The sequence below is a fragment of the Pyrgilauda ruficollis genome, unplaced genomic scaffold (genome assembly GCF_017590135.1).
Source record: "Pyrgilauda ruficollis isolate IOZ18807 unplaced genomic scaffold, ASM1759013v1 scaffold6, whole genome shotgun sequence".
Lineage (NCBI taxonomy): Eukaryota > Metazoa > Chordata > Aves > Passeriformes > Passeridae > Pyrgilauda > Pyrgilauda ruficollis.
In genome coordinates, this window is record NW_024527710.1 from 8,437,882 (window position 1) to 8,718,123 (window position 280,242).

Below are 280,242 nucleotides of genomic sequence, written 5' to 3' on the forward strand. Positions count from 1 at the left end.
TCTGTCAAAAACAGTGAAGCTTCATTTTTTATTAGCAAGTTTATCATCTTGCTTTTTTCCAATCCATTTACCAAACTGTAAATTAGGTCCTCCAAACTCTCAGATTTTATTTGCAGAAGTATTTAGTCACCTGAGAGCCACAGCACTATTTTAATATACCTCTATAATACCTTCCTGGTTTTGCTTACAGCTTGGGACAAAAGACAAGGAAAAAAAATAACTAAGGAGGAAAAAAAATGACACACACACACACACACACACCAAGAAGGAAAAAAAAAAATTAAGGTGGGATAAAAGAAAAAAAGTAAAGAAAATAAGTGAAAAAGGCAAAACAAATGTCAACACACAGCACTCCTGGACTGTCTCCAAAGCCACAGTAACATTCCTCCAAGATTTCAGAGACTGACAGACAGCACATTCTATGAGCAGCACCCACCACACCAAGATTTTTAAAGCCCAGTAGTGTCACTGTCACCAGCTGCCTAAAGAACAATTCCCCTGGCCTTGGGTGTCCCACAGCACAAGGCACAGAGCTGCCTCGTCTCTCCTAGGTCTGCTGCCTCAGCAAATCCAGTTTACACTTCTATTTGTTTCTTTTCAAAGCAAAATCCAAGCTGGGTCGCTTCCCCAAGAATGAAAATTGGAGTTTAAAAAGCATCTGAATTTGTTTCTCATGACTACAATCTAAACAAAAAGCTAAGGAATAATTTTCTTATTATACAAGGGAGAGTATTTAAGGCTTTAGTAGACAGCAGCTTAGATCATCCCAGCAAGCAATCCCAACCACCAAAATCTAGGTCAAAGAAACGGAATGGAAGTCAGAGAGCTTCAAAGAATGAAACATTCATTTGTTAAGAATTATGGAAAAAGCTTAAGTCCTGGTTAGGACAAAGGTCATATTAAAGCTGCCAAGTGGAAATACAAGAATTATCTGGAAAATAACCTCCTTCCAAATCCGACATGCAACAAATGCCTTTGAGAATTTGTCAAGAAACAACAAAAAGGAGAGTTTGCAGGGTAAATAAATGAATACGCCCTGCCATCTTGGAGCTGTAAGTAAATATTTATTGCAGCCATCACCAGCTTCACCAAGACCATGTCTGAGATTATTTCACGATTAATAGAATTAGATGCAGTATTTTACTTAGTCAGGAACTTTCTCTTAGGACATATTATAGCTGCTGTTACAGACAGGTCTCCCTTGGCCTTACAAATATCTGAAAGCAACGTGAGACTTAGAAGCGAAGACACAATACAGTAAATTAAGGTAATATGCATTATTTCATTTTCCTTCCAGCTGCAGCAGGAATGTAAAACCTCCCAAGTCTGTTCCACATCAAGACTACTCTGTGCAAGTGCCCCAAGCAGGCTCTGCTCAATTTCTCTGAACACAAAGCTCCAGCTGACCTAGAAATCCACATGGTATTACATATCCCACACTGATCACACTTTCAGAAATCAGAGCTGCTGTGTTCTGAAATACAGGACTGTTGACAGAACACCAGCTACTAGAATCCTGTTAGCGCTCTGAGTACCTGTCCTGGAATGAGAACAGGACAGGTGAGTTAATTGAAAATCCCACTTATTGAGAAGTGCCCTAACTGGTCCCTACAGCCCTTTAACAATTCTTAAGCACAATATGGAAAAATTACCATGCCCACTATTCCCTGAAGCCCCAATTAAACCTACAAGTTACAGTTAATTGCTTATGTGTGCTTGGGGGTGGAAGGAACGGCACCCACCTACAGATATTTAAGTTTTTCTGCTGGAAAAACAATATCTGGAAACCCACTCCCTGCAAAAGGAACAAAGAAAAGCTCAAAGCTCCAAGAAAAACACCTACAAAGGCTCCTGAGTTGTGAGTGTTAGGAAAATCCACAAACACCAGAGGTTCACATCCAAAAAGGAGATAGAGGAGTCCTGCACCTTTATTTGAACAGAGAGAGCCCACCTGGGCACACCCGTGGGTTTCCTCTCTCCAGGTTTCGGAGGGAGTCCTCCTGAACTCCCGGCCCACGGTGCCCTCTTCCTTTCCCCACTGCTGAGGTACTGGGAAGGTACAGCCTTCCCAAATCACCTACCCCATATTCCCCCTTGAACCTGTCATTTATCCCGAAGTTCAGACCCCTTTTCAGGAGCCGACCTGCCTGGGCTCTGCAGCAAAGCCAGCAGAGACATTCAGACCCATTCCAAAGACCTCAACACCCACACCTTCACCCATCCAATGGTTTGTAAAGACATGAGCTTTCCTCTCATCAGCATGGAGTTTCTTCTGCTTACCATCTGAAAGCAAAAACAGTAGAACCTGTTGTGCTTCTTGTGTTTCTTTACAGTACAAAACAGAATCCTCCTGGCCATTCCTCATGAGAAAGCCTGTGACACCTCCAGAATTCCTCCAAAAGGGATCTGCATTGCAAGGACAGGTTACAGGGCAGCTGTTCCGAAACCCTCATTTTATGTGGCACAGAGAAAAGCTTTGCTGTAGGCAAGAAGTGAGGAATCTAGGTCACACCTTGCAATGAAAAATGTAGACATTTAAGGGATAGAAGACTTTGATGTGTTCCATACTATTTTAAACCATGCCATTCTGTATGGACTCCTGTGAAAAAGATCTTCAACTTGCTCACAAGCAGGATGCAAAAAAAGCAATTACTTTACATTGATCTTCCACTATTCTCTCAAAACTTCTCGGACTCTTGTTTGGGGGTTGGGTTTTGGGGGGTTTACGTTGGTGGCAGTGATTTGGCAGAGTTTTTTTCAGGTTTTGTGCGTGGCTTTTTCAGCTCAGCTGAAAACTGTCCTGACAGTTATTGAGGACAGAAAATAAAATTTTTAAGAACGAGAAAGGTCAAGCAACTTTACCCCATCCACAGAAACTGGAATGGAGGATGCCTCTCCTTGGTCCAGAGTTTCATTTTTATAAATGTAGACTTGCCACGGCATTAAAATAAATACAAAGCTATATAATGTTATTGAACTGGAACAGAAAATATTTTTAGTGGACAAGGGAGCTTCAAAATATACAGATATAGATGGATCTGTTAACTACAACCCTTCTTCATTATTTCAAAGACACGCCTGTCATTCTCATTTCTGGACTCTACTTTTCATCAACAAAACTCTTCTACCAGGGATGTGATCTAGTACCAATGGGTATAGTAATAAAAAGTGGCTTCACAGTAAATTTTAATTTTCCTTATATGCCCAATAATGTCTAAGTTGCTGTCTGGAAAGCTTAAGCTTTTGGAATACCTAGAAAAAGATCAGAAAATCCAATTTTAAGGGTTAATATATTTTCTAGACAGTGGGAGGCTATAAACCACTGCTCACAAGCAACAGATATTGATGTTTATCTCTTTATTTAATATGCCCAGCATTGAAGCATTTATATCCATTAATGCCACAATTTCATCTTACTAACCAAAATGTGACTTGAAAAACAGCTTGAAGGTTACAGACACGTTTGCATGTTTTCAACAGAATAATAACTTTAAAAAAAAATTCTCTAATGCTTAAATGCAATATACGGCCTTTGCAGTGCTCTACTATTTACTACAGTGCTCTACTATTTACTATTTCTTAATGCAGACATGCATAAAGACAGTTTAACATCAGTATTATGAAAAATATTAACATTTTTAAAAACCCAAAGAATGAGCAGTATCAAAATTACTTAAGGAATGCCCTTCTTTGTTTACAAAATACTGGCTGGCTGATTCTCGTGATCAAAGAACATACTATTTTCTAAACAATTTGCTAGTGGGGGGTTAAATGAGAAAAATGAATGCAAGCAGATCATGCCACATTTATGAAAACAACCTGAATAAGGACTAAAATGCAGGACTTCCCATCTTCCAGCCTAATGGTCAGGTGATGCTAACATGGGTTACTTACACAACAACAAACTTCCTGTCTCCAAGGCCCACATTTGGGGCTTTAATGTACATCAACCTCTTGGAATACAACAGAAGCTGCATAATATCTACAGATGTTATCCAGGTGAGTGTCAGATTTAATCACATGGAATGCTACAGTACTATTTTCCACACTCAAAGTTTGCAAACAACTGTCTTTTACTGAAAGAGAAGCTTCTCTTCAGGTAATGGTAGACTTCCCTGGACTGCACAGAGAAACTATGCTGAGCATCTTCCCTCCCCAGGTAGCTGGGGAAAAAGTATTCGCAGTGGTATCAAGAGGCTTATGGATGGCGAGTTTTTCAGTGTCCATCTCAAGAACAGAAAGAGGATGCACCAAGTGAATTTAGAGGTGTTTCCTGTGCATGTGGCAGTCCTTGGCACAGGACACAATAAAACTCCATGGGCTCATGAGCAGGCTGTGCAAGTTCACAAAGTTCCTTAAGGGTTATGGAATAAACAGAAACAACTGCAGACTCAGGAGGTCTGCCCTCCAGGATTGCTGAGAGCTGGGAGCAAGCAGGGAAAAAACTGTCTGATGCTTGCTTTGGTCTTTTATTTCTGCCAAGTAGGCTTTTGGTCTCGCCTTTCACAGCCAGGCTTATATGTGCATTAGTGTAATCTCCCTCATTATTATTACAATGATATTCTGAAGCCCTCAGGATGATTGGAGCATCAAATTCCATAAGCACAGGGCTAGAGCTACTTATGAGATGAAAGGCGCTGATGCCTTGCTGGTAGCCCTAAAGCACCTGCACAGAAATGGGAGCAGGAGGGCTCAGATCTCCACATCTTGCTGCTCAGAGCACCCCTCACAACAGCACTAAAAAGCTCAGTCATAGCTACAAGTACCTGTTTAAACCATCACCTTCAAAAATAAACACCACTTCAGGTAAGATGCTTGAAAAGCAACTCGGAGGCCTTGGGAGCCTTAAAAATAACACATAGGCTCCTATGATCTTAAATTCTGATATCAGAGAAATAGAAATCAGGCACCAAGGATATTTCTTATTGTCTGCCTAAATACTTAAACTGCTTTTCAAAAAAGAGACTGAGCCCCAGCAATTCTGCAAATTTTTTTTAAACCCCAAGCGTGATAGGCTTTTGTATTGTTACCCTTTGGGCCAACATGATCCCATCTTCCATACTCTATGCCTAGCCTTATCAGTCCTGGCAGGGCCCTGGCTTCACAGCTTGAAAATCTGTGCAGAGAAAAACATCTGGCAGCAGTCTGAATGTGGCTCCTCTTCAGCTGCCTGATTCACAGTGCACACTGGGCTTGGATACCCACTATCTCTGACACCTCCTTACACCTCTCACCAGGCCCCCTGGGGAAGGACAGTAACAAGCCACAAAAAAATCCCTCAAATTCATACAGCAGTCTCTGCAACTGATTAGTATTTTCAGTTAATATTCCTAATTTCTAAGATTCAGGACCTGGATTTCAGTTCTTCTAACAGCAGTAGATGTATGACTGGCAAAAGGAGGTTCACAAAGAAGAAAAAAAAAAAAAACCCCTAAACCTGCTCCTCCCTGCTCTCCCCACAACTCCTTCCATCCACAATCTGGCACCAAGACTGACAAAAATGCCCAACAGATTACTTGGAGAGGAAAAAAAGCCAAACAACAAAACCCAGAGACTGCAGCTACTATGAAATATGTCCTACATAATACAAAACTATTGACACCACACCCAGCCATCCTTCTGGGACATTCTGTGGCAGATGGGAAGCTCCTGTGGCACAGGCACACATCTACCAGAGACCGGAGAGACCGGGACAACACAGATTTTACCACTGTGCTGCGTGCACTTTTCACACATATCACCACCCTTCTGTGTGGTCTCTGCCATCAGGAACCAAAGAGCCTTTTCCTCACTTCATCCCCTTACTTCCCATATTGTATAAAAACAGGATTCTCTTTGTGGTAGAAACATGGAGAGCAATAGACAAACCAGATCCAAGGAAAAGAGCAGGGTGGATGAAAAATCAAATAGAGTGAGAACAGCTGCCAGACAGATAAATCTGCAGCAAATAAGAGTCTTCTCATTGTAACATCTGTCAGTACCACACCATCTTAAAAAGGGGAGAAAGCAAGGCAGGAGCATAAAACAAGGATCCGAGGCTTTTGAGATGGGTTAATAGAATATTCATAGAAGAAATGAATAAAAGGCACAAGGTGAAATCTAACCCAAATAATGTCAATGTCTTGAGGAGAACTGCACACAGTTGTGTTGACACTGCTGAGAAGATGACAGATCTCCTAAAGTATCAGGCACAAATATTTTCTCATGCAATCAGACATGCAAGACTTCTTATTCCACTGAGCTTCTTTTTCTGCTAGCAAGAGGATTAAGGTCCAATCTAGTCAATGAGCTTCTTTCCATTGACTTTTATGAGCTCTGGGCTTACGTGTCACAGCCAACACATGTTGTGCAGCATTTGTCTTGTCACCATCCAAAGAGAAAATTATTTCAGGCTTTTGCATATCCATTTGCTGAATCAGAAAAGCAATTTTGCTAACAGCATTAGAAAATAGCTAGGAGGAGAGGAGACAAAATTAATTCTGGATCTTAAAAAGCCAAATTACTGAGCTATTCAGTCAGTAATTGACACACTAAAATATAATAAGGAGTCCTAAAGACTGAATTCCCCGAAATCACCTGAACAGCCTTCCCATTCCAACAGGAGGGGAAGGGGGAAGGGAGTCAGAACAGAACAAGCCAAACTTGCACATGTACAACCAGACCCAGTACCAAACTGTCTGTCAGGCCGGACATTTTGTTTTGGTGTACAAAGAACTGAACACAACGTCCTGGATTAATTCAAATTATGACCAATACAAATGACAACAGGTCCAATAATTTCCTGTGTGCTCACAGTGCCCATAAGATAACATCCCAGTACAGTCAAACAGGAATTCAAAGCTCTTAACAGGAAAGAGTATTTCTCCTCCATATTTGAGCTGCCTGATCTTTTCTCTGTGGTGGCCAGTGAGACCAGCCAAGGGAATGGCCTGAGTTGTGCTAGGGGAGGTTTAGGTCAGATATTAGAAAAAGGTTCTTCACCCAAATGGTGGCTGGACCCTGGAACAGGCTTCCCAGGGCAGTGGTCACAGCACCAACCTGACAGAGATCAAGAAGCGTTTGGACAATGCTCCCGGGCACATGGTGTGAATTTGGGGGATGGTCCTGTGCAGGGCCAGGAGTCAATGATCCTTGTGGGACTCTTCCAACTCAGTTTATTTTGTCATTCTGTGAACTCATTAACTGAAAGGAATCCAGTCATTTACAATGTTCCTTTACTTAAAGCGTTTTTCTATAGGTAGATTTCAGGACAATACACTTGAGTCACTACTGTAACAAAGAGTGCAGAAAATTTGTACTAGCAACACTGAACAGCAACTACCTGTGAGAAATGCAAAAATGAAGAAAACTGAAGGAAAAGAAAAGCTCCAGAAAGATGTTCTACAAATACACAGTTGTTCGGTTGGTTTTTGACCTTCTTAAGAAACCACAAGAGAGAGGCAAAAACCTCTAATACCTCATCAAGCATGGGCTGTAGACCACTTTTTGAACATGGAATGGTGCACAGAAATGGAAATAATTCTGCTCACCCATGATTTGCATTCATACATATCCTGCCAATACATCTTCGTTTTTAAAAGACATCTTCATTTTTATCTCAAGGAGTGAACAACTGCCTGCATTTCCATTTTCTTTCTCAGTAATGGTAACAGTGCACTACCTTATGCTTCCAACACTCTCACGATCTGCTGCCTCTGCTTCCAGGGCATAGTTATAGAGAAAAGTATTTTTCATGTTTACTCTTATTTCTTCTGTCATGCATGTGGTATTACATTCACAATTTTGTATGCTCTCTGCAGATACAGTCCTTGAAAAAATATTTTGACATTTGTTTCTGCTTTCAAACTAAAACTCCAAATTAATTTTCATCATATATTGCTAAAAAAAAACCCAAACAACAAAACCCAACAAAAAAACCCCACACGCACACCAAAAAACAAACAAACAAAACAAGACAAAAAAAAAAAAAAAAAAAAAAAACCAAAAAAAAAACCAGGGCCATAATCTACATGCAGCTGCACAATCTGAAGGTACTTTCAGCTAAGTTTTTATATTATGAATTATTCATGTGTGATATACACCATTTCACAGAAGAGCAATCAAAATGAAGCGTGAGGTTTTTTCTACTTAGTAGGCTGCTTATAAATATCCATACTCAGCTCTGTAGTCCCATATTCTTGCCTCAGACAAGGCCTTTAGTGGGTTTTATGATGTCAAGAAAAATATTTTTTGCATCCACAGTATGCTTAAAAGCTGTCTCAGATGCCACCCTCACATACAAATCCCATTCATGGAGCTCTAATCAGACTCCTTTAGCTTCCACAAGGGCACACTGGCAGGGGAATGAGACCAACTGGCTGAGGCTCAAAATAGTTTGAGGGTCAGCCAAGAAATGTAATAATTAAACCTGTTAATTCGTGGCACTGCTGGAAAAAGAACCAAAAAGACGTGACTGCTAGAATGGTATGAAGACCTTGCCCCAAAGCAGAGACCGTGCAGCCCCCAGCCCCACCTTGTCCTTGGGTTCTGACCGTGTTTCTGCTACAGGTTCTTGTTTCCTTCACCAACCTTACTCTGCCAGACAAACCAGCTCTTCTGGATATTCACAGCCCAGCTATCAGTAACATTAGCCACAACCAAGAAGATCAGCTTGACTATGAGAATATGCCCTATTTATTCTTTCTCTAACTGAAAACTGCTCTGGCCTCTACAGCAGAAGAACTGTTTTCATTGCTGACAGGTATGCTATACAAAAAAAAAAAAAAAAAAAAAAAAAAAAAAAAAAAGGAAAGGAAATGATTCTTAGAGAAAGGTACAAATCCAGCTCCAAGTATCAGTCTTCAAATATATCAAGCACCCATCTTTGCCTGGAATATAAGGCAGGATAACTTCCAAAATGTCAGAGTGCCACATGCATTGTTTTCCTAGATGATGGTTCCTATGGAGTAGGTTTCAGTGTCATCTTTTCCACATACAGTGTTGAATTCATTGCTGCTGCCTAAGAAAACAGTACTAATGTATACAGGTGAGCCCCCACAACTGCTTTTACGACTAAGTGTGAACTACAGAAAGCACCACACTACGGACTGACTAAATGTCTTGAACACCACCTACAATGACTTCTAAGAAACTAGGGAAAAAAAAAAGAAAAAGAAAAAAAAACCACAAACAAACCTGTGTTTTTTGATGGTGTTAGAGTAACTTACAAACACTCTTCAAACAATTACAAAGTGTTAGCAACACCAAGCCCTGCCAGCAATGCATTCAAGAGGCAGAACATAGCTTACTAAACTGTTTTACGTATGTTCAATAAATCATTTATAATGAAGTGTGAAACCCTTAGGAAAAAATAAATACAATAAATTAGGTTCATTTGGTAAATGCAGCTATTGACTAAGTATTTAATAAAGCACTCATAACAGAGCATATGAAGCATTTGCTTATAGCATCACACGCTTACTAAACTATTCACTACTGAAACAGGCAACCTTTAATAAAAACTCACTAAATTTAATTCTGAATATTATTGACCTGCTCTAGTTGTTAAATACATCATTCATAACACATTTAATGAAACATTTATTCCAAGTTATGCAGCCCTCAAAACAAACACATTCTCACAGCAGTTGAAATAGCACCAGTCTTCTCTGCAGTAACTACTTCACAGCTCATGATGAATGTATTAACAATTTATAGGCTATCCTGACTTCAGACAGAAGACAGCAGAGAAGACATTCCTCTGGGTACCCAGCAGAACTGAACAGCAGGGTAGAGAAACACCACATGAGCACCATGCCCTTCCAGAGTAAAATCCCTGCTTTCTCTGGTCCTGGAAGGATCCTTGAAAACAGCAGGCTGGTTTTTATTTGTCTTTGAACTCCTGCAACTATCTTAAGACTTGCTAGTTTCACTTGCAGATTTTCAAAGCTTACCTTCTGTTTCTACACTGTTATTTCTGCTTTAGAAGTGGGCAGTGCTTTGGACTCAGTTTGAGGAAGCAAGCTGGTGCAGTACCTTTGATACGCCACAGTTAAAGGGTCAAGATCCCAGTACTTTCAAGCAGCTTAAAAAGTTAACCAGGAAAAGAAAATTCTCCAGCAAGTAAGGTGGTATTGAACACCTTCTTTTTTTATTTGTTAAATTATGATTTGCATGTAATAATTTGATTCTTCATTATTCAAACATCAGTCATGCCCCCAAACAAAAGATGCAGGTGCAATCACTGCTACATTTCCTGGCAATCGACCACCACCCACCTTGACCTTGGGACACAGCTTTTTCACTGCATCTGATTTCAATTAAGCTGTGTTTTTTCTCTTGCAAATGCTGTGCAGAGCATCAGCTGTTACCTTGAAGCTTCAATAAGAGCAGAAGCCCTGCAGAATTCAATTCTGTTCATTCTTATTCCCTTAACAGCAGCAAACCCTTGCTGTTGTTAATGAAGATGTGCCTATTTATCCAGAAATCTGGTTGTTGGTTGCAAAACAATAATATTCATTTTTAAGGAGCTCTGTGCTCCATCTTTTACACCATGGAAATGTGTTCTGACTTAGAGAAGCATGCAACCCTGTTGTTAACACCTCTGTAGAGTGACTCAGTACTACTCAAAATACTTGCTGTATTTATTTCTCTGTCCCAACACTATTCCCTCCCTATGCTTTTCCCATTTCAAAATTTTTTCCAGCCTGTCTTCTGGAGAACACAGTTTGCTTCAAAAGCAACAAAACAACATAAAATGCCTTCAAATTCCTAAATGGCTAAAAAATGCTTAAACACTTAAGACAAACCCAATTCCCTACATCAGGACAACCAGTAGTCTCATGAATGAAACTGAAGAATTCTGCATGTATCTGCCCTGGAAAGACAATCCCAATGAAGCAAGAATTGTGAACAAATCATCAGAGCACAAATTTTTAATTTTTTTTTTTAACTTACTATACTGCTCTGTTACGATACGGCTTTAAAAAGCAGAGCTTAAGAAAGAAGTGAGATCCTTTCTTCTGGGCAGTCAAACCTACAGGTCAAGCCCCACAGAAAGCAGGCTAATTAATCCCATCTGAGTACAGTCAGAGCTGACCTTGCACAAGTTTCCTAGAAATATGCAAAAGCCTAGACAAGAAGAATTCAAACTAAGAGATTAATACTTCAAATTCTCGTAGCTGATCAGAAATTTCTGTTGTTGTTAAACCATTTGCAGTGAAAAAATACCTCACCACATTAGAAACTAAAAATGGAAATAAAGTATCTGCAGTCTCCTATTTTCCTAGAGCCTAAATTTAAGTAGATGGCTCAGAAAAGAGCAGATTATTTTAAAAGACCCTTTTGAGATACTGTCCTCGACTGCCAAGTTAGACTTGCACATAATACAACCACTTGGCAAATTGAATCAAACCCTTGTTTGCTTAGATGAAAATCAAACTAGAGACAATAAACTGGATTTAAGACAGAAAATTATTCTGACTTATAAGTCTCTGTTTATTATTTTGTCAGATTTTTTTTACTAAGTATTCCTTAAAATACAAGAGAGAGCTGCACGAGACAACAGTACTGTTCAATCTAGGTGTTGGTAAAGCCAACAGTTTCACCTGTCCTTTAGTTTACGTCCTTTACCGAAAGAAGAATTTCAAAGATTTTGGAGTGAGGAAAAATACTAGAAAAATCTGATTATTGCTCCAGAGGAGCAAACCTAACAGGGAGTTTTGTCTTAAGCCACAGAGGAAAAAAATTCTGATCCATTAAGCACAAAATAGCGACTAAACCAACAAACTCACAGAAAGTAGTGTTATTTACAGCTTCTCTAAGGTGGAACACCAGCCTTTCAGTTGGAAAATCCAGAGCATTTTGTTGCTCTTGAATATGAAGGCCTGAACTGCTAAAAATGAAAATTTTTTCTAGTCAAGTGTAGTAATCCACTTATGGCCCCCAGTCTAATTGAGAAAATATTAAGAATAGTGCATCTGTATTAGAGAATCTCTGAGAAAAAAAGATTAAGAAACGAAAAAAGCATTGAGAAGCCAGAAACTACATCCAGAAAGACAGGGGATATGAGAGACAGAGTCTGCTGTGATATTGGCCCTTCTTATCTGTCCACTAGAACATGGACATGCATGCAAACACACATTACAGGCCAGTCTTGCAAACAAATCTATTTTAAATTGTGCAAATTTGCCACTGATAATGAGTCTGCAAAGATACTGTAATAAAACTGATTTTGTGACTGTGGGATTCTTGAATTCTAGAACTTGTGTGTTTGGTTTCTGTCTTTGTGCCAAAGCAAAAATAAACCATTTACTTCCAGAATCAGAGGATGCAAAGCATACAATACCCACAATTTACACAGTTTGTCTGAGAACCTGGACTAAGTTTAGTTTTCAATCCAAAAAGATGAGACATGGCAGCATATTAGCCAGAGGATGGTCATTTGAACTTTTCCAGATGACAAATGAGAGCTGCTTACAGGAGAGCCAAAACCGCACTGAGGCAAAGAATTGTGACCATCATGTTAGAATGAATTAACTTCTCAGACACCAGGCAATTGACCTTTCATTCCAACAAACATTCTACAACTTTATCAGTAAGCACTTTAGCAGACAGTAGATTTTAAGCTATGGTGAACAAATGGCAAATAAAAAAAAATTGAAAAAAAAGAGAATTGTTGACAATATATTTGCATCATAATCCTCAAGAAAAACGTAAGATGAGAACAAAGCAAAGCATTTCTCTAACTCCTCTGAAACCCACCAGACGTTCTTTGGGCAATCATAATCCATGAACAACATTGTACATTCTACCATTCCAGTAAATATAAATATAATTGTGAAATTCAAATAACAGTCTTGTCATACACAGCTCGGCTTAAGCAGAACTCAAAGTTTCCTGTGCCTGCACTACAACCCTTGAGGAACAAGGAAAGGCGTGGATTTCAGCAGAAACAGACAGCTGGAATAAATCACTCCTGTTTATCATACTCATATCTATTAAAGGCATATGTATCTCGGATTCCCTCACTTATCCCTAATATTAAAAAACCTCTACGGAGTTTTCATACCAGTAATAAGCTATAAACCTCACTGCAGGTAACCTCTCCTGTATTATATCAAGCCTAACCTTCTTGGTGAAAAAGTTCTTAACCCCAACTATAGGTTTTAAATAGGGTCCTTTGGGAAAAATGGAGCAGGATGAGACAGTGAACTGCAGAAAGAAAAGCTAAAAAGGACTGAATTTGCACTCACTCTTTCACAAACCATCAAATTACTAGAGGCTCATCAGTTTAGCTAGATTTTCCTGTCTCGCTGAATATAGGCAGAAAAAGAAGAGTTATACTCCACCACTTCAGAAAATTCTCAACTGAGTGCATTATGCATGAACAAATTAAATTTAGGCTCTAGGACAAAAAACCCTGTCACATTAAAATTTTCTGCCAAATACAACCCTTCGAGCATTCTCAAGAATAATGCAAATTGTAATTCCTTTCAGGAGAAACTTGCACTTAATTGTAGAGACCTTGAAAAAAGATGAAGGATGCCACACTCATGATAGCCAGAGAGCAATTTATTCGTGTCCTAAGCCATTGGTAAATGGTTTCTCTACTAATGATTGAGGGGCCACTGCTTCCATTTCTTCTACCTGCCCCTCTACATGTAAATTAAACTTCCAGTGTTTTTACCTTCTGGATCTCAGCAAGATTAATGAAAGAACCAAAAAGTCTTGGCCTGCCCACAGGTGAGGGTGATTCTGTTAACACAGCTATTAGACATGCTTCAATAAACCCACCACATATGGTACACTACAATTAACGTTATGAATGGCAGCAGCAGCATTGAAGAAATCATAAAATTGAGGAATAATTAAGACTGGGAGACCTCTGGAGATCATCCTGCCAAACCTCCTGCCTAAAGCAGGCCTAATTTCAAAGTCATATCAGATTGCTCAGGGCCTTGTCATGTTGAGTTTAGAGTATTTCTAAGGCTGTTTTTGCCAGGTCCCTGTGTCAGTAACATTCCAGTCTTATTCTCCTTATATTCAGTTGGAATTTTCCTTGTTGCAGCTCATGACGCTTCCCATTATGCTCCTATGAGAAAATCTTGCTTCCATCTCTTCCACTCTGCCAAAAGCTACTCCCCAGGTCTTTGCTTTTCCAGGCTAGGCAAACCCAGTTGCCTCAGACTCACAGGATTTTTCTTTTCTAACAACTAGGACATTAGTGGGTGGTTATTTGCCTCCCACCATCCTTTGCAAAGCACAAATCTCAGACTTCAGGGATTTTTCACTTTTAATTTTAGTTCCTATTAAAAGAGAGCACACACATCCCAAACTCCCAAACACACAGACATGCTGCTAGTTGTTCTAGGGAATGGGGGCAGCAGACAGACTTCCATAGCAGCTGATCACACAATCACAGAATGAACTAGGTTGGAAAAGACCTTTGAGAGCATCCGGTCCAACCTATGACCTGACACCTCATCAACTAAACCATGGCACTGAGTGCCAGCCACATCCAGTCTTTTTTTAAACACGTCCAGGGACAGTGACTCCACCACCTCCCTGGCCAGATGATTCCAGTGCCCAATCACTCTTTGAGTGACAAATTTTTTCCTGACATCCAATCTAAACTTCCCCAATTTAAGACTGCACACAGACATGCTGCTAGTTGTTCTAGGGAATGGGGGCAGCAGACAGACTTCCATAGCAGCTGATCACACAATCACAGAATGAACTAGGTTGGAAAAGACCTTTGAGAGCATCCGGTCCAACCTATGACCTGACACCTCATCAACTAAACCATGGCACTGAGTGCCAGCCACATCCAGTCTTTTTTTAAACACGTCCAGGGACAGTGACTCCACCACCTCCCTGGCCAGATGATTCCAGTGCCCAATCACTCTTTGAGTGACGAATTTTTTCCTGACATCCAATCTAAACTTCCCCAATTTAAGACTGTGTCCTCTTGTTCTGTCAGTGGTTGCCTGGGAAAAGAGACCAAACCCCACCTGATTACACCCACCTTTCAGGTGCCTGTAGAGAGTGACAAGGTCTCCCCTGAGCATCTCTTTCTCCAGGCTAAACATCCCCAGCTCCCTCAGCTGTTCCTCACAAGGCTCGTGATCCAAGCCCCTCACCAGCTGTGCTGCCCTGCTCTGGACGCGCTCCAGCATCTCAACATCCTTGCTAAACTGAGGGGCCCAGAACTGGACACAAACTGGATCCAACAACTGCTGCATTTGTTTTGCCACACTCCAGAATTACTCTTGGCCTACGGTAGGAAAAGAACAGGGTAAGCCCTGATCTCCACCGGGGAGATCACTTACCAGGGAAGAGGCAAGCTCTACTGATCCATAGTTAAAGGCCTCTCTTTTGAAGAGAGGCCTTAATTAAGCCAGGTGACAGGTTGTCATTACAAGAAAATGCCTTCGGGCAACCTCATTTATTGAGCCTTCCCGGGTGCCACCCACTGCTGGCTTTGGAGAGCCCCACCACGCTGGCACAGGCGCAGCCTGGGGCACTCACAGCGCCTGGCGCTCACCAAACACGGCTTGTCTCCGCAGAGCAAGAGGCAAAACAAAACATTTCGATCTGCATTTTGTCAACCAACACACATCAAACAAACAGTGTTGTAACACAGAAAGGAGAAGCCAACTTTTCTTTCCTCTCACAACAAAAAGAGTTCTGGAACCCTGGTGATGCTGTCTCTGGCATTATGCATACAGTCTCATGCAATCCCACCTGTGTCACGATTTACCAACAGTCTAAGCTACAAATTAACACCAAGAAAACATTCAAAGCGCAGTCCCTCTCACAGTTCTACAGTAAATCCTACTGCAGTTGCCTACACTTGTTTAGTGCCTCAATAGCAACAATAACATCAAAACAGGGAAAAAAAAAAAAAAAAAAAAAAAAAAAGCAGCCCAGACTGCAATTCTGTTCTTTCTTCCTAATAGTTGACATTGTCCAGTCTGTCTATGGCTTATCTCATTTTCCCACTTCAGTGCTGGAAAACCCTATCCATATGCAGCCAGGGACTGTCCCTGCTTTTGCCTCAGTTCCAACCACCACACTCAGCCCATCAGCCAAATTCAGAGAAGGATGATTGTCTTTCACAACTCCTCACTCCTCTATTTTTCCCACATTGTGGGTCTGAGGAGAAAAGGATCTACCCACACCTAGCTACTGAAGAGTTTAACAGATCAGTTAGTCAGCTGAGATATCTGACATCCTATTTTATTTAGAATCACTGTGCAGAAAAGAAATCACCAATTCTAAAGCTTCAAAGAGTAAGAAACCAAAACTTCAGTTTTATGTTTAAGGTTCACTTAAAGATAAAGTAAAGTAAAAATTTACTATAAAAGACAAAGTAAAAATTTACTTTATCTTAAATCTTTTTGATATAAATTTTAATATTCAGTTCCCTAAGCAGTATTAGCCCATGCATTTTCCTGTTTATCGTACAAATAAGCCTAATTTAAGCTTCTAATGTACAACTGACTGCGAAATCCATTAGAAAATTACAGTACAAAGATAGAAGAAAATTTATAACTTCTCAGGTAACATTTCTAAATACAACATAATTTTACTTCCAAATCATTAAAGTAGTTTTTCCTGTAATTTCCAAGCAAGGGCTTGTCACAGCTGATAATTAAGTTGCCATTCAGAGAATACCTTCAGGGATAGCCCAGGCTAATTCCCAGTTCTATTGCAGTTGTTTGATAAGATGCACACAGCATTTCTAAGATTTCATTTCTGACTGGCAGACTGTAATAAATTAGGAAACAGAAGTGACATTCCTTATCAAAACCTAACCCGTCTATTTTTAGACCTGATTCCCAGACTCAGTTTTCAGAAGATACTTTTATATAACTTCATTTAAATAACAGTAATACTTATCTATTTGCAGGCTGGCAATTCAAAGCATGCACTGGCCTTAATCTGCTTTGAATTAATCCTTTGCATCTTCTATTATAGTTCAAAGAAATGTCTTCAATTAGGTTTAATTACTTCCTTCCACTGCTTTGGATACAGCCCTTATTATATTTCATTACCTTTCCTCATGGACTGCATGGAAAATAGATGCCTAATAGAAGTACAAAACCAACAAATTTATTAAGCAAGTATATTACATATACATAACAATATTGTACATGCATCACACTAATTAAGTTATTAGCATAGTCTGCAATCATATAAATGGAATATTAGGAAGGAACTTTTCACAGAAGATCAGCAAAACCTGATTTTTTCTCTGAAGTTTTTAATACCTTTCTTACTGAATTTATAAGTAGTTTTAAATTCCTGAAAGGAAACATGCCTATTAAAGCACAAAAACAATTTATGTTTTTTACTCCAGGGCATATTAAAGAACATCATCTAGACAGTGAGTTGGTTACCAATTACATTCCTCTGTACTCTGCCTGTCTAGTATGCAAAACAGCTTTAGTCTTTCCAGTTGCCTGGAATACCATACCCATGATTCAACACGAATCCCATAATCTCACTTTTTTCCCAACTACAGATGGTAGGGAACATGAAGTAAAGCAATTTTTCCAACTTTGTTTGGATGAAAGACTACAAGTGTTGACTTGAAAAACAAAGCATAACTCCTTTACATAAAATGATTAATCACTATTTTGAACCAAAACCATCCTACGTCAACTAAACGGAAACATTAGATCAATGTTACCATAACATTTCTGGTCCAAGCAATGAGATAACCTTTAAAGGTCCCTTCCAACCCAAACCGTTCTATGATCCTATGAAAACAGCAAATTGCTTTTGTAATTAGTAATAAAATACTGATAAACAATAAAACTAACAATTAATAAACTGCACAGTTGTTTACAGAACACTTTACTAATTGAAGAAATATATGACTAGTAATCACACATCTCAGGCTGCTGGAGTCACAGACATTGGAGACTGAACAACTTCAAAGCTCATTTTTATTTAGCACAAGAAAATAAATGTTCCCTCCAAGTAAGTATTTTTTCAATCAACTGAACGTTCGGGTTTTTGTTTTATTTTAGTTCCACCTAGACACCCCTCAAGTAGACTTCCCACAGTTTTATCTAACATACTGATGAGTTTTCCATTTTCCCTCTTTCAAGAATGTTTATTTCCATAAATGGATGACATTTTCCATAGCTTGCTTTTGTGCACTTTGATGCAATGCTTCACAAGACACTCTGCAAACACAGGGGATGCTTAATGGCGCCAAGAGCAAAATCCTGACAAGCCCTGGTACCTGGCCTTGAAGCCCAGAAGGAAACTCAACTCTCTGACCTTATTCATGAGGGACTTAGGACTTCCTGTTGAGAGAAAGATGAGGCAGAAAGAAAAAAAATTACAAGAAGCAACACTGTCAAATCCCATTTTCTTTTCAGCATCACTGATAATGTTTTCCTGCAGATTTTAAAGGTAAAAACAAGTTATCATCCATTTCCACAGTATCTGTGACCTGAATGATATCTGCCCATTGGGGGATGTGCTTTTCACTGTACAATTGTTCCTCACTGCAATGGCCTCAGGCAGATTTGAAACTGAGGATCTGAAGTAAAAGGCAAAAGAGAGGAGTTCGAACAGCTCTCACAGTTTCCATTCAGAACAAGTACGCCAAAGTCAGCTTCTCCCCCTGGAATCAATGAATGGGGAGTGATAATAAGGTCTCATGCAAGATTTCAGTGGGGAAAAAAGCACAGTCAATCTTCTTGTTAATTCGTAAGTGCCACCAAGCGGAACGTTAGTTGTAGCTAATACCGAAAGCTGAATTTTCAGAGACACTCATTTTACAAGCCTCACCAAGAGCAAAGGATACTATGCAAGTAAAGCTTTAACAAAATGCCAGCTGAGCTTCATCTCATGTATCTCATAAGCACAAGCACCCCTGGGAGACAGCAGAGGAACTAACACAAGGCCTTTCCAATGAGTGGTCAAACTTGGAATATCGATGGCATTTAGTAAAACAACAAGGGAAACAAAATGTCTTCAGAATCCAGCACAATATGAGATCACAAGCAATTTTGGTATTTTTTGTCAGACAAGCATCACTCTGTCAATAAAGACCACCTACAGTGCAGTCACTGCTGTCTCTTGCTCTTGTAGGATCCAACAAGGGAAAATTTTGTCTGGTCTTGTTTGGCCACAACACAAAGCATACTGAAGTAGAGCGGACTTTGAACAGCTCCTCCAAGCTCTCTGACTGACACAATAATGGGTAATCATTCTCTTAATTAAAAAAATGTGGCTGGGGGACACAGTGATAGAAATAACACCTATGATCTGCAGAAATAAGAAGCATATAAGAACACCAAACATTTTAAGAATACATATACATATATATATATACACTCATTTGCTGAGTAAGAGACCATATCTGAAGAAATAAAGGGCCTAAAAGCATAGATTCAACAGACACAGTCACAAACTGTCTATAAAGCTGCTTGAGTATAATTACTGTCTAAAACTGCAGCATCAGTGCTATCAGAACACACTACAGCTTCCTAAATAAATCAGGCTTAACATTCAGTCAAGTGTGGAAGTTAAGAATGCAAATACTTTGTGGTACATGCAGTTTGTGCAGGGATGCAGGTGAGGAGGTGGTGGCACCTGTGGACATGGGAGATGGCCCAGGGGCATTGTCCAAAGGTAGCAAAGCTGGACAGCGTGGAACCAGCTCACCTGGGAAAGGTACTACAGGTACTACAAGCCCAGGACAAACAATGACCTCCATCAGGATCACATGAAATAGGAAACACTCCCCCCTTTTTCCATTCTAGGCACACTAAAACCATATTCCAGCACTCAGCAGGCACCAATTTATCAAAATGCGCCTTGCCTCCTGCGTAACTCAGGGCAGCAGGGCCTCCACAGAATAAAGCTTAATTTCTGCTACAGAACTTCCCATTTAAAGAGTGGCTAGATCCAGTCTGGGCTTATTTACTATACATTGGGGCAAGCAATCTCTACTAACAGTATGAGCTCCTACTCTTACAGGAGTATTTTGGTAGTAGGAACCTCATGAAGATTTCCTGACCCTTTCTAGGCTGCTGTCTCATACTTGCACCACCTTCTCAGCTGGGCCAAATGCAACCCTGCAACACTCAGGAAACTAATTCATCTTAAAAATAACACTCAGGAAAGCAAAAGGAGTCCTTGTAACCCGGTTGCACCTTTGGTTGGCGCAGCAGCTGTGCCGCGGCGCAGAGGGGAGGCGAGCAGCTGCAGGTGGCTTTGCCAGTGCAGGGAGCAGAGCCGTGCTGAGATGTGCCGCTCCCTGGACACGGCCACACGCTGCCTGCCTGGCCCTGGGCTGCACGCTCGGCTCTGCCACCCCAGCCTGTTCTGTGGTTGAGGCAGTCACAGACAAGGCCACTGAGCCTCCACATTGACGGTTGCCAAGAGGAAGCGTGGTTAGAGTGGGGGAGCTTCGATGGCATTTCCAGGTCCTCAGTTCTCTGTTTTCACCTTAAGTGACCTGGTAAAACCACTAAGATACTTTAATTTGTTTAATGAAATACAAGCGGGCAAATGGCAGCAAACACACAGTAAAAACGCAGTATAAACTCCATTTCATAGTAAGAGTTGGGAACTGCAGAGATAGACTTCCAGGACCCTGTAACAAGTACAGAGAACTTAACACTGGCTGAGAGAGCATGCACAATAAAGCAAGGATGCTGTTCAAGAAGTGTCCCCAAAAAGTGCCATTTCTTCTCTCTGGTTTGGAGTATTCTTTTCTCTTCCAACTGCTGCTCTCAAGAAAAACATTTAGTAGGGTAAAACTAATTTTTCTGTAAAACTATTTTTATATCCCATGGAAAAAAATGGAAAAAAAAAAGACAGAAAAGGAAGAGACACACACAGAGACAGCTGTCTGAAATTCTCTCTGTAATCATATGGAAAAAAGTAACAAAAGCTTTTCTTTTGGCAAAACTTCCATTCCCCGGTTACTAAAGATGTGTCTTCCACTAGTTTTTTCCCCATGTTACACATTCCACACTCCCAAGGATCCCACAGAATGAGTCAGCCTCATTCTCCATTCCATTTTTTAAATGTTGGGGTTTTTTTGTTTCCACATAAGAAGCAGTAACAGAAAGCTCTCTTCTCTTAATAGCCGATTTTAACCTGACTAGCTTGTCAGAGCTGAATGCAAACACAGGAAAACTACAACAGACCAGCTGACATGAAGTAACTTGTAAATAACTTATCCACATGGCTCAGGGGACCAAGGTAGAAAAGTTTGGTAAAACTATAAGGAATTTAAATAATCACATAAGCCCCATTGTGGACACACATAACCTGGAACTGAAATATTTAGTCCCCTCACAAATGAAACTAAACAGAATTTTATAGGAACTTCATTCTGGTGTAACTGCACCCCACAGCAGAACACAACACATCAAAACACAAAAGCTTTCCAATTTTTTTTAATTAATCTAAAAGATAAAGTGATTTCCACATATGGAGAAGGGCCAGATCATAGTAACTTTGAGTACATACACAAACCACATGCAAATAATTTTATAATCTAATGTAAAATAATGTACTGATAATTATTGAAAGTACACCAAGAAGCACTCTAACGACCTCAACAGGTTTGTAATAATACCACTGTGTATATTAAAGGGTTAATAATAGATACACATTGTTATTTATTCAATGTAATGGCAGCCCATCAGTCCAAGAAAATAATTATGTTCAAATCTGGCTAAACAATAGATATGGAGGAAACTAAAAGTTGATGGCTAACAAAAGGTTGCAAAACTTAAAAGAAAAAAAATAATTGGTATTTGGCTTCTGGCTTTTCCTATTTAGAATTAAATCACCAAACCTCACAGAACAAAGTCTCATGTTGTTACATGCTCAGGGGGACACTGTCTTTGCCAAAGCCTTACCAAACTTCTCCTAGTATTGAGATTATATATAATTTTAAGGAAAAGAATTTAAGAAAGAGACATTAAGCTATCCAATCCTCCACCAAACAAACACTGCAAAGAACACATCATTAGAAGAGGCAGGAACTATAAATAATTCATTTACATATCTTCTGTACAAATTGCTGTTCCCATGAAATAAACATGTTTTTTCTGATTACTTCAAACCACTCCACACCTGCCATCCTACCTGCCTAGGCCAGCATTCCTCTGCCTATGGTTAATGCAAATTGCTGAAAACATATCTTTGGTAAGAAGTTACTGCTTCATTTAATTAGTAGCAAGTGTAGTGCTCCCATGTTAATTTTAAATGTCACACATGGTATGCAGGCAAACAAGAAGTGCTTAACAGGACTGCCTTGACATGACATGAACCATTGCTCCTGAACAACATCACTTACAGGATCTCATCTCCTAAACCCTTCCAGCCCAGTTCCTGCCTCACCTTTGCTCTTCTCAATAGTAAATATGAAAAAGAATATCCAGAATGGTATTTTCCCCACTTCCAAATATATAAACCAAAAATTGTCATGTTTTTTCAGGTGCTTCTTCTAAAATAATCAGAACCAAAACAACTGTCATTATTTTAAATACAAATCCCATTTATACAAATTTTGTACTCATAATATAACTTTAGCTAGTTGACTGACTCAGAAAAAAAAAAACTAGTACACCTGTACAGCTCCCAGAAAGCATATGAATACACCAGCATAAGGACATCTCATCACTCAGTATAACTTGGGACACTGCTATCAAAAGCAGGTATGTAACCATGTCAAGGAAATATTTCCATAAACACAGGATGTTCCTGAAGGGGCAGGGGATAGTACAGAGAACAGCTCAATATTTAACATTTCCTGAGATCACTCAAAGCAATTCTCACCTCATCCAGCCAGAATTTATTCAGCCCATTGACTGAGGGACACAACACACATTACAGTCACACACTGTCCCTCCAATGAAGCTACTGGGAAAGCAGAGGCCATTCTTTCTCAGCAGTCCACAGCTTATTTACACGAACCACCACAAAAAAATGCAGCAGATGCAGCTTTTCCTCCAAAGCAACAGCAAATTCATTCCATCTGAGTATTTGATGCTGACAACAGCAAAGCAAGTGCTCCCTCAGCTTCTAGAGATAACAGGCCCAAGGCAGAGTTTTGCCTTATTTATTGAGAATATGTCCAATAAATGGAGCCGCCTTTCCCCGCCTTGTTTACAGATTTCCACAAAAGATCAGTTTCTCCTAGCTCCTGGTCAGAGGTCTCAGAGATGTCTCAATCACTAGCAAGATAAAACACACCTCCACCTCTCATTGTTATGTATGTGCACAGTTCCAACCCTCTGTGCTATGAATCCAGATATGGATGGAGAGCAGCTGACAGGCAGAAGAAAGTATTGGGAAATTGTCATTAATGATAACCACAAAATAAATTATCTGTTTATTAGCTGAAAGTAAAATTTAAAATTCAAAATAAATTTAGAATCACTAATTTTTCTTGCACAAAACAGCTCTTTATATTATGGTAAAAGCTGCTCTGGGGAGCAGATTGGTCCAAAAATTATATTTATCCAGTAGCCATCAGGAAGATAAAGAAATTCACTTTCCATTTCATGTGTAAGCATTTTACCTTTCCTTGAAAACACACAGAAAACTTTTTTCCTCTTTAAGCCATAGACACAGAAAAAAATCCTCTTATCAAAAAGTCAGTCTGCCGCGTAGATACTGCTTTCCTGGGAAAAGATGAGACAACAAACCCTGGAAAGATCACCATGTCCAGTATTACACTTCTGGAAGGCACATAAGATACTGCTGGAATGAAACATGGCAAAGGAACAGACAAAATGCTAAAAGCTCTGCCTTTTTAAATTAACCACACAGATGTTGTGATACTTGTGATTAAAACCTAAAATATGGGGCCTTTTAGCTGCATTTCACACTCCCTTAAATTAATCATGAATGTTTGGCAAGAAAACAAGATGTCTTTTCTTCTGGGTGCCGTGTCTCTAGAAATAGGCAATAGTACATCTGTCCTGTATCTCAAGGAATTTCAATATATTATGTCAAAGTATAGCAATTTGCTGCTTTCTATGATGGTTTATGTCATACTCTGGCTTGCCAAGTTATCTGGCATTCAGGACTTCAAAATGGAAATTGAAAAAAAAATGAACAAGATATAAACGACCAAAGCTCACACACAAGTTTACAAATGGCTGAATTTTGAGACAATTCCCTTTAATATGTGATCCCATACCCCTGATAATCACAGAACTGACTGGGCAATTTGGCCAAATCAATTTGGCCAGGGACACCTTTCCTTAAACCAGGCTGCTCAAACAGCACACAAAGACAGTGTGCCCCTGCTTAGGGGGAAGCCTAAAACATCTGGGTGACACAAGCTTCATTGTCTGAAGATGAACTGCAAGACAAAAACCTTTCCCCATTATTGCTTTATCAAATAACTACTTGACTGTATAAGACACACCATAACTTCATTCTAGTTTTGTGGTTTTAGTTTTCACGCCTTCAAGCCAGACAGAAATCTCCAGTTTTAAACCAAATGAAGTGCGCTGAAAACTGGAGGTTTTCTTGGTTCAGCTACATGGGCATCAAAATCAAATTCATTCAACCAATGCAAGTCCTCCTGGATGACTAGACTGACTAGATGCTGTCTCTTTCTGGGAGGGGGATAATATATTGTCCTTAAACTATGATTAGTTTAAGGTCATTGCAAGCGAGAGTGAAAAGTGGTTTTATACTTCTCAGAATTTAGTTTTCCTTAAATTTTCAAGAAGTGAACATAACAAAAAGCACATTACAAAATTCCATATACTGCACTCCCTAAAATCTCACATGGTAATTAAGCACCACTGGACCATGATGCAGCAAATCCTAGCCCTGCACACTGGCATTCATTAATGCAGCTTCATTTACTTTGGAGCAATTTAGAGGTAAACAATGTAGAACCACCACAAAAAAATAATTTTATCTAGAAACAGAGTAATTGTAAGAAATTTATTTAAAATAGAAATATCCAATGAAGAAGGAGCATTAGAACGAATTAAAATGAAGTTTTGCCAGTTTTGTTAGGGGGGGTGAAAAAGGATGGGAACATTAACCCATAACAAATAAGGATGGAGTGATCCACAAGAAAACTAGTTATTACCTCAGAAATCCAGATTCTTCTCTGTAACTCCTTGTTGCATCCACCTACTACTTTCCAGCTCATTTATGCACACCTCGTAAGGGCCACCTTTGCATATTTACACCTTCCCTCCCTGGAGACAGAACCATACCATTCTAGGAATGATTCCAGTTATGAGAGAAGTGCTGCAGCCCACAGAACTGTTGATCAGGTTAAGGCAGGCTGAGGAGAGAGCTCCCATTACAGCAAACCTGCTGCAAAGCTGGGAATTGGCCCATCCGTGCAGCGTCCTTCCATGTGGAGGGGAGGTCACCCTTGCTCCTTTTCCAAGGATCTCTCCATCTCTTGTCAGGGCAGAAGGAAGAGCACAGCATGAGAATCCAAGAGGATCCAAGTACAACTCTCAGCACAGGAGAACGGATGGATACCAAGCATAAACATTGCTGCAGTCAATTTAATAGACAAGGCAGAATGTGAATTATTTTGGACCTGATTCAAGCATGATATAGAGGTCAAATCTATGGAAATGTTTGCATCCTGCAAATCTCTAGTAGAGAATGGAATTATGGTGAGACTCATAGCCTACCCGGCATAACAGAGCAGACTGAAACAGAGAACACACTTTTGGTGATATAGAAACTTGGGAGGAAATATCTACACTCATTTTCATGTACACAGAGGTTAAAAAAAATCAAATTAATAACTAAATATCCATTATTACAAGTATCCGAACACTGGGATCAGAGCCTTTCAGACCTTCTGCTTCTCCCCTCTGAACAGCTACTTGCCAGGGTGAAAAATTCAATGTAATGAGATCAGCTTTGCTATTTTAGTCTCAAAAGTGCAGATGGAGCATATGCCTGTAGATAGTAATATTATCTGTATTACTGCAGTGTCTGAAGACCCCAATCAGACATAGGCCATTGAACACTCAGAAAAAAACTCTCAAAGAAAATTCCTGCCAAAAACAGTTCACTATGTGAACTAAGGGAAAAATGCAACCTGCGAATTTAATTAAACCAGTAGAGATAACCATGGAGAGGAAGCATGTAAAAGAATTGTAGATGAACACACAGCTACTGTCAACTTTGACAACATCATGCAGAAGAGCCACAAGCCTGTGCTTTGCAAAACCATTCTTTCAATCTTTAAATTAGATTTTAAAAATATCAAAGAGTCTATAAATTTTAGTTGGCCACCTGCTTACTTTGAGAGGACTCTCAATCAGATGTGGTAATAAGAACATCGCCTCACATTATGCAAATAATATTTAGACCACAGAGTTCTGCTGAAGGTTTGTGATCCCTGTCGATGGAAGGTCACATCCAGCCCCCAGGCACATGAAACCTCTGTTGTTCACTGCACAGCAAGTACACAGCACACAAACCAGAAGGAAGTGTCTTCCTGGATTTCATGCTTAGTCCTCACTGTACAGACCCATCACACAAGGATTTTGTTTATTAAGCTCTACCACATGAAGTCTACACAGCGAAAATTGTACTCAGATGACAACATAATCCATTTCCATCATCTTCTTCAAAACTTCCATTCAAAAAGAAGAGTTTGGGAACAGGGTCAGACAATGTCCTGCAAACTGCAGCATGTGCAAACTAAGTTACCAGGCTTATTTGCTTTAAAATATTACGGTCCAGTCTTCACTGCAGGATGGCATGGTTTTACAGAGTGGTATAATTCATGTTGTGTTTATCATAAAATGGCACATACTTTGAAGTATTAATTTTCAATTATGCAGGAAGTGGAGTAGGAAGTAATTTATTGTGTGAAATCTGTCCTTATCTTCAAGAGTCACTGGCAGATACAGTGAAACTTAGGGACTTCAATGTCATTAGGGACAAGAGTGACTACATAACTAGTAATCACTGCTAATCTAGTAGCTGGCAAGGTGACATGCAGCTACCATAGTAACAAGCATAAGATCAACTGTTTGTTTCCAAAAAAGTGCCTACACTTCACTCAGCTATTTGGCATGTTTTTTAAAGCCATGACAGAGAAAATAAAAACACATCATGCACTTTAGAACTTGCATCTTTCCCTGCTTTTCTTTAACAGAGGAGAGAATGCCTCAAAATAATAATTTCACTGGCTTTACTGAGAATGCCCCACTACTGACTAGAAGATAAAGTATCTGGAGCCACATAACATCAGTAACATCCCCATCACTCTTACCTAGGAAGAGTGCACAACAAACAGCAGAGACAGCAGGCACCCTTAGGGAGAATCCCCTTCAAGGCATTTTTGCACAGGCTGCACACAGATTATTTCATGCAGCAGTCAGAGTACAAGGAGATGTTCACATCTAAAAGTGATATACCTCTTCTAACACACTCATACCCACTCCAAGTAACTACAGCTAATTATTAACCACCACCCCTGCTCTTTGCACTTTGCAGACACCTCTATCCAATCGCATTCATATTAAACTCTCACTCAAACGCAACTCCAACATTCAACAAGTCTCAACATCTTCGTCAGGGGGTTAAAAATCTAGGAAGAGAGGAGGGCAAGCCACAAGGCAGAGTCAGAGAGACACTCAGGGCTGAAGTGGAAAGGACACACAGCTCTTCTGGCTTCCCATCCACTGTGCAACCACTTATTTCAAATCTATACCTACAGATTTCTCGGGGCTTTTTTCCTGTTTCCACACAAGCTCAGGGCAAACCCCAAGGAAAGGAAAGGGAAGGGTGTAGCTAAAAGGTTTATATTTTCAGGAAGGAATGAGCCTAGTGTCATGTCAAAATATATATTTTTTTTAATTTCCTTGTTAGGGAAAAAGCTTCAGACATTACATTAAAAACTTATATACAAGTAAGTATCTTGAGCTAGACATTTAAATTACTTCTGTGGGATGTTTGTCAGAGAAAATCCAGCTTGCCTTATGGCAGTGCTAATCTCATATCTGTTTCACTTTTTATCCTTGCACCTGCCTGCATTAACAAGATTAAGAATTAAGCTGGAAGAGGGTTGTCTGTCAAGGAATAACAATTAATCTATTGATTTAACCATCAGAATAAGAACCAAATGGAGTTCCTGGCCCAGGCAAACAGAAGGTTTTTATTGCATTATAATTCAAAATCCAAGTTGTGCTTGTGGCAGGCTATGTCACCAGACTGCAGAGGAAACAATTAGGAGGGCAAAAGAGACACTGGAGTTTTCTTGTGAAAGGATCCTTACTTAACTCTTATGGCCAAAAGGAAGATTTTGCATGTGATCTTGCCACAGAATTTTAAAAAAATAAGAATTTCTGTTTTCCAGATCACTGGCAGATCCAACCAAAGTAATTTAGGGAGTGTTTAAACAGGAGTGCACAAGGTTATCTTTGTGAAACCAGGCTCCATTCACAGAGCTCACATCTTCTCATCTCAAATCACAACTCTGAGCTGCATTACTGCCATCTAAGTTACCATCTAGCTCCAAGCAGAACCTGCTAGTTCAGGGAAGTTTCTGCACTTGCAGCAGACTTGGCCATATTTATTAACATAAACTACCACAGCCTACAAGACAGATAGCTCAAAAAACATCCACGTACCACAAACCCACTAGCTGAGAATGAATGAATGGGGAACAGAGTGTAGCAAAATAACAAACAAGTTTTCTTCAAAGTTGAATGCCCCAAAGTAGTGCTAAGGATCAGATTCTTGGAGACACTTAAATGTTCATTCTCCCAAAGCTTTTTCAAAGTTTTGCAATTTATCCACTTTGTTAATACGGTGAAAGCAACTGCTATGACAGGCCATCCCAAAGTTTGAGTTAACCAACTCCATGCTAAAGATCAGATTGCAAATAAAGAACTCACAGATCAGTTTTACTCACTGAAAGAAACGGGAGTGCAAACACACACTAAGTATGCACAGAAAGCAGCAAGGAAGTGACAAACGGAGCTGAAACGGACCAGGTGACAAACGGAGCTGAAATAGGGCAGGTGACAAACGGAGCTGAAACGGACCAGGTGACAAACGGAGCTGAAACAGACCAGGTGACAAACGGAGCTGAAACAGGGCAGGTGACAAACGGAGCTGAGCCCTCGGAAGGCAGGCACAGGACGGTGACTCCATGCAAGTGACGGCACCGGGAACAAACGCCGCTTGTTCCCGGCTGACCGCACTTCCGCCTCCTCCCCTCCCATTCAATCCCAGCGCTGCTGGTGCTCCCTCCATCCCCAAGCCATGCAGGCTCCAAATACTTTTACCTCGGTGAGGAAAGCAGGCTGGAGAAAGCATGTGATCACACGGTAAGTTTATGCTTCTGTTTGCTGGCACGAAGGGGGAAAACCCGCTATCAAATAGGCTGCTTAATTAGAAAATGCGGTTAAATGCTACGTGTAATTGTGTGGAGCGTGTGGATCTGGAGCAGATTGAGCAGGGGAGTGTGTGCTTAAGGAGCAACTGGGACAGCTGTGGACATCTGCAGCCGTTGCTTTAAGAGCAGTAAATGCTGTATGGTTAGAAAAAGAAAATAAGTTGCCCGTTTTGTCCTTTGTGCTGGAAGTCTGTTGCCCAAATGCTATTGCTCCTGAAGGAATCCAGCGCAGACAAAGCTGAGACAAGCCAGAGCCCCTCTCCCCCCTCCCATTATTCGGTACGCACTTCTCTTCCCGCTAGCTCACAGTTCTGACAATGCAGGGGAAAAGAGAAAGAATGGCAGAGGGAAGCAGAGCACAGCTGTGCGTTGCAGAATCTCTCCATATTCATTTGCCAAACAAAGCCAGGACTCAAAAAGACAACGAAGATGCATTAGGACTACACCAAATCCACGCCTCTGAGCAGCGAGGGGCTCTCAAACAATGCATTCAAGCAACAGATAGAGATTTACCTTCAAAATGCAGGCCATGTTCTTTCTCTATCCTTCCTACCAAAGAGCTGCAGGATTCTACTTTGTGAGCAGCAGTTCCAGTGTCAGGCAAGAGGCTGGCAGAGCTGCAGAACTGCTAGAGCCCACATTCCTGTAGATCCAAACGAAGGTAGCACGCATCCAGGATCCGTTAGTCATATTAGTCTTTTCACGCCCCGTTCGTTCCACCCATCAGCTCCTGCCACTGGCTGGGAGCCAGCCCAGCACCTCCCCTCCGTCACATGACCGAGTTTGATTCATGGCTCCAGAGTGTGTTTTCCTGAGCTGCGGGACGTACGAGCAGCAGTGTGTGGCTTGCGGGGGCTCTGCGATGCCCGCAGGCCGAGCTGCGTGTTTGTAATGGATCCCTGTGCAGCTCTGCCGGTGTGCTCAGGGGATGGCTGCTGACAGTCGGGCACCAAGGTCCAAACTCCCTCTGGTTTTTGGGGCTGTAGAAATCCTTACGCTGCTTGTTAGAGTGCAGTGTTGTGTTATGTTCAGCCCTTTTCACTGTACAGCAGGCTTCCCTTTGTCTAAATTGCTGCCCTGTGGGAAATAATCATTATCAGCAAGCAGCCCAAATGTCCCACCAGACGTGATTGCGTTGTGCTGTGCACGGCTTTTTAGTGAAGAGCTGGCATCCGTCACAGGGAATGAAAGCTTGGGTTCATTTGTGAGGGTTTTTGCTTGTGCAACTTTCTTTGGACTTGCTTAAGATAAGAAAGTAAAGTGCAGATGAATAAATTCAGAAGTTGAAGAAATCTTTCACTTTACATAATCTCATCAAATTCAAATTCTTCTCTTACATAACATACTCTGTATATCATAAAGCCTTTACTTGATATTTGTCACTTCTCCTGCAGTCTCTTTCTCTCCTTTTGACACCTTCTCAGCACTTCTCATTACTTCATCTTGGAACCCTTTGCATTTTCTGTACTTGGCACCTTCCCTGTATTCCTTTTGTGCCACATTGCTTCACTCCTGCTGCTTTGGTACCAAAAGCTCTCTGGCTGCCTTAATAAATTCCTTGTAGTGGGTGTCTTTATCCTGTCTGCAGCAGCTCAGGTACCTGTTTCCATGCAGGCAGTATCCTGCAGCTCATGTTAAGGAGCCATTTACCTCAATGGCTGGGAGCCAGAAGGGCTTGGTGCTGGGCTGCACATTTAACACCCAATACTGTTCCCAGCCTGGAAGCCTCTCCTCTCCAGGTGCAATCCCTCAAGTAAGGAGGTTGAAACTAAAGGATCTAGATGTCCTCATTTGTATGCAGGGGCAAATCCTCCCCGAGAACAGAGCAGAAAGGGCCTGGGGGGATTTCTCCTGCTCACACTCCTTGGCTGCTGTGCATTTCCAGAAAAAATGCCAGTGTGTGTTTGGCCTTTGCAAAGTGCTGTGCTCTTACACAGGTCCTGCAAACTCCTCAGCACCTCTCACCCCTGGAAATCCATTTCCTTGTTCAATTACAGACACAGGCCGAAGCTCTTAAGCTGAAAACTGTAGTATTGCTGGGAAGACTGATGAAAAATAACTTAGTGAAGTTTCTATCTATATTAACTAACATGAGGAAACATCTAAATGACAAGTCAGTGGAAGAACGTGGTAAAAAAGGGATTTACAACATTTTCTATTAGAGGCTACCACCAACCAGTGTTAGATCATTCTGGATAGCAGTTTATGTGTATTTAAGTACTTATTATTCATAAGGAGTTCTGTAACAAAGCTCTGTTTCTTACTGAATAAGATAAACAAATAATTAATTCTTTCCTGAATAAAAAATAACTGCCTATTTTTCCCTCCAGCAGTCAAGAATCTTGTTTGCCTTGGAGTGAAACTATTCTTTTTACCTGTGAGATGACATGAAAGAAGTTTTCATCTGAAGCAAATGAAAAATATTCCACCCCCTTCCCACCACCATCCACCATACCAGCTCTGTAAAGAATACAAGGAATGAGGCTGGAGAGAAGCCGTCCTGAAAAGGTCAGCCATTTCAACATGTCCAAAGCATTGAGGGATTTCCAGTGAATTATATTCCTCAGAGAAAGGCAGAGGCATGGGTAGTTGTCTTGTTTTAAGCATGCTTTGATTCTAAACATCACATCATACAAAATATGGTGAACTTTAACTTTTAGACTTTTTGTAAATAGATATTTATCTTAAAATTACTTCATCATTAATATGAACAGCAACAGCCATCCTTCTCTCTTTCGTTCAGGAGAGATATGAGATTTCACTTTATTTTCTCCTTGGGACAAAACTGAAGGGGTGACTTGAGCTGAGATCACCACGAAGAGCAACAGAAAGTCCAGCCTTAGGCTGAGCTAATTTGACCTCAGAGAAACTACACGAGGAAAGGCATCCACCAAATGATAGAAGCAAACAGCCACTGTAAGCACATCATTCCTTGGGTCTCATGAAGTGCTTTACCTGAACTTATGATACTCTTGAAATCAGCTTTAGGCCAAACATAGCTCACACGAATTTCAGTCATGCTTGTAACTTCCCATCCAAAATTAACACAGCTGTTGCCTGGTGGGGATGTCAAAGGCAGTGTGAATCTGCCTTTCAAGTCTGAGTCATTGTGACAGGCCACACAAAGTCCCTACTTCTAGTGCTGAGGACAAAGACCTTTAGTTCTGGGGACAAAGACCTTGCATGTTTTCCATCTAGTCCAAACCCTTCTGATACATTCCTATGGTGATGTAACCTTGGGGGAAATATGATTGTGTGGGCAGCAGCCCTTTGCAATTCTAACTCTTAAAACCTAATTCTGGCATAAGGAATCAACTCTTAATGAAGCTGATTTTCCAGGTAAGAAAAAAGACTTAATCAAGACTGACTACTTCATTTTAGAGGTGAAACTCTGCTAGATTCTGGAGTGCAGAAGCTGAGGAGAGCAGGTGGGGCTTGTTACAGCCTAAATGCTAGTGTTATTTTTCAGAATATCCTTACAGCTTAAAGCAAGCTTGCCATGTGCACATTATTTCAATAACCAGTATATATTGCCCTGCCCAGCTTCCTTCTCAGCACAATTCCTCTGAACCTTACTCAGCTACAGGACAACCCAGATCCATTAAAAAAAAGTTTTAGTCACAGAATACTTCTGCATGTCTCAGTGGCAGGAGACAAGGATTACTTGGCACCATTCCTGCCATTGGAAATTCATCTCATCACCTCACGGTTATTCAGTGTCATGGTAACAATTTGGCTCAGTCACACAGCGCTTGCAGACCTTGCGTGTTCTGGTGCTCCCCCCAGCCCCATTCCAAGGCACACACACAAACTCTCAAACCAAGGCTTCCCAACTTCTTTCAGCTAACCATTCTTAAAAAAAAAAAATAAAATAAAGTCAAGTGTTGGTCTCACCTATCAATGCATGAATATACAGAGATTAAAACACAAAGGTCTGTAGAAGTTCTTGGAAGCAGAAAAAAGCAAGCCCTACAAATCTGTAATCTTTTCAGACTGTTGACATTTTATTTTCAATGCTTGCTCATCTGAGAGCTTCAGGTTTCTGTTTTCAAAGATAGTTATTAACTAGTGACCATTTTACACTGAACCACAGATTATTGGGACTTTTTTATATAAATGAAAAATTATATATCATCTGTTATTTGTAATTTACTTTTTTTAATTAAATGTGCTTTAACAGAAACAATGGCGCTTTTTTTTAATGCAGGGGGAAAAATGCAGAACAAAAAAAAACCCCACATGTTTAGAAAAGAACAGTGCCTCTCCCAGACAGCTTTCCTCTATTCAAAACAGGATGAACAACTCTGAAGAGTGCTGTGCCTGCTTATGCCACTAGATGTTTTGTCTGTATAAAAATAGAAGATAATCAAATGTATGAATTGCTGCAGTCTCCAGGAGAAGAAAACCCACCAGTAAATATTCTGAAGGGCGTTCAAAAGCTAAATTATGTTTTTGAAAATGCTCTGTCATTTGCAGGCAACTGCTGAATAGAGGATATGGTTGGTCCATAGGTATTTCTTGTATGTTCTTCAGTAAAGGATGGATTTGGTTTCTCCTCTATAAAGTTTTTACATTCTTTGCTGTGTTATCAATGCTTTACACTCTCACTATTTTTATGAGCTATAACTAACATCACAAAAATACTGATAGTGTTTCACACTGAGATATGGCCATGTCAGTTTATCCTCTAATGAGATTTTATCCTGGAGAATACAACTGGCACATAAAAGGAGTTAAGAAAAGGAACCAGCCAAACTTCAATCATGGCATGGAAGGCCTTAAATTGGAACACAATTTAAAAGCAGCATTTCAGCTTCGGAGAATGCCTCCCCTTGAACTAAAGGAGCAGAGACACTCTCTCCCTTCCCAAGGCTTTATCTAATGTTTCATTGCACTTGAAAGGAAAAGCTTCAAAGTGCAGCAGAAAAGACAAATATATTTAATTCAGGAGTGAATTAATTTTGGTGCAGGGCAGGGGAAGGAAGGGTGGAATTTTACACCACTCTGAAGCAACATGGAGAGGGTCTCAACCCCAGCAGTGTCAGATCTGAGCCACCTTGTTCAGCAACATCCCACTCACACCATCAGAAAACTAGATATAAACTAGCCCTGAGTGCAACTGGTGGTCTTGTTTCAGGAAATTATATAAATTAGCGTTATTTTATCATACTATAAATCAGTCTTTAACATGGTTACAATAATTTTAGGAATAAAAAAAGTTTTCACAGATTTTTTTTTTTCCTGTCTCAGATATATTTTGTTCAGTTATGGCCACAATGTTTAGACATGCAGAAAAGAATTGGATTTGTGCAACCACAAAAGTAAGCAATATTTCTCAGTAGCAGAGGTGTCATATGGGGAGTTTTACAGAAGATGGTCAGAAGGTCACAAAAAACACCTATTCCTGTTTTTAAACCTCATTCTGTACTTGATTCCTGAGTTATGAAACCAATTAAACTATACTGAAATCCAATTCTACTCCTTCCATTAAAATTCTCTCAGTGAAATTCTCCTCTTGGCAAATTTAATGTCTTACCTAGCCACAGCATGAGCAACAGCAAAAGCTGCTTATAGATCTGGAATCATGAGCTTTACTCCTCTGAATCCCAATAAACTGCTACCCTACTGCCCTGTTAAATCCACACTCTCCTTGGAGCCTTCAGAGCCTCTAACCAGCCATCATGCTGTGCCCTAGTGCCAACAGACTTTGCTCCACTGGATAGAAAGTGAAGAAAATATATTGTTATTGAAGTTGTTTTCAGCCATAAAGGTTGCCATAGCAAAGCGTTGCCATACTTTGAAGAGTCCACCTCAAACTATTAACATACATACTCAAGGAAAACACCTTTACATCTTTTCAAACATCTGACAAGTCTCATACAAATTTTTAACAAAATTATCCCATGCAATTGTTTTAATTAACAATTTTACCAGTTTACAGCTGACAACAGTCTTGCCTTCAATAGTTGTCTACACTGCTGTGTGATAGTGAACAGGAAGATAAAAAGATGCATTTATAAGGGGATCTTAAGGTGTTTAATAAATTAAAGAACTTGTGAATATTGCCTTGTTGGACCAAACAGCAACCTTGAAATCCAAGTTGCAGCACTGAACACAAGACTAAAGAAATACAGGAACTGAGCCTGAGTATACAGATCTGAGAGTTGTTTAATTTCCTGATCACACCATTCTTTCCCCAAAGGAAGTTTTGGGGTTGCAGGTGGTTGTTTGGTTTTAAGTTTGTTTGGGTTTTTTTTAGTCAGAGTAAGGAGTGAGGTTTGGGAGTTTGGGGTTTTTTTTTCCATTTGTCCACCCTTTTCTAGTTCAAAAGATGAAACTTGCAAAAGATGAGTTTGAATCAGCATTACATGAATATGCTGTTTCCTACAGGATCACTGCTTCATTTACTAGGAAAAAAATATATGGTGCATGAGAAATGCTTTTACAGAAAAGTTGCAGAAGTCTGATGATTTAAATCATAGCAAGCAGCTGTGAAGAAGTGGATTTTGAATTGTCTCTAACAGAAGTCCACTGCAATGGTCTCTGATTTAATAGCAAGGCACTGGTATTTTCCCTCATTTTCTGGACTCAGAATTTGAAACCACAAAGGCTTATTTAGCAATGCACTGGGTACTTGCAGCTGCAGTTGAAGGTAATAGGAGTTACAATCTGATCCTGTTAATTGATACATAATGCTGAGTGCTCTGAAGAGGAAAAAAAAAAATCTTGGGCACCGATATTGGACAGCAGCATAAAAAGACACATTAATTCTTTTCCCTGTAACTTTCTTTCCTATAAAGCAGTAATAATTTTTAATGTCAAGGTGTCATGTTACAGTGAATGCCATAAGAGTGTCCATTAGGAAATTAGGCAACCTGTCTTCAGGAATTGCTTTCACTGTCATGAAGTAACACGTGGCACAGAGCCACACTGGGGCATGGTGGAGCAAACAGAATATTGAATAGCTGCTCTCCACCTGCATCTGGCCAGAACCACCAGAACAACAACATGTTATTAATCATATAATTTTAAATTATGTGTAGAAGATAATTAGACCAATAATTAAGATATTCGATAATAAATAATTTTAAATAATTAGGGCTGCAGAGGTAATCCCATCAGCATTTTAAATTTTGAATGCTTAGGTTTCTTATTTGATATTTTTATATCCCAAAAGTCAGAGGCACAAATTCCAGATCCTGCCATTACTGGCAACCCTGTCATGTACCACTGTAAAGTTTACTAACTTCCAGAACCATCCAGGATTCCCACTCCAAAGAAACCAACTCACACAAAGCAGCCACTTCTAGACCCACAGTACAGGGCACATCCTTTCCCTGACAGAGGCAGCAGCAAAGGGAAGATCCTGTCCTGTGGCACACTCCAGTCTGGTTAATGCCAAGGGCTGAATCCACCAGGCACTGAACAGAGCACAGCATAAGCTGTCCCTGTCCCTTGGGACTGTTCTTTCTCACTTAGAATCTCAAGAAAGAATGCCTGCCACTGCTAAGCTAACTTTGAGAAGAGAAAAACCCCAACAACCTCCACATTATTTTAAGAGTCCCAATAATGCAAGAAATAGAAAGACTCAGAGTAAATCCATTTGACAGTCCAAATAAAGTGCATACAGTGGTTCTTGGAAAATTACAAAAGTGATGTTTGGTAATTTTGAGATTTTATGACTTCTGGTGACCCTGATATTTTGCTCAAAATTGTTTTTGAGTTTTCAAAAAGTCATTAAGGTCTCTCTTAACAGCTTCCCTGAACTGAAAGTCAAGGATTCACACATCCACTATAGTGACAAAACACTAAGATTTGGTAGTCTGACTGTTTTTAAAAAACCCTTTTTATGAGCAATGAAATCCTGCCATAGATCACTCTAAGCCAAGCAAGAGACTTTATGAACACAGTGGCCTTTGGTGTAAAATACCAGGTTTTGCAAAGTTTTCACTGGAAGCAAGTTCCATATGTCCATAAGAAGCTGATTAATATTGCTCTGTAATTACAGCCTACATCTCAGGAGCAAAGGAATCAGAACTTGGATCCAACCAATTTGAGAACATCTAAATGAAATGTGTTCATAATGCAGATTTTTAAAATTTATGTGAATGACAAGTTAAGACCTTTCCTCCCCCTATATTTTCAAGGTGATTATCAGCATCTCATTTTTCTGGGTCTGTTTTATACCATCAGGGTTAGCAGGTCACATAACAATCTATTTCTTTTGCACCAAAAGTACAAGTAATGTTGAATGTCAACATCCAGGACAGGAAAAAAAAAGAATAGAGAGACATACTTTAAATATAAAACATTTTGGAAAGAAAATCATTTTAATCATCCTCAGGTGGGTAACACTCCTCATTTCATTTTCCCTCAGAGACATATTACTAGAATTAGTGTTAATCTCAATAAAACTTCAGTATTTCTGTTAATCCACCAGAAAGCATCAAATTTTAAAATAGCTTGTAATTTATTATGCACAGCATAATACAGTTTTATAACTTTTTATTGTTTTTGAGACCTTATAGGATTTTTCATATCAAAATGTGGCATAATTCTTCCCATAGCTCAGTTGTCTCTTTATAATGCTGCAGTACATGATAAAGAAAATACTTTATAGCTGGAGATAAACTTACTGTGTCTGGCTTTCCATTTTCATAAAATTTACGACAGCATTTGGAGAAACTGCAGTACCCGATTTCATTGACTAGAAAAACACACATTGGTAGCTAAGATATACTTTACACCTGTTTCGGCATTTTGTATAACAGTCATGGAAGCAAGCTGTCAGGACAAGGTCCATGAAGGATTTTAAGTGTTGGTTTAATTTAGATTCAGGGGTTCAGATGCAAATGGGATGCTGCTAGCAATAGAAAGTGTCAGAGCATATGGATTTCCTAGATTTTTTCTTTGCATGACACTAAATGCAACAGCTACCTACAAACACAGAGTTCCTCCATTTTATTAATCTGAAATTAAGTTATCTTTTGCAGTTAAAGGCCCCTGAAGTAGATTTGCAGATCTTTGGAGCTGGGATAGAGGGAGATTTTATTATGTTGGACTAATCCTCTCCTTTAATTCCCTTAGTGAACTATCACTCCAGAAGCAGATGCCACAGGAGAAATGGCCAGATCCACTGAACTTTGTCCAGGATGATATTTACATCCTTCCTGGTATAAATCAAAATCTTTTGAGATTTTTCATGAGAAGGAAGAAATAAACCTGACTGGGGTGAAGTCATGACCAACTGAGAGGCAGCTGGGTCAGAAATTCAGTAGGAGGAACAGCTCTTTCAGCTCATAGCTCAGACATAGCCCTTGCATTCTTGGACAATTCACTTTGCAATTTAACATTTCTGTATCTTTTCCTGATAAGAATAAAGAAAACTGCACATTGCTGTGGTCCTGTAAAAATCTTAGTCTAATATAAGAGCAGCCAGTAAAGAGTTCCCTTTTTGGAAACACCAAGGCCGTCACATTCTTCTGTGAACCATGCAGTTTGCTGCTGCTGCTACAGTGCTAAGGGCTGTAACATTAGTAAGGTTCCAGTTGGGACTAAATGTCTTGGAATAATTAATAGATGGTGAGAATAATTAATAGATAAAGAAAAATGACAATCAGAAATTACCCTGTTGCAATTTCAAGAGCATTTCCTTCCCTCCTTCCTTCCCCTGGTTACTATTTTTAAATCCCACAAAGTGAAGCATCAGGAATTCCTCCAAGGTGACAGCAGCTCTGTACTAGAAGGGTAAAGGCACCAGGCCACTGACTGGCACAGCCCAACAGAGCAGCACCAGGGCTGGGTAAAGAGCTGACAGATTGGTGTTTAATTCTGTTTTCACAAACAGAAATGGAGACAGTTTTGCTAAAGTGAAAATCTCTTCCTTTAACATTGCTTCCCCAACAGAAGGCCTGGCTAAGTGAGAGCAAATCTGTGAATTTTCAAAGCAGTTTCTTAAACCCACTTGGGATTTTACTGACATTTACATTTCTAGAGCGTGCCCAGTTTATTTCCACCCAGCATTCAGAAGGCCATTATTTGCATCGCTGGAAGCTTTTCTTTTGCACAGTCAAAACACACACTGCTACACAAAGTGAGTTCACTGGAGGGGCAGGAGAATTCAGCTTTGAAAATATTTCAAACAGGAGCTCTGCTGTTCTTTGAACAAAGCTTTTGGAGTTTTATCATGGTATCCTGTCTCTCCTTGAGATCAGCTGCAGAAATGAGTGGGGTTCTCCCCAACCTTCCAGCTGCCCCCTCCTGCTCTCCTTGATCCTTTCTTCCCTGTCTCCAAGGCAGCTCACAGCAGCAGCAGGGATGCTGACCACAGCCAAACTAGAAAAGTATTAGAGATCACCCACACAGCACCGTGTTTGTATACCCAGGTAAATGCTGGGGAAAAATACTTCTGATACAGCAAGGGGAGTTGGGTTCTTAGAGGAAATAATATCAGCTGGGGAGCAGGCAACAATCTACAAAAAGCCAACATTTCTGTTTAACTGTTTGCTTGCTGCAGTTGACAAAAATAATGACTAAACTTTCAAGAGGCAAAACGAAACTAGATCAGGATTCTGCAAGTCTGCATGGAAAAACCTGAGAGAGAGAAAACCACGAGACAAGGCTGTAAACACACAGATCTCACCATGACACAGATGGAAATTGAAAGTTTTAAATATTTTATTTTCTATATTAATTAAATTACTATTCCAAGGAGGCACTTTCTCAAGTGTTCAACGCACATTTGCAGTTCCTTTCTAAAACTGCAAAAGAATTTTCAATGATGTGTGGAAATCACTGGAAAATATTCTCTAACAAAACATGAATCTATTTACAGGAACAGTCTAAATTCACCTATTCCAAGATTAGTCAAAAAGTGTCCTTATTGTGGGTGAAATGCAAATAAACAGTATTATTCTTTATCCCACTGAGAAAGAAAACTCCAATACATGCTCAAGAAGTTCCTAAATGTGCCATGAGGTAATTCACAGAAGTCAGGATCTGCTCTTAATAGTTTAGGAACTTAAGACATTAACTATAGTGGCTGATTATACTGCATGTGATGAAATCACAAAAAAAAAACCCAAAAAACCAAAAACAAACAAAAAACCCCCGCCAAAACAAAAGAACCCACATCTCTTTGAGCCCAGATTTATATTGGCTCTTTCAGTTCTCACTTCAGGCCACAGTGTCAGTACTGGAACATCTTATTCCAAAACCAAATTATTTACACATTGAGAAAACAAGCCCCACTAGGTGGTCATGTCACCCACCCCTTTCACAGTAAGTACACGCATTTTTAGTGAGGTAAATGCAAATAAATCTAACAGCTTGCTCTGCTGGAACAGAATTCTTTCCTAGGAAAAAGTTATTTAAACATCTTCTGTGCCAAATGTGTGCTGTTGCCTGTTACTTGTGCCTGAGTGTTGAAGACTGGCTGAAAGGCAGCGCTGACTGAGCTGCAGCCTGGTTACCTGCACAGCACCAGGATCAGCTCCAGGAATGATGGCAGCCGCTCACTCAGACATCAAAGTACCTTCTGTGTAAGGGCCAGTAGCTTCACTAAGTGTATAGCTGGCAGGGTTGGTTATTAAAAAAAGCTATTAATTATATTATCATCAGGAGAGCCACTTGTCTTGAGCAGCAAATACCCCATTAGGAGATTATTCTGCTTTAGCCTCGATGTACTCCAGTTCTCATGCAGTGTTATACTTTGGGGTTTTCCATGATACAGACAGGCAACAGGATCCTTGCTTCCTTTTTATTACACACAGTACTACCAAGAATCAGTTATAAATAGAACTGTTAATTTTAAAGAAAAACATGGGTATTTTCCACTTCAACCAGTATCATTCTGCAGGTGGTAAGAGAACTATGGGAGAAAAGAAGCTTTAAACCCTTTTTTCTTTTTAATTAAAAATATCTTGGTATTTGAAATACTGATAAGAATCACATAACAGAAATATTCCTAGGTGCATGTCTGACAAACTAGAAGGGTTTCTCTCTTCATCTTGGATTAGCAAATGTCACATCAGATATTGCTATGTGGACAGTGCAACCCAGAAGAAGAGAAGGATCCAAGAGCACTTGAGTTTATTAAATGATGTACACCATAATTAGCCACAGAGTGGGTACATATATATGTCTGGATTCACACATGTATGTCTGTGGGTGTATGTATATAAAGTCCTCCTATAATTACCTTCTTTTCTGTGGCAGTAAACACACTTCAATTTCTTCACACTAGCCCTCAAAATTGTTTCAGGGTACTTGTCTCACAGCCTTTAATGGCTCAGTTGCCTAATGAAGTAAGAATTTAAATAGTGAACACTAAGATTTGTTTTGGAAAGTAAGAGAGAAGAAACCCTCCCAGAAGGATAATAAACAGAATTTGTAGTCAAACAGCACTCTAGCAATAAGAGAATACAAGAACAATGGTAGAGCCTGGCACTGGCAACCTCCAAGACAGATTATTTGTGATGGGGTTATGCTGTGCTATTAGACATAGTGCTCAAATTTCTGTAGCCATGTCCTTCCTCCTGGGGGTTCAAAGGCAAACCACTGCCATGGGAGAAAAGTTAGTACATTTTGGCCAAGACTTTAGCAGAGGGCAATGAAACATAAAATAACATAGGAGAACAAACATGTTAGCATTGAGCTTTCCAATCCTCACTGAATGCTTTTGCTTGGGAGCACGCACACAGCAGCATTCAGAGAATGCACCCTTTAAAGTGACAAATTCAAAAGGCACCCAAGCACATACACTGACCTCCATTCCCCTTCATGGTGTTTGGTTGGGCACAACAGCTCACTGCAGTTCTTAAATGCCATCCACAACTACAACAGTGCAATTCATGGCTTGTACTTAACAGTGACTCTCCAGGTGAGAAGATTGAATTACTTTTCCAAGTCAGAGTTTTCTAACTTGCCCTCTCTAACCTTGCTGCTCTCCTCTCCTTTTCAGTGGTCTCAAGTGCAGCTTTCTGATAGCACAGAATATCTGAACTCAGCCTGATTTAGCCAGAAATTATGTATTTTTACATTTTCAAATGGCTCCACCAGTCCAAATAACAAATTGAATCAAATATTACATTCTTATTCCTATGTTACTTGTGGCCCAACCAGATTAGTTTATTAAAAAAAAAAAACCAAACATAAAAACAATTTTATAAAAAATATTGGCATTAATGGTATGGATCACATCATCAGTTAGATTATGAAGCAAAAACTGTCAGGGACACACTGAGGTGATCAGGATCACCTGGGCCTCTCTTGTCTTACTTTGAAATCAGTCTCAAGAGGAAGAAAAATAAAGGAGTAATAGAGATTGGGCACCCTAGGGCAAATACCAGTAGCATGTTGAATACGGGCCAAGAGCCAATCTACCATTTCTTGTTGGAATTAAATAATAGAATGGGCTTGTCTATCTGAATTTCCCCCTTCAATTAACTGTTGGAAACAACTGATGGTTTCCACTAAAGTATTCACAGTTATTAGGAGATAAACCATAAAAAAATGCATGCAATTAAAATAAATAAGCTTTCATTCGTCAGAGTCATGATTCAAATTGGATCCTTCAGTTTCTGAAGAATGACTGCCTTTCCTGCAGAACTGGGGGATACAAATCACAGCAATACTCCTGTCTGTGACTAGCCAAACATGATGCAAGATCACAGGAAGAAGGTACCACCCCTGTGTAATTATCTGGTCTGGATCCTCCCACTAAGAAGACATTCATATTGCCTCCATATGTTTTCCATTTCATTTTTACAAAATTCGCCTCAGTTAATCTATTGTGTCATTTGGACCTGATATCACTCAGTCTGCTGTGGCAGCAGTTCATAACATACATATGAGAAAAGTGAATTATCTCACTGGAATTGCTGTCCTTTGGAATTAATTATCTTTTTGTGGATACAAAAACCCTGGAAGGTTTTTTGAGAAAAATACTGTCTCTTTGTTTGCCCCATAGCTGATCCTCACACACCCTGATGAGGGAAATTTCAGTTGAAAATTCCTGTCCTTTTAAGGAACAGATGAGAAATAGACTGTCACTGATGAGCATTTTCAGATTTGTGATTTGTATCTTCCCCATTTTTGCCAGAGACCCTTCATGTGATTGTTCTCTGAAGCTCTGAGTTCACAAGTGACCCTTACAAGCTGATAAAAGCAAAACAAACCAAAAAGCCCTTGAGCCATTCTGGATTGACTCCATTTATAGCATACTCCCTGTAGGAAAAGAATAATCACATATGCTTATATAACTAATTGAGTTAATTCCAGATTTTCTTTCCCCAAGCTTAACACTCAGAACCTAATAGGGAAGCTTTTGACAGATTTATTTCTTTAGCAAGATTACAGCCTTCACCTCTTATAGCTCTTATTCTTCTCAGCAATCAAGTGACTGTTACCTGAAAGCAAAGCCTCAGACACAACCCTAACACTCCTACTGCTGAATTTCATGATCTTTTATATAAATTCTTGTTTTTCTGTTATTTAGGGGGATTAAGCAGCCTTGAATTGACTGATATTAGTCTCCAGAGTGAAGGTGGATGGGGACAGTGATTATTGCACAAATTAACATGCTTCCATTGTACTTACTCACTGACTTCCCCCACCCTTAACTAAAATGATGCCTTTAGCTTGCCACAAAACTCCATAAGCCATACTCCATAAGTCTTTGAAGATCTCATACAGGCACTTTCTGTGCTCACACACTGCCAAGGGTAGATACTTACAACTCTTTCAGTAAAAATCTGTTTCATTAAAAACAAGGGGAGTTATTGCTGCCTCCTTCCTGTGTAATAGCCAGCTGCAGAACATCTGCCAGGGAAAAAGAGACCTCTGCAAACCTTCAAAGAGAGCATAACAACAACCCTAGGGTTTTCTTCCATAGGGGCATCTCCATCTCACAGGCTCAGCTTGGCCACAGCAGGGTCCCAGTGGACACCAGGGAAGAGAAGGGATGCATCTGCAGGTGAGGGGTTTTAAATCATCAAGCAGGTATCAAGCTTGCCTGCTTTACCCTAGAAAGCTAAACTAGGATGGGTGTAGGAGGCACCCACACACGCCAGTGAAGCTTGAGCAGTGTCCACCTCCTCCTCCAGGAGCTTTAATTGTTGGCTGCTGCTGGCAAAGCACTGGATGCTGCATACAGGTCACTTAATGTCTGGGAAGCACCCAAATACTGAGGTCATAAATGCCAGGCAAGACCCTGGGGGAAAAAACCTCAGCACAGTTTCAGTGCTGCCCATCTGCCATGATGGTACTCTCTGGTCACTGCTGCAGCATCTGAAGAGCTTTTTGGCAGCACATAAAAGGGGCTTCCAACACTGACCACCTCTTCCTAAAGTTTTCCTTTGCCAAAGTCTCAAAGGGTGCACCTTCCCACCAGATGCCAAGCACACCAAGTCAGAGCATCAATATTAACTCAACTTCAAACTGAAACCTGGCAGTGAACTAAAGGGGAATCTGAGCTGCCTGTCTGTAGGAAAAAAACCCAACACAGCATAAAGATCCAAGGCTAGTTTACCACGTACACAATATATACATGCTCTGTAAAGTTCTCCTGATTTTGTTACCTGGCTTTCCTGGCCAATACAAGGCTCTCTACCCACTGCTGCCATCCCTGGATCTTTTCATGCTGCAGCCCTTTTACCTCAGTTACAAGTTCTCCAAATCCAGCCCACTCTCACATAATGCATCAGTTGCTTTAGCTAATCAGCAAAAATAGTGCTTAAATCCAGCCTAGGCCTGCAGGGAATAGAGAATTTAGATTTTCACTCCATTTTATGATTTAGGGAGCCTCTTAAAATAGAAAATACATCTTATTTTCGATAGTTTCTGGACATGACATCACATTTTTGGCATGGTACAAGCATTCTATGTTTTACAGTGCTGACAGCTGTATTCTGTCAAAATATATTTACAAAATCTCTGGAGAAAGGTGAAGGAAAAGGCTTCAACTATTCATTGGCCTTTCATTCTCTTCAGAAGAGCTGGTCCCTTTGAGAACATAATTTTCCCTTTCTTTTAGAACATCCTTCCAGTATCCTACTCAGAATGTGTTACAAGGATTATTCTATGTCAGATGAAGCATGGTAAAACACTGTTATGTGAAACAAATAGAAAATAGATTTGCTTCTATCTTTATGCTGATTTTGTAAATCAGCATCCAGAATCAAACTGATATAAGCTACCACTTAGGATGCTTGGAAATGTTCCAGCACATCCAAGAAGTATTGTGTTCCTGAGAACACACAGCAGCAGATGATACACAGTAAGACTAAGGCTATGCAAATAACTGATATTGCAGGTTGCTTGGGAAACACAAAAACTCATTTCCGATTAGTCAAAAATATTCTCAGTTCTTGGGGGAGAAAAAAAAACCAACCCTGCTCAAAACAGAAGGCAGCATTTCATACCTAAAGGTTTTAATCTTCTGAAATGTGGCTGCAGAAGGCACTGACAGAGGAAACACTTTAAATGTTTATTGTATATTCTGCAAAAGAGTCATTAACACTGTTTTTCAGAGAGACTTTAAAATGCTCTCTGTTTAAAGAGAAAAACTAGAAACCAATCAATCCGTATGCACATATATTATTAAGTTTCCATTCAAATTGTTTATTAATGAAAGAAGATTTGCCACATGGGTTTTATAGCTGCTGCATAGAATACAGCACCACAATCCATATACTTGTATCCCCTGAAGAAAACTGAAATTAAACTGTGATTTTTTTTTTTTCTCCTGGAGCCTTAACAGCATATTTAGCAGAACACTTTAACCCATTAATATCTGTGCCATAGTGTTCTTCAAAATGGTATTTGGTTTAGAAGAAGAATCATAACCCTTCCATCTAAGGCCTGTTCATCTGTATTTCCTTGTCCTCTGGGGGTGTAGTGCACATAGTAAAGCTCTGGTGTCTTTGCTTTTGCATATATGGATCAAAATTTAAAACAAAAAAAACCCATAAATTATAAATAAATAAAATAAATTATAAAGCATAATTTATATCTGTCATCCATAACAACATAAGATAATCTCAGGCCAAAAAGATGGGCTTTGACTGCCATTCCCATCACCATCCCTTAGGCATTGTAATCCATATCAAGCCCCAAAAGTTTTTAAGCATCCATAAAAGAGAGACATTATTTTCTACAAAGTCATTAAGAAGTTTTCTCTAGTATTCATACTTTGCAGTTCTCCATGGCTTTCGTTTTACCTTTAAATAACAAACTCAGCATTATCTAACACACTGCCTCTAAAAATTCAATCAGCAGCACTTTCTTTACAGCCCATATTTAATCTTAGCACTTGAATAGTATTCTACATCTTCAAAGCAAGCACATGAAAAATATTTAAGCTAATCCTCATGACACTTCAAGACCTACGTTAGTTAAATGATTTAAAATAAAGTAAAAGGATTTCTAATTCAAAGAAAAAATGATTCCAAAAAGGGGAAATAAATACAACATACATTCATTATCCTGAACATGCCTATGAAACTCCAGGCCTGCTTGAGGGACAGCATAGCCCACACAAATGAAGATATTCTGAGATGTGTTAGTAGTAGAAAGCCAGCACTGCACATGTAATGTCTCAAGAAAAAACACTCCTGAGAACACCTCACCAACCCGGCTTCATTTGCAAACCAACTTTTGTCAGCACATCCCACTCCTTCCACACTTACCAACAATGCTCAGCTCGGTCTCCTGAGGGCAAGGCCTGGGTGAAAAGCTGTCGGGGCAGAAGGCAGCTCCCTCCCCTGGATTACAGCACATAGCCACGGAGCTCAGCCTGCTGGGCAGCAAATAACCCACGCCAGCCTTTCCTGGGCAGCAAATAACCCACGCCAGCCTTTCCTGGGCAGCAAATAACCCACGCCAGCCTTTCCTGGGAAATCCTCGGGCAGCTGGGACTGTCACCATCAGAGCTTCTGCTCTGGAGCTGCTGGACAAAGCCAGTCTAGTCTTGTCCTACCTGCTCATTTCTTTAGTAGCTGTGGGAGGGTTACAAATTCTGTAACAGCTGTACACATTTAAGCATTTTGAAGACCAGATTTTCAAAGGTATTTATGTATTTAACTCATTTGCTATGACCAAAATCAGACAACTAACCCTCTGCAGCTGTAGGCCTTAATTATGTGCAGACTCTTGTCTCCCAGCTCCAATTAGAGCTAATCTGATTATTTGGCACAAACAACTCATTTGTGTCACTTTCTCCAGTCAGGTTCTTTTTGCTTCTTTCCCTGGCTCTCTCAGTATGTATTGGCTCCTTCTTTCCTTCATGTTAGATTACACAGTTCAAATTGATCCCCACTTGTAGCTTACTGCTGGGACTCCACTTGGTATCTCATTTCACATTTAATTTCTTTTTAAAGTAGATGCTATAAAACCAATGTGGGCAACTGGGATCTAATTTAGGTAATCAAACTATGCTGATACTGCCATCAGCTGACCACTTACTTACAGTGACCACGAGAAACTCTTCCAGTTCATAAACTGTCCAAGTTTAGTAAAAACAATTCTGCAGCACCTGGCGAGGCCACCACCTCCCTCCCTCACATGTCTCTCTGGAAAAATACTTCAACCACATAGGAGGAAAATGTGCTCTGTAAACTTGTTTGGACTGATTAAGCAAAGCTCCTCAGTTCCTGTACAAAGAGAAAGGGTCAGGCACTACTCAGGGCTGGCACGGCTGGAGCTGCATTTGCAGTGGTGAATGCTGTTCTTAACCGCAAAGCCACCCATGGTAAATCACTGTGGAGTCACTCATACAACCAAGTAGTCCCAAACTTCCCTTATCTTGATCAATTGACTAGCCAAAATGTCAATGGGAAAATCAACAATATCTTTTTTTGCCCTTCTTGCCAGTTTTATCTGCTATGTCAGAGAATCTCTCCCAAATTCTTTCATACAAACTGTTTCCTAGATCTGCAGAGTTGGAAACTTGACTGCAAAATGGAAAGATGTGGGAGGCAAAAGGCACAGATGTTTTTCCCAAGGAAGCTTAATTAATTGTGTTTATAACATATAAATGATGTTAAAATTCTTTGGAAGTGCCAAGTTTTTTTCTCATTTACTACCACAAACAGTTATGGAGAACAGGAAATAGCATGACCACTGTACTTGGTGGTGATTTTAGGTTGTGACTTAAGTGTTCTGTAGCTTTTTCTTTCACCAGATAATCACAGACCACATAATACAATAGTGGAAAGCTCTTCTAGTGCAAATAAAGGATTGGCGGGGCGGGGGGTGGGGAGGAACTAAGAAAAAAAAAGCTCAATTTCTACCCCCTCTAATATGTTTCTATGGTATTGGAACCTCAACCCACCTTTTAGCTATTCATGTCCATGCTGGTTTTATTCTGTTCTGAAAATATCTTTGTTCCATTAGAAGGCACTGCTTCCAGGTGAAATTGATAAATACAAAGGATGAGTTGGCAATTAAACATCGCTTTTCTTCCTCCAGCTTCCTACAGAGGAAGAAGCAGTCCTTACTGGCAGTCCCAGCTGGAGGACTACAGTGCCATCTCTCTCTCTGAGCAGTGTTTGCATCATTTAACCTGCCTTGGCCATGGGACAAAGTTGTCAGGATGAATTATGTTGGTGTATGCTAAGCAGGCAATCATTGCAGCTATTGTGCATCCCAGCATCTCTTTATATAGCTACAAACACTTGCCCCATCCAGTCTCAGCAACACCTTAGTGAAAGAATGTGAAATCCCATTAGTTAACATCCTCTGTGCTATGTGATTGAAATACTGCAGTCATGTAGCACGCCAAAACAAGTGACTCCTGCAGAAACAATGGAGCTGGATCACAGTGGAATATAGGTGAGGCAAACAGGCTTAGCTGGCATAGTTCAGGAGCAGCCTTTGCTGGTGAGAGCGTTAGGCAGGCTGATAACACTGTGCTGTGTTCTGGGAACAAGCACAAATACCTGCAGCCAGCACTCCTGACTGCCACCCGTTATCAACCTGAGCAGAGGCAAAAGTTCAGTGTCTTAAATAGCAAAGAAGAGATTTCTCAAAGCAAGATGGGAGCTTTCCTGGGAATCTTGCAAATCTGGCTTAGGAAGTTCAGCTCTAGAGATGGTGAGGTTAAATAAATTGAAAACTGTGTGACCACAGAACTGCAGGAGCAGTCTTGATGTGTTAGGTCTGTGCACTGCAGAAAGTCATTGATTTTTGTTCACATAAGCAGTTATGCATTTAAGCCAATATGATTTAGAAATTGTCTTTGTCAGCCCTAGGTTGCAGGTCATATGTTGGCCTAACAGGATGTGTTAGGAAAACATAGGATGAAGAAGGTTACAATTCCAGCTAGTCCTGTGAATTAAAATTCAGTGAACCTGTACAGATCTAGTGAGCAGGGCATGACATCATGCAAACAGTTTAAAACACAAACCCAGTACATCCTTTCCCTTTGTCTCTCACAAGATACAGATTTTCCCATACAATCATTAACTCCAATAGGAAATGAATTGTGCTTCAGTGACTTAAGATTAAGTTCAAAGCTACTAAAGCAGCAGCTCAGCTGAAGTGAGCCAGTGCTTGCAAAGAACACATGCTACCAGTTCCACACTTGGAGACTAATTTACAGTAGTGCTGAGTGCTCACAGTGCCAGCTGCAGCCAAGTGGAATGGGAGGAGATCAGCACATCAGAAGATCAGGCTCTTTGATTTATAGAGACACAGAAAGGCTACCTGTGGGATGCAAGTATGGAAGATAGTGACTATCAGTAAGAGTCAAGCATTTTGGAAGAACAAGTTGAAGCCAACAGAATAATCTGATCTGTGCCCCGCTCCTCAGAAAGGCATAAAACTCAGCACTCTAATAATCTGGGGGTAAGAAACATCTGTGGAGAGGAAAAAAGTGGTGTTGCAGTAGCTGAGTTTTTTAGGTTACTGCTGGACAGATGCTTGATGGGTGTATCTAGAGGAAGGCTATTATGTTCTCCAGCTGGTAGAACCCATCTCTGCAAATGGTTTGTGTAGGAATTCTTGTATTCCTGCAGAAGATAAAGCACAAGCAGATACCCACATACACAGCCCTGTGACTTGTCTGCACAGCTGTTCAGCAGTTTCCAAATCTGTGTAAATAGAATAAATTATATTTTACTACAAAATATATTCTCTCTAGTACCCATAAATATGGCAGTTTATTGCAGAATCTTGATTCAAGAGTATTTCTATGCCCTCATTTAGTAATGGCCTCACCCACTGACAGCTACAGCTCTAGCAAGATGATCCTAGTGATATTCATTATATAATTAAATATTAAAACTATGGCACACTCTACTCCTTCCCCTTTCCAGCCGAAAAGGAAATGTGACTAAAGCTTTGTGGTTTTGGTAATGGAAGAGGAGGAATTGAGTACACCAGAAACATGTTACAAGTGCTTTGAGTTTGTAGATTAGTCCATTCCCACTTGTGTCAAACTGCAGGCTCAGGGTTGGATCAATAACATCCACAAACGAAGCAAAGTATTTCAGACTGTTTTGTCAAGCTGGAAGGATTCAATGCTGACCTTCTTTTTAACTTTTCCTCTGCCCTTCCTCATCCTTAAGACCATGTAACAGTAGATAATGCCTTCACCTGTGCCCTGCTGCAGTTTCTCGATTGTGATATTTTTTTCTTCCTCTGGAAATGCAGAAAGAGCCCGAGTAAACTGGACCACAGCAGTGTGTAGCAGTGAAAAAAGCCTCATTCAGTTGGATGCAAAACATAAAATTGGGAGAGAAAACTACTTTGTAGCTCGTCCAATATTTTTAAGATAAAAGTGTCTCCCCTTGTCCTATCACTTTAATAACAAAAGTAGAAATATACACATCTGGCAAGTAGGATGCTCCCAGAACCTGTGAGAATCACTGGACATCCACATGAAGCTTTTCTCTTCTCTCTCTTTCTTTTTTTTTTCTTTCAGTGCGATCCACACCATAAATCTTCCAGACAATAAACTCCCAAAGCCACCCTGATTGCCTGCATTCAGAAGGCAACTGCAATGTACTGCAGAGGGAGAAAAAGCACAAGTGAATACAGCCTCAAACACCTTTAGATAATAGAGGCTTTCATCTGTCTAGAGAAATAGATGGAGGCAATGCATTTAACCTGGGAGAACAACTCCAAGATAAGCTTCCCCTTGGAAACTGGACACAGAGAAAAACAAGGTGATTCCAAAAGGTAAATAGGATATTCAAGAGGCCTAGAGGACAGCAAGTAGAAAGGAGGTGCCATTTTCTAGTTCTTCAGGAAAGATAATCTGTCATGGCTCCGTAGTCACTGAATGCCAAATTCTATGATAAGTACACTGCTAGTATGCTAAAACCCCAATTAAATAGTTTATCTCGTCACACCAATGTCAAGGCAAGTCTCACACATTGCAGTAACACATTTTGAAAGAACAACAATTATGGCTCTTTGTAGAGAGGAGATGGATATAAATGTCTATCATTTCTTTGCCGTGTTATGCATTAATGCTAATTATCAGTTGTTACCAGAGCTGAGCAATTTGTGAATATGTTATTTTAAGCCACCCCTGCTGCAGCCTGTAGATGCCTTGAGTTTTGCCTATATTTATGCAATTAAGCAGCATTTAGGTTTCCACTGCCAGGAGTGATTTCTGTGGTAATGTGTTGTGAGCTTCTCTCCAGGACAGGCTTTCAATAATACAGATCCAACTGAAGCTTTAATGTAAACACACTGTTGAACCTTCAGGATGAAATGCACAAGATTTGAGCACTGAAAATAAAGGCAGGTTGGGTATCTGTCTTCTTGTTTTTTCTTGGCTGGCTGAGCAAGCTTTGCTGAACAGGAAATGATCTTGCTATGAATTTAATCAGCGTTGCATTTAGTGTGCCCTAAATTTCACATCTTTCCATATTTTCTCTGACTATAACTGTTTTCCAACTTCTGTTAATGAAAACTGCCTGGAAAAAACTATATTCTGATAGTCTCTTAAATATATATCCACAAATCTGTATGCAGCTTCTCATATGCTTTGACACAAATTTGGATAAAATGGACTATAGGTCCTACATGTCCTCAATGTTCCTTGTAAGAAATTGAAGGAAGAGGAATAATTGGAAAATAAACAGAAGTGAAGATGCTTGGAATTAACAGGTTTCTCTAGGATAAAGAAGAACATAATAGTGCCATTAAAGTTTGCATGTGGCTCATGTTTGTGGTGGATCATAAAGCTGAGTGCAAACCCTTGTGCAAAGCTCCCACTGAGGCCCACGGGGGATGTTTAATGTCATTTACCCATAACAGTCACACTTTGCATAAAACCTAATCAGCAAATTGATAAAATACAATGAGACTACACTTGCTTAGTTTGAAATAGCCAAAGTAAATGTCTAAATAGTGGCTATGTCTGACCAGAATGGAGCTAACACAGTTTACTCTGTTCAGGCTCCCAGCTGCAGCCTCAATGAGCCTGATCCACCCTGCCCAGTAGCTTGGACTGCAGCTGAAAGTGAAGACCAGCCAAACTCAAGAAAATGTATGTCTTTCCAAACACCAGTCACATAAAGCAACTTAAGGAAAGGGTTCTAACTGATGCACTTGAAAAAGAAATGTGAGGAATTTATGCTTTTCCTCAGCTGGTGTAGAGGGAAAATACCGGATAAGATGGATCAGGTAAAAAGTTCTACCAACTGCAGTTAAAAGAAACTGGACACAAAATATTTGCAGAATTTATTTGTTTGTTTGTTTGTTTTAAAGCGCAGTAATTAGACCTGTTGTAGCCATGTCAGCGTGTACATGCTTTGAGGATACTGTACTCTCATCTTTCAGGGAAGAAGCTCAGGGCTTGCAAAAGAAAAAAAATCAACAAGGAGTCTGCCCCTCATCCCTGAACAAGTATAGCTGCTTTCTGAGTGACTTAGATTGGCATATTTGTAGAAGGGTGGTCCTTCATTCTCTGAATAACCAGATTATAAAACAGTAGGCATTGCTGAGGGCAAGAAATCAAACTTGATGTTCTGATGGAATATGGCAATTCCTAGAGCACTACCAGTGGCTCATTTCCATACAAAGTCCTCCAAACAGCCAGATAAGAGTTTCACCCTCCCTTGGATATCTCTGTCAGCAGAACTTGCATTGCATGCAATATTTATGGCATCCTTCAGGCATTCCACAGGACGTGTCTCACACTGGCATCTGCACTTGTCCATGTGCATGTCGTATTCCCAAGGAATGGAGGAACCCCTTGGCACAAGAACTCCAAGGACTAAGTATCAAAATGTTTAGTTGGGATTACACTGAGACTGTAAAATATTATGAATTAGCCCTGTGAAAATACCTGTTCAAGGCAAAAATTAAGACACAGCAGGCATTGCACATTAAGAAACCGTCTGGCACACCAATAGCTAATTGGTTGTTATCGTTTAGTATATTTGCAAAATGGAGCATAAGGAAACAATTAAGCCTGCATACCACTTAAAAGCTGTAAAGTGATTTTTGAAAATCTTGTTTGATAGAAAATAAGAGCAGCTTCCAGCCTGCTAAGTAGGCAATGCAGTTTTCTTCTGATGTTATATCACTTACATAGCATTTAAGAACAGAATGCACACTCTTCCCCTGCTTTTATTGTCAATTATCTTCTCTTTAATGAAACTGCATGTTTTAGAGGCAGAAAACAATCCCACACTTCTAAAAAAGTGAACTGAACAGGAGCTGTTTACTTTAGAGTGTTTAGTAACATCAGACCAACTTCCCTTCAAACAAAGAGCTGGCTTTTAGTCTATTTCCTGAGCAGCATTTTCTATTTAAATATGTGTTAGGTAGTATTTTTCCCCTCAGTATTGGAAAGCATGCAGAACAAATACTAGAAAAAATGTAGTTTTCATTTCACTATAGAAATCATACACATTTAGGGGGTTAGCACAAGTAAATTCCCTTTGAGATAAGGAACCCCCAGCCAAAGTCTAGATGAAGGAGGGGAAAAAAGGAGATATAAAGCAGTTTTCTCCCCTGTCAGCATGCTAAGCAGAGAATTCACCTGTGATTTCTAGCAAATATTTTCACTGACAGCAAGATGAGGTCTTTATGAACTGAGAGGTAAAGACAAAAAATGCTTCATTGAGCTCTGGAAATAAAATATCTTCCCTTTTGGTAAGATTTACAGGGGGTTTTGTGTCTTTTTCCACTTGTTTGGGATGAAACCTATTTGTATATAATCAGCCTGTGGACATATCATCATCCTATGTACTTTATATACTTACACGTAGCACATATTTTTTGTCATCTCTAAAATGTCCTAGAAATGCCTTCTCCACCCACCTCCCCCTCTTCAAGGAGTCCATCATAGCAAAACATAATTCATGTGAGTCAAAAAAGATTTACTGAAACACGCTGCTAGGTTTTCTACTGTTCCAAACACTTATCTTCATGTGCAGTGTATGTGCCCCTAGCCACAACTTCTCAGAGTGCCTCACCATCTCCTCGTTGGACTGGGATGCACCTGACAAGGGTTGTGGTCATTTGTCTGCCCCCAGACCAGCTTCACCATAATGCTGCCTCATGGCTTCTGAGCAGGTTGTCCATCTGCTGCCCCAAGGTGAGCTGACAAACTCTTCTGCAGCAGAGAACAGCCAGCAGCTCCTTTTGAATTTGAGCTGATGTCCCTCCTGTGCACAGCACTGCAAGCGCTGCTCAATGGCCTTTGGGTGCTGCTCCTCTCCCTCCTTCCCTACATCATCACCTCACTTTTATACTTGTGGCCATTCCACTGTGACACCAAAGGTGCTAAAGGATGATCTTGTGCCTCCCCCTGCTCTTTCAGACACTGATGGGCCATACTGGATCTTCTAACTATCCCAAAGACCCACAGGCATTATTGAATCTGGAAAAATACCTGGTAACTATTCTAAATTTACTTCATCTGCACACCTTGATCTGAACATATTCCTAATGATTCCATTCCTCTGGCTCTAAACAGAATTCTTAAATGCTGTGTGCCCTCTTCATCCTCTGTTTTTGACATAGCTTTCACGTCAGCTTGATATCCCACTCCCAGCGCCCTGCTTGGACCTGTCAGAGCTTGGCACAATGCTGAATCTGGTTTTTTGCAGGGGTTGGGATTTTTCTGTTTAGTTGGGGGGTTTTCCCCCTTTCTTTTTTCAAGAACGTAGCATGAAATTCATAGCAAAGGTTGTTAAGGGGCTGACACCTCTTTCTCATGTTAGTGTCCTGATCCCAAAAGTGCAAGATGATCTATACTTTACAGAGTTATTGAATGAATATTACACTTATGACTTTTTGCCTGAAGCTTCTGAGGAATTATATTTTATGGAGGCTTTGACACTTTCACGACAAGTGTCAAAACCTGATTATAATTTGTTTTGACAATATTTCTGTTAAAAATATATAGGGCATCACAAACAATATTTTTGACCTTGTACTTTTTTTGAGATCTGAGAGTGCACAAGACTTCACAGCAATCTGTCAAAAATATTATTGTATCTTGAACATGAACTTAAAATAGTTTCTACAGAACCATTTTTATTCTTTATTTTTAAAACAAAAGGAAGACATGTAGTATTTGTCCCAAAGTTTAACTGACAGCAATAATTATGGCTAATGAAGACAAAGGGACAACATTTTATGAAAGTTGTTGTTTTGACCTGACTGAATCATTTGATGTGTTCTATTTTCAGTGGGGATTTTATGTTAAAACAGCCATAGCTTGCTACCATCACAAAAAAAAGGGTTAAGGTTATTGCAAGGTCTCTCTCATCTGGAGAGGAAGCAAGTAAAACCCAAACAATTTCAAAGCTTCCTTCTTTATTATTAAATTAGATCTGGTAACATCCCTCTGCATTATGCATTTACATTCTGGCAATAAATTACTAGTTCATTGCTCAAGACTCAAGATCTGTTTTTAAAATTTACTTTGTATTTTCAAGTGTCAGTTGAAAGGACCTGCTGTTATGGTCAAAATATTTTATTATAAGGTGTCCTATTAATCCAACACAAACACAAAGGTAATTTACCTGGAATTTTCTTACGGAACAACTTAAAAACTGGCTGGTCACTACATACTCTCTTCCTAGATAAATCACAACCTTTAGAAGTAATTTTTTAATCCAAGTTATTCTCTTTAATTCACTTCAATGTTTTTCATATTTGATTTGTTACATTCAGTAAGTTTGTCCAGCCTTCACTTGGAAATACTCAAAGATATGTGATGCCTTTTTTTAGTGAATTATTAGCTACTGGAATAATCTTAAGAAGTTTTACTTATGTTTTTTAATTTAATGTCTAGCATTGTCTTCAAATATGCTGTAACCTTTCTAACATGATATTTAATTAGAGGGAGCCACAGATCTTTCAATAAACAAAAGATAATTAAAAAAATCTAAAGACCTGGGCCACCTCCTAACCTCCAACTGGAAGTCTGTGCAAATCCCCCTGTAATTCTCAGGGTGTTTATAGTAATTCGAAAAACAAAAATTATGCGTCCTACAGAAAACTGATATATAGTCCAGTGCCTTAAGAAGCAGTAGATGGAAGGCATGGTTCCTGTACACATTCACCTGTCTGTTGACAAAAAACATAAATTTTGAGAAAGAAGAGGGGGAAAAACCCGCAATGATGTCCATATAATAACTTTTTAAAATCTTAATTAAAAATCTTAAATTTCTGTCAGAGACATCTTTTTCATAGCTGTCATGGCAGAAATATTGTAATAAACAATTTAGTAAAACAACTGGGTTGTTACCGTGGAACCCAGGTGCCCACATGTGGTACCAGTTAGGAAGCTGTTGGTGCCTGCAGAGCTGCCTCCCCAGGAGGGCTCTCATACATTCTTTGTCACATCTGACAGCCCCCTGTATCAACACCATAACAAATTTAAAAGAAAAAAAATCAAATAGTGCAGTATTCAATAATTGTAACTGAAAAACTACTCCTAGACTTCTTATCAATTTATTTTGCCTCTATAACCAGATTTCATAAATTATATACTAGTCAGTAGCTCAGCTAAAATATTCCATACAACGTCTTATGATTTGTAATAGAAACAAGCATAAAATAGTTATATAGGAAAGAGCAAAATAGGAATTTTACACATCTAAATGCAATCTCCAGCAATTCAGGTCTTTTCTCATGCTAATAATAGAACTGCTTAGATTTAACAGCAGAAGACAATTACATGTCACGGAGCAGCCTAATATAAAATGAGAAACTTGTAATATCTGCAAGAAAAATGACATTATTAGCATTCATAGCACAACCAATAATGTACTGTATTTCCATTACTTAAGAGTAGCATTTTTTTATCTATTCAGAGCAATTCTGGATATGAAGGTCTAACTGCTGGACACAATCTTATTACAGTATCCAAGATCAACAGGACTATTGCTGCCTTTCCTGTGCTCACAGGACTTGTGGGCACAGACTGTGAGAACACATTCATGTTTAATTATAATGAAAATGTCACATAAAGAATAGGAAGGGTGTTAAATCACCACACAAAGATTTAAACTGGAAGCTGGTAAGGTTTTAATAACCCTCTGTTTGTGAATTATGCTTCCAATAACACATAAATGTATTATGGAGCTTTAGCTGGTATAAAGCAGTTTCTTATGGTTTAATGTATTTGAAATGAGAATGGCTGTACTTTGTAGTAACAGAAATACCAATTATGAATCAAACTCTTAGTCTAATTCACTTAATAATAGCTGCAGTTAAGGCAGATGTTGAAATGCTTAAATGCTCTCTCTTCAGTTTGTGAAGAGACAACATTCATTCCCCATATTTATGGGAGCACAGTCACGGAAGCCTCTTTTTCCACGAGGATAGGACCCGGCCATCTCTGCACAGCCGAGCGCTCTCATGGGGCCTGTCCTGTCCCCTGGGCTCTGCGGGGCCAGCTCCTGCCTGTCCCTGTCCTGTTCCCTCCTGCCTGTCCCTGTCCTGTCCCCTGGGCTCTGCGGGGCCAGCTCCTGCCTGTCCCTGTCCTTGTCCACCAAACTTCTTTGAAGAAACAACGTGCTGATACATTAAGAACTGCTCTGAATAATAGTCACACTTCTGTCTTACACTATTGCTTCCTCCAAGACTCTACCTTCTCAAGCCCAGAAAAAACAAAATCAAACAAAACAAAGAAACCCAAAACAAAACAAAAAATACACTTAAAAATACATTTTGAAGTCCTATTGAAGTCTGTTTTGTTTTATGGTAACCACTGGATAGTCAACATCCTTTCCCAGCCTTAAGGAGAGCAGCTGCCAAGAAATGGCCTTCAACTTGCTTACACTGCAAAGGATTTTTTAAAGAATTCCCTTGCAAGAGACAAGTTCCAGCTGAATGTTATTTCATGTTATTCCCGTATGTAAAACATTTTAAAATATGCAAGTTACTTTAGCTTTAAGCAAAGTGCTAAAATACAAAGACCAAAGCTTCTCCTTTATTAAGAAGGCAGTGCATTAGTTCTGCTCATCTCTGCTTTTGCTGAAACAAGTGAAGTTACAGCTCACTTCACATGTCTTTAGCCATTACTCTATTGCACACTCAAGTTCCATCTTATTAGTCAGACATTTTTTCCAGGAGAAACTCCCATCTGAATGGGAGCCTCATGTGTTTAAACAGGAGGGGTCCCACCAGCACCCATCTCCTCTGACCCCCTTCTTGCTCATGGGGTAATGAATCTTCACAGTTCTTATAGTTCCATAATTGGGGGTATAAGATGTAGGACTTCCTCCTATTTTTAAATAGTGTCAGCTCATCTCAAAAGGTTAAAAAAAAAATCACCTCATTGTATGCAACAGACTAATAAAAATGCTATGTATCAGCATAACAGGAAATGTGCAACTCTGACACTCCTGCTTGTGGAAGAAGTTATGCAGGCTCCTGGAGTCAGGCAGCAAGAACAGTCCTTCTCTTGCAGGCGAATCAAGTATTCCAGATATTTAGCACTGCTTTCCCTTGTGTCAGCAGCTCCTGTGAGCAATCCAAGCAAAGAGGACACATTTTCCATCTCTCAACAGTGGCTGAGAAAGGCACACAGGTCTCAGCCTATATGTTCAGATAATAAAATACAATTAGCAGGCAGGAGAGAATGGTAGGAAGGTCCCTCAGACAGGATAAAACTGTAGAAATGTCCCTCAGGCACATCCTTGTTCAGTCATTTTGTTTGCTAGAGTTGCATTTGTGACATAGGAATACTCAAGGCTGGGGGCTCAGAAGGGGTCTGCAGAAGCCTTCCAAATTCCAGAGATGTGACATGGGGGTAGTTCTACATATACAGAGTCAGCTGAATGAAGCAAACATCCAAAAATTTTCCTTTGACTTTGTCTATGTTGTCAAATATACACAGCAAGATTGCTGCATCTCAGCAGGCTGAGCTGACACCTCACAGAAACCAGAAGAGCATTCTCACTTGCATTTCCAGTTCTCCTTCTCATCAGCATCTGAATAGGTGTGTAGTGAATCCTTTGCGAGAAAAAAAAAAGAAAAAAATAGCAGAAATTTATTTTGTGCCCACTTCTTCCTCAATCCTTACTGCAATGGAGGATCAAAGAATCCTAACCCATCCTTTCATCCAGAGGACCAGGCAGTGTTACACAACCCCAACACTACAGTGGTGTTTTGCCACCAAGAGCTGCCCTGCTACATGCCCTCTCTGCAGTTTCATCTCTCCTGCCACTACAGGTGTTGATCTTGCTTAGGAAGAAAAAGAAACATCTTGATGCCCACATCTCTCATCTTTGAGAGATGAACAAGGCAGGCTTTGCTAGTGTGAGATTTTTCTTTACCTGGGCTAGAAGCTGGTGACGCCTCAGCTGTCTGTAGAACTGCAGCACAGCAGGATCAGCTCTCACTGCCTTTGGGTCAAAATCCAGAACACGGAGACCTGCAAGGCTTCGGGCTCGGGAGAGAGCTACATAGGCCTGCCCACTTTCAAAGACACGAGACAGGGAGATCTCCACACAGTCCAAAGACATGCCCTATCAAAGGCACAGAGAGCTTGGTTACAGAGCAAAAATACATTGCGATGTATCAACACTAACATGTCCTGTGAGTCTGTCCAAGGTACCATCTTTGGTAAAAGATTTTTGATTTTTTAAAAAGGGAATCAGTAGAAAGCAAAGGCATTTTTCCACTGTCAGGAAATTTCTAGTAGATAGTAGGATCCACTAACTAACTCCAGTGAGGCTTTTGTTGTGTGAAACTCCATAAATCCCATCTAATCAACACAGCAGGGAAAGAAATCCTGCTGGTTTCACTCTTAGTAGTTAACTGGAGCAGGCACCATTCTCAAGCAGTCCTCAGGGAGATCTGAGAGAGAGTTTGGGTAAGGCCTGGCCAGCCCTGTCTCATGGGTCATCCCAGGTGCAGCAGAATTTACAGCATGGCCTAGTTTAAACTGTGGCATGGGAATAAACTCATAGGTCACAGGTCTCCAAGACCAGTATTTATCAAGTATGAAGTCTTCTGGAAAGGAAGGAACTTTTGAAATATTACACTGTTACATTGAAAGTTATATTGAAAAAATCCCCACTCTGCACCACCAAAGGGTGAGTCCAGCCCAAAGAGCACAGCTGTGGCTCCAGCAGCTTCCTCGGTTACACTGCAGAGCTCAGGTCCTTAATGCTCTCAGGGGAGCACTAGGGACCTGACTCACCCTCATCAGCCCACAGATAAGTAATGCTGCTTTATACTCCAACTCTGCAGATGGCAGTGCCCCTAAGGAAACCCCAGCAGTACTGACAGCCCCACTCTCTACAGCTAGACACATATTCTGGCCTTCCCCCCCAGCAAGGGCCTTTCAGCTTTCCCTCCTGTTTCACCAGCAATGCAAGCTCACCCAGGAAATAGGGTTTATAATGATGTAAAAGTCTATAGACAGCAGCACAAGAACACCCACCTGACTCTTGTGAATGGAAATGGCCCATGCCAATTTTAAAGGTAATTGCTGGCGACTCAGATGAACTCCTGATGGTCCTTTGATGACCCATTTCTCCATTTTTATGAGCTGTGTGACCCCACAGAGAAACCTCACCTTAGGCAACCCTGTAGGAAGGAGAGTAGGAAAAAAAACAGGGATGTATTCCTAACACTCAACAGCCAGGATGTCAGCAGCTAAAGAACACCTTTTTTCTGCCTAAACCAAACTTAATCCACAAACAGTTAATAGCATGTCCTGAAATGATGTTTGACATCTACTTAAGCAGAAGAATTGAAGGCAGTTCAATTTTACCAGTTGAGAAGCAGAGAAAAAATTTGCAGGTAGCAGAACATTATTCTTTGAGAAGAACAAACAAAAATTAATCAAAACTTGCTTCAACAGAACAAACAGGAAATTCAAATGAGCATACACATTTACATACAGAATACAGAACACAAGAGGTCTACAGATAGCTGTAGCTGATGCAGTGCATGACATCACAGCTCATGAGAGCCCCAAGCTTGCAGAGATCTCTCTGCTTTCCCTCAAATTATTACCAAGCTGTAAACAAAATTAAGAAGTCATCAGCCACCAATGACACACTGTTTTGTTATTTTCCCACTTCCTTCAACAAAAGAGCAAAAGGCTTACTTACCCTTCTGTTCACTTTCAAACCCTACAACAACACCTCGTGCCCCATTCACCAGCCCTTGAGACACATCCAGATTCTTTGCTAACATCACCTACAGAGAAAAAGAAATATTTTAATGCACTTCTTCCACAGTCTGTTCAGCTACCTGCAGCTAAACTTCTTGCCAGGAAGCATAAGCACATCAGGCTGATTTGGCCAAATCATCCTATCCTGCCTATTGCAGCACCATCTCCCATTTGATTGGAATTATTTCACAGCCATTCCTTCCTAGGATTCCTCACTACATCATTTTACAGCACTGAACACTTTCCTTGAGCTATTTCTGTCCACAGCTGTGAGCTCAGGTCCAGGAAGCAGTTTCCCCTTCACCAGGCATCACCAGCCTATGCATCTATAGATTCTGGGAACAGCTGAGGAACAAGTTTCCAAAGCAAACAGTGCTACTACTAAGTACAGTCCTAATCTTTTCCATTCTGACAGCCCCAGCTCAGAGCTAGGTGCCCAGTCCAGCAAATATGGCAAGCTGTGCCATACCTTTATAGATGGGGAGGGCTGCTGTACCTGGAGCTGAGACTGCAGGCAAGGATTGCTTATGCTCTCTGCTGCTGGAAGGCTTCTAAATTTGACTGGACATCTCTGTCAAAGTCACAGCAATCACCACTGTCCTCAAGACATGGACCTGAACTCATCTTCTGTCTGGATAAGACTCTAAGCAGGAAAAATACAGAGACTAGGACAGAGTCTTCTGTTGGCTGGGCATAGCCATTCTAGACTGAATTTGCATTATATAAATTCATCTACTCTATACATTTCTCTGATATTCCTCCATTTTTCTTATGCCATTTGTTCTGGTCTGTCACACAGATATGTACACACAGTTACCTGAGCTCCAAGCTTTAGCTCAACTCTACCACCCACAGGACACTGAGCATCAATTAACTTCACTAGCATTGGGTCACTGTCCAAAGCCTCAAACACATGCACTTCTCCTGTTAAGGAAAGAAAGGCAGAACTTACAACTGTTGAACATTGAACATGAACTCTACACAGCATTTCAGGAGGTTCAGCATTTATTTCTAACAGTAATTCCTCTTTTAATATCCATTCTGCTCTGCTGCTAGGACATCCTCACACAAACCTGGTCACATTTAACAGCAGAGAGCTCACTGTTGCCTCTCTTCCCTATATAACTTCCAGAGCATGAAAAGGCACAGGAATGAAAGGTCAGCAGTAAATAAGAACTGAGCAGACAGCATTTTGAGCAGTTTCACTCACTACCAACACCAGATCTCCAAAGCAGACTAAGGAAGAATCCAAGGGCCAGCAAGCCAAAAAAGGCAAAAAATTAAATAGCCTTTAATTCAAGCCATGGCTGGATAGAGCATAGCATTTCTAAGATGCTATAGAAAAAAAAAGCAGGGGTGTGGAGGCAATAAATTACCTTGCTGTCTCTTATAAACCAAACAGTGACATTGTGGCTTTTTACACAAAAAACAGTGATTTTTTTTCCCTAGGCACCTCAACTCCAACACACTGAGCTCGGACTGGTGCTGCTGTGCATGACAGAACACCAGTTCCACCTGACACCCCAGTACCCCCACTGCATCCATGCAGAGCTCAGCCCCAGAGCCAGCAGTTTCCTCCACCGAGCTCACCTGGAAGGTGTTGCAAGCGTCTCTCATTGGTTATTTCTACATCATCTTTATGGGTGCACAGCCTCGTAGCCAGGATCCCATCACGCTCAGACTTGTGAGCAGCTGTCTGCATCAGCTGTCTGGTGACCTCCTCTGTGCACCTGGTAGCCAGGAAAAGGGAATTCTTCTTTAAAATGATCAAGAATAGGTTTGAGGAGCAGTAACCTCCACACAGCTAGATCAGTCTGTGCAAGCTACAGGCCTCCAGAGAGGACAGAGAAGGACACCTGCATAAAGTGAGACAGCAGAGCCAGTGTGTGCCTCAGCCCTGCCAGCTCAGGAGCCTTTGAATTAATTCACAGAAATTGCAGAGGGACCCTAGGAAGTGTCCTTCCTTACCAGAGCAGCATATATGAAACCTGTCTACGTTAACTAAAGCATTTACAGCTTTTACCCACAGCCACATATTCCTGACAGAGTACAGAAAAGTGACAAACTGCTCTTTCACCTGCTCCATCAGTGGGGAGCAGGGATTACAAAGAGAGATGAGTTTCTCCTCACCTGCCTAAACGGATTTCACTCAGGAGTGAGACAAAGGTCTTGTCAGTCTGTCTCCGCACTTCAGTCAGCTCCATGTTTATGTGGATGCATTTCCTCCAGCTTTTTGCCTGGAAAAATCATTCTCTTTTTATGAAAGAGGCAGACTTGAAGTATGAGAATGAGTTTAGGAACAGTTTTGTACCTGGAAGCAGAATTTGGTTTCTTCATTAGCCTTGCAGACTGGGGGTAGCTGTAAGAAATCCCCACAGATAATTAGCTGAATTCCTCCAAAAGGCTCATCCCGTTTTCTGACAGCCCTGAAAGGGATAGAAGAGAAGTCCTGAATATCCTCCAGAATCTGGACATAGTCAGGTCCCAGAAGTTACTGCTTACTCTGTCAGCATATTCAAACCTAGACAACCTACAGTGAAAGATGTTTATCAGAAGAGCTCAAATAATAAAGCAGTGCTAGTACAAGACATTAAATTTGCTTTGCATGCCTAGCCCAGAAGTCATTACCAGTCTTGGTTCTGTAGTGGCTGTTATACTACAGCTACTTCTCTCTTCCAAGAGAGACCTTTTGGGCAGAGCTGTATATTCTGGATTCAGCTCTACGGACAGCACACAGCTCAGGAGATGGAGAAAACAACCCAAACAGCCACAGCTGTGAGTGAGGCGTGGACATGACCAAAATCTATCTCATGGTAAAGATCAACCCAGATGCTATGATTTCATGCTTCCTTACAGTCCTCTACCAGCAGCTGCCTTGTATCCATTCACAAAACGAAAGAAAGGATGCAGACTTGAAGCTCAGAGAAATTAATTTCTGCTAGCTTGACGTGACAATGCTCACCTTGCCACTGCTTCCAGCTTGTCGAAGAACTTGCCATCCACCATTGAGATCTCATCAATAATTAAGTGCCGGCAGGCGAGCCAATGCTGGCGCACCCCTGGCCTCTCTGCCAGCTGAATGCACTGTTCCAGGGGTGCCTTCCCAGAGCCGATGCCTGTCACAGGACAAAAAACCAATGCTTTAGGTTGCTCCTGATTCTTTAGGAAGGGAGTAAGAGCTCCCAGGCCCTCGCTGTCGGGCAGGCCATCACCTGCAAAGGCGTGGAGAGTAGTGCCACCGATGTGACAAGCCGCCACTCCCGTGCTGGCTGTGGCGTAGGTGATGTTCGGAGGGAGGGAGCCCACGATCCTCTTCAGCAGGAACGACTTCCCAGTCCCTTGGAGAGAGAACAACAGGTCAATGGCCAGGACTTTCCCCGGGGAGCCGATAGGAGTCGCCGGGACCCCTCACCTGCAGAGCCGGTGAAGAAGATGCTCTTCCCGCTCCGCACGGCGCCCAGCACCGCCTCCTGCTCCGCCGAGAGCCTCGCCGGGGGCCGCCTCTCCGCACGGGGCACCTGCGGGACGGGAGGGGGTGCGCCGTGAGGGCAGGGCCGCTAGCCGGGGCCACCCCCTCGGCCCGGGACTCACCTCCGCCGGGCGCTCCCCCCGCTCTTCGCCGGGGCGGCGGCGGCCGGGGCCGCACAGCAGGTCCCGCTCCTGCACCGGGCTGATGACGGAGAAGGCCGGCGGCGGCCGCTCCAGCAGGCGGGGGCGGCGCGGCGCGTCCCGCGACCCGACGGCCACCTTGAGGCGCAGGAGGCGGAGGAAGCGGCGCAGCGCGTCCGGGGGGCAGTCGGACAGCAGCACCTGGGCGCCGTCCGGCCCCACCCGCACCGCCGCCCGCCCCTCGCCCGCGAACCGCGTGAAGAGCCGCACGGCGTCACCGGCCAGCACGAAGCTCAGCACCGCCGCCGTCGCGCCGCTGCCGCCGGCCACCCGCAGCACGGGCTGCCGCAGCTCGTTGCGGCCCAGCAGCACGGTCGCGTTCCGCAATACGCGGCGGCGCGGGGCGAGTCCCCCCGGCAGCGGCTGCTCCACGGCCGCCGTGCAGCGCAGCTCCGCCGCCTCCATCGCCCCGCCGGCCGTTCAAACGCGCCGCGTGCGCCGCCGCCAATCAACGCCCGGGGCTTTAACTCGGCGGCCAATAGGAGGTGGGAAGGGAGGGGCGTGAGGCGGAGCGCCGGTCGGGCCAATCAGCGGGCTCGCCGGCAGCACGCGGGCGTTGCCAGGGCCGCGGGCGTTGCCAGGGCGGCCATGGCCGCTCCCCGCGGCGAGAGGGATCCGCCGGACGCGCTGCAGAACCGCTTCCACGCCGAGCGGGCCCGCAGGGAGCGCCGCTGGCAGCTGCTCTTCACGCAGTACACCGTGAACCCCCTCCGTCCCGGTGAGGCCTCGCGGCCACAGGGAGCCGGCGTAAAGCCCCGGGGGCAGACAAGCCGTGAGGGGAGTGGGGGCAGGCCCGCAGCGCTCAGCTGCACGTCGGGGGCAAACAGCGGCACCGAGCGAGGCAGAGCGGCCAGGGAGGGGTAAAGCTGGAAAGGGCAACTGGTGCTCTTCCCTTCTGCCTGAGGAACCCGTCTGCACACTCAGAGACAGAGCCGAAACATGACCCACTTGCCCAGATGGTGCCTTTAGTAACCACGCAGAAGTGAGGCGACTATTTAGGGTGTGGAACTTACAAATTCAGTGTAAATACAGAGCCAAGATAGGGTAGAGGCCCCCAACACGACACCACGTTTCTTCAGGTCCTGATTGCTTCCTACCTGCCAATTCACAGTCTGTGCTAGCACACACAGGTGATATAAGTAGATTCTTTCAGGTCTAAGTTTTTCAATAAAACAAAGAAAAATAATTTCCTGAGACTTGGCACTCTGCAGGCCATCCCTTGGCTGGGTGGGACTCTGATATGGTAAGCACAGGCAGCATCCCATGGAAGGGCCTTTAGCACAGTTAATGCCCTTCCCTTCCTAGAAGTTGCCATTAATCAGTATTTCTAACTCATTTTCTTCTATGCACATGCAGACCAATAATACATATTCCATACCTGGCTGTGATGCCAAATTCACATTAAAGTCATTCACCTGTCTCATTTCTCTCCAGTTCACATGGTTACTAGGAAGCCAATGTCTTGGCATGAGAACATACAGGAGCCGATAGATGGTAAGAAGTCTCTGGAAAACTTGTGGGAACTACATAAGAAAATTATTGACACATTAAGATTTAATAATTGTAACCAGACTAAAATATCATGTATGTGTGAACACCTGTGTGACCATATAAGCTAAACTAATTTATGATTTTTGTTTGTAAAGCAGGTTTTTTTCTACTTTAAGGCCCTTTCGCATTGCTTTCCATTTTCAGCACAAGTTTGCATCCACGCAATTATGTCCTTATTTCTAATTAAAATATATATAAACTACAAAATATATAAAATTCCTTATATTCATACTGTAAAATTTTTGTTGAGAATCTAAACCTTTCAGGAAAACAAAAATACCTAGAAGCATGTTCTGTATTACATGTTGCCTGCCATTGCAGATTCTACCCAACCACCAGGCAGGTTAAACTGCAGAAATGACTGCCCAGTCTTACTTTAGAACACTGATAACAAGAGCCCTTAGAGCAGCTGCTCCCTTATTTCTAACATGCTGATTTATCTAAAAACCTTAATGGGTCAGGTGAGGTTGGTCTGCTCTATTCAAGGACTGGGGAGGGTGGCAAACCAAACCAGGGAAAGGCTGCAGGTCTCAGGCAACTTGAGAAAGTTGAAAGCGGTTATGGAACACAGGTTTGTACTAGATGTGGTGTAGGAAAAGATGCTGCAGTACAGTAGGCAGGGATACCAGAATTAACAGGACAGTACTGTCAGGCAAGTCTTGAAACTTCCTCAGGAAATATTTGAGTAGAAATGTCACTGTGCATTCAGACAGTGTCATTCACAGAAGCACAGAGGCTGCTCCTACCCTTGCTCTTCGTGTTGCTTGGACAGTGTTAAGATGTCCCATTCCAACACATGTCCACAGATGACTGATTTTTAAACATACATTGTGTCTCGTTTTTTAAAACAACAGATGAATTCCTGAATCTTCTTCACCGTGCAGCAGTGGTGCCAAGAGAGAAATATTCAGAGCCACAAACGGAAAGCCAAGAAATTGGCTGGCATACAACACCTTTGGTGAGTAGGATGCTTAAAGACTCAGCCCTTTACAGGATTCAGAGATGTTAAGCCTGCCACACTGAAAAATGCTCATGCAGGAAAGCAATTTGTGACAAACAAGGAAAACAAGAATTACACAGAATGAGCAGAGCTGTTCACAGAAAACAAGTTTTAAAATTTACACCTAAGAGGACTCTTCTCACTGGCAGAGACTTGTGAACAGAGAAGCAGTACACTTCCCCTGAGAAACCTGACTGCAAACATCTACAGACAGTGACAGCACACTGCCAAATGCCACAGGTGTACTCAGGGCTGTTCATTAAAGCGTTCAGCCATGAGAAATGGTGTAGTGAGCAATGTGAAGTGATGCACAGAAGTACTGTGAAAAGAAATGTGCTGCTGCACAGCACCTTTCAAACAAACTGCAAGTAGAACCATAAAATTAATAATCATGTAAGTATACCCAAAGCAGATACACCAGTGAGGATTCATCTTGGGAAGTGTGAATAAACAGAAGGAAAAGAAATATGATTAACAAGCTGAGACATCAATCATATCTGGCAAACAGCTGTGATGATGACTGACTTTGCAGATTAGCGTTTTGGGAAAGGCAAATTTTGGCCTGTTATAAAGGAAACTAAGATAAATAAGAAAATAAGACAGTCTTCATTGACTTTTCGTATTATATATCAAGTAAACTAGTTAGTAATGACAAGAGTGGAGACAGGCATCCCAGCTGGGCTCTGTAGTATTAAGGAACTGCTGGAAAGATTAATCTGGCAGGGTAGAGGCAACTAAACTTGTGTGTAGGGAAGCAATTTTTAGTCAGAACTGATGATGTTGTTTAATTTGTTAAGCTTTCCTTATTTGGCAGGTTTGACCATAACAAAGCAGAGAACAAGACAGTGGTACCCTGCTCTTCTGCCATTTGGACATTTCTCAGCAGCAGAACACCACGAATCGTTCCTCCCAGGAGGGACTCTGCTACTGATTTTAGTAAAAGCACATGACTGTTTGTTATTTTTGTTTCCAAGGTTCCTTTCGACCACAGTGATACCAGATTCTACTTCCCACGCCAGAAAACTGAGATCACCATCCATGGCTACCCTGCACCACGGGAACAGAAGTCTAAAGACCAGGGGGAAAGCCACAGATAGAATGTTAATGACATCTAATGTGTTAGGTCCTGCTTGTTATCCAGCAAGTCTGGCAGATTGCTAGTGAGAGACAATAGAAAAGAACTTTAATCTGTCCAGATTTACAACCTGACAACAGTGACACAAATAAACCTATCTGTAAGACTCTGTATTCATCTCATTGTTGTTCCTATACCCATCTACACAAAGAGTCTAAAAAAACACTCTAACATCTCAAAAAGCTTCACACTTCTTATTTTGACATTGGCAACAAGACCCAGCACTCAAGGTGACCAACTTCATCTTAACAGTAGTGGTGGGAACAAAGGGCAGGCTTCAGCCACCATTCATTGAACAGCTAAACATGAGTTACACATAGTTCTGTGCGAACCACTTAATGCGTTCACACAAAAAAGGTTTAAGTAGAAAACAATCCTTCAACGAAACAGACAGTAAGAAAAAATTAGTGATAAGGCACTGGTTTCCACTGGCTTTTTTTCCTTGCCACTGCAAAGTATCCAGTTTGCTCCACAGTTAACTGCTTGATGACAACAGAAACACATCTTGCAACACGAAGAAACACAGAAGAAACACTGGGGAGCACAGTTCTCTTAGCGGGCTCGGTTCTTCATTTTCTGCCTTGCTCTCTTTCCAGGTCTCTTCTGCAAAAAAAAAAGGACAGATTCGGATTTTTGTTTTTACGTTCTCCATCTTTGTTCTAGCTCTATAGCTTAGGGAGGATACCAAAGAGAGGGTATTGTCAGAATGTCTGGAGAGGAAGATTTTGGCACACAGGTAGCAAACAGCACTTTTTAATTCCCTTTCTGATTTTCCTGCTGATACCAAACCACTGTCCCCAACTCTGTTAGTAACTGAATTATGCTTAGCTCCCAATGATAGGCATCACTTCCAGATGCTGGAGGCACCTATCATGCACTCGCCCCTCCCTGCCAGACACGGCCTGGCTTCCTAGCCAACCAGGATCATTTTCATGCAACATTTTACTTACATTAAGGGCTTTTTTCCCTCCTTTTCCTCCTCTTCCTCCTTTTCCTGGGCCTTTGTTGTGAGCCACTTTTGACTGGAAGCTGGATACATCATTAAAACTCTCCTTTGTGTTCCACTTTGAGCCCTTCTTCTTCCCACCAAAACCAAACTTCTGATTTTTGTATCGTCTTTTGGCATTTGGTCTGAAAAACAACCAACCAGCATCACTGCCTACATTCCTTGTTTCAGAAAGCTCTCAAGACACACACACACATACATATATATATACTCATGGTCTCCCATCAACCACCATAAACCTTTCCCCTCTGAACAAAGATACAGAAATTACCACATTTCAGTCTCTATTCCAATTTGGTCATAGTTTTCTTTTCTTTAGGAATAGAAAGCCACCTTGGACTTACTTTAACACTAAACAGAACAGTTTTTTTTTTCCCCAAAATTATCCCCTAAAAAGACTGAAAAATCAGACATTCTGTGTTTAACTATCTTTTGTTTCTGGTCTCACCCCTTCTTTGTCCGCTGATTTGCACTGCCTTTTTTATTCCCTTGAGATGATGTCTGCTCTTCATCTAGGAAGTCCAGCTTGTCAGAGAGACCTGCAAGAGTGAAGACATCACAGCTACACCTCAGAAAAGACAAATTTTCAGTCTAAGCAAGTAATAGCAACAGGTCACCCTCAGCTGCTTGGGAGGTTTTTCACTGCCACTGGCACACAATTCTGCACAGTAGCAGCTTTCCAACCTCGAGGCCCAGAACTACAGACACAGTGACCACATCACACTGCCCTACACTGCTCACACACCACTACTGCCCTTACACATTTGTTCTCTTAGACAAGTTGACTTTACCTTTCTGGTATTTCTTGACTGCATTCAACATATTTTTCTTCTCCTTTTGTCTCCTCTGCAGAACCTCAACTTGCACCTGAGATTAGAAGCAGAATGTTAGTGTTGCTCCTTGCAGTGTCCCATACTTTTTTTTTAAGGTATCCTATCTTTTGTTCTGTTTTCCTTCAGAGCAGCTAGACAGAAGAATAGACAGATTCTGTGTGTTTTAGCAGACTCCTGTGGCTGCACTTTTCCACCTCCCCACTCAGGCTCTAAATTCTTGTCACAGATCCTTTGGCACATGTCCCTTTTGTAGCTCCTCACCTTCTTGCCGTATTTTCTCATTGCACGGAGTTGTTTTGCTTTCTCAGACCTTTCCATTGCTTCCTGTTTACTCTTAAGTTTCTGTCGAATCTAATTAGGGAATAGAAAAAAACTCAAAATTTATCAGTATTTATCTTATTTAAAAGAGAATTTTATAATTTCTGTACTGGCTAAAAAAGACAAAACTCACACAAGAGAGAAGAAAAAGCCTTATAATGGGCTCTAATGGAACTTAGAATATCATGTCAGTCTGTTTGGGTGTATGAAAAAGACTTACTAGTTTCTTTCTTGTCATTATTAAAAGTAAAGCACTGAAGAAAAGACAACAATCCTGTAGAAAACATTTTTTCTGTTCCCTCCTTGTTCACAAACATCTTTATAAGGATGCTGCCTTATGAAGAATTACAGAGATTTCAACACAGATCATTTGATTCAGTCTAGTGATTCCAGGAGATAAAAACTGTTCTTCAAATTCAAGTCAGTGAACAAGAGAAGAGTAATGTGCAGGACTGACTTAAGCCTTAGTACCAGCAAATTATCCTTCTTCAGCTTATCTAGAAAGGTTCCATCAAAAAGCAGAACAGTGACCCAATGATACATGAACCTTCAAATTAGACTCCAGCTCATGTTTCTTTAATTTATACAATGTAGTCTTTTTTCCAAATCTAAACCAAAAAATAATGTTCAATTTTGAACAAAGACTACAGTCAAGAAGGAAATGTGTGAAAGTCTTATTTCCTGTATCAATCTAATTTCCTATCCAAAACAGATTCATTCAATAACATACAATTTAAAATCACAGAAAACCAGAACACACTGACAATAAATGAAAAGTGATACTTAAATAGGAAAAAAAGGATTGCATTCAAGCCACAGTCAACTGCAAGTTATATGACAAAGAGCAAAAACACAGGCAACTTTACATCCACTGTTACAGATACTAAGAAAAATGTACACCTTTTTAATATTAAACACATTCAGGACAAAGTATAAATCATGTTTTTCTACTTCATCATTCAACCTGTTATAAGAATCCCCACGTTGCACCAAAAACCTAAACAGAAAGAAATCTCCTGTCACAAAGTCCCAAACCCAATCATTGTCACAGGAATCAGAAAAGCGATGAAGGTCAGTACTCACACGTCACACCTTAAATTTAATCCCTACCCCAGGCTAAAACACACACATTACACTGGAAAGAAAACCATTCACTGCACGTACCTTCTGCATCTGTTGGTCTGATTTGGCCATCTCTGCAAAGTAATCATCCGGCCTCCTCGTGGGAACTTGGAGCTTACGCAGCCTAGGGAGCGCTTCCAGGACAGCCGCCTGCGCCTGCCGGTAGCTGGGGGAGAGCACAGCACCGGCTGTCACTGCCTGGCTGTCACTGCACCGGCTGTCACTGCCTGGCTGTCACTGCCTGGCTGTCACTGCACCGGCTGTCACTGCACCGGCTGTCACTGCACCGGCTGTCACTGCACCGGCTGTCACTGCAGCAGCCCTGTCACCACACCAGCCCTGTCACTGCACTGGCCCTGTCACTGCACTGGCCCTGCCACCACACCAGCTGTCACTGCATGTTGGGTACCTCACAGTCCTGATACAAACTGCTCACACATGCAGGCTGATGATGGGATCTAGCAAGCATTGGTCTGGTCTAGCAAACATTCAGTGCTACTGAAGGCAGCTTAGGTGCCAGTACAACATTAACATTTATATCTGGCACATATACATTTATCTTGATTTTTTTTTATATTGGAATATAAAAGGCAAAGCAAAACAAGAGAACTGTAAGAGCCCCAAAACAAACCCACAAAGAAAAATCCGTATCTTGTGTTAAAGCATTAGTCCTGCTATCAAGGAGCTTTTAAAATAAACTCAGCAAAGGATGAAGTCTGCTATGAAGACAGAAATTATTTCTTTTCAGTCACGCAGCAGTTAAATATACTACACTAATTTGTAGTTATTTTGGAAAACATTCAGAGCCATCCAATGTAAAATAACATGGCCGAGAGTACCACAGTGACAGCCAGTGTAGCAGTCTGCAGCTGTCTGTAGCACACTGCTGAAACACAACTCCAAACACGCAGCAACACAGTGAGACAACACATGAAATCTCTTTTTAACACTTACAAACTCATTTCTCTCTGGAAATCATTCTCAGGGTCAACGGCATCAGATGCAGAGGCGCTCTGAGAAACGGGGTCCGCGACCGGGCCCAGAGTCACGTCCAGCCTTTCCACCCAGGCCAGCTGCTGCCTGAATTCGGCCAGGCACTGCTTCAGGCCGTCCTGTGGAAGGAGCACAGCTCAGCACAGCAGCGCACCGACCGACCCGCACGGCTGGCCCGGCCGAGCGTCCCAGTGACACCGCGGGCTGCTCCTCGGGGCCGCCGGGGCACGCCCGCAGCGCGCCCCGCAGCGCACAGCACCGGAGCCCGCCCGGCCCCGGCCCCGCCGAGCTCCTGCGCCCGCTCCCGGCGCTGGGCTTTTCCCGGCCCCGGGCTTTTCCCGGCCCCCGCGTTCCCCGCTCACCGTGTCATTGCGCCGCTTCGGCCGCTCCTCCAGCACCACGTTGAGCCCCGGCTTCAGCGCGCCCCTCGCGAAGGCCTCCTGGAGCTGTGAGAGAGTTCGGTCAGTCCGCGCCGCCGGCACCGGGCGGCCCTTCCCCACCGGGCTCGCCACGGCGGCCGCGGGCTCACCTCCGAGTCCGAGAGCGAGGAATCCTCCGAGTCCGAGCCGGAGTCCGAGAAGGACCCACGCCGCGCCACCGCCGCCGCCATCGCTGCCGCCCCCACCGCCGCCATCGCTGCCGCCCCCACCGCTTCCGGCCGCGTGCGCCGCCGCTTCCGGGGCCGCCGGGGCCGCGGTCGCCACGGCGACGGCGGCAGCGGCAGCATGGCGGCGGCGGCCGTGCTGCCCGTGGCCGTGTTCGGCTGCCGGCCGCGGGTGGCCGGCGGTGTCTGCTTCCTGGAGGAGCAGGTGGTGCTGCACGCCGCGGGGTCGGGCTGCCTGCGGCTGCACCTCGAGCACAAGTGGCACAACTTCATCCCAGGTGGCACCGACCCCGCTCCCGACCCTAACCCCGGTCCCGTTCCCGACTCCGGCCCGCCTGACCGCTCTGCTCCCCGCAGGCACGGAGAAGAGCCGGGGCGTGCAGGCGCTGGCCGTCAGCCCCGACCGGCGGTTCCTGGCGGTGTCGGAGGCGGCGGGGGAGCAGCCGGTGCTGGCGGTCTATGAGCTGACGGCGGAGCGGGCGCGGCGCCGCAAGGTGCTGGCCGCCGACGGGCTGCCGGCGCGGCAGACGGTGTCCCTGGCCTTCTCCCCCGACAGCCGGTTCCTGGCGGCCGCCACGGCGCCCCCCGAGGGGCACCTCACCTGCTGGCTCTGGGAGAAGCAGCAGCTGGCGGCGGCCGTCCGCGTCCAGGCCGCGGGCGACGGCCCCTGCCAGGTAAGGGCTCCAGCTCCGCCTGCTTCCAGAGCTCCCAAAGCCGAGCTGTGCCAGCGTCCCTGCCGCTCATTGTTAGCGCTCCCGTTCGCAGATGACTGGTTCTTCGGGAGCATACTTCACTTTTCAGAAAGCTGGATAAAACGATCAAACTTTAGTTCAGCAAGTCGCAGGTGCGAGGTGGGCCATACGTTCATCCTTCAGGACATGTGCACAGTGCGTTTTCCCGTGGCCACATGGCTTTTTATCCACGGCAAGAGAGGAGAGGGCTCCACACTGTAGATTTCATAGTTTCTCTGACCTTTCTTGACATCTGCTGTTGGCCTCCCTCAGCAATAGGACCCTAGGCTAAATAAAGTTTTGCACTGACCCATAATAGGCATTCTCATGTCTGTATCTGTTGTATCACATGAGATTACCTTACATCACATGAGATCTGTGTTACAGGGCCAGTACAACAGGCCAGTGGGTGTGCAATGTGTCCCTTGTGTCCCTGCAAAAGCACTCACTAAATAGATGGGCTGTGCTCAGTAGTTGTAACACACTTGGAAGCTCTCAGTGCACCTTCTCCTTCCTGCAGTCTTCTGTGTTCAGAGCAGAGGAGAAGAGTGGCTAGGAGCAGGCTGATGGCACACAAATGACTTCTGCATCCAGCTTTGGGTGCTCCTTTTTAGATTCTTTCACGTAAGGAGATCTGATCCTTTCAGTCCATGTGTTGGTTGAACTCCAGCTGCCATTTTTTCTGGGGTACAGCTACAAGCAGAGGTTGGCTGAACTACTGAATTAATGAGCTCAATTCCTAAAGAGAGAGGAGTGTAAAGACTCTGGCTGTGTAAAGTCCCATAAAGCACAAAAAATTACTTCAAACTACCCTTCCTATCCTTCATGTTGAGTATTGAGATGGCTATTCCATCATTTTCACAAATAAACAACCTAATTATGTGAATTCACGTACATACTGTTACCTTGAAACGCAGGAATGCAGAACTTACTCCTGGCCTTTTGATGACAAATGGTCCTCATTTTTCAGGAAGCTTGCTACTTGAAAAATTTGTTAGTCAGTAGTAAAGAGGTATTTTGGCCTTACTTTTGTAATTCAATTTTAATAGACACACTTTTGAAAGGGGGAAAACTGCAGTATGTAGTTATGGTGGCTAATTCTTACTCTCTTTGGTATTCCTGTATGGTTCTATGAACCATCTTCCCTTGTTTGTTTTCCTATACCTGGTATAGAAAGTCTTCAGAACAGGAATAATATTTGTGAACATATTTGAAAAAAATACTTCCTCTCTTTTTTGTTCCATAGGTGAGCTTTAATCCTCAAGACAATACCCAGGTTTGTATCACTGGAAATGGCTTTTTTAAACTTTTCAAGTACAGTGAAGGATATTTAAAGCAGATGAATTTACAAAGGGGAGAGCCAGAAAACTACTTGTGCCATGCCTGGCTGTCCGAGGAGGAAGTTATATGTGGCACTGACACAGGCAAACTTAGCTTGTTTGAAACTGGAGAGCTGCACTGGGAGAAAAGTTTGGAGTACAGAAAACCACCCAGGAAACCAGAAGAAGAAACAACAAAAGAATATGAGAGGTAAATCTGTTCAATGTTAATAGTAATAGTTCCATGCTTTTGCAGGCAGATTAGTTCCTTCCTTCCCATCCAGTTTATGTTGTCAGTTGCTGCTTAGCATTTTTTAATACGTGCTTCTTTTTTTTTTAAGTCTTTATGCATTTCCTAATTACATTTCTGTTGTTTCTAGTGGAGTAGCCTTTGAAGATAATGGTTCACAACAGCATTCTTTGCCTCAAATATCTGCAGTTGCAGCATATTCCAAAGGCTTTGCATGTTCACCTAGCCCAGGAGTTGTTCTTCTGTTTGAGAAGACCAGTGAAAAGGAGGTCTACGAGGAGAGACAAGAAGTCTGGGTAAGGAGGGAAAAAGCTTCTGTAAGCAATTATGCAGCAGAGCCCTGTCTAGAGAACTGTGAGTGTTTCTGATTCAGTTATTAATAATAATTTTTAGCACACTGCTAAACTGCATTGTAAGGATTAGCTAACTGTCCTGGTGATGTCAAAGGGAGTTGCCAAAGGTCACACTCATAGTCAGTGCCTGATGACGTTCTGCAAGGTAGTTCTGTATGTTTCCTTCCCACATATAAAATGTGCTTTGAGGCTGCTAAACTTCAGGAAACCTTTAAGAAACTTTTACTTGTGGAGACTTTTAGGACTAAGAGATAGTTTACATCAGTTTTAAAGAACTTGGCTGCTTGTTTTTTTCCAAGGAGAAGCTTTTCTCCCCTCAGGTATTTATTAGAGCTGTCATGAGACCTATGCATTCTTAAATAATCCTTCTAACTGTTCTATAGCAAACTGTATGCATTGACCTACTGAAATCTCTGGATAAGAACATTTAACTCTAATGAACTGGTCAAGACTTCATACTCTCATTCTAAAAGGTCAGATCTCCCCTGTGCATGAGATCCTGCAATAAGACTTATCTACCTTAATGATACATTACAAAGAACTGTTATTCTAATCACAACTTTTAGGCAGTTTTCATTCTGATGCTTGCTAGTTTTTTTTCTTCATGTTTTTCTACAACCATTTTAATTTTTGTTTAGTGCAGTACTTCATATTACTGCTAAAATGTTCCCTGATACTTCATTTCAGCTGTGATGTTATTAATACCATTAGGTTGTCCTCCTGTCCTCTACTCCATGCCTTGCAGTAGTTACGTGCTATTAAATATCCAAGCTCTCTTGCTGATATTATGTATGTGCTTATTAGAGGAGCATTACAACAAAAGTTTGTGTGTGTGCATGCCTACTACCAAAACATGGAAACCTGGCACACCCCACAGGATGCCTTTCTTGTGCAGCTGCCTCAGGACCTGTTCAGCACTGACCCAAAAAAGTCAAGCAGACAGGACATTACATGTATATGCTTCAGCCCCTCTGAGGAAATGATGGTCGTTAGCACAAATAAAAATCAGCTCTACTTGTTTACTATGTTCTCCACCAAACTTGTAAGGGTAAGTGCAGGTCAGTCTCATTGCACAGCTTTCATGTCCAGTATTGTAATGATACATGCTAGCCAGTGTTGTTTTCTGTGATGCATTCTCATTAAATCCTTCAAATGAACCCTTAAAGCTCAACATCTGAAGTGCTTGGTCTGCTTCTCTGAGGGCAGTATTTCTATAGCCCCTTGCTCAAGCCTCCCTCCCTGCAAATCACTGATGCTTTTCAGCAGGATAGAGAACACTTAAGACCATTAAAGGGTGCCTGTTACTGCTGAACCACTTCACTAAGGCTTTGACTGAGATATCCTCAATGTAGCTCTGTGGCTCATGCTCCACTGTAATATGCAGAAACTTTATTGCAATGATAAAGCTGGAACAGCCATGGGAATCTCCTTCTACTCTAAAATGATAGTTGGTGAAGTCTTAGCTAGAAGTGAAACATGTCTGTGAAACACAAACATAATGAAAAACCTTCCCTACTCTGCAGGAATAAAATAATACAAAGATAAGTGAAAAATGTATTATCATTAAATAGACTTTTATGGAATTGAGTACCTAACCTGTGTAAAGGCATACAGAAAGATCTTTACAGGAAGAGGGGTTGTAGTTAGGCGTTCTGTTTCCACATGCAGCCTAACATTTTTTTGGTGCTTCACTTCCAGCATGTGGTAGCTAGACATCCTAGTGAAGTTTTCTATCACTCAGCACTAGACTTTTTTTTTAAGTATCTGCCTGACCAGAAGGTATTAACTGAATTCTTGCAGGTCCAGTTTTATTTATTTATCTAACTTGCCTTTTTTATATACATGCAATTATGTTCTGCTCTCACTGCTCTGCCCTGCATCACTTTTCTTGATTATTAATTATAAACTAGCATTGTTAGGCTTTTAGGATTGTTTTGTTCAGACCAGGGCAGTGAAAGGATTAAGTGGTTCCCTCAAATCTATTCTACAACTGTATGCAAAGACCCATGATAGATTTTTTTATCTGCCTTACTGCTTGCAATGAAATATTTGTGATTTCTTAATGTTCTCATTCCTTCTCAGGAGAAGATATCTTATTTTGCATATATGAATTTCCCATTGCATTCTAATTCAATCACTGGTCTGGACATGTGTATTTGGAAACCCATCCTTGCTACGTGTTCCCTGGATAGATCTGTCCGCATCTGGAATTACAAGACAAAGTAAAGAGTTGTTTGTATTTGTTATTACCTCTTGCTTTTTGTATCTTGTATTTAGGAGGCAACAGCAGCAATCTCATATGAATGAGAGTGTTGTTCTGGTAAAATTTTTGTGTGGTGTGGGATGTAAATGGTATTACTGACATGATTTGGGGAGTGTGAATATGCAGTGCCTTTAAAACTGGTGCCAAAATAATACAAAGCCTTTTCTATTAAGATATTTTCATGTCAGACTTCCTGTGTTTTGGAAAAAACTCTTTCATTCAGCTTTGTCTTAAGATACTGTTGCCCCATATCCTGCTTCTTAGGCATAGATCTTAAGCAAAACGACTCCAGCTCTTGAGATTCCCTGGAGGGCAAAACAAATCTCAAGAGGTGCTTGTGTAGGATTGCAATCAGCAATTCATTTACCTTCTTCACCATATTACAGTACACAAGGATTTGCTCTTGCACTATCCACACCTTCTCTGTGAACCAGAAAGTCAGATTTGCTGTTGTTTCCTGTAACATCTCTGTGATCACTAATTAACTGCGTAACAACACACTTCCTCAAGGACAAGGCAGAGTCAGATTTTAGCTGCAGGCGTCCTTGCTGGGCCAGATAATATCCTGTCAAGTGTGCAATGGGGAGTTTGTCCTGTTCCATACTGCTCAGTGGTTTTCTCTTTCAGCACTTTGGAGCTGTGTAAGGAATATCAGGAGGAAGCATACACAGTATCACTTCATCCCACTGGCCTTTTCTGTTTGGTTGGGTTTTCTGACAAACTACGATTTATAAGTGTCTTGTATGAGGACATGCACGTTTTCAAGGAGTTTGCTGTGAAAAAGTGTAGAGAGGTAAGGAGTGGTGCAAAAACGAAATTGGGGGACAGAGTGCTGTAGAACATGACAGAAAATAAAAACTTCTCCAATACATCCTAGTACTATATATGATGTCCTATATCAAATCTTAGAGAAATTGTTTCTGACTATTGGAGAACAGGCCCAGAGGCTGATGTGGGAGTGTGGATCTGGGAAGCAGCAGAAGGGATAATTTGCTCAGAAATACTCCAGAACTGAATTTTACAGGGGAAAGCATTGATTAAGAAAACTATAAGTGGCTAATTAAGTAATGGAGTTTTCTTTTCATGCAAGAATTTGATATTAAAGGATGTAATTGAAATTCAATGCATGAATGTTCTTATCCATTCCATCTGCAGTAATGGGTGGTTATGTTCTTTTTGTAGTGCTCATTCAGTAATGGAGGCCATCTTTTTGCTGTAGTTAATGGAAATGTGATTCAAATTTATTCCAGCATCACCTTTGAGAATGTTACTAATCTGAAAGGACATACTGGGAAGGTTAGTAAACAAATCTTACACAGTACAACTTATTCATATATTAACTAGTTGATAATGTGCATTTTGAAGAGATAAAGTACAATTTTGGATCTTGAGATGGCCCCAACATTGGTCAGAAGGCAAAATGTTCATGCACTAGATACACCTGAAAAGTCTGCCCTTAAATTGGAAGTGAATGGTTGGCAGTTGGCTGAACAGAGTAAAATATCCCAGTAATATATTACAAAAATAAAATCTACTACTCCATATTGAAATGAACTTTTTCCTGATAGTGTGTTCATAAAGTAGTTCTTACTAGTTTTGCTTTTTTCTAATGCTAAAATAGAATTGGTTGAGAAACATCTAGAGGCTTTTCAGTAAAACTTTGAAGTATGATTCTGAAGAGTATGATTCTGTCATGGCTTTAGCAGTACAATGACTCCATGTTGTATGTCTATAATATACACATCAAGATCCTTGGTGTGTTTTGCTTTTGCCAGGTACATGCAATTAAATGGAGTGCAGATGACACCAAACTTGTCTCCTGTGACACACATGGTGCTGTGTATGAGTGGAATTTGTTGACAGGGAAAAAGGAGTCAGAGTGTGTGCTCAAGACCTGCATCTACAGCAGCATTTCCCTGACTTATGATGCCAAAATTATCTTTGCTGTTGGATCTGACCAAACTCTCAAAGAAATTTCAGAGTCTTCGGTGAGCTAACAAACACTCCTGGATTTTGCTACATTCTCTGGGGAGGGTACTGCTGCTTTGCTTTCATCCATTTGGCAAATAGGAACCGGTCTGGTTTTGAAAGCTGTGATATTTACTGACACTTTTGTGTTTTTATGTGTTTTACAATGAAACCAGAGATTCTGTTGTAGTTTTATATGTTTGTAATTTTACTTGCATTTACCTAGAAATCTTCTAATCCAGCTAACAAACTAACTTGGCAATATCACTGTAATCCGAGGCTTGTGTGGTGGTTTGTGCTGTTGGTTTCTGTAGATCCAGCACGAGGTGCCTGCCCATGACGTTGTTTATACGACTGTTGCTGTCTCTCGTTCCGGGCACCTGGTATTTGTTGGTACCTCCCTGGGGACAGTTCGAGCTATGAAGTACCCATTAACTCTGAAGAAGGATTTCAGCGAGTACCAGGCCCATGCAGGTGCTGTTACAAAGGTAGCACAGAGTTCTTTCTTTTCCCTCTGGTGCCAGCTGCACACAGCTCCTTTAGGGCTGATCTTCCTTCTCAAGTCCTATGTTAAAATTAAGCCTGAGTCTGCACATGGAGAATGAATATCGCAGCATTCATAGGAGTCCTGTCTCTAGATATGTCAGGGATTAAGCTGTTCACTAAAAAGTGGCTTGCACCAGATGACAAAACATGGCATATTGGTTGGAGAACTTTGATACAGCTCCTTCTGGAAAGAGGAAGGTAATTTTGTCATAGAATCTTTTAGGTTGGAAAAGAGCTTTAAGGTCATCAAGTGCAACTGTTAACCCAGCACTGCCAAGTCTACAGTAAACCATGTCCTCAAGCACCACATCTACACATCTCTTAAATATCTCCAGGGATGGTTTCTGTCCCACTTTCTCTTGTAGAAGGGCATCACATTCACCCATTTCCAGATGCCTGAGACTTCTTTAGGGAACCAGTAGTGCTGCCAAATGACTGAAAAGGCTCAGTGAGCACTTGTGCCAGCTCCCTCAGTGTGTTTTGGTAGGTCCCCATTCTCCAGGAAGCCCCATGTTCTGTGTTAAAACTGTTCTCTATTAAAACTGGTCACAGTTTTGGTGCTTTAAGTACCACTGTCAACTACAGCACCTTGACTTATCCTCGCACAGTCCAACATTAGAATATGAACTTCAATTACTATAACTTTACTTTCATCTTGTAAGCTGTATCAGCTCCCAGGTACTCTATGCCAGATCAGGCAGCCACAGGAGGTCTGGAGGAGGTGACAGCAGTTACTACTACATAGTTCTTGGTGAGCTTAGTTGTAGCTTCAAAAGAAAACATTTAGCCATCTGCTGCTCACACAACTTCTCAAAGAAAACCACTAGAGACCTTTGGAGTTGTCATATAAATTGCCTGTCTGTGCTATAATTGCCTAGAAGGTCTTTTCTGTTTCAGGTTTTAAAAATATTGCTATGGCTTTGAGACCAGAAGCAGATCCAGTATCTACACATATTCGCTCCCTTCCCTTTGTTGTTTCAACGAGAGCTGAACAGGAGTAGGAGACATAATCAAAATGTTGCTAGTGGGACTGTGTTATTCCTTCCACTGTTGACTTTCTAGGGTAGAAATAAAGAGAGTATGTGGGTGGGGAGAAAAATGTGGTGTAAAATAAAACTGTGTCTCCATTCTTCCATGTCTCATCTATTATTTTGTTGTCTCTTCCTTCTAAGATGACAGTAACAAGTGACGACCAATTTCTACTGACTGCCTCAGAGGATGGCTGTGTATTTATCTGGAAAGTGTATGATAAAGAATGTGGGGCAGTGAAAGAAGAGCAGGAGCTTGAGTATGCTGAGGAAGTGTTGATCATGAGATCAGATATAGATGAGAAGGTAGGAGGAGCAACTTGTGAACAAAAACCATAGGATTTCTCTGAATTGCACTTGCATAATGCTTATTACCAGCCAGTCCTATATGGCTTTGGTCAAAGAGGTTACAGCAAGTTGCTGCAGTGGCTTGTCAATATGCAAACAGCATTGTGCAAACAGTGAGTGTGTATTAGATTTTTCTCTAATACTTTCCCCAATCTTTGAAAGCACTTCTAATAGAGTGGAGAAGTCAGAAGATGCATTTCCATCAACCATCTTCTAAGACAGCAAAGGAACTATACTTCTAGAACTTCTTGGTCGTCTGTCTGAAGATTCTCTGTAAAGGCTGTTGTTCATAAATATGTGCATGTAAATAAAACATCCTTTACAAGCTGTTGCTAATGGCAAATATTCTCTCTCTTAAAACTGTTTTCTCATCCATGTCCTAACAGAGTCGGGCAATACTAGACCTGCAGATTTGTGTGAGAGATCTACAGACAGAAAGTGACTACGAGCTCCGTCTCAAGGACATGTACTGTGAAGGAAAAATAAAAGCATTGGAAGAGACTTTCACTCAGGAAATAGACTCCCTTAAAACTAAACACCAGGTATGATTCTTCTTGCAGAACCAAATGCTAAGAAATCTTTCACTGAAGAGTTGAATTCAAGCTTGCATTACATATGTAGGAATGCCATACAGAATCTGAAATCATTCCTTTCCAGTTTAAGACATTCTTGATATTTATAAAGCATGAAACTACCTTTGAGTCAAGTATCTTATAGGTACAAGGGGATGCAAGAGTTCTCCTAGGCAGCTTGTGAGTATTTTTACATAAAACCAGCACAATAAATACTGCCTGAGCCCGAGGATCAGTAGTAGAAATGGGACTGTGCCTTAAAAGCTCCTTTCCATGTAAGGCTGCAGCTGCTGCAGGATCTAACAATTATTCTCCTCAATGCTGCCTTCTTTATGTCCTGTCTGCTTAGATTTTAAGAGCATCTGCTGAGGTTTCTTGTATTTTTTTTAAATAAAAGTAAAATATATTCCCTGCATGTCTTCTGTTTGTGTGCTTATTGATTTCTTTGTGGTCATGAAGCAGGGCTCCCCTGAAAAGCAAAGACTATGATAATTCTTCCCAGTGTCCTATTGTCTGTGTCTGATAATGCTATTCTGTCCATCTCTCTGGTGCACACACTGGATTTCTGACCTGTAATTTGTTATATTTCTGGACTTCTTTTAGATGTAGAAGGCAAGGGATCCAGTAGTAATTTCTCTAGCAGTAAAACAACTCAAAGTAAGGGATTATATATCACATGATTCAATCCTGTCAACTTCAAGCAGTATTTCTCTTGGACTCCACATAAAGGAGTTCAGTATGAAAGCTTGCCAAGTGACTTATTAGTTGCAGTATTTTACAGGTTTGTAATTTTCAAGTGCTCTCTTTATATCTCTTTTGTCTTTTGGCCCTACAATTGTTCCAGCAGATTTTTGACATTCATTTTTTGAGGAGGTTTGATTATTCATTTTAATGTTTTCTTCAAGTATTTTTTCAGGTTCTTTGGCTTGTCTCATTGTGGGGTTTTTCTGTCTAAATAACCTGAGTTTTAACCTTTCTATTTTTCCTCTCTTTTGTAGAACATAACCTTGTACAAGAAAACCATTTAAATTATTGTGGATTCCTCTACCTCTGTTTTATCTCTGCTGGGTTTTTTTCTGGTATTCTTTGGGTCTTTGATAAGTAGTGCTTGGCTATATATTTATAATAATCTCAGCTACACTGAAAATTCTTTAGACTTGTTGATTATAGGCTTGCAAATAAATGCCTTTGAAGGTGAATATAATTCTCTAGGCAGGCAAGTTGTACTTCCTGTCCAAGTATCAGTACATGTTAAGATTAAACTCAATGACAGCTTTAGACTGAAAGGGCTAAACTTTATAGTTGTATCCATCAGACAAATGAAATATTTTTGTTTATGAAAGACCATGCAGTTGTTGTGAGAAGAAGGTGAGAATATTGTAACTAAGGTACAATTCCTAGCATCTCTGAGAAATTTCTCAGCTGTTTTCCCGCTCCAGTTCTTTGTGCTTTTTTAGAAGATTAAGTCATTTACAGTGGCAGGCTGACATTTCAAGTGAATGGCATTTAAAATTCACTCTTGCTTAGGTTTATGTCATAGCATGCAAATGTCAGCATTTTAGGGCCTCAAAGTTGCTTCAAGTGAAACAGGAAGCAGCTTGAACTTTAATATCTGGACAATAATTTATGGAACTGCAAATTCTCCTCACACAGGCATACACAAAGGAGTGGAGGCTTTTGTAGCTCACAAAATTTTCTTTTGAGATTAGGATCAGTACTTTGTGTTATATGAACACTGTTTCCTGATTTTCCTTAGCTTTCCTTAGCTTAACTTGTCAAAATAAACTAATACGTGGGAAAGCTTGTTTTAGTGACACATGGCATCTCAGTTTTGATGAGAGATTTCAAACATATTTCTGTTTTGTATATATTCCTCACCAGGGCCAAGAGCGCAAACAATTTGGACATTGCTTTGTATAGTTTCAAATTAAAATGTATTTTTCTTATTTTTTATCCCAGATTTTACAGGAAGAGAAAGAAAAACAGAAGCTACAACATGAGATTCAACTGTCTGAGCTGCTGGATAAACAGGCCAAGGAGGTGCAACAGCTAGGTTAGACTATAACAAATGTTTGTAACTAGAAACTGGGGGAAATGCTGTATCGGTAGCAAGGGACAGGGAGGGATTATTGGTGCAGAGATATAAGGAAAAATGGATGTATGTCATGTAGGTATTTGGTGCAGACCAAATGGTTGTCTAAACTGCACCATACACGTGCCCATGATGAGAACATGCACATGGGCCCTGTATCTTAGAGGTTTGGTTCTTGACATTAGTAATTTTTTCATTTATTTTATGCACAGCTCACTGTGCAAGAGCAGTGCAGTCATTCAATTCAGCAAGGAGGTGCACACAGCCTGGAAATACCCGGACTCCAGATTTGTAATCAAGATGAAAATACTGTAAATTAGTACCAAGGAGTCCCCCCATAAATGACTCCATTGCCTACTCATACTTTGTAGCATTTGAGCTCAGACAGCTCTGCCATGGTTCTCATCCCAAAGATGGCTACAAAGGCTAAAGCCCCTGTATATCTGATGAAGAAAATTATTAAATACTTCTACTTGTAATTTATTGCAACCAGCTGCCAAAAAGACAGTAAATAATAAGGCAGTGATAGCTACAGAAGGACAGGATTCACTCTTCTTTTCTATTAGTTTTATCCATTCCATATGTTTCCTGTTAACAGAATCTGACAGTAGTCAGAAACTCTCAATGGAAAATGAGAAATACCAGGAGCTTCAGGTGAAATCCCAGAAGATGGAGGAGGAATACGAGAAACAATTGCACAATTTGGAGGAAAGCAAAATCAAGGCTCTGGCAGAGCTAAAAGAACTTTATGAGAAAAAACTTAAACATAAATCTGTTCTGCTGGAAGAGGTAGGAAGCTTGATTTGCACACAGCCTGAAACAGCAATTTTAATTTCATCAGAAACAGCAATTTTAAAAGATTCTAAGTGATACTGGTTTTTGATTTCTGCAGCCAGAAGAAGTTTGCTGATGTTAGTATTTGGGCCAGATTCCTAACCTGAAGCTTTCAAGACTTAAGAATTATTAAATTAAAAAAAAAACCAAACAAACAAAAAAAGAACCAACCCTCAATGTATATGCTATCAGTTTCTAAAGTTACTTTAATCCACTAAAAAGTTATCTTAGATGATATTGCTGCAATTGAATATTCCACTAAACATAGATTCTCCCAGGAGAAACACAGTTACAAATAACCTTTTATTTCTCTCCTTTATTGGTCTCTTACACTTGCCTTCTCTAATGTTTATTTTCCTTAACTGCAGGCAAAAGAGAATATGAGGAAGCAGATTGAAGCACATCAAGAAATGGAAAAACAAATTTATGAAGATGGAGATAAAGAAATCTTAGAACTCAAAGACAAGTACGAGAAACAGCTCTTGGAGGAAAAGGAGTCCAACATACAACTGAAAGGAGAAATAGGAGTCATGAATAAAAGGGTATCTTTTATTCTGTGCTAGTATCAGACCTGTACAAGAAGACCTATAACTGAGGATTGAATGTGATTAATGGCATGTCAGTTTTGTCCATTAATCTAGTCTGCAACTATGTGGCATTTCATATGAGCATAACAGCCCATTCTTAGGTTAGTTTGAATGTTTAGAGTATTTGGGCAGAAGAAGAAGCTGTCTGCTGATTGTATTGCTGATATGATTAGAGATAGATTATAAAGGAGGTATGTTTTATTAGTACAGTTTCTCTGATCTACATAGTTTTGAACTATAAATAATATTGTTCATCCTATGACAGGAAAGAAATTAACTTTTAATTTTTCTATCATTGAATACTTTGCTTTATTACTAAAATACTTTTACTGCTTCATTCGATGCAATAATCCCTGTGTTTTTGTTTGCATCATCATTTTTTATTGGCTTTACTGGGATTTTTAAGGAGACATAAAATATTTTACCTCTTTTATTGTCTGGGTATTACATTTGCCTAAGGATGTTAGAGAGACATTTTTTCTTCTTCGTTTTGTTCAGTATCTATCTGGAGACAGAAAGGTTCTTTTCATACCCTCTACTATCATGGTACTGTCTTTTTAGTTTGTCTTTTAGACCTCAGGGATTTCTTCATATGTCCTTACAATTTGTCCTATGCCATTCATCGGTTCCAACTTTCTTGGTTTTCCAGATCTTAGTACTGAGGCAGGGATTTTGAGAGTACCCAAGAGCTATGAACTGGGCACCCTTCCAGTCTTCCATCTTTAGAGATGTATTGCCTTCACCTTATAAGAATATTCCATGGATTGGGTGTTAGCTGCAGCTGAGGCTTAGGTATAATATCCATACCCTTCTTGCTGCTGGATGCAATTTCCTTCCTTCCTTCTAGTGCAGCAGGTATTCTTGTCAGAATATACAGAAAAAGCAAGAATGGATATTCAATCCCCTTTGATTTAGAGGCATTTAACTGATCTTTCATCATATATTAATGTGATATCCTTTATCCCACACTGTCTACAAGGTACCCTACAGAATAGGAGGACCAAGCTGTGCACAGCTTTTGGAGACTGGTAAGTTCTTACTAGTTTGCCTCTCTAGTTGAACAGCCTACAGAAAGAGCTCAAGGACCGAAACAGGGATATTGAGGAAATGAGACTGGAACAGCAGAAGCTGCAAGACATCATTAAATCACTGGAAAAGGACATCTTGGCACTAAAGACAGATGTTAAAGAGAGAACTGAAACTATCCTAGAGAAGGTGAGAAAGTGAACAATTGGATGAGGTCAAAATCACCTCCCTTAATTAAACAGAGATATTTATTTTAATAGTATTTGTTGTGATAATATCACATGACCTGAAACTCAGTTTCAACTTAAGGAATTTGTGATCTCCAGTTTGGGATTTTGGTTTTTAGTTGACATTCTAAGCTTTTCTTGGGGAGCTCAAGTTCAGGATGTTGACTTTCTCATCCCCAGTTCTGGGATCTGTAGATGGTTCAGCATTATTTGCCCCTTCCCATCTAACCTGTAGATTTGCAACTGGAGTTCAATCTTCCACAAGATCTGTCACTACTGGTTTTGTCTCTTCCATATTTGTGTCTTGTCCTAAGGATCTGTGTGAGAGTGCTGGGTCTGATTCAGATCTCTGTACCCATTTCTTCCAGGAGAAGCATGTATATGATCTAAAAACGAAAAATCAGGAACTGCAAAATTTCAAGTTTGTACTGAATTACAGAATAGAGGATTTTAAGAAGCAAATAGAGTCACGTGAAAATGATATTGAGACAATGAAGAAACAGATCAGTGAGGTGAGTAACACTCCTATTTGGCCTCTGCTACTAAGCCCACTGTCTAAATACAAACATGACCCAAACAGTTAATGAAAGATTCCACCCTGGTTGTTCTTTGACTTCTTTCAAGGATACATAGCACTGATTCAATATCTGTGCAGCTAATAAAAATATCTGTAGACAATAGCTAATTAATTTTCTATCACATGCTACCAGTGATCCACATAGTTATTTAAGTTCCTGTATGTAATTCTAAATTTTGCTTAAAAATAGATCTTATCCTTATGTGTTTACCCTTCATGTGCCCTATAGCATTTGCAAGACACTGCTTTTACTGATCTGGCAGAAAAGAGTAAATTTCTTCTCTCAAAAATGTTGAAGATTTATGCAAACATAACTCTGCTAGGGGTTAGGTACATGGACAAATTATATTCATCAGTTGATGCATGGGAAATTTAAACATATTCATACTTAGCATGCAGCAAATTCATTGAGGGAACTTATTTATGATAGAAGCTTGATCCCTGCACAGATGTATCCTTAGCTCAACCAAACTAGGACTATGGTGACATAGTCTTTTAAATAAAATGCAAACTAATCAACAATTTGTAGGTACTTCAGACTAGCAAGATGAAAACCCTGTTGTCTTTTCTGGTCATAAATAAATGCTGTAGTACCGTTATTGTTTTTTTCCTGTGTGTTCTGCATATGTACCCACAGTTTTTAATCCATTTGTTTCTTCTCAGTATCAGGGTCTAGTTATTGTTGCCCTTACTCTTTCCAGTACTGACTGTCCATTTCCCCCTCATCCATTTTTATTCAGATGGAACGGTAGAGCTCCCGTTCAGCTCAAGGAATTTAAGAGGCATCACATAATTTAAATTAATGTGACTCAACAGGGAGTTGCACATTCATTTGTGTGGTTTCTGTATATTCTGACAGAGGGCAGTGTTGTTACAAAATTGACACTTCTGCTGTTGTCATTCAGCCTGAAGGGGGACCTATTCCCTCAAGTCTGTATTTCCATCCTCTGGTTTTCCTGTTATGTGTTATTTTTTCACGTCTCCTCTTAGCCCTGATTTCCTCCTCCCGCTTCCTTTCAGATGGAGGCGGAGCTGGAAAAATTCCGCAAGGAGAGCGTAGAGCTGAAGCTGAACATCGCACAACTGCAACAGAAACAGAAGGCAACTGCTGGTGAAGTGCACAAAGAGATGGAAAAGGTATGGGGTACCCCCACCATGCAGGTCCTACAGAATGACACTGCTGGGGACAGAACACTGGTGAAACGTTAATCTAAGCAAACAGCTACTTCAGGGGTGCTGTGTCCAAGGACCAGGAGAGTCTCTGGTCAGTGGGGACAAAGACACAAAACTTCCAAGCCTACAACCAGCTTAGAGCGTTCATATTTTTAAAAAAATCCAGTTATTTATGAGTCAACACATATTGTCCTGAGTTTAAGAGAACAGTGAGGTAAATGCTGAACTATTTGTTCCTGCCCAAGTCTGAAATCTGGGGACACTTGGCCTAAACAGGAGCAGCATGTAGGATGCCACCTAGGCATTAGTAGGATGACAGAAAGGAAGGTCTCATTAATGGAGGAGTCAAGGACCCCTTGTTTGACAGTGTGTCAGACATGAGGGAGGAAAAGGGACTGCAGGTGAAGGTGGAGGAGCTTAGCAAGCAGTGCATGGGTGAGGAAACAGGTAGGGAGGCCTGGCAGAAACCAAGAGAGAATGAGAAGGTGGTCTTGATGTGAAATCAGCAAGCTGTGCATATGCCTGATATGTTTTGTCCCTTGCCTTCTCTCCTTAATTGTTGGTGTGTTGTTTCTAAATAAGAAGGTAGGGCAGCATTTGGACAATGCTCTCAGGCACATGATGTGGCTTCTGGGGATGTCCTGTGCAGGGCTGAGTTGGACTCAATGATCCTGGTGGGTCTGTTCCAACTCAGCATACTCTGTGATTCTGTGTTTGGGAAAGGACAGTGGGCAATAGCATAATGAGCCACTGTTTTTCAGTTGTCATCTTTGCAGGTTGTCACTGGTATTACCTAATAAAAGTATCTTGGCTTATTATTAAAAAATCTATCCTAAAATCTACCACTACTGTTCAATATAATGCTCACATTCCCAGTGAGTTGTTAAATAATTCTTTTTTTTAATCAAGTGGAAGAAAGTATATGAGAGTCTCCACCAGTTCCACTAGACTTTCTAGAAAATTGCACAATGGGGTGTTCTGATGAACCAAATAAGAATGTGACTACATCATTCTTGCAGAGGCAAAATATGGAAACCCTCATCAAACGATTTAAGGCAGATCTTCATAATTGTGTGAGATTCATTAACGATTCCAAAAAAATGAAAGATGGTATCCGTGAACTCTATGCCAAGTATGTGCATCAACCAGACATGGTGAGTCAGGACCTTTGCCTTCTCCTTGCCCATGGCTTTGTCTAGTAGTGTCATTACTGAGGCAACATGCTGTGCCCTCTCAGGTGGAGGCTCAAGCAGAAGATGCAGATTTGCAGCAGCAGTACAAGAAACAGCAAGAGTACAACGAGAGGAATTTGGCAGTTTTGAGGAAGAAGGCGATGAAGGATAAGGAAATGCACCACACTGCTTACATGCGCATCCTGCTTGTAATAAGCCTTTCCTTGTGGTGTGTGTGGAGTGGGAACAAAAGAAGTGGCTGCACAAGAGACTTAATTAACCTTTCTGTTATGGTTTCTTAGGACTTCAAAATAGTTTTGGTTTACTTTCTTGCCAGAAATTCCTACATTTTTCAAGTGCTTCCATTAACTTTTCTGAACAAAAAGAGCAAGATCTCGGAAGTCAGAAATTACTTTTTTTTATCTCCCACTCCCTAAAAGGAGATAGGGAACTTCTGTTGCATAGATGTAGATGTTTTAAAGGAAACTAATGTACCTATTTTTTATTTCAAACAGTATTTATAATTGCCATCATAGTCAATTTGCCCTTGTTTGGTTGTCAAGCTGTATCTGCTATGTAGTAATGTTTAGGAAGTAATTTTGGAGGAAGAAAAGGAAAAAAAACCCCTTCTTTGCCCACATAGTCCTGTGCCTACTGGTGTGAATTGAGAAGAACCGTCTGCTTTTCACATCCAAAATTTTCAAGGAAGTTCAGAAATACATGGGGAATATGTCTATTTGTACTAAGATCTCTTGCTCAGAATTCTTGTTACTTTACAAGTCAAAGTAAACTCGTGACTGCTGGGGTCAAAGATCCACTTTGTTTTTATCTGGAGTGGGAGGACCTAGAGCTCTACACCAGACATCCTAGGAGGACAGCTTTTCTAGTCTCTTCTTAACATGCTCTCCTTCTGCTCAGTCAGCATTTCCTTTTCCCCTCAGTAGCCCTTTCTACATTGTTACTTTATTATGCTTCCTCAGGATCATTAAATCTCATCCCCTCCTAAGTCATCTGTTGTTTGCTATTTATTCATAATTTGCTTCTTCAGGGCTAGACAGCAGCAATCTTCCCTGACACTATTTTAATTTTTTTTTAATTCTTTCTGTGAGATAGATGTTTCCTTTAGCACAAAAGGAGATGAGTTCAGAAAATAACCTGAAGAATTTCCTTAATGGAATAGGGTGACAGATGGTGTTCATAATGATAATACTTGATGTCTTGGATCAGTAAGCCTAAAATGAAATGATGATTAAAACCAAATTAATAAAACATCTGGAAGATGAAGATATCAAAGATTCTAACCAGCCTGGTTTCTTCAAAGAAAAAGCAGTTCTCTGAAGTCCAGTAGATTAATGAGATTTTATAACCAGCAGGAATTATCATGGCCTTCCAGTCTTTCACAGGGGCTTTTAAGACTAGTTTAGACAAACTTCTGTGAGGATTTGCTTTGAAAAAGCAAATGACATCCTGACAGTCTTCTAGCTCTGTCTTTCTATTATGCCTCAGTTGCAGTTACATTTTCAGAGCTATGCCCTCCTCTTTGAGAGATTATTCATAGGCACACTCCACTAGTGACTGCTGCAACAGATGATTAGAACTGACAAGATAATTTTAGTTATTCTTACCAGTTGACAAGTTGCCTGTTAATCAGCTATTAGTTTTTCCTCCAGTCTTCTGTATTTGTAATGGTTTCTTTGGATACATAAAAACAGAGACACTGAATAACACTGAACTAGTGCTGCTTAAACTGAAGTCCATATACCATGAAATTTTCTGTATGTCCTACCTATATGTCCTGTCTCTGACAGTCAGCACTGTAGGGACTTCCTAGACTGTAGATTGCATCCATATGACATGTAATTGTACCTGATGGCCTCATTATCCATGCATTTGATCAGTCCCTTTTCTGAAACAATTGGTTCTTTGCCACAACCTCCCGTGACAATGAGTTTTCCCATGAACATTTATTTTATATATCCATTCTGTGACGTTGCATTGCAATGCAAGCATTCTGTCAGAATGTAAATATTGAATTAAAGGCTAATCTCTCTGGAGAGAAGGCCTCTTTGGGAAAATATTATCAGTGTCAACCAACAGTCTTTTAGCATCAAGGAAACCAAACAAAACATTTCTACATAGCCCAGATTGCTTCACACAAGACACTCTGTATTATATTTTCTGATAGACCAAAAGCAAGGATTTAATTTGACACCAGCAGGTAATCACTTGGACTGAACATATATGAATGTGCCCATGACTAAAGTACACCTAAAGGCAAATGCTACGACCCAACCCTGAAAGCTGGTCAAAAGAAAATTACCCTGACTGATTATTGGAAGTTACCCTCTTCAAGTGTTCTTTCAGGATCAAGCTCTGGAAGAAATGCATAGAGTCAAATTTCATCTGTATTTAAAGGCTTACATTAGACAAGTCAGACTCAACAAAATATTACAGTTCCAGAGCTGCCTGAGAACACCAACTCCTGCTGCATTTATAGTCCAACATAAGCAACTCTTCTTGCCCAACAAGTTCAGATCTTAATGAATCCCACACTCTTCCTCCAGTCAGTGATTTTCAGCTGAGGAGAAACTAAAGCACAGCTGCTGTACTTGCCTAGTGTGAAGTCTAGATAATCTTGCTACACACATGCCCTGAGCTATTGCTGCCAACTTGAACTCCTTGAGTGCAGGCACATACTGAGAGGTGCAGTGAGCTTTGTACTTCACTTCTGACCAGACTGCAGTTGTGTGGTACCAGCACTTTTATAACTATACTGGAAGGAACTGAGTCGTATGCTTTGCACTATCTTTTGTGGCAACATAATTATCTCTATCAACCAAAATTATCATTAAAACAAAAGCAGAAAACAAGATTTGAAGACACCATATTCATGGAAAAATTTCATTCATCCTTGTTCTTATCTCCTGTTGTTTTAGTGGGTTCCCTACTGCTTGAGACTGATATTGTGAGGTACCCTAAACATGCCTTTTTGCCATCTATCTTTTTAAATATTGCCACCGTGTTCCAAAAGTTCTAAAAACCACACCACAGGTAGCTGAAATAGTTCCTATTCTTGGTTCAAGTATGATGTCAGCTGTTTAGCATTTGCCCTGTTGATGTGGTAAGGTATTTCACTGTCCTTATAAGAGGCAAATACACAATTCATTTCACTCTCTTGAATACAGAAAAGAAATATTTAGTTAATGGTGCTCCTGTTTCTAAATCATGAGCAGCAGTGTTATCATCCTTAAATAGTACTAACCCATACTGGTTTTGCCAAGTCTTTGAATCTGTTGCAGCAATGGGTAAATTACATTTACCTGCACTTTCACATCTCCTTCAGCAAGATGCTTCATGGTAGGCTACTAAAAAATTAGAGGATTGAACTTTTATGGGCTGAAAACAGATTAAGAAAAAAAAGAACAAAAGATGAATACATTGCTAACTTTTCCTTATAACAGCATGTTAGCAGTAGGTACCTCAAATCTCCACATGCGTGATATATTTCCTCACAATTTGGAAGGACTATGGGAAACTAATGTCAGAACTAATGAAGAGGGCTTTGAATAATTCCAAGGAGATAAAGATAATTTAAGTGAGCAAATACATAGTGACAAATGAAAAGCAAAATAATAGACACTGGAGGGAGAGATGGGAATTCTTCGCATAAATTCTGAATTAATTGGATCAATTTAGGAAGGCCCTGAGCTTCCCTTTGGAATTGGCAAGGAAGATGATACCTTGGAGTGCAGCTGCAGTCAGAAAAGCAAAACAAATATTGGCTTTTTGAGCTAACGTGGTTTGAATACTGTCTTGTTCTGAGTCACATCTACTGTGATCTTTCCTGAAATGTTGTGTACTCTCCTGATTGCCCAGCACCTTCTGCTTGTGATACTGATTCTTTACTTTCCAGTGTCTTTCTCAAAGATATGAAGATACATATTGCTCATCCAGATAGTACCTGTACCTTTCCTTATAGAGTATGTTGTTTTTGCAGGAAAATATGAGTCTGATTAAGGAAATTAATGACTTACGGCAAGAACTGAGGGTGGCCAATGTGCAGGTGCACGACCTCCAGTCTGCCCTGAGATTAAACAAGAGCAAAAAGGCAATTCAAGACACAGGTGAGTAGTTCTTGTATATTTTCCATATTGTCAGTACTCATGGCAGAAGCTCTTTTGATCCTAGGTGAACAATTCTAATTACTGTCTGTGTTTCATTCTAACTTGTCTACCTGGTGGTACCTGGTACATTTTAATGTTAACTGTAGAAACTGCTAAATCCTGCAGATTCTTACTATTTAGATCTCCTCCTTCAACCCTGAAAGATGCTTTCCTTTGTTCATGCCAAAGAACTGTATGAGCTGGACCTTTGTTACTGCAATATGTCTTCTCTATTTTATCTTCCAGCTCCCACCAGTGAACTTCCATCCAGCCCAGCTGTCCTGAGGTTGAATCCAGAGATGGAAAGTGAAAAAATCATAGAAATGCAGCAGCTAGAAATTCAATATCTGCGAGACCAAATCCAGGAGATGGGGAAAGCCCTGAACTGTCCAGGTTCAGTCTCCTTCAGTCAGAAATCTTCCTGACCTGAATCTGGGAAGAAGCCACAAGACACAGCAACACTGATGTAGTTCAAGGATGCCTTACGTTATTATATCCTCCTGGCAAGATCAGAAATGCAACAGCATAGAGTAGACTTACATCATCCTATACTCTTCCACTAGGAGCATTTATGAAACAATCAGTGCTCTGAACACTTCTACTTTCCTGAAATCTGCCCTTTTCATGAGACTTAGGAACCTAAAGAAAAAAAAATAAATTGATGTTAGTGTTAGACTAATCTTTGTGCCTTCATGCTAGGGACTCATCTTTCTCTTGAAAACTAATGTGTCCTAATTCAGAAGAGCTGGTCAAACTGTAAGCCTTTTCTGCTAGAATTCTAATTTGGTGTAACTGTGCTGCAAAATTCAACATCAGCCTTTTATTTTCCAATTTTAAATTGCCTATGTCCATACAAAGGACTGCTGCTCTTAAGACTGATGTCATTGCTATTCCAAGCAGGTATCCAGTCACAGATTAACAATCAATTACCTTGTGAGGACAACCTTTGACTCAAGCACAAACGAGCTAGAGCCCTTGGTAAAGCCTCTGCTTTCTGTCTAGAGATGTTTTGCCTCATCTGCCAAAAAAGGCAGCCCAGTTTCAAACTCCCAAAATCTGGAATAAAGTCCAAACTTTATGTCATAACTCCTATAACTTTAATAAACTCATTTTTGTTTGTCTTTTTTTCAACATCCACAATCCCTTTAGTTCAGTTTTTCAGTGAAATTTTCCTAATGAGTCACTCTGCAAAGTACTCATACACAGAAAAAAAAGGCAGGGAGTAATTTCTTTAATAATGAGGGGGGAAAAAAAACGTAAATTTTTCATCTTTTGTTGTCAGTGCATGACACACTGTGCCACTGAGGAATATTTCACATCTATCAGAAGTTTGAGCTACTGGTTGAACATGGAGCTGTATGGTATTACAACAGCCAGTATATTGCTGTTTCATTTCCTATCCTGAGTTGGAGAAAAGTGATGAGTGCTTTTAATATACTCCTAATATTATACAGAAGGTGGTGCCAGGGCTGGGTAACATGTAAGCTGCATTACCATCAGGAATACCAGACTCATTTCCAGAGCAAAATAGATGGTTCCATGAGCTCCAATGATTTTGGAAACTTCAGCTGAGTGCTTTGTCCATGAATGTGGAATTCAGTTTCTTTAGTCTATTTTTTTTTCCATTTTTCATTTTTAACCTGTATGGAGCATAGATTTTACAGGAGCAAAAGGAAGAAGTTAATGGTCTGTTAATGGGCTAGCTCAACACCTTTTCTTCCTCCTCCCCTCCCCATATAATCATCTTGATACTTCCTGTACAGAAAGAGGATGTAATTAATGTAATTAGTAAATATTTTAGAAACTAGTTCCCTCTAAAATTTTCAGGACACACCCATTTTAATTTGCTAGGTTCTCGTGTGGTATAATTTTCCCCTCTCTCTGTTGGGACAAATTGAGTGCTAGAATCACACTGCTTTAATAGTTGTGGTTTAGAGAAATGCAATCAACTTTTCTGAATAAGAAGAATCTTTTCCTAATATCCCTATACAGATAGTGAATTATTTCTAAATAGTGACTGATATGCTTAAAAATATACCCCTATGTCACCCTTGATAGCAAATTTTAAAGGCCTGTCAGATGAAGCCTAGGTAGCTTCAGCTGCCAAACTAGGCTGAAGAGGATTTTGAGCTGGATCTTAGTGGCTAAGGGGCAGCTAAAACATTGCTTGTATAGGGGAGCATTAAACATCAGGCACAGCAGAGTGTTACAACTAAAGTTCAACAGACCTGCTGGAGGCAAAATAGATCTACAAGCCCTTCTATACTGGGAAAAGCAGACCAAGGTCAAACTCCCACACACAAACTCTATAAATGTTTTAGAATTAAGCTGTAACTGGATTATGGTTTTGTGTGCTAATGGTCTTCTGGATTCTCTCAGGGTGCAAAATCATTTTCTGCTTTCATCCTCTCTTGACCTTCATTGTTCTGTTTCTCCTACTGGTACCTCCCTAAAGGAGCTGGTAAGGACTTCATGCTCTTATAAAGCTACAGACCACTTTTTAAAATTACTATATGGCTATCTGAATAAGCTTTCCCCTTATATGACTTTTTTGCTAACTGGGCCAACTAAGAAACAGGTTCTTCTGGATAGGGTCAAGCTCATTGTTCAAAGGTGTTTGTATAGGAAAACCTATCACATACCATTTGTTTTTTATGTGTAGGACAACATCCTTTCACAAGTCTCCAAAGACGTATCAGATTTTCCTCAGACAAATTCCTGAACCTGTCACACTACTTGGTTTCTATTTGATTAGCATATCCTAAGCTTCCCTTCTCACAGCCTGATAAAAAAGTAGCATGTGACTTAATAACCAAGCGTCCCTTTCCATTAGCCAAGCAAGAGCTGTTGTTCAGTCCCGTTCTCTTCTTCCTGCATTTCTCTGGAGATTTTCCAGCTGCTCAGACTAACGGCAATGATCCCTTCTGCTATCATGAAACCTAGGCAGGAAGGAGGGGACATTGATCAGTCTAGGAATCCCATTCCCCTACTGACTTCAACATTCCTGCTACTCCCTTTTGTTATTCTTCAACTCTTAAATGAATTCTTTTCTGTTTCCCTAATTCCTCTCAAAATAGGTATCCTTTTTTCCCCACTGGTTTACCAGGAAATCAGCTCTTCTGCAGCATGATAAACTCTGCTGGTGCTGCTGTCTCCCAGGGAGGGGGTTGTGCAGCTGCCTTTTGGTGGGAAGATGTGACAGTAACATCTTGGCTGACTTGAGTACTTGCCTGAACTTCTGCCAAGGAAAGAGGCAGTCCTGATATGACTGGATGGCCCTAACCTGTAAAGTAGAGCAGGAGCTACTTTACTTAATACCACTATGACACACTGTTGCTGAGTGTGTCAAATGTCCTCTAGTACTCCTCGCTACCTGGGAGCTGCTCCCCGGCTCTGGCAGCCCTTCACTCCAGCTGGGAGGAAATGAGCCACCTTCCAGGATCGGTGTGTGGCCAGAGGCCAGATCCTGCCCGAGGAGGGAGGGAGGGAGGGAGGGGTAGCACCTGCTCACCGGCGCGGCTCTGGAGCGTCTCCAAGAGCAGCAGCAGGTTTGCTGAGACGCCACCCAGCTGGGGAATGCACCTGCCCGGGCAGGAGGTGAGCGCTGCCGCCGGACCTCGGTGCTGCCGCGGCACCAGGAAGGGGAGCCTCACCTGGGTCTTGGCAGGCACTTGCAAGAGGACGGGAAGAGATTTTCCCTGTGGGCTCCCTCGTTAGCTGGATCCAGTGGAAGGAAAGCCGGGAAAAACCATTGCTGCCAGCCTGGAGCAGGGAAGTGTGCCGGGTTGTCGCATGTGGGCAGCGCCTGCTGCAGGTGAGTGATCCCTTCCTCCCTGGGAGCTGTGCGGGAAGGAGCTTCAGCAGTAGCTGCTGGCAGGTTGGAGGCTGCTTCAGACTCACTTCTTTAGAGACCCTGCCTCTTGCCTCCAATTAATTTCTTCCTTGTGCTATTGGTTCCTCTCAGCACGTCAGGCTTGGGAGTTTCTTGTTCCCTTGGAACTCCCAGGCCACCCTTAGCAGAGGAGCATCAGGACAGGCTCTGCAGGGTCAGGATAATGGATGCATGTTGAGTGTACAAAGAGGAAGGGGAACATGACATTCTACCATGGAGTGTGCCAAAACTGTCTAGATCTGTGTAAAAGGCAGCTGTGCACTGACTCTGTTACAACAAGCCCTCCACCATCCTTAAGGCCAGAACCCCTAGGCTTGGGGAAAGGAAAGGACAATCCACCATCACCCAGGGCTCCCCTGGGGCTTCCCAAATGGAGTCTCATGGCAGGAGCACTGCTGGGACAGATGCTCACTTCTGGGGAAGCATTATCCATCTGTCAGGGGAGAGAGGGTGGGCTCTCTCCAGAGGTGCAGATCAAACTGCACAGGTTTCCATGGATCCCGAGCACCCTAGGAAAGGAGGAGCATTGGGAACTAGTGGTTGGTGTGGCAGGCAAAGGAGTGTGGATCTCTAGCTAGGATTTTGGGCAAGACAGATAGATGCCACATATTCCCATTCCTTGCAGGTTCCTCCATCCCCAGTCCTGAGTTCTCAGAGAGGGAACCTTCCCACATGCTCCCAGGTACACAGACAGGCCTTGAGCACCATGACACTCAGCTTCTAGTTTGTGCATTGAGAGTAATTCAGTCATAAAACAAGATGAATGAGCTTCATTCTCTTTGAGCCTATAGGGAGTTAGAACAGAATCAAGTATGCTTAGGAAGCATTGCTTTACTGAAAAGGTGGTCAAACACTGGAACACATTTCCTAGAGAATTGATTGATACCCCAAACCTGTCAGTATTGAACAGGCTTCTGGGCAATGCCCTAAAAAACATTGTTGAATTTGGTCAGCCCTGAATTCATCAGGCAGCTGGACAAGATGAACATTTTAGGTCCTTTTCCATTGAAATACAATAGAATAGACAACACAATAAGCTAGAATAGACAAACTAGAATACAATAGACAGAATGGAATGTACTGTTTCAGCTGGAAGGGACATACAACAATTCAGGGCTGACTCTCTTGGTAAAAAAATGCTTCCTAAAGCATTGGAGGTTGAAAAAATTACATGAAATTATGGGAAAATGTTTATGACTATTCTGGACTAAAGATTTTTGTGAGGCACAGAGTGGTGGCAGGTCCATCCCAAACAGACGAAGAAGCAAATAAGCTGTGATGGACTGGAAAAACAGAGGCCTGAGATGGCTTGGATTTGCTTGAGATTGTGAAGCTCTCTTGGCTCTCATCCACACTGCTCAGGTAAATAATTTTATGTATTGTTATTTTATAGCAAATCTTGTTGGAGTCTCCCAGTCTCCATGATGCTTACTAAGTCCACATAAAAGCTGCATAAAACCCTTCCAAGGCTGGAAGTACAAGGAAGTACAGCAAGAGCCTGTCTCATCCCTAGACTTCCCCTCCTAAACCCTGTGGGTAAGCAATGTTTCGGGGGGTACTCTGGGTTTGAGAAGAGGAGGGAAGTGAGAAATATTTCAAGAACTGAATTGAATGTGGCTCTGAAATTGAATTGTTAATTAATGTACAGTCCATGGCCTGTCTGCCAGATATCAGTCTGTCAGGCACAAAAAGTTTATCAGTAAATAAATATATGCACTTATCATTCTGAGGTGTTCAGCTAGTGTACATCTCCCACACCTGCAGCCAGTAGCACATTGATGATGACCCTCAATTTCCAGTTAAACGTTGTCAGAGTAGAGAAAGAAAAAAACAACTAACACAATGGAAAAGGAAAAAACATGATTTTTTTTTTCCTGCATTCCTAGTGCTTTCCTGTTCTTCCTCCACAGCTGCCAGTCAGCAGTGGGGAAGGACAACATGTCACTTTTTTCCTGAAATGTGCTCTTTGGACTTAAAGCACTGTGTGGCTGGGCTGGTCCTCTCCTCTTTTTACTCTTGCCTACAGAGATGGGAGCATAGAAGGTGCTGGGTTCAGTAGTGAGTAAATGTAGAGATTAATGACCTGTGATCCACACTATCAAATACACCAATCTGATGGGCCAACTGGCTTGTTATGGTCTGTCCCAGACCAGTGAGACCAGGTAGCCTAAAGAACACCAAAAGAAGGGGCAATAGTTTTGGATGGCTGTCCTCCCTCATGGCAGAGCACACATCTATATTCCTTCCTTTCTCAGTCTGATCTGGGCAAAGTGATGTGTTGCACAGTGCCAAGAAAGCAGATCAGCAAAGTTGCTGTGAGATCTAGGTTCATCCCTTCTTCAAGGAGTGGTGGGTGACAGCCCAGGACAGGGCTGCTTTGGTTTAACATATAAGGAGTTTTCTGAAGAGGGTGGGAGGCAATGCACCCAGCCTGAGGAATGAGAAACTGTAGCTAGATTTAAGGAGGAATGTTTTCATTGAGAGGTTGATTTAACTCTGGAATGATCCCTGAGGGGCTATAGATCCTCCATCCTTGGCATGTAAATGAATGGGGCCCTGACCTGCTCAGTCCGACTTTTAGGTGAACTCTGCTTTAAGCAGGTGACTTCACAAGGTCCCATCCCACCTTAATTATTCTGTGATTCTAGGAGTAAAAATACTGTTATTAGCAGCACAAGCCCTCAGGGTCTATAGAAGCAAGTGTGGATGGTTTTAGAGCAAAGATTATATTCCCAGAACATTTTCAAAGAGACATAAGAAAACATGAAAGCACACTTCAGTGGAAGCCTTTGTGTCTCCAAATAATTTGTTTAATAGAGGTTAATATAACACTGGGAAATACATGCTTGAATAGGTGATACCTAATTTTTTTCCTCAGCCAGATGCTCCTTTGGTTTTATTTTGATTCCTTGTCCTTCTTCTGAGCAAATTCTAAAATGGTTACATTTTAAAAAGTAACATGAGAATGCAGTGCTGTAGTTTGATTTTTGATCACATTTTCCCTCACTGTGGTTCATGCTGTTGTGGTTTCCTTGTTTACTGTTTGACTCGTGTAACTTAGGTCAAGCAGCAGAAGGACACAGACTTTGCACTTCTCCAAGCTTTATGTTCTCTTGGTCTGAAATCTCAATCTAATCTACAAATTTGCTTTCTACTGGACTCACACATTCATTGGTAAGGAGGAGATAAGGCACCTCTGTGCTTGGAGAAGCAAAGCCAGGAGAGAGAAATGTTTAGCCCCAAGCTGATTTGCATAGGCTAAGGAAACAACTTCAGACTCACTGTCTCCTTGCCTCTCTCTACTTTAACAGTGCCCCGTGACATCCTCACCTTCCTGGGGACTGGTGTCCTGGGCACACACAAGCTATCTGCTGTCGCACGCAAAATCAAAGCGCATCCCAGCAGGCACAAACCAACACGCTCAGCCACAGCTCTTTTCTCTCTCTAACTGCTGCATTCTGATTGCTCTGGCTCCAGCCAGGAGCTGCAGGTCTCCCACGGGCCTCCCAGCGAGGGTGCCCGCTCTGTGTGCCGGGTGTCCGTGCCGCAGCCATCGCTGCCCGCTCCCCGGGCCGCAGCCGCTGTGCGGGGCCGGCCCCGGCGGCTCCCCGGACTGCCCGGACACGTGCTGGGCCCGGAGCCAGGCCGGAGTGACCTCATGCTCCATCACAGCCGGGGAGTGACTCAGGAGGAGCTTGGCCTGACACTGTCAGGCGGTGTCTGGTTCGGGCACTCCCCGCACCATTGTCCTCCCTCTCCCCCCGGCCCCTGTTGGCTGGGCCCCGACAGAGGGGGTTTGAGGTGTTTGCTGGCAGCAAAGGCATTGCCATAAGGGAAGCGCTCTGTGGAGAACAGAGACAGGGACAGTGATGGGAGCAAAGATCCCTGGTGTGTGCAGAGCTGCCACGTGTGGAGGTCAGAAATTGTCCCTGCATGTGTGTAATGAGCCCTGAGCCCCAGAGCCGAGCAGAGCAGGGTACAAACAGAGTGTGTTTGACGTGGGCTGATGGGCTCCTCTGCTGTCTTCTCCAGCACCTCTCCATGGTTTGGGTACTAGCTGTTCTAGAGGGTCCCTGTGGTGCTGTGGGACCAGTTGGAGCACTCATGCCAGGTAGGAACATTATGAGAGAGAAATGCAAGCGGTTTCCGCTCTTGATCTAAAACTGTACCCAAAGAAGTATTAAGGGGGGCCAGGATAGTGGGGACACAAGTCTGGGAACCACAAGGGGTGGGCTGAGACAAGGTGCTGTGCCCAGGGGAGCCCAGCTAAGCACAGCACCTCAGAGCCAATGCTGCCCTTCCTCTGCTCCCCTCCAGTGGCAAAGTGCTTCACAGACCAGCAGCGAGAGAGCAGGGTTCCAGGCCACAGCTAAGGGCTCTTTCCAGGGATGTGCTGAGATCACTGGAGATGTAGCTGCCATATTTCTGTAGGGAACTTTCTGAGGGGAAACCACTAGCAGTGCAGGGATGAGGACAGGGCTGAGAACACACAGCTATGGCAGATCTCACTCTTCCAGCCACTGGAGTGGAAGGGTTAAACCCTGGTCCTGACCCCCACCTCCCGTTCTGGGCAGCAGAGCCAGTTGGTGACAAGAGGCTGATGCTGATGAGGGAGCATGTGAAGCCGGAGCTGTGAATGGGGCTTTATCCCAGGAGGGACCTGCTTCTGCTCTGTCCCTGCCCTGCTGCCAGCACCAGCTGCAGGCAGAGTCCTTTGAGCAGCAATGTGCCAGCAGCCTCTGAGCAGGGCACACAGCGTTGGGGAGGCAGGAGACTCGCCCTTGGGCAGGCAGGGGTTCCCCGGCAGCACATGGAGGTCTCCCGTGAAGACATGCAGCTGAAGCACACAGGGCTTCTGTGAGGGAAGCACAGCAAGGTCTGCAGGCCAGCCTGAGCAATGAGACCCAGGGTTTGGCACAGAATTATTTGGTACAGGGGAGCAGGGTCTCTGTTTAATGATCTCTTCTTGACTTTTTCAGATGAAAGACACAGGAAAGGAAGGAGGCAGCCCTGGCTGTTCCCCTGTGGTGCTGCTCTGGGAACGCTCCATCATGTTTCACAGCCCTGCCTCGGTGGTGGGCTCAACCCGAGCACGTGGACCATAGTTCTCCAGGTGGCACCAGTGCAAAAGGAAATTCCATCAGGATCCAAAGAATGAGACCAAGACATAACTGCTGGAGAAATGCAGCTGCCTTCACCACTGCCGCTGCACTGACTCTTCGTTTGCTGTAAGGGTGCAAATTCATCTGTGCCACCTCTGTGCCCTCTTCACCCAGCTGCCCACCATGCCAGAGCTGGCAGAGCTGAGCAGCCCCCGCGCCCCTGCGGATGCGGACCACATCCAGAGGAATATCTTGGAAGAGCATGTGGAGCTCTGGTGGTTCCAGGACCCCAAGAAGTCCATCCTGTGCTATGGCATGGCCGTGGTGCTGATCCTGGCCTGCGGGATTGGGGGCATCATCCTGCTGTACAGCACCAGCAGTCGGTCTGGAGAGTGGCGGCTCGCCGTGGGTACCACACTCTGCCTCCTGGCCCTGCTGGTGCTGCTGAAGCAGCTGCTGAGCTCTGCAATCCAGGACATGAACTGTATCCGCAGCCGGGATCAGATCGAGCTGCTGAAGAGCGGAGGCTTCTCGGACTGCCTGGTGCTGCTGCTGAGTGCCCTGGTGCTGCTGGTCTGCGGGGTGGTGCTCACCATCCTCTCTACCACCACCATGCAGCTCAGCCCCGCACGGCCGCTGGCCAGCATGTTCACCAGCGGGGTCATCCTCCTGACTGCTGGCAGTGCCATCCTCCTCTGCCTGCTGCTATACCTGCTGTGCACCTCCTGCCGCCGGGCGGCTCCTCGGAGCCTGGAGACCGGCGAGATCCGCGTCTTCACCATCTCCGGCCGCCTCGCTGGAAACAGGCGGCTTCCCCCCACCTCCAGCATGGCCAACCTGATCTGACCCAGGACACCACTGTGTGAGCCTTAGCGGATACAACCTGCCAGTGATGGCCTTTTCCCAAGGAAGGGTGACAGCTGCAGTGTGCCCTGTGTTCCTGTTGGAGACGACTGGCATTTGCTTTGCCCCAGGCTGGTGGCACAGCACAGACTCAGGGCACTTGGACGGGCTCTGACCTGGCTGGCATTTTATCTCCACAAAGCCTCCTGTGTCAGCTGCTGCCTGCCTGGCTGTGACCCATGTTACAGAGTGAAGGTGAGCCTGTCTTGTACCTCTGGGACCCCAGTACTTGTTTGGTTCCTGCAGTTCCTGGAACGGTGTCATACACTCTCCTGGCAGGAGAGGCTGTAATTGTGGGTGGTATAAAACCAACCTGTGCTCTGTGCAGAGCCTCCAGCTCCTGAGTGAAGTAGAGCCTCTAGCAGCTGGTGAATGGCAGGAGATATTTTGCACATCAGCAGGCATGAGGGAGCCTGGTGGGAGGTATGGCTGCAGGGGCTGCTCCAAGAAATCACTGATGCCTGTGGGAGTGAGTGTGGGATTTGCATAGGATTGTGTGTGCCAGAGCCACAGCATGGCTGGACCTCACATGAAATGCTTTTTGTGTTTGCAATGCCAGTATCTGTTCCAGTGTTACGTTTCTGCAGCCCACCATCACCTGTGGTTTATCAAAGGGGTGATCAAGGGGTGTTGGTGTCAAGGCCCTGATGGATTATCTGTGCTGGACTGAGTGTTGGGGCTCTGTTATCATGCCAGGATGCTCCAGCTGCATGAGCCACAAACAGCACGGTGCACTTGCTGGGGGATGGTGATGGGATACCCAAATCCTGGGGCTGCCCTCTGCAAAAGCTGTGTGAGGGGAGAGTGCTGTGCCCTCCCACAGGAGCTTCCCAGGCAGAGGCACCTCTGCTGCCAGGAGCCCTGCAGCTCATCCCAGTCCCTGCTTGTTTCCATGCTGTTTCTGTCTCCCAAGTGCTGCAGCTGCCACAGGGCAGAAAAGTTCCTCTACTGTCACTTGGGCTTTACCTGGAGCTTTTTTGGTGTTTTATCTCTACAAGGTGTCCTGTTTTATCACCAAGGTGTCTCTACCAGAGGCAGACTAACAATTCACCCCAGGAACTTTTCCTGTGACTTAATGAGAATTTTCTCAGGTAAATTAGACTTTCCCTCATAGACTCACTAACCCTTTCACTGCCCTTTCCATAGACATAGATCCCAACCTCCTGCTGAAGATGCTCCTGCATGACCTTCTCCTCCTCTTAGCCAGTTGGTCAGAGCATGGTGCTAATAACACCAAGGTCATGGGTTTAAACCCCCTGTGGGCCATTCTCTTAAGAGTTGGACTCTGTGATCCTTCTGAACCCCTTCCTGCTCACTGTTCTGTGATTCTTCATCTTGTCAGCTCCCATCTTTCCTTCACCTGAGTTGCTCAGCCCCAGATGTTGGATTTGCTCATTATTTGCCAAGTGTCCTCTGCTATGGAACAAGACTGAGCTATTGTTTTTTGGTGCCTGGTAGCAAATTCATTTGGAAGAGGATGGTAGCTGATTCCCTTGCTAACAGCACAAATCACTGTCCATGTTACACCTGGAGGCAGTGTCAGAGCTCACCATCAGCTGGTCAGTGAGGGCTTCACCCCTTCACAGCTCCAGACCAACCATTCCCAATGCAGTGAAATCTCATGAAACCACATCTGTATTCACCTGCTCTTGCCCTGCTCCCTGCTCCTTTGCCTGAAGCCTTGGATTGTTTTCCCCAATGTACAGGTACATCATTTGAGCTTTTGTCTCTGTATCTCTGTTATTTCTACATTTTCCTCTGCCACTTTCACATCTTCTGTAGATTTTATTAAACTGCTGTTTCCTCTTCTCTCTGCATCTCCTCCCTTAATCTGTCCAGGAGCTCAGAAGAAGGAGCTCAGAATGGTGGTGAGCTCAGATCCTCCTGTGCTAAATCTCTTCAAAGCTGAGCTGTTCTTCCCCTCTGGGCTGTTTGGCCTCAGGACCACCAGGGAGCCCTGTGCTTACACAGGAGGGGACAGGTCAGAGCTGAGTGGTCTTGCACACCATCACCATTGCTGCTGCTCTGCAGGTCTGTGTCAGTGCAGGTGCAGTTATTCCAGGCTGTGCCCCCTCTGCCAGCACCAGTGGTGCAGCAGTGACTGCCAGCTCCACCAGCCTGCATGTGCTGACAGGCCACAGCTGCCTGCACACCAGCTGTTTTGCACATCTGGGCATTTCTGTGAAGAGGCGTGACTGTGCCCAGCTCGCAGCTCCGTCCTGCCTGCGTGTCAATGTGAATCCTGTCCCCTCCACAGCCCCTTCAAAACATGCCCCAAGTGCCTGTGACTTGTGCCAGAAAAGGGTGATTGACTGTGGGCCATGACAGCAACCCAAGGAGATAATGGCTAAGAACAGGCTGTGCCTGAAGATGGTGGCTGGGTGTCCAGCTGCCCAGATGGACAGCCGGTGCTGCCCAATCACTGACTCCCCTCTGCAGCACAGGCGCTGCTTTGTTTCTTGGTTCATGTGTTGTGTGTGGACATACGTAATAAAGTGTTAGAGAAGTTGACTGTGTTGAAGGCTGGTACTTGAATGCAGGCCTCTCTGCAGAGCAGAGGTGTCAGGGCTTTTCAGGGCTGGCCTCAGCCCAGGGCAGTAACCACAACAGCCCAGGGTCCCACGTGTGGCTGTGGTTTTGGATCACCAGCTAGTGTGGCAACGCCACCAGAGCCCGAAAAATGCATGTACTTCTTTCCTGATACACAATTCCCACCTCCAGATGCATGTTAATCTCTCTCTGCTTAAGAATCCAGATGTATCCAGATCCCCTTAACCACTGCTCTGTGAACCTGAGACCTCACCATGCCCCTGAAAGATGCTCACATGGAGCACACAAAGCCTCCTGAATGTGTAGTGCTGGCTAGTTTGTTTACAAAGAAGCTGTTTCACCCTGTGGCAGGGCTGAGCCTCGCACCTGGAACCAGTCTGCCTGCATACCTGCTCCTGCTCCCAGCCAGCCTCAGCCAGGCCCTCATGGCAGCTTCCTGGGTGGACCCCTGGAGAAGGATCCTCCTTTTCATGCTCTGACCCCTTGTATTCCCAGCTCTGCATGCCAGATGTATTTCCCCCCAGACATGAGTTGCCAGGTGCCTGCCCACTTGCACTGCAGCTGCCTGAGAGGGGGCAGAAAATACACACACACACACACACACACATACACACGAAAACCTGCCATGTCGGCTTGGCTAAAAAATAAATGGGTGGACTTATGAACAGGGTCAAAGTAGACAAGCCATCAAACCACTAAGTGCTGAGGGACTGGTGAGTAAGATCCTGGACAAATAAGCCTGGGTGCTTGTATTTTTAACTTCTTTTAAGACATCACCAAGACTAAAAAGAAAAGACTGCATCTAGCATGAATTCATGTGACTGAAAAGCATGTTGAAAAGCCCAGAAAATACCCCACAAAAGGTTACTGAAATGCTTTTTCCCAGCCCTCAGATTTAAATCTCTTCCACAAAAGATATTAGAAATTTCCAAAAATACAGTGTATAGTGTATTTTCATAGGTAGCTGATGAGCCCAGAAGGCAAATTATGAGACAGTAACTGACAAAGTAAAGCTCACTTTAGAAACATGGCATTTAAGAGCAAAAGTTGGCTGACCACTGAAAGAAGCCAGCAGGTTTTCCTCCTGCTCCAGGCTTCAAGTGGCACATTTGCCCTCTAGCCTGTCTCATCCATCCAATGCCTGACCCATTTTTCCCTTTTGGTTTGTATTCTCTGAGGTGTATTATCTACCTTTTTTATACACTAAATGTTTTAATGAGTGGAGAAATAGAAAGGCAGTTAGCAGTGAAATAGAGATTTGAAGGAGGTGGGGGAATTAGCTGTGTAGCAGAGCTTTGGGAAATGATGTCCTGTGTTATCTCATGCTCTGGAGCATGACGAAGAGACTCCTGAGCTATCAGGGATGGTAATGACTGGGCCGTGCCCTGGGAAATCTTCCCAATCGGTTGGTACCAGCCTTATGAATCACTTACTAAAGGTGAATGCCACTGCTGCTCCCTGCTTTTAACTCCAGAGTAACCCATGAACGCACGACCAACTCCAGCAGAAATAACTTGCAGTTACTTGTATCTCATGTGCTGTTCATGGTACCACAAAGATGACAGGAATGTAAAAATTATCGCATTTGTACAACTCCATAGTTGAACACAGTTGACACATGGAACTCTGTAATGGGTGCTGGGAGAGAGGGTCACCTCGCCCTAGTGCATGGGCCTGGCACTGCATCTGGCAGCACTGATGAGTTTGCTCAGCTCAGCAGAACTGACAGGGGAAAGGTGTCTTTGAGCTTGTCTTCCTGGAGAAGAAAGAGAGAAAAGAAAGAAGGGCCATGGCTGGAGAGACATGCACAGAAACCCTGTGATGGTGCACCAGGGCTGCCTGCACCACAGCAGGTGAAATATTTGCTTGGACAAGAGCACTCACTGTGCCACAGACGCGGTCTCTCATTGTCACAGTTAGAGGAATGTATTTATGGTCCTTGAAAGCACATGCAAAAAAAGCTGTGGGGCTGGGGGTCTCCTCCCAGCACTGCCACTGGGAGAGTCCCAACAAACCACTGCAGGCAGAGGCAGGGCTAAATCATGCTTTAATCACACCTCAGAGTGACAATGCATTGAGGGACAGAGCAGGGCTGGGTCTGGTGTCATGGGGCAGTGGGGCCAGCGCCCAAGACCCCATGGCAGCACCAGGGCAGGATCCTCCTCCCACTTCACCTGCCTTCCCGGGCACGACAGGCACCACCTCCTTCATCCCCAGCATCCAAGCAAGGCTGGGAAAGCAGCACCTGGTCTGGTGCCCCTGTGACAGCACAGCCTACTGGTGTCAGGCTGGGACACTCTGGGACCAGCTGCCTTCAGCCTCCATAACCATTCCTAGCCCATCCCTCTCTCCCCTCCTCTCTGCTCCCTTCCTCCTGCCCCAAACTTGTGGGGCCCAAAGCCAAGGACAGGTAGGAAAAGGTGGAGCTAGGGAGACAGCAAGAGGCCGCAGCAGTGGTGGCTGAGCTGCAAGCTTATAAGCTCAGATGGAGCGATGCAACTCCTGCTCCTCTTTTGTTGGCAGCTGCTCACTGGGCTGGATGTAGTTGTCCTCGATGAAGCCATCATCATCCTCAGCTTGCAGGTCGGCAGCATCAGTTATGGAATGGCTCCCACAGGAGCCCCTGTCCCAGCTGCTGCTATCCTCCATGGGGCTGCCTCCGATGGAGCTGATTTCAGGCAGCGGCCGGTGGCGGTAGCTGGCGAAGTTCTTGTGGACAAGCTTGCACTTGGCAGCCAGTGCAATCAGGATGGAGATGCCAACCGCTGTCACTAGGAATCCCACCAGGTATGGCCAGCTCCTTCCCCCCTTCCTGGCAGGTAGTGCAGTGGCTGTGACACAGGAAAGGCACATGGTCAGGCTGTGGCACACCCAGTGTTTCCCATCCTCCAGCCCTGTGCCTGCCTGCAGTGTGCAGTCAGCACTAGATCGCTTTCATTAGGAACAATACAGATGCTCTTTACCAAGATCAGCTACCAAGGGGGTGTGAACACTGGGGGCAAAACTGCCTGACAGCTGGCTGGTACTGCTGCACATCACTGTGGAGCGTGATGTGCTCCATGTGGCTTCGTGGGCCCTTTCCTGTCACAAAGCCAGCAAACACCTCCAGGAGTTGGCCACCCTCCCACCAAGCCACTGCACAGCGTGGCCCAGCAGCCTGCGCCTCTGGGGCTGTGGGGCAGAGCAGGGGGTCTCCACCTGCAGCCCCATCCAGTATGATGGAGGACAGGAAGGTGCTAGACCTTATGGACACCTCTGAATCCGCACAACTTACTGTTGTTCTCAGTCACTGTGATCGGCTGTGGTGTGCTGACCCCACGAGCAAACCGCTGCTTAATCTGGCAGCCCAGGTCTTGAGAATCCAGAGCTGCGATCTCCTGGCCCCTCAGCCCCGGGGGCGACATGCAGGTCACCTGCACAGCTGGGAGACAAATGGGCTAAGGTGGGATGGGGGTCTGTGCCCATCCCCTCTCCAGTTCAAAGAAGATGATCCCAGCTTGCTCCTGGGTTGATGGGTTGCATTGCAAGGTGCTCCTGGCTCTGCCTTACAGACTTGCTGACCCTCAGCAAATTGTAGGAAACAACCAAAGGGAAAATCCCCTGATCAAGAAACTCTGTGTGACTCTGATTAGGAGCTCCTTTAAACTGGATACAGACAAATTCATGGATACCCACAGAAACCCCACTGCTCTTACTTGGAGCTGAGCTCAGATGGTTGGAGCCTGACCTGGCTCCAGAGAGGGAGCTGCCGACTCCTCAACAGTGAAAATGTGGTCACTCCACAAAGACACATAAAGATGGATTTAGAGGCCAAAGTGTACATACAACCCATTTCCTAGAAGAGTAGCCAAATTATCTTGCTGACATTCTTAGAAATCCTTGGTATCCTGCATAACTGCAAGCAAGGAACAGACACATCATCTTTCAGTTTGCTATCCCTCAAGAGGATAGGACAGAGAACCATCTCAGACCTTGCCCAGGGGTCGGAGCAAATGGATCAAGCAAGACTCTTACACTCGGGATTCCGCCTGCCCGACACACTCCCTGCCACCCATCCCTTCCACTCACCTCGCCTGCGCCGCAGCCACTGCTGCAGAGGGTGTGCGCTGCAGTCACACACCCAGGGGTTCCCTTCCAGACGCACCCGCGGGACTGCCTCCATCAGCTGCAGGCTCCAAGTGTCCACAGAGACCAGCGCGTTGTGCTGCAGGTCCAGGTGGAAAAGAGCCTTCAGTGGCAAAAGGAAAGGGACATCAAGTTCTTGCAAGCTGTTGTTTCTTAGAAGCAGGGTGTGCAAGTTTCCCAGGCCCTTGAAAGCGTCCATGTGGATGTAGGTGATGCTGCAGCTGCTCAGGTCCAGCAGACGCAGCGCCCCGAGGTTGGAGAAGACTGCTGGGGTCAGCGTGAGCTTGGCATTGCTGGAGAGGTTGAGAGAGTGCAGGAAAGGGAAATGCTTCAAGAGAGTCCTGTGATGGGGCATGACCAAGGAGTTGAAGGAGAGGTCCAAACTGGTGATGTTTCTTGGAAGGGAAGTTGGAGCATGCTGAAGGCTCTTCCCACTGCAGTTGGCCCATGCCTGGGAAAAGAGCTACTGTTTGAGATGGGCTATCCGTAATGGGGAGTGTCTCCATAGAGAGACTGCTCAAAGGTTCAAATGTCTTAATTACCCTTGCACAGTTTAAAAAAGCAAAGACACACATGCGTTTAAAAAACATGTGAGCTACCACATGAGATTGGAGTGGGCCTAGATAAATGGAGAAAGATGAGCAGGACAGCCCAGGACTGAGAGCAGCTGACTGAAACAGTAAAGGAGCAGCACGCAGGGCTGGAAGGAAAACTCAAATGGATGAGTGCAAAGGCAGCAGGTTGTCACCCCCCTGTCCTTCCGTACAGGGCAGCTGTCATACAGGGTCAGTTTGCAGAGAGCCTTCCTTTTCCTCCCCTGGATCCCCACTTCCAGCCCCCTGAGAGCTCTTGTGTGACACAGGGACATCCTCCCAGCTGGAGCAGAGAAGCAGGCGAGCCTCGCCTGTTGCAAGGGCAGGCAGGAAGCTGACCAGGCTGCAGAGCTACAGGTACAAGTACCAGTCACCCATGATGCCAGGAGCAGCTCCCTGGGGCCTGTGCAGGATAGTGCATCAATGCTTCCACCTATCCCATGTTCTTGAGGATACATGGTGAGTAGCTGTGACTTACTGCTGGCTGTCTGTGTCAGTATTAGGAAACAAAACAGGCCATGGACCATTCACTGTCCCAAAAGACCAGCACAGCAGGATGGAAGAATCAGTCAATTCACATGGATGGATTTAATTTTTTTACCTGTAAAACAGGGTGCCCCAATTCAAATAGTTCTGGGGAGCAGCATGGGTTACTCTTGCCTGGGCCTTTAGTGGGAGGGGGTCAAGTGTCCAAACTGAAGCTGCCAGAGAGCAGGTCAGCAATTTAAGTTTGGTTGGGCAGGCAAAAGCTCCTGCTAAGTGCTGTGTTTGGACCTTGCAAGCAGAGATGTTGTGCTTCAAGTTTACTGTGGTCCATAGTCTGGGTTTATATGTTGGCTACATTCCAGCTAGCTGGGCTTTTAATTTCCTTCACCTCTCCTTTCATCCTCCTCTCCACTTAAATCTCCTATCAGATCCTGTTGTTCCTGCTTGGTAGAGGAACAGATATGCCCTTAAAAACCTCAGGTGCTGCAGATTGGGTTATAATTGGGCCAAGCCACAGGGGCACCACATGGGCCCTGTTTCCAGCTCAAACACAGCTGGGCTCAGGGAGGCTTTGGAAAACAGTGCAAACTTTTGGGTAGAATAACTGAGAGCTCAGTGGAAAGGTCAGTGGCCCATGACAGCCACTTCCTTCATTCTCTCAGCTCCTGCCTGATGCAGTCAAGCTGCTGGCTGCAGTGCTTGTCCCAGTGGCTTAGTTGTGTTTCCTGCTCCTTGCCGGGTGCTCAGCGATTCTGGCCCCATGCTTGCCCATCACCCTGGCTCCAGTCACTGCATCACCACATGCGGGGTTGGGACCTCCTCAGGGATGTGACTCATGGCTGCTTGCCATGCACCCCTTATGGGCAGCTGTGTTACACCTGCAGCCAAGAGACCCCCACAGTCAGAAATGCCGTGACTCAGACGATGCTTTCCCAGGCCGTGCTCTGGTGAACAGGCTGGACAACATGACATGTTCAGCCCAAGGCTGGGAGCAGGACAGCCAGGCCCTGGGCATGGGCAAACCACCCTTGTGGCTGGTGGCCACTGGCACAGTACATCTCCCAATTAACTCTGCTGGCTCCCGTGGGTTTTCATCACTCGTCTTCTCCTGAGCTGTGAGAGCAGGAGCTGCCTGCCAGGCCCTGCTGCCCCGTGGCACCCCAGCTGAGCTGGCAGGACCAGGAGCGGGGCCCTGCCCACCCCCAGCTGCTGCCCGCACCGCAGCCCCACGGCCCCCCTACCTGGTGGTCAAGGCTGCAGGGGTGTCCCATCACCACCGGCCAGACGCAGAGGAGGCTACAGACCCAGCAGAGCAGGCAGGTAGGAGCCATTTGGCTCCAGGAAACTTCCGGCCAGAAAAACAAGTCTCGGGGAAAGCTGGGAAGCCGGCAGAGCCGGCCCTGCCGGGCGAGGTGTGGCCGCGGCCGCCCGGCTCCGGGCCGCCACCGGGTCCCCACACGCCGGCCCCGCAGACAGCAGCGCCCGGCACCGAGCCTGGCTGCCGCCCCGTCCCCGCTGCGCCCCGGCCCCGCTCCTCCCGAGCTGGTGAAAGGTGGCGGTGCCAGTTACACATTAACAGCCGCGCCCCATCACCTCCCAGCCGTGTGGCCGCCCGTGATCGGTGACCAGGACTGCCTGCTGCGCTGTGGGGGCTGCCGGGCTGGCAGCAGGACCCTGGGAGGGCTGGGGGCCTCCAGAGGCCAGGGGGCACCTCTGCGGCATCTGCCCTGAGACACCGCGCTGGAGGAGAGCAGCCTGAGCCTGCTCCAGGTGTTGGTCCATGGGGACAGTGGGGCTGAGGCAGCAGGAAAGTATTCTACAGGAAAATAAAGGTCTTGCAGGAATTCCAGCAGAAAGGTGTTCAAAGCATGCAGCAAACTGGCAGGTCTCTGGGCCCAGCAGCAGCAGCAGCTCAGTGAAGAGCTCCTGTCCATGAAGGTCCCAGAGGATGGAGTGCCCCACCACCTTTGGCACCCCCCCCTGCAGACCTGCCACTTAACAGTAGTTCTCCCTTCCAATCCTGCCACCGAGTCAGTGAAAGTCTGAGAAATCATGTCAAAGCAGCATCTCATGGGTTTTTGCTGGCACGCCAGACCTGCGCCTGTGTCCACGGGTGATGGAGCAGGTGAGTGGGCAAGACAGGCAGAGCCACAGGCCAGGCAGGGAAAGAACTGGCTGCACCTGCTCCTGGCTTTGCCTCTGCAGCAAGAGGGAGCCTCAAGCTCTCTTCCCTGCTCCTCATTCCCTGGTTCCATGCCTGCTCATCAACAGGAAGCCGACTGCCAGCAAGAGCACTTTGGAACTGTCCTGGGACGTGGACAGCCCCTCCTCCCCCAGCTGCCAAAGGGCTCCTCCACAGCCGCGCGTCCCACCCTTTCCTCAGGGAAAGGGCTTTCCTGCAGCCTGTCCTTCATCCTGTGGGCATGTGCTGGATACCAATGCAGCAGGCAGCTCCTGCTTTCCAGCTGCCAAGGCGGGCTGGGGATTCTCAAATACCCCACTTCCAGGATGTTCCTATGCCTGGTGGGATCAGTCCTTAGCTCAGCCTTGTGGGGCATCCCCAGGACCCACTGAGGACACAAAACAAAACAAGCATCCAGAGAAGCAGGGCTAGAAAGTGTTGCTGAGGCAGCCCAGTCCATTGGTGGATCTGCAAGGCAGTTGCATTTCCTATCAGGAAATGTATCTGTGTGTTATGGTTTCTGGCATGTGGTGCCATGCATTAGAATGTGCAAATGATAACAAAAAGTGGTATTTTTGTCAGTCTTTGGGGGTTTTTTGGGTTTTTTTGGTTTTTTTTTTTTTTTCAGCCTGTTGTGATTCAGCAAAAAAAAGCTGAGGATCATGAAATCAGCAGATATTCAGGTGCTTGGAGTGTCCTGCATATTGGGCAATTGGAGCTTTCCATGTTGCAGGAGAGCAAGTGTAGAGAGCTGCTTTGGCTGTGCTCAGCTGTGTCTATCTCTCGGGTGCCTCCTCTGGCAGATAAACTTAAACTGGAGCTGTAAGGTCCTAGCTGGCCACAAAACTCCCCAGAAAGGTTTCCTACCCTACCTCCAGCCAAAGGAATCTGCACATATAGACAGCACAGCTCTTATCCAGGTGCTCCTAGAAAAAAAAAAAAAAAACACAAGCAAACAAATCGCATTGGGTCAGATTCCTCAATGGATCCCTGAGATCTCCTGGGTATGGGCTGCAGAGAATGACCCTATATGGCTCCCATTCCACAAAAAATTCTGCATGAATGATCCCATCCTCAAACAGATCCTCCTGAAAGAGGGCATTTCACAGAGTGCACTGTAACTCGGGCTCTGTGTGATGCGCTCCCCCACAGCTGCCAGGGAAGCACAGAATGAGCTGCACATGTAAGCACACAGTTCTGAGCCTGACTGGCCTCTATAGCCAGCTTCATTTTCCAGGCAAATAAGGGCAGCTGCACCTGGTATCTCCATCTTTTTCAGATCCTCTCCACCCCTCTTGCTGTGGGGTGGCCAGGCAGCTGCACTGTGGGAGCCCCTGCTCACTGCCATCCCTCCCTCAGCATGCCATGGGCACCGCGCGGCCCCAGAGCACTCTGTAAATAGTCGGAAGCGATGAATGGATTTCCCTTTCCTCTCCATGTGTGCTTTAGATTTTTGGCCGGATACAGCATGGGCCCAGGACACATCAAAACATGAGACTCACTGCCTGGCAGCCCTGGCTTTCACATGGGAACAGTTTGATTTGTGAAGCAGTGTGAGGTTTGGTGCGTGAAGCTTACGGTGATTTCCTGGGGAACGCTTTTTGTTTGCCAGGCAAAAGAGCCTGGAGCCTGCTGGTGGCTGGCAGAGCCTCCATGCTGGGTGTGAGACACTCTGGGGCTGGGCTGTAGCAAGGCCATGCTGTGCTGTGCCCATGCCAGCACTGTGCATGGGAAAGTGCTCAGGGAAAGCCAGGCTTTCTCCTGTTTCCCCTTCCCCCCAGACATGTTTACCACAACACAGAGGGTTTTTTCCACGGGCAGTGGCCACCCTCCCGTGTGAGCTGGGCAGCTTGTTGGCGCCCTGCCTGTGCTCCCACTCAGCCCGGTTCAAGCCGGACAGTGTCCCCGCGATGGGCCCCTGCAGGATGAGTCAAGCCCCGGCACAGCACGGAGCCCGGGTGGGCCATGCCTCGCACCCCGGCTCGTGGCGGCGGGAGGCTGAGGCGTCCCGAGGTGTGCGCGGCCTCAGCCCCGCCGCACGCCGCTCCCCGGGGGACAGCCCGAGCAGGGCCGCTCCCGACGGCTCCTGGAGTCAGGGCCGTCTCCAAACAATGGGTGGAGAGCAGGAAACGCCGCATGGGAAACAGGATTTGGCTTCGCCGCCGCCGCCAGCCACGGCCCCTTGGCCCCTTTCCTTTCCCTGCTCCAGAGAGCCCTTCCCACAGCCATCAGCCACGGGGCTGCACCGAGGGGATGGGGATGCCGCCGCCCGGGCGGGCCGGGGCATGAGGCACTCTGAACACTGCATGAAAAGCAAGGTCCGGACACCTCCCGCCTGGGCTAGGGGCTCAGCATGGCTCAGGGAACCCTGAGCACGCGGCCCTAGCCCTGGAGGGGTGGGCGGGTGCCTTTCCCTGGAAGAGGTGGCAGAGGCAGTGACCCCAGGGGCCCCTTGGCCAGCAAGCCCTGCTCCTGAGCAGCTGGCTGGCCACGGAGCCAGAGAAACGGGAGCATCTCTCAGTCCGTGTCCAGGCTATGCACCACGGGAGGTGGTCCCAGCTGCCCTGGAAGTCAAGCAACAGCACGGAGGAGAGATGGGGGACACGGGCAGGGAGCAGCGGACCTGAGCTGCTGCTCACGTGGAGCTCCTAGGCAGCCACAGCCTCCAGTTCTGACCCCCGTAGCCAGGAAATGCTGGGGATTTTCTGACCTCTGCCAGATTTGGAACAAGCTCCAAGGACATGGGACTCCAGCTTTGTCTTCTACTTCTCTTCCCACATCTGGCAGGTAAATTGCTCCTTTTCATCTGCATTAAGTGAGCAGCCCCTGCCTCAGGGTGGGCTTGGTGGGAAGAGGCAGCTGTGGAAGCTCAGTGGCGCCATCGGAGCAGGGTTGGGAGGGAGGAAATGTCCCTTTGTGATCAGCCATTTGGAGCTCTCAGAGGCCCCTGGCTGCCTCTCTCTGACATGGGAGGAGAGGCACCCCAAGACCCCCATTCTGATGCCTGCTTGGCTCATGCTGGGGAGCTGATCCAGCTGGAGTCTCCAAAAGGAGAGCAGAAATGCGCACTGTGTCATCCCAATGTGTCTGCAATGCACCTTGCTTTGCCCTAGCTGTGCCTTCTGGGCTGGGGGTGGCAAAAATATCCTGGAAAGGGGGAGACATCTGGGTGATAGGATCTGGCCCCGAGGCAGGGCTGGTGTGGCCATGCTCTTGCTGAGCTGTGACGTGCCCTTGCTCTCCCTCGCCCCAGGGGCCATCCTGGACATCACCCTGATCGCCAACGTGCAGAGCCTGTCCCACTCCGACTTCTTCCTCTCCTGCATTGTGGGGGAGCACGACGTGAGCTACCTGCAAATCGAGCGGGAGAACAAGATCGTGATGACACACCCCAAAATGGGCTTCCAAAATTACCGCAACCGCAGCAACCAAGTCCAGGCCAGGGGCTTCTCCAAGGCTGACCTGGTGGGGATCCTCTACTGCCTGGGGCGCACCCCGACTGAACAGGCACAGGTGGTCTATGTGCACAACAGCCACAATGGTGAGTGGCTTTTGGGGACAGCAGGAGGCCCCTGCCTGCCAGATGGGTACACAGGGGACCTGCCTGCCCTGTGCTTCACAATCCCAGCACCAGGCAGGGTGGTTGGGGGACACTGGTGACCAATAAGCTAGGTTTGGGGTCCACCAGCACTGGTGGTGGGGGGATGGAAGGGAGGTGGAAGGGATGTTCAGCTGGAGGAGCATGGTGGAGCCCCATGGAGGAGCCGTCTGTATTTATAATGGGGCTTGGGAGAAGGGCAAGGTCCAAGAGGAAGTTGAGTGTCCTTGGAGGAGGTTGTGGGGTCTGGAAATCATTAACCAGAGCAGGGGGTAGTCCTTTGGAGCTGTGCCAGCCCATGCCCCCACCACAGGCTCAAGGGGAGGAGGTAGTGCTGGGGCAGATCTTTGACAGCCTCCCCAGGTGCTGGACAAACACCATCCCAGGGCAGCACATCGCCGTTCCAGCAGTGGGGCTTGCTGAGAGGCACTGCCAGACTGCACTGTAGCCAAGAGCAGTGCTGGGCTCGTCTCCTGCTTCTGTTTTGGGCCATAAGAATCCAAAGGGCCTCCCTGGGCTGACCAGCAGCAGGGATGCCACCTGGGGCAGCACGCTCCCACACTGCCCCTCCGACCTCTCCTCCCTGTGCTTGAGACTTTGCAAAATTAGTAGGATTGAAACTTTGTGCTGTTTGCCTCAGGATGCTTTCTATCTCTTTTTAGAAAGTCTAGTAATACAGTTGACCTTTTGTTCAGAATAAGAGGAGGGATACAAGTTTCCCTGCCTGTGTTAAGACAGCTTCAGCAAGATCAAATGTCTCCAAGCTGGGGCACAGAGGCTGCTGGTGGGGCTTAAGCATCCCCCAAGGAGCAGGGCTCAGCTTTTGTCCTTGTAAAAAGGCTCAAGCTGAAAAGTGGCAGTGGTCCTGTTGGAAACAGAGCTGGATTGTCTGAGCAAGCAGGGTGGCACTGAGGAATGGAGCAGAGGCCACTGGAGACAATGTGGGAGACACAATCAGCAGCGTGGAGTGAGGAGCACAGAGGGACTTCTGCACCCCCAGATGTCCTTGTTTGTAAATCATGGATGGAGATGATGGCTCTGGGGCTCCATCCCTGGAACAGTGCTTCCCATGGTGGACCTAGTCAGCCCCCACTCCTAGGTCCACTTAGCCAGGCTAAAATAGTGCTTTGGAGGGGCCCCTGTGGGAGTTACAAGTGCCAAAAAGGTGTCTCTTTCACAAGTTCCAAAGAAGCTTCTATTGCTCTGTTTAGAGAAGAAGGTAAAAAAGTAAAGGAATTAGTAAGCAAAAAAATTACTTGTTTGCAGGAGAGCTGGATACAGAACCCACTGAAGGGACTTGTGTGAAGGGGCCATCTCTCCTGTTTAGCCTGAGAGAACACCAAAGCAGGCCAGGGCGATTAAACAGTGGGTGGGGAATGCTGTTAGAGGAAAGCTGGCAGCTCCCAAAAGGTCATGCATGGAGAAGAACTTAGGAAGTTTGATAAATTTTGGAAGCATTACTGAAAAAACAAAGTAAAACAAACCAAAGAGATCCTGAGAAGCCATTTCAGAAGTGTTTAAATCTGTCAATAAACTATCTTTTACACTTTCCAGAGCAGAAGGACACCCAGAAAAACAACTGCAGAAAACCAACATATTGAAAATTTTTGTATCTGTGTGCACAAGAGAAAAGTTGGGAAAATTTGCTGGAGGATCTGTCTAAAATGCCAGTATTGTTAGCAGGAGACAGGCAATAAATAGCAGAACGACATCACCAGGCTGGGTGTGCGGTGAGCAAGGCTGTGTTGCTGCCCTTGGGAAAGCAGACTTTCCTAAATCTTCTGGGTAGGGACTTACAGGCCTGAAAACTCAAGTCAGAACCTGGAAAATAGCACAAACTGTAATAAAGAGCAGAATATGTGGTGCTGTGGTCCCTGAGAAAGAGGCAGCTGAGTTTGCAGTGGTAGGGTCTTTGGGGTGGCAGCAGTGAGGATGCTGTGAAAGACCAAATTGATACTGTCTGCTCAAATTCCTGGAGAAAACTGGGAAAAATCCCTTTCAGAGGTTCTTTGAGAGAAACTTTGCACCCAGGGGGTGGCAGGAGTGATCTTTGCATGGATAAATAACTGACTAAAAAAAGGGACAGTAGGAATAGGAGCAGTTTTGTCACACGAGGGAGTTCCCACTGGGATGGCACAAGGTCTTTGCATGGACCTGTGTCACCAGCTGTGGGTGCAAAGAGCTGAACAGGCAGCCATGCTGGCTGCTGTTCCTGAGCTGCCTGGGGAGATGATGAATGCACTATGGAGTGACAGAGAGGGGAGAGATACAGCCTGGGAGGGCTTCAGTGATGGAGTGACAGGTAAATTGGTGTGCACAAATGCAAACCACTGTGTTTGGAGGTCCCCAGGGAACTGTCACCTTTTGTTCCAGGGAGTGAGGTGGATTGAAACAGAGTGAGGGCCATATCCGTGAGCCCACCACTGAGGGCTTCAAAGTCCATGGAAGAAAGATTCCAGCTAGAGGGATAAGTGGGGAGACGATTCTGGGAAATTACTGCCAAGTGTGACCTGCGGTGCCCTTCCCTGGGCGTCTGCGGCGTGTGCTGCTTCCTCCTGGTCCTTGGCCTCAGAAGGGCAGGACACAGGGCTGGATGTTTTTAGCTCCAGCCCGGCGTGGCTCCTTTTAGTGTGTGTGAGCTGGAGTACTGCCAGGCTCCAAAAGCCAGCAGCCGCCTGTGTCCTCCTTTGTGTCTGTCCTGGCACGCCCAGGGCTTGGTTTCCCAGGCCTTAAGGTATTTATAGCCCTGTTTGTGCTCAGGCTAGGGTCTGGCTGATTCACATTAATACTCCAGGAGTTCATTGCTGCTGCACACCCCAGCACCTGGGGAATCAGGAAAACAGCCATGACAGGGCTGCTGGTCCTAGGGGGTGGAGTGCAGCCTGCAGCACACTTAATTCCCTTCCCCTGCCCTGCTTTCCCTGCCTGCAGCACTCCGCACCCCACCAACAGGCGGGGTGCACCATGCACACTTGTTCCAGATGTCACCTCGCCAGACTGCTGCCACCAGCATCCTGTGCAGATGGTGGGCTGGTCAGAGGGCAGGGTGCCAAATCCCATTCCTTGGTGTCTGCCTGAAGGGGCTGAAGGGGCCAGGAAGGGAGCCCTGTTCCTGCAGAGGCTTGGGAGGTCCAACATGGAGCGGACAGGGAGATGTGTTGTGACATTCCAGCAGAAACATGCCAGGGCGTGTCCTGGTGTGACTGGTCTGAGGGTGTCAGCACTGCTCTTGGGTGTGAGTGCCCTCAGGGGCTGAATGCTGTGCAATCTGTGCCTCCTCCTCCTCTGCAGCCCACCTCTTCCCAGTGAAGGTCACACAGTCTGTGAATGTTGCTGAGGTGGCCACCTTCTCTGCCAGGATCCTCAAGAGGAAGGAGACAGATGTTATGTGGAAAAGAAATGGCAAGTAGTTCCAAGAGCAGACACAGAGCTGGAGCTGCTCCCAGCTGATGCCTGGCGCTGGTCCTGGGGGCATGGGAGGTCACAGATAATCTTCTGTCCCCTTACAGGCACGTACTACCAGACCACGGACCGGGGTGAGGTGCAGGATGGCCACGTTGTCCTCACTCTCCCCAATGTCAGTGTCAGCGAAAATGGTGTCTACAGTGCCACGTTCATGGGAGACAGCCCTCTGTGGAGTGCCTTCTACCGCCTCATCGTGAGAGGTGAGCAGGGCCCTGGCTGCCTGGGGACTGGGGACAGCTGTACCCTGCCCTGTGGCAGGTGGCACTCTGGCCCCCTCTGCTCTCTCTGCAGCCTGCCCTGCGAAGAAATGGGGACCATCCTGTGAGAAGGACTGTCCCGACTGTCTGAATGGTGGCATCTGCCACGACCACGTGGGCGAATGCATCTGCCCTCCAGGGTTCATGGGCACCCGCTGTGAGAGAGGTGGGTTCCACCTGCCCAGCACTGGGTGCTGTGCTCAGGGCATATGTGGGGGCTCTCTTGCACCCCTAGACCTGAGCACTGTGTCTAGAAATGCCGTGTTTATCCCCAGTGCCTCCCCATCCTCAGTGCCCTATGCTTCTGGGCCGGGGCTGGACCAGCCACATGGGTCCCAAGTCTCCTCGAGGTGGTGATATGGGGCTTGGGGCACCCAAGCCAGCTCTGTGCCATGCACAAGCAGTAAGTGCATGGATGAATGGTGGGTGAGGGCAGACGATGCTTCTCTTTCCAGCCTGCCGGGAAGGCCAGTTTGGCCGCAACTGCCAGGAGACGTGCCAGAGAGCCCAGGGCTGCCGGGGGCTGAGCTTCTGCCTTCTTGACCCCTATGGCTGCTCCTGTGCCTCGGGCTGGAGTGGCTCCCGCTGCGACCAAGGTACAGGGACACGGCTGTTCTCACCCAACTGGGTCTCACCCAACTGGGCTTCCCCCAGGGCCTGGCTGCTCTCCAGCAGCACTTCTGCAACCCTCTCCACGTCTGAGGGTCAGCACAGGCTGAGCAGTACTGCTGCCTGCATCAGCTGCTTACTGTCTCTGTGGTCCTGTGCCATGGCCAGGAGTAGCAGTGAGCTCTCCTCTTCCCACAGCCTGTCCCTCAGGATTCTACGGCCCTGACTGTGCCCTGGAGTGCACCTGTCAAAACGGAGGCAGCTGTAACCGCTTCAGTGGCTGTGTCTGCCCCGCAGGCTGGCATGGGCAGCACTGTGAGAAATCAGGTGAGACTGGCACAGGGCTGTGGCAGGTTTCCATCCCTCACCCTCTAGTGGGTGCTGGCTCCTTCCTCATCAGTGGCTGGGAGGGCCATTGGATATTGGTCTCACTGGCTGGTTCAGCAGGACCCCTTGGCTGTGGAAATAGACTCCAAGTCTGTAGAAACCAGGACATTGCAAGGGCAACATCTGGTCTGGCATCCCAGCATTATCTGTGCTGAGAGTGTTGCTGGGCCCAGCATGTGGGATGGGGATCAGGGCTGGACCACAGCATCCATCACCTTTCCCTTGGCATCACAGTCTGGTTACATCTGGGTCCAAGAAGAGGTGCCAGGCTTTCTTGTGCCTGGGAAGGAGCGGGGCCAGCCCTAATATTGATTTCTGTGTACCAGACCGGTTCCCCCAGATCATCCAACTGGCCTCAGAGCTGGAGTTCAACCTGGGCTCAGAGCCCATCATCAGCTGTGTGGCCATTGGCAACCCACTGCCCACCAGGGACAGCGTGGAGCTGCGCAAGGCTGATGGCACTGTGCTCAAGGTACTTACTGCCCTGTGCCCTTGCCCCACCACCATCTGCATGTTGACAGCTCCCTCAAGAGTACCTGCAGCTGCTGGGCAGTCTGAACTCATGGGGGCTGAGCCAGGGGCAGAGTGGAGGGGCTGACAGCACCCTCTGTGCCACAGGTCATCAAAACCATCATCGAGCCGAAGCAGATCACCTGCGAGTTTGAGGTGCGGCACCTGACAAAGGCGGACACGGGGCTCTGGGAGTGCCGGGTCTCCACAACCGGGGGCCAGGACAGCCGGAAAGTCAAGGTCAATATCCGAGGTGAGGAAAGTGTGGTGGCAGGAGCAGGACAAGCCAGGGTTGCTGGGGGAGGCTGTCAGCATGGTGTGGCAATACCACCCCTGCACCTGACTGGGTGCCTCTCATTGTGGGCTACAGTGCCAGCAGACAGGTTTGGGTGATTATAAGACTTCCCTGACAAAGCTGGAAGGAGCCAAGAGGTAGCAGATGTATCCATGCTCTGCTCCTTGTTGCTCCCAGTCCCACCAGTGTCATTCCCTTCTTCCCCCAAGTGCCACCAGTGCCCTTGAGCGCGCCCCGGCTGTTGGCCAAGCAGAGTCGCCAGCTGGTGGTGTCACCTGTGGACAGCTTCTCTGGTGACGGACCCATCACCTCCATCAAGCTCTTCTACAAGCCCAAGGATGACAATTCAGCATGGTCATCCATTGTCGGTATGTGTCTGCAGGGCTGGGGGATGCAGATAGAACCTGTGTGTGGGAGGGTGAGGTCTGGGGTAGGCAGATGTCTCCATACCAGGCCCCCTTTGGTAATGCTGAGGAGGATGCCGGTGGCAGGGCAGGCTGTGGATGATGGGCATGGTTTTGACATGTTTTCTTGGCCAACAGTTGACAACAGTGAGAACATCACCATCATGAACCTCCGGCCAGTGACCGCCTACATCGTCAAGGCGCAGCTGAGCCGGCCAGGGGCTGGTGGGGAGGGCAGCAAGGGTCCCGAAGCCATCATGGTGACTGACTGCCTTGGTGAGCCTCCATCTCCCTGACCCTGACCCTGACCCTGACCCTGCACAGCACAGAGCCTGAAAGGTCTCACAGCTGATGTGCTGTGAGATTTTGCTGCTTTTTTGTTTGCAGAGCCCACAGTCAAGCCTGTGATCGAAGGCTGGTCCGTAGAAGAGAAGAATATGCTTCATGTCAACTGGAAGTTGCCAAACATCCATGAGCCAGCACATGGGTTCATTGTCTACCTCTTTGACTCTGCAAGGCGGTTGGTCTCTGAGAAAAACATCACCTCCATCTCTGTGCTCTCTGCCCGCATCGGGGACTTGGAGTTTAACAAGGAGTACAGGCTGGAGGTGCTGGTGTACCACTGCACCAGCCTGGGACCACCCTCTGACCCCTATAAGGTCATGATCAACAGTAAAGGTGGGTCCAGCGGAATGCTAGGAACTATAACAGGGAAGTACAATGATAAATCATTTATAATTGTAACAGCAACCATCCCCAGGTCTGGCTGCTCCTTATCTCATCTCTGATAGAACATGAACAGCTGTTTGGGGAAAATGGGCCCTCCTTTCCTCACTAGACCCTGCAGTCTCCAGCACCAAGGAGCTGAGAAACATCCTGAGCTGAATGTGACATTCAGGTCATCATGAGTGATACTCACAAACAGATCTGTTCTCTGCACCATTGCCCAAACCCTGATGGACCTGTCTATACTTGCAGCCTTTACAATACCTACTAGCAACTAGTTCCTCTATATAATTATACTCTGCATGAAAAAAATATTTCCCTTTGGTTTGCTTTAATCCTGCTGCCAAGTAGTTTTGCTGCATGGTCACTAGGGCCTGGGGAGCCCTGCAGTCCTGCCTGTGGGCACACACACACTCAGCCCCTAAAGCAGGTGGAAGACCATGCAGAGATGGAGCACTAGCCTGACCAAACTTTCTGGCAACCAAGGGGAAAGGCATGCATGAGAACTTTGGAGGGGCTTGGCACCGTCGGGTACACATTGAGAGGACTGATAGGCATCAGACTTGAGGGATGAGAGGTTTCCTCAGCTCTCTGCTTGTAAGAGCTTTGTATGATTTGGGAGTTTGGGTTTAGGGATGTGGGCAGGCAGGAGTGGGCTCAGAGGAGGTGGTGGGCAGGCAGTATGTGATGAAGGCCTGAAGAAATGTCACAAGAGCTAGTCAATACACAGGCATCTAGACCTCAGATGGTGTGGCTGGAACATTTGGGAGTACAGTCCTGCTTCACTGTAGTACCTGGAGAGCACCTCCACCTCCTCCAAGCAGGGGCCAGGGGTCCCTGAAGATCCTTCAAAGCTGACCTGGCTCTGGTTGCCATTGCCATCCACAGGGTCCAGTCCTAACAGCAGCATTGAACCCTGGCAGCATGAGGAGTTCTGGGACTGACACTCTTCTCTCTTGGTCCCAGGGCCCTCCTCCCCGCAGTTGCTCTCGGCAGAGCCCGTGTCCAACACGGCTGTCAGGCTCTCCTGGCAGGTGCCCGAGTACCCCAACGGGGGCATCACCAAGTACATCGTGGAGCTGCAGCAGGTGGGGGGCACCAGTGAACCCCAGTGGATTGACACCGACAGTGGTGCCGAGACCACCAAGATCGTTGGGGGCCTCAATTCCAGCACCAGCTACCAGTTTCGTGTCCGTGCCAACTCCCATGTTCCAGGGGAATGGAGCCTGCCCGTGAAAGCCAAGACCCTCGGGGACGGTGAGAGGGGTGTCCCAGCAGCCAGGGCGCTCACAGCTCTGCTGCAGCTTGGGCTCAGATTCTGGTCAGCAAAAAATGATTGGGGTGCTTGTGGCAACCTCTGAGCATGGCTCTGAAACAGCAACCCAAGACCAAAACTCTTGGTGTCTTAAAAAAACCTGCTCCTAGTCTTACAGTAGCAGGGATGGCATGATGACATACAGAGTGACTCTGTGTTGGGCAGCAGAGGATGTGAATCAAGGGGTTAGGGGAGCAGAGCAGAGCCACCATGGGAGGAGATGGCTTGACCCAAAGCTGGTTGGAGGTCCATAAACCAGTGGTTCATTGTCAGGAGCTGGGCTGTGACACTTTCCCCTCTGTGCCACTGTGGCACCAGGAGCTCAGGATGTGGTTATAGTATCTTCATTGGGAATCTTGGTGATGGGAGAGGGCTGCTGTCAATAGTGCAGGCCAGGCAGGGCTTGACCATGGACCACAACCCTCCATCCCTCCTTTTGGCAGGAGTGCTGAGCGTGCCGCCCAGCCTGGGCAGCCAGAGCACTGAGCAGGCGGGAACAGACCAGCAGCTGCTCTTGGCCATTGTTGGCTCTGTGTCCGTCACTTGCTTCACCATCCTCTTTGCTCTCCTGGCACTTTTCCTCATCAAGAAGAATTTTTTCCACCGGCGCCGCACCTTTACGTACCAGTCTGGCTCGGTGAGTGCCGCCTGCCCCACCAGGACCGTGACCCCTGCTCCCCACGTCCCAGCCCGATCCAGGTCACGTTCCATAGCCTCCAGTCCGGATGCAGCCAGATCTCACTGCCACACGGAGAGGGTGCGGAGCCCACCCTTGCCCATGACTCCTGTCCTGCTGGGACTGCCGCATGGGCAGACAGGTGCCCGGTGCCTCTAACCTCACCTGCTTCCATCTGCCAGGGGGAAGAGACCATCCTACAGTTCAACTCGGGGACCCTGACCCTGACACGCCGGCCCAAGCCGCAGCCTGAGCCCCTCAGCTACCCCATCCTGGAGTGGGAAGACATCAAGTTTGAGGACATGATTGGGGAGGGCAATTTTGGGCAGGTAATCAGGGCCATGATCAAAAAGGACGGCCTGAAAATGAATGCAGCCATCAAGATGCTGAAAGGTGAGTGTTGGGGGAGGCAGAAAGGGTGGGCTGAATGCTGCAGCTGTGTCCTGGGCCATGCTTGTGTTGGGGAGCATCAGGAGTCATTTGCAGAGAAGCAGAGGAAAGGCCCCTGTTGTAGGCCCGAGGTGTTCATCCCTTCTTTCCTTACAGAGTTTGCTTCAGAGAATGACCATCGGGACTTTGCCGGGGAGCTGGAGGTGCTGTGCAAACTGGGCCATCACCCCAACATCATCAACTTGCTGGGTGCCTGTGAGAACAAGGGTGAGGGCTGTCCCATTCTACCCTGTCCCACAACCTCTGCCCAGCTGTCTATTCCTTTTTGCTGGGGAGAGCCCCAGTAGCCCAACCTTGTCCTGCCCCCTAGGCTACCTGTACATCGCCATTGAGTACGCTCCGTATGGAAACCTCCTCGACTTCCTCCGCAAAAGCCGAGTCTTGGAGACAGACCCAGCCTTTGCCAAGGAGCATGGCACTGCCTCCACCCTCACATCCCAGCAGCTCCTCCAGTTTGCTTCCGATGTGGCCAAGGGGATGCAGTACCTGAGTGAGAAGCAGGTACATCCCAGCAAGCCCCTCAGATCACCCTCTCCGTGAGGCCTGGGAGTTCCCCATCGAGGCATGTGGTCCCTGAGGCCAGCAGGAGGGAGCGTGTAGCTCCTGCTAACTGTTCTTCCCTTTCAGTTCATCCACAGGGACCTGGCAGCAAGAAACATTCTGGTGGGAGAAAACCTGGCCTCCAAAATTGCTGACTTTGGCCTCTCCAGAGGGGAGGAGGTCTATGTGAAGAAGACAATGGTGAGCCAGGAGTGAAAGATCTCCATGGGGCCTGCACCAGTGTGGTGGGTAGGATGCCCACCATCAGTGTGACCAACCCACTATGGCAGCACTGGCTGGATCACAGCTGTCTTCCACCCAGGAGGCACCCCTCCAGCTCTGATGGTGGCTCTCTCTTTCCCCAGGGCCGTTTGCCAGTTCGCTGGATGGCCATCGAGTCCCTCAACTACAGCGTGTACACCACCAAGAGTGATGTGTAAGTGCTGCAGGAGGGGGCACTGGGCTGGGGCATGGCTGTGGCCACCTCCACCCCTCTCTGGTGCAGTCAGAGAGGCAATGCTATTGCTCTGGGTGCTGCAAGGGCAGGAGGTGATGCTGGTGCATCTCCCTGAGGAGCTGCTGACTCAACCCTGGCTGCCTGTTCCACCCTGTGCTTTGCCCTGTGTCCAACAGTGGGGCACAGCTGGGCACTCTGTCACAGCCTCCTTTCCTCCCCTTTCAGGTGGTCATTTGGTGTCCTGCTCTGGGAGATTGTCAGCTTGGGTAAGGCTCTTCCCTGTCCCCTGCCTTCACTCAGGTCCCTGTAGGTCTGGTTATCCTGGGGCCCTCGGGGGACTGTCACCGTAGGGACTGTCACCTCCTCAGCCCCTGAATGTCTCTGTCTGTAGGGGGGACACCGTACTGCGGGATGACGTGTGCTGAGCTCTATGAGAAGCTGCCCCAGGGATACCGCATGGAGAAGCCGCGTAACTGTGACGACGAGGTGTAAGTGACAGAGCCTCGGCTGGTGGTGGCACCCACGTAACCCCACTGCCCCACAGGGCTCGCACCAACTTTCAGCAGCTTCTGCCTGGTTGCCTCTGCATTGTGGCAGAGGGATGGGCTGGGGTCCCACACCCAAACACCTTTCCTGGGCTTTAGTTTCCTGCCTGCTTCCCTGTCTCCCACAAGGAGCTTTTCTGTCCCCTCTCCTCCTGTGTGCACTGAGCCGCCATGACTCTCCGCCCCCAGGTACGAGCTGATGCGGCAGTGCTGGCGCGACCGCCCCTACGAGCGCCCGCCCTTCGCCCAGATCTCCATGCAGCTCATCCGCATGCTGGAGGCCAGGAAGGTGAGTGGTAGCAGCTCAGTGGGAGGGATGTCCACCGGGCACGGGGCTTTTCCACGTGCTGGGACATCCCTTGGCCTCGAGGACCAGCCAGCAGCAGAACCATGTGTGGGGGTTAACCCCACCATCACTTTTTCGGTGCAGGGAGACAACAGTGCCTGTGAGCATGCTAGTGGGGATGGGAGGTAGATGTGGACATGCTCACAACTGGCTCCTAACTGGGGTTCCCCCACAGGCCTACGTGAACATGGCCCTGTTCGAGAACTTCACCTACGCGGGGATTGATGCCACCGCCGAGGAGGCGTGAGGCTGCGCTGGCTCCGCTCAGAGGGGCAGCGCTGGCCCCAGCCTGCTGGAACAGTGCTGTGGGGACAAGGAGCTGCTCATCCGCTCCAGGGCCAAGCAGACAAATGGCAGTGCCCCCTCCCAAGAACGCCTTCCCTGCAGCAGGACTGTGTCCTCCCCTCCCTGGCATGGTGCCAGCCACTAACAGCCCCACACTGTTGGGACACACTGGGGTAGCCCCCAAGGACAAGCAGCAGCAGGGTGCTGGCAGAAGGGCAGGCAGGAGAGGGTCTCCCTCAGGAGCCAGGGTACTGCCTAAGCCCACGGACACACATGCTCAAGCTTTGGGGTGAGAGGAGGAAGCAGCAACACAGCTGCAGCCCTCAGTATGCTCTGGAGTGGTGCTAGGGGTTGTGAGCAGCGCTGCTGGCATGGCATGGGGCCACCCTTGCGGGTGCAAAAGGACAGTGTTGGCTGTGCACAGCCTCCAGCTCTGCAGCGGCCCTTCAGAGATGTCAGCTCTGCCTTATGGACAATAAAGATCATGCAACAGCTGGGTCCAGAGGAGTGTTGGTGGGGACCCACCTCTGCTGACAACACTGGGGAACAGCATCTGGGGGCCCAGTGATCTGCTGCTGTGGTGGGCACTCCTCAGAATCCTGTTCCCACTGGGATCCTGTGATAATCCCCAGGAATGTCCCAGCATTCCCAGGCAAGTCCTGGGTCTCATCATGGCATGGAGATGGGTTCTCTTAGGATCCTACTGGGATCTTCTCCCACACACACAATTTAAGACTTGGTCTTGTCCCCAAAGGAATATGGAGAACAGACTATGTCCTTCCTATGCCCAGCTGCCTCTTGCATGCTTAAAAATTGTTCCTGCAGCTTCCCCTCAGCTGGCTGGTCTTTAAATGGATGGCCCTGATCCTCCAGCTGGGTCCTGTGGAGCTGTGCAACTCCACATCCTTCCAACCCTGGCCAGCTGGCACCTCCCAGCACTGTGCCAAGTCATCAGGTAACTTCCCACATCTGGTAGAGTGATGGCTGTGTTTGCCCAGCCTGCTTGAACATGTGCTGCCAGGGTGAGCCTCATGTGCCCGTCCCTCAAGGGTCACCGGGGCTCTGCACTGACCCTCCTGGAGGAGCTCCTGTCGCAGGCTTTGGTCCCTCACCTGCACTGCTGCTGTTTGCTACCCTGAGAGTGCTTGGGCTTCCCCTCTGCTGGCTTCAGCTTGCTCAGCCCTGGACATGCCATCCAGCTGTCTATCTGTCTTCTGCAGTCCCACGAGAAGGAAGAGTGGCTCCTGCAGAGCCTGGTATCCCTGTAGGAGACAGGGACATTTGCATTGCCCTTCTGGGCAAGCGTCTTTTATCTCTGAACCGTGTCAATACCATTCTGATTTTCCATTCTGGCCTCCAGTGCTCTTTGGTGTCAACTGCAGCTGTTAGTGAGCAGCCGCTCTGCCCCATCCCTGAGGTCCCCAGCGAATCAGTGATGGGGACTGGCCCTCACAAACAGCCTGACACGTGCCACTGCTTCTGCACCCCCTCTGCTCCCAGCTGGAAACAGTGTCTGGGGCAGTGTCACCAGTCCTGCTCACACCTAGGTCTTTCTGCTTTTTTTGACAAAATTTGTCTGTGGCAAGTTGGGGCTGGTACTGCTCTCCCCTCAGTGCCTCTAGTGCTGTCCTCAGCTGCTGGACTTGAAGGAGCAAACCTGGCCTTGGTGCACAGGGGACACATGAGCAAGTGGCTCCTTGTGCCCTGGCTGGTGCCCCCTGGGCTGTGCAATAGTGCTGTGTCCTGGCAGGGTGGGAGACCCTCCAGCACCAGAACCAGGACTAGCATGAGGTTGAGCATGACTGTGGGACCTCACTGTGGTGGCCCTGTTCCTGCACCAACACCACTAGCACCTCTGAGGGCTTTGCCCCCTGTGCCTGCAGCTCTGCTCCCAGCACAGCCACAGAGAGCGTGCTGCTGGCAGAGCAGACCTGGAGTACTCCAGTGCTGGGCGGCACAGGACACAATGGAATCAGATCAGCTGTGCCATATCCCATGCTCCCATGTGGCAGCAGCCCCAACAGCCTGCCTTGCCCCACACCAGGGCCTCCCTAGTTTGTCAGGGGTTGTTTTTCTTCCTACCCCATCCTCCCAGCATGCCAGTAGCCACAAGGGCAGGACATGCCGCCTATCTGATAGGAGCAGTCTCTCTTGGCACTGCGGCCAGCAGCAGAGGGGCTGTGGCATTGTGGTTTCAGGCACAGGGAAGTGCTGGTGATGGGGCGGGGGGAGCCCCCAGCCAGGCTTCCTGAGCTGCACAGCCACCACTTCCCAGATAAAGGTATCGCCTGGAGGAGCCGCAGCAGCTCCCGGGACACTGGGAAGGGACGAGTGCGGCACGTGTGGCTCCGGCACACAGGTTGCAGGATGGCAGCCTGCCTGTGCCAGGGCTGGCAGCTCTCACTGCTCCCTGCCATCCTGCTCAGCCTCCGCAGCCCACCGTCAGCCCCTGAGCCAGTGACAACCCAAGGTAGGTCCTTGGGGCTATTTTCTCCCCCAAAGGATGGGCCAGAGAGGAGCTAGAATGCCAGGTGTGGGCAGTGAGCACCTCACAGCAGCCAAAATCTATGGGATTGGGAAAGAGGCATTCCAGAGGGTGTGCAGGGAGTATTCAGGGGGAGTAATGGAGTGCACTTCTCACCTGTGGGACACCCTAAATTGCTTGGAGTAAAGGAACATCCATGCTCTCTGCAAGCAGCGCTTGGCTGCCCATGGGTTCCCCCTGAGGATGGTGCTCCCAGTCCTGCTCAGGTAGCAGAGGGGCTCCTCACTCATCAGAAGTTCTCAGTTATAACATGATGAGGGTTTGAACAAGGCTCAAGTTAACATCTGATGGCACAGCTCTGCACCACAGGCAATGCAATGGCACTTCCAGGCTAACCCCAGTGCTCCTGCACCAGCCTTGCCGTGATCTTACTGTCCTGCTGGACATCCTCATCTTAGCTGATAGCTGGCCCCAGTCTGGCTCACTGCACCTGCCAGAGCCACTCCCCAACTTTGTCTCATTTCAGGCCTCTCCATGCATTCTTTAAGCATCTCTTTAGTCCCTTTAGAACTTTCTGTAACACTTTCTGTAACTGAATAAATCCCTGTTGATCTCCTGCCTGTTTCTCCAGCCCCACCCCAGGTCTCTGACCAGGACAGACTTAGGAGCACATTTTGAGTCACCCCCTTAGGGGCAGTGGGATGAGGGTCGGGGTTGGACTCTGCCCACAGCCTCTGCAAAATCCTTGTCTCCTCAAAATGCCTTGAATCCTCCGCTGGCTTGGCAGCACTGCCCAAGCATGGCTGGTGTGGGCTGCAGAGCTGGGAAGCTGCCCTTCCTAAGAAATGGGCTGCACTCAGCAAAGATGATCTGATAGCCCACAGGACCAGGGTGGCCTCCCAGTGATGCCATGGGTCCTGTGGCTCTGATAGCCCACAGGACCAGGGTGGCCTCCCAGTGATGCCATGGGTCCTGTGCCACCGAGCTGCTGGGACCTGGCCACTCCATCTCCTGGTGCTCAGAGCTGGGTGAGGTCATGGAGCCAGCCTGAGGCCTGGGGTGGGATAATGGGGGGCAAAAAGAGAAGAACAGGTGGGAGGGCTGTGGAGAGATGGGACAATGGGCATGGGGAAGAAGGCAACACAGGACTGGGAAATGAGGAACAGGGCTGGGGGGGTCAGGCCAAGAGAAGGGACAGAGTGAGCAGAAGGACACCAAGAAGGTGGCAAGAATACTTAGAAACTTTTTCTTTGCCCAGAGTGGGCTCAACTGCCAGTGCAGGGGTGTGTAGCAGAGAATGGATGAACTCGACAAATGCAGCAGACATTGGCAGTGGGCTTGTGGGGCAGGGAAGGCAGCAAATGCCAGTAGGAAGAGGAGGAGGAAGAGGGCTGGAGCAGGTCAGAGGGCAGAGGGAGTAGGGGGAGAAGGGACTTCTGAAGCAATGCTGGGGACACCAAGACCACCCCTGTGCATCACACATCTGCATCTTGGGGCTGTCCCCTCTTCCACGATAACAGGGGCGGACACCCTTATGTCAGCAGAGCTACCAGTGCTTCGGATAGAGTTCCTGCAGGGTGTGATGCTCCAGTTTGTCCATGTAATGACAGGGAGCACGGCTTACCGAGGGGGACAGACATGCCCCCAGGGCAGTCCCTGGGCAGGGGTTTGGGCATCCCCCCTGCTCAGGACCACATGCCCCCACACCAGCCCCCAGGCCCTTTCCCTTTCTCTGGGGTGCTGCTCCTCCTTATCTCACTTCCGCGCACCTTCCGGCACGAGCAGGGCAGGGGTGCTTCCCCCTGATCGCTGGGCCCTGAGCTCCCCTCTGACCGCAGGGCTATTTCGGGATGTTTGTTTGTCCTCAAGGACCTCGTGTACTGAGGAGGGGGCGTGGGGAGGCCGGGGGGAGCCCTGCACCAGCCAGGATCCCAGTGCAAGCCAGCAGCCATGTCCCTCCCCAGTGTGCCAAGCTGGTGGAGAGCACCTGTGCCACGGCCATGCTCAGGCTGCCCCGCACGCCTGAGGTGGAAGCAGGTGAGATGGGGATGGGTTTGTGCCCAGGAGCTCCTTCATGGCCACACTCCTCCCAGACGCTGCACTGCTAGCAGGCGTGTCCGAGGACATCCTCTGTTTCTCCCGCTCCTTCGAGGACCTCACCTGCTTCTGGGACGAGGAGGAGACAACAACTGGGATGTGCCACTTCTACTACTGGTACAGCAGGTAGGAGATGGTGGGGACACAGCCCAGCCTCCTCCTTGCTGCACAGAGAGCTGTAGTGTCAGGGTGTCACAGCAATCTGGGCCATCCCAGTGGCTCCAAGCTGCAAGGAGTGCTGGAGGACTCACAGAAGATATACAGCAGCCACTGCACACCCTGCAGCAGAGCTGGGGCCTTGGCTGTCCCTCAGTCCCATGGGGATGGTGCCCTGCAGTGGATTATGGCACAGCAAAGGAGCTGGTGACACCAAGGTCTCAGTGCTGTGCCCCACATTGCCTCTCCTCAAGCTTGACCCAAGGCAGGAGGTGTGAGGTGCTGCAAGACCCTGCTCTCCATTCCTCAGGGATGCACCCACAGCGTGCGTGCTCTCCACATGGCACCGTGGGGCTGGCGGGAAGCGACATGTCTGCGTCTTCCCCAGCCAGGACGTGCGGCTCTTCACCCAGCTCCACCTCCGCATCCTGGATGCCACCACAAACCACACCAAGTATTGGCGGGAGCTCAGTGTGGAGGCAGTGGGTGAGTCCTTTTCACTGGGCAATGCCCTGTGACAACAGAATGGCTCCCAGATCTGGGTCCCCTGACCTTCTGCCTGCCACGGGGGCTGGCAACACCTTGAGCCCTGCATGCACAGAGGCAGCCTGGGGGGAGACTTCCATGTGTCCCGCAGCAGGACCAGGCACTGCCCAGACTGGGGCTGCTGCAGGAGGACAAACACCCTGGCATGTTCTCTGCAGGTCTCATTGCTTCCCCAGTGAACATCACGGCCCGCTGGGCTGGGGCTGTGGGGCAGCTCTGCGTGTCGTGGCAGCCACCACTCGCTGACTTCCCGAACTTCTTCCTCTACGAGGTGCAGTGCTGCCCTGCCAACTCCACAGGGATGCCCTGCAGCACCACACTGAACCCCAGTGAGCAGCACACTGGGGACCCCTCCACTCAGTCAACTGTCAGCACCCACACACCCAGGGCAGCCTCCCCGGCACTGGGGCAGGTACATAGGGGGGTCAGGGATGGGCAGGGGGTGTGGGACCTGCAGTTGCTCCTCAGCTTGGCCCCTCTCCTACAGAGGCTGGTCCAGGCCAACACTTGGGTGGTGCTCCAGGACCTGCAGCCAGGGGTGAGGTACCACATCCAGGTGCGCAGCAAGCCTGACGGTACCTCCATGGATGGTGTCTGGGGGCCCTGGTCACAGGCAGTGGCAGCTGAGACACCCCACTCCTCTGGTGAGCAGCCACCCCCTCCGCAGGGGTGCTGGCAGGAATAGCAGGGAGGCACCCACGCCGGGGGCTGCAGGGGGTGGGGGTTCTGTTGTAGGCAAGGTGCAACTCCCAAATTTTGGGGGGCCAAGGGGAAGCAGCCCCCTTCCTGCCCTGGCTCTCCCCTGCCCAGGAGACATCGGGCTGTGCTGCAGCACCCCAGACCTGCTGCATGTGCGCTGCGAGTGGAGCTGGGACCCTGCAGAGCCCCACAGCTCCCACCAGCTCTTCTACCGGCCACCTCCAAGTGGGGCTGGCACAAGGTAAGGGCATGGCAGGCATATGGCATTCAGGCAGGCACATCCCAGGGACCACTGGTCTGCTGTGGCCAATATCCCACACTGGGCCCCTCGCCCATGCCCTGCTCTGTCCTGGCCTGCCACCACCAATCTCATACCTCCTCACCACCTCTCCTGGCCACATTGCACCTCTGACTACAAGCAGCAGTAGCTTTCCTGGGCAAGTGCAGGAGCAAATGCTGGCTGTGGGTATGCATTGGTGGGACTGACTGGCTCCCACTCCACCCACAGGGAAGATGCATGGCAACAGTGCGAGGAGGTGAGCAGGGGGGCACAGGGCACCCATGCCTGCACCTTCCAGCCCAAGGCTGGCAGTGCCATCTCCATCTTGGTGAATGTCACCCGGACCCACTTGCTGCCCCCACTCAGCTACTTCAAGGAACCCTTTTGGCTGCACCAGGCTGGTGAGTCCCAGCGCCACCACAGCCCCTGCCTGGCTCACAGGGGACACAGTGTCCCATGTCCCGTTTCACAGGAGCGACACATGCCTGTCCCCAACACCAACAGTGCTCACAGATGCCCCACAGCTTGTGCAGGCAACAGTGTCGCAGGGCCGGCTGAGCCTGCAGTGGCTGCCGCCTCTGGAGCTGCTGGCAGAGCAGCTGGACTACCAGGTCCGCTATGCCATGGAGAACAGCCATGACTGGAAGGTAAGGCCTGGCCAGGATACCCCGAGCAGCTGCTCGCTCCGCTGCTGACACACGGCAAGCACGGGGTCAGGCAAACGGGGACCCGGCCCTTGGTGCCACCCCACAGCAGCCATGCCTAAAGCTCGCCTCTGCCCTGCAGGTCCTGCAGGTTCCACGAGCAGCTAGGAAAGAAGTCCTGGACCTGCGGCCGGGGTCCCGCTACCACGTCCAGGTGCGGGCCCAGCCCAGCGGGCCGTGGTACCAGGGCAGCTGGAGCGCCTGGTCCAAACCTGTTGTGGTTGATGCCATGGCTGATGCGGGTAAGGGACAGGGCTGGAGGCTGCGGCCAGAGGAGCCCCACGGCTGACGGCAGGACACGGAGAGTGCTGGAAATGGGGTGGGAAGCACCGGGCAGGGTGCTGCGAAGGGCTCAGGTGGTGGGTCTGGGAAGGGCTACAGTTCCAGCGTTCCTTCCCCGATGCAGGCTGGCTCATCCCCAGCGTTACGGTGGTGCCGCTGCTCTTCTCCGCAGTGCTCCTGGGGCTGCGGTGCACCTTCCCCTCCCTCTACAGGTAAAGGGCTGTGCCGGGGGCAGGCGGGGCTCCAGCACCAAGCCTGGGCACCTTGCACGGGACACTAGGGTACCCCAAGTCTGAGGGTACCTTCAGTGCCCCTTCCTCCGTACCCAGCAACGTGAAGCAGAAACTCTGGCCGCCCGTTCCTGACCTGCACCGTGCTCTGGGCAGCTTCCTCCAGGAAAGCAGCAAGCACGGCCAGGTGAGGGGGTAGGGCAGGGCGGCTCAGCTGTCCCTGGGGACAGCTGGAAGGGCAGCCCCCACCGCGTGCACTCCGTGTCCCCCTAGGCCAGCGCCTTCGACAAGCAGCCGCCGGAGGAGGCCGTCCTGCCCTGCCTGCTGGAGGTGCTGCCCGGCCCGCGGCGCGAGGCGGGCCCGCCGACGGAGCACGCTGGGGGCCGCCTGTCCAGCACCGACATCGCCAACCAGTCCTATCTGCTCATGAGCGGCTGGGAGCCGCGGGCAGCCCCGAGCGCGCCCACCCCGCCATAAACTCTCGTCCCTCCCCAAGCACCCGCCTGGTCCCTCCTTCGCCGCCCCGCCCCCGGCCCGGAGCGCCCCGCCCCCGATCCCGCCCCTTAAACTGAACGCGCGGAGCGCCCCGCCTCTCCCCGCGGCTCAGCCAATCGCATTGCGTCGCTCGGCCGTCGCCTGGCAGCGCGCGGCCGTTGGGTTTGAAGCGGCCAACCGGAGCCCCGTCCGCGCGCCGTTTAAAATGCTGCGGCACAGGCAGGACGGGCGAGCGGTGGCGGCGCGGCGGAGGTGAGCGTGCGGTAGGGCCCGGGAGGCAGCTCTGAGGAGCAGTCTCGAGCGGGGAGGCTGTGGTGAGGCGGATGAGGGGAAGGGAGAATGTCGCTTATCGGAGGGTGCCCCAAAGAGCGTCTGGAAGGGGTGTCGGCCGATAGAAAGGACCCCCGAGGAGCGGAGGGAGGGTGCGTCGGCTGATGGAAAGTGTCCCGAGGAGCGGTTGGGCAGAGTGGGGGTGTCCGGTGCTGGGGAGGAGCGGCCGGAGGGCTTGGAAGGTGCGGTGGTGGGGAGGCCGGCGGGGCCTGTCGGAGCAGGCTGCAGCCCGGCCGGTGGGCACGGCTAACGCCGCCCGCCCGCAGGACCATGGCGCAGTTCCTGTTCGAGGCGGACCTGCACGGGCTGCTGAAGCTGGACACGCCGATCCCGAACGCGCCGCCTGCGCGATGGCAGCGCAAGGCCAAGGAGAGCGGCCCCGGGCCCAGCCCCGTCGGCGTGTCGCCCATGAAGCCGGCCAATCGCTCCCACAGCTCCAGCAAGACGCCGTCCAAGACACCCGGTGAGCGCCGGCCAACAGCGGCAGAGGCTGGGTGCGGGAGCCTCGCGCAGGCTGCTTGTCTGGAGCCGTGGGGCTCTGGGCTCCCTGCCACGCTGCCCTGGCGGCTCGCTGGGCGGGCAGGAGGAGGTGGGCTGTGCTCCTGACAATCACTCGCTTCCTTCCCAGCATGAGGGGCAGAGCTCTGAGCACTGGGGCTGGCGAACTGCTGATGGCCCAGCTGAGCCTTGCTGGCACAGCTGCATGCTGGGACAAGTGTGGGCGGGACTGTCAGCTGGCAGCTTTGCATCCTGTAGCAGTGGTTTTGTATCCTCCCCTTATCTCTGGACTCTGGAATTGTTGCATTAGACCCAAGGTGTTGCTCCAGACAGTCCCTAACCAGAGCTTGATGGCAGGGGGGAAAATATAAGTTAGTTGTGACTGGGCGGCATGAGATTGCAGAGTTCTACTTGTCTGGTGGGTGTGATGTCGAAGTGTGCTAGGTTTGCTCTCGTGAAAGTTCTAATACTGGCTACTAAATAGCTGTAAGACAATATTTTCGTATGCAAATGCAGGTAAATCTGGATCCAAAATTCAAAGCACCCCCACAAAGGCTGGGGGGGATCGCTATATTCCCAACCGCAGTACTATGCAGATGGAGATGGCAAATTTCCTCCTAACCAAAGAGAATGACCCTGCTGAGGAATCCCCTACCAAGAAGGTGAGCATGTTGCTAAGTTACAATTACTTCAACAACCACTAATCCTTCCTGCCCCTTTACAGAGGAGTAAACTGTAGGCTCTACTGAGTGGACACACACAGGACTGACAAGCCCCAGCCATTGCTACTTGCAACTCTGGGCTTCAGGAGCCTAGGATGAGATTGAAGCTGTAGAGACTGCCATGCACTCTAGCCTATGCTGCTTCTGGTAGCAAAATTTACCTTTTGACTAATGAGGCTTTAAAATATAGCAGGCAACAAAAAAAGCTGTGATCCTGTGCAAAGTGAAACTGCCGGTGGTAGCTATTCTAGGACAATGTCTACACAGGGAACACTTCTGGAATGTTTTACACTGTGTTCTGAAATCTGTTTATGAAGCATTTGGACGCTTGTGGCTGTGGCTTTTCCCACTGGTAATGACACTGAATTTGCTATTGTATGAAAATGTGAGCAGGACCATGTGTGAAAGTCTGAGGAAAAACTGCTTTGACCTGCCTATGTGTGGCTGACCCTGAAAGCACAGTTGAACTCCTGATTCTAAGAGAAGGGAACTTAGGTGTCTGTTTAAATTGCAGTGTGGGAGTTGTTTTAAATTCATTGCACTGAGGGTGATTTGTCTCCCTAGGAGCAACAGAAAGCCTGGGCAGTGAATCTGAATGGTTTTGATGTAGAAGAGGCAAAGATCCTCCGCCTCAGTGGAAAACCACAGAATGCTCCAGAAGGTATGATACAGGGTCTGTGTGAGCTGAATCAGTAGGGGAGATCTGGCCAGGGGAACAGCAACACAGAGGCTCTGTGTGTGGTCACAGGAGAAATCAACTGGTTTCTGAGAGCTGTACAGGCTGGAGTTTCCTTTCTTAAGGTTCCTGAGGCTGAGGGAGGGCATAACAGTGAATCTATTTAGGAAAGTTGCTATGACTGCCAGTTGCTCACCTGTACTGCAGGTTGCAAACCTTCATGAAGTCTGTAAGAGCATCAAACTCTCTGCTGGGCACTTTCTACCTTAAACTGTAACTAAACATAATGGGATACAAAAACCCAAGTGTTTGTTAAGTTTATTTCCATGAATAAGGAAATTGCAGCTCACCCCTGTACAGCAGTTCATACTGCCAGTGATTTTAGCACACTGCAGTCTTGTGAGTTCTTCTCTTGGGACTTTATTTTCACTCCAAAGGATTCCTAGTTGGGTGAGCAGCACTCAGCTGGGAGGAAACTAACTCACGTTAACAAACCCATTCCTCTGCACACAGGCTATCAGAACAACCTGAAAGTGCTCTACAGTCAGAAAATGACGCCTGGATCCAGCAGGAAGAATAGCAGATATATTCCCTCAATGCCAGACCGGATCTTGGATGCACCAGAGATCCGCAATGACTACTGTAAGTAGGCTGCAGGGTTGAGTGCTGGGCATCCAGAACATTCTGCACTGGAGTGCTATTCCTAGGACAGTGTAAATGGGCTGTTTAAAATGCTGCGGCACAGGTGGGACGGGCGAGCATAAAATATTATTTTATGTACCCAGGCTAGTACAGACCACTTCTGGAGTGTCCCTGTGAGGCCTTACAAGGAACAGTGGTCTAGGGCACTGTGTAGATGACTTGGAGCAGGGTACCTGACCCCACCAGCTGGGCATAGTGACACTCCGGAGGCTGCCCCTCACCTGTACATGTGTGCGTGCACATGTGCACACACACAGCTGCTGCATCAGCACAGGTGAAGGGCAGGGCTCTCTGGGTAAGCATTGTGTGACCTGCCTTGCTCTTTCAAATTGTAGATCTGAATCTCATAGACTGGAGCTCCCAGAACTTCCTGGCAGTGGCTCTGGACAACTCTGTTTATCTGTGGAATCACGCTTCTGGGGAGATTATCCAGCTGCTGCAGATGGAGCAACCAGATGTTTACATTTCCTCTGTGTCATGGATTAAAGAAGGAAACTACCTTGCTGTTGGCACAAGTAGTGCTGAGGTCCAGGTGAATGCAGGAGAAAAACTAGAGGTGTTTTCTAGGGATTGACATAACTGGGACCTGGGGACAAAACCTTGGCTGGCAGAGGAAAGATGCCATGCACCTGACTTGTCTTCCCTGGTGTGGGGTGGAACTGTCCCAGCCAAGTGCAATGTGCAAGGCAGGGTTTGGTTTGGGGGATTTCTGATAAGTAATTTCTGATAAGTTACCTTCTGTGCTATAGTCATGAGATACGCATTTTCTCTGTTCCCTTACTGAGAAAGCTGAATGCCAGAGCCTGTGCAGTGAGGTTCTTAGGGCATAGAAACAGGATTGGGTTTCTTCTGAAGAACTTTTTGCTTTGCCTCTCTAGCTATGGGACATTCAGCAGCAGAAACGTCTCCGAAACATGACCAGCCATTGTGCCCGTGTGGGAACCCTCAGCTGGAACAGCTACATCCTCTCCAGGTAAAGCAGTGGGTCAAGGGCAGTTTCCAGTTGTTGCAAACTCCTATCCCTCAATCTATGTGTGGTGTGGGTTAGGGATGGCAGAGAGAAGTTTCTGTCCTGGCTTGGGATTCTTACTCAGCCTTATCTGTTGGAACTGTGAGGAGAAGGCCTCTTTCCTGTACTGCTCTTTGTGCTGAAGTTGTAAAGAGCTTGTGTGGGTGTTTCACTCACACCAACAGACCAGTATTGCTGGTAATGCTGGTTGAAACCCAGCGGCAGGTATAACAGTCTTGCAACAACAAAAATGGATTTGGGTGAAAACGTGTCCGTCTGACCCTGCAAGCCTTCTCTTCTCTCTGCAGTGGCGCACGGACTGGGCACATCCATCACCATGATGTCCGAGTGGCTGAGCACCATGTGGCCACCCTTGCTGGCCACACACAGGAGGTGTGCGGCCTCAAATGGTCTCTAGATGGCCGCTACCTGGCCAGTGGTGGCAATGACAATCTGGTGAACGTCTGGCCATGCACCCAAGGAGGGGGTGGAGACTTTGCTCCTGTACAGACCTTCACTCAGCACCAGGGTGCTGTCAAGGTGAGCACAGGGCTGCCATGGACAGATATCTGTGTGCAAGGCAGACATGTAGCACTGGCTGGGTGCAGGTTGCCTCTTGTATGTCTTAAAATGAACTCTTCTCTCTCAGGCTGTGGCGTGGTGCCCATGGCAGATGAATGTTCTAGCCACTGGAGGTGGCACTAGTGACAGACATATCCGCATCTGGAACGTGTGTTCTGGTGCCTGCCTCAGTGCTGTCGATGCCCATTCCCAGGTGAGAGATGAACATCAGCTTGGGACAAACACCTTCTGGCAGCATGCCTACACAGAGCTGCTGGCTCCTCAGGCCCAGAGGCATGGGGAAGGAGGGGATCATGCTCACCTCCAAATGGTGAGCATCAACACAAGCAGCTTGTTTTACCTGTGTTACTGCCTCTTTTCAGGTCTGTTCTATCCTGTGGTCAACAAACTACAAGGAGTTCATTTCAGGCCATGGCTTTGCACAGAATCAGCTGGTTCTATGGAAGTATCCAACAATGACCAAGGTTGCAGAGCTGCAAGGTAGGTGGACAGGGCCTGGATGGGGAGGCGATTGTTAGAGATTGAAGGCAGCTGCACTCCTTGGTTTGAGCCTGCAGCATCACTGATACAGGACAGTATCCAGGGGCATGCTGCTAGGAGTAAAGCATGCCCGCAGGCTCTGGAAGAAATACCATTGCTCCAAATGTATGCTTGGGGTCTGAAATCATGCTGCCACAGACAGTGGGGGGGACAGCTATGCAAGCTGGCAGGGCTCATGGGAGCATACAGGAGTAAACATGCATGTGCTGATCTTGATCTGCACACTGCTCCTCAGGTCATACTGCCAGAATCTTGAACCTGACCATGAGCCCTGATGGTACAACAGTGGCCTCAGCAGCTGCTGATGAAACACTGCGGCTCTGGCGCTGTTTTGAGATGGACCCAATAAAGAAGAAGGAGAAAGAGAAGGCAAACAGTGCCAAAAGCAGTATTATTCACCAGAGCATCCGCTGAGAGCACTGGGTTGTTGTGGGGAGGGGGATATTTGGTTTACACACTGTACAGTATTTTAAATGTTAATAAACTGCTTAACTTGACTTTTTCTTAATGGAGTCCAATGGAAGAAAAAGCTATGTCTCCCAAACCCAAGTCCTTCTCCCTGAGGCTGGGGATCTGGGCAAGGGGGGGGAAGACTTTGGTCTTAAGGGCCAGTTTACAGGCACCCTGAGCCTAGCACAGCCTAGCAGAAAGATGCTGTGCAAGTGCAAGGGCTGTGCTTCTGTTTCTGTCCCAGCTAAGATAGATATGTCACCTGCCCCATCTAGATGCTGGCTACAAGCACAGCAGCTCCACCACAGGCTCAACTGAAAGCACAGCATGGCTGTGGCCTCAGTTTGTGTTGTCCTGTCCTGTCTCACAACCACAGGGCCATTACTATGGCTCTGCAGGCAGACCTCAGTTTGTCTTGTTAGCTGCAGGCAGCCATCACTGCCTGCTTATGGTGCTGGAGTAGAATAGCTACTTTTGCAGACTGAATTGCTATTGAAAAAGAAAAGGAGGGGGAGAAACATACAGCAACAGCTGTAATCACCCCAAAGGCTAGAAAGGGGCTGGCACTGGCATAAAGCCTGATGCAAAACAAAAGGTTCGTTTACACTGCCACAGCCAGCCTGCATGTCATGCAAGAGCCACACAAAGCACCACCAACCCTGTGCTCAGCTTTCAGTCACATATTCTTCCAACAACTCTGTCTTCCCCTCCTGCTGCCAGGAAGCCCTGGTGCCTTGCTGAGGCTTGATGCAGGGGAGCAGGCACCAGGGCTCCACTGACATTTATTGGAGCTTGACTCCCCTACACTTGGAAAAAAATGCCTTTTTTCCAGATTGAACTGTGCTGGAGCAAGTGGCAGGAAACATTTTTGAGCCCTTACCTAACCCACAGCTGGCTCAGCCATGCTGCTCTGCATGGTGGAGCCACAGTGTCTGAGGTTATGGGGCTGCACCAGACCCATCAAGCCTGTCCTTCAGCTGCACCAGCATTGCCAGGGGCTGCTGGGGACACTACACAGCTGATAAGCACCTTGGCCTCTGCAAAGCAGCTCCACCAAGCCTGTGCCTCCCACCAGCCCTCAGTGATTAGCTGAGGGTGGATTATTAACTGTTTCACCTCAGCACAGTACCACACTGTACCTAGCACCAGCTCTGCCTCCTGTGCTTTACGCCAGCCGGAACCTTCAAAGGTTCCAACTTGTGCTCTGCCAAGGGCAGTGAGGGTGTAACCACACCCACCAGAGCACCCCCGCTCCCAGGGCACAGTCTTCAAAAAACAGCAACTGAGCCCAGCACCTTCCCAGCAGTGCTGCTGGTGCATCCTCATTTGGCCACTTGGGAAAGATCACAGGAGGTCCAAGGAAGGAACTCTCCCTCTTCAGACACAAATTCTGGGGCCACAGCTGTCTCTAATGAGGAAGCAGGCAGGAACCCAGATGCAAGGTTGGGCTCTCCCACAGAGCTGTGCCGCTGTTGTTGGAGCCCTGCCCCACACCCCTGCACTTTGGTGCTGGGAGTTAGCACAGACTTGCCCCATGGCCCACAGCTGATTAGGCCTTCCCTGGTCCCTGACCTGGAAGAAAGCTTTATATGCTGAAAAGTTGCTGTAATTTTTTCACTCCCATGTAAGAGCAGCTCAGCTTTCTCTCACAGCCTCTTTCTTTCTCCTTAGCACATGCCCCACACCCAGATGTTGTGCATTACATAGCCCTTGGAGGACCTCTGAGCATTATTAGGGTGTAATGATATTGCAGGGTCTTTGGCCCCATGCTAGTCTCTTACAGTCCTAGAGTAAGGAGGAGCAGAGGAAGGAAGTGGGCACTGATCCAGCAGACCCAGTAAACAAAGCCCTATAAGGTGTGAATTCAGCTCACAGCATGACAGCATATTAATTTACCAAGTGCCATGGCCAGCCCATAGAAGAACACAGCTAACAGGAACAATTGGAGGAAGGGAGAGCAGAGCACATGCAGGGAACAGCCCATTCTAAAATACCAAGGATAAGTAGTTTAAAGCATTGTTACTATTCCGGGAAAAAGCAAAGACAGTCCTGTCTTTGGCAAGAGCCAGCTGGAAGGGAAAAGGAGGCTTGACAGGAAAAGGTCCATGTCAGCTGAACCATCACCTACAGCTCCTGAAGTGAAGACTTCTGAGCACTGAACTAACATTACACACCACTTCAGCATGGACAAGAACGAATTCTCATCCAAGTCTTTACTCGAAGAGAAGCATCAACAACTGGGAGAACACTGCACAGTGCAGCAGTCAGATCCCATTTTATGACTTCTTGCACACAAGGACATTGAGTGCTGTAGAAGAGGGTGATGGTCATGTGTAGTTTAGGCATATTAGTCACATCAGTTCACTTGAAGATGCTTTCCTACATTTCAGAGCATAGCCTTGAGGCATACAGCAGCCCAGGTCAGATCAGCAGAGCTCTCTCACACCAAGCTCTGCTCCAGGGCTTTGGCTGGACATCCACCAAAGCCCTCCCATACCACAACCAAACCTACAGTGAAACTCAGCATCTGGAGGCTGCTGATCTAACACATTCCTCCCAGCCACATGCTGCCCAGCTGGCTCCCTACTCTTCTTCCCAGGCTTGAGTCAGCACACAGGCTGCCCTCTGCTCAAGAGGGCTCCTGTCACAGGGTAATGGGGAAAGCAGCCCTACACCCCAACAGCACTGAAGGGGCACAAGAATGAGACAGTTGGAAAGCTAACAAAGCCCAGCCATGCAAAGATGCACTTCTGCAGCAAAAGCAAGACATCAACCTTCCTCTGACCAACCTGAGCTACATTGTGCACAGATCCATGCTACAGGCGCATTCACAGATGGCAGCAGTTTTTGCTTTGGCAGATGTAATATGCAACAAGCTGCTGTTCCTCAAGCACTCAAGTTTCCAAAATGTCTATTCCCTTCTCTGCCACATCGCAAATCCCCATAATTTCTGAAAAGCAGTTCTTCCTGGGCAGGTGGCCCAGGGCCCAGCCCACACCCACACTCCACCCCAGCCATTTTCTGATAGGGTGGAGTCACTTTCACAACAGAAGCCTTGACACACATTCAGCTCTGAGCACTGCTCTACCAAAACACTTGGAAACAATCTGCCATCTGCTTCATCAGCACACAACTATCACTCTCTTCCCCCCCCAGCACAAACCTGCTACACCAGCTGCTTCTTCCAGCCCTGCCTTCAACCACACTGGGCAGGACCAAGCACCTGGAAGAGCTTTTGCTTATATTGAGCCAAGAAAACAAGAGGACAGAGCCATTTCTCCTTCTGTTTGTTTATTTGTCATAGAAGAGCAGCCCAATCTGACAGGGCCTGGCTTCTTCACCTCGTCCTCGAGGCCATCAGCATGTTTTGGTTACAATCAGAGCAGGTGACGGGCACCAGGCCAGGAAGAGCAGCTGCACTGCCCTGCTGAAGAGCAGAGCACATCTTCACACGGGCCCAGTCAGATCCACAGAGGCAAGAGGTGCTCACTCTTGCACCACAGCCGAGCACACTTAAAACCACCCTCCACTGTGCTCAGGCTAGGCCAGAGCAGGGCTGGACCCAAGCAGGAGAGCCCAGGAGCTGATTTTAGGGGCACTTATTGCTCAGGTCTTGAATTTACAGGAATGGAAGTGGTCCAAGTAGGCTGAGCTTGGTCTCCCCCACTCTGCAGTGAGCCACCAGCTGCCTTAGAGGATCAGGTAAGTGTGGCTTAAGCACACATTGAGCACCCAGCCCAGGCACAAGAACAGCAAGGCAACCTGGGTTTATCACATGGGGGAAGCCTTTCAGGCTGTCACAGCCCCTGCTATGTACTAGGCACAGGCATGGGTACTGTACTGGGCAGGTCTGGGCCCTGAAGTCCCATAAGTACTGCCCCTACGTTCTCCACAGACACCTGGGCACAGATATGCCAGGGCAGGACTCCCAAGCTGGGCACACAGGGACCAGAAGGGACATGCAGCACTGTGGCATAGAACAAAGTGGCACAAGGCATCGTAGAGCAGGAGCACTCACACATGAGCTGGCAGTAACAAGCAGCCAGGGATGAATCTGCTCATCCACACAAGCTCTTGTGAGTCAGGGAAGAGGAGAGGGCACCAGGACAGGAAGCGGTCTCTTCTTTTGGTCCTACTCAGAAGGAAATGGCCCCTAGGCAGAAGAGCCAGATGTAGGCACTTGGGGAAAGTTCCTTTGGAAACACTGGAATGGGACTGCAGCCCCACAGCTGTGATGCAGGCAGCTGCCTCTCTGCTCAGCAACACTGAGAAACAGCACAAGCCCTCCCAGAAGCAGAAGAGGCCCATGGCTGCTCAGAGCAGAGGGGCTGAGCATGCAGACAGGGGACAGCAGGACTGGGCACAGGGGTACAACAGTCTGTAGGCACTTGACTTGGCTAGTGGCACCCAGGAGCAGAGGGACAGGTCCCAGCTGCCTCTGCCCCGGGGCTCTCATTGGCTCTGGGAGCACTTTACCCTCTAGTTGGCTTTGACCTTGCCATTGGTGACAGTGCCATTTTCATGGATGCTGCTACCGTTGTGCTGGGCTGCTTGTTGAGCCACCCTGGGCAACCGTTTGCCCTTGGTGTAGGACTGGTACCAAAAGTTGGAGAAGAGGATGAAGAAGATGGTCCCATAAATCCAGATAAGGTGAATGAAGATGGGGAACTGGTATTGGCAGTTGGGCATGAAGTAATACTGGGAGATGTGGACGGAGACAATCACAAACTGTGCCTGGGAGCAAGGCAGAATAAGAACAAGTTATTCATGGGAGCAGGGTCAGGGAACCCACTAGAGACCTTCTTTTTAAAGGCAACACCTAGACTCCTTTCCCAGTCTGAAGCAAAGGTCCTTATGGTGAGGCATTCAGCAGCAGCTAGAAGAGGCAGGCACAAGTCTCAGAGCAGCATATGCCTCTCACCCTCCCAACATGGCTGCAGCCCAGGAGCTAAACAGCACCCACACCCCAACCAGGCTGGTAGGGCTATCAGAGGTCCAAAGCTGCTAAAAACTCAGAGCAATATGCTACAGAGGAGACAACTGCTGCTGGCTGCACCTTTCAGAGGTATAAAGGCTGGCCTGCCCTTCACATGAGGCACACGCTCTGCTCCACCACATAGACTCACCAGCTGGATGGCTGTGATGTGCTTCTTCCACCACAGGTACTTCTGAAAGGCAGGTCCTGCTGCTGAGAGCCCATAGTAGAAATACATGACAACATGCACCATGGAATTGATCATGGCATGGAATGAGCCCATTCCCCCTGTTAAGATAGATTTTCCTTAGTGTAAGTCAATACTCCACAGCAATCAGCACTACACAGTTGCTAAGAGCACAGCAGGGCCAAAAACCCTTTCTCAGCATGCTGGGGTAACCATACCCAATCCATGCACCCAGACAGTTGCCATCTTACCTGGACCAAACTTCGCTCCCCACCACCAGCTCCATGGCAGAACAGAGTGGTGGAAAAGATGCAGGAATGTGACCTGTTCATTCTTCTTCCGCAGGACAAAGATCACCTGCAATGAAAGCCCACCAGCATTAAGAACCTGCAGCCCTGGAAGCAGTTAGAGCAGGCTGGGCCACTAATTCAGTGTGTGATCTCAATGATGCTTCCCACCCTCCCCACTCATTGTCATCACCCATTAGGTCACCCCACAGCTTCCAGAGCTGTAGCATGTAAAGAGTGGCCTCAGTACTAATATTCCAGGGTGGCCTCCTTGGCAGTGATGCCAGACAGAAGCACTACCAGGTCAGACTGGAAAGGCTGCAAAAGCACCTACCCCAAATACACTGGGCTCAGCTCCCTGCCCAGCAAGTGGTGAAAAGGCCTTCTCAATAACTCACCGTGTCTGTCAGTTCAATGAACTTGGAGAACACAAAGAGCCAAGCAACACTGACCATCTGAAACAGAACAGGTTAACATTAGAGACCTGCCTCAGCCTGAACAAGCCCAGTGAGTGAAGGGCTTCATACAGTTACCCTGGCATGAAACCAAGGCCCAGAGACTGCACATCCTCTGCCTCAGGAAAGACAAGAGCTGTGACCCTGCCATTCAAACAGAAGCACTAAAGGCCATCCCCACTTATCAGGAGAGGGATGAGAACTCACCCTGAGGGCCTTGGGGTCCTGTGAGAAGTCCACAGGGTCACATCGCCAGGTGTACCCAGTGAGCCACCCTGCCATCAGGAACTGCAACAAGAGCATCATCAAGGTGAGGCCTAACATATCACCCAGTGCACATCAAGCTCTGCACAGAAGGGCAGGGAACAGCGAGGAAAAGGGCTCCCCATCACCCACACAGCCTGCACACGCTGCTTTACACATGCCCGACCAAGCTACCGACAACTCACCTCATAGACTATGTAAAGGGAGAGTCCCACCAGAAAGAAGTTGTATAGCACCATGAACTTCTTCAGGTTTAAAGGCTTCCTGTTGGCCATTAGCCGGGGACCCAAGGATAGGACAAAGTAGACATATCCCAGAAGGATGCCCATCACAAGGAATGGGGACTGCATCAGTGGATAATCAGCGATGCGGGGGTCTGCAGAAAGAGCCACAGTGCAGAGCAATTAGCATCCTTACCCCAGGCTGCTGCCACAGTGGAGGCAAGGGTACGGCAATCCTGTTCTAGGACACAAGTGCAAGTAGGGAAGCAGTCTGGGAGCAGAGGCTGGCGAAGTCAGCCAGACTCAGCACAGTATAACCTGAAGCCATGCTGCAGGGCAGCCTGGAGATCATCTGCCCGGGAAAACACAAGTGCCCCAAAACAATTTACACAGTCACTGATGCAAGAGAGCCTCATAACAGGCAGCACAAAAACTCCAAAGTTGCATCTGGCAACTGTGTAAGGGCAAAGGCGGATGCAGTTACACTAAGGGATGCTTCAGGGATGACAGACCACCCCCCAGTGCCTCTGTCAGTAAAGCATGTAGCGCTGTCTGATAGCTGGGCAGAGCCAAACACTAACCTGCTTTCTTCATGAAGTCCTGATACATAGTCACAATCCCCTCCATGGTGGTGGCAGTGTCTCTGTGGAAAGAGGCAGGGAAGATAAAGTAGCTGTTTTCCCAGGATCACAGCCTACAGAGCACAGCCCTGCAGATCAGTAAACTCCAAGCCCAACTTCAGAGAAACAGTCATATATCTGGCCAGTGCTGCTTTCAGCTGACCACACACCAGAATCCACTTTCCAGCTGAGCCACAGGCCTCCTCACTTCTCACAGAGCCTGGCTCTGTTTCCCCAGCTCTGCTGGGAACCCCATCATTGAATGCCAGCAGTCCTTCCAAGGCAAGAACACAACATTTCAAGCCAGCTAGGAAAGCTTCCAACCTCAGCACTCTATCTCCAGCCCCTTAATCTTGCTCCTGCTGTACAAGCTCAAGCATTATCATCCACAAGCACCATGACATTGCCAACAGCATTGGCAGCCATATCTACTCAGCACACTTCTCTGTGTGACCCTGGAGCAGAGATGCAGGGCTGGCCCACACTCTCCACAGCACAGTGCCTTTATGGTCAGCTTTGGGTGCCTGCCAACTGATTCCCACCACAGAAGCAGCACACCATCACTGGCAGGCCCATTACATGAGGAAGGAAATCCATAGGTTCAGAAACAAACATCAGTTTCTGGTGTCAAAGTTCCTGGTTTCACATCCTTGCACAAAATCCTCCGGACAAGAAACTACTACCACATAATCTAGTACCTCAGAGGCCAGGTGCATCCTGCTTGGCAATGGCATTTCCACTCCCCTTCCAGACAAGAGAAAACCATATGATGGAAGGCTGTAGGGAGAAAGACTGGCACTCCCCACACTTGCTCAGCCTCAATATGAACACACACCAGAAAGTGATCCGGGCAGATGCTCTCCAGAAAAGCAGGAAGGACTCAGGCTCTTACTGCCGCAGGCAAGTTTTAAACGCTCTCACCCGTCCCCTGTTCTCCCCAACCTCTCCCCAGCCCACAGGACACCAGAGCAGCAGAAAGGGAGGCAGGGCATAGGCCCAGCCTCACCTGACTCATCCATCTGTGAGGGAGGCATTCCCCACAGCTGCTACCAGACATTCCACCTACCCCTTCCAAGAAGGTGCACTGGAGTCGCTGCCCACACATGCCTGGGGGAAACGGGTCCCCAGCCCAGCCTTCCCAGGAGATATATTGCTGCCACCTCCAGGAAGCACATAGCCTCTTCCAGACCAGCTAGGAGGCTGAAGCCAGAGTACCCTTCTTCCCAGTAAGGTCCCCAAGTACTCAGCAGCCACTGCCACCTCAAGCCCTCACCAGACAACACCAGCACTGCACCTTCAGCTTCACAGCAAGAGAAAGAACTCAATGTCATCTTTGCTGTAGGCAGGATGGCAGCAGACACTTCCTGTGCAGAGCTACCAGGCACCTCCATGGCAGGCTCTGCCAGCAGTAATCTTCAGGGGGGCCTGGCACACACCATTCTGGTTCACCATTCCCTGCAAATCAGTTTGGTGCAGCAGCAGTGCTGGCTCTGCGCCTGCCCAGTCATACCCTCTGCATTCCTCCAGACTGGGGAGTGCCACCTAACCTTTTTGCAAGGGCAGCAGGCAGGAAGAGGTCTCCTCCTTCACCTCAATCCAAAACACCTGTTCCCCCAAGCAAGGCTCCAGAGCAGCCTGCACAGTCATGCAGCCCAAGGACAGAGCCCAAGAAGTTCTGCTGTGTTTCAGAAAGCTCAGAAGGTGGTTCCTTATGCTATCTTGGAGGCAGATGAAGCAACAGGACAAAGCCCACTTAGGAATGATCCCCCCACATATCAGGGGCACCACTGCAGCAAAATACACATTCACCCTCCCAAGCAAGGTATCAAAGGGTTTAATAGCAAGTAATACTCACATGTAGTATCACCGTGATGCAAGAAATATTTAAGGTTCTGGGTACTGCCAAGATAATCCACTCACCATGTGCAGCAAAAGCCAGCTAGAAATGCAGCAGAAACTATTGCATCCTTAAGAGACACTCAAGGCTCAGCTGTGGGAAATACAGTAAGTACAAGTCTGGAAAGCTGCTGAGCTTTATGCTGCTTTAATGGCTAAGAGCAAGCTCCAAACTTGTCTGTCTAGTTTCAGCTTTCAACCACTACATCCAGCTACACCTTTATTTGCTAGATTGAGGAGCCCTCAAGAGTCAGCTCCCAGCAGAGGCACCTGACTATTCAAGGTCTGTGTTTATCTTATCAAGGTGAATGAGTCAACCTTACTACAGGTCCAGGGCAGAGACAAAAATCCTGCTGAGTACTTGCCTATTTTGAGCAGGCTAGGATGAGAAGAGAGTGTCAGCTGTCTTTGAATTCATAGCTACATCTCACACTGCAGAAACACATTTCAGCTCAGACACTACGGATCACTTCCCTGACCCTGGGCCAAAGCCCCCAGTACCACTGGCCAACTAGGACCCCAGCTCAAAACAATTCAGGGTCCATGACAGCTATTCTCCCAAGCAGTGGGATAAGCCCTTTTCAAACCAGGACTAGCACAGAAGTCCCTACCAGTGTGAACAGTAACAAGTCTGTCTTATTGCTGTTTTGGGAAGTGCCTCCGACACTCCTACAGCCACACATGCCACAGGAAGTTGGGAGCCATTGAACCTGATCTGAACACAGGCTCTGGGCAAGCACCAAGATTTCTACCAAGACAGACATAGTAGAATTATGCTACAGGCCCTTATGGAAAGGACCTATATGTTTTCCTCAGTTTCTCTAGGCAGAAAAACATCCTGCTAAATTAAGCTAACAGAGCAACCACATCTCCAGGGAAACCCCTGAGATCTTCAGGTCTTTGGAAGACCTGGCATCTGTCCCCACTGGCATGCTACATCATCCTACATCAAAGTGGCCAAAGTATGCCTTGCTCAGTGAGCAGATGCAGGTATGTCTTGCCCTCCTCTGTCCTTCAAGGGGCAGCCACTGGCCTTGGGGTGTTGACAGTTGAGCAGCAAAGTGGGAGTTACACGGCACACCCAAGAGTTACCTTCACTGGGCAGGGGGATGTGAAGTGCACTGGCCTGCCTAAACCATGACTGCTCCATGCCAGCCTTTCTGGTGCAGGCAGGGGTTTTCCAGCACAGAGCATCAACTGTCCAGGAACCTGAACTCTCCTTTGTGCACAGCATCCCTCCGCACTTTGAGAGGGGTTCACCACCCAGACACACATTGGCTCTTACTGCACTCCACGCTACACAGCGCATCACACAGTGCAGGTGTTCACAGCTCAGTGGTTGGATCTGTCCTCTCTGCACATGGGGGACACTTACTTTCCTCTAACTCCTCCTAAATCCTGACCTTCTTAAGCAAGGAGTGGGGAAGAGATGCAGAACCCAAAGCTGAGCCTTGAACAGCTGAAGAGAAATCAAGCAAATAGGTCCAAGCATCCCAAATGAGCAGGAACCCTAGGGGCCCAAACACACCCTAGATGATATAGAGAAACCTTACAACACATCTCCTATCTCTCAGCAACAGCGAGTCACTTCCCCGTGTCAGACAAAAAGTTCCCACTATTTGCAAACTAGAGTATCAGGCCACAATCTGCTCCAGTAACCAACATCAAGGATTAAATACTTGCTTACGCCAAGCAATGTGTAGACTGCATATTTCCAGCAAGCTATACAGCTAATTAGTGCAACTTCAGCAACAACAGCAAGGCCTTTTATGACCAGCCCCAGTCAGACCACAGCACTGTCAGAACCATGACACTGACAGAGACCAGAGCTCAACCCAGTAAGTTTTGTTGACAGCCTTGCAGGGCACACATCTCCCCACACAACAACTATCTGCAAGCAACAGACTCTGCCCCAGACATCGAACACTCCTACTCCTCAGCATTCAGGTCAGAAATCAGTCCTGTAATAGGTGCAAAAGCAAACACCCTCATCTCCCCACTAGTTTAATTAAAGGCAGCACCAAATCCTTCTGGTAGATGGCCACAGAGCTGCCACCCCAGGGAGAGCTGGCACAGGGCCCTTGCTGAACTGGCTAAAGCAGGCCTGGCCCTGTGGGGCTTCCCAGGGAGTAGCAGCCCTCAAAGGTCAGGAGATAATCAGTTGGCCAGATGTGAAACTAACATCCCTGACCTACAAGCTGGCAACAGGGCTTGCTGCCTGATGCAGCTTTGAGCTCCACCACCTCTCAGGAAGAGGCATCTTCCTCCCCCAGCTCCCCACCACAGCACCTACCCAATCGCCTGGCATTCCAGAAAATCACCATGGGATCTAACAAAGCCTGCACACAGCCCCATGTGCCCATGGACTACATTTCCCTGCAGAAGAGTGGAACTGATCAAGCCAGCCACAGAGAGGGGTGTGTACTGCACACACAAGGCTGGCACCACAAAACATCACCAAGAGCTGACAGCCACAGCTCCAGCAGCTTTCCTCAGCTTATGCACAAGTGAATCCAGCAAGATGAGGAATATGAACATTTTTGTGCCCCAAACAACACACAGGCAGCAAGGCAGTCAGAGCAAGATGAGAGAGAAGGAGCCCATCCAGCAATAAGCTGCAAACCCCTATTTTCTGTCAACTCTGCAGTGGGATGACTCTAAGACTGAAGTGCAGAGTGAAGCACAGGAAACAATTTGGATCTCCACTGTCTGCTGCTCTGTGCCCAGTGAAAGAGAGAGGGGCTTGTAACCAGGCAGTACACACTTATTTCACACACAGCATCTCCTAACACCAACTCAAACACATGCAGCAGAGGCCACTCAACAGGAGAGCTGTATTCAAGTACACTTGCATTCCTGCTAATAATTTCAGCCATTCACCGAAGACTCAAGCTAAGATAGCATTGCCCACATGCTTCTAAAGTAATGTTTTTTCTCAAAAGAAATCAGTATAAAGATATGCCTGTCACCAGCCACAGAAGACAAGTCTGGCAGGACAACCAGAGCTTCTATGTTTTAAGTGTGGAAAGCCACACCAACAGATGTAGGCAGTAAAGCAACTCTGCTAGCCTGGCACCTCAGCTCTGAGGACCTGGGGCAAACACTGATTGGAATTTGTGAGCAACCAGTCCCAGAACTCCATTCACAACCTAACTACAAAGACTTGATGCTAGCACCACCAGATAAGTTTTCCTATTTGAATCCTTTCCATTGGTCACTTCCTCTGGCTCACCTACTTCATGCTGAGTGTCAAAGGACACAGCCAACAACCTGGTACTGGAGGTACTGAGAGACATAAGGGATGCAAACTCTCCAAGTCGTGATATGTAACACCTCTTGCAAGAGCTGCCATTGCAACCGGTGAGGGCATCACACAGGCTGGGTGCTGCCCCTGGCACACTGGATCCAAGTGGCACGAAGTGTCCTGCCTGAAGTTGAGCAGTTTCCTCATCCTCACCAAGTGTGTGTTAATACCCTACCATTCTCTCACGCAGTGGCTGTAAAACCCTGAGGCCTTTGGATAGCATCCTACAAACAGATTAAGCTCTCCCCTTCCCATACTCACTGGAAGCAGGGAAAGCAAGAGGAGACTCCCAGATTATCAGGACAGCTATGACTGACAGTCAGTGTGGCACCTCACAAGCTTTCAGGGAAAGGGGGACATCGATTGCAATAGGGTTGGGTAACCTTGTACAAAAATCAAGGCAGGTAATCAGACTTCAAGGTCCCCACAAGCGCATACCTTGCAGTAAGAGGTTTAATATGCACAGCATACTTTTTTCAGGGGCAGCACCTCCCCAAGCTGTTAAGAGTAGGTTTACTCCTTATCACATTCAAAGCTGGTGGCTGCATATTCAGAGAACTGATATCAGTAGAGATGAGAGCATATGAGATGAGGAAAAAAAAAAAAAAACAGAAGAGGCAACATTAGGCAGAAAATCTGACACAGCAAGGAACAAAGGAATAAAGAAGTGCAGGGAAAAAATAAACAATATGAGATACCAGCAGAAGTGGAAAAAAGGTATTTCCTTTCTGAACTAACCATATTGATCTGTGGCACTCCCTCATACAGCACCAGGTGAAGGGGGAAGATAGAGATGGCTGAGCTCCCTCTCTGAAGTGAAGGCACCCAGCAGCCTCCCCGAGTGCACAAAGCACACTCAGGAAGGACAGAACTAGGCAGGTGGCAGGAGGGCAGGCAGGGCTACATTGAGCTAGGCCAACTTCTAATACCTGCATCCGAAATCAGGTCAGCCTTCTAAAGCCACCTAGCAAAGAAACAGAGCACCCCTGTCTGGAGGTGGGACAGGCTGCACCACAGCACTCATCTCTGGTTTTAATCACTATGCAAATGCCTCAATATAAGGCTGCACCTCTGTTCTTGCAGCCCTGGCTGTAATCACAATACAGTAATGATTAGTGTGTTCTTCCCCACTCAGGCCTGCACATTAATTAGACAGGTATATCAAGACAAGTCGGACATTAAAATACACAAAGCAAGAGGCAGAAAGGAAAGACTAACAAATTCCCTCCAACAGCTTTATTTCAACTATTCAAGAAGACCTTTGGGCCTCAAGAAGGTATGAGCCCAGAGCCACTTCTCAATGAGACAAGAGGCTGCTGCCTGGAACTTACCATGACACCAGCTTTGGGTTCTGTACCCTCCACACCAAGAAGGCAGTGCAGTCACACCATCTTCTAACAAGAGAGCAGGATATTCTCTGACAGTATGAAGAGGTCATACTCCAGTAGCACAGTATATGCACCTAGAACCCAACATGCTTGAGGCTTAATGGTTTCCACATTCAAGGAGGTTCACAGCCTTCCAAGCAGAAAGAAAGTGAAGTATGAAGCCTGGCTATCTTGACATGGGTGTAGATTGACCACTCATTCAATGCACATGCTTCTATTGCTGTATCGACAGGGAGAGCCTCGTAGGGTTAAGTAAAAGCAGCAGGAGTTATAAAATTTGTGTGTGCACAGAGCAGATCTTAAACTATGAGAGCAAGCTAGCTGATCTGATTCACAGAGTAAGACAGCTCCTTGCAACAAAGCTGGAGAACTTGCTGCCAGTGACAGCTCACCACCTCAAGCCATCCCAGAGCAAAGAATCGACCCTGTGACACACTAAATCAAGAAACAGGGAAATCAATAAATATCAGATCCAGTTGTCACCTGCACCATCCTCAAGCCACTAAAGGCTCAGAATGCAGACAACAGCCTGATGGTAGGGAATAGGCTGTGGCAGCTACAACTTGTCATCTCTGTGCAACAGCAGCCCCACAACTCCTGCAGGGAAGAGTCCTGTCTCCTGGGGACCGTCTCCTCCCTATAAGAGCCCAAGCTGCCTCACCTGTTTGACTGGCAAGAACCAGACTTTCCAGCCCAAGTACTCCCACCATCGGACAGCCAGTAGGGCACACACTACCAGAACTCCAACACAGAGCATCTCTTGGGCCATCACAGGCACCACTCCCCATGTCCCTTGTAAGTGTCTCAGGCTAAGTGTTCACTGTGCTGTAACCCCCAGCAGAAAAGAAGAAAGCATTCACCTGTAACATTCAAGGACAGCACCCAGTCAAGCACCTGCCCCTGATACCAGCTTCAGAGCTTCCTCAGGATGCAATGCTGTTCTCCATCAGCAGAGAAAGGTGACACTATGCTACTTCAATAAGCTCCCTTATTTTTTATCTCTAACATATGGTATGAGACACCTGTAGGTCAGAGTGAGCTTTGATTCCCAAGTCTCAGTTTTAACAGTACTTTCATATTACACTTCTTCCCTGAAGGACCACATAATCGCCCCCACCAACAGGCTTTCAGGAAACAAAAATAAGAACACAACACAAGGCAGGACCACAGAGGCCCAGGCTGTGTGGGTGGCACAGCTTAATCCCACAGCAAGATGTAGCAAGTAGATGCTGCAACAGCTGGCATCTTGCTGTTTCTCATAGGAACAGGCTGTTAGCAGCAGCTCACACCCATGAGCTAGAGGGGCTTCCTAGGAAAGAGATAAGGCACAGCAGTCTCAGCCAAGCCCCAAGGGCTCAGCCAGCTGTTTGACTCTAAACTACCCTCGGGAAGCTGCCCAGCAGGTCTGGTGGGAAGGTCAGCTCCATCCAGCTAGGAATCTGCCCTGGCTGCATTCTGGTAGAAGAGAAGGTGGTCAGCTTGGGACAGCACAGCAGGACAGATGCACTGCTGCACAGGCAATCCTGGCCTCCAGGAGGGGAACAGATGCTCTGAGAAAATGCGCTAGGAGGTAAAGCACCAGTGTTATCCCATGCTGCCCACTGAGCACAGGAAGGGCTATTCACCCCACTTTTCCTCAACATGAACAGAGCAAACATGATCAGCCACAGGGAAAGCACCTGACAGCCCCTCTGCAGACAGCAGCCCAGGCACTGAGGCATAGACTGACAGCCCCAAAGCTTAGCCTCTTGTTTCAATGCCTATTTATGCTGCCTCATTTAGTCTGTTACAACGTAAAAATAAGTAGCTTTCCCAGCTTCCCCTTCGTTACAACAGAGGAACTGGCCCAAGTAGAGATCTACAGACCAAGCCCTGTACTGCCAGTGGTTATCGAGCCGACAGTGGTCCAGGAAGCACAGACCCCTGTGAACGACCACACCAGTGCCAGGTCAGCCTGATGCCAGGCAACTGCTGCTACCAGGGGGGTGACAGTGACCTCCTCCTCTTGCCACCGCGTTCCAGAGCGAGGGCCAGCGGGAGGCCAAGCACCTACACGAGCCGGCACTCAAAGCTGACATTGTGTCGCAGCAGCGGGGGAGGCCTGGTACTGCCACCCTGCCCGGAGGAGGAGGAGAGAGCCATCTGAATGGTTACATTGATGCCGACGGCTGGGTAAAAGAAAGCTCCCCGGCCGCCGGGGGCTGCTCGCGCCCCGCTGCCGAGAAGCCCAGGAGACCACAGCCCTCGGCTGCGCAGCGTACCCGCAGCTCTCAGAGCGATGCCCATGGCAGGAGCCGAGCAGCGCCCCGCTCAGCCTTGCTGCCACCCCTGCGAGTCCCTCTGGCAAAGGCCCCGGCGCCGCTGCAGCCGGAGGGAGCGCCGGGTCCCCCCCGCCCGGGCGGTTCCCGGCCCGGCTCGGGTGTGGCGCGGACGGGCCCGGAAGCGGGGCCTGCGCGGCGGGGAAGGGCCGCAGCGGGCCCAGAGAGGCACCGCGCCGCCGCCGCGACGTGTGGGGGTTCAGCCACCTTTCAGCGAGCCCGCGGGGTTACTCCGCTGCCTGTGGAGCTGCGACAATCCCGCCAAAACGCCAACAGGGCGATGCCGATCTCGCTCCTGAGGCTGCGCAGCCACCGATCCCTGAGCAGGGAAGCAGGCGGACCCTGAGCTCGGGCCACCGGCCAGCAGTGGGGAGGCAGCCCCGTCACGGCCGGGACACAGCGCGGCCTCTGGCAGAGGCCTGCCGGGACGGAGGCCGGTGTTTGTGCCACAGCACACAGCGTGGAGGGACAGTCCTTCCCCCCGACCGGCCGGGAAAGCATCCCAGCCTCGCACAGAGGGGCCGGCGCTGCCCCGAAGGAGAGCAGCCGACTGTGGAAGGGAATTGCACCCTTCCCTGGCACCATGGGTGCGCTGAGACAGCGGCACCAGGCTGCGAGCCAAGGAGCACTACAGCTCCTCACAGAACCCTGTTGCTTTTGAGAGAAAAAAAAAAAAAAAAAAAGCAAAAAACCAAAACCCCACAAACCCAAAAACCACTTCAACAGTTCAACTCAGACTCCGCTCGTGTCCCTCCGTCTGACACGGGCGGGTTTGCACACCGGTGGACTTGCCACACAGTGCTGTGGGTACCCCCCTTTGCGGGGGGGTGACAGCCTCCACAGCCGCACCCAGCGTGATCACCCGGCAAGGGCACGTCACAGTATCGCAACACCCATCCCACCCATCAGACCACGGCCTCCCCACCCCTGTGGTGAGGAGACACCACACACCTCCCCCCGTGCCCGTGAGCATCCCAGGTGACAGGAACATGGACATACACACGAGCCTCCTCCAGCAGCCTAGTTAACAGGTGCCAAGCCAGCACATGGCTTCCCCAGGGCAGGACCCACCATTCCTGGCAGCAAAGCTTAAACCCCCAAAGCAGCCGAACCCTGCTAAGGCCTCCTCAGCACCCTCCGGCTCTACAACCACCTTCCGAAGCCCCCTCAGCACACCCCAGCGACCAGCCCCGACCCACCACTAACCTCGGATACCTCCACCCGAACTCCCCCCTCACAAAGACCCGAAATGATCGCTAGAATAGACCAGACATCCCCACCTCACCCCCTGCCCGACAAGACCGGACCCCACACCCTCCACCCCACGGCCACCCGCACTCACCGCCAGCCGCACCCCAATCTGCCGCCGCCACGGCCGCCCCCGCCATTAAAGCGGGAAGCCCCGCCCCTTCGTCGCTGCCGATTGGCAGAAAGTGCAGAGTCCCGCCCTCGGGAGAGCCGCGACCAATCGGCGCGCCCGCCGCGTCCCGCCCTTTCCGTGGCCACGCCCACCGCGGCGGGGCTTGAGGGGCCGGGCGGGCTCTGCCCGCAGGGCCGAGCGGCGTGAGGGGAAGGTGGAAAATGGCTGGGGAAGGGCGCGGGCTGCGGTGGGTCAGCGAGCGGTGCGGAGGGCTGGCTCCAGGGTGCTGGTGACGGCATGAGGGAGACCCGTGCAGGTCCATAAACCTGCGGCTCATAGGCTTTTATCCCCCTCGTGACACCGCAACAGGCACCGGACAGAGCCCAGAGAGGCCGCTCTGACCGCGTGCAGCTTCCAGAGTGTTTCCATCCCGTGGTGCCTCCACAGCCAGGCCAATCCGCCTCCTAAAAAGTGGCCGGGACTCGACTCACTCTCCTCTGCTCTGAAGGCACTTTCAGAACTCACTATTCTAATTATTAGGAATCATCTCATTTCCAGCTTAATTTGATGCACGGCTGGTTAATAAACACTTGTTCCTGTGCCAGCATTGTAATTTATCTCACCACGGTCCTGCCTCGGTGTTGATGCTACAGTGTGTTTGTAGACTGCAATCATCTCCCTCTCAGCCATTACAGGGAAGACTGAACAAGTTTTTCCAGCATTTTCTCACTAGTCTGCCTGTCCCTGCACCTAATGCCATGGTAGCTCTTTTTGCTGTACTGCTGTTCACCTTTCCTCTCCTGGAGATGGGTGACCAGAAGCAGTTACAGGCTTGTGCTCACCTAGTGAGAATTTCCCACCTGGATACAGGCAGGGCTGCATTTGCAGAGGCAGGTCAGTGTCTCTTCTGGTGACTTTCTTGCTCTTTTCTGATGGTACAGCATTCCTCTACTTTCCCCAACATTGTTAATGCACTACAACATTCTGATTTCATCAGATTACACCTAATATTTGTGCCAGTCCTTAAGGAAAATAATTTATAAAAATATCCTCAGTAGTACCTCAGTAGTAACCTGTGTGTCAGTCTTTGCTTTCATCTTGACCTGAACCACTCCTTCCCACATGGAATTCCTGTGCTTCTTTCTGCCCCAACATCTACCATGGTTCCTAATTGATCCCAAGGTTCAGAGCTTTTTCTCTGGAGTCCACACAGGGCCTAGAGCTTTATAGAAAGGAGGTTTTTTTAACTATCAACTTAGTCGACATAATAAACTTTATTTTATTCTCCATTTGATGTCTGCGTGCTGTGTTACTCTTTAACTGGATACTATTAACACCAGACTGGCAGAGCCAAAGCACTCTGGATCACTTTTTCTCCCTTGTTAAGTATAGGCATCAGACTTGTTTGTTATTCTTCACTGTTTTTCTTTATTGTTTTCCTTTTATCTTGCAACATTACTCTATTTTTAGTTGATTTGTGCTCCAATTCAATGGAAACCTTGCTATGTAGTTTGTCATGAAATTAGAGATCGGTGGACTCCTTCACACTCCCTTGTACTGGATTATTTTCCACCTTGTATCCTGCATCTCATAGCTTTCTCCAAGCATTCCTTCTCTCCTCTGGATCCACCCTTGCTGGCAGGCTTGTCAGGCTCTAACAACGAGCCCCAAATTGCACAGCTCAGCCTCTTCCTGCTATTGGAATTAATTTCCAGGTCACTCTCTTTTCTTTTGCTCTGAATGCAATTTATTTCTCCTCTCTTGGTCCTGGACTCTATTTCCCTGTTGTGTCTGCCACCTCCACCATTATTTCTGCATGGTATTTGCTCATTAGTTTTTTTCATTTCTACTGCATCTTCTGCTTCACTCATTAATTCTCCAACACATCAAATAGATTTCACCATTTTACTTCTCCTCCATCAGTCTCTTCTTTCCACACTCAGTAGCTTTGATGGGTTCCCTTTGTCTGCATATTGTTTACTTCCCATGCTCAGTGGGTGTCTGGGTTCCTTGGTGCTCACCCTTCCCACACCGTTTGCAGTGCTGCAGCAGCCCGGACAGGAGCTGGAGCAAGGACCCTGCTCTGCAGGAGCACCCTGGCTGCAGGGACATGGATTTGGTGCTGTGCTCTCCAAGGGGGTGATGCAGGGTCCCCTCCTAACCCCTGGGGACAGGCCTCCAGCAAGGACTTGATTAATCTGGTACGTGTTGTGGATCTGGGTTTCTGCCTTCCAGCCTCTTTGGAAGCAGGGTAGCACAAGAACACACAGCAAAGAATATCCCTCAAAAATAAGGGAGGTGGGGGAGACAAGTGATGGGACCTGTTGTGTACAGCCTGATCTTCCCAAGGTGTCTTGGGACAGACTCTTTCACAGATGAGTAATCTTCTGCTTGCATCTTGAATCCTGCCCATCTGACCTGAAATCTGGGGGAGAGAAGCTGTTTGCAGCCAGCCAAGCGTGCCACCCTGACTGCAGTCTGGACCACCAGACCAGAGATGATCCTGTCACATGCCTGCACGAGGGAGTCCTGCCTGCTCTAGCCACTCCTGCAGCTGGCACAGCCCTGCAAGTCATTAACTCTTCACCTGCAATTCAAGAAACAACCTGTGCTTGCACCCAGCAGCCTGGGCTGCAACAGGCTCCAGTCTGGAAAAGCTTAAGCTCCTTCCTCCATCTCTTACCTGGATAACAACATATCATTTTCATTCTAGCTTTAGTGAGGGTCTTGCTGGTCCTTCTTAGCATGGGGATCCAGTCAGATGGAGGTGGCTGGGAGCCTCTGCATTCCTCCTTTGCACTGTTCCCTCCACTGCTCCTTGTCTCCTGCTTGCTCCTTGCAGAGCCAAGTGCACCTCTCTTTCCCCTCACAGCTCTGCCCTGGTGCAAAAAGCAGATGTGGGCTCATGTAACTTGCTGAAGGCACAAATACTGAAGCCATCCTCAGTGCACACAATTACCAGACTATCAGATGGGAAGATCTGTAAGAACTAAGCAATGGAAAAGGAATGAAGTTCATTGAGAGGTTATGACCTCAGGGATTAGTAATGATAATTTTTTCTGCATGTAATGAGAGATGCTGGTGCAGTGTTGTATCTTTTCTGGTGCCAGTCTTGAAGACTGGCTTAGGCTCACTGCGCACCTGGGTGGGAAGAGGGTGGTTTCAGTCTCTTCAGGTGTCAATTTTCTCAGTTTTCTGACAATATAGAAATTCTAAAAATCTTTGTTTTCTGGGGAACTAAAATATCCTTTTTATCATGCCTGGTTTATATAGTAAATTTATATTCTCTTATTCAATGAATTTATAACTATGAATTAATTTTTTTAATACTGATCAATTGAACAGTGAGAGTTTTATTTGGCAAAAACATGAACATTATTCAACTTGAAAAAATCTAAAAGAAAATAAAAACTTCAAATTAATTCAGTGAAATTAAACACATAAACAATTTGCCCTGTAATTTTTCAGTAATGTGTTTGACACACATAGTAAATTTACACACCTTAATACACTTGGGGAGTGAGAAGATGATTTACAGATCCTCCCATCCTTTTCTATTTAATCCTGAAAAACCAAAAATTTTGCATGTCACCAGATAAAAACACTGAATGTAAATTGGCTCTCTAGCGTTGTTTTTCCCTTCTCCCTTTCCCTGAGGCTGGACTCTAAAGCAGTATCAACCACAAATTATTGCTGCACACTTTCTCTGTGGCTCCATGGAAAAAAAAATGGTTAGTTGATTATGCTCACAATTGCAACACATCCAAGAAATGCTCCTACAATACCTCTGTCTATACTGAGAGAATCAAAAAAGGCTTTTATGGCCACTAGAAGTGGTGAGAGATGACACTACTCAGCACCTAAAGGCCCATTAAATGCCATCATGTCACTGCAATTTCAATAAATGGAGGTGGGCAGGTAGGCCATGCCTGGGCATGTGTTCAGGCTGATGTGTTGCCTCCTTCCATGGCTGATATCAAGATTAAGTGACTCACCTTGTGAAAAATTTTTTGTTATTTGTGCTGATTACATTGTAGTGGCAGTAAAGGCCAAATACCCCATCACTGTTGCCCTCTTCCCTTAAGCCAAAAGAAATGCTTGCATTCCTGGAATGTGAGGTCCCTATAAGCCCCTCAAGCTACCAGCAAACAGCCCATAACATTTCTGTAGCCAACAGGCATGAAATGACCCCGCTGGAACCCCTGCTGTAACATGACACTTAGATTTACATTTAAACGTCACCTGCAAAAAGGCATTCCCCGAGCTGGAAGGGGCAATGCAAGCATCACCTGGGAGCTTGCTGGCACTGTGGTGATGCACTGGAGCTTTGACAGCAGACTTTCACCCCGGTGTGTTTAATTGCTGGACTTTGCCTGCCAGCTGGGGTGGGCAGCACACATGACTGTTGTTTCCTACAGGGACAAGAATTCTTTGTCAGCTGCATAGCAGCCTCACCAGCGTGAGGCCTGCCACCCACCAACCTCCATGGGCTGGCAACATCACCCCAGCAATACAGGACACCCTGGGGTCCTCCACAGATGTCCAGAAGTCTCAGCCCACTCTGGACCTGTTAAAGCACCCTTATTTGTTCCTGTGGCCTAGAGGATAGTCTTATGGAGTAATGGTGCTTGTTTCAAATCCATCAAATCGTGGGGCGGGGGGAGGGAAAGAAGCCAAGCCATAGCCATAGCAAGGTGTCTGAGGATACTAAAAGCCTGGAGAAGCCCATTTTTTGGTGTCTCTGCACAGCAGCAGGCATGGCAGGACCACCTCAAGGCCCAGAGTGGACTGGCAGGAGGCTGGAAAGGGTCAGGAGGTCGGAAGCTTTCAGGACATGCAGCTCAACAAGAGCCCTTGGTCACTGTACCAGTATTGGTGAGTGGCCACAGGCCACACCTTGGCAGAAGAGCTCTGGGAGCTCTGTCTCTTGTAGGGACATGAAAACTGCCCCTTCTCAGGCACCTTTCAAAGCTGGGCACATGGGCATGACACTTCATGGGCACATGCTCCTGAAGAGAGAAAAAGCAGGTGATGACAAAGACATGGTCCTGCTCATCCCCAGAGTCCCCTTTTCATATGAAGTAATTTCATTTTACCTCTGTGATTTAAAGCCCACAGGAGCTGATCATCTCTGGCAACCTGTCCCAGACTGCCTGGAGCCTGAGGGAGCAGCTTTGTGAAGCTAGGTGACTTCTTCACTCAGGCAGTTGTGATTACAGTCAGATTTGGTGACTTGACACCCATATGTCACACTCTGCAACTGTGTCCCAGCCTGTCTTCCTAACTTGGGGATCAGCAGTGCCATGCAGCTCCATGGAGTGAGCAAAGGTAGAAGAAAAAACCCTCCCAAGTGCTTTAGGCTGTGCTGGGGACTTTCCTGAGAAGACTTTGCCTTGACCTGAAGTGGCCACAGAGTCCTCAGCAGAGGCTGCCCAGGGCAGGGGTTTCAGGTGCTGCACCTCAGCCATGGGGCAGCAGGGTGTGAGCTGCCAGGCATCAGGCTGAGCACGCTGCTGCTCACTCCACAGAGGCTAAGCCATAGAAAGGATATTGTCAGAGCAGAGGATTGTTCTGGGAGAACAGGCTGCACAAAGAGGAATTGTTTTGCCATGAAATGAGGCCATGTTTAGCTCCAGCCAGGGCTGGGCTTTGCCTGTCTGTCTGGGCTGCAGGCTGGCAGGGGATACTCTCCTCTTCTCTGGCCTGCCTGGCATCTTCTCTGCTTCTGAGGTTGTCCACTGGCACAGTCAGCAGCACAAGTACATGCCCTGAGACCCATAGTGGGTAGGGAGAAAAAGGAAATTAAGGGATAAGAAAACTTGTGGCAGGTCTGCCATGACCTCCTGCATCTGCCTGGCAGGTCCAAGGGGCACAGGGGAAGGGAAGAGCAGCAGTGGGGCAGCTCCCATAGTGAGAGGCTGCACTGTTTCTCCCAGTAACAGGTATGTACTCACCTCTCCAAAAAGTGTTGTTGATGGCCTCCCTGAATATGTGTGAGGGGACAAGCATCTTGCACCTGAGCTCCAGCAAGACACACCAGAGAGCACAGGACACAGAAGCAAAGGGAGAGGGAGCTGCATGCTCAAAACATGGGTTGGAACACTCTTATAATTTCCTATTGGTTTTACTCCCTGTGTGAGTGAATACCAACATTTGAGAGGAATGGTGGATGCACCCACAGCAGTATTCTGTGAGTCATTACTTCCGCAGCAGCCGCAGTGGGGCTTCCGCAGCCCAGGGCTGCCCGGCTCCTCCCGCCGCAGCCCCGGTGCTGCCCGGCTCCTCCCGCCGCAGCCCCGGTGCTGCCCGGCTCCTCTCGCCGCAGCCCCGGTGCTGCCCGGCTCCTCCCGCCGCAGCCCCGGTGCTGCCCGGCTCCCTGCCCAGCCACAGCCCCGGTGCTGCCCGGCTCCTTCAGCCACAGCCCCGGTGCTGCCCGCTCCTCCCGTGTGCGATCAAGTCACGACCTGATGCATTGTTCTGCAGACAGAGCAAAACAGGTTGTGCCATGATGACCATGATGAAGAGGAAGATGATGACTGACACTGTTTGTCCTGCTGTGATGCCCATGAGAGCCTAAATAAACAAAAACAAGACAGCCAAAATTGGTTCCACAGCCCCACTTATGCAGAACATGTTTCTCAGGGGGATGCAAACCACTCCTGTGTTAGCTACTGCCACGGGCTCTAGGGCACTGCTTTGAAGTCCCGCCAGGCTGCTGCAGCAGAGCAGGAGACAAGAGCTGTCTCTCTCATATCACACAGCAGGACCCCGACTTCAGTACCAAAAATAAACTCCACATAAACATCCGCTGCACGTTTCAAAGCCAAATTCCCATGGGAGCAGCACACCTCTGTGCTGCACACCAGGGTGGGGGGAGCCCAAGGCTGGCACATGGCAGTGGGAGACAGACACATCCCACCAAAGCCACCTGGCAACTGGCATAGATTTTTGAATATTGTGTGTTCAAAAGAGGAACATCCTGGGAAATGCTGCAGCTTTGAAATAACACCGACAGACGGCAATGCCCTAAAGCATGGCCTTTACCCCAAGGTATGGCCAGCAAATAAAAACCTCAATGCAAAAGTACCCCTGAGGCACAGTCTTTACTCAGAGGAAAGGAGCTGACATAGCAGGCTGGACTTAGCACCCACTGCTATTTCAGTGCAGAAACTGCTTGGACATGATGGTAGCAAAGGGAAAAGCCTTAGAACAAGCAGGTAAATCAATGACAGAATCTGAACAGCAGTGATAAGATAGCTGCTGCAGGAACTACAGCTCTTGAACCCCTGACTTTAGAAAATATGCATCTCAGTCAGAAATATACATGCAGTAATTTCCTTTCTTTTAAAAAACACACTCCAAAAAAATAAAAAGGACAAGGGCTTCTCCTTCAGAGGAGCCAGACAGCATGCTTTGCATTATGCTTATGTACAGGGTTGCCCCTAGGGAAATTGCAGAAGGTTTTCATTAATTTCTAAGTGCAGGTTTCCACCAAGGCAGCGTTCCTGGATCCAGCCAGAGAGCTGCAGTATCATAGGGTCAGTAAATAAACTATGGAATCACATCAGCTTGAACTATTTTTATGGCATGTATTACAAATACATCCAAACATCCCATTTCTTGAGCATGAGCTTTTACCACCACAGCATCTCTGTGAGGCACAAAGTGGTAACATTTTATGTGTAAGATAGTTGAAGGTTTATTGCACTTGGGTGGAAAAAGGAGATCCATGGGATTTTTTGAAAACACCTGTGTATTCATTTGTAGGCACCAGCTGTCACATAGACAGGCTCTGTCTCTCCTGGGGCCACCAAGCTCATGCAGGGAGCCTGGGGAAAAGCAAAGACCCAGACTGGGGAGCTGTTTCCACCACTTGACCACTTACCCTGTGTTTGTGCCTTTGACTTCCAAGCAGTCTCTGAGCTTTTCAGAGGTCAGTTAAGATGCATCTTCTGCTGCTGTTTGCGTGTGTTTTTCTCTCCTCTGTGAGCTACAGGTGAGGCTGCTTTGGAAACAATGCAGATGAAAAACTTGGCTGAACACCCTTTGTCAGCACTCACCCCATTATCTTGCTTTTTAGCATAAAAAAGTGCTCTGGCTTTCTCAACCCAACCCCACAAGACTTCTTCTTTGGTCCCAGATGTTTCTGGCAGAAAGATCCTATCCTCGCAGGAGGATAAAATCCAACCCCACAGCCCACACCGAAGCCCTGCCTTACCTGTTGTATGGAGAGTGGAGAACTGAAGAGGTTCCTCTCACTCCTCTGTCCCCCTATCTTTTCAGCTGCTTCTTCCCTCACACCTCACAGACTTCACTTCGACTATAAAGGCTTAATGACATCCACTTAAAAGATCTGTAGGTTAAAAAAACAAACAACATATTATGTTTTGCTTGTTTAAACAGAAGACATCTGTGTGCACATTGCTGCTTGGGGACAGGACAAGAACAAACAAGCAGCAGGTGTTTGTCATGCTGATCACTGGATGCAGAGAGATGCAGGGAAGTGGTGGCACCACTCTGAGCTTCATGGCTCCTAGAGAGGATGCAGCCCAGGGCAGCAGCAGGACACGCTGTGGGCACGATGCAGCGTGGCTGCATGTCCTACACAGACTGGGAACAGTGGGCCTGTGGGTAGCTGGGCAGGAAGGAAAGGCAATAAATATCTCTCTCCTGCATTTGGGAGGAAGCCAGATGAAGCATTCCTGTCATGAGGGTGAAACACTTTCCACTCTAACAGTAACTCAGGAGGATATTAAACAACAGTTGCATAAGGTAAATGTTGAAAACTCTTCAGTCTGGGTATCCTGCATCTAAAAAAATAACATCCATTTTTAAACAACCAAACTATTAATGCTGAGATCCAGTAACACAAGGAAACCTGGAGAAGCTCCAGAGAACAAGCAAGTTGATGTTATACCAGCATATTAATAAAGTAAACAGGATGGCCTAGTAAACAGGTGTGTCTATTCAACAGATATCCCAAGGAAAATAATGATCAAAAATATGTGATCATATTGATAAAGACTTAAAGCAGAGAAATATAAATACCAATCAACAAGGATTACAGACCATAAGCCTGTCAGACTACCATGATAAATTTTTTGGTGCTGTACATCCTTCAGTGTCAGAGAGCTGGTACAGCAGTGTGTGTTCAAGGAACAGGCTCATGGGCAGCCTGGCTGAGTGTGAGGCAGGAGAGGAGCTGCTCCCCGGGGAGCTGGTACTGAGCATGTGTTTGCAGCAGGGTAAAACTGGTTACATGGAAAAAAACTAAGTCATGATGGGTACAGCCTGCTGTCCTGGGAGCCCTTGGCATCCCTGGGGCACGGGGGCTATGCAGCAAATCCCATTGTCTGCACCAGAGCCTGGCAGGTACTGAGGGGAGGTTTGGGGGCCAGAACAAACCTGTGCCCTTCTCCATCACTCTCCTGCACCCAAACTGGAGCCCAGACAGCCCAGGAGCACCTGCCATGCCAGGGCTGAGCTTCCTCCCTGTCAAAATTATCCTGCTTGGAAGAGATGAGTTCAAAAGGGATTGGATAAGGCAGGGGAAAAAACCACAAGAGTTCAGAATGGCAGCACATCCCATGCTCACAGGAAGTGTGCTTCCCAATTACCCACTTGGCCACTGCCACAGCAGGACACAGCCTGAGCCTTTGCCCTGACCCAGCAGGGTCAGACTTTTATTCTAACACAGTGCACCAGGAGCAGTGAATCCCTGTTGGACATGCAGACCACAGTGACAAGCAGTGGACCATGAATTCCACAGTGACTTTATGGGTAAAAGGCTGGTTCCTGTTCCCTGTTTAAAAATTCAATCACTAGCAGCAACTGGATAAGAGGTTAAAGTCACTCTACATTTGAAATTCCCATTCCCACAATTAGAATAGTGTGTCCTGGTCCAGTGTCCCAAGGGACACAGATGCATAAGGAGATTTGGATGTGAATCAAGAAATTGAAAATATGCCTTAAAGCAAAAGGGACTTTCCTCAGTTCAGTCTGTCTTAAAAAAGGATCAGGAAAGCTTGATCATAATATCGGACTCCTCTCGTACTAACAACTCAGAGGCTCAGTTCCTTCCTAAGAAGATCCATCGACTTGAAGGGAATTAAAGAAATGCAGCTTCAATCTAAGGTGCAACAAGGAAAACAGTTTCTAGAACAACCTACCAGCCACTGTAGCAGGAACACACCAGTTTAAAATCAACTGTTTTCCTAACAACAGTGCTCTAATTTACACAAGAACTAATTCGAGGCAGCCTGTGTCATGCAGGAAGTTATGCTGGCAAGCCTGGGAGCCTGGCCAGCCTCCCTGCTTTATAATCTATGGAAAAAAACCTGCCTGTGCTTCCCTTCCTCCAGTCCAATTGTGTGAAAGGTCTGGCCTGCCCCACTGGAGGCGTTTTTGGGAGGCGTTTTACTCAGGCTAGCGTGGGTAGCAGGCAGCCATGCCCTGCCTGTGTCCCGGGCTGCCCGAATCAGTGCAGCCAGCTGCTGGCCCTGAGGCATTTTAGCTTTATAAGGAAGCCAGGCTGAGGGGACGGAGCAAAGCAGAATCCTAGAGCTGAGGCTCCATGAATGACGAGTGCCAAGGATCTGACACATACAGTTTTCTGCCTTCCTTTCCAACGAAAGCAAGGACATGAGACAGAGCAGGGAACAGCCCTCCCTGTGGTTCTCAGCACAGGAATAGCCCTGCAGGCTCCGACTCCCCAGCTTGTTTTTGCGCAAACCACTCACACTGGAACCAGAAACCTGCCTCCACTGCCTTCACACCAGTTCCCTGCTGCAGTCAGTGGCATCCCAGAGAGCAAGGACCTCCACATTCATTAGGAGCAAAAAGCAATTCCACCAGTCTGGCTGGGATGCTGCCACTGCAGATGGACTCATTTGTAGTGGAGCAGCTTTGTTATTGTGTAAGCTGTTTGTGCTTCCAGCTCAACTTTCTACTTCCCAGCTCAGTGCTTTTCAAGGGCCAGCATGTCAAAATGGGTCAATAACTGCCCTAGTCACAGCTTTGTGGATGGTTTTGTTTTGGGAGAACAGCTCACAGCCTCCACAAATAAGCTGGATCTGATTAGCTCAGAGGCAAGCAGTGCAGGAGCAGCTGCAGGCTGTATCTGCTGAGTGGAGACTTCCTCACACGAAGATTGCTGACAGATGCTATTGAGTAAAACACACTGCTGGCTTTCAACACAAGTCAGAAGGAAGTCCATGCAAGGGTAACCATAGGCAGGACATTAGTGCTTTAGGATAGTGCTGTATGTACTGACAGGCTCCATGGGCATGTGCACCCACCCTTTCGTCTCACGGGAATCTCTCACTAGGCACATTATATGTTACAGCTCAAGGGCATAAAGTAGAACAGGGATGGCTTCACAGTGCCCAGTTCCTAAGAGAAACAGGCCAGACTTCACAACCTGGCCCATCCAGAAGTGTCACAGTCCTGCTCACATTGAAATACCTTTCTGAAGTGATAAATGAATTCTGAAGCAGCTAATAAACTTTATAGAGAGCAGAAGCAGAGAAGCATGGAAGTGAAATCAGATCCAGCTGGGATTTGCTGCAGCATCAGAATACAAAAGCTCTGTGCTTCTGTTCCTCAAGTGCTGTCTTCTTGCTGTGGGCCTTGAAATAGTCCTTCCCAGTAGTTTACTTTCTGGGGTACAGCCATAATTGGTTTTTAATGCACAAGGTGTTTGCTGCTTATATTTGTACCCTGCTGACTCACCGTGCTACATCCCTTTACACATAGACTTGCAGCTCCAGCACTTGGCCTCCAACAGTTTCAGTGTGGTTTAGATTGGAGCTGCTCTGTGGCCTCACCCAAAGGGAAAGAAGAGTCCTTATGACCTGAGAGATGGACACAGCGTCTCACAGTGAGCATAACAAGGTCTTTATTAAACAAGACGGAGTAAAGAAAGAACACACCAAGTGAACAAGCAGAAACAAGGAGCTCTGTGCAGCTCTTCAGGTTCTCTGTCAGGAAAGGGTAGTTATCCTCCAGGCCAGACCTGGAGAAGATGGCATCAATACCAGAAACAAAGTCCTCTGCTTTGGCTGAACAGAGAAGTACTTGTGTCCAGGAGACACGGCCAGCAGCAGCTCCACACAAGCCAACCAGCATTAAATAACATCTAGGGAAGGGCCTTATAAACCCTGTCTTCCCGAATATGGTGTGTGGATTTGTGAAGGGACTTGGAAGTCCTAGAAGGAATCCAGGTGGGGTGCCTGCAGCAGTAACAAATGTTGCTGTTCCCCGGGTCTGGTTCATCTCAGCTCATCTCTGATACGGATGCATTGAGGCAGATTTTATATTTGTTTTTATGCCACTCGGCATTTTTCCTGGAGAGATAAAAAAGAAAAAGCAGTGCAAAATCAGTAATATGAGAGGGCATTTGCTCAGGAGCACACAAGACTCCAACAATCCTGTTGGGCTTTTCCAGTTCCACTCCAGGCTTATTTGCTACAGCACCTTCCAGCTTCTGACCTACATGGTCAATCTCTTTCACAAATTGACATCTTTCTCTGCTGACAAATCTCCTTGACAATTCCTGTGTCCCCCTGCTATCCCCTTCTATTCTATTATTTTTTCATCCTTAGCAAGCCTTTCTCTTTGTCAGGAGGCTCCTACAGGAGTGCTGGACTTAGTCTCATAGAGGTTGCTGGCAGCAGCAGAACACAGAAGAACCCAGACTGTGTCCACTTCCATTTCACAGAGTCTGTATCCCCTTCCCTGTAGCATTATTTACAGGCAGGGTGTATATTTAAATTACTAAGCCTCTCTCAGATTTCTTAATTTCTTGTAACCACATCCACCTCTTGGGCATTATTACTCTCACTGATACCAATCTCACATGGGAGTGTGTTCAAAGACATCTTATTGGCAGCTTACAGTAAGTGTAGAGTGCTAGACAAAATTAAGATGATCTGAAAAATAAACAGTGATTAAAGAGCAGCACAGAGGGATATTCAAAAAACACTCCTTCAGTGTCCTCAAACTGAACCAGAAAAAAAAGGATAACTTCTGAAAGTTAAAATTATAGTGCAGCAGGACAAGAAAAGATTTGATAAGCAAAAGCCTAAACCAATAAAGATTATTAAACTTTCTCAAACATATCCATAGTGGGTCACTGTCAGCAGTGAATGGAAACTGATAGATATCTTACAGTAACTGATAGATACTAACAATCAGGAGACAAATACTGTTGGATACCACTCCAAAAGCAGCAGTGAACCGAACTGTATGGTTCACCCACATCTGAGACACTGTGAGTGGCTGCGGTGTTCCCAACCAGAAAAAGTGCACGTAAGAGTGAAAAGGATGATCCAAGTTATAATTTTCACACAAAGTCATATTAAAGAGAATAGGACTTGGCTAAAGGAAAAACACCTAAAATAGATAAAGGAAGGAGACATGACAGATTTCCAAAACATGAAAACTAGTATGGAGAAGGTAACTGAGGAATGATTATTCACCATTTCTCACAACATGGGTAAAAAAAGAAAAATGCAATAAAATTATCAAGGAAAATATTCAAACATCAAAAAGATTTTAAGCAAAATGTGATAAAGCTGTGGGGCATACTGTCATAGGTGTTGTAGAAGTCAAAACTGTAATTCAAACAGGAACTGCAAAAATTAATGGCTCCTGGACCCAAAGGTATCAAACCAAACCCTGGCTTAAAATCCCTAAAAAGCAACTGTGGTAAAGATATACTTTCTGCTTGTATCCTTTCAGCTTTGGCTACGGGCACTATCAGAGGCAGAACAGTGAGACTGACCTTTGCCAAAACCCACTATATCTGCCCTTATCAAGAGGTACCTTCCCCACCACACAGGCTGGACAAGTGCTCTCCTCACCAGTGCTCTCTGCTAGACCTACAGAAGTGACTGCCTCCCCACCCTGGATACAGTATCTCTGGGTATTCAGCCAGCCATCACAGCAGGTCTCCTTTGTTACCAAATTACAGGGGAAATTACTTTCTAACTCTTACATAAATACATATTTAACTTAGGATCAATACTGTTGCTCAAGTACACATCTGAACAACAGTCATTATATACAGGCAAGAAAACACCAATTAGGATATCAGATATTCTAGATTGCAATTAAAAGAAACATTCTGACAGTGCAGGGTTAGCCTGCAGTCCCCCAGGCCAAACCCATTCCTGACAGCAGAGGATTTTTAAGTAGAACACCGGAATAGGGGAAGCCTGCAGTGATATCCCTGCAGAATACCTATTCTGCTTCTAACATATTGTGCCTCAGGGTCAAGAAATCAGAGTTGGTATCCTCAGGATTAGATGTTGACTGATTTTTCATCCAGAAGTCTACGTATTTACTTTTTCCATGTCATATAAACATCTGCCTGTCACACAGTAGGCAATGTGCTCTACAGTGTAATTATTTAGTATTCAGAAAAATATCTTCCTTTTCTTCTAAATCTATAAGCCCACATTTTAATTGGTGCACTTTTACCAATACTTCTATGTCATGGGAGACAATGAACAATCATTCATCATTTTCCTGCTGTATATAATTTGGGTTTTATATGCTTTTAGTTTCTTCTCCCTAGCCCAAAGCTATGCCCACTGGCAGAGGAGAGATCAGAACCACCCATAATGCAGATGTGGGTACCCAACGGATTTACAGAATAGCCTAAAGATATCCTGTTTCTCTGTTCCTTTTCTAGAAACTCCTAGCATTTAGTTTGCATTTCTGCCCCAATTGAATACCCAATTATTGTCTTTATAGAACTCTTCTATCATAGATGTATTTCACAAATACAATTAACTAGGTTAGAGTCCAGGTGCTGGATGTGTAGTCGAATTTCTATGCCTATTTGTATGGCATATTTCTATTACATGTATTGCACTTTATATTCAATGCAAATGTCATCTACTGCTGTAAAGCAAAGTCACTTTGTATAGGAAATCCTTCTAACTTTTTACAGAAAACTTTCTTTTCTTATCTTACATAACTCATTACGATCAAACTTTTCCACTTTATTACCTACCCACAACTTAAATTTCACAGGAAAACGCCCAGTACAGATCCCTGAAAACTACACTGTGATCTCTCTCCATATTGATTCCTATGTTCACTAAGTCTATTATTAAAATAGCATTGCAGTGGGAGTTAAGAAGCTGAAGCTGGTTGGCTGGGATCCACCTCACCCTCTGAGCCAATTTTAAACAGGTATTACTCCTCTATTATAACCTGACTCATGTCGTTAAGGCCCGAAAGGAACCTCATACTTAGTCACATTTAAAACTGGGGAAGACTCTCTACACCTGCATTTGTCTTTCTTGGTCCCTGGATTTCAACTGATCTCAGACATGGAACTTTACCTGGCTGCCCTGCTGGTGCCATCTGCACTCCTGCCAGCATTGGCTGCTGCTGAGCTGGTGCACCTGTCATTGGGACCTGCTGCATGCCTGCAGCACCTGCAATGATGGCACCAGCTCCCGGCTGGCCTGACTGCACAGACGCCCCCGAGCCTGGGGGTCTCCGGTTTGACAGCCCTTTCCCAAAGGCCACAGCTGCTACCAGGGCATTGGTATCTGCAGGGTTGAAGGTCTGCTTGTTCTGCCGTAAACCTGTAAAAAAAGAAGTTAGTTTGGAAGCTATTTTTAGACTTGACAATCAGGTCTAAAAAGTAGCATAGCTGGTCCTGAATTTACTTTTCAGCTACTTTAGTGCACGCAATAGAGATGAGTTTCTTACAGGCTGTCCTACAAGAGTCTCAGCAAGGTCAAGGAAGCTGCAAAATCAATGGACACTGGTGATCCAAGAGCTTTTTCACTGAGAGCAGGGCATAATCTGTTCATGGAAGAAGGATAGAGTGAGCTAACTCCTCCATGCCCATAAGAAGCCACCACTAAAGGCTATTGCATGCTGAATCCTATGGCAGGTAACACTGAGATTCAGGTAAACAACAGCAACACCCCCTTTTGGAAGCTCATAAGCAATGTGGGGTCTGCAAGTTTTTTTGCCACACGTGCCCAGTTATACTGTTATTCCCAGATAACAGACAGAACCTGTGCTCTGGTCCTGTGTCAAAGATGAGAGTAAAAACAATGCCACTGCCTTTATGAGTAGTGTGTGGCACTCCTGGGAATAGTGAACACCACAACCAGAAAAGGCTGGCCATGAGCCTGAAGCACCCATTATCTAGACAGGATCACACAAGAGCCTGCCAGCTTGGGGACTCCTTCAGAACATAGCTAAAGGGTTTCTCATTAACTGCTGCTGCATTTTCACAGCTATTTTTATTAATTAAAGTTGATTGGGAAGCCTTCTTGGCAGATATTTATCACCTCCTCAAAGGCGGATATGTCAAAGGGCTGGAGTGACCTTCCTGCCATGCATAGGTCACACAAGGAAGACACATTGCACCCAGAGGCTCCCTTCTCAAATTAGAGGGCTTGAGGACAGCCAATCTTGCATCTCCTGGAATATTTTCATTTGTGCTGCTCAACTGTGTTTCCCATACTTCAGTCTCTCCAATACACGTATTTTGCCCTCTACTCTCTCTACTTAAACCCTGTACCCCACTTCCACCTCAGTGACATACCTCCACTTTCAGATTCACGCTCCTCCTTACTGATTTTCTCCAGCAAATTTGAGCACATTTTGTTCAGACTTTGGATCTGTTTCTGCAAAATGAAAACTGTCAGAAACTGCCAGGATACCTCCAATTCAGTACAAATCAGCAAGATAAAAGAACAAGCTTTCCCTTCCCCAGATCCATGTAACCAAATATAAGGGTTTTGGTAGCTGAGCTCAGACTGCCCAGTAGTAATGCAGGAGGGCACTGTGGAAATGGGATAGCCTTTGCCTCTGACTGGCTGGAGGGCACCTCCTGTGAACAGCCAGAGCTGGATACCTTTGTGAAACTGTGGAGGAAACCAAACCTCAGCTACGGTCAGCTGGAGAAATCTCAGACAGGAAAGAACACAGAAGAAAAAGAAAACTGTCAAATGGAAGGGTGGAGGAAGCAGTTAAAGGGCATCTTGTGACCTAGAGGTAAGAGGCAGAAGTATCAAACCCTTCTTTACCTACCTGTGCTGCATCAGGGCTGATTCGAGCTGCATCTGTGATCAGCTGCTTCTCCTGCTCCTCCACCTCAGGGTCAGGCTTAGTTCGAAGATGGTCGGGCACTACTTCATGGCTGAACACCGGCACACGCCCCTCTGTCTGCCGCTGCAATGGTGGCACAAGCCTCACTCAGAGCCTCTTCCTCCAGCCCAGCACCAGGCAGCTCCAGACCAGGGCACAGGCCATGGTGCTGAGCAAGGCTACAGGGAAAAGCTTGATCTGAGGAGCATTAGGAAGTTTCAACAACTTGTCTAGGAATTTGCACTGTGCCTGTTTAATAACAGCAACTTATTTATTAACAGCAACATCTCCTGTAAAGTGTATCCAGTGCAAGTGTTTGTAGGTGAAAACCCCACAGCAAAGCAGCTCTCAGACAGAAGTACTTCTTGCCCTTTCTTCCTTTACACCCAGAACTGAGGAATGCCCAGCTGAATACTCAGACACTCAAGCACTTTCTGATATTCAAGGGACATGTCTTACCATGATCTCCTCATCGCGGTCTGGAGACAGCACTAGGGGGATGATCACCTGGTTTCGCAGCAGCGGCGTCTTCTCATGCTTTAGCACTTTATTCAAAGTGTTCAGCTGTCCTGAGAGCAATGCAAAGCTGTCCAGAACTGAAGGCCTGGAAAAGCAAATAAAGAAGACAGAACATGGAAAGGAGATGCCACATAGGGCTTTTCTCTCTTCTTCACTCAAATGTCTGAGGAGCGAGGAAACAACACTATTAGTCCTCAAATCAGTCTACTCCAGACAGTAAGCAGTAAAACCTATGGCTGAATATGCAGGTGTGGACAAACCCCAGCCCTAACCGGAAAAGGCTCAAATGCAGCAAATGCCTCAGGGACATTACAAGCAGTACCACTGAAAGTGGCAGTTGTGTGGGATTTCAGTAACACACACAGAAGGACTTCTTTCCTTTCACTACCTCTCCCAGTGAAACTCTGGAGCAAGGTCTAAGAAACAATTTCATTCCAAAGCAGTACAGCCAGGACAGAAAATGTTTATAGTTTGGCTATCCAGACTAAGAAACAATGAAGCTAAACAACTGATAATCTTTTCAAGAAGGTCCTCTTCAGCTTAGTCTCTGTGCCAGATTCATCAGCTCTCCTGCCTTCTGCAGCACTAACCATAAATGTTAACTTGTCTGTGAAGCTTTGCTGCAGTGGCAGACACTAAGATACCATATAGTTCATTAAGCTGCAGCTATAACATCTTTATGCTCCATATTCTCCAGGAAGAGAATGCCATCTTGCAAGGCATCAAACTGTGTGGTAAAGCAGAATAAGCAAAACACAAAAGCTCAGTTTATATCACAGCCACAAAAAGCCAGAAAAGGTCAAGAAATGCAGAAAGAACCATTCCTCATTTTATAATGTATGTGGGACTCTAAGGTCTTTCATCTGAGAACTTCTACTCACTGCAGATGCAAGTCTAGTTCCCATAAAATGTCTGGATTAAAAGGTGTTAGCATTACTCTAATTACTCTACATCACGAAGCCAATGGATTTCAACCGGTTTTCTTATGGAAGATGTGTAATGGTTGCTCCAGCACAAATGTAAAAAGAAAATTGAAACCTATTGACAAGAAGCTAATGTTCTTTAATTAACCCTTTGAGCCAAGTCTGAAGAGCTCTGGCAGTGATCAGCAGTGAGAAACTTTACCATGTGAGTCGGTCATACTCGTTCTCCAGCTTGTAGATAAAACTGACCAAGGAGTTCTTCAGGTCAGCCACCTGACTGATGAGTGCCTCCAGGGTCAGCTCCAGCTGCTTCTCCTCTCTCTAAAAAAAGGCAAGACAGACAAGGGAGGAGGACAAAGACTTTGTGAATCCACACCCATGCATCCATAATCCAATCTGTTCCACAGACAGCCTCCTTTTCAGAGGAAGCAGAGGCATTGGAGATAAAAATCCTATTATTTCACACTGACCCCTTTTCCTTGGGTCAGACTACTTAGGCAAGATACTTGTGCCTGAGATAAACGCTTGGCCAGCTGTCCTGCTAAAGATCTAGATGAGTGTCTGAAGACATCATCACTTACACCTGCTTTTCACCACATCAGGCAAAGTCATCAAAACTAACTCACGCCACCTTTGTAAGCCACTTAAGCTAACCCAGATCAAAGATGATTAGCATTCCCTCAGCCTTTTCTGAAGCAGCTGTGGGTGCTGTGATGTCTTCATCCAAAACAGTCTTTGCAAAATGAGTACCAGGACCCTGGACTGCTGAAGACTCCAGTTTGCGCCATTCTTTACTTTCTTTCTGCCCATGTGACACTTCCAGCTGCCAAGGAAACTGGCAGCTCCTCCTGGCCTTGTGCCCCATGGGCTGCAGGAGGCCCTGCCCTGCTGTGACACAGACTGGCACTGTACCCACAGTACTCACCTCCTTCCTTTTGCAGGGATTACATCGTTTAAGAAATCTTCCCCACTGACATCCCCTTCCGGGTGAGGGAGGATGGTGACAGACAAAGTGTCAAGACTGGGGATGTGTTGCTGAAGACACCAACTCTTGCAAAATCCCTCTAAACTCTTATCTATTCTAACTTACTCATTCTACAACATTGTGCAAAATATAATTAAAGTCCCAGCCCTAAGGACCTGCTCATGTGAGTTGAGAACTGTACAATAATCCAGGAGGAGGGTGGGACAAAGCAATCAAATAATAGAAAGGGAATACCGATTGGAAAAGCAGATAGCATGACTCACACTGTTGGCATGCTTGCTATTGGGTTTGTTGTTGCTCTGTTCAAATACACTGGCCCAGTGTAAGCTTGGTGGAGACATTATCAGGCACCTTCCATGTTCAGGAGAACACAACATTATTCTATTTTATTTGTACTCTGACAAGTCGGTAACCACTGATGGGACTTCATTTCACTTTAAACACCTTAAAACAAACAGCTGAATCAACCTTATTAAGATTTGATCCCCAGTCCATGGGGTGGACTCATGAACAGACTGCTGCTGGCTGTTCCACCTAGAGATAAAAGCACTCTCCTTCATCTTGTAACAGGACTAGTCAGTTCCTGTCCAATTAAGAAATGTGCCTGCAACAGTTTGTGTGCACTGTGTTTGTGCAAGGAGGTTAACTACTGCCTGTGTTACAAGCCGGGCTGGTAGCCAGCGTTTCACTGCAGAGGTGCCAGGCATATGCACCCAGGGCAATTCCCCTGGCCCCCTGCCTGTGCTTATCCAAGAAGCCTCAAGAGGATGAATGAAACCCCATTGCACAAGGAGTACTCTCACGGCAGCAGTGACTCCAACCCTCCTTCCCCAGGCTCTTCCCAAAGCCATCAGGAGCTGGAGGCAGATGCAAGCAGTGCAATAAGCACACAGTAACACTGACCAGCGATTCCAAGGAATGCTGTGCCTCTCAAAGTGTCCTTTTGAGACAGTTTCTTAGCAATGTTAAATTTGCCCGAGGTAGTAAAGGTAGGGCTTATGGTAGGGGTTCTGAAGGACCTCCTGGTATGGAGCAACTGAGAGGCAAAGGTGAAATTCAGAGTAGGTAAAGGTAAAACAATGCAGGCAGCAAAACAAAGGAGAAAAAAAAATCCTGACTGGCAAAACAAAGGGAGAAAAAAACCCATGAATTTCTGCACACAATGACATTATCTGAGTTGATAACGTTGTAACTCAACAGATCTCAGGATTATCTGAGGGTAACCCATGAAAACATCTGCCCAATGTGGAAAGGCAGTCAAGGAAGTAAAAGCGACCACAGGAGTCATTAGGAAAGCAACAGAAACTAAACATCATTATGTCACCACATAATGTTCCTTTGCATCTGGAATATTACATGTCACTCTTGTTCCCCCAGCTGAAAAGGAATAGAATAAGAATATGTACTGGTAAAGGCAACGAGGATGATGAATATTCATAGTTAAAAAAAAAACAAACAAAAACAAAACAAAGGAAACCCCAGTGAAAAAGCAGTAAAAAGACTGGTATGACTAAGTGGCTGAAACAAGGAGAGACTGTAACAATCCCTATAAACGAGGAATAGCGGGACAACCGGTTTTCACTTTCTTTTCCAGCGGGACAACCAGGACATCCGTATGAGGCCAGCCGGCTGCGCTTTCAAACAACCCAAAGGAGGTGGATCTTTACAGCCTGTTAACCTGCCCTTAATGCTCTCTTCTTTGGATAATACGGATGCTACAAATTCACGGCACTTCATAAAACAAAAACATTAACATTTCATTCAAGCAGGACCGGGGCACTCAGCCGCACACCCGCTCACCCCACAGCCGCGAGGGGCTGCTGCACAGCAGAGCATCGCCCGAGGACGCGCTCGGCTCCCGTCCAGGCTGCCGAGCCCCGGGCGCGCTCAGGCCCCGCGGAACCGCCCGGCCCGGCCCGGCTCCGCTCCCCCGGCCCTCACCTGCATGGCGGCGGCGATGGCGGCGGCAGCCCCGCCCCGTTGTCCCGGGAGAGCCGCACTTCCGGGGCGGGGCCGCGCGGACATGGCGGCGGCCGAGAGGCCCGACGGGGAGGTGGGTACGGGCCGGGAGCGGGGCCGGGGGAGCCGAGCCGAGCCGAGCCGAGCCGAGCCGAGCCGAGCCGAGCCGAGCGCGCAGGGGACACGGCCGCCATGGGGAGCAGCGGGGCCGGGGCAGCCCGGGGTGAGCGGCGGCGCGGGCGCTGTCCGGGGCTGCTCCGGGGTGACCTGGGCCGCTGTGCTCCCGCCGCAGGTGGAGGAGGCAGGGCACGTGTTCCTCCTGATGAAGAAGGACTACCGCATCTCCCGCAACGTGCGGCTCGCCTGGGTGCTCAGCCGCCTGCACCAGGTGATCCGGGCCGTGCCCGAGCCCGAGCTGGTGAGTTGGTGCTCAGGGCTGGATGGTGTCCCCGGGCTGCTGCTGCACCACTCAGCAGCACCTGCACCCTGCAGAGCATTTGAGCCCCTTTCCTTTCTTTGGTTCTTCCTTTGGTGTGGCTTGATGTTCTCTCATGTACCGTTTGCTTGTTCTGGCAGGGGAAGTCAGAAAATGAGCTTGATGTTCTCAGCATCCTGCCTAATGGGTGGCAGCCAGACGAGCCGGTCCAGCCCAGGCCCTACCTCCTGGTCCCCTCTACACGGGTCACCTTCCTGGCCCGCCAGTACCGGTTTGTGATTGAGCTTGATCTGAGCCCTTCCACGGGGATTGTGGTAAGAGCAGAAACTGCCTCTCTCTGGGGTGTTCTGCACAAAAACAGAAACACATTTCTATTGCTGAGAAAAAGTTTATTGCTCTCAGTGTCAGTCTGAACTTTTGCAGAAGTCTTGCTTTTCCTGGGAGGGAGCCATGCCCCTGGCTGGGAACTTAAATGGCAAACCTGTTTCTCCATTGGATGCTTAACGTGTGACTTCTGTTTACAGGAGCTGTCACTTTAATCCAGCTGCCATTGTAGAAGGATGTTTGTGGTTGGCTCTGGGCAGTGGGACAACCAACACTGAGACTGAAGGTCCTAGGAGAGGAAAAAGCTGTTCCCTTTCTCTGTTTCTGTAGGATGACTCAACGGGGGAGATAATTTTTGATGAAGTGTTTCACGCCCTTTCCCGATGCTTGGTGGGATTGTTAAGACCCTTTCGTATCCCTGGTTCAGACATTATCTACCAGCCAGAAATCTTTGTCACCATCCAGGTGTATTCCTCCATCATTGGCCTGCAGTCCCACCAGGTAAAGTTCAGCTCTCCCTTGGCACGGCGTGAGCAGCTCGCTGTGCTGTGCAGGTGTCCTGTGAGCACAAGGAAAGTGGGGCAGGTGGCAGCTGGGCTCTGCTGTCTGTTGTGCTGCAGGCTTGTCTCACTGAAACACGTGGCCTGGCGTGATGCAGAAGTTGTGTGAGCAACTTCTCCTTCCTGGGCAAGAAGCAGATGTTTCTCTGGAGAATGCTGCCCTCAGGCATGATCTTAGAATTGGGCCACAGGGAATATTTGCCTCATGTCGAAAGTGTGCTTATTGTTGTTGTTCTTGTTTTGTTGTTTGGGGGTTGGTTTTGTTTTTAAATTCTGTTGATTAATTATTTTTGCCTGTTTTAATTGGCTTGAAGCATTCAAGAAGAGCTTGTATGACCAAAAGCTTGTCTGCTGTTCCAGCTCCATAGCAGTGGTTAATTCAAAGACAATTGCCTCTTCCTACAAACCTTGTTCTTTTTGCACTGGTCTGAATTTGCTTCTTCTTGCTGGAGGGAGCAGCTAGTCCCAGTATTGAGATTTATCAGTAAGATTTTACTTGTGTCATGGCAGGTCTGTTTAATAAATTCGAGTCTGGTTTATGGGGCCAGTGTTGTTTTTGAAGTTCATCCTTGATGTCTTCCACCTTACAGTATTTTCACATGACTTATGTGTTTATGGTGGTGTATTTCATCCCTTTGCTAAGACCAGGGGAAGTGCGTGGTAACAGGAGGAGCCTGTTAATCTGTGCTTGTTCCCTCCCTGCCTAAGCCTTCTGCCAGGGTTTGTGTTGTACCTGAGGAGTGTGGCCATCACTTTGGTCTGTTCTGAGGTGCTGCTGGAGTAAGTGTAGCAGGAATTTCTCCATTTGCCATTGATGTTTCATGTGTCATCTTGTCCTGCAGACCCTTATGCTGTGCCTCAGTTTCTCCCCTATTTACACTATATTGAGCACCCTGAAGTTGCTACATTTTTTTTCTTTGGACCTCCCTAAATTCCCACTTTGTATATGAGGCCATGAACTGTGATCTCTGGGAACAACTGCATAATTCTGTTTCATTTATGGAGGAAAAGGCGTATGTGTGTATTGCTCATCCAGGAAAGAGTCTCTGTGGTGATCACTTATTTCTCCTGTGTCACTGTGAGGTCTTGCCCACATGAGGCTGAGAGATGTGGATAACATGCAGCACCCTACCAGTCTGCTGAGGTCTGTGTCTGCATGTTGTAACTTCTTTGCATCTGGTCGTGGGCAGGGATTGCCTGTCACCAAGGTGACATCTGTAAACACAGGTGTCATGCCTGTCACCCTGGGGAGTTTCTGTGGTGGCAGGCTTACTCTGTCACGTCACTCAGCCTCTTTTGTAATGTCCACTCTAATTGTTCCTTTATTTTAATTTGCTGTTCCACTTGGAAGATAATTTGATCAGTCTATAGGTAAGGTAGATTAGAACAAACAGGCCTTCCTTAGAAGCATCAGACTACAGTTTCTAACAATGATCCCACATCACTTTCTCCTAATAACTGCTTATCCTGGAGAAAGTCAAATGAAGAAGTTTCTTTCCCAAGAAGGAGATTCCCCAAAGTGTCATGTAAGTGTCTGCTGTGGCATGCACAGCAATTGCCATGAGGTACCACTGCTCACAGGCAGTTGCTTTTGAGCAGGAACAGAGAGAAGTGGCTTTGCTGTACTGTTCTTTGTCAGGGACATGTTTGACCTTTACTGTGCAGAACTGTGTTCCTGTGTACCATCTTGGGGGCTGGTGCTATAAACTCTTAACTTGATGACTGACATGTGTGTCCTTGGGCCAGGTGCTGTTCCAGGGCTGTCAGCTGGATGAGACGAAGCGCGAGGCCTTTCTGCACCAAGTTTACACACAGCTCTGTGCCTTTGAAAACAAAGTGGCAGAGATGCTTCAGCAACAGTATGAACCCAAACCACAGGTAAGGAGGGCAGAGATAGCTGGGCTCTCTTGGCTTCCTGGAGATGTGCACTCTGAGGCCCCTCTGAAGTGGGGTGGCAAGAGGAAAAGCAGCATAGGTGTGCAGAAGGAACAGCGAAGGAGTTGGTGGGATAATGTTGTGGGATCCAGCAATGAGACATGAACACTGAGGAAGCAGAACCATTAAGTGTTTAGAAGGACTGGTGAGGATGGTTACCTTCCCCAAAGTTAATGTGCTGTAAGACAGCCTGGCTGTAGACCATGGGAGAAATGGTAGGATGTGCTTTCTCTCTGAAGAAGGTGGTAGGAGAGGTGATTATGTCCATGTAATTAATTTATAAATAGCTGTGAATATGCCCTTGTTACATTTCTTGAATGAAAATACTTCTTTGTTACCATGAAAACTGGCCACGAAGCTGAATAAACAGCCAGTTTTTTCAAGTACTCCTTGAAATCTGTGACAGATGTTGCTTAGTAGCCATGGATATGCGTATCAGCAAATTAATGATAGAGTCCTGGTATGGTGTGGGTTGGAAGGGACATTTAAAGATCACCTCCCTTGACCTGCTGGCCATGCTGCTTTTGATCTTGCAGTCAAAGTCATTGCTGGTCTGGCTGACGTTATTTAGTCCTTAGTCAGCATTAGTTATTAGAGTTCAGGCAAAAAGGAAAAGAAAAAAGTCCCAGAATCAGATGGCCAAGAGACTATTGGTGATGTATTGCAGTTGAATATCTGAAGTGCTTGGAATCTCATATTCTAGCTGAAATTTGTATGTTTCAATGCTAAAACTGCCAGTCCTGAAACAGGAAGTAGATTGCCAGAAGTAAATAACTTGACTGGTGAGTCCAGATGGTGTTTTTGCAGTGCTTTGTATGCATTCCTGCTTGATGCAATATTTCTCTCATGGTAAACTACCTTGTAACTTCTTCCATGCAAATGGAGGAGAGAGACGCTCTTGCAGCCCAGAGGGACTGGTGAGTCCTGCCACAGGCTGTGGGGTGGAGGTGGGAGGCCCCAGGGGAAGGGCAGGGACTGAAACTTTTTTCACTTTTGAAGTTGCACTTGCTGTATCATTGTTAACAAGTACCTGAATTTAAGGCATCTGGCAAATTAAAGTGATGGACAGTCAATATTTTTTGCTCATAGGCACAGACTGCTCCCATTTGTGCATAGCAAAAGTTTAGTTAGTTCTAGTTTTATTTTCCCAGCTCCAATCATCTGTAGCTTTGTAGAGGTGGGGGTCCTCAGCCATTCTGTGCATTAGCAGTAGAAACAAAGCCATGTTTTATTACAGGGTTGAACTGCCAGAGCCTTGTGGGGATTAAGGGACTGTGAATACAGTAGGTTTCTCACTGGTGTAATTATACAAATTTCAGGCTTTGCTAGGGGATATTTTTCATAGAAGGTGCAGAAGCTTACCTGAGTTTGTTTATATCAACACTGCATAATGAGAGCCATTTGAGTTAAATGCATAGACACTAGACTTTGTCTTTGTGAGGCTCCTTGCCTCCTCTGCTGCAGAGCTTCGCAACTGACACATAGCTGCCTCTGCCTCTCCAGTTTCTGGGCTGAATATAGTAGATTAAGTAGATGCTGAATAGCTGCTTCTAAATGACAGGGGGAGAAAGAAGTATTCACATTTCTTTAACTGGGAACTGCTTTGGTCCACAGAGTTTTGGTGACCCCAAAGTGACCCCAATTTTCCCTTCTATTAGAAATCAGCTTAATATAAAGCTCTGAGCATGCTGTCCCTCCACCTTCAAGCAGCCTTGCTCAGCTGTTCTAAGGGGTCCAAGTGACCAGGATTTTAAGAGCACCTGGAAGTTAAAGCTACAGATGGAGTCTGCTGCAGTGCTCCAGAGTACCGTGGGACCACCAGACTGAAGGTGTTTGGAAAAGCGAGAACTAGAGTCGAGCTGAAGCCTGCCCCATGGGGCCTTGTGGGTTTTTTTTAACTTCTCCAGGTGGATTTATCCCCCCTGAGCCAAGAGAGCCCTGGTGACGTGCAGGAGTCATCTGGGAGGAAGCCCAGTGTGTCTGTGGTCACTGCTGACGTTGGCCTGGTCAGCATGGTCCGGCAAGGGATCCTGGCCCTGCAGCTGCTGCCCTCCAACTCCAGCGCAGGTTGGCTGCGTCCTCGGGGTTAAGGTTTGCCTGGTTGTTTGCAAAGGGTTGTATTCCTCCTGCCATAGGCTGAGGTTAATTTTATAAGGACTGGTGTGTGCATGGACTTTTCTGTTAGGGATGAAATTTCAACTGAGACATTTACTCTGCATTCTGGGGGCAAATTGTGGTGGTGGCAGTGGGGAGGACCACACTGTGCCAAGTGCTGTGTGTCAGTGTTGGGGAGTTTGTGAGGCAGTACAGCTGTGACTGTGGCTCAGGGCAGCCTGGGGCGTGAAGAGTTGTGCCCTTTCTGTGTGCTGTGCTGTACCTAATCAGGATGTTTGCCAGCTCTATAATGCTTTGGAAGCTCTTAACCAGCCTCAGAATTTTCCTTCTACTTTTGCCCTGCCTAAACTTTTTGTCTGGTGGATTTCCTAGGAGAATGATAGCTGTTTGAAATGGAAGATGCACTAAGATGCTGCCTTGTTTACAGGTATTATAATAATTACGGATGGTGTGACCAGTGTCCCCGACGTGGCTGTGTGCGAGACTTTACTCAACCAGCTGCGCAGTGGCACTGTGGCCTGCTCCTTTGTGCAGGTATGTCTGCTGGCACCTGGCAGTGTGGGTACCAGAGGGACAGAGGTGGATAGGTGGTGGTGGCATTCACCTCCAGAGGAGAAGTTGGGGGGCCTTCTCTGCCTGTGTGGGTCCTTGACCAGCTGTCTGCTTTGTTCTCAGCACTGCTGTTCTCTCTCAGGTGTCTCCTTTATCCATCCCATAGGTGGGCGGTGTCTACTCCTATGATTGCAGCTTTGGCCACGTTCCCAATGTGGAACTGATGAAATTCATTGCCATGGCCACTTTTGGTGCTTACCTCTCCACGTGCCCTGAGCTGGATCCCCTGAGCCTGGATCTGAATGTGTATCACAAGGCATTTCTGCTGTACTCCTTTCTGCGTACTGGGGAGTCCCTGAATCCAGAATATTACTGTGGTGAGGAATGTGCACATTCTTTTTCCAGTAGATGGATGTCTTAGAGCACCTCTCTTTGGGGTGACTCCCCAGGCTTGGTTATGCTGACACTCTCCCTTGTCATGCCTTCTGTAGGCTGTGGGCACAGTCGGTCCCACAGCCTCACCTGTGAATCCCCTTCTGGTTCCAGGAATTGGGTGGACTAGGGAAAACAAATGTCCTATTTTCCACCATTCCCTTAGCTCAGCAATCTGCAGTTAGGCCCACTGTGTTGGAATGTGGAGGGGGCTGGAAGCTCTTGCCCACCCTTCTGTGCACACTGGCTAGCTCACAGGTGGGGATGTTCTGGAGAGCTTGCCCTAACAGGGCTTGCAGATGGCGGTTTGGATTGAAAAACTAGACCCCTGAGAACTGTCCCAAACTGTCTCTCCTGGTTGTTCTTATTTTGTGACTGTTAGTGACTGAGAGTATGCCAAGAGAGAGATTAGTTTGGTTACCAGTAAGACATGGAAACACCCTTTCATGTCCCAGTGACATGCTGGTGCCATCTGCTCTTTCTGTAACTTGGCAGCAGAAGCCACATAAACTGGCAAGTTTGAAGAGACTTGGCTTGGGACTTGAAAATGTTGAATCTTAAAAAGATCAGCTGTTAGTGGTTTAAGCTCCACATCCCAATACCTTTTAAAAAGCACCTGGGAGCTCTGAGTTTTCCAGAGAAGTTGGTAAAGCCCAAAGCTTGCTGTGTGACTTGAAACAGATGTGCAGTTTCTGCCTGTCTAGGCTGAATGTGGAATTCCAATGCATTCCTTGTCACAAAAGCTGTCCGAGAGGAAGCAGTGCCTGACACTGCACCCTGTCCCTTTCCCAGGCCTCTTGGCCACACTAGTGAACCTGTTTGCAGTATTGCAGAATCAGGAGTGGGTGTAAGTGGTGCCTGAAGGATGTACTGTTCCTCAGGTGAGCAAGTGTTCCTGGCCACTTTTATGAAGCTCTGTTCCTACAGGATGGGGTTCAGGGGATCTGCTCCCTCACAAACCCATCTCTGCCATTTGCAGTGTCCCAGCACAGGCTGTTCAATGAGCACCTGGTGTCTGCAAGCAGCAACCCTGCGCTGGCCATGCGGAGGAAGAAGCACACAGAGAAGGAGGTGCACGCCGACCTCGTGAGCATTGTTTCGGTCCGGCTGCGCGAGGGCTACAGCATCCGTGAGGTCAACATCACAAAAGGTGACTGCTGCCGTGGGGGCTGGACACAGCTAGGACTCTGTTCTCAGCTGCTTAGAGGAAAGCACAGGGTCTGCCATCTCAGCAGTGGTGGTGTTGTGGAGGAAGGAGCCATTTTCCCCAAACTCTGTTTTCATAATAATTGCCTGATGTAGGGCTGCCCAGTATTGTGCAGTTATGCACTTGCCAGGCTCACCCTCTGTGGTTGTGCCTGGGGAGGGACAGCCAGTGATTCTGTGTATCTTGGAAATGATTTCCCACAGTTGCAGAGAAATTTGTGACAGAATTGGGGTTTGCAGAGTTTTTTTTGGGATTTCATCCATAGTTCTCCTTTTTTTCATTTCTTTCTAGTTCTTTGCTAGATGCACTCCAAAATACTAACATGAAGTTGAGCCCTTTGGTACAACAGACTTAATCCCTCCAAACGACAGTCTTCCAAAAGAAGAAATTGGGCAAAACAAGGATATCGTTAGGTGAAAATGTCAGATCCGTCAGGATCATAATCAATTCTAGAAGACCATGAAAACCTTCCAGTGATCCTGTTCTCTTACCTGACTCGTTAGACATGGCACCTGGAGTGTGAGAACTAGCTGCTGGCTGGGAACCTTGAGGGGTTTGATTATCCTTAGGAGTGCCAGTAAATCCTACCCAAATTTCCATCTCCAGCTGTGACTAGTGGTAGTACTTCAGCTGAAGGGGAGATGAAAAAATCCAAATGCAAGCTTATTAGTACTCCAGAATGTGTTTTATATCAGACAGTCAGTCTGTGATCTAACTCCAAAACCATTCTAAACTTGCCATCTGACATTTTCTGTGAATTTACTGTGATCTGCCTAAAAAACATATAAATCCCTTGTACCACTGCTCGGGCTGGAAGACTGCCCCAGAGCTTCATTTCTCTTTCTCTGGCTTCCTTTCTAAACTCCCTGAGACCAAGTTAGACCAGTGTTTAAGTTTATCCTCCTTCTCTGACTTGCACGAACATATTTAACAACATCTTTCTCCTTGTAACCTACCTTTTGGCAGGTTAATATTAAGCAAGCCAGTATTTCACCTTTCTTTTGTAAGGGCAGGCTATGTTGTTTATTCAGGTTAATAGCTCTTATATTTTTTTCCCTTAAGTTGTTTTCTTTTCAGTTTGGTCTCATATTTCTCAAAACAGTTGATAAGTGTTGTAAGTGTGGTTTAATCAGTGCCTTGTTCAGCAGTGTTAGTATTTCCCTGCTTCTGAAGTAAAATACCAAATCTGATACATTGGGAATCACGTGGATTTTCTCCATGATTGCATGCAGAAATCCCTGAGTCTTTCACGCACCTTTTCTTTCAGCTGATGAGTCCTTGGGGGTGTTTTATTGGGTTTTGTTTGTTTAGTAGTCCCTAAATGTGCTGTTCTTCATATGATAGTACTCTTAAGTTTATCTTGCTCAGTTCACCTACCTGTTCCTCTATGATGCCTGGCAATTTCAATTCATTTGCCTCGATGCATCTTACAAACTGAATGGATCTAAATCACGTTTTTTGGGGAGAAGATTGCTGGCAATCATATTAGGTAGGATAATTCCTAAAGTTGGTCTTACATGAATCTCTCTAGTTTCTTGTTTCAGGAATTTTCTGTTAAAAGTGAGTATCTACAAAGTTTTTCGGGTGAGACAGCTGTCCTAATAATGTCTGCAGGTTGTTTTCACTAATGTAGGTGAGGCATGAGATTGCTTCCCTTAAATCCAGGCAGATTAGATCCATTGCATTCTCCTTGGCTAGGAATGTCTGTGAAACAGTGTGACAAGTACATTCCTGTCCTCAGTGTCTTTCATTCTTCTGTGCACAAGTTCACTTACAGTTTGAACAGTGCTGGATAAAAAGCCTTTCTCTTTAATCTGGCAGCAATGCTGAAGTGCTTTTGGTGATTGTGTAGTCCTATATAGAAATGCTGGGAGAGCATTCAGCAGGTATGAATCATTCAGAAAGCAGTCAGACAAGTTCATGTTGTATCTTTTTGTGCAAAGGTATAGCTACAACCTCTGGCTCATGATATTGTAAAGCAGTGAATTCCTGCTCTCTGGAGGAATGTATCAGAAATATCACCACATGTTACCATGCTCCCTGCATTTTCCTCCAGGTACTTGCCTGCTGGCTTTTACTCCTTGGAATGATAAATGGATTGGTCTCCCATTTTTACAAGAGCAGAGAGCAGAAGAGCAGCTGCTGGATCAGAGTGACCTTCTGTGGTGAATAACTATGGGCAGGTGTACAGGGAGGAGTAAGAGCGTGATAAACACACATGATGATAATCTCCATTCTCCTTTCGTTTTTTCTTCCTTTGAGCCTTCTTTAGCTCCTTGCAGCTCAGGAGCTCCTTGAGCCAGAAATACTTTTTGTGTGTTTTTTTAGAAGAAATTTAAAAATGAAATGTCAGAGGTTTCAAAAACATGGAGTGTATTTCTGTGCAGCCTTCAGACTAGTAGCAGATAATGTTACTTAATACTTGGGAAATGCTAAATGCTCTGGGGAGTTGGTGAAAAATTTGCTGAACTAAGAGGTTAAAGTAGAGTTGAGAAATTATACAAGACATTTAGACATTCAGCACTGCCTTTGCTAAGGAAAAGCATGTTTGGCTAATCAGGGTTCTCTGAGCCATTCTACAGACAAGTGTATAACAAAGAACAGTTAATTAACCTGGATTGCCAAAACTTGCCAATTAAAGGCTGTTAAGGAGCCAGCTGGCTGTGAAGCAAGAGGAAAAAAGTGCAGCTGTGGACTTTGACACTGTCACTTTTCTCCTTCACTTTACCAAAGACAAAATAGCATAAAAAGCTAGCTTTGTGCTCAGAGTTGCCTGGAGAGGTTGGTTGTGATATTTATAAGTGCTCTGGTTACCCACAGTGTTTGATTTTTAAATGTTTAGGTATTTAGGAGGCAACTTGGTTATTTAGGAATGCAGAAGTGCCTATGAAGGGGAAAGGATTGGAAGGGAAAGAAGCTATGGGGTCATGGTGTGTAAGGGAGCCCAGTTCTTTTACTTTCTGGGATATTGTCAGGGGATCTCCTTCTGTAACCAAAAAAAAAATTCTTGCTGACTATTTTGTGTTGATGGCAGCCTGGAGGAAGGTTTTCAAAACATAATCTTCCTCTGTGAATCAGCCCAGCACCAAAACTGGCTGGGCACTAGCTGAGCAGTGAGAATGGCTATTCTCTAGCGATAGGAATCAGGAAGACAAAGTGAGCTTTCTGAAAAAAACAGAGCTGGACATTGTGAAGGAAATCAAAGTAGAAAAAAATTATTTGCTATTAACTCAGGAACCAGAAAGAGATTGCTTTGCAGTAAAAAAAAAAGCTCAAGATTTATGTAGATGTAACTTCAAACTAAGTAAATATTTTGCCTGTGTTTTTAGTTTTGCTTGTGTGGGATCACAGGAGTGAAGCCAGGATGACTAATGGAAACAGAAGTGGAAGTCAGAAATATTTTCATTTATGATCTAAGCAAAAATGTGGGAATTTACTTATCATGTTTGCTGTTGATGAAGTAGGAAGGCTTTATTATGAGAACCAAAATATTGTGCCAGAAAGCAGTAGATGAGCTCTAAAGCAGTAAGAGTGAGGTGACAGTATGAAATAAGGAAATTATTCTTATTATAAATTCTTGTTTAGCCTCTCTAATAAACAAGACAATCTTCATAGGAAACAACAGATGGTGCAGTCCTGGCAAGTGCATTTGTAGTAACACAAACCATCCATTGTAGAAGATATTACTGACCTTAAATAAAATCCTACTAATCCCCCAGATTAAGTACAGGTAAAATACAGTATACACTTTTGATCATCTTTGTTCAAGAAAGGTGAATTCTTAAGGTGCAGGAAGGTCTGGGTGTGTTAAGGGGAATTAATGTTCTGTCTCAGTAACAGCTGAAACTGAGTAAAGATTTCTTGGTACTGCACATTCCTTGTCAGTGTTATGGAAATGAAGTTTCTCAGAATAAAAATACTCTAATCAAAAGAGCAACCAAGCATGAATTTGGCATGTACTCTGGAAGGTTTCTTCTAAACATTGATGGGGGAAGAGTACTTGGAGGGTGCCTCCCTGCAGGGACCATGAGAGCAGAAAGATGGCTTTAGAGTGGAGCTCAATCAGCCCGTGAAGGGCATGGCATGATGTGCCTATGACAGCAGCAAATGCAACTCTGCAGGAAGCAGAGCATCCAGGCTGATGATCTGTTCAGAAGGTTTCCAGCACATCCAATCACTTATCACACAAACCCTGCAAGTCTGGCAAACTACAGAGCGGGCTGGACATAGAATAGATGATCGAGCAGTTGAAATCGCAGCATGGTCATGTGTTTCCCTGGGATGTTTCAGTACAAATACACATGCACAGTCAGCAGCAGTGGGATAGTTCTCTGCTCTTTTGGGTCAGCGAGGCCTGCTGTCAGGTGTTTCTGTTAATCTTATTAGACAGGCCCACTTGTAAAGGTAAAAATGTACGGTTTGAAGAATAGGTGAATATTCATTCTTAACATCTTAACTTTGGGAAGAGAAAGTAAACATGGTGAGAAGCTTTGAAGATTGAAATTCTAGATTGCATGAAATACAGTCTGTGCAGGATGAATAGAGATTAAGTCAAGAATTAGGCCTCGTCTTCCAGGTTGTTTGTGATCTGTGACCATCAGATACCTGTGTTTCTGCAATGGGATGGATTAACTCTGCAGTGTGGATGACAAAACTTTATAGTTGAATGACCCTGCTCATCTGTGCAAAAACCAGTTTTCTTGGGAGCAAAGATGAGGCTGTGAAGAAGAGAGTCCATTGCAAATGTCAGCACCTCCTGTGAGTTTCAGTTGCCTTCTCTAGTGTAGGTAGTACATGTACACTTCAAGAATTGTGAACTGTTCACCAAGTGCTTCAGTGCAAGCAAAGCCTCCCTCAGTTGGAGAGGAGAGAGAGTGACTTCAGCTAAAGCAAACAGTTGTTAGATTGCTTTGTTCCCCTCAGCAATCAAACAATGTCATGGTACTCATAAATCCCTGGTTAGAGATAAAGCTCAGATGTGTACTGAGCAAGCACCTGAACTTTCTCTTCTGCTCCCATGCAGGTGGGTCTCAGCTGGAGGTGAAACTAGTGCTGCTTTGGAAGCATAACATGAGGATTGAGTACTTAGCTGTGACACCCTGGCCCCTGGACCCATCAAAACGCAGCACTTGGGTGGAAGTGACAATGGAGGGAAGCTATGACATTTTGCATGACATCAGCTGCACCATGAGGAAGCCTATCACCAGTCTGTACCGCACCACAGTCATCCGGCGCTTCTGGAACACCTTGCAGAGGTGAGCTGGACCATGCCCAGAAGTTTCCAGTGCCACCAAGTAATTCCTTCCTTGGCATGCTGGGATGAGGGTTTTGCAGGTGGCCATCCCAACCCGGGGTTCAAAAGGAATGTGCTCTGAGCAAGGGGCATGACTCGTGACTGATTACAAGCTTGCTGTCTAGCCAAGGAAAAGATTTGAATTGGTATGTGATCTAGTTTGTAAGAATGCTTCAGGGTAATGGTATTGCTGCTCCTGAATCCGGATCCTGGGATGCAAACCTTGCCTCTGACTGCCATCCCATGGAGGTCATGTGTTCTTATAGCACACCTGTGCAGCTGTGGTGCATGGTCACACTGGGAGCAGCAAACAATCACACGTGTCTCTGGGGCTGAAGTGCTTGTGGGTCACAACTGTTTCCTGGCCAGGGTGACTCTTACTCCCAGGTATCCAGCAGGTTCTTCTTCTAACACTTCATTTTCAACTCTGATCATCTTCTGTATGTATGAGGCTTCTACACTGGAGCCCCTTTAACACGCAATTTGCACATGGACATGGAATCACAGCATTCCCTATAAAGCTCTGTTGGTGCAGATGGGCTCCCAGGACACAGAGAGTGCTGTGTGTGCAAGCCCTGTGCTGACTGGGGCAGCAAGGGGGAGAGCGTGGGCTTTTGTGGCTAACTGCCTCTTCTTTTCCAGCATCAACCAAACAGATCAGATGTTGGTACATCTGCAGTCTTTTGACACAGTCCCAGAACACTTTACCATTCCTGAGAGCACCAAGAATGGGGTGCCCCTCTTCTACATCCCCCCAGGCTCCACCACTCCGGTATGTTCCCTCTCTCTCTGTTTAACATGGGACAGGTTGTCTTGCCTCCTGTTCTTCTACTCAGGCTTCATCTCTTGGTCATCCTATCTTCATCTTATCCTGCTCAGTCAGAGAGTTCAGGTGTGGTGCAGTGAACATCCCATGCCATACATTTCCCCCTCTGAGACATCACACTATGTCTTAACTGTTGCAGCTACACCTCTAAGCCCAACAGCAAGTCAAGAGACTTGTGTCTGTTAAACCTTCTCCTGTAGTGCTGTGGTGTGTGAGACTGATGGGAAGGCTGGCACTCTTGCTTTTGCTGTGCCTTTTCAGTGGATACCCCATAGGCATGGAGTTGCTGCTGGCTGTCCAGCCAGTGCCCTGGAGATGTAGCTCAGTACTGTCAGGTGAAGATGCATGATGTGCTGAATAGTTGTTTAACAGGCTCATTGCTCTGAGCACTCATGTGGAAGGTGCAAGAGAGATACTTGTCATCTGCACAGCAGAAACTAAACAAAATATGAGCTAATAGTTTCCACTGCAAAATTCAAACTCACTGAAACTCACTAAGCAGAAGAGCCAGCATATTATGTGTTCCCTGCTACCAGTGTCCTTGGCATAGATGGAAGAGGACTAGCAGATCTTAAAGCTAGGAGAGCTTTACCTTCAGAGAGCTATCCCTTTTATTTTATTGCTTAAGCTCTTTTTTAGGTTTGCCTAGTATATTTTCCCTATGTAGGGCTATGTATCCCACAGTATATCTGGAACATCCCATCTTATGGCTAACCACCAATGTATTTCTATGTCAGCAGAGTTGCTATAGTTGGTGGAATCAGTGTCACCATATAAACCTATCAGAGTTGCCCAGTGCCACCCATTGTGGCACCCTATTTGCCTGAGCACTTTCAGATGAGTAATCTCAGTGTTTAATTACTTTGCTGACACAAGCCATATATCCCCCTCTCAATCAGAAGGCACATGATACCATATGCTATCTTTTTCGTGGTTGATTTACTTGATGCTAAGTAGTTAAATTCCTAATTAACTTGACATTTCAGGAGCCCAATTTATTTTTGCTTACGCTGTACTGCCTGTTTCAATGTGAGCACACTTACTCTGCTCAGAGGAAATTACCCAAAGCCAGGGATGTGGCCTTCTTAATCTGCAACAGCTCAGCTGCTAAAGAAATTCTTGCTCTTTGTGGGTGGAAAACTTTTGTGCTGAATATTGTCCCATCATTTTCTCAGGTATTATCTCTGCAGCACAGTGGGTCTGACTCAAGCCATTCCCAGTTTGCCTCCTACTGGAAGCCCATCCTTTCCATGGATGCCAATTTCTGGCAGAGGTGGCTGCACATGCATCGTATCGTTGTCCTTCTGGAGCATGACACGTATGTGATGGGCAGGGCTGAGCTCATGTGCTCACTGTGGGCCAGCCTGGGAAAGCAGGGTGTCCAGGACTTGCAGCTCTTCTTTAAGTGCCTATAGCCCAGGGAAAGGTCTCAAGGTTTGTTTATCTGAGAGGGGCAGTAGGTTGGGAAGCCATCTTTGATTGGAACAATAAATTGTTTCTCAAGTCTCTCTTGGGTTTTGATTTCCCGATTGCAGGGCGTATGGGACCATTCATTTGGGATCTAACCCATAGTTTTCTGCTGAAAAGTGTCTTTCCTAAAAGCATTGCTTTCCTGATTCTGGTTTTGTTCTAGTTGCAGAGTAATGTGAATAATCGTTATATATTGCATGGAGGGAGATAGGATAAAAGGGATGTGCTCTCTGCAGTGTGGAAATTCCAGCGCACTCAGGAGTGTGGCTCTCCCCAATGCTTGATTAGGGGAGGTGCTTGTTCTTTGGCTGCTGTGGAGGAAAAAAGGCTGATAGACCAGTCAGAGTAGAGTGGATGTAGCAAAGCCTCTGTGGGTTTTGGGGGAAGAAGAGATACTGCAGCTCTGAAATGACTTTCTGTCCCACCCTGCAGGCCTGTGCCCAAGCACCTGCACACGCCGGGCAACAACGGCCGCTACAGCACCATCCAGTGCCGCATCTCCCACTCGGCACTGACCTCCCTGCTGCGCGACTGGAGCAGCTTCGTGCTGGTGGAGGGCTACTCCTATGTCAAGCTGATCCACGGGTGGGTGGCTCCGAAGCACTGCTGCGTGGGGAGCTGGGCATGTGGCCAGACCAAGGATCTGGTTAGACCAGTATGTGGCTATGGGCCTGAAGCAGATGTTTACAGGAGAGGATGAGAGCTAGACAAGGGGGTATGAAATCCTGCGGTTTCTGAACTGTTCCATTGTGTTCAGGTGCAGCCTGGAGGGAGAGGGAAGCCAGCTGAGGGGTTTCTGCATGCTAGAACTGATATGTGTTAATGTGAGGTTGTGTGGGCTGTTGGGCTCCGTGGGGCAGACCTCTGCTTGGTCAGCAAGATCCATGCCATTTCAGCCTTGTCCTAATCCCTCCTCCATAGGTCTGAGGATCTTACCCCTTCCTCGTTCTATGTGGTACGAATCATCTCCAAAGCTCCCTGCATGGTTCTCCGGCTGGGCTTCCCCATTGGCACACCTGCACAGGCCAGGAACAAGGTGAGAGCTGCCTGTCTGCTTCATGGGGTAGGAGCAGAGCAAGAAGTTCTGAATGTGAAAATGAGGGGTAGATCACAGGCAACACTGTGGACAGCTACCCTCTAATAAGTAACTACTATGTTAAGGCTTAGATGGGTTTGAATCTGCTATAACAAAAAGGGTCATTTGGGACAAACTTTCTTTGTTAAGTCTATGAAAGATCTAAACCAAAGACTCAAAGATCAATAGAATAGCTGGTCACGTGGATGTTTTTCCCACTGCTTAATTCAACTGTGGGGCTTGAAACGACTCAAAGGTTATCTAGTCCATCCTTCTGACCGAAGCACAATCAATACCACCTGTAAAGAACAGCAGATACTTGTCTGACACATCTGCAAAGACCTCTGTGATAGATGTACTACATGTTCCCTGGGCTATCTCTTCTAGTACATGTATATTGAATCTACTGGGCAGGGAGGAAGTTAATAGTTAAAATGCAAACAATGCCCCACATAAGCAGTACAGGGAGAGAAAAAAAATTAGTACCTAGGAAACGTTTTCAGGATAAAAGTCTGTCAGATAGACTTTAATAACTTTTTTGTATCAAAATTAATGAGCTGCACTAGTCAGATGCAGAAGGTGGAGTTACTGTGTGAGCTCATTCCCCAGTTAAAATGGCTGAGACAAGTCTAAGTGTTCCTAGGTAAAGCATGAGAAAGATACCCTGCTATTAAACTGTGTGAACTTTTTAATATAAACAAGAGGTTTATCATTACATCTAGATCTTTTATCTTCATGAAAGAAATCTTTGGTTTGTCTAGCTTAGCTTTAGTGTTAAAGACTAGTCTGAGGAGAGGCTAACAAACATGGGAAGGGCCATCTCTTTCTGAGATAATGAACCCAGATAATACTAAATGTTCTGGCACTCTGGCAGATCTGCCCTTGCATGACTTATGGGGATCCAGGACTTGGGCACTGATTGCTGGGTCAATATGTGGACTTGGTAATGCCAAGTGGCAGGTTTTTTTTGAAGAAGTTCCCTCTGGCAGGTGCGAATTTATAAATCTTTCATGAAGAAGGTGTGAGACAGGCACCAGACCCTGCAGCTGTGGGCAAGCTCCATATCATTGCAGCAGGAGCTATATGTAGACCATAAATTGTATCAGCCACAATATTTTTTTTTTTTGCCTGCTAAAGAGCTGATTAACTACTCAGTGTGGAGAGTGGCAGTAGAACTTAGCCTGCTTTGTTTAAAGGGACAGGGGGTTTTGTGCTGAGCAGTTCAATTCAAATTTCCAATGCTCAAGCGAAGGAAAGCACCTCATACAGTCAACTTTCAGAAGGCTTTTTGGTGAGACTTTGCATAGGGCATGACTGTAGAACTGTAGGAATGGGATGTCATAAAGCAAACTGCCTTGGGGAACAAAGGAAGGAAATTGAAAAAATGCTCTGTTTCATCACAACATAAGCTGCTTGTGATTTTCCCAATCTTTTTTCTAGTCAAAGGGTAGGAACTCATTTACAGAAAGGTAACATGTACTGAGCTGAGGAAATGTGCAGGTGGCAAAAAGCTATTTCAACCTCTCTGCTTTGGTGGCACCTGAGCAGCACAGTGGTGGCTGGAAGCCAGTATGGATAACTGCAAAACAGTGGGATTTGCGAGCTTAAAAACTGTTAGTGATTCTGTGATATCAGTATGAAACCATGAAGGGGACCCAAGTGGCAGCATAGTGCAGGAAAGAACTCTTGTTTAAACATTTGGGTTTGGGGACATTCCTTTCCTTGAAAAAGACATAGTAATGATGGGAAAACTTACTGAAATAATTAGTGTTGAGGAAGATGGAGAGCTGCTGTTCTTCTGTTTGCCTGCAATGGTAATAAAAATTAAAAAAAGTTGAACAAAGATCATTAAAAGAAACCTAACTATAGAAATTTCAAAGAAAACACTGGGCTATTGTGGGAATCAGATGCTGGTGTGGGTAGAACAATATTCAGAGCTATTAAATCTTAAAAGAGTAATCAGGAACTCATTGTGAAAGTATCTTGGAAAAAAATAACCTAAAAAATAGCCCAAGCTCCTGAAATCTTTTGCCATAGAGGTTTGATAAATGAATGTGGTAGTGGGGGAATACATAAGACAGAGGCAGAGCTGTTCCCACAGCTGATATGGACTAGTTTACATTTACTGTAGGCTGCTGAGAACAGGAGGAGGGAAGAATGAGGGTGGGTGCTCGGACTGCTTGTGTGGAGGAGCTGGCATGCAATTAATTTGTTTTTAATCTGAGTTTTGGAAGGCAACTTCTTCAGCCTTGAAATAGTCTTTGGGGTTTTTTTAATCTTCCTTTTGGTTTTAAAAATACTTAAAATAGGGACCAGAGAGCCTTATGTCATCTTGATCTTGGCCTTGCTAGTGCCTCAGAAGTAAAATTAACTCCTGCTCTTCTGTGTATTCAAAGAGTGTTCTGTTCCTTTTGGTCAAGCTCTTGTTCTAGACACTTATTTTGAGTATTTATGTCTCCAGACAAAGTTGGTCATGTTTACCTTTTGCTTTTGCCATGACAGATAGTGGAAGAGTTACGGGACCGAATCTTGCAGCTGCGCTTTCCCCACAGGGTCCAGAGCAAGGAGGCAACTCCAAAAGCAAAGAGGAAAATGCTGGGCAGTAGCTCTCCCTCCAAGTCCCCACCTGTGGCTGGGGCCCAGTCGGCTCTCTCAGACAGACCCTGCCTTGTTGTGCTGCACAAACCATTGGAGAAGCTGCTTATCAGGTAGGGATGGAGTACCAAGCTGTCACCACCTTGCCCTGCAAAGTGGGAAAGAGGAAGATCTGTGGATGGTGCCGTCAGTTGTAGGATGAAAGTGCTGTGAATGAAACTGATGCTTGTTGGGATGGGTTTGGGTTGCATGGCTGTGAGCTGCAGCAGGGATTCTTGGTGGACAGGCAGATTTATCACTCCTAATGAAATAAGATGTGGAAGTAATTTAGATACTGCTGTCTGAGCAGGATCCTGTGCTGGGCCAGCCACATTCTGCTATTGGAGGACTCTGTGCTGGGCCCAATAAGTGGGTTGTGAATGCAGACAGCTCTGACCCTAAACAAAAAAACAAAAAAAAGGATTTTTTCAATGTCAGCATGCCACACTTCTGCCCTCCTAGGTATGAGAAGCTGCCTTCTGACTATCGAGCCCCCTTCATTCTGAACCTGGAGCATCCCCCCGTGTCTGGTCCCCTCACCATGGTGGCCAATCGCACTGCCTCTTCCACCCTGGCTTCGCTGTCCCGCTACTTCTATCACCAGCGCTGGATCTGGAGCGTCCAGTCAGGGCTGGCACCAGCTGTGCCCATCACTGCTGTGGCCCAGCTCCTTTCCACACTCACAGAGTAAGTTGCACACCTGACAGGGGTCCTCTCTCCAAGCTAGTCCTGAGGGTACAGGGAAAGCAAGGTCAACCTTGCTTATTACATTTATGAGGCCATATAATAGGTAAGAATTAAAGCTGCTTTAACTCTTTAACTCAAGTGCAGAGGGTTTTGGTCCCGTATGCAGCTTCTAGGGTCACTTGGGTAGTGCTTTACCCAGTTCTGCAGCTGTAGTTGGAGAAAATGAGAGAAAATGTCCTGGAAAACATGCAAAAGGGCAGAAGGTGTTACTGTACCTGGCGTGTGCTGATCTTCACACAGGCTGCTCTGGCAGTGTCATATCCCCCCATTCTCTGTGTGCAGCTCCCTGTCTTGAGAAGGACAGTGTTTTGGGGTGAAGGATACAGTCATTCTTGCATTTAAAGCTTACAGTATGGGTGGAGAAGTCCTGCAGGTCTGACTTCCTCTCTGTTGCAAGGGTTCGTCTGTCAGAGGGTTTCCACTTTGCATCCAGCGGGGATGGCATTATCAACATGGTGCTGGAGCTGCCCATGCAGGTGAGCCTGGCTGCTGTCCTCTTGTGGACACAGTCCCTCATTGCTGGTCCTGGGGTGGATTCACCTTCCTGTGATAGGATTTGTCATCTGCTTCTCGCACACACCCTTGACACCTATAGGGAGAAGGTAAAGCAGCTTGTGGGATGGGCATTTTTCTGCCTTCATCTGCATTTAGAGAGCAGCTGTGCTGGAGGAGTTCTTGGGGTTGGGACAGGCTTCCTCTTTCCATCCCTGCTAGTGAAGCTGTATGATGGGGCTGTGCTGTGTCAGGGGGTGCTGGCTAGGGCTCATGCTGTGTCTCCCCTCCAGATTGATGGCTCAAGTGAGAGCAGCAGTGACAGGGAGAAACACACCTGTGTTGTCCAATACATCCTCTTCCCGCCCCACTCTACCTCCACCAAGGACAGGTGAGGCTGCTCTTCTGCTCCCGGGGGGGTTGGCAGTGGAGTCATGGCTCCAGACTTTTGCAGTCAGTGTGGAAAGGAGGGAGACCTCCACCACCTGGTACAGATAACCAGTTGTCATGGATTGATCACCAGGTTGCTGGGGCCTTGCTTGCCACTCTTGGGTTCCTATTGCTGCTCTCACAGCTCTGAGAGAAACTGCAGTGGGATGCTGGCTCTGTGCCACCTCACAGGACTTGCCTTTTGACTTCCCTCCAGCTTTTCCACAGATGATGACAATGATACAGAGGTAGAGGCCATTGAAGTGGACACGGAACTGAACTTGGTCACTGAGTGCTGGGTAGAGCCACAGAGTGGCCATGTCCACAGTACTGCTGAGAACTGGAAGCACCTCCATGGCTTGCCCTACCAGAAAATACCTAAAGCGGTGAGTCCCTGAAAGGGGAGGGGCATGGGCTCTTTTGTGGAGGGAGAAGGGTGTAAGTGCACCACAAAACTGCAGGTAAATACTGAGGGCCAGAAGAGATGGGAATGCTAGTCACAGAAGAGTCTGGGATTTTTAAAAGAGGAACCAGTCACTGGCCATAAAAGGTTTCTTGACTGCAGTGTAGTGGATGCAATGCTGCTTTGGGATAGCTGGGAAAATACAATTTATTTTGTGAAGAATCATTCCATTGGAGGAGAGCAAGCTGGACCAGAGCAGGGACTGCAGGTAGTGCTACCAGCACTCCTCCTGAGCAAGGTGAAAACAGGCTAAAGGGCTGGTGGAGAAGGAGGGAGCAATGAGTGAGAATAGGGCAGCTCAGGGAACAGGATTATAGGTGTTCCTTCTCCTTGCTTTTAGACTCTTTTCTTCTGCATTTGTGGGTAATAATTCTGCTGCATAAACTGAGCCTTTACTGCTTACTGCAGCTCTATCCCCGGGACCTTGCATGCATTGCCACCATGCTGACCTTCGAGTACATCAGCCAGCTGTGCCAGAACAAGGAGTGGGTCTGCCCTCCTTCAGACACCAAAGCTGCTGAAGGTGAGTCCACCATCTATGTCCTAGCAAGCTTGATGGAGCAAAGAAGCAGCTAGGTCTTGAATGACTCAGGACCCATAGAAGGCAGAACAGGTATTTTGACAACTTTGTAGAATTTGATGGCTGTGGGTCACTTTGTTGCACTTATGGTAAGTTGGCAGAGAAATGGCTTCAGCCTGGGGAGGCCAAAAAAGCATTGAGACTTTCTGCCTTGGCTGGAGAGGTGACAAGGTGACCTTGCTTGAGTGGGGATGTTGGTCCAGATGACCTTTCCAACATCAGCCATTCTGTAATTGTGTGAAAGGAGCTGAGTTCAGGAGCAGGTGGAAGATGAGCTCATCTCTTCAGTGATAGGCCTGGTGTGCCTGGGCAAGTGGTTTTATAGAAGTCATAAAGGATGTTAAAGAGGAGCTCCTCTGTTCTCAGTTTCAAGTCACAGTTCCCAGAGCAGTTTGTGGAATGCTGGTGGTCCTGTTCATCTCTGTTGCAGATCCAGACATGGGGCCTGGCTTTCGAGTGCATGAGATCCCATTCCAGTTCAATCTCATGAAACTCTTGCCCAGGTGCCAGCAGGTGGAAATGTTCTTTCTAATGCTGACAAAAGGTAGGTGCCTCTTCACCACCTGCCTCCCCTTGTCCTCCCTCCTGGCTATAGACAGCCTGCTCCACATGCTTGTGTCGCTGGTCAGCAGCATGTGAGCACTGCCATGCTTTTTTTAGTAGCTCAGTGCTGTTCTTCCCAGCTTTGCAGCCCCAGGGCTGTCCAGCTATATTGCTGCCTTTCCTGGGATGATAATTTGTAAGAGCTGCTTTTGGAATTGTTAAACCTAGATAGTAGCTTTGTGGTGGTGGTATCTTGTGTACCTTCAGCATCTCCACAACAGTTAGAGTAGCAGGGTGGGTGAGTGCAGGGTAAGTAATGATGCCAAAACTCCAAGGCCTCCTCAACACTATCCAAGCCAGTCTTGCAGGGGTGCTGGGGAAATTCCTGGCTATGTGGAAGTGTTGCTTTGCAAAGGGCTGTTTCCTGGATTTGTGGGCAGGCGGTACCTATGGAGATGCTGTCTGAAGCTGCCATGCTTCTGTTTTGAAGCAGAGAATGAGGAGGTGACCAAGGACTCTTCGTTTGTGCCCAATGAAATGCTACTAAACCTCTTCCATGGCTGCCTTCAGCATGACCTCAGTGACCGGGAGATCCCCATGGCCGATGCTGATCACGTGGCCTTCATGGAGCAGGTTCTGCAACGGGATCGTGATGGCCATCAACCCCCCTTCATGCTCCCTGTCATCAGAGGTGAGCACCAGGCGTGTGGCAGTAGTGACACAGCAGCAGTGAGGTTTTTCAGGAGCCTTGCTTCAAGTCACATCCTCAGCTGGGGTTTCTCAGATTGGTTTCTCTGTGCTCCATTTCAGAAGAAACCCTAAAAGCTTCTGGGACCCTGGAGCAGCAGGATGCTTCTGCATCCTATCATCTTGTTGGCAGTAATGGCACCAGGGATATGACTGGATCCACAAGTACTCTGCAGGTACTGCTGTGCTGCTGTCCTTCTCCTGAGCCCCCTCAGAAACCAAGGCAGCAGCTGTTAAGGAGCAAGAGAGTTAAAAGGGCTGACAAAGGCTGAAAGGCAGCTGTTCTTGCCCACCTTTGGCAGCAGTTTAGGCTGTATCCTGTGTCTGAAGTCAAGCAGGAATCTAGAAGGTGTGTGGATAGTTGCATTCACTCTGGGCCAAGCCTGTTACAGCAGCACTGGTACTGTGCTGCAGATTGTTCTGAAACCATGGGCAGTCACTGCCTAGAGGTCAGAATGGTCCCCAGCACAGCTGGCTAAGCATCTCCTGACTGTTGTGCTGTACTTCCTGGAGCTGCTCCCAGAATGGTGACTTCTAGAGCCAGGCTGCTCTGAGAACGTGCAGAGGTGACCAGGGTGGTTTCAGCGCTGTGCTAGCCAGCAGGCCTGGAAGAACTTGCTCTGTGTGCTGCTACCTGTCTGAAGGTGGGCCTGTGCCATATGCCATGAGTTTATCCAACTTCTGCTCTTCCATCAGAGCCTTGGCAACACAGAGCTGCCTGAGGATGATGTGACACTGAGTGACACAATGGGGCCCTTTCCCCCTCAATGGCGATGTTATGCCAAGCTGGTCAATCCACAGCATGTGTTCCTGACCTTCCTGCCAGCCACCTTCTCAGGTGAGGGGGTCTGTTGTGGGGAGCAAGAGGAGGCAGCAGTCCTACACACCTCCTCAGGGAAACAGAAAAACCAGAATCAGCTCTTGAAGGGTGGAGAGAAAATTGAATAGCAGAGTTCATGCACAGTCTTTTTGCACCACATGGCCAGGAATAGAATAGTGCCAAGTGTTAGATGTCCTGCTTTTCTCTCAGCATGTGGTGCTGCCCACATAGGGTTTTCAGGTGGGGGATGTGGTGTTGAGTTGTTTGCTAGCTGCAGCCACTTGGACTGTTTTCTCAGTGGGGTTGTTAATGCATGGATTAAGGAGATTGCTAATGGGATGGTCTGGGAGAGTCCCTGCTTCTGGGCATTGGCACTGGTCTGGCTTCCACTGAGCCACTAGTCAAGGCTGCTAGGCTCAGGTGAAGCTGCTTCTACACACAGAGAGGTAGCAGGAAATCTGCTCTCTTGGGGCTGTAGATTGAGAGGTTAAGCTGTTCTCACTGGACGAAGGATGATTTTATTTCCTTTTCCTCCAGATGTACAGAAGCTGATGGCTTGTGGGTTGGACAAATCTCCAAAAGATGAGAGTCGATCTGGAGAAGATACCATGGGACCTGTCTGTGCAGAGCGAGTCAGGGCTGAAGAGGGGGATGCTGCAGTGCCATTGCCAACCCTCAGCATAACACCAGCTCATGGTACTGACAGCACCTTGTTAAAGTATTGGTATCCTTGCTATTCTTGAGCATACTGTTGAGCAGATTAAAGCAGGGGGAGTAGCAGGCTGCTGCAGCATGTCAGCTCCTGCCTGGCAGTCAGCAGAGTCAGGACAAGAGGCACAGTGATGTTCATGGGGGCGTGAAGGAGTATGTAATTCGAGTTAGGTGCCCATGGCCTAAGGTTGGTTCCTTGTGGGAAGGAGGTTGCAGGTAAGATAGAAGCTACTAGGAATGGCAGTAGTGAGCTGCCCTGGAAAGTCAGTGACTCTCATTTCATGATCCAGACTGGCACTGTCAGCAGCACATTGTCTTAGGAAGAAGGGCACAGGTCTTGAGGTATATGGGATTTGATTGCACAGCCCCTAGGGCAGATCAGACATGCTCACAGTGGGAATGAAGGGTTGTGCTGCTGCAGGAGGTAGTGGTGATGAACAGTCATGGCTGTAAAGGGGATCAAGGTGGCCAAAGCACTGGGTGGTTGGGTGCTGGGTGAGGATGAGTGGTGAGAAGCTTGAAAAACCAGTATCTAACTGTGATGCTACTGTGGGAGCTGTGATGTCTCAGACCAGCTAAGAACTAGGAACCATCAGAACTGTCACTTTTGCAGAAGTGAGCCAGGACCCTGGGGAGCAGAGTGGCCCTTCCCGGAGAGATGTGCACATCTCCTTCTGTCGGCAGAACTCGCAGTCTGAGCTGGCCGAGTGCCGCCGATTCCGCTGCCCCATTTACATCTACAGCTGCTCTCTGGAGCTGCTGCGAGAGCAGCTCGTCAGCCCGCGGGCACACCGCCCTCCTCGGGACATCTTTTTCAGGTAATGCCAACAATTCTTGGTACCTAGACAAAAACTAGAGCAGTTTCCTTGACAAGAGGCTGGCTCTAGCCCTGTTGGCTTGGCTTGGCTTAGCCCCTCTGCCTTATAGCAGCCACTGTCTGTGCATGCCCTAGGCTCTTCTTTACTGGCACCAGAGCCTTTTACAGTCTAAAATGTGCTTCACTGGTGCAAAAGGCTGTGGTTCCTCTTTTTCAGGTCCCAGTCTCTGGAACGTCCTCCAACTGCTGCCTGGCTAGACCACAAACACAAGGAGTTGGTGACTTACTGCACGCTGCTGCAGGAGCACTCCCACCAGTGCTATGTGAAAGGTGAGCAGCAGCACAGTGGGACCTGTGGCAAGGTTGGGGTTGAACCCTGGATCTTCTTCTAAGAAAGCAGTGTCTTATTTTCCTTGTGATCTTACTCCAAGCAAAGGGAGGAGCTGTGGGGCTGATGTACCACCGGGAAGGATTTAAATTTGCCTCTGTGCATTCCCTGTGGGCTTTGCAGAGGCTGTTCTCAAACCTGTGGAGTGCTGTGAAGGAGCATCTGTTCTTTCATGCCTTCCTCTCTCCTTCAGGGTGACAGATGCACTCTGGTGTCACCCAAGCCCAGGCTAACTTGTAGCATAGGTGCCCTGGCTGCCTCCTGTCTCTCAGCACCAACACTGACTCCAGCTCTCTGCTGGGACTTGGTGAAGATCCATACATGGCCACTGCCTGACTCCCACAGCCATGGGATGCTCAAGCACTATGTTTATCTCTAGGGCTGTTCAAGAGCCTCCAGCAGTCACACAGCATCAGCTCCCAGGACCTGCTTACTGCCATGGACTACTGTGAGGAGCTGCTCCAAGAGATTGATATCACCAACTTCCTGCTGACGGTGTGCAGTCACGTCCGCTCGTTCCGAGAGAGCCATCAGCATTTCCATACACACTCCAAGGCAGCCATCTTCCAAGTGGGCAGCATAGAGCAGGAGGAGGAACACAGCTCTAGGGAACGAGGTGTCTTGGTCTCGGAGTCAAGGTAGGGACCCACCTCAGTCTTGCTTCTGTTCTTAGCATTTTGCCAGGACAAATCTTTTTTCAAGCAACTTTTAGTGCCTGCTAGAAGAAATGCTGTAGGGCAGAGCCACACAGAGGAGCAGATACTTACAGTGAGATACCCACCTCCTATGGTGTCCAGCAGGACCCTCTATTTTTTACAGTCTCTGATGACATCCATCCTTTCTTTCTCTTGTAATCTTGGCTCATTACTGTCCCATCTGGCCTGAGCTGGAGGGCAGTTTGTCTGCAAGCCTGCAAGACTTGTTTATAGAGAAATTATGCATCTCCTGCTGCTTGACTCATTTGAGTTTGCTGTTGACTCTGGTGTAAATGACAACTTTGTTATCCTTTTCTAATGAATAAAGTGTCACTTTTTTAAATTAAAAATCTTGAAAAAATTCACAAGAGAAAAACCAAGGCAGAATTGAAATATGCTAAACTTGTGTCCTGTTCCTTAGGGTATTTATGAGGTTTGTATCTCCTCTGAAAACTTAAGGGAGAAAGAAGTGCTGTGCCTTAGTGTATGTCAAAGAAACACTTAGCTCCTCTGCACAGTTCCTTTATGTGAATTCCCTAGCATTTGTTGGGAATCTCCAGTGCTATGACATCTTATACTGTAAATCATTGAGGTGAGAATGTGATTTTAAAGAGTGCTTTGACCAGTCAACATCCCACTCCCCAGATTGCTTTTTCTCAGTTTTAGGGACTAAATCTGTCTTAGGACTGCTGAGCGAGCCTGGGCCTGAGCTTTGCTGCCCAGACACTGGGGTGCTGACATGGTGGTACTTGCTGTGAGGTGCCCTGAACTGACTGCTGGTAGTTCAGGTTGCTGCAGGCCTGTCCCTGTGTCTCTGTTTCCCAGGCAGGGTGTGTAGTGTGGTGTACAGACATGGCAGTGTGATCAGCGTGGTGAAACTACCTCAGACCTGGCTTCAGACAGCATGAGCCCTTATCTGGGCACGTGTGTGGCTGCTGGGCTCTGCAGTTGTGGGTGTTCAGGTTGTGTTGACACAGATGAGGTTTGGGGAGCTGGGAGGTGGGATACTGGCAGGATGGATAATATGTAAAACTTGTCTTGTTTGTCAATCTGCCTGTCTGACCTGTCCACAATCCTGTCAGTGCTGAAATGGAAGACTACAGCGAGCAGGACTCCCATAACATTGCCAGCCCCACGGAGGAGCCAAAGAGCAGTGTGGGCACCAGCTGCTGTTCAGAATTTCCCCTCTCCCTGCTGGAAATTGGACAGCCCTGCCAGGCACACCCAGACTTGCATAAAATTATCCAGGTGAGGAATGTGCAAGCTTGACCTGGCTTCAACAGGAGGGTGTAGAGTAGGATGTCTGCTTTATACTTGGGATTTCTCTTTTAGGAAAAATTCCTGGAAATTGGAAGTTTACATTTCAAACCAGTGCCATCAAATCCTCACTATTTCTTCTACTGTCCACCATCAGCCAAGAAAGAGGTAGGTATGGGGCTGTCCTGGCAGGCACCTGATCCTTGTGGAATAGCTTTTTGTGGTGTCAAACATGGATTTGGGGCTGGCAGACCCACGGGTAGACTTCATCCCTGGAGCTCCCATCAACAACCTGATGATGTACTGCTTGGCATGGTTCTAGTATGTGCCCTTTTTCTCTCCATTTCAGGAAGAGGCATCTCGGGATCAGGCAGACAGGAAAGGCAGCGAGGACATGGAGGGATCAGAGGCAGAAATGGCAGCTGAAGAAGGTAAAATTTGCTTCCTCTGTCTTGGAAAAGAAAACGTCTGTCTGTGTGGAGATGCCTTTCAGAGCTAGGTGTGTCTGGTCGGGTCTCTGGAGGTGGGGGCCTGGTTTGCTGACAGGGAACCTGTATCAACAGGAACTGTGTCTGGATGCTGCATTGCCACAGAGAGTGACCCAGAGCTGGAGGTGGAGTACCGTGAGAAGCTGGAGCACGAGTTCCCAGACACAGATTCCCTCTCAGACTCCAACACGGTGAACCAGGATGATGACTCCTTCAGTGTGCTGGGAGGGGACTCGCTCAATGAGCAGGAGTTCCTGGAGCAGGAGATGCCCCCGCTCTTTGTGCACCTGACCTGCTCAGTGAAGCTGCGTAGCCAGCACAGCTCCATGCCCGTGCAGTCCCTGCCAACTTGTCTAGGTAAGAACAATTCTTCCTGGGGGGTTAAATGGTGGTAGGGCTTCTGTCAGGTCCCTGCTGGGTGAGCAGCCCCTGGAACAAACGTGCTGTGTCTTAAACAGCAATCTCCCTGGACCAGCCTTCCCTGGAAACCCCCAGGGTTTGCCATCATCAGACAAGGGCTTTTTCACCAGGTCTCCCACTTGCTGTGGGATTGGTCATGGAAGGTTGAAAGGATCATGGAAGATGATGGTGGCCTTCTTGAGTTTGTCCAGGTGTGTGTGACAGCCACCTCTAGCAGTCTCTGTACTTGCCACCAGGCTGGGTATGTGTGCAAGCAGAGATGTTTGTTGCTTGAGTCCCTTGGTTTGTGATGTCTCCTCAGGGGAAGTTCTGGGCTGCCTGGAAAGCTGTCAGGGCTTGAACACCATAGACTTGGGGGATCTCTGTGTGACCCTGGACATCTTTGTGTTGACACTGCCCCTGGAGATAGAAGTTGTGAACACAGACATCCTCCACAACAGGTAGGTGGAAAGAGGCCCAGTCACCCAGCCTCTGCCTGCCCTAGCCAGACAGTCATTCTTGGCTCATCTCCATGTACTGAGACTTATGATTATACTTCTCAGAGAGCCTGTCACACCTTAAGAAAACTAAAATATTTCCTAGATAGGCTCACCTTCCCTAGAGATCCCTTTCATGCTCTCTGTGCCTTTTTATCCTCTCCAACGCTCAGGCTGCTCTCTCTCCTGTGACAGATGCACCTCGGAGAGCAGCGTGTCCTTCACACGCTCTCCGGGGCAGCCGTCCTCTTTCCGCTCGGACGAGGATATCATGCACAACCTGGAACGGCTCCCGTCCACCGGAGATGAGAGGTATGGCACTGCAGGGGTGGCAAGCCCCTCACTGCTTCCTTCTACTGCATGGCAGCTGCACTGTGATAGCTGCACGAGTGGGAAGGACTGGTTGGTTCTTTGTCTCCTCTCTCCTAGGCACCCTGCCCTTTCCAACCTCCCTGGAGTGCACAGGCAGGCTATTGAAGCCACCATGAATGAGGTAAGCCAGATTTGCCTCCCTGCTTCTACCTAAAGCACTCCACTGCTGTTCCACACTTCCTAGCCTGCTCCAAGCTGCAACCTGTCAGCTGAACTGACTGTTAGGCTTTACTGGTATCACACAGGCTCTTAGCCTCGTGGCTCCCAGAAGTGTGGGATTACCCTGAGAAAACTCTTGCTGCAGTTGGGGTGGGCCAGGCAGAGCTGTCTTCTAAAGGCTTTTCTTAGGTACATTCAGGAGATAAGGGATGTGGGTGATGAGAGAGGCTGCCTTCATCCTTTTGGGATGAGGGTGAGAATTGGGGGAGGCTTGCAAATGCAGGTCACCTGGATGTTGCTCTGTGTCCTTGCTCTGCTCAGATTCGCTGGCTCCTGGACGATGAGATTGTGTCAGCGCTGCGTCACTCGCAGGTCATCAGCACCTCCATCCTGCACAGGGTGGCCACCCACATCTATAACTCCAAGGGCCGGCCCAGTTGCCACAGCGAGGTGGTGCTGCTCCAGTTTGTCTTTGGGCCTGAGCACTCTCTGGAGAAGTTCAAGGAGGTAAAGAGAAAGCCCTGAGGTGGCATCATGCTTTTCTGGCAGGATGCTTATTCTTCTCTGTGTTGCAGGAGTTCAGAAGAATGGCTCTGCCAGGCTACATGCTGAATGCAGAAGGCAATGACTACCACTACATCTCCATCAGCCGCCTGCACTCCAGGAGGGCTGCTCCAGACCCTTCAGGGACACCCTGCTTGCAGCAGCCAGCTGCAGGGGGCACTAGGGCAGGCCTGGGCCAGGCAGGCCAGGAGGGGACCAGTGAAACAGAAGCAGAAGGCTCTGAGCTGTTACACCACACAAACTGTGTCCTCCCAGAAGAAGGCCAGGGTCTCTGGGAGTGGCCAGAGAGTGAGACACGAATTGTGCCCGACACAGGAAACCCTGCAGGTGGAGGCAGCCACACACAGAATGAGGTGAGAAGCACTAACAATCTGTTGGTGAGAAGCTGTGGGACACTGATAACAGAATGTAGAAGGATGATGGGATTTTTTTCAGTGCCTGTTTTTCTGGTCATTTTTGTGAGCTTGGCTTTATGCAGGCTCCAGGAGATATGCTGAGACTTGATCAAAGCAGAGCACCAGGGCAGGACTCCATGGAAGAGGCAGTTCCAGAGACAACCATACAGTCGTTGCCATCGTCATCCTCTGAAAAGGGAAACAGCGAGAAATCACCGCTGGTGACACCATCTGCAGCAAGCCTGTCTGAGTCTGTGACACAGGGCAGGGAAGGTAGGAGCTGCAGTGTGGGCAGGATGTAGCTCAACATCAGAAACTTTTAAGGGAAGGGGCTGGTTCTGGCTGTGACATACATAATACAGCTGCTACTCCTGTTGCTGTCCCTAAACATCTGCATTGGTACCCAGGACTTTGGTCTCTTCCTTGCCAGGGTGCTGGCAATTCAGTTCTTAACAAGTACCCAAGATACTAGGCTGTGCTGCTGCACTGATATCTCTGATGACATGCAGTTCCTGGTGACTTTACTAATGGCTGTGAGAGCCCCATTCCCCAGCACTGCCTCCTCGTGGCCAGCACAGCCTGATTGTCCTGTGGTGTGATGTTTTTCCAGCAGATGGGGCATGTGATGGGGCTTAGCAAGTACTTTCATGGTCAAACCCCTCTTCTCTTTGCAGGCTCCAGCAGGCAGCGTCCCAGCCGTGTCCAGAGCCTCGTGTCAAGCCAGGGCAGCATGGACTCTGACCATCTGGGTGAGTCTGCCAGGGCAGGGGGCTGGCAGCAAGTGGTGGCACTGATAGTGACACACAGCAGGGGGTCTGTGTGCCTGGGCTGGGGTGAGCCCTGAGGGCAGGGTTTGTGAGTGGCTGCCCTGCCCAGGGAGGAGGTGTTTTGCCAGGCCTAGGGCTGAAGTGAGGCTTCATTGCAGGTTATGATGGGGGAAGCAGTGACTCGGAGTATGAGGAGGCGTTAATGAGTGACCAGGAACCCAGGTGTCCCCTTATGCCGGATTTCTGGCTCATCATAAAAATCCATCAGGACCGAGTGGAGGTCTACTACCACACACGGTAAGGAGGGTCCTCTGTCTGACCACTGCCTCTCTGCACTGCGACTCTGTTGCTACTCACTCATCTCTGGATAGAATCTTCTCCCTGCCCACGGTGGGTGGGAAGTTGCAGGACTAGATTGGTGCTCTGTAAGGGGAAAACTGCCATCCTTCCCACTGTGTTCCTGCTCCCAGCACCCAGTGATGGGCTCTGTCCAGCTGCCCTGCTGACCTCATCCTCCCTTTATTCATAAAGCAGCCTGAGTGTGGAGAAGGCAGCATCAGCAGAGACAGAAGAGGAGCAGCCAGGGGAGTGCCAGAGTCTCAACCAGGTGGTGGTGAAGAAGATCAGTGAAATCTGCAGGGTTGTCAATCAGGTAATAAATCTTAAGAGGGCACTAACAGACCTGCCAGTGATTAGATGGATTAGATCAGAAGAGACCTCTGGAGGTTGTCTAGTCTGGGCTTAGCTCAGAAGGCCTGGGGAGTCAGTTCAGCTGGTAGAGTCCCAGCTTGTGGCGCGGGGGGTCACAGGAAAAGGGACTCAGTCTGTCCCTAAATATTTCTTGCTGTCTTCCGTGGCTGTGCAAGCAACAGAACCAATCTTTCCTCATCCTTTGCAGCGCTTGCTGCTGCAGGACCTGCATGACAGCCACATATGCAACTCATTACTGGTGGCAGAAAGTGAGGAGGACATCTGGAAGAGTGAAACACCCTATACTTCATACAGGCAGCGTGTGATGCCCACGGATGGTATGGATATTCCCTTAGCCATGGCTCAGCTGCAGTGCTAGAGATGCCTAAGAAGATGTTAACTTCCATGCTGTGGCCCCAGCTATGTCCTATGTTCTTTAGATTACTCTGTAGAGGAGAGCTACCAGCCCCGGGACTACCTGGCTGCCACCATGCAGTTCATGCCAGGGCACTTTGCTTGTGGGGTGGTGTGGAGCACCCTCATCCACGTGCATTCACGCCTCAAGATGGGCCCCAACATGGGGGTCTCACGAGGTACGTACAGCCCGGGTTCCTCCCATTTGGCGTGTCAGGAGTCCAGCTGCTGGCTGGATTGGCACTCCAGAGGAGGGTATGTGGGATAGCTAATGTCCCACATTGCCCACAGCTATCCAGGCACTTCGCTCGGTGCTCAACGCCTTCTCTGTGGTGAACAGGAAGAATATGTTTGTCTACCAGGAACGTGCCACTAAATCTGTTTTCTACCTCCGGTAAGAAGCCAGCGTGACTTGTTGGCCTTGCTACGTGTGTTACACAGACTGAGAGCTCCTTGGGACAGAAAGTGTCTGCGCAGCCTCAGGGATCGTGTTGTGACCCAAACAGCAAATATCTGATTTCTGATGAGTCAGTCACATCAAGTAGGGCCCATCCTACTCTCCCTGTGCTAAGCCTTTACATAGGAGGAAAAATGAGGGCTTTTTTGAGGGAGCCAGAGAGCAGTTTCTCCACAAACTCCATATTCTAAGGACTAGTCCCCACAAAGTGTACAGGGGAGAGCAAGGAAGATGTGGATCTTCTGTGGATGTACGATGCTGTCATCCTTGGGAATGGAGGCTGACATGTCTTTCTGTATTCAGGCTGACTGAAACCACCCACAGTGGGAAGGTGTGGGAAGCAGAGAGCAGCCTTAGTGCATCATCTCGCTCGCTGGCACTGACACGCAGCCAGGAGCCCATTTACACTGAGGATCTAATGGTGAGTCTGCTGCTCTCTGCGAGTGGACACGGCTGCTCACGACCACAGCAATGGAGGCAGCTCTAGTTCCAGCAACCTGGGTTTTATGTGGGGTAAAACTTACACTATAGATGTGTGGAGTGGGGCAGCAGTGGGTGGTGTCTGCCTGACACTGCTGAAAGCCTGGGACAATGGTGGATCTAGAATTCATATGAAACTACTTCCACATGGCTGTTTTTGTTTCTCCAGGGTTCTCGTTCCTCTCTGGACACTGCCTCATGCCGTAGTGTGGACTCTGCCCGCCCTGTGGGACAGATAGACAGACACATCCAGCTGATGGTCCATGGTGTAGCCCCAGCAGGTATGTGTTAGAGCACCTGGCAGCAGAACTGTGCTGATATAAAGCAGAGGAACAAAGCTCTGCTCCCTGCCCTGTTTGCTTGAAGAGAGGAATCTCACTCCTGAGCAAATAGCTTTTCCTTAGCCCAGAGCTGCTCTCTGTTCTGTGTGGGTGAAAATATAAGGAAAAGATCCATAGCCCACAATGAAACCTCCTGCAGACCCTGTGCAGGAATGCATTTGTCTTTGCTTACTGCACCAGCAGTCTTCTGTGATCATAAACCCATAGAAAAATATGTCTGAAGAAATTGATGGTGGGGAAAGTCAGGTTCCCTCTGGGAGGTGAGTGTGAGGATGGTACATCCTGAACAGGGAGGGAGAGGTGGCTGGAGTCATTACTGGATGGGGTGAAAAAGCTGCTTTTATCTCCGCTCACTTGCCAGGGCCTGAGATCACAGATGAGCTGGTGAAGGTGCTGCGCAGACGCCTGGATGAGGCCACCCTGGATATCATCACTGTCATGCTGGTGCGGAACTGCAAGCTGACACCAGCAGATGTGGAGGTACCTCACTGGCTAATCTGCTCTCTTCATCCCAGAGCACTGTCCTACATTTTCACCTGTCTCAGCTGCTCCTGCCCCAGGGAAGACCAGGGCAGTTTGCTGCATCTTGTTCTCTGCTCCAGTGCTTGGTCAGGCTAGCATTCGCTGAGGTATATACTGTGGGGGTGCCAGGGTAGCTGGGAGATTCCCTCTGCTGGGTTTGTAGTATGGCAGGACTTTCCTGTGCCCTCCTTCTCACACCTTGGAATGAATGTCTGCCTGTATCTTGGGGCTGTCCTGGCAGGGCCAGGAGTTGGACTTTGATGATCCTTGTGCTCCCATCTAATTCAAGATATTCTATGATCTGTCTCAGGGCACTGTCTAGGGTTCTGCCCACCACACTTCCCCCTTTGCAGAGCCAACTAGCATAATTTTTATCAGTATTAGAGCCCCAGGGCAGCCTGCTAGTCCCAGCTGGGTTTTAAAGCCTCCTGTGTGCAGTTTATCCAGCCCCCCGGGACGCCACCCACCGAGGTCCTGCAGTTCTCCCTGCCGCCCTCGGCCCTGCCCTGGCTGCACGCCGTGGCCTATTACCTGCGCCAGAACCTGCTCATCTTCCTGCACACCCCCAAGTACACCGACAGCAACGTGGAGCACCACTTCAAGGTGAGCAGGGCTGGGGCTGGGACAGAAGTCTGCCCAGCTTCTAGCTGCTGCTGGGGGCATTTGTTGGGGCAGCTCAGGCACCATGTTGCCAGCTCTGCCATGGAGGGTTAGGGAGAAGCTGACACTAACTCCTGGGGCCTGGGGGAGTTCTACAGGACTGAGCGCATCCTGATTAGCCCAGACAGGCCGTGCCTTCATGACAGGCAGTTGCTGTGCAAAAAGCAGCAACTACAAAGCTCATGCCCACAGTCATCTCCCAGGAGCATCGGAGAAGACCCCCTTTCAAAGCTGAACTTGGCTCCTTGCATGGCTCCCTCAGATCTAAGGACTGAAACATCAGGATTAATAAAAATTTGGGAGCAACTATGCACTCCTTAGCAGGGCCATAGTAAAGACAGAGAGTAGTAAAGACAGATACGTAGTGCCACATAACTGTATGAACTGTAAGATGTTCCTTCACCCCAGCAGTTGTGAAGGCTACGTCAGCAAGTGTTTTGAGTAGATCTGGATTTGATTCTACAAGTTTGGGAATGAGCTCTGCGTATAGACAAGCCTCTTTCCAGTTAAGGCAAGTTCTCTAATCTTTGTCAGTATTCTTCTTTGTTCTCCTTAGCACTACTTCAACCACAATGGGAGCACTCCTGACCAGGATCTCTATTTGTACAACAAGCCAGGTGGCCAAGGCACTGGTGGAAAAGGTATTGTGCTCAATTCTTCTGAAACAGAGTATGGGGCTGTGTGTTGGGGAGGTATTTCCTATGCTGGAGAGCTATGAGTGACTGAGGATGGTCAGTGCTGGGGGAGTATGTTCCTTCATGGCTGGAAGGTGGGTAAGGTGTGTACCTGAGGGACTGCACACCTCTGCATGTGTGGCACAGCAAACTAAGGCCTCCCACAAAGCAACTTGCTAAACTTGACCTATTGCTGCAGACGCAGCTCTAGACACAGTGAGACCTCAGTGTGGGGCACAGAGGCTCCATGGGGCTGCAGGTGGGAGCAGTTGTGGCTGAAGCCTTGCTGCAGAGTGAAATCTGGGTGTGTGTAACTGAGCATGGGCTACGTGGGCAATGTCCTTGCTTTTTTCTCTAGACTGCTGGAGAGGGGATTGGATAGGGCCCACCCTGCAGCAGGTTGTCATGTCTTGTTTTGTCCAGGCTGTGTGGTCTGTCACCAGGCCATTGTGTGTCTTGTGCCCCTTGTGCACTGTTTGAATGTTCTTCTGTTATGTAGGTACCATGTCGGACCTTGTGCAGCACCTCTTTCCACTCTCTCACTTCCAAGGTAGCACCCGTGGCTCCAAGTATTACTTCATCTCCTTTTCCCATGCAGCTCTCTGGTCCCAGCTGTTCTTGTTTTCCTTGTGTTGTGGCTTCAGCTCTGACTCCTCTGTGTGTTTGTGTGTATGTGTATGTCTATAGCTGAGCCTGTTTCTTGCTGGCTGGATAAAGGAGCAAACAGAACCTGTTGCCCTGAGGTGGCAGCTCAGTGATTCCCAGCTGATGAGGGTCCATTTGCTGCCCTGTTAGCTTGCAAGCAGTGAACTCCAAAATCTTGCATCTTTTTTCCCACAGGTCCAAAGAGGCATCTCTTCCCTGAGGAAAATGGGAGTCCTGGTGTTTCAAATGTCATTGATGCCCCAGGGTGTAGCATCATCTCTGTCCCACTGGCTGTGTCCTGGTGTGGGGTGTTCCCTTGCTTAGCAAAGGGCTGGAGTGGCCAGGCACTATTAGATGTGTGCTTTGTAATCCAGTGAGCCTGGGTCAGAGGGGCTCAGAGTCCCCCGCAGATGGGAGGTAACAGTTCTGCAGCACCCCATCTCCAATGTACCAGGCAGTAAGACCCTTGGCAGCTCTTGCTGATGTACCTCATTCTATAGCTCCAGAACTCAGATTTTGAGCTTCTTAGCTGTTTTGTTTGGGGTTTTTTTTTTTTTTTTTTTTTTTTTTAACCTGTGATTTAGTGGTTTGGTTTCAGCTTCTCCATGCTCCTGGAAGCCTGTTCCCTGTGGCATGGAGGAGAGCCTTTCTGCCCATTGGGCAGGGGCAGGCTGCTGACCTGGCCTGCTTGAATTGTGGTTGGTTGTTCTCATGTCCTCAGCTCAGACAGACTGAAGCAGAGCAGAGGTACAGGAATGGATGTGTTAGGGAAATGTGCCAGAGGCTGAAGGGGCTGAGTGTGGGAATTTATCCAGGAGAAGAAAAGGGGAAAGTTCTATAATTACCACATGATCATTCAGCCATTTTGGTGGCCTGGGGCTGACTGCCAAGGCAGACTGTTGAGCAGTTTGTGCCCTTTACTGTTTAAAGAAAGAAAGTGTGGTTGATAGAGCTCATATTCACTGTCATGTGGAGCAGATTTCCTGCTCTTGATACCTCTGTATTGACACCCATGTCCTGGAGAGCTGCCCTACTGTAGCAAGAGACTCTGTGGGCGTTGCTTGTAGGTGTAGTTTCCTCAGTGTGGGTGCACATGAGCTGCCCTCTGATTTGAGCCTCTCTCCTTTGTGACCATCTCTCTCCATCTCAGTGCACTCTCCCTTGTGTCTGCTGTGCCTTGGAGGAAAGGTTGCTGCAGAGCTTATGCTTCACAGGGAATGATGGAGACTGGGTGGTTGTGCTGCTGCTGATTAGACTGGACACAGCCTGCTTGGGCTGGGTTTGTCTCCTTGCAGAGAGGGGCCTGTCCTCAGTGCAGAGCTGGGGATCCGGTCAGGGACACTGGCTTCTCTGTGGCAGTGGAGTCTGGTGTCACTGCCATCCTTTCTGGGATGGAGAAGGAGAGAGTATGGGCTCAGCATTGTTGTAGAGCTGAGGTTATTTGTATCCGGGCACATCACCTTTAGGCAGTGTTGGGGCAGCTTTGCCATCCAGCCATCTGAGTGCTGGCTTGGTCAGGGAGCTTTCAAAGGGAGTGGGAACATCTAGGGTTACATTGTGAGGTTTGGACCTTGCAGATGCTTCCCTGGTGCCCTGGCCATTGAGCTGGACCGTGGGGAGTCAACTCTTGTTTCTGCTCTGGTCCATAGCAGGGTTTCCCCTGTGTGGCCCTGGGCTCACAGCACGTGGGCTGTGAGGCAGGAACCACACAGCTGCTCTGCAGCTCTGAACTGTCCTGGTGTACGTGTGTGGGGCTCAGTATAGAGAGCCAACAGGCAGGGTCTGAATTTTTATCTGCAGTGACTCCAGGCTAGTCCTGGGTGTGAGCCTGCCTTATGGGGAAGGCACCTCATCTTGTTCATGTGTACAGTGAGGAGGGGGCTGTGAGTGTAGTCTGCAACAAGGTGCCCTATCTGCAGGGACTATACATCCTTCACAGCCTGGAGGGGGCTGCTGAAGAGTATCTGGGCCCTGTACTCCATCCCTTAAGAGGACAGGAATGGTGAGCCCTGTCCTGGATCAATCCTGCATAAAGGCTTTCCTGGTGCAAATGGAGATACTTTCCTCTTGCATGTCGTGCTGAACAACCCAGGAAGCTCCTGCAGGGCAAGGTGAAATCTGCTGTGACACAGGAGAGAGATTCTTGGAATGATGAGGACACCCTGTGCCAAACATGCTTCCTGTCCTGGCTCCCCACAGGCACAGCTAGCCTCTGCTCCCCTGGCTGCCTCCCCTCCTGTGGGCCCTGCCTGCCACGAGACACCGTGAAACTCAGGTGGTGACATGATGGTGCCAGCTGCGGGGTGGCAAGGTGTAGGCAGGCACTGTGGGGCTGTACATGGTGCTGTGTTGATGGAGGCTGTCTCGGATTCTGCCCCACAGGAATCGCATGCATTGCACTGACATTCGTGGATGAGCACGGCAGCCCCACCTTGCTGCCCCACGGGGAGAGGCCTGACCCTCTGAAGCTGCCTTCCCCCTCGCCCATCGCGGGCCTGCTGCAGGACAGCGACTTCGAAAGCCTCACGGCCGTCAGCAGGCACCAGCCCGGGGCTGAGCCCCTGCCTTCAGGTGGGGAGCTGGCCAGCAGCTGCCGATTGCCCGCAGCCTCCACGTCCCCTGGGGCGCCTCGGAGGGCTGCTGAAGGCAGGGTTGAAGAGCCATGCAGAGTTACCCTTTCCCCACAGAGCCTTGCGTGCGGGTGCGCCTGGATATCTGGGAGAAGGGCAACATCAGCCTGCTGCAGCTGTCGGAGAAGCTGCGCGGGGCCCTGCGTCACGCGCTCTGCGATGCCGTCATGGAGTTCCTTGTGCTGCCGGCCCCGCTGTGTGTGGAAGCCGCCTGCCCCCTGAGTGCTGCAGACCTGGAGGACCTGAGCGCTGCGGGTGAGAGCCTGGCCAGGATGGCCACCTTGGGCCTCCACCCAGCCTGCTCCTCCTGCCTGGCCTGCAGGAGCTTGGCTGTGCTGGGGGGAACCTGTTTGGGTGGGCAGGGAGGGAGGAAGCTGCTCTGTGTGGTGTCTTGGGGAAGAAGCATTGTAGACATTGGTGTTGGGGAGATATTTAAGGGTCTGTCTGTTCCCCAAGACTGAGACAACTTTGTTGGATGCTACTGATGGCTCTTTCCCTTCTCTCCAGCCAGGCTCTGGCCAGACACAATGGGATACCCTGCAGCTTTGCAGGGAGAGGTTCTGCAGAGTCTCATTTGCTTTGTCTCCCCAGGAGGCCTGAGGAGGACCATGTCAGAGACCAAGGGCCTGGCCCTGGCCAGTGTGGGGCCTGGCAGAAGCTGTCCTCCACCCCTGCACTTCACCTCTGCACCTTCACCAAGCTCTGGAGAGCCAGTGACACCCACAAACAAGCTGGGACGCCGCAGCTTCTGGGACATGCTGGTAACGTTGCTGAAGGAACACGGCCTTTACGGTCCTCATGGTCTGTCAGGCCATGAGGAATAAACAGTAGGGATCTGGCTAAGTCAGGGACTTTGAGACCAGGGCACTGACTGGGCTGTGTATGCGCACAACATTAACTTATCCCTTCCTCCCCTAGAGCAAGACAGAGTCCTCGGAGCTGGGCAGCCCCAAGACTACTGATGACATTGTGCTGGAGAGGCCAGAAGAAGCTCGCACGAGACGGCGGCACAAGACAGAGAATGTCAAACAGCACCTAAGTCAGGATCGGGCCACGGCCACAGCTGAGCTGGAACAGGCACAGAGGCAAGCACAGCCTGCAGGCTGGACAGCCAGGATGTTCCCCCAATCTGTTGTACATTGCTCTGCATCCTGGCCTCTGGACCACATTCCTTTTCCTTGTAGTTTCTCCCTTACACTGGCAGTTTAGGAAAGCTGCCTTCCACACACAAAGCCCTACCCCTTGTTGCTGGAGTGTTGCTGGGAGCACAGCTGTTCCTCCCTGCCAGAGATCCTTTCTCTGCACTGTGGGGCCCTGTGCAACACCTGACACTGATGTGACTACTGGCTAAGAGTGACCAAGCTCAAGGATTGTATCAGCTCAAAAGGAGGCTCCCAAGGCTCTGCTCTGGAGCTGTGAGGGGACTGTTGCACTTTTCTACCTTCACTACAGATACAGATGACTGATCTAGTGTAACTGTGCTTCCCTTCCCTCTCCTTAGGCGCCGAGCCTGCCAGTTGGAAGAAGGAGATGTAGGTACCATGCACCCACTCTTCAATCAAACCTGCCAGCAGTGGATGGCATTCATGAACCACCTGGGTATGTGTTTCAGCTACTCCAGATGGACTGGGAGTGGGCCTTTCTACCCAGAGCTCTCAGGACAAGTCCTCTTACAGCAGCATCCATCTTCATTCCTTACTGGTCCTAGTTGCACACCCTGTCTCTCCCCAAACCTCCCCAGAGTCATATTGGTCTCAGGGCCAGCATCAGCATTAGAAAGCTGTTGCAGGAGGCCTGGCATGTGCCTGTGCATCAGAACAAACCTTCTAATGCCTGTGGTTGTCTGCCATGCTCCAAGTCCAGGGCTTGCTGAACTTGCCTGCAGTTGCTTTGGAGAAACCAGCTGTGGTAGTGCTTTAGCTCCCAGGTGTAGCAGGGATGGAGGATCTGAGCCTCTGCAACATGCTCTGGGACTGTGAAGTTGCATGGGAGACCCTCCTGCAGGCAGGGAGGGAGAGGAGGAGCACCCTTCATATGCAGGGATTGTACAGCTGCCATATTGCTACTTTCTGGTTATCTTTCGCTTTGATGTTTGTACATCCTCTCACACTCCTGCTGGCAAAGTAGAGCTGTCCTCTTCCTCTGATGTGGAGTAAGCCAGGGAACAAAGAATAAGTAGGGGAATAAAGTGCTGTGCTCAAAGCATACAGGGTGTTTGGTCCAGGTCCCACTTGAGGCCAGAACCTGAAAATAGGTTATTTCAGGCTTCACCCTCTCATCCATGTAACGTTCTTGTTCTCCAGCTCTGCCTGCCTCAGGCCCTTAGCCCTCTCCACTGCTCATGTGGGCAGGATGTGGCTCTGGGGCAGCTTGGCACCTTTTCCTACAGTGCATCTTCCATGCAGGGTGCCCATCAGTGCAGCAGTGTTCCTTGGAGATGGTTTCTCGTTTCCTCCTGTCCTCCATCCTAGTGGAAGTGGTGAACCTGGTCACTGCCCTGGCAAGTGACACCAGTGTCAAAGTGTTTGAGCAGATCTGGTGAGTTATGCAGTTCACAGGAGACTGTTTAGCACCAGCAGGTGTTGATCAGCTGTACTTCTGCTGCCACAGCTCTATTTGGCAGCCACCTCCGGGGCTTTTCTTTGCAGCTACCATCGGGGCACTGCCTTCCTGCCCTATAAGTCTGGTCAGAGTACCAGCCCTTGCCCTGGAGTCATCAGACACTTCATCCTGCTGGGACGCAACTTCCAGCAGTGGCGTTGCAGCACAGAACAGGGTGAGTGCCTGGCCATGGTCCCTGGGACTGTGCTGAGGTCTTTTGGGAGGGACATCAATGACCAGAGTTCCCCTCCTTATTGGGACAGACCACTTCTGCCCAGAGGTGGGCAGTGGGTTGTCTGGTTTTGCCTTCTGAGACCTTACTTTCGATTGTGGTTGTGACAGCTTATTTCAAGATGAGCTGAGCAGTACTGTGGCAAAACATCCTGTCATGACATTTTAATGGCATGGTGGGACATAAAAGTGGGATGAACCAGTATACTGAGGGTCATAACTGTGGCTTCTTCCAGTTCACAAAGGGCTCCAGCGCTTTGAGGCCATGGAATTCAGCTCGGCAGAGAGAGGCTCTGATCCCAGCCTTGTTGGTCGAGACTTGGTGCCCCGGCAAAGGTTCCTCTTCATGGAGATCATTGACAAAAAGGTAATAACATTGCTATATTATATTGCCAGTGGCTGTGGCTGTTAACAGGGGACTGTAACTGAGCTGTTGCCATTTTCCCTGTTCCAGCCTGTCATCTGAAACTGGCTGCAGCAAGTACCACCAGAATACCTAGGGCAGCCTGTGCCACCATGCAGGCTCTCTCTGAGCATGTCCTTAAGTCTTCCTCCCCTTCCTCTCTCTCTCCAGCTGACGCTCTACACTTACAACTGGTCCCCAGACCTGGGGGCCAACTTGAACTGCTCCCTGACACGCCTGCTGCAGTGGCAGAATGCCCGGTCCCACATCGTGCACTGCCTGATCAGCCAAAAGCTGGGACTCTTCCATCACCACTGCTTCATGGACACACCATGGCATGAGGACAGCAAGCAGGTAGGGCACCACTCCAGGCAGGGCAGCCCTTTCTTCTTCAGGAAGTGTCTTGGCAGTCGGGGGGTCTGAGGAAGCTTGCAAGCACCTTCTGTGTGCTGAGTGGCAGGGCATCCCCAGACATTCACATGTCCAGCTTGACCATTTCCAGCCATACTGTTGCCCTGCTTGTGGAGACAGGTGAAAAGAGAAGCCAGGTTCTTCTGCTGGCAGCACTTATTGGTGACTGAATTACTTAGGGTGGAGGCTGAGGAATGGGCTCCCCACTTCACATTAGAGCCATGGTGAGCCCAGGCATGCTCTTTTTGGAACTGGTAGTGGAAAAGGCTGACACAGATCTCAGCAGATGTCCAGAACTGGATTTACTCTGAGGGTTCTTGCTCCAGGGCTGGCAGTAAGGAGACTTCCATGGCTGTGTGTGTTTGCTTAGGAGCCAAATCCTTTCCTGAACTCCACTTTGGAGGTGGATGCGCTGATCCGGAGCCCATGTCCCCCACCCAGCAAGGAGCAAGGCCGGCTGAGCAGCTCCGCCCGCAGCCTCCCGTCCCTGCACTTCCATCCTGACGTGGTGCCCTTTGATGAAGCCCTGCGGGATGTCACCACCATCAGGCGCTTACCCCACGGGTCTGACGTGGGACCTTTTGACCCTGTGGCTCGGCATGGGGCCCAGTTCCTGGAAATCAAGAGCATGGAGAGGAAAGGTAAAGCAAGGGGGCTGATACCATGGGAGCTTGCCTAATAATCTCACTGCTGGAAAAGGAGATCAGAGCAGAACAAGAGTTTTGTCAGGGGACAGTTCTCTGTAGAAATGGGTTATGGTCTGTTCAGGGTGGGAGTGAAGGAGAGTAGCAATACTTGGGGCTGTGGCTTGATGCTCTTGTGACTGCTCTCTTTCCTCCAGAACTGGAGAAACAGATGAAGATTGAAAACCTCTTTGTCACCTGGCAGCAGAGATCAGCTCAGTCCAACATGCCTATCAGTGTGAGTGCAGCCTGGACAGGTGGTGGGCTGGGCCTTCTTACGGCACACTGGGAGCACCAGCAAAGGGGAGCACTGCAGCTCCTAGCAGGGTGTGTGGTGGGGATGGTGCTAGGCAGTGGAGGAGTGGTCTCTGCTTGAACTTTTGGGGTTGCAGAGCTCCGAACCACATTTGGGCCTCACTGCCCTGCATTGGAAAGGCTGTAAAGCAGGGAATTCCCCCAGTTATCTCCATTTGAGCAGCATTGCAGTATCATGGAGAGCTTGTTCCCAGCCTCGGTGAGGGGCGTGTGCTGTAACTGTGCTCCTCTCATGTCGTGCAGCTGGCAGACCTGGAGACTCTGAAGCAGTCCTCACGCCTGGTTCACTACTGTGCCACCCCCTTGCTCTTTGACCCGGCCTTCCGGCAGCAAATCCAGACTGACCAGCTGGGCAAGGTCGAGGGGAAGGTGAGTGTCAGCAAGCACCAGTGGGGTCAGGCTTTGTGCACAGGGACAAAGGAGCTGTCTTTTCCCAAGACAGGGCTGCTCTGGCCTCACTCCTAAAATACAGGATGGATTTGAGTGCTGTAAGTTGGAGACTGAAAAAATCCTTGGGTCCTCAAAGCATTTCTCCTGCAGCCAGTCTATCCCTGGAGAGGACTGATTTCCTTTTCTACCCAGGGAATTCAGGGCTGAGTCTGGAGAAGCCATCAAGGGTACTGTCTGATACTGATCTGTTAAGGAAGCATGACTTCCTTTATGCATTCAGCAGCCAGACCTGGTAAGCCTTTTCTGGACCCAACAAATAGACAAAACAATTGAAGGCAAACCAGCTGAATCCTGAGCAGGTGGCAACCTGACAGACTCACCAGTGCAGATCCCGTACTGGCTGTTCACAGTCTATATGTGTGTCAGAAGGGAAGAACAGGCTGTTGTAATTTATCAGAATGTCAAAAGGATTTTGACAGTCTTTAAGCAGAAGTTGCTACAGAAATTGAACACTCACAGGTGAAAGGGAAAGTATCATCACAGAATGAAAACTTTGTTTTTGGAACAGAGCAAAATGGAAATTGGTTATTGGATTTGAAGAGCCTTGCAGCAGGGGTTTCAAGGTGCTGTATTGGTTTCTGTATCTCCAGGTCTTTTATTGGGACATATGAGTTGCCAGGCTTTGCAGTGCTGGAGGGCTGTTCAGATTGGTCAGAACAGAAAAAGAATGCAAGGAACTCAAAAGGGACCTGAGTAGCCTGTGAAATGAGAGCTTTTGTGGGAGCTGGGACCTGGTTTGCAGTAAAACAGCACAATGTGGAGAGAAATTTGAACCCTCTTGTATTGTACACTCACTGCAGAGCCTGTACAGAGCACACATCTCAGTGGTTTCTGCAATTTTTGCACAGTTGGGTGCAGCAGACACTGGTTAGAGTACATCAGAAAGAGGTGTTAGTATAGTGGGTAATATTCTAATAAATTTCTAAAATACTTGTGTATTAATGTCTTCATCTGGCTAGTTAGCGTGAGACCAAACATCTTGTGGCAAAGGCACTGAACTGGAGAGACTTGGAGAAGGTCAGAGAGTAGCTGGAGTGATGCCAGGTAAAGAGACATCTCTTGTGGTTGGTGGAGCAGATAGGCAGAAAGCCAGATAGAAACATGTAACAGAGCTGCAGGCCTAAAGTGGAGAGATCAAAAAAAGAAACCTTAGTCTTTCTCAGCACATAGAAAAGGAGTATTCAAGACATCAAAAGCAGAACTGAGTGTTTAGAAGGAAACACTGTTCCTTTTCAGTGCTACTGAACTGCTAGGAAATCCTGAGAAGTCAGCAGGATTCATAAGGGATTGGACTCTTACCATGGTAATAGGAGCTGAAGCTCTGAGCTTTGCATGAACCAGTTGTGAGCCACTAACACTTTGTGGAAACTGTCCTGGGGGAGGCAGATGTGAATGCTGGCACAGGCAGCAGGTTCCTGCAGGTTATTGCAGCGCTGTTAGGTCAGTGCATGGCTGGGTAGATCTTGGATCTTGCATTTTGGTGCATGCACTGGGACAGTGCTTGGACAGCCAGATGTTAGTGCTCTCTGGCAGAGAGAGCTCTACCTTTTGCTCAGCCAGTGTACCTGGTGTCCTCTGCTGGGGCCAGTCACAGCAGCTCTCCTTAGGAGCTTACTTTCTCCTGCAGAAGCGCCACCGCTCCAATGACTCCACAGCTTCGGGGAGGGACCGCAGCCACAGCTGTGACTCGGCAGATGCACTGCCCTGCAAGGTGAAGGAGGAGCCCTGGCTGCAGGAGATGTGCAATGCCTTCCTGCAGCAGTACATCCAGTACCTGCAGAGCATGGGCTTCATTCTGGTCCAGGTGCGGCCACCTTCACCTACCACTCGCAGGTCAGTGATGTGCTGGTGCCCTGGTGTTGGAGAAGAGCCAACACACTGAGCTGTGCCCTGGTTTGACACAACAGGTCTTGGCTCCTTGCTCAAGGCTGTCCCTGCTCTCATTCCCAGTAGCACAAGCCGGATCCGAGCTCTGGCAGCAATGGGAGTGGAGGGGAGAGGGTCCTTTTCCTACACAAAGCCGAAACCAGAGGGAAGTCCAAAGGTGAGTGTATTTCTGTTACAATGGTGGAACTGGGATGGAAGTCAGGCTGTGGAGTGGGCTAGTTCTGGTTGGCTTTTGAAACTGTTTGAGGCAGAAAGGAGGTGGGAGGGCAGAGAAAGCATGTCTAGACCAGCACCATCTTTGAGAGTTTGAATGTGATGAGATCTCTTTGCCCTCCTCCATGTCCTCCTACAGGCCTCAGAGCCCTTTCCTGGCGTTGGGTGGAACCAGGGCAAATAATCAGAAGACTGGTAACAGCTTGGAGGTGCTCAGAAAAGGAACAGGATGACCTAGGGCAAGGATAGCTGCTTTTGAGTGAGATTCTGAAGTATTACCTGTCAGAGAACCTTCAGTATCTATGCTTAAGGGCAACTCTAGGGCAGAAGGATCTTTAGTTAGAGTGAGATGAATGCAGAAGTTAAAGAGGTTAGAGAAGATAAGCCTGGAATGGCTCTACTGTGAGAGCAGGCTGAGGTTCCGCATGTATAAAGAAGTGGCAGCTAGGGAGGAACAAGTCAGAGCTCTAGAATATTGCAGCTAACCTGGAAAGGGATTGACTCTTTCCTAACTTACTCAATACAACACCTAGAGACCATCAAATGAAAGTACTTGGAGCCTGTTTGGAACTTAGGAGAGTGTTTCTTTGAGCAGCAGGTTTTCTGAACACAAAAGGTTTTGTGAACGCATGAGTTTTGTGAACATGAGCTTACAAGACTGAATAAGTACCTGGGAGAGGAATCCGTTGGAGTCTCTAGCTAAGTAGAAACTACCCTTGGCTTGTGGAATCACCCAGAGGTGATGGGGGCATGTAGCATTTACTCACCCTTTTCTGGCACTTTATTGGCACCTGATGTTGGTGCAGGACCGTGGGTAAGACAACACCTTGCAGAAGAGAGCAATCTGCTGAGCAAGTTAAGAGGGGGCAAATGAATTTGCTGGCAGCTAAACTCTGAATTGAGACAGGATGTCTGGTAGCTGCTGTATCTGCCAGGCACTGGGAACACCACAGCAGGGAGTGAGGTTCCATGGACACTATCGTTCCTTGGCTCATAGTGTCTCACACTCTAGAGACACCTTGTCCTGAGCAAGCAGGAGGTGAAGGGATTGATGTGCCTGGTGTGTTCTCTCAAAGGCTGTTTATTAGGTTGTTAGGATTCTTTTCACTATCAGCTCTGCCATCTCCTCTCTTCTCTCCAGTGGGATTGCTCAGTTGATGAGGCCTCTCTTTTTCCACCTCTGCCACAGAGTATTGTGGCAGCTTCACACCCTTGTGAGCCAGAGAACCTATTCAGCTTTGTCCTTCTCTTTCCAGAGCACAAGCCCTACTGTTGCCACATACCATCTACAGAGAGCTCTTCCAGGTGGGATTGTGCTTATGGAGTTGGCCTTCCAGGTAAGAAAGACCAAGAAATAAAGTATGATCTCTGGGGGATCTTCAAGGGCAGTGACAGAGGGAGTGATAAGGAGTGCAGCAGGGACATGTGATTCTTCATTTGTCCTGTCCTGCTTCTTCCATGGTCCTGCAAGATTGGGATCAGCTGGAGATGATTCTGCAGGGCTTGGAGCAGTAAGAGTTGCATGGAGGAATGGCAATGAAGAGCTCAGCACCAGTGAGGGTGCTCTGTGCTCAGCCACATGTTGGCTGGTCTGGCTTGGTTCAGACAAGAGGTGAGACGAACGTGGGGTGAGAGCGTCTGGGCCCAGGCCAAGCGTAAAGCATGGGCGCTGTGCTCCTTCCCTGGAGGGGCCCAAGGCTGTGCTGTTCTCTCTCCTCCAGGGCTGTTACTTCTGTGCTCTGCTCACGTGCTCTCTCCTCCAGGGCTGTTATTTCTGTGTGAAGCAATACGCGCTGGAGTGCTCACGCATCCCCATGGGGCAGTCCGTGAACTCTCAGGTAATGGCTTTGCAGGCACAGCTGGTGCTCCTCAGGGTCAGGGGATGCTTTGTGGGAGGAATGATCTCTGGAGCATAGTGGGCATTTCAGGCATAGCAAGTTCTGGAGACCTTTGCTCCCTCCTCATGGAAAAGCAGAGCCTCACAGAGCCTTCTGCAGCCACATGTCCTCCATGGTGCTGCTTGAGCAGAGCTGGATTGCACTAAAAGGGGGTGGGAGGTTTGGCAAGAGGATGACTCTTGTCCTAGCTTGGGGAGCAAGACAGAGCAGACTGGGGAGGAATAGGAGCAATTCTAGCAAAGAATTCTTGCCTGCTCCAAGGAAAGTCAGTGCATGGCTCTCTACTTCCCTTGGAAAAAGAAGGAAGTGGAATGGGAACAGGGATCTGTGAACATGATTCCTGCCCTTTGCTAGAGGAGATTACTTTCTGTACCAGAAAGGTTCCTTTATACCTCAGTGCCTTGCTCTATAACACTGGGGCTGCCTGTTGCCTTCTCCTTTGTAGGGTCAGGGTGTCTGCTGCCTGTTCTCAAGGGCACTGGGTGTCTGTGTGGAGACTGGCCAGCCCCAGGCTGTCTGAGACAGGAGGCATGCATGACCATACTATCCTTTCCAAGAGAGCTCTGTAGGAAGGCTGCATCTTAGATATGCCAGAAGTGTCTCTCCTAAGCTTAGAGTCTTCCAGGACCTTGTCTGCAGATTTGCTGAGCCTTTCTTTCCTGGAAATGCACGGGGCAGTGTTATGAGGCTGCATCCTGCTCTGGTGCTGGGGCAGCTGCACTGGCTGTGCCATGCCTTGTCAGCAGGGCTTTGCAGGAGGGTGTGAGGTGCCTGGTAACACTCCTGCCTTGACTCCCTGTCCCTCCACAGCTCTCCATGCTCTTCACGGAGGAGTGTGACAAGGTGCGGGACCTCATGCACGTGCATTCGTTCAGCTACGACTTCCACTTGCGCATAGTCCACCAGTATCTGCTGGGCTCCCACATGACTCTGCGCCAAGGCTACCATCTCACCAGCTTCCTGGAGGATTTCATTGCCCATCACTCTGACATCCCCAAATTTGGCCGTAATCACGTTTTCCAAGGTACGTAGGTCACTATATGATCAGTCTGGGATTGATCATCACATAACTTGGCAAAAGTCCTTTACAAATAAACCTTCCTGATCTTTGGAGTATTCAGGGAGATGACAGGGTGAGGGTGATGGGAGGGTCTGAGCTCTAGAGAAGGTCCTTGTTGCCCTGTTGTGGAAGGGGCAGGTTGGTTGCTCTGTCTCCTGGAGTAGATGGGAGGACACTGCTCTGCCCAGGTAGGAGGCACAGAGTGTCTCCTGTGACGGCAATGTATTTTTCCACTAGGCACGCTGGCCCTGCCCACCAACATGATCACTGCACACCAGCTGTACAACTACATTGCTGACCATGCCAACACCTACCACATGAAACCCCTGCGCATGGCCCGACCGGCCACAGGCAATGACAGCAAGAAGGGAACACCGGGCACAGAGCAGAATGAATATGCACTGGTCTCTATTTGGAACAGGTGAGTGCATCTGCTGCAAATCCCTGGAGCTGCTGGAGATTGGTGGCAACCTGCCAGTCCTGGGGACACTGCCCTAAGGTGCCAGCAAAGCTGACTGTTCTATACGATGCCAGCAGTTGTGGCCAGTCCTTCTGAGATGGCCAGCAGTGATGTGTGTGTGTGCAGCTGCATTTGACATTTCCCATGGCACTTCTGAGGAGTCCTGCTGTGTGGAATTCCCCATGTCCGACAGTTCTGTTGTGATCAGGAGCCCTGAGAGAACAAAGTGAGGCTTTCTTCTTACTGATGTGCTTTTTTATCCCAGCTCGGGCTCCTACAAGGACTCTGAAGGTCTGCGTCACCATGATGACTTCGATGTGTCCCTCCTGGTTTGTCACAGTGCTGCACCATTTGAGGAGCAGAGCGAGGCAGAGAGACGCATGCTCCGGTGAGCACTGGGGGCCAGTGGCAGCAAAGCTTCCTGGCTGGGGAGGAGGGCTCTGGGAGGGACTGGTTCTGTCTGGAATAGCGCAGGCAGAGTTGTTGGTGTCTGGGGAGGATCACTGTGAGAACCTGGGAAGAGATGCATCCTTTCTGGCAGGGACAGAGGGGCCTGTGGTTCATTTGCGGTGCAGCTGAGAGGGGAGCAGCCCTTCTCCAGCTCAACAAGTGTCTCCTTGCTCCCAGGTTGCGTTTCTACGTCATCATGACAAGCCAGCGGGAGCTCTTTCCGCGGCTCACGGCCGACATGCGCCGCTTCAAGAAGCTGCCGCGCTTGCAGCGGGAAGTGCTGGAGCCTGTGGTAGGCCGGGCAGCCTGGGAGGCAGCGGAGCCGGAGCCGAGCCTGGGCCAGCAGCCATCGGCAGAGCGGGAGCTGTGGCAGGACGTGGAGGACAGCAGCGAGTTCTATGCAGGGGGCACACAGGTCAAACTGGGGCCAGGGCTCTTCTACACCTCTCCACTCTTCCCCTTGCTGGCCTCTGAGGTGGCATCAGCCCAGAAGCAGCTCAGCAGCATGGTGCAGCTGGCCAAGTGCCACTGCCGCAGGGACAACCTCTGGAAGCGCCTCTTCCTTCTGGAGCCTCTGGCTTCTGACAAGCTGAAGCTGGGCAAGCTCTCGCTGGTGGAGCTGGAGGAGCTGCTCGATGCCGTGCATGGGAAATCCATCGCAGATGTCGACCCCCAGCTGGTGAGCAGCAGGGATGGGGGCACAGCACAGCAGCTGCTGTTCTGCTCTGGGATGAAGTGGGGTGCCAGGTGAAGGGGCCTGCAATGCACATCTCTTCCTGCTTGGTGGGAAGGTAGAGGCAGGAACACAGCTCCTAGGTGGCAGAGGAAGGGGGAGACTGCGTGGACCTGTCTATAGAGAGTGAACAGCCCTCGGTCAGCATCCTCAGTGGGCTGTGAAGGTTGCATCTGATTTGGGGTCTGAAGGCTGCTGTAGCATTATGGCTGCTGGTGCCATGGCTAGAGGGAGGCTGAAGATCAGGCCTTTTCTATGCCTTCAGGAATGCTTCCTCACCATGACAGTCTCCTGGTACCAGAGCCTCATCAAGGTGCTGTTGAGCCGCTTTCCCCAGAGCTGTCGGCACTTCCACAATGCTGAAACCGGCACCCAGTATCTGGTAAGACACAGCCCATTGCCCAGCTGCAGCCTCTGTCCCTGTGTCCCTGTCGTGGGTTCTGTACTGGCTCCTTTCTAATGTCCTCTGTGACTCTCCTGACAGGTTGTGCTCAACCAGAAGTTCACAGATTGCTTTGTTCTTGTGTTTCTTGATTCTCATTCAGGAAAAACGGTGAGTACTTGGGAACAGAACAACAGCTATGTTGGCTCAGGCCAGGAATCTGTCTAGATTGATCCAGCAGTGGCCAAGGGCAGGTGTGCATGAGAACGTGACCAGGTCAAGAAGCTGTAATGCTTCTCCTAAATACTGTCCCAGCATCTGAAAATCTGTAGCTTAGGCCCATCCTGAGCTAGAATTGGCCTTTGCATTTATTTAATAGCCCTCCACAGCTTTATTTCCTTCGGTTAATTTCTGGCATCCATGATTTCCTCTGACTTGCAGCTCCATGAAGCAGTTGCAGTCTAGATTAAGAACTTCCTTGGCTTATTTTTGAAACTCTTACTGTTCTTTCCATGTGATGTCCCTTTGTTCTTGTATTAGAAAAGAGTGAACACTTGATCCTCTTTTCCTTCACAGGATTGCTTTTGGATCATTTTCTCAGTTGTCTCTCTATCCAGGCTAAGCAGTCCTTCTGTATTCAGTCCAAAGTCAGATCACACTGGGTCTGGCTGGGAGGGGTCACCAGTGCTATGGGCTGCTCCTACTTGGGCAGAAAGGAAGGGAACCTGCGCTGTCAGGGTCTAGCAAACCTGCAAGAGCCTTTGCCTTCACTGAACTTGAGGGCAAAAATACTTTGCTTTCAGCTCCCAGGCAGGGTGCAGGATGGATCACAGGGGATGAAGCTCCATGTGAGAGCAGGGGATCTACAAGAGGCTTCAGTCCACAATAAGGCTTCTGCAGAGACTGCAGAGTAACTGATGCCATATAAAATAAATCATGCTCCATCTGAAAAGCAGGTAGGGGAGACAGAAGAGGTGGTGCTTGCTGAAAGGCTGCTCAGTGCCTCCTGCCACCTGATGGTCATAGTGTCATCTTGTGGCCATTGATATGATAAACCCAGAATGTCCATCCCCTCTCCCAGTGACTCTCATTTTGTAACAGAAATCCTTTGTTTCCATGACATTGTATTTTGTACTTAGCATTCATCCCATTCTTGTGGCCTCTCAAAACTCTCTCAGGGCTTGCTTTTTTTTTTGCATTATCCCAATTCTCTTTTGTATTAGTGCCTCAAATTTTGTCAGCATACTCCTCATCTTTGTACCAGACTTGTTAAAGTACTGGGCAATGTGAGTCCCAAAGCCTGTCCTGAAGGAACTCTATCTGTAACCTCTCTCTGTTTCCCCTTTCAGCACTGCCATGTTCTCATCTTAAAAATTTTTGGTTAATTCCTATCTTTTCAGCTTACCTAAATTTCCCATGTGACACCACATCAAATCCATCCTGAATCTCGGATAAGATGTACCATGATCCCTTTGTCTAGAAATACTGCCTTATCAAAGAGAATTTTAGCATTAGCACATCACTTTGGTAACACTGAGCTGCATTTCCCACTTTGGTAACACTGAGCTGCATTTCCCTCATGGTTCTGTCTCCCCTAGTCTGCTCCGAAGCCTTGCATGCTGCTGGAGCTGGGCTCACAAATAACTTCCTTTCTCCTCCTACATGATGGTGGTACAATTGCTGTTTTGTAGTTACACAGCTCTTCTCATGGCTTTATGAGTTGGTAAGGGACCCTGGCTACTGGATGTGCTGCATTTCAACTCTGGAGAACATCCTGTCCCTGTGTCTTGCCTCCATGACGCTGATCTGAGTGCACTGAGTCACATTTTTGTTCTGCTTCAGCTCCTGCAACCTCTGCCTGCTCCCTGTTCTTCTCTGCCTTTGCTCTGCCTTTTCAGTACAGTCACTAGTCAGAGTGGAGCAGGCAGCATTTATTTTTAGGATTGCGGTTATTACATTTCATCTCCTCCCCTTCCCCATTTGTTGCACTCCTACTCTTTCCCTTAGAAGAAGAAATTTCCCTCTTAATTTCCCTGGAAGCTCCTGTTATTGTGGAGGCAGTAGGATCCCCTCCTCTCCTGTGGCTGCTGCCAGGGTTGGTGTAACTGCAGATGTATGAGAGCTGGGACAGAGTGGGCAAGTCCTTGCACCGAATTTCCAGCAGAAAAATTGGGAGGAGGCTCAAACATACTCTGTCACAGGAAGAGGCACTAGCTTAGTGTTTGGCATTTTGGGTCGTCTCCCAGTATTTGCTTAACACTGCCAAAAAAGTGTCCACACATCTGGGCTAGGGATTGCACAGTGCTTGTCTGCATCCTGTCCCCTGACCCTCTCCTCCCTCCTGGCAGAGCCTCACTGTGGTTTTCCGGGAGCCGTTCCCAGTGCAGCCCCAGAACAGCGAGAGTCCTCTGCCACAGCTTGTGTCCACGTACCATCACCTGGAGTCAGTTATCAACACTGCCTGCTTCAACCTGTGGACAGGCCTGCTCTAGCACCGGCACCCACATCCTGGAGCAACGCCTATTCCGACCTGGGCACGGCAGTGCCATTGCAACCATGGGGAAGAACAGGTCTCGGGGGGACCTGGGTGTGGGCACTGCAGGCAGCGCCGAGGACCTGGGGGTGTGCACCTCCTCACTGGCTGGCTGGAATGGCCCTTGTGTGCTGTTTTCAGTGGGCTTGATACTGAATGGCCTTGAACCAAACAGCAAGGGCAGGAACTTGGCTGCTGCAGCCTGGCTGAAGCAGAACAACTCTCAGGGACATGGCTTTGGCAACCATTGGTGAGTTCTGCCTGCTGGGAAAGCACTGAGGAGTGTGCATGGCATCATCTTCTGCCCAGGGCAGCACTGCACAGTGCTCTGGCTTTAGGAGGAAAGACTCCTGAGTGCAGTGCTGCCTGCCTGGCAGTGAGGACAACTGCTTCTCGCCTTTTGCTTTCCTTAGGAGAGCATGAATGGGACAGGAAGGGTGAACTGGATCACAGGAAGGTTTTATGGAGGTGTACATTTGAGCCATTGGTCTATCTGTGAAATAAACTGAACCAGATCCCTGCTCAGTCGCTGTAGGCTGTGGAACGCTGCCTGTGGAGGATGCAGAGCAGCCCTGGCTATGGGGCTGGCTGGGTTTGCTCTGGAATCTTACACTTGCTCCAGAGCAGGAGCAGCAGGGCAATCAGCCTGGAGTATCCATGTGCAGGCAGCTCCCAGCCTGTTACCTTGGATCAGACAGCCTGTGAGGGGACTGCTTGCTTCACTTGCAGCCCTGCTGCAGAGTCAGTGCTGGGCACTGGCAACAGCCTTGAGAACTTCAGTACCTGGAAGTCCAAAGTGTTCTTTCCACAACTTCAGGCACCAGCTGGAATGCTCCCCTTATTGGGGAGACTGGAAACCTCTCCCTGAACACCCCTGCAGCCTGGAATTGAAAGTTTTCTGTGTACCTGAAGTCACCTACAGTGGTGCCTGAGCCATCACTAAATTAAACATGCTGCAGGTGGTACTTGTGTAGATGAGGGTCCAGCAGCTTGGGCTGGCCCAGTAGAGCCTGGGGGAGGGAAATTACATAGATGCTCCTAACCTCATTCGAGGAAATCATCCCACCCACCACACTCCCCTAGTCCTAGAGAAGACACGTGCTCCTCTTTTAAGCCATTACTTTGTCTTTTATTCTCATGGTTTTCTAGTTTTACTTGGCTGCCTTGCTGGTCCCACCATGCTGCAGCCCTCGGCTTTCCCAGTAGGATCGCAGCCAGCCCAGACCTTCCAGAGTGTCTCCTGCAGTGACAGACAAGGTCTCCTACTGCAGCTGGAGCAGCTTCTGTTCAGGACAGAGCCCTCATCCCCAGGTAGGGATGACATCCACTACCTGTGCCCCCCAAGACCTGCCTGTCTTTGCACAGTACCCAGCTGTGCTTGGCCCTGCCCTTGGGGCTCAGACCTGCAGAGTACTCACCCTTCGGAGCATACTCGCACCCCACGTAGCCAGTGTAGCCCAGGGACTCCAGGAGCTCGAAGATGTAGGGGAAGTTCAACTCCCCAGGGCTGTCGGGCTCGTGCCGCCCTGGTACCTGTGCAATCTGGATATGACCTAGGGAGGGAAGGGGAGCAGCCATGCCCAAGGCAGCCCTGCCTGCAGCCTTCTTTGGCCATGAATGAGACACTTTGGCCATGAAGGTGACCCAAGAGCAGCCCCACACCCCCAGCCAGCTACAGCAGAGCCTGGAGTAGGAGGGCCCCCTCTCAAAGCCACTCCCCAGTGGTCTGGGCGCAGGGTGTTACCGATGAGCGGGAAGTATGTCTCCAGGTTGCGTGACAAATTGCCATCCATGATCTGGCAGTGAAAAAGGTCCTGGGGTGAGACAGGAAAATGGAGGGTGCAACTGGTCAGGAGTGAGCAGTTAAGGACAGCTGTGCTATGGTCCCTGTCCAGTGTCCCCAAGAAGGTATAAAAAGCCCATGACCACCAGAACTCCTTTGTGGACCTGTGCAAGTTTCTCTCACAGAGAGCTTCAATGCTGACTCACCAGCTGCAGCTTCAGGTTGGGCCGTCCCACTTTCTCCAGGATGGCAGCAGCTAAGGGGGCAAGAAATGAGAAACCATTGCCCCCAGGGTGGAAGCTTTGCAGAGAAGCCCCAGGACCCCCTTTATCAACTGTGCTCCTTCAGCATCTCCCTCCTTGTGAGGCAACCTCTTGCCTTTCAGACTTTGGAGATCCTTTTCCTCTGAAGGAGACTTGTTGTCTGGCTTACCTTGGTGTGGGGTGTTCAGATAGTAGCGAGGGTCAGTGATGCGGTTGTTAATAGGCTCCAACAGTCCAATCATGTCTTCCTGTAACACAGTAATGTCACCCTGCAGACCATCCTGTTATCTCTGCAGCAGGAAGCATAACTTCCCCATGCCAGGCTGGTAGGATATTCCCCATCCTGGGTATCCTAAGAGCTGCACACACAAAGCAGGACCCATTCCCCACTTACCTGTGACAGGAGGTCAGCAGTGTATCTGAGATTCTCAATGAAGGTGGTTTCCATCTCACCTGCCACTGCAGCCCGGTCTGTGCCCAAGGGAACCCGCCCAGCCATCACATGAATCCTACAGGCACAGAAAGATTATCACAGGCAGCAACTGGGAGCAGCTGGCCTGATCTAATACACCTTCCTCTGCTGATGGAAAGGGGGGCCAGGCATGGGGAGCAGACACAGGAGGTAAGAAGAGCCATCTCGCCTCCAGGAGGCACAACAGCAGCCAGCGAGCTGCCAGCCAGGACACAAATATGCACTGTCCCACCTCAGTACACAGAGGGATGACTTTGAACCTTTTGCCTGACAAATCACAGACCTTGCTTCTTCCCCATTTTGTTAATTGCCTTCAGCTCTTTCACCCTGACTCTGGAACTTTCTGGGGCTCTTGCTCCTTGGTGGGGCCCCAAACCAGCACGTTGGGCAAGTGGCATGCTGCTTGTGCCAGGGGCCTGCTCCATGTGAGGTGTCACTGCTTGCTGGCTGTGAGCAGGGAGGGGACAGTGCGCCATGCTGGACTGCCCTGCCATGAAGAGCTCAAGCACCAGGCCATCTTCAGCCACCACTGGGGGAAGGCACGCAGTAGAAACAAAAACCTTTTCAATGTGCCAGTACCAGTGTGCAAATGGTGCTGGGCAGCCTATGGCGTGCCTAGCCCATGCCCTCCACAGGGCTTTGGACTGAGTTGCAACAGGAAAGAATGGTGCAAAGTAAGTGGAATAAAAGGGCCCTGTTGGTTTGCTGAAGGGAGCTGTGCCAGGCTAATTGCATCTTTTATGGTGTCTCTGCTGTGCTGGAGTCAGCGTGGCCTCAATAAAGCAACTGTTCTGGTGTCCTGGTGGAAACGATTCGTGCAGTTGAGGAGGAAAAAGGGAGGATTATCCTGGGGACTGTTGTGTGGAGGTGGGAACAAGAGCCTCTGCTGCGAAGGGCAGGGTCGGGCTCGTGCCTGGCAGCTCTGGGTCCGCTCCCAGCGAGCACGCTGAGGCCGCGGTCCCGCACAGCGGGGTCTGCCTCGAGCTGGCTCCGTCCCGACGCAGCCGAGCAGGAGATGCTGCCCGGGAGAGGCTCCGTGACCCAGCGGCGGCAGGCACGGCGGGGCAAAGGGCAGGCTCCGCTCAGGGGCAGCGCTGGAGCAGGGGGGCAGCAGAGGAAGCCCCCCGGCAGCCGCGGGGCCGGGGGCGCTGCCAGAGCGGGGGTCCCGCCTCGCACCTACCTGGAGCAGCCCACGGCCCTGGCGTAGAGCACGGCCGCCTCCAGGCCCTGCCGGAAGGCTGCCTGCCGCCCGGGCACGGCCGCCAGCCCCAGCTCGCCCGCCTCCTGGTCCCCTGGGAGAGAGAGGCAGGGTCGGCGGAGGCTCCTCGCTACCCCACGCACGGGGGGAGCAGCGGGACGCGGCCGTACCGGGAGGGGTGTTGAGGAGCGCGATCCGCACCCGCGCCCGCTCCGCCGCGGCCCGCAGCTCCTGGGCCGGGCAGCCAGCCGGCCAAGCCGCCTCCACCGCTCCGAACCCGGCGGCCGCCGCCGCTTCCAACCGCGCCGGCAGCGCCGGGAGCTCCGGGAAGAGCCATGAGAGGTTGGCGGAGAAGCGCAGCGCCATGGCGGCGGGGCGGGGCGGGGCGGGGCGGTGCTCCCGCGGCCACTCCGGGCAGCCCTGGCCCGCCCGCGGAGCGCAGCCAGCCCCCATCGGCGGGGGCCGTGCTGCGCTCAGTCCTGCGGGCCTGCGGCGCGCTGAGGGCTCCGGGACGTGCCCGCGGCCGTGGGTGAGCGGCCCACGCCGCGCCCCGCGGGCAGAGCCGGCCCCGTGCCGCCTGCGACACGCGTGGGGTTCCCGGCTGCGGCCGAGGGTCTGCGGGACAGGGCCGTGCTGGGGGCGCCTGGAGCCGCGCGGCTGGAATCCGCTCTGGGAAAGGGGGTTTTGCCAGGTGTTGGCCTGACACACGCGAAGCGCCCTCTTAATTGGTTTCCTGGGGAGCTTGTCTCTGACAGCGTCTCATTATGCGAGAAACGCTCTCTCCTTTTGTCCCATGCTTTGCATATTTTACCATAAAATGTTCATCTCCACTTCTGCAGAGCTGTGGCTCGGGCGTGCAGGAGTGTGACCCCGGCGGTGCCCGCAGGCAGCCCCGCGCCCCCAGTCCCCGTTCGCCGTGCTCTGTGTGCCCCAGGCACACTCGCAGGTGCACGGCTGGGCTGCGTGTCCTGCCCTGCCCTGCCCATGCCCGGGGGCTCTGCCGTGGCTGACAGAACGGCTACCATGAGCCGTGGACATTTTGCAGCCCCTTGTGTTTCAGCTTTTTCCTGAGGGCTCCTACCCCGTGGTGGGGGAGCCCCGCATGGTCCGGCTCCTCTGTCACTGCTGCAGTAGCCCTTTGCAGCCCCAGGCAAACGCAAGCCCCAGGAATTTGCTGTGCTGTGGAAGCCCAGCCTGGGCACAGGCCAGCCACAGCAACAGGTTTTGGGTGGGGGTCAGTGCCGGGGTAGTGCTGGCAAAGGGGATAACAGTGGTGAAACTATCCACTAAGGAGTCTCAACTCAATTAAAGCTATTGATTAATCAATTAGAAGAGGCTTGACTCAACTTCTCAGTAATAATCCAAACTGTCAATTGCAGGGACTGGCATCCATGTCCTTGGGATGCAAAGGGGCCAAGAGACAAAAAGCCTCTGCACAGGATCCAGCACCAACCCAGCCTGCCTCCCCACCAGTGTATCCCCTGGCAGCTGTGTCCTGACCCCATCACCCCTGCTGGGGTGTCCCTCCGTGCTCCCTGGTGTTGGGGCAGGCTTCGCTGAGTGATGTGACCTGGCTGGCTGCATGTGTATCTCCAGCTCTCCTCCTTATCCAGCACACACGTCCCCAGGACACAGACTGCTCCCTGCCGGCAGCCGCCATGCCAGGGGTGCGCTGCGCCTTATACATGTCCTGTGGCCTCACTCTGTGGTGCACAGGGGTTGTCATCCTCTTCAGTCTTTTCCAGGAGACACCTGAGTGCAGGTGTGTGGATGGCAGAGCTGCACTGTCGTTGGAATCCCTAGAAAGAGAGCTAGTACCTGCCTGGCCTGGGGCTGCAGCCTCCCTGGGTCCTTGCACCTCAGAAAGGCATTCACTGAGGCCATGCATTGCCCCAGCAGCCCTGGGTGCATCTCCAGCTGGAGCCCAGGCACCTGGCAGGGTCAAAGCCCAGGAGTCAGTGTGTGGGAGCAGGAAAGCTTTGCTGGGTGGGGGTGTCAGTGAATAAACACTGAACTGAGCCCCAGCATGTGAGGGACCTGAGCAGACAGATGGGAATGCACAGAGCCCTCATGTGAACCTGCCCTGCGATGGCAGGCGAAGCTGAGGGCTCTGTGCTGAAGCATTAATAGCATCTTTATGTCTCTGGTAATATATTGCATTGATTTTCTCATGTTATAACTGCGGTTCCTGCATTGCAGGCTGGTGTTTTGTCACTTTACCTTGACAGGACGCAGAGGATTTACTCCCTGCCGTGGCACACACAGCTCTGGAGCTGTGTCTCACGCTGCTGCTGGGGCCTGTGCTCTGCAGCTTCTGTGTGAGGAGCCAGCACAATGAGCATGGGGTCAGATGGACCCCATATCCCCAAGGAAGATGAGGAGGGGGCACTGGAGAGGGAGGGCAGCTCTGTACCAAGCATCTCTGCTGCTACCCAGGAGTTTTATTAGCCTGAAGAAAACGTAGCTTCTGCACATTTATTGTCGAGCTGACATTTCATTGCAGACCCAGCTCTGGCCTCTGTGACGGCTGGGACAGGGAGGTGGCAGTGCCTTGGGGTGCCCTGCAGTGCCAACAGCAGACGTCACCCACTGAAATGGGGACACCAGTCCTCCCCGTACCCCATAAATCTCTCATCTCATTTTGCTGTAAGGCAGGTATTATCTTTCTCCTTTATGAAAGATGTTTTAATTTAAATTGACATTTCTGTATTTTAACTGCTTGTCCCAGGCTCCCAGGTGGCTCAGCTGGCACCCCGGGGGCCATGAGGGATGAGGTGCGGTGGGCTGGGGTGTCTGGATGGTGCCGTCCCACTGACACTTCTTACCCTGTCCCTCCTGGGCACCCCCAGACCTGTCCCATTTTCCCCAGCACCCTGTGGCTGTGCGAGGGAATCTGGGGTTCAGGCTGGGAGGGGGCATCCCAGGCATCCCTCCCAAAGCTGTGACAAACATTCCTGCAGGATGCCTTAAAGAGCACATTGTCCAGCTCAAGCCTCACTTTCTTGCAGCCTCCAAAAACACATGAATATACATGAAATCTGTATACCAAGTTATGGGAAACAAAAGCCCAACCTTTGCCAATTTAGGGCTATTCTTCATCAAGAAGGATTGAACTGGGTGCAAACATGGTATAAATCCCAGCAGAGCCAAGTTAAGGACTGAGCACCCCTGCCTCCCTGCAGCTCCCAGCATGGGTGGGCTCTCCATCAGCCGGCCAGGATTTTCTTGCTATTCCAAGATTTTGTAGGAAATTAATGAGGAGGCCAAATTCTCCTCCAGCTCTTGGAGGAGGCCAGGGCGGGCGGTGCCTGGGCCTGCTGAGCTGGCAGATGTTGTTTAACATTCCCAGCAGTAATTAATAGATGGTTTCATCACTCTTGTACAATTCAAGCATGTCGTCCTGCTTCTCTCCAAATACAGAGCAGAAATATTTGTTAAACGTGGCTGGTGTTTTCTCCTCATCATTAGTGCTCAAGCAGCTCCAGCCGCTCCAGGATTTATCGCCATGCCAAAATTTTGTTTGGCCTCATGATGCTGCCACCATCCCTCCCTCCACTGCTGGCCCCTCCTGTCAAGAGGCTCCCTTTATCACTTCCCCTCTGATTGATGTCCTGCTAGTTGCACTCTCTCCTTTACATCATGATTATGGATTCCTCCCTTTTCCTTTCATTACACAGAGGGAGGATGGGCTTTGGCCAAACCGTCTCCCTGACCAGGGCACCCTGTGGAATTCAATCCAGAAAGGGTCTGCAGGGATCACTCCCACTATCCAGCACCCATGGTGGGATGCAGGGGAAAGGCTTCCCTGGGGGTGCTTCACCCCACAGTGTCCAGGTGGGCTGGTGAGGCCACCCCAAGCAATGACATATGTGGGGACACAGCCTGGGTTGGGCTGGGCACAGCATGGTGACATCAAGCAGTGGTTTGGGAGCAGGACAGAGCTGCCTTGAGGGAAGTGGCAGCCCATTAGCCAGCATCGCTGGCACCCCAGGGAATCACTGCAGATACAAATTAATCAGAACCTCCCAGCTCATCATTAGTTATTAATAGTATATATTAGTTATTAGCTATTAGTTATTAATAGGAGCCTGCCAGCTTGCCAGCAGTTCACTCACAAACAAAAGCAAGCGGGTTCCCCCCAGGAGTGCCCTGCTCATGGCAGTGGCATGGCACAGTGTCAGCCCCCATGCCCAGAGTGGGGTCATAGTGGGGACATGGGGGACAGGCGCTCAGCAGTGGCCAACCTGATAGGGGAAAGCAGGGCCCAGGGAGGGAAGGGAATGCTCCCACTGCATCCCTGGCTGAGCCGAGGCTGACCAGGTGCCCGGGATCTGAGTTCAGCCCTTCCCTGCATGCAGGTGCAGAGATCCTATGCAGCCCGGCATCTCCAGGGCACAGCCAGCCCCTGGCTCTCACCCCTCCCACAGCCCCATGAGGCTCAGTGACCGGCCCCAGCACACTCAGCCTTGTGCCCGCCGCTGTGGGGCACAGGAGCCGGTCCTTGTGGCCCTCCTCCCCAGCACAGCCCTCTGCAGCCCAGTCACCATGTTAAGCCATCTCTTAATTAATCAGGCTGATTGTAATGTGTTTTTAGGGCATTAAAATTCAATTGTGGAATTCTCCGCTGGCTGGGCTCACAATGAATACAGAAGTTTGCCTAATTAGAGCTGACACGCAGCCGGCGGGAGAACCAGACAAACAGCCCCTCCAGGACTGCCCACCTCGGGCCCCTCGCCCGGCCCCAACACCCCCAGCCCTGCCGCTGTGGGGACCAGCACCCACCACCCCCGCCGTGGGCACCCAGCCCCTGCCCTGGGCACAGGGAGGGCAGCGCTCCCTGGCCCTGGTATCCTTGGGGACAGCATCATCCCTGTGCCCGTGCCAAACCCCTGTCCGGGCACCAGGCAAGAGCAGAAGAGATATTTCCTTATCGGCAGCATCAGGTCTTCGTTGTCATTACTACAGCAATTATCATCTCATTTGGAGTCTTTAGCTGCCATAATCTGTCTCTTGCACTGATTTATTCCGCAGGTCTCTTCCCCAGACGTGCAGGAGGGAAAGAGTCATCAATAAGGAGTCAACGAGCTCCGTCTCCGGGGAAAGCCTCTTCCCATCCGGAGCTGAGCAGAGGTGCCCTGCGGCTGGACCGTCCTCCCGGAGCAGAGCAGGGCTGTCCACACGCAGCACATGGCCGGGGCCGAACCGAAACACCGAAACGTGTCACTTCCCAGCACCGCTGTGGAGCCGTTCCCCCCAAAACCTGGAGTTTGTTGATGATTTCAGCTGCTGCTGGCACCAGCACACACGGGGCTGAAGTGACCGTGCACACACAGGTGGGCTGGGAAGCACGGGAAGGTGCTCAGGGATGGACAGCCACCCAGGGGCCGCTGCGTGCGGTCGCCAGAGCTCTCTGGGCGGGGTTGTCGCTCCTGCCTGGCTCTGGAGTGGCTGTGCCCGCAAAGCCCTGCTCCCCCCTCCTGCTCCTCTGCCCCCATCTCCATCCCTGCCAGCAGGGAGCCGTGCTGGCCGGGCACCAGGCAAGCGAGGCTGGGCTCTGGGGCTCCAAGCTGCTGCATCCCCTGGGAAGGGCCCTGCAGTGGCAGGTGATGCAGAGGGAGCCATCTGCTCACACTGGCTGGCCCCGCTGCCCAGCTCTCCCTGGGCATCGCTCTGGGGCCCGAGAGGGGTCTCCTGACTACTGTGAGCAGCCGCCCAGCTCGCTCCATACACAGGGGACCCCAGGCACAGGGGCTGGTGGCAGCAGTCACCCCAGCAGTCAGCAGTCACTCCTGAGCACATGGAGCAGGATGTTATGATTCTGTATCTCCACAGCCCATGGTGCCCATCCCTGCTCCCACCCTCAATCCCTTGTTTGTAGCAGGGTCCCTGAGGCAAGTGTGGGAAGCGACCGGGTTTGGGCACAGGCAGGAAGTCACTGCCCTTGTCCCCACAGCACAGCTGAGCATGGCAGTGGGGCACAGTGAACTGGGGCAGGCAGGGTGCCAGTGATGCCATCGTTCCTCGCAGCTCCATCCCCAGTTCAGTGACTCGGCTCCCATCCCACCGTTGCACTCACCGCAGCTCAACCTGCCTAATGGAATCCACTTACATGCAAAATCCCCAGAAAAAAGTGGTAATTAATGAAGTCCCTTTCATTACCATTATGCAAATGCGATTAATTTCAGCTGTTATGAATATGCAAATATTACAATTATGCTCTAATTGCCAATGTGTGTAAGGGAGTGGGCAGAATATCAAGTCTCAGACCAGGGCCCAGGAGCTTTGGGGTGCAGAGTCACACCAGGATGTTTCAGGCAGGAGGGGGAAGCCCAGCTAGAGGGGCTCTACCTCCTTCTGTGGGCTCAGCAGAAGCATGTGTGAGGGCACAGGCAGCAGGGACATACATCAGCCACCACCTGCCTGTGTCATGGATCCTGCATGGGCTCCTTCTAGCCACCCCCCAGTGCTCCAGGAAGGCTCCACAGCTCCGCACTGCATCATGACCCCTAACCCCTCTGCCAGGTAAGCCTGTCCCCAGCAACACTGTCCCTCCACTCCCACTTCTGTTCAGACTCACATGACAGTCACTGGGAGGGAGGAGAAGGCAGAGGAGGAGGAGGAAGGCTACCAGGCAGCGTGGTGCTACAGGGCTGGTGGCAAATGGCAGCGGGAGGCAGAGACGTGTCCTGAGCCTGCTCCCTGCCAGCTGAGGCAATGCCAGCCCCATGCCCACACCCATTGCCACTGCTTTTAGTAAGCCCCAAGCTGTGTGTCACTGGTCCTGCTGCAATCTCAGGATGGAGCCACTGTCACCCTTGCTATAAAGGGATGCTGGAGCTGAGCCCTCCAGCCCTTCACTCACCGTGTAGTTGGGGATTTGGCATGTCCTGTGGTGCTTTGTGCGTGGTGGGGCTGGGGGTGGGGGCAGTCAGCACATCACAGGTGCCCTGGCAGGGCTGCAGCAAGCGGGCTGTGGCCATTTCCTGCATGGGGCCATCAGGAGTTCTGTTTGGGACTGTGGGGATGCCCTGCGTGGGTCTCCTCCCGCAGGAAGGCAGGCAGTCAGGGCCGGGGCCGTGCAGGCGGCAGCCAGCAGGCTGTGCTCCTGCTCCCCACAGCACTCGGGAGTCAGGCAGGGAAAGGCCGGAGCAGGGCACGGCGCGCCGCCCGTGCCCCCGCCTTTTCCCCAGCGCTCAGCCTGTCCCTGCGCTCGGGCAGCCCCGAGCCAGTCCCTGCCGTGCTTGGAGCCGGTCCCAGCTGTGCCTGCAGCTGGCAAAAGCATCTTTCCCGAGGCAGAGCAGCCGACACCTGCCCCAGGGCCTCCCAGCCCGGTCCTGCCGTCCCTGTCCGGCCAAGCGCCCCATCCCAGCCGTGACAGCGGCCCCGGACCCGCAGAGAGCAGGAGCGGTCCCTGCCCGTCCCGGATGAAGGGTGCTGGCCTCTGGCCGTACTCCGCGCAGGGGCTTTGTTGTGCCACAAAGGATGGGTGTGCTAATGTCCCAGTAGCTCTCATTCTGTCACCCCAGACCCCACTGCAGCCATTTGTCTCCTGTCCCCACTGGTGCAGGCTGCCACAAAGGAAAGGTGGCAGAAATAGGGCTGTAAGGACACTGCCATCCCTGCGAGGACCGTAGTGCCTGCTCCCCACAGCCCCAGCAAGCCCACCTCCACAGCCCAGCGAGGCTGATGGCTCTGAGGCTGGGGAGCCTTTTCTTCACCCGCCACCACAAGTCTCTTTTCCACAGTGGCAGGCACTGGTTGGAATACACATATTCCCCCCTGTGCTTCCAGTGTGGGATGAAGTGAGACTCCCCCATTACTCATGCTAGTTTGGGCACCATGTGCCTTACTGGAGGACCACTCACACACAGGGAGGAGCCAAGTAAGGCGGCAGGTAGCAGGGTGCCCAGTGGCCGGCAGGGACAGGCAGCCCCCGTGCCTGCGCCCAGCGGCACAGCCTGAGCTTCTCCCCAGCCCCACATCCCCAGATCCCTCTGGCCTCTTACCGTGGGGCTCAGCTAGAAAGAGAAGGAGAAGGAGGAGATTGAGAGGCTCCTCAGAGCTGCCTCTTGGTTTCCAAGGCGATGAGACATAATGGCTGTTCATCCCGGCAGGGTCATCCCTCTGTGCTGGAGCTCTGGAAGAAGGGGCTGAGGATCAGCTGCAGCCCCCAGCCCTGGCATTCCAGCTCCCCACCCTGTGGGACATGCTGAGCACTCACAGCCCTGTCCCCGCCGGGAGCAGCTCTGCTCCGTGCAGGTCAGCGCTAGCCGAGCACTGCTCAGGGGCACAGTGTACTTCACACAAGCTGTTCCCTGTCAGTCGCCATCAGGGCCAGGGAGGGAGCGCGATGTTTGAGTCCCCCACACTGCTGCCACCATGTTCTGCAGATGCTGCTGGGGTGCCAGACCTGGGGTGACTCTCAAGGGTTTCAAACCAAGTGTGGGCCACCCAAGGGTGCTGTCACCACTGTGTCCAGTGGTTCTCTAGTGATTCGCAGCAGGTGCTTGCTGTTCTATTCCCTGGGGTATGACGAAGGCACAGTCACAGCCCTGCTCCCTGCGATGCCCCTTGTGTTTTCCCAACTAATTGAATTCGGAGAGATTTCTTCCCAGCAGTGCCAATCGATGAACCCCGTGTTATCAGCCCCTGCCCCCCCCCCCCCCCCGCCCCCCCCCCCAGCCCTTGGGATGGATATGGGCAAAGGGAAAAATTGAATTTGCAGCCATTTTCATTGGGATTTAATTGGGCAGTCTCACCTCGTTGCCTTAATCCCGAGCACTGACGTGCACAGCAGAGTCGGCAGCTCCCCTTATTTATCACTTTTCAAATATTTGCCTCTTTGCAGTTGTGGGAAATCGATGCTCCTGCCTGTGGCATGCCGGGAGCGACCTGGCCGGGCGGCCGGGCGACTGGGGATCCATCAGCCGCTGCCATCGCTATCGACAGGGCGATTGGGGTTTAAGAGGCACTTTGATAGCAGAACCGGCACACATTAAGTGCTCGTCATCAGGGGATGATCATGACTTATTACTGCTAATTCTCCCCGCGCAGCGGCCCGGCTGCAGGGCTCTTCCTCGCTAATCGCTGCCCGGCTCGGTGCCCGGGCGCCGGCGGGAGCCTCTCCCTGCGCTCCCGGGGGACAGGGTGCTGCCTGACCCCCGTGCTCCCGGTTCAGTGCCTCTGGGGGTCCTTGTCCCCAGGGTATGCGGTATTGCTGGAGAGCTGGGCGTTTTCTCTCACCACATATCCAACCTGAGGGCGGCTGAGGCCCTGCCAAGCTCCTGGCAGCCAGGATAGGATGGTGGAGGGACTGCAAAGCTCTGGTGCAGCCACAGCCACGGGTGCCTGTGGACGGGACAGGTGCCCACGCTGTCCCTCTCACCTCTCGCTGAACATTCCCAGGCCCCGGTGGTGGATGCATTTCCTCTATCGTGCACCACTGCCCCCCTCAAGCCATCAGCATCCTGGTCACCAAGCTGGACAGGAAACAGGACCAGCATCTGTGAGAATGGCAGCACTGCCACAGAGTCCTGTACAGATGATGTGTAGCCCAGGGGTGGAGGAGGACAGTTGGGCTATTTGGTGTCCATGTTTCCTGCAGTCTGAAGTGGAGGGGAAACTCTTCCTGAGCTCACTCCAGGTAGCCCTCAGTGCCCCTGGTCACTGTAATGACAGCTTGGCTCTGGTCCCATGTTCACCATCCTGGATCCCTCCTCCCCAAGCTGCTCCAGGATCCCTGTGAAAACCTTGGCACCCTCCAGTTCTCTGGTGGAGATACTGTGGAGTAGCCACATGGGCTCTTGCTGTGAAACCAGCCAGATTAGTGTCATCCAGCCCTGTCACTTGGAAGGTGTCCAGTAATGAGCAACCAGAGAGAGAGGGATCCTCAGTGGCAGCAAACAGACACTGCTGTCACCATGCAGTGCCTCTGGCACACGAGGGCTACCAGCTCTGTGCTGGCAGGGGGACCATGGAGGCACTTCCCAATGGAACTGTGCAAGGGATGGGAGCAGCAAGTGGTCCTGCCCTGTCCCCTCTGGGTGGGGAAAGAGGTTCCAGCCTCCCAACAGCAGCAGTGAGACAGGTGAGGGATGCTCCTGGGTTGCACAGAATTCCCCCAGCCATGTTGCAGAGGACAAAGTTCTTGGCAGCTGGATGCCAGAGCCTTGCTGGAATGGGGTGAGCACACCCTGAAGGAAGGACATGTGGAATTGGGAATGGCTCCATGCCTGGCTACTGCAATCTTGATGAAATCCATCCATCCATCCATCCATCCATCCATCCATCCATCCATCCATCCATCCATTCCTCCCTCCCTTTCTTTCTCCCTTGGCTCTCTCTTTCCAGCCAGGCTTGTCCTGGATGGTCCATCTTGGGTCACACTGGGGCTGGCTGCTCTGGCAGTGAGGACACTGCCTCTAATTTCCAGCTCAAATTCTTCCACGGCCTGTTCAAACCCATCATTCCTATGCCAATGCTGTGCTCCAGCCTGGCAGTGCTGTGTCCTCCTGCATGCTCATCCTCGTGTGTGCACAGAGAGAGAGCCTATGCCATTCAGGTCCTGGAAGTCTCCATGGGGACACCCTCAGGTGGACAGTTGGATGCTTGCAGAGGGTCTGAGCCCAGTTTCCCTCCACAGCTCCTTGTCCTGTGCCCTTGCTCTGTGTCCCCAGGTTGTGCCCTGATGCCTGTCCTAGTGGTTCGAGGTGTGTGTATCCTGTTCCTAGAGCCACCCTGGTGTGACAGGCTTCACCACTTGTGCTCACTGCAGTGGGGCTCACTGCCCTCAGCCCCACAGGGACCTAATGAAATAAAGGGGTTAAACAAGGGACCTAATTAAATAAAGGGGTTAAAACAGGCCCATGGGGCTGGTGCCATGCTGCTGACTGCTGGCTCACGTGGTCTCAGTGCCACAGCCACCAGTGACTCCAGTGGGGTTCCCCAGGGCTGTGCTGCTCATCCTGGCATGAGGAGCAGCTGTCATCACAGGATGCTCCAGAAAGGGCACAGGGGCCAGCTTCCCTCCCTGCTCTGCCAGGTAGGAACCCTTTCTGGAGATGAAAGATTCAGCAGAGGCTGAGCTGGGGTCTGGGTCTTTGGAGGATGGGAATTTGTTTCCCTGTTAAGAGCTGGGTTTGGCTTTTTTAGCAGCCTGTTTATGGGAATGGAACCGCCCCAGCGTGAATTATTCATGGCCCCTCACAGGCTCATTCTCAAAATATCAATTTCTCCCAGTCATGTCAAGCAGCACTTAAGCCTAAAAGCCTTGTTAAAATGAACCACTGGCCCAGTGAGCTGGGGAGGGGACGGAAGCAACCAGGAGCAGAGCTCTGCAGGGGGATCCTGCCCTTGGCCTCTGCACCCACCTCAGGGGTCCTGGACCCACGGGTCAGGAATTGCAGGAGAGGACTTGGCATGGGGTGGAGGGTTGGCATGGGGATGGAAGGCATCACCCCAGAGGGGAGCAAGGAAGGTGATTGCAGTGCCTGGGGACACTCCCTCAGGTTCTCTCCTGGACAAGCTGCCCTTCTCAGGCAGAAGGGATATGCAGATCTCCCTGCTCTGGGCATCACAGTAGCATTTATGGAGCCACATGAGGAATGAATCAGGTGGAGGAACAGGGACAAGTGCAGGCATTAGCAGAGGGAGCTGCTGCAGCACAAACCAAGACAGCTGTGGCCGCAGATGCCACAGTGATGCTCCCCTCCTGCAGGACTGCAGCCAGGACACTGGGACCCCCAGCATTTGCACAGAGCCCTGCTCAGCAAGCCCTCCTCCCTGGCTGGGGACCATCAGTGCCAAACCCTCTGCTCTCCTGCTGGCACAGGGAGGAGGGCAGGGCAGGCAGGCTGAGGGCATCTCCAGCTACCCCAGCAGGGCAGCCCCACGTGCCAGCAGGGACCTTGCAGGCAACAGCTGGGCTGGAGCAGCACTGCTAGTAATTACTAATTAAAATGCAGATGCTCCCCAAACTGCAACTTTTAGTTTCTCTAGCAACTGCTAAATCGAAAGCAATGAGGCAGGGAAACACCAAGTGATGCTGCAGGTGCCACGTGCCAGTGCTGGTGTCAGTGTAGGCAGGGGTGCTGGTCCTGCTCTGGAACACCCCAACCACACCCCACAGCCTCCCGTGGCATTCCAGCCTAGCTGCTGGGAACAGATTGGTGGGTGCCCCAAGCTGGATGGCGCTGAGCCTACAGGGGCCAGCAGGCAGCATCCTGCCCTCCCCCTGCTTCACACTGCACTGCCCTGCAGTGCATGGGCAGGAGGGGCTCAGACCCCAGCGAGGCTGGATTTATTCCTTGTCACCTGCTCCAAGCCCATCTGCTGCAGATTTCCTGAGTCCCTCTAGCCCCAGCAGGCCTGTGCATCCTGCCCTTGCCCTGTGTCCACAGTGGTGTCAGGTGAGTGGAGAGCCCACGGCCAGACAGCGTGTCCCCAAGCAGGGATGGGGGCTGGTTTTCCACAGAACCAACAGGAAGGCAAAAAAACCTAAATAGAAGGCAAATAGAAAACTCAGAGATTAATGCGCCCTGCCCACAGAGTTGTGTTGAAATGTGTTTCAGGAAGGAAGACACCCCATTTCTCGTTAAACCTATACGTAAGCACATCACCTCGTGTTGCAGCTTGTTCTGCTGTGCTTTTCCTGGCACCTCAGGCTGTGATGCTGCAGCGAACCATCTTCTTCCTCACTATCATTTCTCAAATCTTCCACACACCAGGGAAGTTTTCAAAATCTCACAAATAATTTTAGTCCCCAGGGCCTCTCCCTGGCATAGCCTTTTTCTGATGTTTCCCCATTAACAAGACCAGGTAGGGAATCTGTCCATGGGCAGGTTTTTAATCCATCTACTGTGTCCTCTTAATTCCTCATAAAACAAGTTTTTAATCAAAATGTCATGTGGCAGTAAGTGAAATGCTGAAGGGAAATCCATGGTGCTTTGCTGGTGGAGCTGTCTGTGGCTGCCAGGCTCTGCCTGTGCCCAAAAAGTCAGTGGGTCTGCTGTACAGAGCTGATGGGGGACATATAGTGGGTTCCCTCTTGGCTTTTTGACATGACCCCAGAAGAACCCTCCACCATTTCATTGAGTTTAACATCTCCCCACTTGGTCTTTGCTTTTTGCACCATCCCTTTTTCTTTGCCATCCTTGTCCAGGGGAAAGCAGCTCTGCCTCCAGCATGGGTTTGGGCCACGCTCCAGGTTCTGGGCACGGCTCTATTTTCCACTCTTTTGTGTAAATTAACGTCTGGAGGACTCATCAACAAGACCCCTCTGTAATGGGGTGATCTACCTGCAGCCACAGACCTGCCACATTCCCTCCTGCTGCAGGGCTGTGGGTCACCTGCCCACCGGCATTATCAGCAGCAAAGCGAGTGCCAGAGGGGCTGCACAGGTGCCCTGGGTGGGAGGATGTCAGCGTGTGACAGTGTGATCATTTCCATGGCAACAGTGTATGGCAGCACCGTTTGCTGCTCCCCGGTGTTGGTGCCGGTGCCTGGAGCTCGGGCGGCCCGTCAGGGTGTTCTCCTGGAGGGAGGAGCACAGCAAGGACACCTTCTGCCAAAGGTGGGGTGCAGAGGGCTGCCATGAGCCTGAGATCTGCCTGAGCAAACCACAGCTGGTCCCTGACCACCTCTGTGAGCGTGGGGCAGAGCTGTGCCCACAGCTGGCTCAGTGAGACATGTGGAACAGGGATCCCTTTGCCCAGGTCCCCTTGCTCTGCAGGGAGGGCAGGAGCCGCTCAGGAGCACAACAACAAAGTGGGTGCCACAGCTCTGCCAGCAGCATGGACTCCTGTCCCTGGCAGGCACAGGACAGGGCAGCATCCCCGTGTGCCCTGCACCCTTTCCCACATGAAGGCACCGAAGTGCAGACATGCATGCCATGCATGCCATGCAGACCCTGAGCACAGCACCCCGCTCCGAGCTCTAAGCCCTGGTCCAGGGGACCTGGCAGCTCCCACTCCCTCTGCTCCTGCCATTCTGCAGCCCATTGCACCCAGGGTGAGCCTCCAGGGGCCATGGACTGGAGCAGAGCGTGGCAGGGCCTTCATGGCCAGCTGGGAATACGACAGGTAGGGAGGGACAGAGGGCAGGTGACCAGCACGGGAGTGCTCAGCCTTGCTCCCGTCCCCAGCACGCCTGTTGCTCAGAGAGACCTGCCAGGGAGAATGGAGTGGGCACTTAATCTCCCCCTGTAAGTTTAATTAATGGGCTGCAGCACTCATTCTGTGCTGCCTTAATTGGTACAAGCTGCAAACGCTGTGGAGCCTGGAAAAAAACATTTGGAAATGAAAAATATATTAAGCAGGAAACAGATCAATGGTTCTTAATGAAGCTGATTCGGGGGCTGCCTGTCGTCGAGGGGCCAGGGCCTGGGAGACACAGCTGCTGCCCCGGCTCCACGGCCCCGGCTCCTGCCCTCCTCAGGGAAATGAGCAGCCTGGGCACCAGAGCATCAGCCTGACTGCAGGAGACTCCTCTGGGGCTGTACCTGGGCTGTGTGGGGCTGTGGGGCTATGGGGCTCTGCCCCAACATTTTTGAAGGCAGCTTGAAATTTCCTTGCAGCTGGAGAAGCCAGCCCTGCTCAGCTGGAGCCCCCTTCCACCCCTGCACAGCTGGAGAGGCACGCCAGGCACAGCTGAAAAATCACCTCTGCACATCTTCAGCCCCTGGAACAGCTGGAAGGGCAATCTCAGCACAGCTGGCCCTTGTGGGGCTGCCCCAAGAGCACATCCAGTCCCAAGGACCCGGAGTGGGGTTGCTGAGGGCTGTGGGCAGAGCTGGCCGTGTCTCACTGTGGTGCTTTAATGGGAATTTCTCCCTTTGCACGGGGCAGGGGCATGGCTGGGCTGATCTCCATGAGGGGGGCCAGGGGTGCAGAGCTGTGCTGAGGGCTGTAATTGCCTCAGCTGTGCACAGAACATTAGCTGTGCTTCCCAGATATTTACACAGGGGAAAACAAAGTCATAACTCACCAAATAAATAATCTCCCAGGCGCAGCACTCAGGGAGCTGGTGCCCCCTTGCACTCATGCAGCTGCCCCAGCACAGAGCATCCTCTGCCATTCCTGGGGGGCCGGCAGGACCCCTCAGGACACACACTGAGGGGCAGAGAGGGGCCCAGTGAGCTGAGGGGTGTCCTGGGTGCTGGCATGCAGCAGTGCAATCCTCCCCTCTGAGGGCAGAGGGGTGGGACAGCAAGGACTGGCTGTAGACAGCTCTTGTGCAGACTAGCACAGCTCCTGCACGCTCCAAAGCTGTGGGGCCAGGGGGGCCCTGCAGGTATCCCACATGCCAGTGCACACCCCAGGAGCACCCATTGCCCAGAGTCCAGGCCCATGAGACCTATAAATCTCCCTGAGCCCTGCGTGGGAGCAGAATGCCACATGGGAAACGGGGAGCTCGGCACCGGCCCGTTTCACACAATACATTTCATTTAATATTTGGCATTTCACTTCATTTACTTGACAGCCAGCTAACAAATTAGCACGGCATGGTATCAATAGCTCCAGACTGTGTGGATTAAAATCTGTTTAACCAATAGATCTGAAGAATAAAATAGTAAATGAGAGCAGTGTGGCTGCTCTGCTGGGGCTTCAGCACAGCTGGGAGAAGAGCAAACTGTGTTCTGACATCCAAGGGGGATCAGCCACCAGGTCACCAAGTGGGAGGACCCTGTGGCTCCCAGTGCTGGCAGGAGCAAGGAGGACCCCAGCATAGCTTGGTCCAGCTGTGAGCAGGGAGCTGTGGGGATGAGCAGCCCCTCCCTGCCCCTTGGCTGCCCGGCTCGTTTGGCAATAGGCTGGGGTCTTCAGGGACCACTTTGATTTCCTGATGCTAAATCCCAGCCCCACTAATGTGATTGCTAACAACATGTGGCCCCTAATAGGGAAAGTACCCTGCAGCCTGCCTGCCCGCCTGGTACAAATTGCAAATCTTGTTATGGGGTTGTGTCCAGATTTTTAACGTGATAATAGCTCCCCTGCTCAGCTGTGCCTCTGGCTTACTGTCCTGATGGCCCCCAAGAAAGGGTTAAGCAGCTGCACTCTTCAGGAGGCAGAGATGGGGAGGACAGGGGTTGTTTATGGGAGCCACACCATGATGCCCCAGGGTCCCCAGAGCTGCCCTTTGGTGGCAGTAGCCCCACAGGGTCCCCAGTAATTCCTGGCTGGGGGATGCTGCCTGTGCTGCCTCACACGTGGCCCCTGCCCCATGGATCTGGCTCCTGGTGCTAATCCCAGGGCTGAGCAGATGAAGCCCAGTCCTGCATTAGTTTCTCTCCCACCAGCCTCAGGCACAGCCATGCTGCTCCCAGTCAGCCACACACAGGCTGCTCCTCACAGTGTCGAGTTAGAAAAAGAGAGAAAAAAAAATGGATCAATAATTTAAAACATTAAATCCTTTGCACCTCTTTAATGCTTTGCACTTTCAAGGCCTGGTGTGCCCATTAATTAATGAATCACATCAAACACTCTTGCCTTGCATCTCTCCTGGTCTTGCTGTCCCTGCTGTCCCCAACTCTTCCCAGGTCCCCTGGCATGTCACCAACAATCCCTTCCCAGCTTGGGGCTCTGTGGTGGAAGCCCTGGCCTGGACAGACAGACCCAGTGCAGCACTGGGGTGCCCACAGGCTTCCCATGCCATCCCCCTGTCGTGTCCCTTGCTGCTCCTGTTGTCACTGGGATTACTGGCTGTGCTGGAGAGATGGTGAGACTGTCACACTTAGGCTGACATTACATAGTCGTTACTCAATATCTTTTTCAAGCTTTTGAGCGTGTTACAGAATTGAGACCACGTAAGTACAGGGATCATTTTCCTTCTCCCACCTCCAAAACTCAGTCACCCTGCAACAACAGGGTGTAATAGCTGTTTAGCAACATGCAGGGATGTTACTCAGCAGAGGGAGAAGGATCCCACGTCCCTGAAAGGCGATGGATGCGTAAGTGTAAATTACTCCACCCGAGTATTTACCTGCAGAGGTGGTGGGCTGGGGCACGGGGGTCGTGCTCAGCCCCCACTGTGGGAGCACGCTGCTCTCAGCTCCCTGCTCTTCCCCAGCCTCGGGAGCCACCCCTGCTCCCAAGGGACGCACAGCCGTGTCCCCAGCCAGCCCTGCTCCGGGGGTCACAGCCCAGATGGGATGCTGGGTGTCCCTGGCCCCTCTGCAGGCAGGGCTGCTGCCCGCAGACAGTCCTGGTGTGTGCCTGCTGCCTGCAGTGTCACAGGAGACGTGGGGCTTGGTCCAAACAAAGAGGTGTTTTCAGAAGGCTGAAATTAATAACACAAACCCTAATTTAAAATTATATTAGGCTATCAATTACTCCCCAAGCGTCCAAGAGCTCTGCTGCCAGCATCAAATTGCCAGCTGTGATAAATGGTTTTATTGGAACTTCATAAGGTCTGAATTATTTGCAGATAGGATATTTTCATAGATTAATTAAAATTTTGCAACAAGCTGAAGTGGTTTGTGGCAATTCCCCTCATGACTGGCTTAGGGCAGGGTTGGGCCTCTCATTTCCCCAGGTTGTCCCCAGGGGCCACCATGGCAGGGGCTGCCTTGCTGCTGCTGTGGGAGCATTGCGAGGAAAAATCCTGTGTGTTTGGCAAATTGGAAGAGACAATTATCAAACCCTGAATGGCTGGATGATTGCAACGTGTTTGGCTTGAGCCAGGACTATCCAGTGTCATTTTTTGTATTAGAGTTCTTCTAATACTTCAGTAAAGAGTGAGTAGAGGAAAAACCACTCGACAGTTTATTCAGATTTTCAAAAAGCCTTTTGACAAGATCCAGCACAGGAGGTTACTATAGAAATTAAGTTGTCGTGGAGCGAGAGGCAAAGTATTGCCATGGATCAAAGGCTCACCAAGAGGGAGAAAACAGAGGAGGAATAAACGGGCAGTTGTTATCCCAGCACAGGGCAGCTGCAGGGGCTTGCAGGCTCTGCCATGGCCCTGTGTCACTTAACACATCTGTGGGGCGTCGGGGAGGAGAAGCAGTTTTGAGAGACACCATGTGGAAGATCTAGGAGGGTTTGAGGCTGTTGCACGTGGGAGGTGCAGTGTGGCAGGCAGATCATGGCAGGGCTGCTGGGCTGAGCTGCAGCGCTCGCTGCCTTGCCTGCCCAGCCGTGCTGCTCCGACCGGCACAGCAGCAGCGGCAGCAGCCAGCTCCTCCCAGCTCCTGGGCTGCTGGCAGGACACGCTCCCAGGGCTGGTAATTTCCTGGGGAGATGCTTGAGGGTCAGTTTAGTGAGCAGACAGGCTGGCAGTGCCATGCTGCCAGCAGTGCTGTCTTGTCCCTGGGATCACCCTCTGCCCTGGCAATGTGCAGCGGGGAGAGGCTCGGCACCCAGAGCTGCTGCCCATGGAGCAGGGCCCCCCGGCTCAGGGCACACCTCTCTGTGTAGGGGGACTCACCTAGGGATGCCATGAGCCCCAGCTGCTCCATAGGACCCTTCTGCACATGTGGCTCCCAGATGCAAGGAGCAAAGGGGGATTGACACCCCGACAGGCAAAGACCAGCCACACGAGCAAGAACATGATGATGGGTGACTCTGAGTCACACACACCCCCAGATGAGGTGTCCAGAGAGGTGCATACACAGCAGGAGAGGTGGGGTGTGCTCTGGGGGTGCCCAACCCACCCACCCCCTGCAGACAGAAGTTCAGCAGGGCTTTGGCACATGGCTGCCCCATCCCACCTCCCATCCCCGCAGGCAACCCTGGCAGCCAAGGACTGTGCAGGGTCAGCACTGGCGCCGAGCTCCTGCTTCTCCCCCGCCCGACGAGAACCTGTTCAGCAGGAAAGGGGCCCCACAGTGCCTATGTGCAGATAAGGGAGGGAATGTAAACACCCTCCCAGCCCCGGCATCCCAGCTATCTGAAGTAGCAAATGCCTCCAGAGCAAATTCCTCCTGCTCTGCCTCCCGCATCAACTGTGGGGGCCTCAAGATCTGCAGGGACATGTCCACCTCTTGCTCTCCTGCAGCCCCTCATTTTCATTCACTCCACACACCTGTTTGCCCCCTTCACCTCTACCTGAGACTTCCCTGGCTCCCTGGGAGTTTTCTGGACCACCCTACACCGTCACCCCATCCCTCCAGGACAGTGAAGGGTGGTGATGGTCCCCCCCTGCTCTGGCAGCCTCAGCCTCCTGCTCAGACTGGTTTTGCCAGATGAAATATCTCTGCCATTTGACCCTGACAGCAGTCATAGAGCATTTCTCACTGATTTCAGCATTTCTCACCAATTTTGGCAGCTGGAGAACAACCATCGTGAGGAAAGAGAGGCCTTGGAAGGGTGTTTCAGGGCACCCCAGTATGAGGCACTCAGCATGGCTGCCTGGTGCTTTGGCTGATATCAGACAATAAAACCCTCATCCCCCCTCTGAAATTGGTAAATGCAGCTGCTGTTTGCTCCCTTTCTGCATTTTGTGGGCTGGGCAGACAGTCCTGCTGCAGCCCTGGGGGATGCTGCAGGGTGTTGGGAGGAGCCCTTGGTGCTCACTGCTTCCTTTCTCACCTGTCTGCGGGCTCCGTGTTCCTCCCGTCCCCCTCAGCAGCAGCTGCAGCCGCCCCCCCGAGTTGCTGCCTTGTGATCATGACCAGGAGCTGTTGCTCCACAGGGATGGATTTAGGCAGGGATGCAGGCAGCAGGCTGCAAACTGGCAGCACTGGGAGAAGCAAAATGCACCCGGGGACATGCAGGGCAATGAAGAGTCCCCAGGAAGCAGAGAGGAGAGGGCACTCGAAGGGATGCAGGGCTGCAGAAGGCAGGAGTTCTTGAGCTCGCATCACAGCATCCCAGAATGCTGCATCTGCAGCGTGAGGCTCCCAGAGAACCTGTTGATATGGCAACCCTGCACGGGAGAGTGCCCGTCCCACTCACCTCTGCATCCCCTCCCGGGCCCCTCCGCACAGCCCCCGGAGCCCTGCAGTATCCCCAGCCAGCACGGTCCCTGGGGGCCACACAACTCATACTTGAGGGGGTGAAATACAGTCAGATGTACAGCAAAATGCTGCACACAGTGGAAAAATCATCCCAGCATTCTCCGACAACGCAGGGCTTTCAATTGCATTTTGGATAGGAGACCCCAATGTCCCTGTGGATTCCTCTCTGTAGTGCCAGTGATGCTCACAAAGGGCTACAAGGAGAGGGATGGATGGATGGATACTGGAAAAAGAACAGAAACCACTCCAAAAAGGGGTGCTAGTGCAGCAGGGCCATGGGGGAGCAGTGCAGCTGTTGGCTACCCTGGCTCAGTTAGGGACTGGGCACTACCCAGGCGGGGTAACAAGCTGTGAGTTTTGGTTGACAAGAAATTCAGTAGCCTGGAAGTCCTCAATATTCGCTGTGTCTCTCAAAAAAGGGAGAGCATCCAAATTAGTTGGCCTGGCATTTTTAAAATCAAGGAAATACTTTCTCCTGACACATACTGAAGCTGCAGACTCATGGGTCTGGTGGGGGCAGAAGGGGATCAGTCCCCACCTCCCTGGTGTTGACCCTTTTTCTGTGTGTGACAGCACTGGCAGTGCCCACTGGCTTCACCCAGCCCCATTTGGTTGCTTTCCCATCCACACTCTTCCACATATCCACCACTGGACTAGTTACAGGTCAGTCCTTTTTCCAAGTGATAGGGCACTGTTGGGCAGAGACTTTTCCATCCCCCCACATGTCTTTGGAAATGTGAGAGTTTCCCTGATTGTGGAATGTCACTGCCCAGTGAAAAACCCCCCTCTCCTGCACTGCCAGTGTTTAGGGATTCTGGGGAGGCACAAGCATCCCCACAGCACCCACCACTGGCATTTGGGAACATTCACAAAGTGACAAACATTGCTGGGCATGTCAGACATCAATTTTTCAGTTGCCAGCACTGATGCTGGAGGGGTCTGGGTGCTCAGGTGCAGGGGGACAGCCCAGTGGCACCACCAGCTCTCAGGTCTTCCTTTGGAAAAGGTGGGACTCACTGGTGACCACAGATTCTGGCTCCTTAAAATCAAATAGTACTTAAATCTCTTTGCCAGTGACTGAAAATTGAGGGATGAAAGGCATTTCTCCACATTTCCAGGAGATTTTTTGGTGGCAGTTCTGCCACTCACCTCCTTACCCTCACCATGTGTCAGCCTCAAACATGGTGATGGCCAAGCTGCCTTCAGGGCTGCACAGGTCACCCTGTGACCCCTGGGAAAGGTGAGCACAGACTGCAAGCAGAGAATTGCTATGAGATGTAATTAAGCCAGACAAGGAGCAATTCCTCACTGCAGAGCTGCAGTGAGCTGCTTTAGAGTGTGATTCAGATCCATTTCAAGAGCTGCTGAGCCTTTAATCCTACCTGCTAATCCCCTACCTGAACCTTTACCTTCATTTTCCAGGGACTCTGGTGCCTTATCACAGCAGGGTGGTCTCTTCAGAGGGACCCCCTGAAGACTGGTGCCTCCAGCAGTCACTTTGGTAAGGGCCAGAGCAGGTGCTGACACCACTGCGGATGTTTCTGGCATGGGGGGACAGGGCTGTGTGCCCAAATCCCAGCACAGCCCCAGCATCTGCAGCGATGCTTGAGCTGTGGCCAAAGGCTTTCCCTCCACATGGGCTTGTTTTCTGCCTCTCCATGGCCTGCTGTGCCCAATGTTACACCTCAGACATGTTCTCGCAGCTTGAGAGCACCCGAGGAGCCACAGGGATGCAAGCCCCAGGTGTGGGTCTCAAAGCCAGGATGTGCATCAGTGCTGATGCAGCACATCACAGCCCTGGCACAGGGACTGCTGACCTGTGCCAGAGGGATTCTCCCAGCTGGGAAAACAAATCTGGATGAAAGGTAGGATGGCTCCTTGCTAGAAACCCCAGCAGTAAGGCTGGTTGGTGTATCCCAGCTTGGTTTGGCCTTGATCTCCTGCAGGCACTGGGGGCTGTAGAGAAAGTGGCTCCGCAAGAGCCATCCCAGGGTGAAGCTGTGACCCCGCACAGTGCCCGGAGGCAGGGCGTGGGGTGAGGCGTACGGGCAGCAGAAGCCCTGGCACAGCCTTTGGGAGGGGATGGCTCCACAGGGATGACCTTCAGGAGCAGTGGCAGGATCAGCTGGCAGCCCTGCAGCGGGAGGCAGAGTGAGGAGGCCATCAGGAGTGTCAGATGTCTGCGATGCCATTACACACCGGACTCCTGTCTCCGCACTGGTTAATTATTAACCAGTCTGAGGGGGGCACAGCCAGGCCAGCCCAGCGCTGCTCTATGCAGTGACTGCTGCCAGAAGTCATCCTCCAACCCAAGCACAGCCCTTCTGCAGCAGCCCCCACTGACTGTGACATAGCAGCAAGGCAGCCCTTGGAGCAGGGAATCCCACATCCCACAGAATTGCTGTGCCACCAGCCAGGGACAACACACGTTCACAATAACGCCTCTCTTTTCTCCCCTGCAGACTTGTGCCTTTTTTTCTCTTCTTCTCTCCTCCTGGCTTTGCCATATGCAATAAGGAGTAAATAAAGAACACTGATGAAAAAAAAAAAAAATCAAGGGAAAGGCTGGGAATCCTTCCCTGCAATCTCACTCACACCAGTCCCAGGACTCTGGTGTTCCCTGAATCTGTGCTTTGCAGGGGTCAGGGACTGCCTGCTCTAAGCCAGGAGGAACCAGAGAGAGCCAGGAAAGCACCATCAAGCCCAGCTGGTGGGACAGCATGGGGGTGCCACTCCAGGCCAGATAGGAACTACAGGAGAGGGGTGACTTGGAGAGGCACAAGAGGTGACTTCCACTCTAAGACACATATCCAAAGCAGTGTTGGCATGTTTGTTTTCCTCTAAAAAAATCTCATATAAGCCCCGGTTTGCCCTTCAGCTGCTGTTTGAGTGGCTAGTGGGAAAAGAATAAAAGATTTCTGAATTTCAATAAAAGCCCCCTTATCTCATCCCTCTCCATCAAGGCTGCTCCACATTCTCTGCCTTCCAGGCTCAGTGATTTACATGGTAATGGCCTCTTCAGCCCAGGGTGAGATGGGGAATTTCACTGGAGCCAAACTAGGGCTTGGCCTTGAGGCAGAGGGCAAGGGCCGGGGGTCTGCCCCAGCACCCTGCCAGCAGCAAGGTTCAGCAGGGAAGCAGGCTGGTGGGCGCAGGGGAAGGCACAGGGAGAGCCCTGGCAGCGGGCTGTGGGGAGCCCCCAGGCCCCCCAGCACTCCGGGCTGTGTGAGGCGCGTTCATGGCACGAGCCGCCTGGCGGGACCGCTGGAGCTTGGCTCGGAGCACCGCTTCTTCCCTGCTCGTGCCAGATGGTGGCTGGTGCAGAAAGGCAGAAATGTTTAGTAGATATTTCTGTTCTGTATTTGGAATGAAGCAGGAGGATATATTCATCTCCAGATGATAACTGTGGATGGAATATAAATCCTGCCATCTGTAACAATGGGGGATGTGAGGCATGATCTCCTCGAATTCAGCATTTGCAGATCATCCAGACAGCTGATGCTCAAGAGTCTAGAAGGAACTAGCTCAAGCCAACACCACAGCTTAGGAGATCTTAGAAAAATGGTCAAATTCCAAAAGATTAGAGAAATGTTAGTGTAGTTCCAGTGTTTAGAAAAATTTAAAGGCACAGCCCAGAGACCTGCACATGAACTGATCGTCTCGTGTCTTTTTGTGGGGTCTTTATTTGGACAGCCCTATAGGTCTGATTGATAAAGACAAGTGTACCAATATAGCAAACTGGAATTTCTCAAAGCATTTTGCCTATTACTACATGACATTTGGAATGCAAAAACCCACGCTACAGAAGGAATTATCGGAGCAGGAACTAAGTGGACTAAAACCCGTCTCAGATCTCACCATGTGGTGGCTGCTGGGGACACTTCAGAGGATGGAGATGTCCTCAGTGGGGTCTCCTGGGGGAATCTGTTCTTGTAGCAACAATGTGTATATTTTTATCCAATGGTCAACCTGACCATAAAAAAGCTATGATGGTGAAGTCTGCAGGTGATGCAGTGACTGGTAGGGATGTCAATAATGAGCAGGCCATGTTGCTGCTTTAGTATCTTCTAAATTGCCTGGTAAAATGGCCATAATCCACCTAAATGAATTTTAATACGGGTGCATGCAAGCAAAGGCAACTGGGAACAAAGATTGCAGCCTTTATCTCCAGGATGAGGCTTGGAAAGCTGTGACAGAAGGAGGCTCAGGAATGATTTTGGGTAACTGACTCCACATGAGCTCTCATTTTAACAGCATGCTGAAGGCATCCAACATCTTCCTTGAATATATAACAGGAGAATATCAAACAAAAGCAGAGGAACATCTTGACTCTTCACGTTACTGTTGAAATGATTACTATGGATGTTATTGGCAACTTGAGTGTCTAGAAGTAAAAAGGTCACCGAAGTTCAGGGAAGGGAAGCCATACATGCTATCCAGGCATCACAAAACAAGATCTGGTGCACGAATGGACTGGTACAAACTGCTCAGTTTGCTGGAAAGAAGATTGAGGGATGCTCCAATCTCAGCCAGAAATGTTCCTGACAGTTCAGCAGTCTCCGTCTCACAGAGGAGCAACAAGATCTGAAGGCTGAAGCAGCAGTTAGAAAAATTCAGTCTAGAAAGGAAATACAAGATACTAGTAGGGGGCAGGAGATGTTGGATCAGCCACCCAGAAGGCAGCAGTTTTACCAATTTTACAACCAATTCCTGTATGTGAGATGGGTAAATCCAGACTCTGAGGAGGCTCCCTAGCCTTGTTGTGCACAAACCCTTCTGTACCCAGGGTGCTTCAGCTGTCCCAGGGACACCAGGACTGCCTGTGCTGGCCTCGGCATTCTCATGGCCTGCATGGCACAGGGGCAGGAGCTGGCTCAGCACTGATCTTTTTTCCCTCTCTCCCTTCTTTCTCAGGATGTTGAGTCCAGCTCAGCAGGGCTGGGCAGCTCTCGGGACACGGTGGGTGGATGCCCTGCGAAGGTGTCACCCCTTGCTAAGCTGAGCCTTGAACCCACAGCAGCACACTTTGTGAGTGCCCCTACCAAGCACCTCTGCAAGGATCCTGGTCCTTTCTGAAAGAGAAATGTCTCATTTGGGGAAAAAAATGCTGTGGATATAAAGCAATGTCTCTTCCTTAATGATTTTGGGTTGGAATTTTTTTTTTTTTTAATAATGAAAATATATCTATTTCTTTGAAATAAAAAGTTTGGAAGTTTGGGGTGTTATTTTATTTCCCTTGCCTCTTCTCCTATCTCTTTCCTGTTAGTTGTTCCTGCTCTGGAGTGGAGCAGAAGGATAGTAGGTGGGGACTGCCTTATGACTTTTCCCTTTCTAGCTGGAACAATGCCAAACTTCTTCAACTTTGGAAAAGTGACAAGAGAGAAACAAAAAAAAAGAAGCACCAATTCTGGTGATCTGAAATGGCAGAATAAGAAAAACGGGTTTGGGGTGGGTTGGGTTTTTTCCCTGGGGAAGAAAAGGAGAGTGGGTAAAGTGAACTCCATAAACACACAGGTGGAGAGAATGTGACACAAGTGAGGGAGGGTGCACAGAGGTGTCAGATTTTGAAAACAGAAACAAATTAAGGAAAAGATTTCATTGGAACCAAGCAAAACAGAAATAAGATTTTTCATTAAGTTGCTTTTCCATTTTTCTCTCTTTGGGCAACAGCTAGAGCCCTGTCAGGGGCACAGTTACATCCCTTCACGGAATGAGTTCCTGTTCTTTGCTAGGGACATCTCCTGGAGAGCCCCTGCACCAGGCAGCCCTAAGCTAGAAGAGCCAAAAGAAGTGTCTCCTTCCTTGTCTGCACGTGGATTTTTGAGTCTGCACAGCCAAGAAAATGTGGCTGTGATGAGATTTGGAAACTTAGAGGGAGAATTAGAGAGGGAATAAGCAAAATATGTCAGAGCTGTCTCTGCATTGAGGCTGGAAACCGAGGGAATAGGCAGGAGGAATGAGAAGTTCTCATGCATGAAGTCAATTGTGATTTGGCTGGCATTGCAGAGGTCTGGGGGGAGGGTATGTGACTGAAATACCAGTGGGACACTGTGCCGAGGAACCACAGGGAGCAGCACTGGCCTGCCAACCCCCCTAGCAGGCATGCCTGAGAGGGGGAATCAGCAGAATCCTGGGGAAGACAGCAAAGGCAGCTGCCACCATTGCAGCCATGGAGCCCTTTCACACCAGGATGGAGCCTTGGTGCTGATCACAGGGCACATGGGAGGCTCTGAAGTTGTTTAGGAGAAAAGCTCATTTTTATTCATAATTAATTGCAATGCAGATTAGTGGATGCACATATGATGGGCTTAAACCTTAAAGCTCAAACATAGGATTGTTGAAAACTTAGTGACTCATTAATAACAGACAGACTTGTATGGAGAGGATCATTAAGTAAATGAGTTACAGAAAGCTGTGAGAAACTGCAATAACCTGAACCTCAGCCAGAGGCTTTTGGGGTGAAATTCAGCACGGGCAGCAGGTCAGCTGCTGGGCTGTACACTGCTCTTGCTTAGAGAAGGGGGGAAAAGCCTGGCAGGCACCAGCAGGGCTCTAAATCCCTCTCTCAGAATAAGCAGCTATTTATGCTGCATCGTTTCCAAAACAAAAGGCTAAAAGTGAAGAAAATAAAGGAGGAATGAGACATTTTCTGACAGGCAGGAGTCCCTGTTTGCTGAGTTTTGTTGGAAACACAAGATGAAAATCATATCATATCTAGTCAAATATGTCACAAATGATGCAGAAAATAATTCTCTGTGGTAGTGGCAGAGTTGTGCCAGGGTGCTTTCTGGCACAGAGGGTAGAGACAAGATTGCACATGCAGTGAATGCCAGCAGAGCAAACCCTTGTGCAGGGGCAAATATGTTCAAGTGAGTGGTCAAACTTTACAGTGAAAAGAAGGAGAAATGGGCGTGCAGCCACCAGAAGTTGGCAATGTTGCCAAGCACAGTAACCGTTGCCTCCATCCACCCAAAATATCACATATTTGTCATTATTTGTCTTCCAGCTTCTGAGAAGGCAGTTGCATCAGGTTTTAATGCCCTTCTCTGAAGCTTTGTGGGATAGCAACTTATTTCCATCCTCTACAAGATAAAATAAATTGGCCAGAACTGGGGAATAGATGTGTTTATGGAAGTACCCTTGAAACTGGAGCCCTGCGCAATGCTGTGCTGAGCAGCCCTGCCCTGAGGCACAGGTGAGGGCAGTGGGTGATGGGCTGAGAGCCTCCTGAAGGGGAGGCAGCAGGCACATCCTTTGGGACTGGGCAAAGGCACAAGCCACTTTGGAAATCACTGTTTGAAAGCAGTACAGGGTGTTGCAGTAATGGGAATTAATCAAGAGCCTATAACAAAGACTGCTTTGCATTTAGAATATAAAAAAGAACAATAACACACAACACTGTTTGTCTTTAAACAAGCACCAGATAATGAATTTCCAGCAATTCTATCCAGAGGCACCACTTGAGAACCTCTCCTGATTATGAACTTAGAAATATTTTTATTATAAATGCCACAGGATGACATATAGGGAGATATTCACCCTGTGACACTCCACACTCTTTGTAACAGTGGAGTCCCACTTTAGTTTAAAAGCTGGTGCACAGAATGTCATTTACATTAAAAAAATCATCTGCAAGGAAGGAGAAACATTTGCTATAATAGGCTTAGCCCCGGAGGATTCTCAGATATCTGGTTGGACTGAAGCTGTCTGGAAAGGGAACACCACATTGAACTCCAAAGGTCAGTTACTTGGATGATCTCTCCAAACCAAAAAAAAAAAAAAAAAAACAAAAAACCAAGAAACCCCCTACTGTTAAAAGATAAAGCAGAAATTCAATATTATATAGAAAAGAAAAAATTTCAGATGGAGCTAATTCTGTATCTGTCACTGCCAAGGCAGCTTAAGGAGGGAGATGCTTTGGTTTACATTATTTAAATGCAGCTGCAACACATGAACACTGCTCTGTGAAACCACTATGTGACAGACAGGTTCCCAGCAAAGGGGGAAAAAATCACTGTGAAATGAAGGGCATTTGCTTCAGCAAATAAACTGTGAAGAGACAAGCTTAAATCTAACTTCAACAAGATCTTTAATATGCTATTTGGATGTTGTAAGGGTATGAGAATGCCCTTTGATATTAGTCCTGCTTCTGAGATATTTCACACAGTAATTGCCTACATCTTTAAGGTACAATGTATTGAAGCTATGGTGATTGCTATTTTAAATTGGGTGATGGTTCTAAAAAAGCAGAACCGAAGAGCCAGGCAAGAACCGGAGAGAGCAGAGAAGACACTTCAGAATGAACTTTAAAAGGTCAGAATTTGGTCTAGCAGAATTACCTGCACTGTCTCTGAGCTGAGCTATGATGGCTTTGTTGCCAATTTAGATAAAATAGAAGCAATAATTAGAATGTCTAGCCTCTAGGATATAAAGCGGATCTACAGAGATTTATGAAAACAATATACTATTTGGCAATATCTATTCCTAAATCTATGGCCAGCATTTCCTCAGGAGAGAAGAGCTGCAGTCTGAAATTGCCTGGCATTGGGCAGGCAGGGAAGTGAGCGCTGGAAAGGCTCAGACGGTGGTGATGGAGAGCCTTTCCCGTGAGTGGTCCTGCCTGCCCTTTGCTGCCTGCCCAGGGCAGCGGGCAGGGCCCCACGAGCCCTTCTGGGCTTGCCCTGGGATGCCAGGCAGGCATTGGCATGGCAGGGCCATCGCTGGAGCCGCGGGGGTCCCTCCCTGAGCCCGCCGGGCAGGTGGGGCATGCACTGCATCTCCTACTGAAGGAGGGCAGCAGGCTCCTGGCCCCCTGAAAGCTTGAACACTTGAGCATGGCTAAACAAAAAACCCACCCAGGGTCTGGAACAGATGGAGGAGGCTTTGTGGAGCTTTGTCCTGCCAGCTCCAGCACAGCAGAAAGGATTAGAATAGGCTGCAGACTATTCCTGCCTTGGAAAAGCCTGCAATTGCTTAAATCTGAGAGGGACAGCCAAGGGTCCTGGGGGAAGAGCCTTGCTCCAGCCTGCGGGAGTGTGGGATGCCCAGACTGGTCTTTTCCCTTCAGCCTCTATAACCACACCAATATACAACTGCTGTTGTTAGCATCTAAATTTGGGCTACCAAGTGCCATAAGGAAGCATGTCACACGTGGGGGTTCACTTGGAGTGCTCAGCCTCATGAGGTGCTAAGCACTGAGCAAAACACAACCAGCAAGTGTCTTAAGCAGCTCTGGAGTCCTGAGACACATAAACTGGACGTGTGGATGTGTCAGATGCCCTGCTGCATTCACGTTCCAATGCTCAGCATCTTGCAGAATCATGCCCGTGGTGATCAAAAGGAAATGGCTACTAACATGAAGCTCCAGGTTGAATACCTTTCCTCCTGCAGTGCCTTTGGTCTGTAGCAGATTGAAGCCATGCAGGGTTTTCACCATCACTTGGCTGATGAGTGGGAGGAAATGGAGATGGTGAGCCCCACACCTCCCAAAGGCAGAGGGGCAGCACGGGCGCTCAGCAATGACTTACCCAGTTCCCAGGCCATCCCTAGAGCTGCTGCTGCTCTTGCATCAGACCACTCACCAGACAGGGCTCATGGGCTGGTGCCAGGGCCTTTGTCCTGTCTCTGGTTGTAAGCGGCTGACGGATGGTTCTGCCACCCATGGACAAGGACAGCCAGGAGCAGGGAAAATTGTAGTGAGCACTTCTGCAAGGGAGAATTGCTGTGTTAGTGGCAAGGTGGTGAGAGGAGCAATTCAAAGATAATCCACAGGTATAAAATGTCAGACAAGAAATGCGTACCTAGGAAAGCATAGAAAACAGTGACAAAATTACAGAAGATGGTTAGGAAACAAGAAATAAGAAAACAGCCCGTATATGAGGGCAGAGCTGTGACCTACTCATTTAATCTATCAAATGCATGAACACACCAGGTCCATGTGAAGGTGAGCAAGTGCCAAAACAATGTACACCTGTAGCAGCATATGTCTGAACTGTGCATTTTAAGCACTCTTCATGTGGATAGCTTCACTTTAGTCACACTGTGGTGTTTGTATATTAATGTTCTCAATTCAAAAACAAGAACAGAAGGACAGAGGAATTAGGGAATAAATCCGAGTATTTCAGCAACTGAAGGCTGAGTTGGGCTGACTCCAGAGTGGTTTGGGGTGGAGAAAACCGTGCTCACCTACCTTCAGTAATGGTAATGAAGAAATTGGGGATTCTTCTTCAGGAAGCAGAGAATTTATGATAGAGCAGCTGGAGAGGCCAAGAGCAAAGGATAAACATAGAGATGGTAAAAGAGTATCTGACAAAACTCAACCTACGTATTGTAAATCTGCAGGTCCAGACACAGTGCACCTGAGAATTTTAAAAGGAATCTCTGAAAACAATCTTGAAAAATGATCTTCCTTTCATCAGAGGGATTATCTGGGCCCTAGGAGAGAACAATGTGCATCCCATTACAAAAAAAAGGTTGAGGAGACAGGACCAGAATCTGTTGCCCTTTTGCCTGCAGCTCTCTGGTAGGAGAGTTTCAAACTGGGTTTCATCCCTGCATCTTCTTTCCTGCTTCTCCTTGTTACTGCTTTACCTAACCTATAGCCTCTGCCCAGGGCTCCACAGCACAGCTGGGAGCTTGGAGGTGAGGCAGCCTGCCTGCAGGGCTCACCTCTTGCTTGTGTACACAGCCTTCCTTATTTCAGTCCTTCCCATGTGGCAGGAGGGGAATGTTTGCACTCTGCCTTTGCTTTTGCACATGGAGACATTTTTTCCAAAATCCGAAGGGAACTGAATGTCAGTGGGGAGGGAAAGCTAACTCAATATCTTATTTTCAAAGTCCAGCAGCTCACATAACCAACAGTCTTTTTAAGTGCAGTCCCTGGAAAATAAGAATTTCAATAACCTCTATTCTCAGATAACCTGCTGAGCAGCCACACATCTCTCCCTCACCAGGAAGCAGATGTTTTGCTTTCCTCCCCAGCTCTTTCACATTTTGGGAAAGGACTAAGATGTGAGAGAGCTGGTATGAGAGTGGTATGAAGTTTCTTGAGGCTGGGGAATCTGCCCTTCACCCAGCTCCTCCCGGCACACAGCTCACACTATGGATGAATCACAAAGCTCTCCAGCCGAGTGCACTTAACAGTGGTAATGAGGAAGGTGATGTGGGATGCCCCTCGAGCCCTTCAACAGCTCCTGGTTTTGGGAGTTCTGCAGTAACTGAAGCTGCTTTGCAGTCAGTTACTACCCGGGACACAGCCACATGCTCCCTTCAACCCAGGGGACATCCAGAGGTGGGACTGCACTGCCTCCAAGCCCGTCCATCCCTGTCTCTTACAACTAATTTCCTCCTCCATGTGAACTGATTGCCCTCATTAGCAGCCTGCTCCTCCATTTCCTCTGTGGCCAGTCCTCTCAAAGTTGCTATAACTGAGTTTTCCTAAAGACTGAATGAAAACTCAGTAAAGAATTTGGTGTGGGCTAGAAATTGGTTGATGAGTCATAGACTCAGATAACCATAAAAATGAGACTTCAAAATTGGGAACAATTTTAGTGACGTTACCACCGGAGACAGGACCGGCACTTGCATTTTAAAGTTTCATTAAACAGAGAATGAGGTAGCACCATTTATATCAGCATCACCAGTGGGCACCCAGTACAGCCTGGGATGCATCCAAATCTGCCTGGGAACATTACATCCAAGGGCTGGATGCAACTAGGCAAGATCCAGAACTAACACACAGCAATCTGGAACCTCACAGAAAGAGGAATGTGATGGGGTGAACCTAGCTGGATACCGTGAGCCCAAAAAACTTGCTCCATCACTCCCCTCTTCAGCTGGACCAGGGAGATAAAATAGAACAAAAGCCTTATTGGTTGAGGTAATGACAGGGAGAGATCACTCACCAGCTACAGTCTCATCAGAACAGGCTTGACTTGGGGAAATTAGCTTAATTTGCTAACAATTAAATCAGAATTGGATAATGAGAATACAGCTAAATCTTAAAACACTTTCTCTCCACCCATTCCTGCCTCCCAGGCTTAACTTCACTCCTGATTTCTTCTTCCTCCTCCCCTGCAGTGGCACAGGGAGACAAGGAATGGGGGCTGTGGTCAATTCATCTTGTTGTCTCTGCTCCTCCTTCCTCTGCAGAGAGGAGATCCTCACACTCTTCCCTCCTCTGAGTGTGGATTCCCCATGGGCTTGCAAGTCCTGCCAGCAAAGCTGCTCCAGGGTGGGCTCCCTCTTTACAGATCCACAGGTCCTGCCAGGAGGACCTTCTCCAGCTCAGGATTCCCATGGGGTCACAGCCTCCTTCAGACATCCCCCTGCTCTGGCATTGAGTCATCCATGGCTTGCAGGTGGATCTCTGCTCCATTGTGGACCTCCAAAGGCTGCAGGGGCACAGCTGCTTCGCCATGGATAGCACCACGGGCTGCAGGAGAGTGAGTCTCTGTTCTGGCACTGGAGCACCTCCTCCCTTCCTTCTTCACTGGCCTTGGTGCCTGCACAGCAGTTTCTCTTGGTGCCTGCACAGCAGAATGAGCAGACTCTCATTCCTCTTTCTGGCTGTAGCTGCCATGGTTTTTTCCCTCTCCTTGAGTTTGTTATCCCAGAGGTGTTACCATTGTCTCTGATGAGCTCAGCCTCGGTCAGTGGCTCTGCCACACATGGAGAAAGTGTCCAGGACCTTCTCACAGAAGTCACTCCTGTAGCCCCCCCACTACCCAAACCTTGCCATGCAAACCCAGTACAAGCAATGGCTCAGGTGCTGGAAAGCAGAGAGGTCAAGACTAATGGGTGAGATCCAGGCTAACACTGTATAATCCTGCAGTTTGACAGCCCTGAACAGAGCTGATGCCAGGTCAGGATGGAGGGCTGGGAAGAGTGCTGTATGGTACCTGCCGTGCCAGTGCCTGCTCCAGTGTCACAGCTTGGCAGCCCTGCCAGTGTGGTCCCTCACCCCAGCCCTTTATGCCAGCCACATCTGAGTGCTTGCCAGCTGTGCACCACACCTGGGGATGGATACCTCTTGCACTGGGCTCTTCTTGCCTGCCTCCCCATGGGGAGAAGAACCCAAGTGGGCAAGGGGTGGGCAGCCTGTCATAGTGCATGTCCACTTGCCTGAATGCAGGTCGTTCCAAGTTTAAAATATGAAAAAAACATCCCTCCACTTTGAGAAACAGAAGTAATAGGAATGATGCCCAGATTAAGGCGTGTGATTACGAAAGACTGAAGGAACCAAGGTTTTATAAATTAGCAGTGTGAAGAGTCAGAGGGGATGCAGTCTTGATCTATAAATACCTTCAAGGTAACAATATAAATGAAGGAAGGGAATTAGTTCAGAGTCTCAGAAGATGGTAGGACAAGGAGCCTGAAGTTAAAAAGGAGAAGCTGGGGCTGGATATAAGACTTTCTCAGCAGTGAGCATTCCCAGGCAGGGCATTCAGCTCCCCATGGCACACAAGGCTGGAGTGATGCAGCAGCAGGATGATGGCGAGGAGCAGCCCACATGCCTGCTCCTCACCCACTGGTAAAGGCTGGCAGATAAAAGTGAGAAAGAAGTTTGAAGCTCTGGCTTACCAACAAAATAATACCTGCCTGAGCAGAGACACGATGTGAGTTGAAGGGTTTGTGTGTTTGCTGTAGCAAGAAGCTCCACTGGAGGCCCTGGAGGGGCACCTCTCTCCTGTCCCATGCCGAGGCAGTGATGGCACAGGGCTCCAGGGTCCCACTGGGACATGCCACTTGGGTCAGTGTCTCGTTTGGAGAGCAGTCACTCCTCAAGGAGCTGCCGGGGGGGTGCTGAGCACACAGGGAACCTTCCCACTGCAGCTGGGGCAGAAGGCAGGACAGAGGCTCCAGCAAGACCTGCGAGCATTGCCGTCCATCCCCATGACTGTGTCAGAGCAGCTGCTTGGAGGGTTCAGTGCTATGACCGCTTCCATAAATCCAGGGCTTACTCTGGCTCGGAGGTAGGTGAGGAGAAATCCGGTATCCAGTGCTGCCACATAGTGGTTAAGAGGCATTTCAGAAAGTAACATCTGCAAAACCACCCCTTGGAGGAGTTTTGGTTGGAGCCTGAGACTACTCTAGGTTGGCCTCAGGGCACACCTGGGCAGGTGCTGACAAGAGCTTGCCGGCACACACCCAATTTAAAGCTCTTTGGTGACCAACTCAATTCTTCCCCTGTGGACATGATTCCCTGCAAGGTGCTCCCAAAGGCATACCTTCCTTTCCACCATTGGTATTGGGTGTCCTTCGTTGTAGTTATATCACCATGTTATCTTTTTTTTTTTTTTTTCCATTTGATTTCAGCCCAGAATTCCTGTTTATATCCTTACATCATCCAAACCAAACAGCCTCCCATGTTGGACTCCTCAGACTTCACAGATTCATAACTTAGCAGTTTGTGCTGCTTTGGCAGTGACCCTGAAAAGTGATACTGTACCAACACAGCAGGTTCATAAAGTGGGTTTTTAAATGTTGATGCTCAATTATGCAGAAAGGAGCCAAGGAAAACCCCCAAAATATCCAGATGCCCAACACACACCTCCTTGCAAGGCTCAGATCCCACCAACAGGAACAGCGTCCCTGCAAAGATTTACCTTTGACCAGGCAGATTCTATTCAGCTTTGAAACATTGAACAGGGGTGGATCTAACACAGGACCTCATTTCCCCATGGTCTGAACAGCTCACCCCTGTCTTTCCTAGGTATGGATTGTTGTGGTAGCTCCTGTCTGTACTGCAGAGGTTCATGATCCTTTTGTATTATTTATGTTTTTCGCTGGTGAGTACAACACTCCCAGCTCTGGGATGATCTGTATGCGCACTGTGTGTTATTAACACTCCATTGCAGATCATTACTATAGAAGTTAATTAATACTTTCCCTAAGTACTAAGCCTGTGGCAACCTGCTGGAAGCTCTGTGTAATCTGCAGGCCCTAGTTTACTGTTGCTCATCATTCACCCCACTGGGGTCCCACTTCTCCTGTTCCACCAGTCCCAATTAACTTTTGAGATATGACAGTAGCTGAGATTTAGTTGAGCACATCATCCAGGGGCTATGAAATTTGACCAAAAGGAATAATGATATCAAGGAAAAGAATAAAGTTTTATGTCATATGTATTAATAATGTAAGCTTTATATAATAAAGTTATGTAGATATTATTATATATAGTAATAAAGAGGCTACACTACGGCCAAGCACAGAGACAATGGGAACTCCTGGCCAGAACTTGCTTGCTTTATTTCTACATACCCATGTTTCCTCTGCTCTTTTGACCCCAAACCACACTGGCACCTCATCTGCAAATGATTCCCCGCCAAGACCCATCAGTCCTTCTCAGAGTCACCTCTTCCAAAGTTCTCATTCCTTACTCATAGGCATCCTTCTTTGTTTTTAGATAAATAATTGCTTACACTGAAACAGATACTGTTTGCCTGCTCCCGTGTTACACACTGCGTTCTGGCTGGCTCAGTAAATGTTTCTTTGCTGTTCATCACCTGTGATGCCTGGAAGAGTAGCTGTGGCGTAGCAGCCACCTCTCCTGGCAGGCAGCACAACAGCTCATGCCAGTTGGAGGGACCTTCTTTCCCAAAGCAGGAAACTGGCAACACGAGCACTCGCTTTCCTCCTTCACCACCCACTTACCCCTGGCAGGCTGGCAAACAGCATTTGCTGGGTTCCCTCACTTTGTCACGGGCACACAGGCTTCTCGAGGCGTCTTCGAAGGAAGCTGAGGGTGAGTAGTGAGGTGACACAGTCTGAAGATGATACAAGATTATTCAGTTTACTGAACTGAAGCTAAACACAAGCAAAGCTGATCGCAAAAAGTGGAGAGTGATCTCATAATATTGAGTGAGTTTAAAAATTAAATTCAGTGTTTGTAGCTGCAAAATTATACACAGGGAAAAAGCAACCTTAATATATAAAATCCTGGGCCCTGAATGAGCTGTTTGTATTATGAAAGGGACTGTGGAGTCACTGCAGATGGCTCCATGAAAGCAATACCTCACCAATCAGTACCAGTCTAAAAAGTAAATGTGAGATTATTGATTATTTAGAGAGCAAAGGAGAGGAAATCACTGCCATTCTCTAGGTCTACCTTACAGACAAATCCACCTTACAGCCATGTTTTGAATACTGCAACCAGAACTGATTCCTTTTTTTTCTTTGTTCTTCTTCTTCTTTCCCTCCCTGCTTCAAGATCATCGGAGAGGTACAAAAGCCTGTGCTATCAGCAGAGTCACCAGACATTTGGAAAAGAAAGGTTGAACAGTGAAAAAAATTTGTTGACATTAGTTATTCAAGGTTAAAGGACAAGAATTTACCAGGAAGAGATTAGAAGGATCTTACAATTCAAAATGACTGGACAATAAAATGTCACTAAAACCAATGCAGATATCTGCAAAGCGCTGTAATGAGAATATACAAATCTAATTTCAAGTACATGTGTTGGACTGTGAGTTGGCTGTTACCACACAGAGAAAAGATTTTGAGGTTATCACAGAGAGATGCCTGGAAATGTCATCACAGTGTTCAGCAGAGATCAGAAAAGCAATAGAATAAGTGAGAAAGGAATACAGACTAAACCACTAAACAGGTCATCAGCACTGTGGATGCTAGGTGCAGCTCTGGCTCCACGCTGGGAAAAGCAGAGAGCAGAGCTGGAAAAGATGGGGGTAGAGTACCAAGGGTAGTTCAGAACCTCAAGTACACGGGGGTACAGGAATGGCTGAACAGATGAGACTCCTGACCTGAACTGACACAAACCACACTGAATGTTTATAAGGTCCTTTACAGGCCAGAAAAGATGGATTGGAATTTACCCTCCAATGACTTTTTCAATACCAGAGGTTGAGGCACCAGCCAGGCAACCAGATGGAGGCTCAAAACCAAGCAGAGGAGATGCCCCTTCTGAGGAGAAGCAAATGAGGTGAGGAACTTTGTTGCCAGAGGATGCTGAGCACGATGATGGGTCACAGCATTCAAGAACCAACTGAGCAGAATAGTGCTTATCTTTTCTGGATGAGGAACACCTGAGTTGTGAATGGTGGGATGAGGGAGAACAGACCAGGAATACACATAATGCTGTTGTCCCCTGCTTGGTCTCCACAAACTTGGTTTGACTCCCCATAACTTTCTTGAGGCCTCTGAGGGCAGGAAGTCATGGAACAATGCCTGTGCAAGGAACAATAAGGATCATGCACCCTGTAAAAGACAGAGCTGAGGAGATGCCATAGTAGTCTGTAAAATCAAAAATGCTGTGGAGAAAGTGATCCAAAATGAACTACTCATTCTTTCTCACTACACAGGAACTGGCAAGCTCCCAGCTGAAATGGGTCACAGGTGTAAAACCAACAAAAGGAAGCACTTTTCCACACAAGATATATACAGAAAAATTTGTGGAATTCATTGTCACAAGATATTGCAGAGTATAAATGGGTTCAGAATGGGATCAGACAAATTCATGAAGGATAGGTACATTTGTGGCTATGCAACTCAGTCCTGTGGTTGCAAATTTTCTTTTAGAAACCGGAAAGTGACAATGTGTGTTACAACTCTAGATAATTCCTCCCTGACCTGAGTGGCTGGATACATGTTCTTAGGTTTCTATAAACTCTATAATGTTCTGCATACATATTATGAGAAGTATTAAGTGTAAGCTTATGGTTTCTGGTATATTCTTAGCCTTTGGTGGAGAATGAAAATAGTATTTTAGGGCATACTGTGAAGAAGGCATGTTGCCAAGATAAGCCTTTGGTGCAGACTGTCTTCTTTCATCTTCTATCATGGCTTTCTGCATTTCAATACTTCCACAATTTTTTGTGCCATCGACAAACTAATGATTAACAATTTATATTTTCTGTTTTCTTCACTGCTAAAATATTCAAAATGTACAAGGGCAGGAACTGATTGCTTTGGGCTCTTTAGTCACATCTCCTGTGAGCATTCCTCATTTGCCAGTGCCAAACATGTGCCAGAACTGTTGAGGAGCCACCCTCAGACTCATTTAATCTTTAGCATGTTTGCTTGCATGTTTCTAATTTATTACGGAGAATGTTTGGTATTAGGCAATTAGAAGTCTAGCTGTAGATGGTATTAATAGACTATTGCTTTTTAAAATGGAATTTGTCAGCTATTCAAATGTATATCAAATTAGCTTGGTATTTTACATAAATTCAGTGGTGGTGAGTTATATTTGCCAGTTTTAATTCTTCACCAGAGCACTGTATTTAATTCTTTTGTTGTGGTTAGTTGTCAAAATGAAGGGCCTACCACTGTATGTTTTCCTAAATACTGAAACAATATTGGTTTTTTAACAGATCCTGAACTTCCTGTAGTTCTAAAACCTCTTGAAAACCAATGGTAATCATGCAGACAGCTTCCTGACTGGCTCCTAAAAAATCCTTGATGCAAATGATCTAAGCTACTGGTTTAAAAATGGTGCTGTGCATTGCCTTCCATGATCAACGACAGTTAATTATGTCCCACCATCATTTAACATGACAGTGTGATCTATCTTTTCCTCTGAAGACAGAGGATGATGTTTTATAAAAAATTGTGCTTTTACAGTTTCATCATTTCTAGTAATAGACCAATATTACCATTAGGATTGTTTTCATTCCAAATACACTTCCCCCCAAAAAAAAGGCTTTAAAAATTAATTGTCTTAGGCACAGCTTTACAGTTTCATCCTGACTGATTCTCTTTTTAAAAAATTATGAAGATTAGTCAGGATTTCATGTTCTTCTATGAACATAAAATCTTCTATGCTGATTCTTATATTTGTTTGGCCTAATATTATGTTCCAGCAACAAAAAAATACTGCTCAATGCAAACTTACATGATAATTTGAAATACATATGAACTGGAAGAAAGAATGCAAATGGGTCAGTACTGGTGTGAGCTTTCTCCCACTTCTGAGCATGGTTCTGATTTTCAATTCCTCTGTCAAATTCTCCCTACCTGATTAGACACTGTATATGAAGTTTAATAAATTCATCAGTTAGCTCTGTAAATTAGTTTAGGGAAGGGGGAATTTAGTCACAGGGAGGCCATGCAGAAGGGAGCTCAGCAGTGGGATGGAGGCAGATGGGCATGGCCAGGAGATGCTGGAAGAGCTGGAGATGGGGGTTCCCACCTTGTGGCTCTCTGAGGAGGTGGGAACTGGGCACCAGCCACACGTCCCAAGTATCCCAAAAGTACAGTGCCACCCCTCACACTGCGGCAAAGGGGAGACAGCTGCTGTCACTGAAATCCATTTTACACCTCACTCATCCCTTTCAAGAGTTTGTAATTGCCTTTAACCAAACTCTGTTGGATGATGAATCCTGGCTCAGATTGCATTTTTAAGTTTTTCAGCAAATCCATCCTGCCATTTTGCTTTTTGCCCAGGCATAAAAACCACACAGAGATAGAGCTTTCCATCATAAATTTTGCAGAGGCATAACAAATTGTATTAGAAGGAATGATCTTGGTCAGTTTAAATTAAGAAACTCTGTTTCCCTCAATAATGATGACCTAAAGATTTTTAAATTTCATGTAACTCAAGTGTTCAAGAAATTGAGTTTATTAGCCTCCACATAACATTAATGATAGATTTAGGCTTCCTTTCATTTAAGTTAGTACATTAAATAATATTGATGTTTATCATTCTGAAGATGGTCTTAGAAATACTCTCTATGAAATTAGTAGAAATTTTGCTATTGACTTCAGTGGGCCCAAGGTTTTACCCCTAGCAATTAGCAGTCATTCTACTGTATAACTTGGCTCCCCAAAGGTCTGCAGAGCTCAGCATAATTATAACAGATTGTGTAATCAGACTGGCAGGACATGCAGCTAGCAAGAAGAACTATGTCTACTGCCCTTTTTCTTAAATTTAAAATGAGATATTTTCCAAAAGCATGGATAAACTTAAATGAATTCATTTTCATTATAAATGCCTAAAATACAAGCTAATGATCAGCATGAGTTACAAGAAAAGATTCAACAAAACATCATGTTTGAAAATATTTACATGTTCTATTTCGTCTCTAATGAGGGAGATGATGTGCAGTTAAGGCTGCCAGGCCATTCTGTAATATGACTGAAGTATTCTCTCTACAAACAGGGAAATAAGAGACAGAGGGTGGGGAAGAGAGAAGCAGAGACTGAGAGAGAGCCCTGTGAGTGTAGAATGGAGTCAGTCTTCAATTAGAATTTCCTTTAGCTTGCGAGTACCTTAGACAACCAGCATTATTCAGAAAGATATTGTCAAGGTAGCTGAGCTCCTGCCTCACTGCCCTTCCCCCTTATGACAGTTTGCAAACTTGTTAGGATTCTTAATATTCACTTTCCTCCCTACAAAATGCTCCAACGCTCTTAGTTTAAACTAAACACACAATCCAAGCCCGATGTTTCTCTCACTCCAGCAGCCACAAGCACACCCGTTCCTGCCCCAGCAGGGGTGCAGCCCCTGAGCAGGGGGTTCAGCGCCTGCACTCAACACCCAGCACAGACTCCAAACCTGGTTTTCAAGGCACAACCCCAGCAGGCTGGAGTAGCTGTGCATTTGATGGAATTCAGAAGCAACGCCAGGAAAAAAAACAAACTGCAAACCCATGTGCACGCGCACCAGGGGGTGGCGAGAAGAGGTTTGGGGAGGGAAGGGAAGCAGATGGGACATTTAATTCAGGGAACAAACTAATTTAAATCTTTCAAGGGGTTTGTTATTATTTCTAGAGTGTTAGGAATGCATTTT

The 280,242-nt window shown here is 48.0% G+C and overlaps 13 protein-coding genes across 22 annotated transcripts; 7 read left to right on the forward strand and 6 right to left on the reverse strand.

Moving 5' to 3' along the window:
• Nucleotides 1–59,758: 59,758 nt before the first annotated feature.
• Nucleotides 59,759–66,062, reverse strand: PIF1 (PIF1 5'-to-3' DNA helicase). The gene is made up of 12 exons (XM_041483173.1): nucleotides 65,580–66,062; nucleotides 65,379–65,506; nucleotides 65,201–65,328; nucleotides 64,951–65,104; nucleotides 64,300–64,414; nucleotides 64,119–64,225; nucleotides 63,579–63,718; nucleotides 62,806–62,912; nucleotides 61,927–62,014; nucleotides 61,251–61,396; nucleotides 60,139–60,330; nucleotides 59,759–59,815 (listed from the first exon to the last, which is right to left on the reverse strand). Exons 1-12 carry the CDS (start codon nucleotides 66,060–66,062, stop codon nucleotides 59,759–59,761), a joined length of 1,845 nt encoding a protein of 614 aa, XP_041339107.1.
• A 183-nt stretch (nucleotides 66,063–66,245) lies between these two features.
• FAM183A (family with sequence similarity 183 member A) lies at nucleotides 66,246–69,454 on the forward strand. The gene is made up of 4 exons (XM_041483539.1): nucleotides 66,246–66,375; nucleotides 67,092–67,151; nucleotides 68,063–68,166; nucleotides 69,183–69,454. The coding sequence occupies exons 1-4, from the start codon at nucleotides 66,246–66,248 to the stop codon at nucleotides 69,303–69,305; spliced, it is 417 nt and encodes a 138-aa protein (XP_041339473.1). The 3' UTR covers nucleotides 69,306–69,454.
• EBNA1BP2 (EBNA1 binding protein 2) lies at nucleotides 69,374–74,248 on the reverse strand. Its single transcript, XM_041483538.1, has 9 exons — nucleotides 74,145–74,248; nucleotides 73,978–74,061; nucleotides 73,577–73,734; nucleotides 72,665–72,788; nucleotides 71,444–71,533; nucleotides 71,141–71,216; nucleotides 70,798–70,888; nucleotides 70,294–70,474; nucleotides 69,374–69,946 (listed from the first exon to the last, which is right to left on the reverse strand). The coding sequence occupies exons 1-9, from the start codon at nucleotides 74,223–74,225 to the stop codon at nucleotides 69,896–69,898; spliced, it is 936 nt and encodes a 311-aa protein (XP_041339472.1). The 5' UTR covers nucleotides 74,226–74,248; the 3' UTR covers nucleotides 69,374–69,895.
• Nucleotides 74,249–74,340: 92 nt separating this feature from the next.
• On the forward strand, nucleotides 74,341–96,373 carry CFAP57 (cilia and flagella associated protein 57). Its single transcript, XM_041483175.1, has 22 exons — nucleotides 74,341–74,497; nucleotides 74,577–74,893; nucleotides 76,197–76,480; nucleotides 76,611–76,815; nucleotides 77,768–77,920; nucleotides 78,955–79,094; nucleotides 79,763–79,928; nucleotides 80,318–80,431; nucleotides 80,911–81,123; nucleotides 81,418–81,591; nucleotides 82,822–82,983; nucleotides 83,412–83,567; nucleotides 85,557–85,650; nucleotides 86,288–86,478; nucleotides 86,892–87,065; nucleotides 88,167–88,325; nucleotides 88,732–88,875; nucleotides 89,961–90,077; nucleotides 91,133–91,267; nucleotides 91,351–91,494; nucleotides 95,283–95,409; nucleotides 95,695–96,373. Exons 1-22 carry the CDS (start codon nucleotides 74,341–74,343, stop codon nucleotides 95,871–95,873), a joined length of 3,705 nt encoding a protein of 1,234 aa, XP_041339109.1. The 3' UTR covers nucleotides 95,874–96,373.
• An 8,252-nt stretch (nucleotides 96,374–104,625) lies between these two features.
• TMEM125 (transmembrane protein 125) lies at nucleotides 104,626–105,288 on the forward strand. The gene has a single exon (XM_041483555.1). It carries the CDS (start codon nucleotides 104,626–104,628, stop codon nucleotides 105,286–105,288), a length of 663 nt encoding a protein of 220 aa, XP_041339489.1.
• A 5,088-nt stretch (nucleotides 105,289–110,376) lies between these two features.
• CUNH1orf210 (chromosome unknown C1orf210 homolog) lies at nucleotides 110,377–112,375 on the reverse strand. The gene is made up of 4 exons (XM_041483176.1): nucleotides 111,964–112,375; nucleotides 111,170–111,316; nucleotides 110,532–110,726; nucleotides 110,377–110,471 (listed from the first exon to the last, which is right to left on the reverse strand). The coding sequence occupies exons 1-4, from the start codon at nucleotides 112,373–112,375 to the stop codon at nucleotides 110,377–110,379; spliced, it is 849 nt and encodes a 282-aa protein (XP_041339110.1).
• A 5,099-nt stretch (nucleotides 112,376–117,474) lies between these two features.
• TIE1 (tyrosine kinase with immunoglobulin like and EGF like domains 1) lies at nucleotides 117,475–130,638 on the forward strand. 2 transcript variants are annotated; one of them, XM_041482958.1, is made up of 23 exons: nucleotides 117,475–118,068; nucleotides 118,535–118,822; nucleotides 122,171–122,281; nucleotides 122,389–122,544; nucleotides 122,636–122,767; nucleotides 123,057–123,197; nucleotides 123,409–123,537; nucleotides 123,924–124,069; nucleotides 124,216–124,360; nucleotides 124,612–124,770; nucleotides 124,945–125,082; nucleotides 125,194–125,484; nucleotides 126,499–126,789; nucleotides 127,291–127,604; nucleotides 127,706–127,916; nucleotides 128,070–128,180; nucleotides 128,284–128,474; nucleotides 128,601–128,714; nucleotides 128,879–128,949; nucleotides 129,196–129,236; nucleotides 129,362–129,458; nucleotides 129,705–129,804; nucleotides 130,037–130,638. In XM_041482958.1, the coding sequence occupies exons 1-23, from the start codon at nucleotides 118,023–118,025 to the stop codon at nucleotides 130,106–130,108; spliced, it is 3,495 nt and encodes a 1,164-aa protein (XP_041338892.1). In that variant the 5' UTR covers nucleotides 117,475–118,022; the 3' UTR covers nucleotides 130,109–130,638. The 2 variants fall into 2 exon arrangements, with proteins under 2 accessions (XP_041338892.1, XP_041338893.1); XM_041482959.1 differs by having other exon boundaries at nucleotides 117,476–118,068; nucleotides 127,291–127,484.
• Nucleotides 130,639–132,355: 1,717 nt separating this feature from the next.
• Nucleotides 132,356–138,120, forward strand: MPL (MPL proto-oncogene, thrombopoietin receptor). The gene is given in 12 exon segments (XM_041482960.1): nucleotides 132,356–132,616; nucleotides 134,725–134,854; nucleotides 135,195–135,370; nucleotides 135,589–135,842; nucleotides 135,918–136,109; nucleotides 136,111–136,370; nucleotides 136,638–136,810; nucleotides 136,914–137,056; nucleotides 137,196–137,355; nucleotides 137,520–137,607; nucleotides 137,725–137,812; nucleotides 137,899–138,120. Coding segments are annotated over 12 exon segments (2,121 nt in total). The 5' UTR covers nucleotides 132,356–132,363; the 3' UTR covers nucleotides 138,103–138,120.
• A 22-nt stretch (nucleotides 138,121–138,142) lies between these two features.
• Nucleotides 138,143–143,676, forward strand: CDC20 (cell division cycle 20). The gene is made up of 11 exons (XM_041482961.1): nucleotides 138,143–138,372; nucleotides 138,717–138,913; nucleotides 139,465–139,610; nucleotides 140,235–140,331; nucleotides 140,860–140,988; nucleotides 141,384–141,580; nucleotides 141,927–142,021; nucleotides 142,366–142,597; nucleotides 142,707–142,832; nucleotides 143,002–143,119; nucleotides 143,415–143,676. Exons 1-11 carry the CDS (start codon nucleotides 138,326–138,328, stop codon nucleotides 143,591–143,593), a joined length of 1,563 nt encoding a protein of 520 aa, XP_041338895.1. The 5' UTR covers nucleotides 138,143–138,325; the 3' UTR covers nucleotides 143,594–143,676.
• Nucleotides 143,677–146,903: 3,227 nt separating this feature from the next.
• Nucleotides 146,904–160,914, reverse strand: ELOVL1 (ELOVL fatty acid elongase 1). 2 transcript variants are annotated; one of them, XM_041483362.1, is made up of 8 exons: nucleotides 160,887–160,914; nucleotides 150,600–150,661; nucleotides 149,983–150,173; nucleotides 149,741–149,821; nucleotides 149,477–149,533; nucleotides 149,043–149,148; nucleotides 148,756–148,892; nucleotides 146,904–148,363 (listed from the first exon to the last, which is right to left on the reverse strand). In XM_041483362.1, exons 2-8 carry the CDS (start codon nucleotides 150,643–150,645, stop codon nucleotides 148,109–148,111), a joined length of 873 nt encoding a protein of 290 aa, XP_041339296.1. In that variant the 5' UTR covers nucleotides 150,646–150,661; nucleotides 160,887–160,914; the 3' UTR covers nucleotides 146,904–148,108. The 2 variants fall into 2 exon arrangements, with proteins under 2 accessions (XP_041339296.1, XP_041339297.1); XM_041483363.1 differs by lacking the exon at nucleotides 160,887–160,914 and adding an exon at nucleotides 157,170–157,276.
• An 11,868-nt stretch (nucleotides 160,915–172,782) lies between these two features.
• On the reverse strand, nucleotides 172,783–182,494 carry MED8 (mediator complex subunit 8). Of its 2 annotated transcripts, none has more exons than XM_041482969.1 (7): nucleotides 182,397–182,494; nucleotides 179,673–179,791; nucleotides 178,488–178,632; nucleotides 177,972–178,112; nucleotides 177,484–177,565; nucleotides 176,258–176,506; nucleotides 172,783–173,248 (listed from the first exon to the last, which is right to left on the reverse strand). In XM_041482969.1, exons 1-7 carry the CDS (start codon nucleotides 182,478–182,480, stop codon nucleotides 173,184–173,186), a joined length of 885 nt encoding a protein of 294 aa, XP_041338903.1. In that variant the 5' UTR covers nucleotides 182,481–182,494; the 3' UTR covers nucleotides 172,783–173,183. The 2 variants fall into 2 exon arrangements, with proteins under 2 accessions (XP_041338903.1, XP_041338904.1); XM_041482970.1 differs by lacking the exon at nucleotides 182,397–182,494 and adding an exon at nucleotides 182,256–182,306.
• SZT2 (SZT2 subunit of KICSTOR complex) lies at nucleotides 182,460–236,351 on the forward strand. 6 transcript variants are annotated; one of them, XM_041482962.1, is made up of 72 exons: nucleotides 182,460–182,508; nucleotides 182,707–182,832; nucleotides 182,991–183,164; nucleotides 183,505–183,675; nucleotides 185,481–185,612; nucleotides 187,577–187,736; nucleotides 188,212–188,318; nucleotides 188,503–188,713; nucleotides 189,748–189,918; nucleotides 194,999–195,230; nucleotides 195,911–196,040; nucleotides 197,270–197,412; nucleotides 197,997–198,149; nucleotides 198,486–198,600; nucleotides 201,142–201,347; nucleotides 201,736–201,960; nucleotides 202,418–202,496; nucleotides 202,806–202,903; nucleotides 203,159–203,327; nucleotides 203,813–203,927; nucleotides 204,415–204,528; nucleotides 205,018–205,218; nucleotides 205,338–205,450; nucleotides 205,971–206,112; nucleotides 206,632–206,790; nucleotides 207,419–207,623; nucleotides 207,840–207,952; nucleotides 208,390–208,648; nucleotides 209,788–209,953; nucleotides 210,038–210,130; nucleotides 210,312–210,393; nucleotides 210,526–210,807; nucleotides 211,172–211,310; nucleotides 211,542–211,658; nucleotides 211,776–211,839; nucleotides 212,199–212,384; nucleotides 212,453–212,794; nucleotides 212,920–213,109; nucleotides 213,511–213,585; nucleotides 213,762–213,900; nucleotides 214,135–214,255; nucleotides 214,502–214,631; nucleotides 214,734–214,886; nucleotides 214,999–215,101; nucleotides 215,468–215,585; nucleotides 215,814–215,925; nucleotides 216,347–216,465; nucleotides 216,946–217,110; nucleotides 217,724–217,808; nucleotides 220,869–221,057; nucleotides 221,174–221,371; nucleotides 221,708–221,877; nucleotides 222,035–222,201; nucleotides 222,618–222,715; nucleotides 223,522–223,654; nucleotides 223,765–223,892; nucleotides 224,185–224,315; nucleotides 224,523–224,705; nucleotides 225,133–225,403; nucleotides 225,604–225,683; nucleotides 226,004–226,129; nucleotides 227,838–228,043; nucleotides 228,161–228,254; nucleotides 229,567–229,647; nucleotides 230,074–230,148; nucleotides 231,019–231,232; nucleotides 231,506–231,689; nucleotides 231,994–232,116; nucleotides 232,356–232,857; nucleotides 233,177–233,293; nucleotides 233,396–233,464; nucleotides 235,642–236,351. In XM_041482962.1, the coding sequence occupies exons 1-72, from the start codon at nucleotides 182,479–182,481 to the stop codon at nucleotides 235,783–235,785; spliced, it is 10,917 nt and encodes a 3,638-aa protein (XP_041338896.1). In that variant the 5' UTR covers nucleotides 182,460–182,478; the 3' UTR covers nucleotides 235,786–236,351. The 6 variants fall into 6 exon arrangements, 5 of the variants coding, with proteins under 5 accessions (XP_041338896.1, XP_041338898.1, XP_041338897.1 ...); XM_041482964.1 differs by having other exon boundaries at nucleotides 228,164–228,254; XM_041482963.1 differs by having other exon boundaries at nucleotides 214,138–214,255.
• A 143-nt stretch (nucleotides 236,352–236,494) lies between these two features.
• Nucleotides 236,495–239,910, reverse strand: HYI (hydroxypyruvate isomerase (putative)). Of its 2 annotated transcripts, XM_041482968.1 has the most exons (8): nucleotides 239,713–239,910; nucleotides 239,525–239,636; nucleotides 238,267–238,381; nucleotides 238,042–238,120; nucleotides 237,816–237,865; nucleotides 237,571–237,640; nucleotides 237,245–237,379; nucleotides 236,495–237,066 (listed from the first exon to the last, which is right to left on the reverse strand). In XM_041482968.1, exons 1-8 carry the CDS (start codon nucleotides 239,906–239,908, stop codon nucleotides 236,978–236,980), a joined length of 846 nt encoding a protein of 281 aa, XP_041338902.1. In that variant the 5' UTR covers nucleotides 239,909–239,910; the 3' UTR covers nucleotides 236,495–236,977. The 2 variants fall into 2 exon arrangements, with proteins under 2 accessions (XP_041338902.1, XP_041338901.1); XM_041482967.1 differs by having other exon boundaries at nucleotides 236,495–237,379.
• Between the last annotated feature and the right edge of the window lie 40,332 nt (nucleotides 239,911–280,242).

Coding starts and splice junctions, on each gene's coding strand:
- PIF1 (XM_041483173.1), bottom strand. CDS start 66,062: ATGGAGGCGGCGGAGCTGCGCTGCACGGCGGCCGTGGAGCAGCCGCTG. Junction 64,415..64,950: donor AAGCTGGAAGCAGTGGCAAG/GTGAGCATTGTC, acceptor TATCCCTTTCAG/GGCTGTCAGAAAACGGGATG. Junction 62,015..62,805: donor AGCTAAAGCTTGGAGCTCAG/GTAACTGTGTGT, acceptor TTTTCTCTGTAG/GTGATGTTAGCAAAGAATCT.
- FAM183A (XM_041483539.1), top strand. CDS start 66,246: ATGGCCGCTCCCCGCGGCGAGAGGGATCCGCCGGACGCGCTGCAGAAC. Junction 67,152..68,062: donor CATACAGGAGCCGATAGATG/GTAAGAAGTCTC, acceptor TTAAAACAACAG/ATGAATTCCTGAATCTTCTT. Junction 68,167..69,182: donor GCTGGCATACAACACCTTTG/GTGAGTAGGATG, acceptor TTTGTTTCCAAG/GTTCCTTTCGACCACAGTGA.
- EBNA1BP2 (XM_041483538.1), bottom strand. CDS start 74,225: ATGGCGGCGGCGGTGGCGCGGCGTGGGTCCTTCTCGGACTCCGGCTCG. Junction 71,534..72,664: donor CAGACCAACAGATGCAGAAG/GTACGTGCAGTG, acceptor TTCCCTAATTAG/ATTCGACAGAAACTTAAGAG. Junction 70,889..71,140: donor AGTCAAGAAATACCAGAAAG/GTAAAGTCAACT, acceptor TCACTCTTGCAG/GTCTCTCTGACAAGCTGGAC.
- CFAP57 (XM_041483175.1), top strand. CDS start 74,341: ATGGCGGCGGCGGCCGTGCTGCCCGTGGCCGTGTTCGGCTGCCGGCCG. Junction 80,432..80,910: donor TGAAAGGACATACTGGGAAG/GTTAGTAAACAA, acceptor TGCTTTTGCCAG/GTACATGCAATTAAATGGAG. Junction 81,124..81,417: donor AAGAAATTTCAGAGTCTTCG/GTGAGCTAACAA, acceptor TGGTTTCTGTAG/ATCCAGCACGAGGTGCCTGC.
- TMEM125 (XM_041483555.1), top strand. CDS start 104,626: ATGCCAGAGCTGGCAGAGCTGAGCAGCCCCCGCGCCCCTGCGGATGCG.
- CUNH1orf210 (XM_041483176.1), bottom strand. CDS start 112,375: ATGCCCCATCACAGGACTCTCTTGAAGCATTTCCCTTTCCTGCACTCT. Junction 111,317..111,963: donor GTGGCTGCGGCGCAGGCGAG/GTGAGTGGAAGG, acceptor TTTGTCTCCCAG/CTGTGCAGGTGACCTGCATG. Junction 110,727..111,169: donor CACAGTGACTGAGAACAACA/GTAAGTTGTGCG, acceptor CCTGTGTCACAG/CCACTGCACTACCTGCCAGG.
- TIE1 (XM_041482958.1), top strand. CDS start 118,023: ATGGGACTCCAGCTTTGTCTTCTACTTCTCTTCCCACATCTGGCAG. Junction 123,198..123,408: donor TGGCTCCCGCTGCGACCAAG/GTACAGGGACAC, acceptor CTCTTCCCACAG/CCTGTCCCTCAGGATTCTAC. Junction 128,181..128,283: donor GGGTGCCTGTGAGAACAAGG/GTGAGGGCTGTC, acceptor CCTGCCCCCTAG/GCTACCTGTACATCGCCATT.
- CDC20 (XM_041482961.1), top strand. CDS start 138,326: ATGCTGCGGCACAGGCAGGACGGGCGAGCGGTGGCGGCGCGGCGGAG. Junction 142,022..142,365: donor AACAGCTACATCCTCTCCAG/GTAAAGCAGTGG, acceptor TTCTCTCTGCAG/TGGCGCACGGACTGGGCACA. Junction 142,598..142,706: donor AGCACCAGGGTGCTGTCAAG/GTGAGCACAGGG, acceptor CTTCTCTCTCAG/GCTGTGGCGTGGTGCCCATG.
- ELOVL1 (XM_041483362.1), bottom strand. CDS start 150,645: ATGGAGGGGATTGTGACTATGTATCAGGACTTCATGAAGAAAGCAG. Junction 149,822..149,982: donor CCCTTTACATAGTCTATGAG/GTGAGTTGTCGG, acceptor CTCTTGTTGCAG/TTCCTGATGGCAGGGTGGCT. Junction 148,364..148,755: donor ACATCACAGCCATCCAGCTG/GTGAGTCTATGT, acceptor CCTTGCTCCCAG/GCACAGTTTGTGATTGTCTC.
- SZT2 (XM_041482962.1), top strand. CDS start 182,479: ATGGCGGCGGCCGAGAGGCCCGACGGGGAG. Junction 205,451..205,970: donor GATCCACAAGTACTCTGCAG/GTACTGCTGTGC, acceptor CTCTTCCATCAG/AGCCTTGGCAACACAGAGCT. Junction 222,202..222,617: donor GAGCTGGAACAGGCACAGAG/GCAAGCACAGCC, acceptor CCCTCTCCTTAG/GCGCCGAGCCTGCCAGTTGG.
- MED8 (XM_041482969.1), bottom strand. CDS start 182,480: ATGTCCGCGCGGCCCCGCCCCGGAAGTGCGGCTCTCCCGGGACAACGG. Junction 178,633..179,672: donor GAGTATGACCGACTCACATG/GTAAAGTTTCTC, acceptor TTGCTTTTCCAG/GCCTTCAGTTCTGGACAGCT. Junction 178,113..178,487: donor ACCGCGATGAGGAGATCATG/GTAAGACATGTC, acceptor CCACCATTGCAG/CGGCAGACAGAGGGGCGTGT.
- HYI (XM_041482967.1), bottom strand. CDS start 239,908: ATGGCGCTGCGCTTCTCCGCCAACCTCTCATGGCTCTTCCCGGAGCTC. Junction 239,637..239,712: donor GCTCCTCAACACCCCTCCCG/GTACGGCCGCGT, acceptor TCTCTCTCCCAG/GGGACCAGGAGGCGGGCGAG. Junction 237,866..238,041: donor TCTGAACACCCCACACCAAG/GTAAGCCAGACA, acceptor TTGCCCCCTTAG/CTGCTGCCATCCTGGAGAAA.